Raw genomic sequence first — 284,694 nt, 5'->3', positions numbered from 1 at the left:
CCATACATTATGGGACAAAGAGTTATAGGAGCTCAAGGTAGAGAAGGAAAAGAGTTGTGAACAGTCGCAAATAGGTCCCGATGTCTGAGCCTTATTCACCAAGGAGTTTCCCAGGCATTTCAGGTAAAGGAGACAGCCTACCCGAAAGCACAGAATTTTAAAAGAGGAGTGACAAGAAGGTCTATGGCCCTGGAGAGCGAGAGTGTGAGGGCAATAAGGTGGGAGCTGAGACCGAACAAGGTTGATGGAGAGTAATCCGTGAAAAAGTTTGTATGCTTTGAGTCAGAGTTGGAGTTTATCCTATACAATAGAAGCCACAGGAAGATTTTTAATAGTAGAGTGACTTAAAGAAAACAAGTGAAAAAGTGAAGATGAACCAAAATGGAGAGGAGTTGGCGGCCCTCTCCTTGTACAAGGATCTATTTGGTACTATGAGCATAGGAAGGAATTGAAACCATGGCCTCTGCCTCCACAAAGCTTATATACTACTGTGTATTTAGCACAAAGTTAATGCTAATAAAGATTAGGAGAGAAAGATCATTTGGGGCTTGGTGGTGAGGTAACATCAGGGAAGCCAAGGCAGAGACTTCTGGGAATGGAAAACTGGTAAACAAAGGCACAGGAGGAGAAATGGAAGGGAAACAATATATGCTGACAACCTACTGTGTTCTGGAGCTAGGCGTCATTACTTCCTATATGTGTGTGTATTTTTATTGGAATAGGATTACACTTTAAGAGTCAGGTAGGCAGAATTGACATCTTTATAATTCTAAGTCTTTCGATTCCATCTCTTTTCTCAGCTTTCTCAGAAATGAGATCTGAAGATGAGTAGACAAACAAACGAAACCCTCAGTAACCTCAGTCTTGGAAGTCAGGCACTAATGCCAGCACTATCAGAAATAATAGATACAATTGTAATCTCCTGAGATCTGCTTAAGCTTTTTAGGTCTCATTCTTTATTCTCTTTACCTATAAAAGCCTCCCTTTGCTATGGTCTAAAACTCTCCCATTCTATCTTCTTCCTTAGTGTTTGAACGAATGTTCTACATTTGTTCATGTACACAAACACACACTCTTTTTTTTCTATTTTTTTTTTTTTTTTTTTTGGAGATGGAGTCTAGCTCTACGGCCCAGGCTGGAGTGCAGTGGCATTAGCTCAGCTCAGCTCACTGCAACCTCTGCCTCCTGGGTTCAAGTGATTCTCCTTCCTCAGCCTCCCAAGTAGCTGGGATTACAGGCACCTGCCACCACGTCCAGCTAATTCTTGTATTTTTAGTAGAGATGGCGTTTCACTGTGTTGGCCAGGCTGGTCTCAAACTCCTGACCTCGTGATCCGCCCGCCTTGGACTCCCAAAGTTCTGGGATTATAAGCGTGAGCCCCTGCACCCGGCCCACACTCCTTTTCTTAAAGCACTTCTGAGTCTGATAGCTATAACAGACAGGAGGTTGAGAAACTGATATTTTAACTCTGACTCTAACCTTTATAAATGGCATAACTTCAGCAAGCCAAATTACAAAGCATATTTCTCACTACCCAATCAGAAAAGCTGACACTTCTACCATTAGGATTAGAGTACTCTTTCCAGAAAAAGCCCCCCACCTCCACCAAATATCTTCCCTGGGGAATGATAATGTGATCAATTGGGCTACAAATGGAGAAAACTAATTTGTGGGCTTAGCAGAAGTTAACAGTCATTACTGTCTGCACTCTAGAATGAGAACCAATTTATGGGATTAGCATAGAGCAAAATAAGAGTTTCAGAGTACCAAAATAAGGGTGAAACATTAATTGGGGAAGAGGAGGCCCGGCACATTCCACGTAGCATATTGAGTCCTGGAGAAGGTGAGGTGTGTGAGCACTAGTAAAATGCATGTGTGGGCAGTCTCCTTTACAATTCGCGCTGGGCTTCATTATGACAACAAGTTAAGAAGTTCAGTACTGTGCAGGTATTCATTAATGCCGTGGCCTTAGCCAAGTTTCTTAAAGTCTCAGAACTTAAGTTTCTTTCTTTCTTTTTTTTTTTTTTTTTTGAGATGGAGTTTTGTTCTTGTTGCCCAGGCTGGAGTGCAATGGCCATGATCTTCTCTCACCGCAACCTCCGCCTCCTGGGTTCAAGTGATTCTCCTGCCTCAGCCTCTGGAGTAGCTGGGATTACAGGCATGTACCACCAGGCCCAGCTAATTTTATATTTTTAGTAGAGACAGGGTTTCACCATGTTGGTCAGGCTGGTCTCGAACTCCCGACCTCAGGTGATCCGCCCGCCTCGGTCTCCCAAAGTGATGGGATTACAGGTGTGAGCCACCGTGCCCGGTGGGAACTTCAGTTTCTTTACATGTAAAATTGGCATAATAAAAAAGGGAGGGGTACAATGAGAGAGTGGTGAAGATGAAGAGAAGTGACTTATGTGAAAACCAGTCGTTCATAGATGGTCAATAAATATTCATTCCCTTCTTTGAGCTTTTCCTTCTCTTGGCCCAGGCCATGTCTTTCTCCGCAGCGTTTACCACCATCTAACAGTGAGAGATAACTTACTTTTCGATTGTCCCCCATTAACTTGTCAGCTGCATGAGAGCAGGGATTTTGTTTGCTTTGTACCTAGCACCTTGAGCCATGCCTAACACGGAAACCTTTCCTTTGGACAGTGCAATCTTGGGCTTGTTTGCTGTCACTTCCATGACTTGCATTTATGAGGTTTTTGGAAAATGTTCCTTGATGAGAAAATATTCAAGAAAAATTGGATTATTTAGAAAGATGGGCAAACCTGCTCGCGGAGAAATTATCTGCTTAGTGACCTGTTATCTGCTGCCCTCTAATGGCTGAGCCGAGTCACCATTAGCAGGCGGCAGGTGGCTTTGTCATGGTGTAGTGAGTGACCAGAGCCTGGCTCAGGGGGTGCAGCCGACCAGGGCTGGGAATAGGATGGGGCATTGCTGAAGGGGGAAGGAGAAAGACATGCAGAATACAGACGTGTTTGTTTCCTTCTTTGCACTGACCTATGTGTCCTTTGGTGAGGAGTTCTATGGCTTTTGAGTCAGAATAAAGTTATTAAGTACAAAGAGAAAAAAAAACAAAAAAAACTAAAGTCATTTTCAGAGCAGGGTTCACAGTAGAGTCAATGGCTCACCTGCCTTAGAATTTCCCAAGTTGTTGGTGTAACTGTGAATTTCTCAGACCTCCTGAACCTGAAAGAGACTGAGGTCTGAGACTCTGCATTTGTTCGGTGAGCTTCCATGTGATTCTGGTGCAGTCAAGTTTGACACCTAAGGAGTAATCTCCAATTTTTTTTTTCATCATGGAGCCCCGATGTATGTATGTTTGCTTGTTTATTTTTTAATGTTATAAATTAAATACAAAATGACTGTTCTAGTGTATTGTGTACATTATAAAACATTCACAAAAATGGAAATTTTTAAAGAATAAAAAAATACATTAAAGTTTACATATGAACTTCCCATGCCACATTTTGGATGAGTATAATTTATGATTAAATGTTATGTAACTGATCCTTAGGGTGATTATGATGGCACAACATTCATTTTCCCAAGTTTGTGGCCCCAACATCAATAGGCAGCAGGATTATCTGCAGAGGTTTTATTTCTGCTTCAATAGCATCACGGGAATTCTCTTTCTTCCCCTCTCCCTGTTTTTCTACCTCTCCACAATATTCACATTTGATGCTGGGAAAAGTTGTCATGTTTACTCTCTTTACCAAGCTGATGCTCCTAGTATTGCAATTTCTTGGTAGGAAACTGAGTGTGGACTGGTAAGGGTGTTGGCATCATATAGCCTGCAATGCCCAGGTGCTTAAGCAAACACAAATATACACCCTTGGGACTACTCCAAGACTGAACCAGTTGCAAAATCATCTCCTGTGAAACCCTGCCTAGAAAAAGCTTTCAATGCATAATTAGACTCTAATCTGGCTCTTAATTTTTCTGGGGTCATGGATCTTTAAGAATGCGATGAAATCTTCAGGCTCTCCAAGGCTGGGAAAAAATAATTCATGTGACCGTAGGTACTATTTAAGAGAGTGTAAACACTTCTGCAGTTCTCAAAGTGTGGAATCTGGGCTGGCAGCATTAGCATCATTAAGGAACTTAATAGAAACGTCCAGCAGGGCATGGTGGGGTAGGTCTGTAATCCCAGCATTTAGGAGGCCAGTGTAGGAGGATAGCTTGAGGCCAAGATAGGAGACCAGCCTGGGCAACACAGCAAGGCCCCATCTCTACAAAAAGAAGGAGGCTGGGTGCAGTGGCTCACACCTGTAATCCCAACACTTTGGGAGGCCAAGGCAAGTGGATCACCTGAGGTCAGGAGTTCAAGACCAGCTGGCTAACACGGTGAAACCCTGTTTCTACTAAAAATACAAAAAATTAGCCGGGCGTGGTGGTGTGCACCTGTAATCCCGCTACTCGGGAGGCTGAGGCAGGAGAATCACTTGAACTCATGAGGCGGAGGTTGCAGTGAATGGAGATAGCACCATTGCATTCCAGCTTGGGCAACAAAAGAGAAACTGTCAAAAAAGAAAGAGGAAGAAAGAAAGAAAGAAAAGAAAGAAAGAAAGAGAGAGAGAGAGAAAGAAAGAGAGAGAGGAAGAGAGAAAGAAAGAAAAGAAAGAAGGAAAGGAAGGAAGGAAAGAAAGAAAGAAGGAAAGAAAGAAAGAGGGAGGGAAAAGAAGGAAGGAAGGAAAGAAGAGGAGGGAGGGAAAGAAAGAGAAAGACAGCTAAAGAAAAAGAAAAAGAAAGGAAAAGAAAGAAAAGAAAAGAAAGAAAAAAAAAGAAGCAATACTCGACCCCCAAGCCTACTGAATCAGCAACTCTGGGGTGGGAGCTGGCACTCTGTGTTTAGCAAACCCCCCAGGACTCGAGTTTGAAAACACTCCAGAACAGTTCTCCAACCTGCTTCCTTATTAGAATCACCTGGTGAGTTAAAAATAAAAAGGACTGATGTCTGATGCCTGGCCTCCAAACTCACTTAATTAAATTAATATACCTGGAAGTGGGGCGGGAATGGACACTGGGATTTTTAAAAGCTCTGCAAAGGAGCTAAGCTCTGTAGACCCAGGCTACTTTTCTCTCCTCCTCCTCCTCCTCCTTCTTCTTCTTCCTTTTAGAGACAGGATCTTGTTCTGTTGCTCAGGCTGTAGTACACTGGTGCAGTCATAGCTCACTGCAGCCTCGAACTCCTGGGCTCAAGTGATCCTCCTGCCTCAACCTCCCAAAGTGCTAGGATTACAGGCATGAGCCACTGCGCCTGGCCCCAGGCTACTTATGACAACTCCAAAACCAGAGCATGATAGCACTAAAGAGGAACTTAGCAACAGCCTGACTCAATTGCTCTCATTTACTGAGAAGGAAACTGAGGCCCAAAGAAATGGGGAGGTTTTCCAAGGCTACACCATTGCTGAGTATCACAGTTAGCACCCAGCTCTCCTTCTCTCCCTGCTCCAGGAAAGGCCACACAGGGAAATATTGAAATCAAAGCACTGTGGAAGAAGCCTGGAAAGTTAAGTTATGCAAGTTTAAAAGTAGCCTGGGAGGTTTAGCGGCTGATCATTGACATCAGCCTCCAGGGGATTTTCCCCTTTGGCCCCATCTCATCAGTACTTGCTGCTCCTTTTCATACAGCTTGGTTCCTTGAGCTTCTCCTTGCCTGACCAGTGGAGTGCAGGAGAGCTGTAGTTCCGCCATTGGACGTCTTTGTGTTGACACTTAGGGGGACAGGCAGGACAGCCAGGTGGTGGGGAGCTTGGACTTGAGGTACAGGTGTCCTAGGTTTAATGCCTGTTCTGCCATGACTAGCTCAGTGTCCTTGGCTTGTTGTGCAACCTCTTCAAGCCTCAGTTTCCTCAGCTTTCAAGTAGGGTGATAATAGCACAGCTATCCCTGAAGGACATGTTTGTACCAGAGTGAGAGCTCTTGGTGGGAAGGTGGGCAGGGGAGAAGGGACAGGATCAGCCCATCACAGAAGGCAGAGATCACAGGGAGTTGCCTTTTCTTTTCTTTTAACTCTGAGGATTATAGAAGCCTGTCTCTGCATTCTGGCCTCTTACACACAGACAAAGTAAAACCACTAAATAGAATGACTTGGGAAATAAAAAGCATAGGAATAAGTGCAGGCTGCTATGTGCAGTTCTCTTCATGAGAGGTGCTTTGAGTAATCATATAAAAATACTGATATTGATTATATTTTAGTTGATAGTTTTCCCTAATTCAGGTGAAATGAACAGTAAAAATTATGCCACTAAAAAGAGTAACACTTTGGCCGGGTGCGGTGGCTCACTTCTGTAATCCCAACATTTTGGGAGGCCGAAGCGAGTGGATCACTTGAGGCCAGGAGTTAGAGGCCAGCCTGGCCAACATGGTGAAAACTTCATCTCTACTAAAAATACAAAAATTAGCCGGGTGTGGTGGTGGGCACCTTGTAATCCCAGCCACTCGGGAGGCTGAGGCAGGATAATCACTTGAACCCGGGAGGTGGAGGTTGCAGTGAGCCGAGATCGTGCCACTGCACTCCAGCCTGGGCTACAGAACGAGACTCTGTCTCAAAAACAAAACAAAACAAAACAAACAACCCCAACAAGCAAAAACAAAAAACACTTTTTATTATTTTCAGTTCTATGTAGGAATCCAAGCATTCCTTCCTAGATGATTTTAGAATTGGTGAGATATCTAGCTCAGTGGTGGAGGGAGTGGACTCACCCTCAGTCAGACCATTTATTTGGCTTTGGATCCTGAATTTCCTATTTGCTGTTTATGGGACCCTGGGAAAGTTATTTATTTTTTCTAAGCCTCACTTTACTTTTATGCAAAATGGGGCTTATCGTTGTTTCTATATCATAGGCTTGTGTCAAATAAAAACAAACATGCACTTAGATAAGGAGAAACACTACTCAAAAGGACTATTGCAATAGGGAAAACACTCCAATCTCAGGAATTTGCAAATGTCTCAGAGACAAACAGAAAAAGATTTTCTTTTATTGGGAGAGGTAGGCAGAGCTTAGCAGAAACGGGAAGTTGGGCAAGCAAGGGGGCAGAGACTGACAGGAACAGTTCTCTGGCTAAGCTGATAATGGGGATTTTCATGCCAGCTCAGGCTTTGGGGCAAGCAGAGCTGGGGCCTGACTAAAGTGTGGTCATGACAAAGCAGAGGGTAAGAAACGGGCAACTGTGAACATGTGGTCAATCACTTGGTCAATCACATCACTTACCAAGGTCTGGGGTTATTTTTATTATGAACGGCCCGATTCCAAAATGCTTGAGCAGCCCTTTCATTTTCCCTTGAGCAGAATAACTTTGTCACACCATCATAACAATGATAACATCCCACTGAGTGAGCACCTACCATGTGCCAGGCCCAGCGCTTGAAAGAGATGCAAACGTTGATGAGATAGTCTCTGAGTTCTCAGTCCAGGGGGAAGAACAAGTTTGGTGACCTAATGTGACACAGGCAATCAGACACGTACAGCGTGTCATGGGAGAATGTGGCAGGTTTTCCGTAGTGTAGAGGTTGAGAAACCCTGACCTAGACTAAGAAACCACACACACACACAGACAAGAAAACTAAAAAGCCACTCTCTTCTCTACATCGGGTACAGCAGTTTGATAATGTGCCAGGCTAAACAGAACTACATTTCCCCAAATTCCCTTTCCTGTGTTTCCTGTTAGGGCGCGCCGCAGGAGGGATTCTTGAAAGTTTTGGAGGCAGAAGAGAAGGAGTATCTGCTTTTTAGCTTGCATGCACGGTTGCTATCCACTGCCTCCCCTCACTGACACAGGACTACTGGGCCTGCAACTGTTCATCTTCCCCAGGATTCTCCTTCAGTGCCTGGGTCTCCTGGGCCAGCCAGTGTGTCTTTAGCTCCGTGACAAAGGGCTCCAGCTTCTGCAGGCACCCATACCGTCAGAGGCAACAAGAATGAAAAGGGTTCCAGTCCACCCTCATGGCTCCAATTCGTGCTTATGGGTTACAGCTTGTTCTTCTCTCTCAGGCTTTACATCCAAATCTGACTGCCCTGTTGATTGCCTGCTCTGTGGACTTCAAGATCCAGCATCAGTCACAAAGACGACTCTCTGACAGAGACTGTTTAACTAGTTCCAACAATTATGTAAGGTCAAATCCCTGTAGCAAATTTGTGTGTGTGTGTGTGTGTGTGTGTGTGTGTGTGTAGACATAGGTATTTGATCTCTGATTGAACCCTGACTGATACATTGGGTTAAAGTCAAGGTCACACTATTAATGTTTCTAACACAGGAAAAGGTAATTTTGTAGAAAGGTGGATATTTGCCCCCCTGGGGCCAATATCAGTGGTCCTCCCTCATTAATTGTTCTAAACCCTGGATGTATTCTTTTCTTCTTTTCTTTTCTTTTCTTTCTTTTTTTTCCCTAAATCATCTTTGGATGCTTAGACTGGGAATAAATTATGGTGTGTCCTAGAATTCTCTTTCCTGCATTTTAAGAGTTGAGTGCCAAGGCAGTTATTCCATGTCGTGGTGACTAAATTGGAATGTACTGCAAGTGTTTTGATTTCTTTTTTATGAGATCAAACCAGAATCTTCAGCCATATCCTGTTGCCTCCTGGTTCTCTGTAGATTAAAGAATCATGTTTGTTTTGGAATGCTCTATTTAACCCTTTGTTTTTTTTACCCCCATCTGGAGATCCTCTAGAGCCTCTGTGTCTTCCTTAATCTGCTCAGAGCAGAGCTGTCCTCAGACACTACTGGGTTTGAACAGTGAGAGGAGAAGCTGGATGTCACTCACACTAACTTTGTTCAGCACCTTGTTATAATGGCTTTTTGCCGACAACTGTACATGTGGCTGATGTGTTTGAGTATGATCCACAAATTCGTTTCATCCCTTTTTTCCCATCATCACCAATAGCTCAGGTCCATCAGCATATTATGTATATGTAGCTGGGTGATATTTTGAGATAATAATTTAGGTTTTGTCTTGCTAGTATTTCTCTTTTTCCTTTCCTCTATTCAAGTGGATTGTTGGCCCTGTGCTCATCAGCCCAGTAGAATGCTAAGGCAGGGTGGAAAATCCCAAGAATGACCCAAGGTAAAGCCTGGTCAATGGCATTCAGAGCTAGAAAGCAAATGTGGTTATAGAAAATATAATTTTAGTTTTTATACTCATGGATCTGTGTACTGAGACCACTCCGGCCTCATGTTTAATTTTCACATAGACATCCACTTTCCTACTTGTTTTGTCAACTCTTTTTTAAAATTATTGTTATTATTATTTTTTTTTAGATGGAGTCTCATTCTGTCACCCAGGCTGGAGTGCAGTGGCATGATCTTAGCTCACTGCAACCTCCGCCTTCCAGGTTCAAGCAATTTTCCTGCCTCAGCCTCCTGAATAGCTGGGATTACAGACACCCACCACCACATCCGGCTAATTTTTGTATTTTTGGTATAGAAGGGATATCACCATGTTGGCCAGGCTGGTCTCGAACTCCTGACCTCAAGTGATCTGCCCACCTCGGCCTCCCAAAGCGTTGGGATTACAGGCATGAGCCACTGCGCCCAGCCTTAAATTACTTTTTTAGGTTTTTTTTTTTAGCCTGTCACTCAGGCTGGAGTGCAGTGGCATGATCACGGCCTCCACCTGCCATGCTCAGTGAATCCTCCTGCCTCAGCCTCCAAGTAGTTGGGACTAGAGTCATGTGTCACCACGCTTGGCTAATTTTTCTGTTTTTTTGTAGAGACAAGGTCTTACTATGTTGCTTAGGCTGGTCTTGAACTCTGGGCTCAAGTGATCCTCCTGCTTTGGCCTCCCAAAGTGCTGGGATTACAGGTGTGAGCCACTGCACCTGGCCTTGTCTATTCATTTTTGAAATCTTCTTCAGTTTATTTCAGGGCAAAGGACACTACTTCACTTAGAGAGTGCAGGAGAAAGAAAATTAAGAGCTCTGGGCACCTCCATTCACACAACAAATTTATGAATTGCCGAATATGTGCTAGGTTAGGTACTCCTAGTACCTAGACTTGAATCAGAATATGTGCTAGGTTAGGTACTCCTAGTACCTAGACTTGAATCAGATTCTTTTCTTGCTTCAAGTAACTTGTAATCCAAAGCATAGAAAAATAAAGAAATGTACTCCATTAAGCAAAATGAAGATGGCAACTCCCATAACAGAAGTCTCTGGACAGTCTGAAGACCATCCTTGAGGTGTGTGTGTGCATCTGGAGGTCTCTAAGGGAGAGGCGCATTCATCTTTACTCTTTGTTTCCTGTCTCTTCCTTTTAAGTCTTCTTATCCATGGTAAGCAATTTCCTGTAATTTTATGGTAACTGGTTTTGAAAAATGGCCTTTTGTGAAAACTCGTCAAAGGTTATTTCAGTTCTTCATCTATAAAATAATGAGAGCAGATTTCATGATGACTACAATTTCTTTTTATCTAAAATAATGAATCCCTGCAAACCCCTGGATAAAGAATTGATGCCTCTTAGCCACATTCAAATTCCCTCATCAAAGAACTCAGGCAAGTGAATCAGTCCTAATAGCCCGACATCTCTGATCTTCCGGGACACCATTATCCCGGAACATCATTACCTGGGTCACCGTTTAGTATTTAGCATGTACCACCTTGTATTAATCTGTGATATGTGAGCTCCTGGTGGGCAGTAATGGGATCTGACTCAGTCTTCATCCTTGTGCCTGCAGGTGATGTTCTAAGGCAATGGTTGCTCAGAGTAGCTGGTTTTCGACATCACCTGTTGTGCTTTAAAAAATGAAATGACTGGCAGGGTGCGGTGGCTCATGCCTGTAATCTCAGCACTTTGGGAGGCTGAGGCGGGCAGACCACCTGAGGTCTGGAGTTTGAGATCAGCCTGACCAATGTGATGAAACCCTGTCTCTACTAAAAATACAAAAATTAGCCAGGCGTGGTGGTGGGTGCCTGTAATCCCAGCTACTCAGGAGGCTGAGGCAGGAGAATCTCTTGAGCCCAGGAGGCGGAGGTCACAGTGAGCCAACATGGCTGCGCCACTGCACGCCAGCCTGGGTGACAGACAGCGAGACTCTGTCTCAAAACAAACAAACAATAACAACAAAAAAAAAAAAAAGAAAAGAAAAGACTGACAAAAAAAACAGACTTCCATGTCTCATGCCCCGATTTGCAAATGCAGTGAGTCTAGGCTGTAGCTCAGAAATCTGTAATTTCAGAACATTTCCTAGGTAATTTTGATGATCAGCCATGTTTGAAAACAAATGGTCTAAACTGAATCGAAACACCGTGTGTGTGTGTGTGAGTGTGTGTGTGTGTGTGTGTGTATAGTTCCCGCAACGAGATCTTCAGTGTATCTGCCTTTCTTGCCTCTGCCTATTAAGTTTCAGATGTCAGACACAATCCCTGATCTCATAGAGTTCTCATTGTAGTGAGGGCAAAACTACAGCGTGTAACTCTTTGTATCTTCAGTGCCTAGCCCCGCGGGGGCCAGCACACAGTAGGTGATCATTAATTACTTTATTGATGGCTTTGACAAACCCAGTTTTCAGTGTGCCTGACCTACGTGGTGCAGCCTATTAGCTTGGCAAGGGCAGAAGGGAGACTTTCTGGCTTGGACTTCCCTGAGACCCTTCTTATTGCACACAGTCACGTTGGCAGCACACAGGCCTTTGCTTCACCCTTGGCAACTTCAAAATTTCCAGTATGACTGGTTGTCTCTCAGGTGTCCTTTTACAGATGGGGAAACTGAGACTTTGAAAATAACTGTCCCGGGACCCCTAAGCTGGTTTGTGGTGAAGTTGGGGTTTGAACACAAATCAACAGAATGGATCTGATGCCCTGTTAGTGCCTGACTCATAAAGCCAGTTAGTCTTAATAAGACACATAGAATACTAATACTTATTACCTTAACCCTGGGCAATAGGCTGACAAAATTATTACTTAAATCAATTTTTTAAAAACTTTTTTTTGTTTGATCAAAGGAAGCATTTGTAGAAAAGATGAGTTGTTATTCATTCAACGTTTTGTCCCCCCTCCTAAAACACACACAATCTTTGTTACGTTACCTCTGAATTCAGGTTTTAATTTAACATACATAAAAGAACCCTAGCCATGATGACAGCCTCAAAAGATCAGTCACAAGCAACTCAAGCAAGGCAGCAAAAAAAGACAACAAATAACAATACTTAGGATACATCAATCATTCTTTTTCCTCTTAAAAACAGAAATTGGTCTTAGTTTCTCATTTTAAATGTGCTTTCTTCCTTTGATTTATGTAAAACTTCCAAAGATATAAACATCTTTATATACAAAGAAGTAGTATGGCAGTACATGTGACTTTATACATTTTACATTTGTAATAAAAAAATCATGAAAAGTATGCTTTGAACCTGTTGGTAAATTCTAAAAAGGAACTAATTTGAAAGATTTATAAATCAAATTTGTTAAGTGGCCAAACTATTTTTTATTTGAAAATAACAAAATTCTAACTCGAGCAAAGCTGGTTGGAAAGAAGGAATAACTGCCTTTTCTAAGCTTTATCAGCTAGGAAGCAGATAGGAATTAATAATTCCAAGAAGAGAAGAAGTTTTATGAAAAGAAATTGTAGTCGTCATGCTGTAGAGTCTGAGCAGCTCATCTCGGAGGTTTAAACGGGTCCATCTCCCTAGAAGGTAGAAAAGGTGAATTAACTATGATGTCATGATTTATGTAAATTTTTGCTTTTCCCCTCCTTCCCATCCCCATCACCTGCCTTCCTCCTGGCTCTTAATGGTTGCCTATTGAATGTTTCCTATACTTTTCTGGCTTTGTTTCAGGGCTTTACTCTGGCACCCACCTGTGTTGAGGTTATAGGAATGGAAGCTTCATTTTGTTTTGCATCATGTATTTATTTATTTAGTCCTCAAGGAAGTTACATTTTATTTATTTATTTTTGTTTTATTTTGTTTTTAATTTTTTTAAATTTCAATAGCTTTTGGGGTACAAGTGGTTGTTGGTTCTGTGGATGATGAATTAGGTACTGATGAATTCTGAAACTGCAGTGCACCCATCACCTGAGGAGAATACATTGTATACAATATGCATCATTTATTTAAAAAAATAATTTGGTAAGAGGTGCTGAGAGACCAAGTGCTATGTGGAAAGCCACCACTAACAAGTAGGAGAGCTGGGATTTGAACCAGGGAGGCAGAACCCAGAGATTGTGTTAAAGGAAACTTGAAGCTATGCTACCTCACTGACTTTCATAAGGTTAGTAAATAACATTCAATGCCATTTACTGAGCCTTCTAAGGATTCAAATGAATTCATGCTTGTCACCCTGTACTAGGCACTCCATTGACAACCGTAGGAGTAGGTATTAATAGCCACATTTTACAGACAAGGAGCAGTTGAGGGCTACTGACTGGGCCAAGACCACACAGCTGACATTCAAACCAGGTCTCATAGCATGTATTTTAAGGCACATTCCCAACTACCACTTCATTTAAGGACTGTGCCAGGCTCAGGAAGCTCTCAGTAAATACTTTCCGCCTGAATGGATAGATGTTGATCTTACACTCTCTCCATAAGTTAGGCAAGAGGCAGTTGGAATAACTGAGACTATGAGAAGTTAGTCAGCTTGCTGGAGTCACTCAGCTAGTAAGCTGTGGAACTAGGCTGAGAGCCCAAGTCTTTCCTCAGTGTCCTACTGGGGCAGGAATGCTGACCAGCCCCATGAGAGGCCAGCTGCCCAAGAGAAAGGAATCTTCAGCAGACTGACTTTAAAACTGCAGCTCTTGTGCACTGAAATATTTAGTAGTGAAACTTTGTGATGTCCAAAAATTACTTTCCAAGAGTCCAGAAACAGAGAGGGTGAGAAAATATTAAGAATTTTGTGAACATGGGTGAAAGTATACAGGTGTTCATTGCACCATTCCTTCAACTTTATGTAGATTTGAAGTTTTCAAAATAGAAAGTTGGAGGAGGAGTGGGGAGAGAGACAGAGAGGAGAGATGAAGGGAGGGAGGAAGAAAGGAAGGGAAAAAAATGGACAATTCTTGTGTGTACATTCACCCTCTGTGAGTCTCTGGTGCCCATGCACTGATAACCATGGAGTCCATCTACTGTCTTTCAACCTATCGAGTGACTCAGTTATTAAGTTCTCCAAAATATGGTATCCAAATAAATGAAACTCACTAAAAGGAACCAACGTGCTGACACCTATGAATGTGTTTTTAAATTGAGAGATAATTCTCAGATTTAGCAAAGTATTATCAACAATTCAAAGAGTAATCATATTTTCTTTCTTTCTTTCTCTCTCTCTCTTTTTTTTTTTTTTTTGGAAAGGTCTTGTTCTGTTATCCAGGGTGCAGTGCAGGGGCAAGATCTCAGCTCATGCAGCCTCAGCATCGTGGGCTCAGCTGATGCTCCCAGCTCAGCCTCCTGAGTAGCTGGGACTACAGGTGCATGCCACCACATCTGGTTAATTTTTTGTATTTTTAGTAGAGATGGGGTTTCACCATGTTGCCATGGTCAAGACCAGTTCAAAGCTGGTCTTGAACTTTTGGGTTCAAGTGATCTTCTTGCCTTGGCCTCCCAAAGTGCTGGGATTACAGACATGAGCCACCATGTCCAGCCAAAGTAATCATATTTTCAATAAATCTTGCAAAGAAAATTTACCACCCAGCTAAAATATGTAGAAACTGAAACTTCAATATATAATTTAGCAAACATTCATTCACTTTGGATGAATTACAAGATATAAATGCTCAATATTTTCAATCACTATCATAAAAATAATTTTGGTGGATTACTAGTTGGTAGTTGCTTTTCCTCTCTAGTATGTTTAAAGACCAAAACATTTGAATACAATACAGTAGAACTGAAAATTTGTAGAATAAAAATGCAATACACAGTGAAATTTATTTGTAATACACACATTTTACTGCTGATTTGGGGGACTTATTTATATTTTTCATTGAAAAAAGTAATATATAATTATTAAAATTTTTTAATACTATAGGCTAGATTAAAGGAAAAAAGTCAGTCTTCTTACCTAGAAATAATGATTATTTAACTTTTGGTTGGATTTCCTTTAGTTTTTTGTTTTATTTTTCTATTCACAGAATTTTGTTTTTTCCTCCTTGTATAATTGTATATTAAGTACAATTTTTGTATCCTGCTAATAACAGTATCTCATAAGGATTTTCAATATTACTGCAATTTTGGGGGAAACATTCTTTTAAGATAGGGAGAATAAAATAATAAAAAGAGATACTGTGACAAGCTATATAAGAAATTAGGTAACCTTACCTAGGTGAGGAGATTGGAGGGAACTGGCTGGATAGAAGACAAAGGCCGGAGGGAGACTTTCCAACTGAATACCTTTATATATTTCTCTGTGTGTGTATACATGTACATATTTAGTTTTTGAGTTATATACATGTAATGCTTATTTAAAATAAATGTATTTATTTATTTATTTATTGAGACAGGGTCTCACTCTGTCACACAGACTGGAGTGCGGTGGTGAGATCTCGGCTCACTGCAACCTCTGCCTCCCAGATTCAAGTGATTCTCGTGCCTCAGTCTCCTGAGTAGCTGGAGCTACAGGCATGTGCCACTATGCTTGACCTTCTTATTTAAAATTTAAATAAAATAATTTGAGTCTTTTAAAGTTTTACCATAATATTAAGTGAATAGACCTTTATTTACATATATTTACATAATCCCCCAGTTAGGGAACCCTCAAGTTTTATTTTTTTCTTCATACATCAATCTGTGCTTGTAATAACTTTGTGTATGTGTGTGAATAATTGCCTAATTTGATTTGGGTATTAGTTGAAATAATCAGACTGTCTTACTGTCTGCAAGTCTGTTTTTATTTTTAGTAATTTGTTGTTGGTATTTTACAATATTATTTAGAGACTAAAGCCTGAGTGATTTCCCTTTTTTCTTCCCATATAAGAACTACCTCTTTTTCTGTATCAGAAATCATATCAAATATAGGTTTTGCATTGGTATGTTCTGTTCATCTGAGGAAGTGAGAACATGCCAGCCCAGACCGTGATGTACTATCGCTGACACTGTACCCATATGACAAATGCTCACTTCAGGTGGATCTTCATATAAACATCATTGTAAATGTTTATATATAGACAGAGTCCTTTGTCTCTAGAACTACGGTCAACTGGATGTGAGGCTGAAAATTATGGCCAACTTCAGCCTGGGTGTTTTAACATGCTCTGGGTTCCAGTAATGCAATGTGTCTGTCTCCATGAGCTGACAGACAGGGCTGACTGGGCTTCCCAACCTGGGCTGGTTTTCTGCAGGTGGCCACACTTACCCCCTCATTCCTTCAGTGCTGGTGGCCTGACCTGGCCTCCCTTATGCTAGTGGCCTGACCTGGCCTCCCTCATGCTGAGAAGAAACAGCAAAAGCCTGAACTTACCCCACAGCAGCCACAACACTGGCAGTCCCCACAGAGGGTCCCCAGGAGGCCATTGACCACCTGGATGGCGCAGAGAACCATCTGGATTCCTCCTACGACCAGCAGGATGGAGAAGAGGGTCAGATTCCAGGGAACCACATTGAGAGGCTCTCGGCACTTGTTCCATAAGGCCTCATCATTGAGATAATCCCTGTTGGTGATATAGGGGACAAAGGAAACATTTGTAAAAAGTGTGCAATTCCCTCCACTAGAAAGTTACCATAACAATGTTTCTCATGCACTACTTTCCACCCAAAACTAGCTTCACGAGAAAATACTCTGTACTAACAATTTAAATACCACAAAATGTACAGTTTTTATTGAGTACACCCTGTGTGCCAGACCCTGTTCTAATCACTTCGCACATATTCACTCATTTATTCCCCAAAGAAACCTCTGGGTTCTCTTTTTCGGTTTCACAAATAAGGAAGCAGAGGCACAGAGAGGCTAAGTTACTTTCTCCCAGGTCACAGAACTGGCAGAACAATTTTCATTAGCTGTCCAAAAAGACAGGCAAATTCACCATCTATGATGGGGACAGGAAAATAGAGACACTCCAGCAGTAGAATTTCACAAATGTTCACAGCTTTATCCTAGCTATCATTGTTAGAGACCGTTTTGACTTTTGACAGATGACTTGTCAAGTGTAGTGGCCATCTGAAGCCATGTAAAGTACAAATGTGTCATATAGCTAAAGGGAAGAGCCTGATTTCAAGGCCTAATTTTAACCAAATTGTGAATTTGACTCACTATATTTTTGTTAACATGTAGGAATCTCTCACACACAAAGATGTAATTAATTTTCTTCAAAAGGAACAAATAGTCTGTTGCCTTAATACATGTTTTACATAAGCTGTGAATTAGGAGAAACTGCAATATATTTATATTTTATTATATAAAGAGTTTATTGCAATATAAAGGGCATTGTGGCCGGGCGCGGTGACTCACACCTGTAATCCCAGCACTTTGGGAGGCCAAAGTGGGCAGATCACCTGAAGTCAGGAGTTCGAGACCAGCCTGGCCAACATGGCAAAACCCTGTCTCTTCTAAAAATACAAAAATTAGCTGGGCATGCTGGTGGGCACCTGTAATCCCAGCTACTCAGGAGACTAAGGCTGGAGAATTGCTTGAACCCGGGAGGTGGAGGTTGCAGTGAGCCAAGATCATGCCATTGCACTCCAGCCTGGGCAACAAGAACGAAACTCCATCTCAAAAAATAAAAATAAAGGGCATTGTGCCTTGAAGGATAAATGTGAAGTGTACGATTTTGAGACAAAAATGAGTAAAGTGGTAAAATCTTGTGGAATATTATGACTCTTTACATTCTTAGAGCCCCAAATTGGTCTCTTTGTTTCCTCCATCCTTTCAGAGCCTTAATGAAAAACTCTTTATCTATCTACTGAATTAATGTTGATGTTATTGTTTTTAGATCTTTATGATAACCTTCACAGAAAAGGAAGGAATGAACATTTTGCTTTTGATTTCAAAATAAAACATTGTTTATAGCATTGATTCATCTTTCCATAAGAGTACAGGTACTAGCAGCTTGCTAGCTGTGTGCCTTGTGTACTTACCTATAAAATGGGAGTTACATTATCATATCTTAGGGTTATTGTCAGGACTATGTGAGTTAGTATGAGTAAAGTGCTTAGATCAGTGCTTAGCATATAGTAAGTCCTCAATAAAGGCTAGTATTGTCATTATTTTACTTAATCTAAGCAGTCTAGTCTAATGGAAAGAGCTGGTATTTTGGATTCAGATGTACCCGGGTTTGAACCCAAGCATTCCCCTTACTAGCTATGTATTCCTCATGCAAGTTACTCACTTCCTTTAACATCAGTTTCTTTTTCTCTTTTTTTAAAAAAATAGACACGGAGGTCTCACTATACTGCCCAGGCTGGTCTCAAACTCCTGAGGTCAGTCCTCCCACCTTGGCTTCCCAAAGTGCGGTGATTACAGGTGTGAGTCACCACGCCCAGCCAGCATCAGTTTTTTTTTTTTTTAATCTATATAACAGACTAAGAACCACATCACAATTGTGAGAATTCACTGAGATGACATACCTTCTGTATAGTTGTGTGAGATTGTCCTTTTTTATTTTTTTGAGACGGAGTTTCGCTCTTGTTGCCCAGGCTGGAGTGCAATGGCACAATCTCGGCTCACTGCAACCTGTGCCTCCCGGGTTCAAGCGGTTCTCCTGCTTCAGTTTCCCGAGTAGCTGGGATTACAGACACATGCCACCACATCCGGCTAATTTTGTATTTTTGGTAGAGGCGGGGTTTCTCCATGTTGGTCAGGCTGGTCTCGAACTCCCGACCTCGGGTGATCCGCCCAAAGTGTTGGGATTACAGTTGTGAGCCACGGCATCTGGCCGATTGTTCTTTTCAGTACTTTTTTTTTCTCATTAAACTTTGCTATAGAGGGTCTCAAAATTCTGTGGCAGATTTTTGGTCAAGTTGTTTCCATTAAAAAGTACCGATTTTAGAAACTAATAACCTAGCCAGGTGTGGGGACACGCACCTATAATCCCACCTACTTGGGAGGCTGAGGTGGGAGAATCGCTTGAGCCCATGAGGCAAAGTGTGCAGTAAGCTGAGGTTGTGCCACTGCACTCCAGCCTGGGTGACAGAGTGAGACCCCATCTCGAAAAACAAACAAACAACCTAGTAACTTAAAACTGCTGCATGAAAAAAAAAAATCCCAAATGGTCAACAAAACATTCTCCTTTCCTTCTGAAGGTTTTAATTGTTAACATTAACCAGTCTTTTACTATTAAACTTCAACGGCCAAATGAGACAAACAGTTCTGAGGTCATTCTTCTACCACTGATTAAGACTGTAGTGGCAGGTGTTAGGAACAATATTCACTTAGCCTTCTGAGCTTTCTGGGCAGACTTGGTGACCTTGCCAAGCCTTCTGGTCAGCAACCTTCTTGTTCCTGGCTTTGATGACACCCAGAGCGACTGTCTGTCTCATATCACAAACAGCAACATGACCCAGAGGAGGATAGTCAGAGGAGCTCTCAACACACATGGGCTTCCCAGGAACCACATTGATGATGGCAGCATCACCGGATTTCGAGAATTTAAGGCCTGCTTCTTACTAGAACGATGATCGATCTTTTCCTTCAGCTCAGCAAACTTGGAAGCAATGTGACCTGTGTGACTAGCAGCAGAGGGGTGTAGCTAGCACTGATTTGGCCTGGGTGGTGCAAGATAAACACTTCAGCAGTGAAGCCAGCTGCTCCCATTGGTGGGTCATTTTTGCTGTTACCAGCAATGTTGCCATTACAAAAATCTTTGACAGATGCGTTCTTAACACTGAAGCCCACATTTTCCCCAGGAAGAGCTTGCAACATGGTGCATTTCAACAGACTTTAGTTGTAACGTTGACTGGAGCAAAGGTGACCACCATGCTGGGTTTGAGAACACCAGTTTCCACTTAGCACATAGGGACCAATGCCACCAACTTTGTAGACATCTGGAGGGGCAGATGCAAGGGCTTGTCGGTTGGATGAGTTGGTGGTAGGACACAGTCCAGACCTTCAAGCAGCATGGTTCCATTGGCATTGCCATCTTCATGGGTGACTTTACATCCCTTGAACCAAGGCATGTTACTACTTGGCTCTAGCATATTGTCACCATTCCAACTGGAAATTGGTACAGCTGCTGCTGTGCTGGGGTTGTAGCCAATTTTCTTAATGTAAGAGCTGACTTTCTTAATGATTTTCTCATGTCTCTTCTGGCTGTAGAGGGGCTCTGTGGAATCCATTTTGTTAACACCAACAATTGGTTGTTTCATCCCCAGTGTGTAAGCACGAAGGGCATGTTCATGGGTCTGCCCATGGAGATATCGGCTTCAGATTCACCAACACCAACAGCAACAATCAGGATAGCACAGTCAGACTGAGATGTGCCTGTAATCATGTTTCTGATAAAGTCTCTGTCCTGAGCATCAATGACTCATGCAGTACTTGCTGGTCTCAAACTTCCACAGGGTGATGTGTCACACTCACACTCATCTTACCATTTATTCAAGACCCAAGCATACCTGAAAGAGCTCTTTCCCTTCTTAGCAGCCTCCTTCTCAAATTCATCGATGGTTCTTTGGTGATTTATATCATGTTTGTCGATCAGTTGGCAAGTAGCAGTGGACTTACCTGAATCTACGTGTCCAATAACGACGATATTGATATGAATCCTTTTCTTTCCCATTTTGGTTTTGATTTAGGGGTGGTTTTCATGACACCTGTGTTTTGGTGGCAAACCCGTTGTGAAAATGCCTTTTTTTTTCCAACATGAAACACCCATCTTTCTGTTCTGCATTTTTCCATTTAGTCCTTTCTATCTTTACAATTTTAAAACTTGGTAATTATAAAAGGTTATAAAGATGCAATATTTTCCAGGCACACTTTATGAAGAAAAGATCCTGAGGTGAAAGAATTGGCAATCCTGAGTTTCGGGCCTCTTTGGAGAGCCTGCACAGCAGTGGCATGACAGCACCTCCTGGTGGTAGGATTTGTGAAACGTTTACGGCGAACGTAGAAGCAAGGATTGAATTTGGTTGCCTGGAGAAATCATGAGTTCCACTCCTGCTGCAGCCTCACCCCTCACAAACCACCACATAGCCACACTCAGGCCCTTCTTCTCTCCCTTCAAACTCTCTGGTTCTGGCAGTCTTTGAGAGTCTGGCAAAAAAGCCTGTGTTCACGTTCAGTTTGATCACTGTGTCCAACTCCCCAAACCCAGGGAGAGAGGGGTCCTCAGTTTTTCATGGACCTGGCAGTGAAGCAAGGAGAGCAGAAGCAGTTTAGATGCACTTAACTGACATTTTAAAGCATCCAATTATTATGCAGGTATTTCCACCTGAGCTGTAGTAATCCCATCAAAGTGGGAGCAGAAAGGCACGAATTTCACAGAACTCTCTTCTCAGCTGAAGACAGAAACCAGGGGGCCTGAATACGAATGCTTTGCTGGCGCGCTCTGTCTGGTGAATTCAGATGCCACCTCCTCTGGGAGAAGCTCCACAATGCTTCTGCCCTCAGCCTGGGTTTGGTTTCCTTCTGTGCTCCCCAGCGCTCTGTGTTTCCGCCCCTGTTGTACAGAGCCCCTGGACCCTGCGCTGCCATCACCTGTCCATTTGTTTGTCCTCTCTTCAGGACGATAAACTTCCAAGGGCAAAGACCATGTGCCACTGTCTCTGTCCCCAGTTCCAGCACAGGCAGTGCTTCATAAATAGCAGCAGCTCTCATTTCCTGGGTCCTCTAGTGCCAGGCTCTGGGCTAGCTGCTTTCCATCATCTTTCCTAATGCTCCAAGGAGATGCTACTTTATTTGAACAGTGCTTGGCATAGAGTAACCTTCAGTAAACACTCACTGAATGAATGAACATATACCCATTTTACAGATTAAGAAGGTGAGGCTAGTAAATGGAAGTGCCTGGGTTTGAACTTAGGTCTGTCTGACTCCAAATCCAGTGCTCTGACCCATTACACAAATGCCCTTTGTTGGAGTAGTTATTTCCTTAGCATATTTGAAATGATTTATTTATGACATTTGATTTATACATCTATAATAGTATGTGAATCAAGGGTTACTTATATCACAATAAAGAGGTTTTTTTTGAGCCTTATTTATGCCTGGTTGAAATTAAGTCACAGAATCATTATAAAAGCATAACATTTTTAAAGTTTTAATGCATAAAAATAAATTCCATTTACCATAATACTTTATATTCATAAAAATGAATAATAAGGCTGAATCAAGCAAGTATGTGGTAGGAACTGTGCTGAGTGCTTTATGTACCTTGTGTTATTTACTCTTACCTGAACCTGTGAGGTGGATGTTGCTGTTACTCCCATTCATTTCACAGATGAAGCCTGAGAGATAAATGGTATATGGCAGAGGTGTGGCTAGACCCTAAGTCAGCCAAGGGCAAAACTGGCTCCTAACATTTGTGAACTGTTTCTGGTTCATGAAAGCTAAGATTACATGGTGCAAATCCAATCTCATCCTATTAAGGTGGCTTTCAGCTCTTGGGAATATGTTTACAAGCAGCTTATGATGTTCTTTGCTAATAAGTAATTTCTGAAGTGCAAATCCAGATGGTCTTAGCTGAATGTCAAGGCAGAACATTTAACTGTGTTCAGTTCAGTGTCTCGGTGTCTGAACCACAGATGTGAGGGTGCTCTCCTTGCCCTTGACTCTTTCTAAGGAGGTAAAGAGTTGCAGCCTGGCCCAGGAGTGCCATGCATAGCCCCGTCCCTCCCTGACTACTGACCACTCCTGGCTCATCCTCTGCTTCCCCTCCTATGGCTGTCCCCACACCCTGTGCAGGCTGCTTTCCTTTCAGCAGCTCAGGGTCAAGGGAGGGATGGCCAATTGTCTCAGGGAGGAAGACCTTGGATGGGAGGAGGTTCTACTTCAAAGGAAACCAAGAGGGTATATTTCAAAATGCCCAGGTTTCTTTTTCCTTCTAGGGTGTTCTTTAATATGGTTCTCAGGACAGAATGAGTTAACTACTTTTGCTCCCTCCCTTAATATTATCACCAAAAAACATTTCTGAGGAAAACAGTGCTAAATGCTATGGCATTGCAGAGCCCTGGATTTTGTGCACTAAGTTCGAAATCTCAGAGTCCACCTTGATTACCTTCCTCTTTTCTCCTCACACCTAAACCTGATGACTCCATCTCAAACATTCTCTGAAATTTGTCTTTTTTGAGCCCCAATTCTGCTGCCTGGGTGATGTTCATCATCTTATCTGGATTATGATGCCAGCTTTTATCTCTCTTTAGTTCCTGAATCCTCCTATTCACTTTCCACATCACTAGAACCATCATGCCTCTAAAAGTCCAAAGTAGCCATGCCATGTCTTGCTTGAAGTCCCCTGCTGTGCCCTGATGTCCTGAAGGTCTGGCTGCCTCTCAGTCTCACCACATCGTGTGGCGGCCCCTTCTGCAAATCTCTCCTCATTCACACTGAGCTTCTGCCACACAGTGCTCTGAGGTTCCCTGAGCATGTCAGCCTTTTCATGCCTGAAATGTGCTTCTCCTTCCTCACTGGAAGGCAAACTTCTGCTCATCCTCCAAAATCAGCCCATGTCACCTTCTCGAAGAAGTTTCCCCCCGCACTCCTTCTCCATCTCACACTTTCTGCATTATGAGGATCTGTTCCATGTGTTCACCCTAACCCATATGCTGATAGGAAAGGAACCATGTCTATTCGTTTTTTGTTCCATGTTTGAGATAGGCTTCAGCACAAAATAAGATACTGACTACATATATATATGTGTGTGTGTATATATATGTACACATATATAAAAGTAGATATGTGCATATGTAGATATATAAATGTGTGTGTGTGTATATATATATATTTTTGTTTTGTTTTGTTTTGTTTTGTTTTTTGTTTGAGACAGGGTCTGGCTCTGTTGCCCAGGCTAGAATGCAGTGGCATGATTATGGCTTACTGCAGCCTTGACCTCCTGGGCCCAAACGATCCTCCCACATCAGGCACCTGGAGTAGCTGGGACTGCAGGCATGCACAACCATGCCCAGCTAATTTTTTAATTTTTTTTTTTTGTAGAGGGGCGCTGGAGCAGGGAGTTCTCCCTATGTTGCCCAAGCTGGTCTTGAACTCCTGGGCTCAAGCAATCCTTCCACCTCAGCATCCCAAAGTGCTGAGATTACAGGCATGAGCCAACACTCCCAGCTAATTAAAAAAAAAAATCCTTTTACTAATTACTAGCCATGGAGCCCTGGGAAAATTAACCTTCTTGAGCTTCATTTTTCTCCTTCAGGGATAAAAATTCTTCTCAGATTTATGAGGAAGATTAGGTGAGATAATGCACATAAAAACACTTAGCACTTACTCACTGGGAAGAAAAAGAAGGAAAAGGAGGAAGAGGAGAGAAAGAAAAAAGAGAAGGAAAAGAAGAAAAAGAGGGGAGGGAAGAGGAAGAAGAACAAGAACAAGAAGAAGAAGCAGTTGCTACCATGGCTGCCCTTTGGTAATAAGGGACAAATGACAACTGTCTTGAGTTTTCTTGTTTTTGGCTCATACAAGTGACTGATCCTTTCTACTCTCTGAGCAGCTGTGTATGAGTGTTAGGTTTGCAGCTATAACAACAGTTACTATATGCTTATGTGGATAAGAAGAGTCCACACACCCTTTTTAACTATCAGATACCAGTATAGTACTGTATAGTAAAAGGAGTAGGAGGTAGAATCCCATGAGTTTTGCCAACAGGGAATCTAGGCAAAAAGCAGACAATATGAGTCAATATAAACTGTGTTCTAGAAAAAGCACTGTGACTTGGAGTGAGAAAACTTGGATTTGAGCTTCTGCCACTAAGAAACTGTATTCCTCTTGGCAAGCCACTTGTCCTCTCTGGGCCTTGGCTGTCCTGCCTCTGAAGGAGAGTTAAACAATCTCATAAACTTTTTGTGAGGATCAAATGAAACAATATAGGTGACAGCACTTTGTTAACTGAAAACACCAAGCAATAGAAGTTTCAATTATTGCCATAAGAAATTCAAGGTGAACTTCTGCAGTTAGAGGGAAGATTTGGAGCTGGCAGTAGTAGATAACATCAAAAAGGAATGTGAGCTCTTGTCTCAGAAGGGAGGAAACAGGATTTGAGGAGACAACAGAATGCTGCTGAAGGTTTGCCAGATGGCAAAGAGGGTGCAGTGAAACCTGGGCCCATCCCCTGAATGCCCTTCCTGTAACCATCATGGCATATTTTATACCTTGCACAAAGAGCAGTCTTACATCTTACAAGGGATTAAATTAAAACATAAGTAGTCAAAATCATTCTTAAATAGCCTATAAATCATCTGGAAACTGTGATATATACGGTTTTGTAATACATCCCTGTACAGTAATTTTTTATCACATTATAGTTTGAAGCAGCTGTACAGATGTCTCGGTGTTCAAATCATTCTCCCTTCAGGTAATTATCAAAGCTGTACAGTGAACAGGAGATAAATAGAGAATTCTGAAATGTTCCCGCTTGCCTGCAAGGTTTACCCTATTCTGTTTTTATTATCAAATCTTTATAATCTGGTACCTGTTCTTGATGCTGGTTAGTTGCTGTTGTGAGGGGTAGATAAAATAACATATTTGAAAGCATCTATTACAGAGCAATACACAATAAATGGCTGCAATGAGAATGAAAACTTGCTTCTCCAGAAGTACTAATATGAAGAACTTCCAAAAGTCGTTTCCTGTCCTTCCCTCAGTTTGGCATTTCGTGTGGTGACCCACAGGCCAGCTGTCACTCCTGATCTTGGGCATTGATCCCATCCCATCCCAAGTAGGGCGTGCGTGTGTGAGGGGAGGGTGTTAGTTCCTGCAGTCAGAACATGTGAGGCCATTGTATGGCTTTGGAGTGTTTTTTGGCATCTGTTTTGTTTTCTTTCTCCCTCCTTTGTTTTGGACATAGATTTATTTCAATTGACTTTAAATTCCTAGGGTAGTATTATTCACATAACAGAAAAAATAGAAAAATATGTTTACTGTGGCACTGATGTTGCTGGAATTAATAGAGGGCTCCTTGAAGAAAGACATAATCTGTAGCTTCACACACACACCCCTAGGTGGAGAGAGTGAGCTGTCAGGGGAAGAGCCTCAATGGGGGCGGGTTGTGGGGGCTCAGCCTGCTGGGATCTGAGTTTGATGCTCAAGCAAGCCAACCCCATGGTAGTGTAGCCCCAACAGTCCTCTCTGCATGATAAGAGGGCTTTTCACACAGTAAACTAAATGTATTTGGAAACCGCTGCACAAGGTATGAGGATGTTAGAGACCTTGTATTGCTTAACTATGAGAAAGATGGGGATATTTCATGTGGGACGTCTGTGAACAAACCAAGACCATGTATCACAGAGAACTAGGCCCCTTCACTTCCCCAGCCTGAAGCCTGTTCTTAAGATTCTTTAGGATCTCACAGTAAATGAATACGTAGAGGTTTGAGTTAATATATTGGTGTTCTACAGATTTTTTTTAGGCACAAATCCATTCTTCATGTGCAGAAAGACCCTATAGTTATATTTCCTGACTCTGTGGGATGTGCCAGTCACTGTCAGGCAGAGGGGCTGAGACGGTGAACAAAACAAAAATGCTCCAAGCCCCCTTGGAGGTTAAAGTCTAGTGCAGCTTTGCCTAACAGATCCATTTACCATGATGGAAATGTTCTAGATCTGTGCTATTCAATACAGTAGCTACAAACCCTATATGGCTACTGGGTACTTGAAATATGGCTAGTGTGATTAAGGAACTGAATTTTTAACTTTATTTCTATAAATGAATTTGAGTTTAAATAGCTCCATATGGCTGCTGGCTACTGGACTGAACAGTGCCGTCCTGGTCAGTGCAGGACAGGAGGATGTGTACTATGAAAGGCTAAGACTTGAAGTCAGAAGTCCTGAGTTTGAGCCCTGGCACTGTCCTCAACTAACAATGTGACTTTGAAGCTAGTTAAGCTTATTAAGCCTGCCTTGGCACAGAGTAATTACCTCTTGAGGTTACTATGAAGATTAAATTATAAATTTGTGGGATAAAGGTCTTTACAATCTACAAAGTACCATGAAAACATGAAATGTTATTTTAATGAGTCTATTAACATTAACATGAGAAACCTACAATGATTTCAATGTCATTTTCTGTACATTTGCACTTAAATGATTGTTTAATTATAGGCAATTTGGGGTATTAATGAAAGCCCTTGGGCCCAGTTAGTGGTTAATTATTCTTGTTTTCTATTATGAGATTTGTAATGAAAACTATTACTCTGTTTATTAATATTATTAGTTGCCTTGTGTTGCTGCTAATAAATATTTGGGTGCAAGTGATGACACAACAAATCTCTTCCTTCCCTCAGGCCAAAGGAGGCATCCGTCCTCTTTTAGTTATTTCTCCTGGGGTCTGTCAAAGGAGCAATTAGAGGTGAGAGCCTATGCAACTTTGCTGTATTCCACAACTCCATCTCTGCCTCAAAGGAGCACCGAGCCTGAGGCTTGCATAAGGATGAAGACATGGCATTGTGTGCAGTCTCCCCTTGGGCAATTTATCTGCCCATGCCCCTTGTGGTGACAGGTGGGCATTGCAGGGTGTGGCCTTACCCGTCGTGGAAGGGGTAGCCCCATGTACTATTGGCCATGAGGCATTTAGGACCCTTGTTGATTGAAATGGCTGAGATGATAAACGAGTATCCAGCTCCCAAGAATCCAACCACAGCAAATATCGTGGAGGTGAACATCTGAAAGAGAGGAAGAGAGACAGTCACATTCTCCAGGTGGTCCAGAGGATACACTCAACAAACCTAATCCACCTGCTGTTGAACATGGTGACTACAAGAAGTTATGGAGTAGGAGCTAGTCTTTATAGTAGATGGGGCCTGTGGGGTCTTCTAGAATGAATTTTGGTGTCTTCTTTTCCCTTCTTCACTCCCATTTCCATTTCTTTTTCACCTTTTCATTGATGACAGAGGTGTTGGTTCTGTTACCTTTGAGCCATGGCCTTTTAACCTTGTTAAAGATAAACTCTCCTCCCCAGGGCTGATATATAAAGCCAATCTATTATAGAATCAAAGAACCTTAGGATTGGCGTAATCTTTTTTTTTGAGACGGAGTTTCACCCTTGTCGCTCAGTCTGGAGTGCAATGGTGTGATCTCAGCTCACTGCAACCTTCACTTCCCAGGTTCAGGGGATTCTCCTGCCTCAGCCTCCTGAGTAGCTGGGGTTACAGGCGTGCGCCACCATGCCTGGCTACTTTTTTGTATTTTTAGTAGAGACAGGGTTTCACCATGTTGGCTAGGCTGGTCTTGAACTATTGACCTCAGTTGATTCGCCTGCCTTGGCCTCCCAAAGTGCTGGGATTACAGATGTGAGTCACCGCACCTGGCCTGGCAGTAATCTTAAGTTTTCTGGTCAAATTATCCTGCTAAGGCCAGTCACTGTGATGTCTCATGTGACAGGCAGGTTCTACTTATGAGAAAGAGTAAAAGTTTAGAACCCCTCCTCATTGGCCCTCATTATGTTCCTCGAGGCCAAAAAGATCAAGTCTAACCTGTCTTCCATTTGGCATCAGTCTTTAAAATATCTGAAGATTGCCTTGACATCTCTCACCCCTTCCACCCTCGGAGCATTTTCTCTTCTTTAAGTTAAACAATCAAAAAATTCCATTCTTTTAAATATTTTTCTATGATGGAGATTAATGAAAAACAGATTAGACTACCATATTTTGTTTTCAATTATAAAATCAAAATAGAATTATTGACTGCAAAAGGCAGAAGCAATCCTGGAACCCAGCTAGGTTAACTCCCTCTTACGGATGAAAAAATGTAGGCCCAGGATGTTAAGAACTTTTGCAATATCCATTCTAGACAGTAACTAGAAAGTAGAATGAAAACATTTAAAATTTTGGAAGAAGAGGCAGAAAACGATCACCTCTGTTGCTTTGATGACGAAGCACAGGGTTTAAAGTCAGCAGACCCAGACCCAGGCTCATATCTCAGCTTTGCTAGTCTTCTCTGTGTAATGACTTTGCATAATGAATGTGTCCTCAGAGCCTTAGTTTTATCATCTTAAAATGGGCATGATAGAGCCCACCTTAAATATCTGTTGTGAAAATTAGACGTGGCAGCTTAAGCTAAATGTCGGCTATTTTCCCTTTCCCCTTTCATGTTATTAACAATATTATCATAGTACATATCTGGGATGGGGTAAGGTTTGAAGGTGAAGAGGACCTGATCGTGCCTGGGTGATTGGAATCTATGTAATAATGGAGTTCTACTTTAGCTGGGATTCATTTTCATATCATATATCAATGTATTTTGGATGCAACTTTTAAAAAAAGTCTTTTTAATAGAAAATTTAACTCTTTTGCCAACTCATCTGATTGATGCAACGTTTTAATACCAAGCTCTATTCATGTGCTTTGTCTGACTCTCCTTGTAGAACTGACCCTTCATTCTTCATCTCTTCCAACCCCTGTACTCTAGATTGCACAAATTTCTATCACAGCACAATGCCTCTAATACAATAATGCATAGGTTTTTTTGTTTTTGTTTTTGTTTTTGTTTTTAGACAGGGTCTTGCCCTGTCACCCAGGCTGAGTGCAGTGGTGCAATCGTGGTTCACTGCAGCCTCAACTTCCTGGGCTCAAGTGATCCTCCCACCTCAGTCTCCTAAGGAGCTAGGACTACAGGCATGCACCACCATGCCCAACTAATGCTTAGCTTTTTATGGCTGTCTTCTCCAAATAGAGCACAAGTTCCTTGAAGTCACAGACAATAAGTTATTTGAAGATAGGGCATTTTTCCACACTTAGCATAGTTTTACAGTTTTCCTTCTTCCTAGCTTATCAAAGGCACTGGATAATGACTTGTTGCATGTTTTCAATGACTAAGGTTTCATATTACTAATTGTTTAGATTTTTCCCCTTATTGTTTATGTTTAGGGTATCTAAATCCACTCTCAGCATCCAGAACATTCATGACTTTAACCTAGGTCAGAAGTAAGTGAACATTTTGGTAAATTTCTCGTGTTAGAACAGGCAATCTCTTTTCCAAAGGATGTAAGGTTGAATAAGTTTGAGAATTGCTGGATTACATAACTAAGTTTCATTCCTGCTGCACTTCTAAAAATATAGTACTTATGAAACATGAATTTGTGTAAACTTCTGAGAAGGAAATCTACTACATATGCTGGAATATAAGGAAAATCATTCACTCTCACATTATTCCTCAGAAATGAAGGAATTACCTTAGAGTTGAGTCCTTATTTCATCTATCAGGTAATAATGTATTTCCTCAAACACTTTATTTTGAACAACCAAGTACTGCCTAGAGAAGACATCAGTCAGAAACAACTCAATCATTGTTAGATGACAGAATTGTGTTAAAAATTTTTTCTTAACACATATTTATTAATTATTATAAAAAGGTTGAACCCATAGTTCCTAGTTCTGGATATTATAGTTAACAAGGTATTCTAGGCCTTGTTATAGTTTAAAGGGTATTCTAGGCCTAGCGTGGTGGCTCACGACTGTAATCCCAGCACTTTGCGGGGCCGAGGCTGGTGGATCACGAGGTCAGGAGTTCCAGACCAGCCTGGCCAATATGGTGAAACCCCATCTCTATTAAAAATATATAAAAATTAGCCAGGCACAGTGGTGCATGCCTATTTTCCCAGTTACTCGGGAGGCCAAGGCAGAAGAATTGCTTGAACCCGGGAGGCGGAGGTGGCAGTGAGCTGAGATCACGCTACTGCACTCCAGCCTGGGCAACAGAACGAGACTCCGCCTCCAAAAAAAAAAAAAAAAAATTAGCGGGGTGTGGTGGCCCATGCCTGTAATCCCAGTTACTCAAGAGGCTGAGGCAGGAGAATCGCTTGAGCCCGAGAGGCAGAGGTTGCAGTGAGCCAAGATGGCACCACTACACTCCAGCCTGGGTGACAGAGCGAGAGTCCATCTCAAAAAAATAAAATAAATAAATAAATAAACAATTGCATTCTAAAATAAGCACACTTCTTGTTTATAATTGTGGAGATCATTAATATGTACCTGTAGGAGGAATGTTTGGACATTGTCTTTGTCTTATGAGAATTGATATTTGTGACTAAGGGTGAAATTTTCCCTGACAACATCATGCATAGACACATAAATGTTGTATTCAGACTCAAACGGAAAAGAAGATGTGCTGTGGGAGTCTTTTGATGGCTCAAAGTGTGTCTTTAGTAGTAGCAAAGACATTGATTAAAAGAAACATGAATATTTATTTATTTTAAAATAAACGGGCCCGGCACAGTGGCTCAAGCCTGTAATCCCAGCACTGTGGGAGGCTGAGGTGGGCATATCACTTGCGCCCAGGAGTTCAAGCCCAGCCTGGGCAACATGGCAAAACCTCATCTCTACAAAAGCTACAAAAATTAGCCAGGCATGGTAGTGTGCACCTGTAGTCCCAGCTACTCAGGAGGCTGAGGTGGGAGAATTGCTTCAGCATGGGACGCACGGGTTGCAGCGAGCCGAGATCACACCGCTGCACTCCAGTATGGGCGACAGAGTGAGACTCTGTCTCAAAATAGTAATATATAAATAAATGGGAGAAATGTCAGTTCACAATCAATATATTAAAATTATTTCATATTTTATATAACATGATTTAAAATATGTTTATGTCACTGAAAGTTTATATATTATTGTTGGCTAAGGAGCTTTTTTGAAGTTTCTTTATGGGAAAATAAGACATGCTTTTATGTTCAGATTTGCCTTATACCTGCAGTTCAGTATACATGGTACTTGCAGTTTTCCATTCTTATTGGATCCTATAAGTTTTTGGTTTTTTTTTTTTTCCTGTGACTCCTTGTAAGAAAACACTTTGGAAAATACTGCTACAATTCTTTTTTTTGTTATAGTTGATTTTAAATAGAGATGGGGTCTCACTGTGTTGCCCAGGCTGGTCTCGAACTCCTGGTCTCAAGCCATCCTCCTTCCTTGGCCTCCCAAAATACTGGGATTACAGTACTGGGATTACTGAGCCATCATACCTGGCCTACAATTCTTACTGAGAGTTTATATGGCTGGTTTTCTGTTTCTTAGCCGCCTCCATGCTCCAACCAAATTTCTGTTCAGTTAGATACAGCTAGTATAACTCTAGGACGAGAGCAAGAGAAATCTTACACTTAGGGCAGTTTCTTCTAATGCTACCTACCACCCTTTCAGAAATAGGTTCTGAGTGGTCTGGAAACATTTGTTGACATATGGCAGATTGAGTTGTCTTCATGAAAGTCCAGGTTGTCACAGAGAAAAACAGATTCTATGAAGGAGGGGGGTCTTGGCACATTTTATGGATAAATCACAGGAAGAAAGATACATGCTGCGTCATGTTGCTTTAAGTTATTTCACATTGGGAAGTCTTAAAAATGATAAATTCTCTAGAATAAATTCTTAGAGATATGATCAGTCAAAAAGCCAGCATAGAATAACTTCAATTTATCATGGGTTTCATGACACAAAATGTTAAAAGAAAGAAAGGCCGGGCTTGGTGGCTCATGCCTGTAATCCCAGCACTTTGGGAGGCCAAAGCTGGCAGACCGCTTGAGCCCAGGAGTTCGAGACCAGCCTGGCCAAAATGGTGAAATTCCATCTCTACAAGAAATACAAAAATTAGTGAGGGGTGGTGGTGTGTGCTTGTAGTCCTAGCTACTCAGGAGGCTGAGGTGGGAGGATTGCTTGAGCCCAGGAGGCAGAGGTTGCAGTGAGCTGAGATTGCACCACTGCACTTCAGCCTGGGCAACAGAGCCAGACCCTGTCTAGAAAAAAAGAAAAGAAAGATTCTTGAGACCAAGTTGAGTACATTAGAGGGTAGACACTTCAAAATTGGTATTATTTACAGTAAATAGGCAAAAGTCCTGGGATATCTCTGGAAGGAGACAGTAATTGAGAATAGTGGGGACCTCTGAGGAGGGAAGTTGGCAGACTTTGGAATCAGATAAGGGAGTCTTCCTTTGCGGTTTTTGTGCTATGGGCATACTCTACCTGGTCTAAGTGAATAAATGGTGAAGAAGGACACTACTGTGTTGTTGTCAAAGGTATGGATTACAGGCAGATGGATCTGGATCTGAGTTCTGGTTCCTCCCTCATGATCTTGGGAAGTTAATCTTTTTTATTCCAGTTCTTCTTCTGTAAAATAAGGCTCATTAATAAGTACCTGCCTTACAGATAATATGTAAGATAGCCTAATTAGTAAAGGCACACACCTCTCGAAAATCAGATCATCCCCACGTGGGATAGGCTGCTAGTAATCCCCAGTGCCTCACTGATAGGACACCTAGAATTATTTTTCCTGTTCCCAAGGTTTGGATAATTTCCCATGACATTAACAAGCACTTGATCAATGTCATTATTATATTATAGTATTTTTGTTATCATATCCTCACACACACTTACTTTCCACAAATACAGAGAGCATAACTCTGGAGAGAAAAAATTCAACGGGCTAATTCCCTCGCAGCTGCTCAGTGCACATATTCTGCTCACATGGTTAAAGAAATGTATATAGCATACACTGCAAATGTTTCCCTTGAAAGAGTAGATAAGAAGGCCTGAGATCATATGTCCTCTAACTCACCAATTGCCAGCTTGAAGATCTCCCTTTCTGTTGGGCTCTGGAGACAGACAGGTACCATCAGATCCCAGCTGTCTCCACACATGGTGTGTCCTGGGGTCATGTAGGTGCTTATGTTGGCCAAAGCATGTCCTTAGGGCATGGACATTCCTCCTTAGTAAGGAGGAATAGAGATTACCTGAAGTGTTTTTTCTTCTTAAAAATTAATATCCTCTATTTTTTGCCTGTGCTAGGCTTGGGAAGGGAGTGGGGGAAGTGGCAGTCAGAAACTTAACTTGCAGTAGCCCCAGTTTCCTCATTTATAAAATGAGGAGTTTAATGCTGAATTCACAGGGTTATTGTGAGGATTGAGTGTGATAAATATGGAAGCCCGTTTCCTCTCCTAGGTGTTCACTTACTTCATCCATCCAGCAAGTACTTATTGAGGATCTATGTGTCCTCCATACCCTAGGCACTTAGTTGGTACTTCCCTTACACCAAATGCTTGCAAAATCTTCCCCTAGAACTTACAACATCCTTATGAGAGACAGTAACTGCCAGGATCCATTTTGTAGCAGAGGATTTTGAAGCATAGAAAATATTTACTGAAGATGCCGGCGTGGTGGCTCACTACTGTAATCCCAGCACTTTGGGAGGCTAAGGCAGGCAGATCAAGAGGTCAGAAGTTTGAGACCAGCCTGGCCAACATAGTGAAATGCAGTCTCTACTAAAAATACAAAAAATTAGCTGGGCGTGGTGGCCGGCGCCTGTAATCCCAGCTACCCGGGAGGCTGAGACAGGAGAATCGCGTGAATCCAGGAGGCGGAGGTTGCAGCGAGCCGAGATCGCGCCAACCTCTTGCACACCAGCCCGGGCAACAGTGCAAGACTCTGTCTCAAAATATAAATAAATAAAAATAAAATAAAATATGTAGAAGTAGAATAAAAATAGGAGCTTAGGGAGAAAACATCTGGAAAAAAGAAGAAATAAAATTCCATACTTTATTTTTTTTTCTTTCAATATATTCCATTTCTCTAAAGGAAATGTCTTTCTAAAATATTCCTCAAGTTGGCTGTCATTCCAAGGAATGAGGAGGTAGATTAGGGATGCTTTTGGCCTGCAGGACCTCTGCAAGAGGGAGTCCCCAGAAACGCTCACTCAGGAGGTGTCTCTAGGGGGCACTGATGAGCCAGGCACGGGAAGAAGTGCTGACCACAACACACAGACCGCATTAGGACCTGACCAAGACCTTTCTTCAAAACAGGGAGGTTGATCATCTGGCCCTGCCTGTGGGTGGGGCGGGCCTTGATCTATCTAATATGCTTTAAGGATGGTGAAATACATGCCTACCCAACACATATCCTCATCAGTCTACCTTTGGTCTCATTATTAAAGACACTCCTTTGAGTCAAATCCAAGATTTACAAAAGGCTCTTAATAAAATACGTACTTAACATAAACGAGTTGACAAAATTAATTTGCTCCCCCACTGCGCCCCAAGAGATCCATTTTTTAGAAGGATTAGAGGGCAAGAGATGCTGACCAGCCACCGACATGCTGCCAAGAAGCCACTGGGAATCTCGGGTTTGGGAGGAAGAAGCTGTGACCTGAAAACAAACCCAGGCCGGGGTTCTTACTATTTTTGCTCCAGGGCTCACTTTTCCCGGCTCTCCTTTAGCCTAATTTATTTGAAAGAGCGCAGGCCTTTGGAGCTCAGCTTCAGTCTTGCTCTGCCTCAGAGGAGAGCCATTTTCTCGGCTTTACCAAGAAACTATGAATCAGGTGATCCAAGATTCTTTCCAGCTTATTGTCTTGCTTTATCTCTGCAGCCACCACATCCTGCTTCTCCTATCTCCTACTTGGTTTTGCTACCCGAGGAAAGGGAAGAGAATGGTGCAGTTGGCCTCTGGGGAATGTTCCAGAAAGATATAATGCAGATGAGAGAAGAGAGAGAGGAACCGGGAAAATAAATGACAGAAAGCAGACTGTAGAGAGGACAGAGGATTCAGCCCAGCAGCTGGTGGCCCAGTCTGTGTCTGCCTCACAGGCCTTTCCACCTGCAGGGCTTCCTATGCAATGCTCCCTATTGCAGTGCTCCACAGAAGCCCCGTGTCCCCGAAGGAGCTGGGGCCTGGAGGGGAATGCGTGAGCCTTTGGAAAATAATTCAGAACTTCAGCAGTTTAGTTCTCCCCAAATTAGTCTGCAGTTTTTGCTTCTTGTCTGACAAAATGCAAATACCTCATTTTGGAGAAATGATTAGCCAGGTGAGGTGGTGAGCACCTGTAGCACCAGCTACTCAGGAGGCTGAGTGGGGAGGATTGCTTGAGTTCAGGAGTTCCAGAAGTTTGGGACCAACCTGGGCAACATAGTGAGACCCCCCAATAACCTCAAAAAAAAAAAAAAGAAAAGAAAAGAAAAAGAAATGATTATTGTTTGATGCTCCAAAGCCTTAGAACATAACATTAAGCAAACAAGAGTCTGAAGCAGGGGGCATGAGCTCAATGGTCTTAGGGGCAGGGAAGGGACCCTAACTGAGTAGAGCAGCCAGGGTGGGCCCTGTGGAGCTCAGCCAGGCCCAGTGAAGGGTGCTGTTGTGCCAAAATGCAGGCTAGGGGTGCCAGATTAATTTTTTATTTCTTGGGGAAAAAATGTTCTCTCTCTGAATTTTTAAAAATTGGGAGCTGATTAAAAAACAGAACAATCGGCCAGGCGCAGTGGCTCACGCCTGTAATCCCAGCACTTTGGGAGGTTAAGGCAGGCAGATCACCTGAGGTCAGGAGTTCGAGACCAGCCTGGCCAACATGGTGAAACCCCGTCTCTAACAAAAATACAAAAAAAATTAGCCGAGCATGGTGGCAAGCACTTGTAATCCCAGCTACTCGGGAGGCTAAGGCAGGAGAATTGCTTGTACCCAAGAGGTGGAGGTTGCAGTGAGCTGAGATTGCATCATCTCACTCCAGCCTGCTGGGGGACAAGAGCGAGACTTCGCCTCAAAAAAACAAAATAGAACAAAACAAAAAAATCAAAGACAAGAAATCCTTCTGCTGGCTACCCAGCATGTGGTCGACCCTGGCCCAGGGCAGCCGTGCTAGGTGCCTTGGTTTACAATCTGGCACAGCTGGTCCTTTGATGGACACTGCCTCATGATTTGGATGGTCAGTTGGTCATTTGGAGGAGTTATCCTCAATTCATGCCAAGGGCAGGTTCCACATGGAGGCTTAGACAGCCCCCACAGACAACCTATATTGGGAAGCCCAAATATTTCAGATCCTATTGACTCAAAATTTTTTTTAATGAAATGTGCTTATAAAAACATTTTTTTTCCGGCCAGGTGTAGTGGCTCATGACTGTAATGCCAGCACTTTGGGATGACGAGGTGGGTGGATCACCTGAGGCTGGGAGTTCCAGACCAGCCTGGCTAACATGGAGAAACAGCATCTCTACTAAAAATACAAAATTAGCTGGGCATGGTGGCACATGGCTGTAATCCCAGCTACTTGGGAGGCTGAGGCAGGAGAATCGCTTGAACCCAAGAGGCAGAGGTTGCAGTGAGCCGAGATCGCGCCATTGCGCTCCAGCCTGGGCAACAAGAGCTAAACTCCATCTCAAACAAACAACAACAACAAAAAGACAAACTTTTTTTGCCTTCATCTTGGATTTCATTTACATCTGATTTTAAAAACCAAGTTTTGTGTAATACTTAGAATGCTATCTCACTTCTCACTGTGGTTATATGTAAACCTAAAAACAAAAATCAAGCAAACAAAAGATCCCTTATTTTTATATTAGCCAGTCTTTAGCCTTTTACTCAGCACCAGGTGTGAAATTTTAGATTTCTAAAATAAATGACTCTTCTTTCTTTTCATCCTATTTTCTTAATAGCTAATTAAAAAAAAAATCCTCATCTCCAACTTCTATCCCCCAAAAGTTCACAACATATAATGGGATTATAATTCAAGGGGAAAATAAGTTATAAATACCTTCTTTTCCTTTATAATTACATAAAATATCCTTTGTTATATAAAACGTATATTACATGATTATATTAAATTGTGGGTTTTTTAAAAAGAACTCTTTGTAAATGATGATTTTAAATGTTAACATAACAATCATCAATACTTTTTTGGGACTCATGATGTTATATTTTCTTTGACCTTTGAACTCACATGGAAACTGTAATGTATGCACATTGGAGCAGCCTCAGCCTTTCACATGTGCTCAATATTTTTTGATTGAATAAATGAACAAATAATGCTAAGAAAGAAATGTTAAAAGGATCCTGTTTCAGAATGGATAGATGCACCTTTCCCTTTAGGAAGTTAAAGTAAATGTGGTTAATTCATTATTGTGGTTCATGAATCTTTTAGGTGGACATGTGAACCATGGGAGATTACAGGAGAAACTGATCTTCCTCATTTTTCAGACCAGTAATTCCAGTTCTACTATGCTTCATTTCTGCCTCATCAATATATCTAACTCTTAATATTTTTTGTCAGCTCTCATTGTGTTCATTTATATCACTATATGAATGAAAAATTAGAATCATTGGCAGATAGAAACACAATATAGTTGCATTTTAGTTAAACAACGTTGCATTCATTCCTGGAGCCTAAGACTTGTCCTCTCTTTGTTAGAAAGGGAGATTATAAAGGGTAAAAAATAGTAAAGACGACTGGGCACAGTGCCTCACACCTGTAATCCCAGCACTTTGGGAGGCTCAGGTGGGCGGATTGCTTGAGTCCGGGAGTTTGAGACCAGCCTAGGAAACATGCCCAAACTCTGTCTCTACTAAAAATACAAAAAATCAGCTGCGTGGGGTGGCACACTTGTACTCCCAGCTACTTGGAAGGCTGAGGTGGGAGAATCACTTGAGCCCAGAAGTTCAAGCCTGCTGTGAGCCAAGATCTAGCCTGGGCAAACAGAGTGAGACCCTGTCTCAAAAAAAAAAAAAAAAACAAAAACAAAAACAAAAAAAAACAGAAAAGAAAAAAGAAAGACTTATGTCTACCAAAATAAGATCTTTTTCTTGATAGATTGATAGATTCAAAAGGATTGAAGGAGAATTGAATGGGAATGACATTCTATGTTGTGGAAAGATATAGCACATCTGTGTAGCACCAGAGCTTGTCCCATACTTGAGAAATTCTGGTCTAGTCCAGCTTCCTGCTTTATACATGAGCAAAGGGAGGCAGAGCAGTAGAATGACTTGCTCAATTGCAGAATGGGTCCTGTCCCCATGTCCCAGCATTCTTTCCACTGCACTCTGGAACTTTGATGCCTAACGTCTCTAGTTCAAGATCGATGGCCGCATGAAACAAGAGAGGAAACAGAAGTCCTGAAGCAGAGCCTGGTGGAAGCCAGAGGCGCTGGGCCTCAGAAATAGAGAACATGGAAGTGGTGTGAGTGAGGAACCTAGAAGCCTACTGGGGAGGGGAGGATACCATCTTTTGTCCTGTCCCAAGTCCCCTTTGCAGATGAGGCAATTCAGGGCCAGAAAAGGGAAATGACTTGTCCAAGTTCTTATGGCCTCTCAGTGGCAGAGGAATGCTGCAGCTTCATCTCTGCCTTCCAGGCTTGCATTCTGTATATGGGACCCCTCTGAATCTCCAGTTCTGACATCCCTGTCGGTTTGTAAAATCTAATACAATATTCATACCCTATAAGTATGAGGGCTATGGTATTTTGGAAAATTATTATTATTTCACACTGGCAGGAAAAATCACAGTTTTATCCCTTCACCAGCTGCTCCCAGAGTCCTGGCTGGAGCTGATAACTTGTCTCCATCCCCATGCTGCCCAGCACAAAAGCACAGAGCACCCTGGAGTAATTCTAGTAGCTGCCCCCCATGGTAACTCACCGCAAATCGCTTCCCACAGCCCTCGTTGCCGCAGCACCCACAGCAGTCATTGTTCTTCAGGCCCAAGAACACCAGCGCAGGGAAGATCATCTACCAGGAGAAGAGGCACCTCAGAGAGAGTCCAGGAGTTGAAGGGAGGGCCCGAGCCTGCCTGACTGTATAAGGAGCCCCATCCACAATGAGGGATTTGGAGGCCCAAAGGGAATGGCAAAGTAACAGAGCATGGCTGGAGGGGTAATGGAGTGTTATGGAGTACTTAGATTCCATTTGGGCTGACTAACCAGCTTCAATGAGGCAAGATTTCAAAATCTGAGTTTCCATTTAGATGGTGTGTTAGAAAAAAGAATAACAAACTTTTCCTCAATTGTCATGAAGAGTGAGTCTCTCTCCCTTTCACTCTCTCAAACGGAGGTTCCCAATTCTATTGGAAACCAGAGGTAAAGAAATCATTAGGTCCTAAGTGGAAGACGACCACACTGACAACAGCTTCTCATGGTGGTTTTAAGTCAATTTGCTTTTCTAGTGGGTTTGCATCGTGGGTTTGTTGTTGTTATTGTTTTGGGCACTATCTTGTTGGAATCAAGAAACTATGCGACCTTCACTTCGGTTCATGGGACTCAAATGACCCATGAGAACTGTCAGCCCAAGCTTAGAGATTAATTACTTAGTAAATTTAGCTGACGTGTCCTTGTCAGATCCTAACAGAAACGAGAAAAAAATTAAGGCATTGACCTCTCACCATGCAATGCTTGAGCTTCTATTACCAACTAAATATCTCCCTGTTCAATAAGTACCTGATTTAAAAAGGATTGTGGGGAAGGGAAAATCTCCCTTAGGGGGATTTTAAGCTTCCCTACTCACCAAGACACCGCTTCCTAATATTCCTCCGAAAAACCAGATCTCTTGGGAAAGGTGGTCGTTGTCATCTATCACTTTTCCTCCAGGAAAAAATAACAGGATGTTAGCCAGGAAGCCAAAAAAAGCAAGGGGAATGAGGGTCCCCCCCAGGCATCTGGCACAGCCCCCAGTGCACATTCTGGGGTGGTACGACACAGGTCAGCAATCAAAAGCTCCTCACTGCCTCCTTCACGGGGCCTCTTCAAGGGTTTTTGGCCAGAGAGTCCTTGTAATTGTCTCCAATTCAATCAGTATTTTGGGGCTGAGAACCAAATTTCTGTGAACTGTGTCCTTGGAGTTGCTTCAGCTTCTCAAAAATAGCAGAACCTCGATGGCAATGGACATTTATACATTCTCCCTGACCTGAAGTGCTTTGTTTTTTGCACCCCCATAAATGAGATTACGTTCAGAGCAATCATTCAATCGTTTTGCCATGGAGACCAATAACCTCTGTTAATAATCCACCAGCACAGACAAGACACTCACATTGTTGCAATCGAAGACAGGGCTGGAACAAACAGCATTTAGAACCACTGCACCTTTAATCTGACAGTGCCCATGCCCAAATAAAGAAATATTTTCTCCAGACTCTTTATAAATCACTAATATAATTGAGTTACATCCTGGTTAAAATCATGTCTCCCAAGTACTTAATGGTGTACAGTGCGTGTCTTTGTCTTTTCCACTGAAAGCCTGGAATTCAGGGTTATCCAAAAGAGCTTCTGTTTTCCTCAATATCAAAATAATTTGATGGTCTAGTTGTGTATCATTGAGCTCAGACTTAAAAGAATTGTTTAAGGCAAAAAGCTACTGTTCATTTTATTGTCTGATTGCTGTGTTTCTCTACTTGTTACGCAATTAAGTAATTAAGTTCTATCTTTTCCCTACACGATGTGATGGAATTAGCAAAAACAGTTTTCCTAATCAACTTTCTCAGCTATGTCTTCCATATAGGAATAAAGAAACCATCATCCACTAAGGCTAAGGGGAAAGGAAGGTCAGCATTGGTAGAGAGGGAGAGAAAAGGTCCTGATGAGTTGACTGGGGAGAAGACACAGTTGGAAGAGCAGTTATAGAGTGCAGGAGGCAGTAAAACACACCCCTATTAGAAAGTTTGCCAACTGCCAGGGGCATGATTCATTCATTTGCTTTGTGTCACTTAAGAAGTTCTCTGCCACGCCTGGACCAAGCTCTACATTATGCGATGGCCCTGCCTGGTACTGGTATTACATAACAGCTGAAGGATTAAGAGGTGGAACTGGAAGTCTTACTAGTTCTTCATTGAGAATCTAGAGGTTAAAATAGGTCGAATATTTTAGGGAGTCAAATTTTAGCTAAATAAAAAGCAAGTGACATTATTACCATGGTAAGACCTGTCCTACCGTGGAATAGGCCACCTGCTCACAAGGAAGCCATGGACTGGGCTTTGCCAAGGCTCAGAGGCCCTTGGAAAGGGAAGCTGTGGGAAGGATTCCAGAAAAGTCAGACTGGAAAAATGTTGAGGCTCCTTCTAAAATTTCTAAGAAATGAGTACTGGTTGCTTTATAAAGATACTTAGAAATCTCAGGGTCAGGATGAGAAAGAAAGCAGAAAAACAGCAAATGTTTATTGAGCCATGCATAATACTCCAAGCACGAATGAGCACCTTAAATGTTCTTCACCCTTCTGTGAAGAAGGTGTCATGCCCCCTTCACAAGTGGGGATGCTTCTGCTCAAAGTGATTTTTGCAAGCTCATCTCAGCATAAGAAGAAGAGCTAAGATTTTATTTTTTATTTATACATACTATTTTACACATTTATGGGGTACGTGTGATATTTTACATGTGTAGAATATGTAGTGATTAAGCCAGGGTATTTGGGGGTATCCATCACTGAATATTGATCATTTCTATGTGCTGGGAACAATTTAAGTCCTCTCTTCTAGCTACTTTGCAATCTATAATACATTATCACTAACCATGGTCACTTTACTGTAATGTCAAACAACAGAGGTTATCCCTTTGGCTAACTGTATGTTCATACCCATTAGCCTACCTCCTCTCCAGCTCTGTGTTGCCAAAACCCAGGCTATGTTCTCTCTCATAGATTTTCCTTTTTGAAAACAAACAAACAACAAAACATCATCTTTTAAATATAAACAATAGAATGACACTGTGTGTGAGGTATATGCACACAGTAGGAGACCCTTCTGAACACAACAACAAACTGTGATTTTATTCCTTATTACAAAATAATGTGACTTTTTTTGGTAGAAAAATTGGATATACAGACAAGCAAAAGGAAGAAAAAGAAAACCAGCTGTGTTTCCACCAGAAGCAAACAAGGGCTGTCATCACTGTGCTGACAGCTGTTTTCCAACACTCCAGGCAGGTGCAAATGAACTTTATTTATAACCCACTGGCTTCTGACAGGGAGTCTTGAGCATATGAACTCTAAAGGCAACAGTCCTGGGGGTGAGTGGATTGGGTTAATCAAATGCATATGCTACTTAGAGCTAGGCAGCTTCTCTCTGGGGACTGGGCAGCTTTCTCCTTTCTCCCTGGACTACACCGTTTGCTTCTAGAAGTTACCATCATGGCATTTGACCAACACTAGCCCTGTTGTCCTAGATTTTTCAGATGCACAACTGGAGTTACCCATGTATACTGTCTGAGTGACTAGATGAAAGTAAGAAATATTGTGGACCACACTTCAGTTTTCTTTCAAGCCTGAGGTAACTTATTTCCTGGGTAGAGGAAGAGAAACACTGAAAAACAGTCACTTTCCTGGAATGCCCTGACCACTTCAGACTTCAAACACTTGGATAGTGACTAACTCATTAATTGTTCAATTATTAATTGTGCCTTCAGACCTCCAGGCAAGAAGTAGAATATCTAATCTGGAGAGAGGGAATCGTGGGGGGGATGGGAACCTTGGTGAAATTCACTCTCTGGAAGTGTAGCAGGGAGGTCACCAACAGACTGCTTTGGGGGCAAGGGAAAATTGTGTGAGATTCTGGGAATCATTTTTGTGATACTCCTACTTGATAGTTTATTGCTTATTCTGTTCCTCTGGGTGTTTAGCAGTGAAGGCTTTAAACCAAAAAGGCTAACTCCCTTGTTTTCAGAAACAGCAAGAAGGAAGTGGCTGAGGACACTAAGCCCCATTCTGTCACTAGCCTTCTATGGAGACTTCAGAAGTGAGAGCAAATAGTAGCCCTGGAAGGGATAGAAAGACAGGAGGGATCCTTGGGGGAAGAAAAGGAGAAGAATGTGAATATGGGCACTATCTCCATGGACCTCACCGGATGTGAGGTTTGACCATACGGGACTAAGCAGCAGGAAGTCTAGGGGTTCCTTCCAGTGATGCAGGAAGTCAATTCCTCAGCTAACAAGCACAGGAGCAGAAGACATTCACCCTGAAATGGGTGAAGAGCTGTCAATTCAGTGCAATCGATAAGTGTATTGTTACATGCATGGTATGTCCACCAATGTGCCAAATACTGTCCTTGTGAATAAAATAAATCTAAGACTTGCTTTCTGCCCTCAATGATGTTACAACCTTCTACTTGTGACAAGAGACAAGAGAAGCCATACACAGAGGTTAAATGAGTAACTGCCCCTTAGCAGAAGAACAAGACATGGCTTCTTCTGCTTGTCTTAAAGCAGAGCATTCTCATCTATTCACACAGAATATCAGGAAGAAGACAGGGGTCTCCACACATTTGCATTCAAATAAAATTCAGGTCTTCATCTTTGCTTACCTGGATGATGAAAATAGATTGTTAAAAGTGATTTTCCAAAGGAGGAAAAAAATAATAGAAAATATTAGTGGGCATTGCATGTAATAAGAGCCATTTTATGAAATTTTTGTTATGTGTGCATAGATGTTAGGTAATAATGCAACATGTTTTGCTTACTATAGGTCTTCAATCAAAAAATAAAGATCAAATCAGGTAGTGAAAGTTAGTGATCTTTATAAAGTGAGAACTAGTGATCTCTATAAATGCTAAACTGATATTACATTTTTGCTGAAAGCCTTCAGGAGGCTTCCATGGCCCTCAGATCTTAAACTTAGTCCTCCCTGATTTGTCTTCCAGCCAGATCAGCCCTCCTGTCTTCCTGCTTCCTGCTCTGCCCGCTTCTCCTGCTTTCCTGCTACACCCCTCCAGGACTCAGCTCAGTGGTCACTTTTTCTAAGAAGTCTTGTTTTATAAGAAAACTGTTTTACTGTCAAGATATGTTTGGGAAATCTGAATAACACAGAGCAAAATAGGGCTCTGAATGAGAACTTTTTAGGGCCTTTAATTTGCAAGTGCATGTGTAATTATTGGAGAGCTGAGAAATATAGTACCCAGCGTTTTCCAAGCTTCAATGCCTGCAGAACCCATCTTTTGTATCCTGTAGCTGGCAGGACCAGGATTTTCCAGAACATCCTTTGGAAAACTTGGAGCTTACTCATTTCCCAAGTGCTTGTGATGGAATCTGTGTTGGCAGAGAGAAAGTGAGGGGTGATTTGAGACAAGGAAGTATAACAAGAGCAAAGATGGAAGATGGGATGAAGCACGATTTGGGGAGATTGTGAGGTGCCAAGTTGGTGAGCTGGGAGCAGGGTTGAGAGCCAACTTGGCCTCCACGAACAAAGAAATGTGAAATATTTTGTCTAAGGGAAGACAGTCACTATTCTCTAAGAGCTCTGACGCTTCATGACTGACTCCTCCATGCCTGGGCCACTTCAACATGAGTGTTCCCTAAAGCACCGGGGTCCTGGGAGAGGCTGAACTACTAAAGGGCCACATGGTCTGGAGAACTAGAAGAAACAGACCTCCCTCTCAGATGTCTCTATCTCACTATCTAGAGTTGTCATCGAGCTCTATAGAAGCAAGCAATTACATGACATTATTGTCCCTATTTTAGAGATGAGGAAACAAAAACAAGTGGTAAACACTGTTCTGGTTATCTTTTTTTTTTTTTGGAACCGGGTATCACTCTGTCACCCAGACTGGAGTGCAGTGGCACAATCTCAGCTCACCAAAGCCTTCACTGCCTGAGCTCAAGCGATCCTCCTGCCTTATCCTCCTGAGGGACCACAGGCACATGCCACCATACCAGGCTAATTTTCTTTTTTTTGAGACAGAGTCTCACTCTGTTGCCCAGGCTGGAGTGCAGTGGCACAATCTCAGCTCACTGCAGCCTCTGCTTCCCAGGTTCAAGCAATTCTTCTGCCTCAGCCTCCCGAGTAGCTGAGAACACAGGCATGTGCCACCATGCCCAGCTAATTTTTGTATTTCTAGTAGAGACGGGGTTTCACCATTTTGGCCAGGCTGGTCTCAAACTCCTGGGCTCAAGCAATCCTCCTGCCTCTGCCTCTCAAATTGTTGGGATACAGGTGTAAGCCACCACATCAGGCCACTGGTTATCTTTTGATGTATAATAAACCAACTCAAAACTGTGTATTTAAAACAATAATCATTTTACTTTATCTCAGGATTTTGTGGGTCAGGAAGATGGGTTGAGACAAACTGGGTGATTATTCTGCTCCAAGTAGTATTGATTGCGGTTATTTGCTGTTGTTCAGTTGTGGCCACATTGGTGTGCAGAATCCAAGGTGGTTTCACTTATATATCAAGGTGGCTTGATGGGAACAGCTATAACACTGGGCTCATATAAAGCTGGGCCCCTCTTTTTCTTCCTTTAGTCTCAGGGCTCTCCATGTGGTTTCTGCAACACTGTAGTTAGACTTTTACATGGTAACATAAGGCTCTGAGATATAAGTAGAAGCTGCCATTGTCTTAAGGCCTGGGCCAGAAAATGGGACAGGGTCACTTTGGCCAATTTTATTGGTCAGTGTAGTCAGAATGATCTCAAATTCAAGGGGAGGGAACATAGACCTCACCTCTTTATGAAAGAAATGTCAGAGAATTTCTGGCCAGCTTTAATTCACCACAGAGATAAAGGTAGATTTAAACCAAAGGAGTCTGATTATAGAGACCATCCTCTTAATCACCACAATATCCTGCTTCAGAAACCAAAGACTGGTACCTATTGTTTGCTCAACACAGAGAGGACAGCCTGCATGCATTTAGGTTTAAATCAAGGGCCTTTCTCTGCTACAGGGTAAATTATCTGGATAATTCCCACAATTGTGTATGGGTAGACACAGCCTGAGTTAGGATTTGCACTTGAGGAGCTAGCAGGCACCATCTACACCTTAAAAGTATCTCCAGTTGTTTTCAAAATTAGAATGAGAAATGCAAATCTCTTCCTGCCTCATGACTCAAAGGGGTGCTATATAGTCCTCTCTAATGCAGGTCTCAGTACAAAAGGGCACAGCTGTGACCTCTCAGAGAGGCATGAGCTCTGGCTGGTAAATCTGTCCCAGATGACCTGCCCAAATATTGATTTGTTTTAGCATTCTTTGATATCATCATGGTTATAGGTGAGAAGTTAACTTTCAACAGGAACTCACCCCTCACCCACTCTCCGTAAGGTAAAACATCACTAACTGCGGTTCCTCATCTTCTTTTTAAAATTAAACATGGGTTCAAAAAGAAACCAAGTTTAAAAATTCATGTTATGGCTTTAAAATGCAGAGAAATTTTAACACTGCATGTGTTTTTAATTTCTATAAATCTGACTTTATATAATTATGTATTATTCTTTTTGTCTGTGCCTTTGTACAAGTGTTTCCCCATTAGTTTTTAAAAATTATTTTTCCAAATAATTTTTGCTTATAAAAATTTACAAACATATTGGGAAATGATAACAACACCAAGACAGCAAGCACAATTTGGAAAAAAAAAAAAACATCAAAAACAACTGTCTTAAAATTTCATGTCAGTGAACTTTCATGGGGGTCAATTTTAGCTTTTGTATATTTATTCTTTTAGCACATTTTTTGAGCACTGATGTGTCAGGTACTGGAGACGTGTTAAATGGACAGAGCTTATAAGAAAAGGAAGATAGATATTAATAATGCTAATAACAGAAAACAGAGCAATTGTATGAAGTTGGTTCTATTTTAATCTGAATTTTACTCATAAGGAAACTGTATCCCAGAGAGATTAAGTAACTTTCCCAAGATCTCATCACTAGTAGCAGGAGACAGGATTTGATCTCAAGCAATCTAGTTTAAAAAAAAAAAGTCTGTGCTCTTAACCTCTACGCATGTTGCCTTTCATTAATCAAACCGTCTCAAAAACATATAATAACAAACTATAATTTGTTCCATGGACTAGAGAGAGCTATGAAAGCATATAGGGTAACAGGGGGATTCCAGTCAGGATAGGGAAGGCTCCCCTGAATAGGCTCCTTTGAAACTATTCATTGCCAAGAATAGAATTTTGATAAAATTACATTATGTAGTAATATTTACTGTAAGCTTGTTACATGCTAGGTATAACTTTAATGCTTTTCAATATTAACTCACAATGTCCCTCTGAGATGGGTGATAGTAACCCAGTAACCTCCCTCTTTGCTATATGGAAGGAAGTTGAGGCTCAGGGGGTAAAGAGTTTGCTCAAAACCACACAGCTAGAAAGCAAGTCAGCACTTGAACCCAAGCCCACACTCTTTAGACTGAGTGCGTGTCTTATGAAAGAAAAGAGCAATGCCAACGAGTTGGAAGGGACATGTTGTCCCACTGCTCAAAGATGCTCTCACTGACTCTAACTATGGATTTCTAGTTGCCAAAGGACTGAGCAAAGAGAGCAAAAATTATGGATAAGACCAAATTCTAAGGCGGTAAAAACATTAAAACTAAGTTTTAAAAGGAAGTAACTCAGTGTAGTAATTGGTAGGATGTGTGACTGCTCTAAGTGCACCTGAGCTACCCTGCCACTGACAGTGGTGGAGAGTCCAGAAGCAAGGTCAAATGATAAACTCCCTTGCTTAAAATTGAATAATCAGTTCCAATTCACAGAATGTCAAAGTTAGATAAACCTTTTCCCTTTTATAGGTTTTCAAGACTGAACTGCAATTGCAAAAATAATTCCTACTTGCAATAACTACTGTGATTAAACCTAAAGGGTAGAGAAATGCATCCAGGTCTTTGGTGGTCTTCACAGTGTGAGGCACAATGTAGAGGCCCAATTTATTTTTAAATTGACATTAGCTTTTCTGTGATTACCCATATGTATATCAAAGCTTCTAGCAAAGTTACAGACCAAGGCTTCTCAAATTTTAATGTGCATGTAAATCATCTGCAATCTTGTTAAAATACAGATTCTGATTTAGAAAGTCTGGGACAGGGCCTTAGATTTTGAATTTCTAACAAGCTTCAGGTGATTCTGGCAGTCGGAGGGCCATACATTGAGGCTGGACACATTTATTACTCTGCTTACTTTGGGGCAAATGGATGCCCTTCCTTAGACTTCCCACTGGAGCAGCTCATTGTGGGGTGTTTCAAGTAGTTGCTACTTGCTCTAACAAACTTTTGTTCTTGGGACAGTCACTTGCCAGCTTAGGGATTTCAGAAGGCTCTAGGGTCGGAAGAGACCCCACATCACTCTAGCTTGCTGTTTTCTGCATGCTTTATGGTGGTGGTTGTCAAAGTATGAATCGGTTAAAAGCTTGGGCTGCCTTTCTTTAGATGGGCCTGCTTCTCAACAGTCATCTTCCCCTCTTACTCACTCCCTACTGCATTCCGCAACTGTTATTCCAACCCTTTTCCACATTCCTCAAACCCTCCCTCCTCCCTCGCCCCAACTCCTTTGAGAGTTATAACCTCTCCTCCCACTTGCAGAAATGAAGGCCCAAGTTCCTTCATCCATCTTCCTTTCAGCCTTATAATATTTTTATATGAACACTTTCCTCTTTCATCCACATTTTATTCTTATCTTCATCCATTTTTATTATCTTTCCCCTGTCAGCAGATTAATTCCCTCACTGGTGCTTTTGTTCCCATCTCTAAACCTTCCCTGAGACTGTACCACCAATTATCATTATTCTGTCTTAAAGATTTAGTATCCTCTCTTACCTATCTCTTCATTCTCTTCACACAGTCTCAGTTCTCACTTTGCCTTTCCTAAATTTTTATTAAAGAAGTTAAAAAATACCCACTAGGTATAGAGAATTGTATAATGAACTCCCATTTACCCATCAAACAACCAGAAATAATCAAATTTTTCCATTTTTGAATTCTGTCTTGGAAACATCTTCCCTTGACCCTGCTCCTTTCTCCTCTTGACCAAGCCTGTCTCTCCAGTTCCCAGCCCCCTCTGATTTGTTAACCTCTTGCCATCTGGTTCCTGTCCCAGTCTCACTATGGCAAGTTCATCAGTGCCATTACCCGTTACTGAACCCCGTGGCCATGTCTCAGGCTTCATTCTCCTTTGACCTCCTTGCAGCGTTCCACTATTTCTGAGTCTCTTCCCACTGAGCAGCTGGAAGCACACTGGCTATCTGCGGAAGGACTTTGGAAGCCAGCACTCTGAAGCTTGTTCCCTCTCCTCCTCCCTTCTTCCCGGGACTTTCAGGGCTGTATCTGTTTTTCAAACTTATCACCATGTCAGAACCTCTAATCTTACCTCTGGGCCAGAAATGGAGATGGGACACTCCTTAAAAACGGTGACAGTATCTTATAGAAAGGTAAAGTCCTTAACTGTACCTAGCACGGTGCCTCCACTTAATCAAGGCACCATAAAATACGCGCTGATAATAGTGATGATGACGATAATGACTGCCACCGACATACAACTGTTAAACCAGACTATGGAAAATACAAGACAGGGGAGTGAGCTGGAAGTCACCCTGCCTGCCCACTTCCACACTGCACGGGCGGACCCTCAAGCACTGGAAGAGAAGTTCCGGGGCTGGGCTGGCCTGGCAGTAGGCGGCGGAATGGAGACACGGACCCAGGACCGGGCCTGACTCCGGCCCCACGCTGTCCTCTTCCTGGGATGCCGCAGGGCGGGGCCCTGACCCACAGCCTCCTTCTCACTCGGGCAGTCTCAGAGCCCGCGACTTCGAAAGTGAGGAGCTGCTGGCGCCGCGTGCTGCAGGCCAGGATCTGGTGAGTTTGAAGAGAGGCCCGGACAACCAACATGAAAACCCCTGCTTCCTTTTCCTGAAGTGTAACCCTGACGGAGGTGAAGAAATAGCTTCTATTGGCATTTTAAGTTCAGCAAGAAATACGGAAGTGTACCCAGGAGAGGAGTACTGTGGAACCAGCAGGGGCAAGAATGTTTATACTGTCCTGGATTACAGGACTGTGAGGACGTGGGAAATTGAAAACCCAAAGAAACAAAAAAAGTGTGTTTAAACCACGGACGATGCAGAACAAAAAAATGTCATTCCCACAACGTGCACATATAGTAGAGATGGAAATCTCATAGCAGCCGCCTGCCAGAATGGAAGCATGCAGATCTGGGACCGATATCTGACGGTTCATCCTAAGTTCAACTATAAACAGCCTCATTACTTGGGCACAGACACTTCTTGGCGTGACTTTTTCCTATGATGGTAATGTCCTTGCCTCTCGTGGAGGTGATGATTCGTTAAAATTATGGGACATCCGACAATTTAATAAGCACTTTTTTCAGCCTCGGGTCTTCCCACCATGTTCCCAATGATTGACTGCTGTTTCAGTCCAGATGATAAGCTCATAGTCACTGGTACGTCTGTTCAAAGGGGATGTGGCAGCGGCAAACTTGTTTGCCTTGAGCGTAGGACTTTCCAAAGGGTGTATGAAACAGACATCACAGACGCTGCCTGCGGCATCCAAGGCTGAACCAGATCATGGTTGGAACTGGAAATGATTGTCTAAAGTCTATTACAACCCCAACAAGAGTCAGAGAGGAGCAAAATTATATGTGGTTAAAACCCGGCGAAAGGGGACTAGGCAGAGCCATGGAACCGCTGCCAGGTCGCTGTGAGTCCACGCCGCCCCTCGCGCTGCCTGCCCACCCAGCGTCCGCAGCCGCCATGGGAGTGCAGGTGGAAACCATCGCCCCAGGAGACGCGCACACCCTCCTGAAGCGCGGCCAGACCTGCGTGATGCACTACACCGGGATGCTTGAAGATGGAAAGAAATTTGATTCCTCCTGGGACAGAAAAAGCCCTTTAAGCTTATGCTTGGCAAGCAGGAGGTGATCCCAGCCTGGGAAGAAAGGGTTGTCCAGATGAGTGCGGTGACCCGCCAATTTAGTGACAGCCAAACTGACTGTATCTCCAGATTATGCCTACGGTGCCACTGGGCACCCAGGCATCATCCCACCACACGCCACTCTCGTCTTCGATGTGGAGCTTCTAAAACTAGAATGACAGGAATGGCCTCCTCCTGTCATTCCAGTTTTAGAATGATCCAAGATCCAGATCCCTGTTCTTGGATCTGCCAAGGAGGGATCTGGTGCCTCCAGACGCGTGCACATGAATCCATATGGAGCTTTTCCTGATGTTCCACTCCACTCTGTATAGACATCAACCCTGACTGAATGTGTTCTGTCACTCAGCTTTGCTTCCAACACCTCCATCTCCTCTTCCCCTTTCTCCTCGTACGTGTGTTTACCTAAACTGTACGCCATAAACCTCAAGTTATTCATTTTATTTTGTTTTCATTTTGGGGTGAAGATTCAGTTTCAGTCTTTTGGATCTAGGTTTCCAATAAGTATATGGTCAAGTATTAACAGCACAAGTGATAGGTTAACTTTAGAATAGGAATTGGTGTGGGGCGGGGGTGGGGGTTGCAAGAATATTTTATTTTAATTTTTTTGGATGAAATTTTAATCTATTATATATTAAACATTCTTTCTGCTGCGCTGCAAAGCCATAGCAGATTTGAGGCACTGTTGAGGGCTCAATTATTCTCCACGTTGAGAGATGTCCTTAGGTTAAATTAAAAGCCCTACCTCAAACTGAGGTGGGGATGGGGAGAGCCTTTGCTTCCACTGGTCTCACCCCACCGTCCCCTTAAACCCTATGCCTTTGAAAGCAGATCATGTTCACTGCCATGCTGGACACTACAGGTCTGTCCCTAGGCCAGTGGGGACCTCTGAAGTCTTCTTTGTGGCCTGGCTTATGTATTTATTTATTTTTCCATCCTGTGGTTTTTCTAGTGGACTTTCAGGAATTTTGTAATCTCATAACTTTCCAAGCTCCACCACTTCCTAAATTTTAAAAACTTTAATTGACAGTTTAAATTGTAGGTGCTGTTTGTGACTTAACACCCAATGAAAGCCCAGGCATCATGACAAATCCTTGAATGTTCTCTTAAGAAAATAATGCTGGTCATCGCAGCTTCAGCATCTCCTGTTTTTTCATGCTTGGCTCTCACTGCTGATTTCAGTTTCCTAGCTTTTCCTCCCTCAGGCCCTTCTCACCCCCTTTGCTGTCCTGTGTAGTGGTTGGGTGAGAGAAATCATTGCTGCCTCACCCACCCCGGCACCATATATGGGTTTCAAGTTTTGTTATTGCAATAAAAGTGCTTTATGCTGGCTTTTCTAACAAACAAATAACCAGTGGGAGGCAAAACAAGCTGAGACACTAACCCAGGACTACATCATCGCCCCTCATGTCTTGCCTATGTTCTGTGAGCCCCACGAACGGAGTACAAGGAAACAGCTAGAGAAGGACAGACTGGATCCCCTGAAGTTGCATAAACCTGAACCTCCTGTAGCAGACCCAGGTTGTGGTGGGACCCACAAGGGCACTCTTTCTTTCTATATTGTGAAGAACATTGCTTTGGACAAGACTGACGACCGTAATCCTTGGGAAGCCATTTTGCATCATGCCAAAGCGCAGAAGACAACCCATATTGGGTTTCTCCAACACATTCCAAGACTCAGCCCAGAATCATGTTTGGCCAAGTTGAATCTGATGATGAGGAAGCAAAGAATGAGCCAGAATGGAAAAAATGTAAAATTTGAAGAATCTCTTTTGAAAACTGTTTGTATGAGTAGGAGGGAAATGTGACAGGTTTGGGTTTTCTTTTTAATACTCATGAAATTAAAAATTCATTTTTATGAAAAAAAAGAAAAAATACAAGACAGGATCATTTATCTACTTCTTGTACCTTTAGTTTTGGTCCCTTTTGGATTAACCATCTATCTAATTACCTAAGCTGCTGAGGCTAAAATGTATATGCTCTTGTGATTCTTATGTATTAATAATTTTGAATGCATTTTAAAATTCAACTTAACACTTAAAGTATTATCACTTGTTGATAATTGAATTGAGAGCTACTCAAGTTCACAAATGCAACTGGCAAGGTGGGGTGAGTTGGGGGAGGAAGGGCTTGAAGAGAGGACTAAGAAGGAGAGACGTGATTCTATTTGGTTCAAGCATAATATTTCTCTCCACCACCACCACAAAAACATAAACACCTGAAAAATACCATCATACAGAACACTTTCTTACAGTCTGGACAGTTATGTTTCAGACAGGGATGTGACACACAAGAAGCTTCAGCCATGTTCCTCTGCTATGTGCATGTGCTGGCTGGGAGGCCCCAAATCAGTACAATCTCATCCACCACCATCCGTGGGGTCTCCCTCTGCCCAGACCCAAGATACCTCTAGTATTCATTCACTGTGAAGTCAATGGTGCCTTCAAGTACTGCCTGCCAACCCCATGGTTTATTCACCAGCTCTTTAGTGCAGGCAAAGAAGAGAAACAAAAAGATCTCCAAAACTCCCTGGCTGAAGGGATTTGCTTCCTGCTTTGTTCTTGTGAAGATGCCTGGGCGTCATCCCACATAAAGCTACCTTCTCAGAGTCAGTGATGTAAGTGTGCCTTTGAGGCCAACTTGCCTTCAATCTTTTTGAGAAACCTTGCTGGGATATAATGGAAAGGGTCCCTGGGTATAAGTTCTGGCTCTACTGCTTAGTAACTGTTGCCCTTGAGAAGTTACTTAATCTCTCAGAGTCTCAGTCACTTCACCTATGAAGCAGAGTAATTGGTTATCCAGGGTTAGCCAATTATTAATCCGTTTATAGCATTGATTACATATACTATCATACACAAAACTTTATTTATTTTGTAAAATGAAGTCCAGGATTTGGCATCATATACTAAACACTGACTTTTTTTTAACAGAAAATATTATCAGATATTTTGAATAGTCCAGGCAAAACTATAGTGTATTCAGTTGAGATCCTACATCACATCCTCACGTCATCTCATGAGTGTGTATGTGTATGACTATCTTTCAGTATTCACTGTGTGTTCCTATCATCATCTTACTCGATCCCGCCAATGAAGTGGGCAGGCCAGCCAGGTAGGGATTATTATAGCCAGTATTTTTTATGAATGAGGAAACTGAGGCCAGAGAGGTCTAGAGAGTAGCCAAAGTTCACACAACCAGCAAGTGGCAGAGACAGAATTAGAGTAAACATCCTCTGACTTCTGGGCTAGGACTCTAGCTGCTGCCATGCAGGGAAAAACAGAATGTCCATAGCAGAAAGCTTGGCAGCCACGTAACCCCAACTACCAGCTCTAACCATATATGGCCAAGTCTCCTGCTCACTCAGCCTCCTTCTTCACCACCCACTCAGGTAAAAGTGACCTGAAGAAATACATATAGGGGATTTAATTATTACATTATTATTAATAATAAGTGGTCATTTTGTTGACAGAATATTGTCTAATATCAGGATTGGAGATTTTGCATTTTCTTCTGTGTTGGTTAGTGATTGTTGTGTAACAAATCAGCCCAAAGCTCAAGAGCTGAAAGCAACATTGGCAAGGCCAGAAATGACCTTGCAGTCTCAGGCACACAGCTGTCCAAAAGCTGAGGCCCAAGCAGAAAAGCAGATTGTGGCCAACTGCTGCTAGAATGGAACTTGCTTTCTGCCTGTGGCTCACACATTCTCTCTTTGATTCCCCAGCTCATTCATAAGAATTTCTTCACTTTGAGCTGCCAAAAGGCCGCAGAGAACTATTTTTAAATGTGAAGAATACTCTGAGAAAAATCATGTTTTTACTTTTTACTGTTTCTTTACTATGAAGCTGGTTATCATGCCTCTTAAAATTACTCCTGTTTTCTAAAACTGTTGTCCATTTGCAATTACACCATTAAACGAAAACTCTTTCTCCTCACATTTCTATAGAGGAGCAAATGTGACATTGTGGTGCACCAAGTTAAAACACTTTTTCTTTCTTCATTTCTTCTGGTAAGGAAAAGCAGATGAAATGATATGTCTGGGGATTTGCGACACTAGTGTGGGTGGGTGCGGAGACACAGCAACAATTGGCCAAGGAAGCTGGTGATTGCTACGGTGAAGGAGATAGATGGATTCATAACACAGCTAAGACTATTTTACTCCCTAGAATCAGAGACTGACAGAGCTAGAAAGTTATCTAGCCCAAACTAGTTATATTGTAGATAAGATAATGGGGGCCTGGTGAGATAGTGCCCAAGGCTACGCAAATGTGGGTCTTGAACTCCAGCCCTTCCCACATCCACGCCAGTGTTGCACAGGGTCACTTTATACTGTATTCCTTAATCTTTCCTGACTCATATGTCATAATTTTACTGTCATCAAAAGTTTGAGAACTGTCTTTAAGCAACTATGTTGACTTGGATCTCAATAAGAATGCAGACAAAGAGAAGACTATTTCATTTATTTAGGTCATAATATAATTTTGTAAGCAAAAAGTACAAAATGCACAATAGATATGTGCTTTATATATAATGTAAGTGTTCAGTATATATATTTAAAATATAATTACTTGGAACTTTCTCAAATTAATTCTCCCTTTGTACACACACACACACACACACTTCAGGTTCTTGATTCTAAACTCAAACAGCATATATTTTTCTTTTTTCTGGCACTTATTACCTCCTACTTTGTATTTAATTTACAAATTATGATATGATATGTCATATCATATCATATCATATCATATCATATGTCAATTTTTATACTTTTAGTAGAAATGGGGTTTCCCCATGTTGGCCAGGCTGGTCTCAAACTCCTGACCTCAGGTAATCCACTCGCCTCGGACTCCCAAACTGCTGGGATTACAGGCGTGAGCCACCGCACCCAGCCTGGACCCACACTCTTTTAAAAAATTGTAGCAATATATATATTACATAAAATTTACCATTATAATCATTTTAAAGTATACAATTCAGTGGCATTAAGTGGCATCCTTGTGCAACTATCATCAGTACTCATCTCTAAAACTTTTTAATCTTTCCAAGCTGAAATTCTATACCCATTAAACACCAGCTCCCCATTCTAGCCTCCTCCCAGTCCCTAGTAACCACTATTTTACTTTCTCTGTCTGTGAATTTGACTATTCTAGGTACCTCATGTAAATAGAAGCATACAATATTTGTCCTTTTGTAATGGATTTATTTCACTTATCATAATGTTTCAAGGTTTATCCATGTTATAGCATGTGTCAGAATTTTATTCCTTTTAAAGAGACTCGTGCTTTTTTTTTCAGCAGCTAGAACAACTAAGCTTGCAAAAATGATTAGTTAAAATTGAATTGCTCTCCTCAGGTGATTTGGCAATGGGCAATCCAGGGTATTGGGTCCACAGTCTGTCACCGTGCTCACCCTAGCAGGGATGGGCAGTACCCTGATGCTACTCCACTCTCAACGAGTTGTCCTGTCTAGTCAGGTTTCCTCAGTGATATGGTTTGGCTTTGTGTCTCCATCCAAATCTCATCTCGAATTGTAATCCCCATGTGTGGAGGAAGGGAAGTGATTGGATCATGGGGGCAGTTTCCCCCGTGTTATTCTCATGACAGTGAACAAGTTTTCACAAGGTCTGACAGTTTTATAAGGGGATCTTCCGCCTTCATTTTCTCTTCTCTCTTTCCTGCTGCCTTGTGAAGAAGGTACTTGCTTCTCCTTTGCCTTCCACCATGATTGTAAGTTTTCTGAGGCTTCCCCAGTCATGTGGACCTGTGAGTCAATTAAACTTCTTTCCTTTAAAAATTACCCAGCCTCAGGTATGTCTTTATAGCAGTGTGAAAATGGACTAATACACCTGGCATGGCTCCCCTAGCCTCCAGAGTAATAATGCCCCTTCCTTATTAATCTCAATTACCAACACCCCCCTTCCTTTGTTAATTTACATTACCAACCCTACCACAATCCCACCTGCCCACACACCAGGCTGTCCATCCTGAAGTATTCAACTTGGTCCTGCTACTGTGTTCTTCTTTGATCTCTAACCTGTTATTGATAAATAAACTTCTTGGTCTCTTCTGCTCTTGATATTCAATACCAAGTTTAAGTCTACTTTTGATGGTGAGTTTAAAAACTTCATTCAGAATATCATTTACTCTGTCAGGGTAAATTTAGATCATAAAGAATAATGTTGACAGTAATAAGGGTAGAAATGGGGAGTCAGCAAAGAAAGACTTAGGTTTAATATACATTCCAAATATCATCCTTTCACGGTCATGTCTTTTTTCTTTTCCTTCTTTCTTTTTTTTTTTTTTTTTTTTTTTTTGAGACAAAGTCTCCCTCTGTCACCCAGGCTGGAGTGCAGTGGCGTGATCTTGGCTCAGCGGAGCCTCCACCTCCCAGGTTCAAGGGATTCTCCTGTCTCAGCCTCCTGAGTACCTGGAATTACAGGTGCACACCACCACGCCCGGCTTACTTTTGTATTTTTGGTAGAGATCAGGTTTCTCCATGTTGGCCAGGCTGCTCTTGAACTCCTGGGCTCAAGCCATCCACCCACCTCCGCCTCCCAAAGTGCTGGGATTACAAGAGTGAGCCACTGTCCCTGTCCCTTTCACAGTCATTTCTGACAGCTAAGCTTTTGGGAAGGGAGAAGAGAGGTCATTCTTCTTGACAAGTATTGGAATTCAGTTATTCTGTGCTAATAATTAAAGTCTGAATCTGGTTTAAAATCCAGTTATGAGAATCTTGGTGCATAATGAAGACACACGCCCAACATAGGTCATCTCTGCTTGGTGATGGCCAAGCCAGTAATAAGAGGCAAGGCTAAGATTTCTCTCTCCAAATAATTTGTTGTATTTTATATGATTCAACATAATTTGCCATCATTTAGCCAAGAAAGATTTTTAGGTGATTATTACAAAACACCCACCATGGTTTTAAAAAACAGCAGCAGCGTCAAAATTAATTCAATGAAATATCCACAAATATTTTGTTTTGTGAAAAGTAATGTCCTAGTGCCCAGTAAGTTTTTTCAAATGCAGATTGAGATCCAGTAGGGAGTCATGAGCTCAACTTAGAAGGTCAGTATTTAATTTTAAAAATGAAATAAAAATAGAAGGAAATAGAGAATACTGGAGTACATCACAATTAGTAAGAATAAATATTGTTTTGTTAAATTTTTAATCTGGTAAGGTATGAGTATGTGTGTGTGTGTGTGTGTGTGTGTGTGTGTGTGTTATATTTTGTGGTATAGTTTATACTGAGTATAATGTGCTTCTTACTGAGGGTTCCAGCAGAGGAGAGTAGTTTGAGAAATTTTCCTTGTTAACTGAATGAACAGATTGCAAAGCAGTCCAGCTTACTGCCCTCTACAAGTAAAATGTTGCCAGATATCTACTCAAAATGCATTTGATTATAGAGTGGGCAATAATAAATACGTAGCAAGAATATCTTACATTTTCAGATACTCTTTGTTTTTCTTCATTCAAACATGATTTTTTTTCTTCTCTAGAAAAGGATTTTAAAAAGCTTATAAACACTTGAATATAATATAACATAACATACACACTGTAAATAATGAGTGGTAAAAATAATCCAAACAGAAAAATAGGTTGAGAAGGTGGTATGGAACCAGGACTGAAGGTAGCAGTATTCAGTAAACTCACACACCCTGGAAAGTGGTAAAACAATGAAAAAGGATAGGAGTACCCTCTGACATTTAGGACTGACTTGACATTCACACCTAGACCTCAATGCTATTACAAGTTGGTCTGACACACACAGCCAGGCCATGTTATTTTCCTCTTGAATATAAACAATCTCACAGAATATCTATATCTAACGAGGTCACTCTTAGGCCATGATAAAGTGAGACAAAAATAAGGTCACTGTGCAACACAAAATAACAGATATTTTCTTCTCTTGCTGAATGAGTGACAGTGACTTCTTTACCAATGACAGCTTTAATGTCTCCCTAGGCTGTGTGTTCCCCACAGATAAGACCTATCGAGATTCCCAAAAGTAGGATTGCCTCCACTTACTGATAATACCCAATCTGGAGAGAACCCTGTTTTCTTAGACTCTCCCTAAAATTACTCAACCAAACCCCAAATTCTATACCGGGTTGTTTTTGACAACCCTTTTCTGAGATACTCCATGACACTTTCATGGAGTTTTCAAGGTATTTTCCCTTACTGCAGTTTGTGAAAAACCCAACTTGTTCAACTACAGGTGTCTCTGGCAGTCTTTGTCTGAGAGTATAGATAACAGCAAAGCTGATTGTCGGCACCATGTCTTGCATGGGACAACAAAAAATCTCATTAGAAGCGCCTTTCCATCCTTCAGAGAGTGTGTAGGTGTGTTCATATGTGGGGTATGTGTAGGAGGACAGCAGTCGTAAAGAGCTAGCTTCATGGAGCTTTATCACCTCAATATCTTTTGGACTGAAAATTATCAGTTGCTGAAACTTAAAGAGTACCCAGAGTATTTTCAGGTGTGGTAATGTTTTTAGTTGTGTTTTTAAAAAGTACTTATCTTTTAAAGATAGATACCAGAATAGTTATGGATAAAGCACTGTGATATCTAGCTAAGGCTTGCTTCGAAATCATTTAGGGCAGCAGGGAAGTGGATTAGGGTGTGGAAGAAATAAGACTGGTCATGAGCTAATAATAATTGAAACTGGGTGATGGTCCTATTAAAGTTTATCACTATATTTTCTTTAACGTTAAAAATTTCCATAGTAAAAAGTAAAAATAAAAAGATCTCTGAAGTCCAATTGCTCATTTGTGTTTCCAGTTTGGGGAACACCAAAGCTAAATGAGGCTATGTCTGAATATGCTGAGAAGCAGGGTGTTGGAATTTAGTAGCAGATTCCAGAGTTTTGTGTGGGTGTGGAGGTGAGGCAGGACAGGCTTTGGAAAGATGTTATTCAAGGGGAGCAGAGAGTTCAGGCAGATTTCAAGCCAAATGTATACTCCAACTGCAACATCCATCTGAAGGGTTTGGGCAATCAGGTATGAGGCAACAAGGAAGGAATCTGAGATGCAGGAACAGAGCAAGGAGGTCTGAAATAGTGAGTGGAGATTGAAAGCTAGATATACTCCTTCAGTAGAGCCTGGCATGCCTGAGATCATGTCTGCTGCTGTGGAGGGAATTCTTAAAGAGAACTACTTAGTTGGTATTGCTTGAGTCACAGAATCAAATAATTTTGCTTTTTAAAAATCGGATATCATGATTTTTCTAAGGTTCGACACTTAAAAATCAAACACCATGCTTGTGAAAATAAATTCCTAAAATTGCTTTCCATTTTAATGGGGCTGACTTTTTTATTTCATCATTAAATATTTCTGGAGAGAAGGAACAATTCATTCATTCAAAGAATATTATTGAGCATCTAGTATATGCAAGCCTCAGACCTATGTGCTGGAGATAAATAATATCTGACTATATAGAGCTTAGGCTCTGGTGAGGAAGATAGAGGGTAATCCAACAATCATACAAATATTAAATTACAAACTAAGGTAAGTGCCCTGAAGAAGTACAAGGAGCTATTAAAGCATGTACCTTATTCTTTTTAGAAGAATTACCTGAATAACTCATTGGAATCTATAATTACTGGAAACATAGAAGGAAATAGGGCAGTATCAGGAGATGGGAGCAAGAGCAGGCATTTGGTTTGAATGATCAGAATTCTTGGTTTTTACTCTAGAGACAGAGCAATGAGTTACACAGTGACAGGCTCACATGGAGGATAAAATTTGCTGGCTAAAAAAAAAAAGCCCAAGGTGACAAAATCATCTTAGTCGTGAGGAAAACATAATCCGATACAAAAATTTGCCCTTTTTTTGGGAATAGTTTTAATTGGTAGGAACTCAGAAGCCTGAGGCATGTGGTAGATGATGTCTATCTTGCACTTGGTTGAAGAACTTCCAACTAAAAAATAACACAAGTAAACATCTTGTGTTTCTACGCACATGAAACTCATATATCTTATCCATCAGTGGTAGCTTGTCTCCAAAGACATTCACCATTAATCCCTTCCCTTTGTGCACATACATGCCATTCCCCTATGGAGAGGTGGAAACTACCCCTCCTCCTTCTTGAATCTTGGCTGGTCTGTACTTGCCTTTCGCTATCAGAATATGGCATAAGAGACCTGGGCCATTTCTGGGCTAAGGTTCTAAGATTATTGGTAGTTTCTGCTTCCTGTTTCTTCCTTTTCTTAGAGCATTAAGTCACCATACAGTACATCTAGACTACTCTTCTGGAGAAAGACACCATGTGGAGGAGCATGGAGGCAATAAAATAGAGGGTGAAGAAGCTGTCTTGGAAGCCCAGCCCAGACAAGCCTCCAGATGACTCAACTGCTGACTGCCATTGCATGAGAACCAACCAGCCAGGTTTAGTAAATCTTCAGAACCATGAGAGTCAACAATACATTGTTGTTTTAAGACCCTACTGATATGGTTTGGATCTGTGTCCTCATCCAAATCTCATGTTCAATTGTAACCCCCAGTGTTGGAGGTAAGGTCTGGTAGGAGGTGATTGGATCATGGAGGCAGTTTCTCATGAATAGTTTAAAGCACCATGACCTCAGTGCTGTTGTCATGATAGCGAGTGAGTGAATTATTGTGAAATCTGATTGTTTAAAAGTGGTAGCACCTCTTCCCCCACTCTTGGTCCTGGCTGATAACCAATTGAAACCCTTTTCTTTATAAATTACCCAGTCTCAGGTATTTCTTTGTAGCAATGTGAGAACAGACTAATACAGAAAATTGGTACCAAGTAGTGGGGCATTGCTATACAGATATCTGAAAATGTAGAAGCAGCTTTGAAATTGGGTAATGGGCAAAGGTTGGAACAGTTTGGAGGGCTCAGAAGAAGACAGGAAGATGAGAGAAAGTTTGGAACTTCCTAGAAACTTGTTGAATGGTTGTGACCAAAATGCTGAGAGTGATATGGACAGTAAGTCCATGCTGAGGAGGTGTCAGATGGAGATGAGGAACTTATTGGGAACTGGAGCAAAGGTCACTTTTGTTATGCATTAGCAAAACACTTGGAGCCATTGTGCCCCTGCTCTAGTGATTTGTGGAACTTTGAACTTGAGAATGATAATTTAGGGTATCTGGCAGAATACATTTCTGAGTGGCAAAGTGTTCAAGACGTGACCTGTCTGCTTCTAACACCCAATGTTCATATGCATGAGCAAAGAAATGATGTAAAACTGGAACTTACATTTAAAGGGGAAGCAGAGCATAAAAGTTTGAAAAATTTGCAGCCCAGCCATGTGTTAGAAAAGAAAAGCCCGTTTTTCAGAGGAGAAACTCAAGTGGGCTGCAGAAATTCACATAAGTAAAAAGGAGATAAGTGCTAATATCCAAGACAATGGGAAAGGCCTCAATGGCATTTCAGAAACCTTTCCAGCAGTACTGCCCATCACAGGCCCAAAGGACTAGGAGACAAGAATGGTTTCATGGGCCAGGCCCAGGGTCTCACTGCACTGTGCAGCATCAGGGTCCTGGATACTCCAGCTCCATCCGTGGCTCAAAGGGGCCCAGGTAGAGCTTGGGCCACTGATTCAGAGGGTGCCATCAATAAGCATTGGCAGCTTCCACGTGGTGTTAAGACTGCAGGTGCACAGAGTGTAAGAGTTAAGGCTTGGGAGCCTCCACCTAAATTTCAGAGGACGTACTGAAAAGCCTGGATGTCCAGACAGAAGCCTACTGCAGAGGTGGAGCCCTTACAGAGAACCTCTACTAGGGCAGTGCAGAGGGGAAATGTGAGGTTGGACCCCCAACCCAGAGTCCCCATTGGGGCTCTGCCTATGCCTAGTGGAGCTGTGAGAAGGGGGCCACTGCCCTCCAGACCCCAGAATGGTAGATCCACTGGCAGCTTGTACCCTGAACCTGGAAAAGCCACACTCAGCACCAACCCATGAAAGCAGCCACAGGGGCTGACTCCTGCAAAGCCACAGGGGTGGAGATGCCCAAGGCCTTGGGAGCCCACCATTTGCATGAGAGTGCCCTGAATGTGGGACATGGTGTCAAAAGAGATTATTTTGGAGCTTTAAGGTTCAATGGCTGCCCGGATAGGTTTTGAACTTGCATGGGGCCCGTAGTCCCTTTCTTTTGGCCAGTTTCTCCTTTTTGGAATGGGAGTGTTTTACCCAATGCTGGTACCCCCATTGTATCTTTCTTTCTTTCTTTTTCTTTCTTTTTTTTTTTTTTTTGAGACAGGGTCACACTCTGTTGTCTAGGCTGGAGTGCAGTGGTGTGATCTCAGTTCACTGCAACATTTGCCTCCTGGGCTCAGCCAATCCTCCCACCTCAGCCTCCTGAGTAGCTGGGACCACAGGCACACACCACCATGCCCAGCTAATGTTTGTATTTTTTTGTAGAGATGGGGTTTCACCATGTTGACCAGGCTGACTTCAAACTCCTAGTATCAAGCAATATGCCTGCCTCAGCCTCCAAAAGTGCTGGGATTACAGGCATGAGCCACCATTCCAAGCTCCCCCATTGTATCTTGAAAGTAACTAACTTGTTTTTGATTTTGCAGGCTCATAGGTAGAAGGGGCTTGCCTTGTCTCAGATGAGACTTTGGACTTTGGACTTTTGAGTTAATGCTGAAATGAGTTAAGACTTTGTGGGACTGTTGGGAAGGCATTATTGTATTTTGCAATTCAAGAAGGACATGAGAATTGGGAGGGCTCAGGGGAAGAATAGTATGGTTTGGATCTGTATCTGCACCCAAATCTTATGTTGAATTGTAATCCCCAGTGTTGGAGGTGGAGCCTAGTGGGAGATGATTGGATCATGTGGGTGGTTTCTCATAAACAGTTTGGTACCACCCCCTCGGTGCTGTTCTTGTGACAGTGAGTGAGTTATCATGAGATCTAGTTGTTTAAAGGAGTATAGCACCTCCACCATCTCTCTTTCTTGGTTCTGCTCCTGCCATGTAAGAGATCTGTCCCCACTTTGTTTCCCACTATGAGTACAATCTCCCTGAGGCTTCCCCGGAAGCAGATGCTGCCATATTCCTCTATAGCCCATGGAACCATGAGCCAATTAAACCTCTTTTCTTTATAAATTACCCTGTCTCAGATATTCCTTTATAGGAATGCAAGAACAGACTAATAAAATTACGTTTTGGGGTGATTTTGGCCATAGGTAACCAGAAATTATCTTTAACTGCAAGTACCTACAAAGAGCATAGCTTGTGCTCCACAAATGCTTATTTTTAAAGTTAAATTTGGGTTGAGCTATCTTTCTTTGTAGAACATTCCAGATCTCTCCAAATTTTACTGTGGCTTTTAGTAAGGGGCCATGATGAGAATGTAGCAGGATTGGGTAAGTTGTCTAGCACATTCCAATTGGACCTGTGTGAAATGGCACTGGACAAGGGAAGACTAATATTTATTGATGCTCTATTATGAGCCAGGAATAGTACCATGTGCTTGACATGTGCTATCTCATTTCATTCTCAAAACAACCACACAAAGGAGATGATGTAATCATCTCTATTTTAGAGATGGAAAAACCGGGGCCACAAAGTTGCTGAATGGCAGAGCTGAGTTGGTAGATCTGTTTGATTTCGATGCCAGTTACCTTGCTTGAATGTGTCCCTCATCTGGAGGAAATTCCACAGAAGTATCCTATGGAAGTTACTGAAAAGTTTATGTTAAGCAGATACAGATTCCTTGGAGCCTGACCTGATGCTCTGATGTTTACTTTTCTTTGTGTGAGTGTGAGGAGAGGTGTACTTGAAGGAGGAGTAGGTATGATAATGGATATATTAGAATTCATTCGTGTTCCCTGGGATAAGATCTTGGTTCTGTCTCCTCCTTGCTCTCCACAGAAACACCCCCTGCCATATCAGCCAGGTCAGAGCTGCAGCAGGCTCCAGCAACTGTTTGAAAGTCTTGAGCATTGTCAGATCTCGGAGGAGATCAAAAGAAACAGTCAAGCCGTATGGAGAGGGGAGGAGGCCAGAGAGAACTGACCTGCCACATTCTTTCAGACCTCCAAGCTGGCAGGAGACTGCATTCCCTGAACACCACTCCTAAACCTCCTGGATACAGCAGTCTCCACCCTGGGCCCAGAGGCTTCTCTGGGGGAAAGAGGCAAAGACACGCCAGGTGAAAAGCTCTGATTTGGATCAATCTTCCTCCCAGCTTGAGATGCTAAGATGTCACTTTGCAACACAGTGACTTCAACTTCTGAAACCTCAGCATTATTTAATATAGAATTACATATATCACCCTGGTTTAGGGCTTGCAGAGGAAATACATATTCATTATGTTTAAGACATTCTTAAGATTATCTTCCTTCCCCTTCAGAAAGTTTTATGGTTTTTTTTTTCTTTTTAAGGACTTAGCCTCTTGCTTCCAGCTTTAGTTTTATTTTTGCTTTTCTTTCCACAATTAGGTTCAGGAAAGAAAAATACATCAAGGCTCTGTCCCATCCTGTGGAGCTGGAAAATTTCCTTAGAAAGAGTCTCGAAAGGAGGAAAACAATGTTTTTTTACTGAATTAAATAACCTTACGTTGGCCATCTGGAAAGATACTTAAAACTATCATCAAAAGGACAGAGTCACTACCACAAAGGCGGAAAGACTTGTCCAGTAAGGGGCCATGATGAGAATTTACAGGGCTGAGAATTAACATGTGGTTACAGGGCTTTTTTCCATAACTTAGTTTTATATCCCTGAGGGCATCCCCCTCAATTGCTAGAGTATGTAGCAGAAGAAGGTCTCAGTCTAAAGCAAGTGGAAGCTACCTTTAGGCTGCTAGTCCAGCCAGAAGCCAGGTCTTGCAGGCCTTTCGCCAGCTCTACTGCTAAATCACAGGCTTCTTTTAAGAAAAATTGCTTCTATGTCACAGTTTACTTTTCTATAAACAGCATAGGCCAGGCGTGGTGGCTCACACCTGTAATTCCAGAACTTTGGGAGGCTGAGGTGGGAGGATCACTTGAAGTCAGGAGTTCAAAAGCAGCCTGGCCAACATGGTGAAACCTCATCTCTACTAAAAATACAGGCATGGTGGCACACAACTGTAATCTCAGCTACTCAGGAGGCTGAGGCAGGAGACTTGCTTGAACCCAGGGGGTGAAAGTTGCAGTGAGCCGAGATAGCACCACTGCACTCCAGCCTGGGTGACAGAGGGAGACTCTGTCTCAAAAACAAAACCAAAACCCAGCATAAACCTCCTATATAAAACAGTATCAAGCCCAGGGGTCTGAGGCATGATTAACACGTTTGAAATCATTGAGCAAGCTAATTCTCATGAAGATTAAAAGATAGCTATGCATTTTCAGCTTTGTTTTTCTTTTGTGCTTAGTCATCATTAAACCACAGGGCATTTTGCATTTTTACAAAATGATTTTATGCATTTTAGTCATTCTTCATAAAACACCATTAGGTAGAATAATATGAGAAGGGAAGGAAGAAGAGGAAGGAGAAAGGGGGAAGGAAGAAGCAGGGAGGGGTCCTCAAGGAGCTATGTGAGTTAGGTAAGTCATAGGGGAAGTCAGAACTGAAGGGGAAGTCACACTGTGACCTGGAGGCTTTAGTCTCTTCGGCAGGAATATTTCACTTGTCTTCTTGAAGACTTGATGGCATCATTGTACAGTAGCTGATTGGGAAGTTCTGCTCTTCAAGTCAGTTGCTTCCTCGGGATGGGGAGATGGGTAGGTCTGGAAGCCCTTCCATTTTCTATGTCATACTCCTGAAGCTTGATACCCGTGGTTGCATTGCTTTAAACAACCATTAAATCAAGTACTAATTTTGATCACCATAGTTTTTGCTCCCCAAATGTCTCTGCTTGTTCTAAACCCTATAAAATTGTCCTCCACCCACAGGCCTTCTCAAACAGCCTCCTCCTGGGCTCCTGCTTTCCTAGACAGAACCATAATAACATCTGATTAATACCTATTCTACTACAATTATCGGCCTACTGCAGGTGGCAGAGTTATTTATGCATTCAAATAGGTATTCGTGTAGCTATGGTCACCACAAATCTTTGTCCCTCCAAATATTAACCAGGATTTATTTGGTTCTTACTAAGTCCCAGTCATTGTTCTAAGTGTTTGATAAGAATTACATCACTTAGTTCTCATAACAACTTTATGGAGTAGGTAATATTATTATACCCTATATACAGATGGGGAAATGTAAGCACAGTAAGCTACCCAAGGTAATGCTTTTAGAAAGTGGTGGGCTGGGATTCAAGCCTAGGTAGTCTGTTTCCAGAGTGGTTAGCCTACTGTAATACCCTGCCTTCCCAATAAAGAGCAAGCCTCTGTGTCATAATCACTGAGTTTAATAAATATGTGTGGAATTGAATTAAATGAAAATATTTTTGGCAAAGAGTCTTGCAACCTCTGTATGTTTTCAACACACAGTGGGCCTTGATTTCAGGAAAATGTCTGAAAATGAAACATGCAGGAAAATGACTGGAGGTGAGAAGAACCACATGTAGTATTAGGTTGGCGCAAAAGTAATTGTGTTTTTTGCCATTGCTTTGGCAAAAAAACGCAATTACCTTTGCTCCAACCTAATAGAAAGAACTCTGGGTTTAGAATCTAAAACCTGGCTTAAGTCCTACCCATGACACTTAGCAGCTTAGAACCCTTGGATAAAGAAATTAGGTTCATTGAGTCTCAGTTTTTTCATCTGTCAAAGAGGACTAACATTTTTTATCTGTCAAAGAGGACTAATCTGCTTCAAATGGTTGTTGTGAAGGTTAAATAAGGCAATATGGCCAGGCACGGTGGCTCAACGCCTGTAATCCCAGCCCTTTGGGAGGCTGAGGCAGGCAAATCACTTGAGGCTAGGAGTTCAAGGCCAGCTGGGCACAGTGGCTCACACCTGTAATCTCGCTACTAGGGAGGCTGAGGTGGGAGAATCGCTTGAACCCGGGAGGCAAGGTTGCAGTGAACTGAGATCATGCCACTGGACTCTAGCCTGGGTGACAGAGCAAGACTGTCTCAAATATGTAATATGTTTGTGTGTGTGTGTGTGTGTGTGTGTGTGTGTGTGTGTGTGTGTGTGTGTGTGTTTCTTTCCTTTTTTTTTGAGCTGGAGTTTCACTCTTGTTGCCCAGGCTGGAGTGCAATGGCACAATCTCAGCTCACTGCATCCTCCGCCTCCCGGGTTCAAGTGATTCTCCTGCCTCAGCCACCCAAGTAGTTGGGATTACAGACACGTGCTATCACTCCAGGCTAATTTTGTATTTTTAGTAGTGACAGGGTTTCTCCATGTTGGTCAGGATGGTCTCAAACTCCTGACCTCAGGTTATCTGCCCGCCTTGGCCTCTCAAAGTGCTGGGATTACAGGCATGAGCCACCACGCCTGGCCCATGTGTTTTATGTATTACAAAGCATCATACAAATACTTGCTTAATTTAAAATAAAATTATAGAAACTATATATTTTTAAAAATTACTAGAAAAAAATGGAATGGAAAAAGAAAAATGTCTTATTTTCCTTGATTGAAAATATAATTTCAGTTCCAAGGATAATGACTTTGTGGGTCTTCAGCAGACTTTGTATTTTATACATCAGATCTGGCAGTTTCCAACTTGGCAGTTAGACACAGGGTTCAGATTTCAACAGCAGTTTTATTCCAGTGGGGGCATCTGAAGAGGGTGAAGTAGAGGTAGTTTTTCTAACTCTTCTCTAAAACTGAACATTTTAATTTTGATTTATTTAATCATGTTCATGTTTAGACAAAACCTTGCTCCTATAGAAAAGTCTGACTTTCTCTGTTTGCCCCATAGCGGTAATAAAGTCACCCTGAAAATACTTCGTTTGGCTGTGGATCTCAAGTTTAAAAGTTTCCCCTCTTACAGAAGGAATAGAGTAGAAAAATTGTAACTTTAAAACAGAAATATCTCTATCCAAAGATTGCTGGGACCAAAATGGCATCCTTTATACAATAGACTAATTTTTTTCTTTTTTGATTTGTTTCTCTTTTAGGAAAATGATCATTTCAGGAACTGTGAAGTGTTAAAGAGAAAGTATATTAGAACTATTATGAAGTCACAGGAGAAGCCATATGAGTTGTCAGTGGTTGCTGTCTTTGCTACCCTTTCTTAATGATGCTGGCTCCCATATCTCAGCTTCAACTAGAGTCCTTTCATAGAATTGTCCCTCTCCCTCTCCCTCCCCCTCCCTCCCCCTCCCCCTCCCCCTCTCCCCACGGTCTCCCTCTCCCTCTCTTTCCACGGTCTCCCTCTGATGCCAAGATGAAGCTGGACTGTACTGCTGCCTTCTCGGCTCACTGCAACCTCCCTGCCTGATTCTCCTGCCTCAGCCTGCCCAGTGCCTGGGATTGCAGGCGCGTGCCGCCACACCTGACTGGTTTTCGTATTTTTTTGGTGGAGACGGGGTTTCGCTGTGTTGGCCTGCCTGGTCTCCAGCTCCTAACCGCGAGTGATCTGCCAGCCTCGGCCTCCTGAGGTGCTGGGATTGCAGACGGAGTCTCTCATTCACTCAGTGCTCAATGTTGCCCAGGCTGGAGTGCAGTGGCGTGATCTCGGCTCGCTACAACCTCCACCTCTCAGCTGCCTGCCTTGGCCTCCCAAAGTGCCGAGATTGCAGCCTCTGCCCGGCCGCCACCCCGTCTGGGAAGTGGGGAGCGTCTCCCTGGCCGCCCATCTTCTGGGATGTGAGGAGCCCCTCTGCCCGGCTGCCCAGTCTGGGAAGTGAGGAGTGCCTCTTCCCGGCCGCCATCCCGTCTAGGAAGTGAGGAATGTCTCTGCCCGGCCACCCATCATCTGGGATGTGAGGAGCGCCTCTGCCCGGCCACGACCCTGTCTGGGAGGTGAGGAGCATCTCTGCCCGGCAGCCGCCCCGTCTGGGAAGTCAGGAGTGTCTCCGCCCGGCAGCGCCCAGTCTGGGAGGTGGGGGGCAGCCCCCACCTGGCCAGCCGCCCCGTCCGGGAGGGAGGTGGGGGCACCTCCGCCTGGCCGCCGCCCCGTCCGGGAGGTGGGGGGCGCCTCTGCCCGGCCGCCCCTTCTGGGAAGTGAGGAGCCCCTTTGCCCGGCTGCCACCCCGTCTGGGAGGTGTACCCAACAGCTCATTGAGAACGGGCCATGATGACGATGGCGGTTTTGTCGAATAGAAAAGGGGGAAATGTGGGGAAAAGATAGAGAAATCAGATTGTTGCTGTGTCTGTGTAGAAAGAAGTAGACATAGGAGACTCCATTTTGTTCTGTACTAAGAAAAATTCTTCTGCCTTGGGATGCTGTTAATCTATGACCTTACCCCCAACCCTGTGCTCTCTGAAACATGTGCTGTGTCCACTCAGGGTTGGATGGATTAAGGGCGGTGCAAGATGTGCTTTGTTAAACAGATGCTTGAAGGCAGCATGCTCGTTAAGAGTCATCACCACTCCCTAATCTCAAGCACCCAGGGACACAAACACTGCGGAAGGCCGCAGGGTCCTCTGCCTAGGAAAACCAGAGACCTTTGTTCACTTGTTTATCTGCTGACCTTCCCTCCACTATTGTCCTATGACCCTGCCAAATCCCCCTCTGCGAGAAACACCCAAGAATGATCAATAAATACTAAAAAAATTAAAAAAAAAAAAAAACGAATTGATGGTGTGTGTGTGTGTGTGTGTGTGTGTGTGTGTGTGTGTGGCTTCTCAAAGTAGGAATCATATTCATATTTACCTTACTCTGCATTGTTCATATAAACACTCTGGGATCCACACTGGTAGCCCCATAGCCAGCCTCTAGGAGCATCTGGCCAAAACTCCTCCAGGTCCACTAGAGTCCAGTGGGATTCTGGGTGGATCCTTTGGGCGTTCCATAGGAAATTATTTCTGTTTCTCCTATGGCTGATGCAGAGCTTTCTGTCTCTCTCCCCTAAGTGCCTTCCCTACCTGCTACAGAAACTCCATCTTTTCTGAGGCTTCCTGGAACCAAAGTTCTGGCTTGAATGACACTGACTTGGGATTATGTTTGAGTGACTTCCCCACTGTAGAGCATCAGCTATCCCATTACTCTTCTCTACCTCAGTGTCTAGGTCCCATCGAGAGTCCCTACACTCTTTGAACCTATAGGCAGTGTCCCTCCTTAGGAGCTAAGAACTGGAGAAACAGGACCCTTGCCATATCAGTGTTAAACAAGAGGGCTGCCATACTAGGAGTAGCCTCTTATAATAAATAACAGGGGGATCTACTATGCCTGGAGGAGGGAGATGACACCACCTGTTAGTCACCGCCACTCAGTCGTATCTGGGGGCTGGCATGGTAATTAAGTGCTCCATATCATACCATGTTTCCTGTAACCTTTGTTCAGTTCTTAATAATTATATCATGCTTTTTTTTTCAACTTAGATAAGAACATATCACAGGTGTATTTGTAAGCAAAGTTCTTTTTTGAAAAAAGATAGGTAATCAATTCATGGGAAACCAATGTTATGAACTCAAAAAAGGAGTTAATATAGGCAATGTTTTCTACTTGTGTTTATATTTTGAAGTTAGAGATTAGTGACCTTAACTGGAAGCTTGGGATCATTGCCTTCACAGAGTTCGGAGCACAGTGAGGATATTTTTGTAAGCACCATGCAGGCAAGAGAGACTAAAACGCCAGTTTGTGCTTATAATTTGCATGGTAAGGTTTGGATCCAGACAGAACCAGAAAAGACAGTTGGGGAAGGTGACTTCATCAAAATCTACATTTCATATTCCTGCACACAGCCATTTGGAAAGAAAAAAAACATACATGAACAAACAAATGAACAGACCCGTTTTCCCATATGTCCTAAGAACCTCCCACTGCATTGTTGTTCTTTGCCCACGCAAATCTCTGTGTGGATAATATTTTAGGTAGTAGTCAGGCCTATGAATACAAGACAGTGGCAATGCAGGAAAAGAAGTATGTTTTACTGCTGCTAAAAATAACTAGAGCAAGCCACACTTCAAGATGACTAATCAGCTCAGTGTTCTCTAATACAAGCTAATTACTTCCTTCTTTTTAATTGCCTATTTATATTTGTAGCCTTCACTTATTACTGAGGGTTGATGTAAAAATGTCATGGGGGTTGGCTGGTAGAATGTGTCACATGAAATAATGTGGTTTGAATGGAAGAATCTTTCTAATTAAAAGATTAATTAGAGAAAAGTGATACATGGGAAGGCAAACTGGCAGCTTTCAGATCCTGAAGAGTCACATATGCACACTTTAGCTTATTATTGAACGGCTTGAATACAGTTATAAAAGCTAAAGTCTTTATTTTTCTGGGGGTGGTACTGCTTTTAATAAAACTTCAAATTATCTGTGATTCTCTTATTCCTGGCGGAGAAATTTGAATGTGCTTCTTAATAGAATCGAAATACACATAGTAAAATGTTAAGATCAAGTACTTCTAAATAACTTTTTGTTTTTCAGTTGTAGAATCTTCTTTATTAAATTCGTTTGTTAAATTTACATTTATTCTGTGTTGCTTCCAAAGAAATATCCATGGAAAGTTAAAAATGCAAGGAAACCATGGTTACACTCATCAGAACAGGGTTACAGAATTACTACCATATATCTTCACTATCTTCAGAAGATTTATTCTGCATGATTGATTGCAATTATATGTAGCATAAGGCTACTGTGAGCTAATCACATACCTATATACAAAGTAACATTAAGTCATAATTTCTAGAGCTGAAAATCTGGTGCACCAGAGGCTGAACGTTTGTGACTGCTGGAGATTGTTATTTTGGAAAGTACCATGATTTGCTCTGTAATGATGGGACTATACACAGACTGAAAGTAGCTGGCATTCCTGTCCAATGTGGAACTCTACAGTACACATATTTGAGACTAGAGAGGAACAAAAGGAAAATAAATGAGTAGACAATATGTATAAGAAAAGATAAAAGGAATTAAGATGGTTTGGTTCAGAGATGAGAAGGCTAAATGGAAGTTCAATTTTATGAAGCCTCTACTATTGTATTGTCAATATTGGGAGGTGGCCACTTTATCTTTTCAGAACTGTGTCTCCTGAAAGCCATGGCTCCGAAGCCATCTTTAAGGCAGATTGTGATGGCTAAACTACATTGTGACATGAAATGCCAAGAATGATGGGCTCTTAACATGCAAGAGTAGATACAAAGCAAGCTACTGGCTTGAATAATGATTTTTGTAGTGACTTAAAGGATTTCATGTCCAAATTTGGATTGTTTCATGTTTATTATTGTTAGCATTACTGGGTGCCTACTAAGTGCATGACATTTGGGGAATATGACAGTGTCATTTAGCTATTTATGTAATGAATGTATTCAGGGAATATACAAAATGCCAACACTTACTGAGTATTTTTTGTTAATGTTTTGCTTTTTGTGTATATTAACCCATTCACTCAATATAATTGCCCTGTGAAATAGGTACAATTGTATTTCTCATTTTACAGATAAGGAAATTGTAAAGGCTACATAACCAAAATAACCAAATTACTGACAAAGAATAAATTACTTCTATAAAGTCTCATAAATAGTAAACGGCATAATTTGGATTCAAACCCAGGCATTCTGGCTCTCTAACACTTGTGCTCTTAATCTCTCAACTATATTGATTAGATACATATATATATGATTATATACACATACACACATATGCATATATATGGATAAAGAGTAATTTAAAATTTCACATGCAGAATTTGATCAAATGTAGATGGCCTACAGATGCCTATTCTGAAAGCTGATATTAGTTAATAATTACTATGAGGATAGAATACTGTGAATTACCTCCTTAATAAAGAACAATTATCCCTCCATCCCTCCTTCCCTCCTTCTCTCCCTTCCTTCCTTCCTTTCTTTCTTTCTTTATTTCAGAAGGTTTGTGATTCTTGTTTTGCTTGTGAAACATAGTCTTTATATTTTGAAATAAAAAATCCTACCCTCTTTCCTAGTTATTTTAAAGGGTGGTAATTATTGTGATTGTACCTGTCATTGAACTTTGAAGTGTTACTGATTTGGTGGCTCTGGTTCTAATTATAACATAAAACCAAAGAAGGTTTATGACTTCCAAGGGTGATAAGGTCTAGAGATAAGGCCTCAGAAGAATATCCTTACTGACAGAAATTCAAACTAGTTAGGATAAATTGTGAGATCACTCAGTATCATCTACTTTTAGAGATTCTTTGTGACTTGCTACTGTCATTCTGTGAACTTTAGCCATACTGAATTCCTTGGGCTATTAAAGCCAAAGTAAGGAAAAAAATTCAAACCATATAAAATATAGCAAAAAATATGACTGTATAAGCAAATATTTAGCCAAAAAAATACATGTCTAAGTTGTTTGTTTGTTTTGGGAATGAAATAACACTTTATGGTTAAAATTGCAATTCTCTTTTTATCTTTTCCCAGCCCTAATTCCATTCATCCCTTCCCAGGGTTAATGCTGTCACAAATCTGCTGTGCATCTTTTAAGTCTACATTTTCATATATTTTTCTATTTTTGTATGTAAAAACAAACTCTCTCTATATATCTGTATATATATAGAGAGAGAGTATAATATATAGAGAGAGTATATGTATATAGAGAGAGTTTGTTTATATATATAATAGAGAGATAGAGAGAGAGAGTGTGTGTGTGTGTGTGTATATATATATATATATATATATAGAGAGAGAGAGAGAGAGAGAGAGAGAGAGAGAGAGACAGAGAGAGTATTCATGGAGGGTTAGTTTCAGGAACCCCCAATCCCATGGATACCAAAATCCACAGATGCTCAAGTCCCTGATTTAAAATGGCGTAGTATTAATGTTTGCATTAATCTACATGTAATCTACACATATCCTCCCATATACTTTAAATCATCTCTAGATTACTTATAATACCTAATACAATGTAAATGCTGTGTAAATAGTTGTTTCACTTTATTATTTAGAGAATAATGATGAAAAAAGAAAAAGTCTGTACATGTTTATCCACGTTTTTCCCTGAATATTTTTGATTCCAGTTGGTTGAATTAATGAATGTGGAACTCACAGATACTGAGGGCTGACTATGTATAATATATTTTGTGATTTTTGTTACACTTTTGCATAAATATTATGTTATACATGTCATTTTGGACCTTACTTTTTTATTTAGTAATATTTTATAATATCTAACCCTGATGGTATGCAGTTCACATGAATAAAATAAATTTTATTAATGCATCTTCCTAATGGTAGACATATAGAATCTTTCTAGTTCTTTAGTTCCTATATAGTTTTAAAAATTGTGTTTATAAACATCTTTGTCCTAATTTTTTATCCTTATGCACATGTGAGAAAATTTTTCTGGAACATTTACATAGAAATGGACATGATGGGGAATAAGTGTGTTTTTAATTTTACTAGAAATTGGAAAATTGTTTTCTAATGTAGCTGATCTAATTTACACTACACTCCCATCATGAGTGTATGAAAATTCTGGTTTCTTTACCAATACTCAGATTTTTAAGATTTTGTAAATCTGATAGATGCAAAATGGTATCTCAGAAACTGACTTCCTTTTAAAGTGAATATAAACATACTACACAATTATCACTAGAATAACTACAAAGTTTTACAAGGTAGGAAATTAAACACTCTTATATAACATGTTCTGCATACTTCTCCATTTGATAAAGGTAACATATCTTATGTAATGAATCTCCTAGTGTTGAACATTTCTTCTTTTCCTTTAGGATAAATTCCTAGAAGTAGCATTCCAGGGTTAAAGGGTATGAATGATTTAAAAAGGGCCAGATAGTAAATATTTTAGGCTTTGTGAGACAGATGGTCTCTATTGTAACTATTGTAATGTGAAAGCAGCTATTATACTATGTAAATGAATGAGCCTGACTGTGTTCCAATAATACTTTATTATGGACACTGAATTTGAATTTTGTGTAATTCTCACATATCACAAAAAGTTACTATTCTTTTGATTTTTTTCCACTATTTAAAATGCAAAAACCATCCTTATCTCATGGGCTACACAGAGACAGTGGTGGCCATAGGTTTGTCAGAGATCTTAATTGCAGATTCTGATAGAATATCAGAACTGGATGAAACCTTAGGAATAAATTAGAGCAACTTCTTCCTTTTAAATATTAAAAAAAATAAGGACTAGAGAGTGTAAAATGTTGACCAAGTTTTCTGCATTATTCATGGAGACATGGAATATCAATAGTACTGAGTCAGAAGAAAATAATTTCATCACCTAAAGATGAAAAGAACAACCCCAAAACACTTAAAAAGGTATGTTTAAAGTAGGTAAAAGGTATGCAAAATTTCTGCATTCTTTCTTTTTTGTTTTAATTTTATTTATTTTGAGAAGGAGTCTCACTCTGTCACCCAGGCTGGAGTAAAATGACATGGTCTCGGCTCACTGCAACCTCCGCCCCCCGAGTTCAAGTGGTTCTCCTGCATCAGCCTCCCACGTAGCTGGGATTACAGGTGCCTGCCACAATGCCTGGCTAATTTTTGCATTTTTGGTAGAAATGGGATTTTACCATGTTGGCCAGGCTGGTCTCGAACTCCTGATCTCGTGATCCGCCCTCCTCGGCCTCCCGAAGTGCTGAGATTACAGGAGTGAGCCACTGCACCTGGCCCACTTTCTGCATTATTTCTTACAACTGCATATGAATCTATAATTATCTCAAGAAACATTTCAATTAAAAATAAAGATATGTTTAAGCTAACAAAAATCAAATTTTCTAGAAATCACATCCTGCCCTAGGAAGAAATCAGGAAACAATCTTTCATTCTAAATAGCATTTAAAATGTCTCATTAGCAATCATTTAATTTCTTGATGTAGAAATCAATGCTATAGCCTGTAACAGTTAACCTCATAGATGCCAAATACCGAGACAGCACCAAATTTACATCCCCTTAGAAATAAGCATGCCAGGGAACTCAATGACTCAAGTCACTGCCCTTTATAAAGCCTGTTAAGGGAAGTTTTATAGCTAACTCTTGTTAAGAATAAACCTGGTCAATGAAGGCCACTCCTAGGACTCTTGAAGCCAACAGGGAAACCTCTGTGCTGCATTCCCTGTTGGCAGTCATGACAGTACTTTGCACTGCAGTAGAACACCCTGTGACCATCTTTATGTGACAAAGGCAAAGATAGAGAAAACTTCAGTCTCTGTGGAAATGCAGTCATGCCTACTACAGTGGGGAAAAGCCCAATTCCAAACCATCTGCAATGGAAATAAAATACCAGATGTCTCTTTGCTATTGGTAGGTCTCCTGTAGAAGACAGGCCTATATGGGATCTCCAAATAGGCCCACATATTTTGGAATTTTTAAATTATATACCAAAGAAGCAAGTACAAAAGGAGGATTTCTTCATACATTGGTTAGAGAGTCTCACAGTTTCCTGCAATCTAAAAATTGATTTAAGAATTGTTTGATTGATCGATGTATTTATCTATTGACTAGTTCATTTATCACACAACATCGTTAGGCAGGAGCCATGAACCTTGCCCTGAGCTAAGCACTACTTGAAGTTACAAAACTTCATTTCAGGAAGACATAGAAGTATCTGACGTTCTGGGTCTAAATGTGGCTAGGACACATCCACCTGCAGCAACCAAATTTCCATTCACTAGTTCAACAGTGATAAGGTAGAATAAAGTAACTCAAATATGTTTTAAGGTTCTCTAAAGCCTTCCAAAACTGTGTGCATAGTCTTTTCTGTTAGGATTCTCTGCATGGATAGATGGATATTTTGTGTCTCTACAGCAATGCAGACTCCCAAATAAACTTTCACAAGTTACCTCATTTAAACCTTTCAAACTTTTCTTAAGTAGTCTTGCAGAGTGAATATTGTTTATCATATTTGAATTTAAGGAACTTACTGATGTTTACCCAGTTCTTGAAGCAACCAGTCATTGAGGCAAGCAGTATAACAGAAATAAAACATGTACTTTGGGCTCAAACTGTCCTGAATTTGAATTCTGTGTTTGCATTTATAACTTAAGGCAGCTTGGACAAATTACTCAGCCTCCTTGAGTCTCAGCCTTCTTGTTTGCTAAATAAGAATAATGTCCATTGCAATGAGTTGTTATGAGGATTAAATGAGACAGGTTCTCAGTTTTCCCACTATAGGCTCAGTGTTAGAGGTTAAATTGTGTCACCTTCAAAATTCATATATAGAAGTTCTAACTCATGTACCACAGAATGTGGGCTTCTTTGGAAATAAGGTTATTACAGATGTAATTAGTTAAGATGAGGTCATTAGAGTGGGCCTTAATCCAATAAGACTGGTGTCCTTAAAGGGGAAATGTAGACACAGAGGCATACATACAGGGAGAACACCATGTGAAGATGATGATGCAGGGCAGGCTAAGCCCCTTGGGGATGCAGGGCAGGCTCTGCCCAGGAAAGAATTCAAGGGTGAGCTCTGGTGGTGGTAGACAGCAACTTTTATTGAAGCGGCAGTAGAGAGTATCAGCAGAGGTACTGCTCCCTGCAGAGCAGGGCTACCCCATAGGCAGTGTGCCCAGAGTAGCTCAGAGGCAGTTCTTCAGGCATGTTTATATCTACTTTTAATTATATGCAAAATAAGAGGAAGATTATGCAGAAATTTCTAGAAAAAGGGTGGTAGCTTCTGAGTCATCAGGTCGTTGTCATGGAAAAGGATGGTAACTTCCAGGTGCTGCCATGGCAATGGTAAACTGACATGTCACACTGGTGGGTGTGTCTTACAGAAAGCTGCTTCCACTCCATCCCTGTTTTCAAAGCTAGTCTTCAATTTGGTCCAGTGTCCGAGCCCTGCCTCCAGAGTCAGATCTTTCCTCCTGAGTTGTTCCTACCTCCTGCCTCAAAGGCAAAGATTGAGGTGATGTTTCATAAGCCAAGGAATGCCAAGGATTGCCGGCAAACCACCGGAAGCTAGGCGAGAGGACTAGAACAGATTTTCCCACAGCCCTCAGAATAAACCAACCCCTGACCAAGCTTTGATCTTGGACTTCTGGCCTCCAGAATTGTGAGAATACATTTCTATTACTGGAGCCATCTAGTTTGTAGTACTTTGTTGCAACAGCCCTAGCAAAAGAATACACTCCGGATTCAGTTTTCTCTCTTCAGAGTCAGTTGCTATCTGTCTTGCTTCTGAGCTTTCGTACTTTTGTTACTGTTGTTCTCTCCCATGTTCTCCACAGCCTTATGGGCTTATGCTTGAATACAAAACAAAACCCAAACCCTTAGGTGTTATTTAAGTGAAGACTTGGAAAGGGATGCATCTAGCTCTTTGCACTCCATTTGCCATTTTCCCTGGAAGTGTGGTTTTTAAAAATTATTATTTGCAAACATGGATCCTTCCTTTTCTCTCCAGTATTTTCTTAGAGAAACAAAATGCCATTGTTAAAAAAAAAATTAAAATTTCTCCCAAGGGGCTAGGTTCTGCTTGGAGGAAGAAAGCAAATCATTTTTAATGGGGAGATATCTCACTAACATCTTTCTTCTGTTTAAAATAGATGAAGACAGTTAAAACTCTAGACAGGTAGGGGTGACAGGGAAGTGAGAGAGAGTTGGAATGTCCATATTTTTGCCTGTAGAAGATACTTCTATCTCCCAGGAAGGAGATTCGAACCTGTAAATCTGATTAATGATTGCTGCAATGTCTATTTAGCCAGCAAGTACTCAAAGTCGCAAGTCAGAAAAAAAGCAAAGATATGACAAGGCATATTTAAAACCCATTTGATAAGGACATGATTACAGGTTTAATAAGATATAAATGATTGAGTGGGTCAGATTTCATTTTGGGTATGTCAACAATTATTGCAGTAAGGATTTCCCAGACTGGAATTAATTGAAGTTGTTATTTTGACAACTTAAAAATGGAAAGTTCTTATGTTACATCTTAAAAATTCCTGAAGGCTTAATGAGAATTTTCTTCATCTGAATAAATACCATTATTTATTTATTTGTTTATTTTTGAGACAGCTTCTCACACTGTTGCCCAGGCTGGAGTGCAGTCATGTGATCTTGGCTGACTGCAGGCTCTGCCTTCTGGGCTCAAGTGATTCTCCTGCCTCAGCCTCCCGAGTAGCTGGGATTACAGGCGTGCACTGCAATACCTGGCTAATTATTGTATTTTTAGTAGAAATAGGGTGTCACCATATTGACCAGGCTGGTCTTGAACTACTGATATCAAGTGATCCACACGCGTCAGACTCCCGAAGTGCTGAGATTACAGGTGTGGACCACTGTGCCCACCCCCCATTATTGTTATATGGCCTTCTGAATGATAGTAACAGAAATAATAAAACACTCTACTTACTGAGCATTAATATGTGACTATGTTTGTTATCTATTGCTGAATAAAAAACCATCCCAAAGTATAGTTACTTAAAACAACAACAAATTATTTCTCACAATCCCAAATGTTGTAGGGGCAGTTCTGTTGGTTTCACCTGAAATTACTCATGCGGCTGCATTCAGCTGGCAGATTGACTGAGGACCAGAATCAGCTGAGGCTGTGGTCAGGGTACCTCAGTTCTCCTCCATGTGGCTAACTTGGGCTTCCTTACAGCATGGCAGTCACAAGCATTCCAAGAGGGATTATTTTAAAGGAGAAGAAACAGCCTTCTTAAGGACCAGGCTTAGAAGTCCCAGAATCATTTTCACTGATTCTGGCCATCAAAACTAGGTCACACTTAAAATTTCCTCAATTGATCTCAATACTTGTTGAATATTATCTCTGGGAATAAATTTCACTAGATTCGCCTTCTATACATTCATATATCTATATTTGTCTTTTTCTTTTTTAAGACAGTTTTGCTCTGTCACCCATGCTGGAGTGCAATGGCACAATCTCGGCTCACTGCAACCTCCACCTCCTGGATTCAAGTGATTCTCCTGCCTCAGCCTCACGGGTAGCTGAGATTACAGGTGCCTACCACCACGCCCGTCTAATTTTGTAGTTTGTAGTAGAGACGGGGTTTCACCTCGTTGCCCAGGCTGATCTCGAACTCCTGACCTCAAGTAATCCGCCCGCCTTGGCCTCCCAAAGTGCTGGGATTACAGGCGTGAGCCACTGCACCCAGCCTATTTGTCTTATTTTTAAAAGGGGCAAAAACCATTTTGAGTTCTGTAATCATGAAAGTCATTTAGAAGTACATGTAGTAAGTGTGTTGTAAGTACTGCCGAATTATTAATTTCCACAGCAATAACTAAACATGCCACTTGCATCTTGACCCAAATTTTGTAAATGTCCCCATGCAAATTTTAGAAACTAGAAGAAAAAGAAATTATCAGGCTGCCCAGATTCAAGGTGGAAGGCAATAGACTCTACCAGTTGGTGTGAGGAGTTGTATGTGTGTACCGGGTGGGAGGGATTATTTGGAGGCCATACTGGAGACTATCTACCACAGACAGGCACTGCGCTTACTGCCTTATATGCAACTTCTTATTTAATCCTCACAATAACACTGTCAAATGATTACAATTGATCTTTGAACAACGTGGGTTTGCGCTCTCTTCCTTGGCGCTGCCTATGCAGTTGGCAGCCATCTCCCACTTAGCATCAGGGCCACACTCGGGCTCCTCACGAAGCCCATGATCATCAAAACCAGGACCAAGACGTTCATCTGGCATCAGTCTGACTGATATGTCAAAATTAAGCAGAAACCCCGTGGTATTGACAACAGTGTTCGTAGAAGATTTAAGGGCCAGATCTTGATGCCCAACATTGGTTATGGGAGTAACAACAACAATAACAAAAAAGCACATGCTGCTCAGCGGCTTCTGAAAGTTCCTGATCCACAGTGTCAAGGAACTGGAAGTGCTGTTGCCGTGCAAGAAATCTTACCGTGCTGAGATCACTCGGTGTTTCCTCCAAGAACAGCACAGCTATGGTGGAAAGAGCAGCCCAGCTGGCCCTCAGAGTCACCAGTCCTAATGCCAGGCTGTGCGGCGGGGAAAATGAACAAACAGCTCATGTCTACGTTTTATTTGTGTTTAAATACAACCATAGGAACTGGAAACAAACAAACAAACACGGGTTTGAACTTTGTGGGTCCACTTATGTGTGGATTTTCTTCTGCCTCTGCCACCCCTGAGACAGCCAGATCAAGCCCTCCTTTGTTTCTTCCTCCTCAGCCTACTAGGCATGGAGATGAGGAGGTTGAAGACCTTTATGATGACCCACTTTCAATTAATGAATAGTAAATATATTTTCTCTTTCTTATGATTTTCTTAATAACTTTTCTCTAGCTTACCTTAGTGTAAGAATATAGCATATAAAACATATAACACACAAAATATTGAGTGTTTATTTTACCGGGAAGCCTTCTGCTAAACAGCAGAACTATTGGTAGTTAAGTTTTGGGGAAGTCAAAAGTGATACATGAAGTTTTGACTGCACAGGGGTTGGCGCCTCTAACTCTCACGTTGTTCAAGGGTCAACTGTATGGTTTTTGCCATTTATCAGTAGAGATAGACTTGATGGGCCCTAATGTTGCTTCTAATTCCTAATGTTCAACTATAGCCAGGGCTTCTCTTAGAACAAATGAAGGTCTTGCCTTTTTGCCAATTTTGAAAGTAGAAGGAACTGCAGATTTAAAGTTAGTGAGCTGTGGGTCTGAATCTGGCCCCATTACCTGCTAGGAGTGTTTCTTATCTTTCGGTCTAGAGTACTTCATCTGTGAAGTGAGAATGCCAGTATCTTTCTTAAAGGGTTCTGACAAGGATTGAAATACAACATATAAACTAAATATATAGGGTTGGGAAAGAGGGTCAATGGTTTTAAACATTAGCATTAGGGAACCAAATATATTTACACACGGTTCACTAGCATTCTGTTAATGATTCCTATTCATTTAGAAACAGTTTATAAAAAAAGACAAATAAGAATTGGGGGTGACTTAACCTGTTCCAGTGACCTATTTCTATGTAATAAACCACTCAGATTTTCATAGCTTAAACCAACAGCTTATTATTTCTTGTAGATCTGTAGATTTAACGGTGATAAAAACTTCTTAAAGATTTATTGTTGTGGCTTTCTTTGGAAAAGACAATCTACAGTAAAATCCTGTCTAGATTCCTCATGATTAATATCTAAAAGTGGTGTTTTCTATGAGCCCCTCCCTGTTGTCTCACTATAGTTATTTTGGCAGATTCTATCACCTGTTATATCTTTAACTAGGAAAACCTTTTGAGAATCCAAAGGGGTCCTGTGTCCCTGTATCACGGTGACCAATCTCTTTCAGAAGCTGAAGAACATCTACAGTAAAGATTGACCAATGGACTTCTGCTTCAAAAATCTGCCCTGACTCTGTGTGTGTGTCCTTAGTAACAGCTCTTAGCCTCCCTGAACTTCAGCTTGTTTCTCTGGAAAACTGGGGTAGGAGAGTGGACTGGAAGGGTCTGTAAAGTGCTTTCCTTAGCTGATATTCTATGATTTAAAAAAAATAATTTGGCACTACATAAGGCAGAAATATTTCATAATCTAATTATTGCAGAATCCTTAAAGGTTAAGAAAATGTATACTGGAAGCGGTACTGTAACGCAGAAACCTGCTGTCAGTGTAAAATGGTGTCTTGGGTTTGTATAGCACTCGAATAACTGCAATTGGCACTAGTTTATTTTTAAAATTTTTAAAAATCACCTTTCTCAGGTTGAATATACTATTTCAGTTTGATAAAAATATCCCAGTAGTATTTATTAAATAAAATCATTTACAATGGTTTCTTTCTAATTCTAAAAGCTTAATTCTATGTTAAAGTTTGACTTACATCTTGAGACCTTAAAAGATACAGAAGTGTACTCAGTTTTACAGAATAGAGGGTAAGAATTAGAGAATTATCTCTTTTGCATTACAAGCCATTTTGTAGAAAGAAAAATACAGAGCCAGAGAAAGACATTTTATTAGGAACATTAGGCCAGGTGCAGTGGCTCATGCCTGTAATCCTAGCACTTTAGGTGACTGAGGCAGGTGGATCACTTGAGCCCAGGAGTTTGAGACCAGTCTGGGCAACATGGTGAGCCCCATCTCTACTAAAAATACAAAAATTAGCTGGTTGTGGTGGTGGTGCGCATCTGTAGTCCCAGCTACTCAGGAGGCTGAGGTGGATCACCTGAGCCTGGAAAGTCGAGGCTGCAATGAGCCATGAATACACCACTGTATTCCAGCCGGGGTGACAGTGAGACCCTGTATCAAAAAAAAAAAAAAAAAAGAAAGAAAGAAAGAAACATTTTCGCATTAAGTGTTTCTCAACACAATTCTCTTGAGTGTTTCTAGGAGAGAATGACCACAATAACGAGGAGTTTAGAAATTACAGTAAATGAATAGTTAAAGGAACTAGAATGTTAGGTTGGAGAATTTGGGGGACTATACTAATTGTCATCAAACATTTAGAAGATGTCATCTGCTGAGAAAGGCATTTTGGGAAGCTCCACTTGATAGAACTAAGAAGTTACTAAACTTAATAAAAAGACTTCAGTTCAATATAAGGCATTTTCTAACAATTATAGCCCCTTTTTCAGGACTACTGCCCTTGAAATGGAAATGGTAGTGTTTTTGTCACCAGATATGTTTAAACAGAAGCCAGATGGTCCCTTGGTAGCCATGTAAAGGCCAGGAACGGATAGTGCACAAAAGAGGAAATATAAATAATTCATAAGCTTATGGAAAAATGTTCAACCACACTGGTAATTAGAGAAATGCAAATTCAAACTTTGATAAGATACCACTTTTTATTTATGAAACTGGTGAAGGTAAGAAAAATAATATTCAAGTTTGATGGAGATTTGATGAGCCTCAGCCTCCAATGTGGTGGGTGAGAATATAAATTTGTTCAGAATTTCCAAAAAGCAGTTTAACAACGTGTGTCCAAAACTTAAAAAATGTTTAAACCACACTATATGGATATTTGGCCATATTAAAGAATAATTATTAATTATTAGATGTAATTAGGGTATCATAAAGAAAAAAATGAAAAGCATTTTCATATTTTAGAGCTATGTATTAAAGTATTTACAGATAAAATAACGATGTCTAGAATTTGCTTCAAAATTATCCATTGGAGATTGGATGGGCCTGCATGGAGAGTAGATGGAAAGTGACTGCTTGTACTGTATGCTGATCACTTTTGATGCTGGGAAATAGGTACATTCTCTCCATTTTTTATGTGTGTAAAAATTTCCATAAAATGCAAAGATAGCAATAACAAAATGCCACTTCACATCCTCTGACCTAAATAATATTCCATTTAGGAGTATATCCTGATGAAGTAATCTGAATGGCATACAAAGCTTTATGCACAAAGGTAATTTCTGAGTGTCCCCAGCCTCACTATTCTGCAGTGTCACTCACCTGTGTAAACCATTCAGTGGCATCCCATTGCTGTCAGGGTTAAATCCAGAAACTTAAATCTACTTGCAAGCCCCTCTGACCTCTGCTAACCTCAAGTTGCCAGGTGTCCCCAAGCACTCTATGACCCAAAACTTTGGCCTTCTTTTAAGAAATACCTTTCATGCCCTCCACCCTCCTTTTGGTCAACTCCTACTCCTACTCAGAATCCAGGTTAATGCTGCTGCTTTAGGGAGGCATTTCTGTATCCCCAGATAGAATAGATCCTCCTACTACGTGCTCTCAAGGTATCATATACATCCCTCTTGCAGCCCTTTTCTTAATTCTATTTAAGTAGCGAAATAGATAATTATATAATTAGTTGTCCATTGACTGCCCATTCCTATCAGTGACCTCCACTCTCTTACTCACAGCTGTATCTTCCATAATTCCCATATATATCAGGAATTTAATAAATATGGGTTGGACTAATTAACTAATAAAAGTAATCTAAACACAATTCACCCAGCCAAACCTTGTGATTACTGAACTGTCCTCCTTGGTCATATTTCTGAGTGTTAAAATGGTATGGCAGATTTTTAGCTTTCCAAAGGCAATGGTACAATGCAATGCTTTAAGGAGGGGTGCCTCTTGTTCTTTTCTCCACCTCAGACTTTTGGTAGTAAATACATTTTAGAACTAGGGGGTGCTTCCTTTGCTTTATGAGAAACCACATCTCAAACTGTTATTGAATGGAAACCACCTTTATTCTATGGCTAGGACCACTTTGCACAGTGGAGCTGAACAGAGAGAATAGAGAAAAACTCCAAGATGCCAATATCTTGTCAGGCAGTAAGTGCCTGAGAGGGTGACATGGATTGGCTCTGTGTCCCCAGCTAAATCTCAGGCTGAATTGTAATCTCCAGTGTTGGGAGACAGACCGGGTGGGAGGTGATTGGATCATGGTGGCGGATTTTCCCCCTTGCTGTTCTCATGAGAGTGAATGAGTTCTCCTGAGAACTGGTTGTTTGAAAGTGGGCAGCACCTCCTCCCTCACTCTCTTTCTCCTGCCATCATGTGAAGACCAGGCTTTCTTCCCCTTTGCCTTCCACCGTGATTGTAAGTTTCCTGAGGCCTCCCCAGCCATGCCTCCTGTACAGCCTGCAGAACTGTGAGTCAGTTGAACCTCTTTCTTCATAAATTACCTAGTCTCAGATAGTTCTTTATAGCAGTGTGAGAACGGACTAACACAGAGGGTCCGGTGATTAGGAGTAAAAAAGGGAGAACTCCAAGATGCACAGTGTGAATCTGGCTTTAATTCTATTAGCTCAGGAATATACATTCTAGGGACAGCTGCATTCTCTTGGCTTCTGGTCTAAGGTAATGATGTCAACAAACTGTAATCAAGGAGAAATGTTCTTGTTAATTAGGTAATGAATGGGACTTTGCCATGCTCTGTATTAAATTACTTTAATATCCAGAGCAAAAGAGGCTTATTTCTGGCAAGCTCACTTTCAGAATCTAGACAATGGAAATAAGAGCCAATAGAAAAAATGCCCTCTAAACTTTACTGCAGTTCTTGGTGGTTCACATGGGATGCTGGCTCATTTTTTAAGGAGCCCAGCCCCTCGATCCAGGTTTGTCTGATTGTTTCTCACAGTTAGATTCAGATTAAATATTTTTTTTGGTAGGAATTCTATATAGAAGATGGCAGGAAACACGTGATGCCACTTTGTAATCTACTCCCATCCCTCACCCCACTCCATGCACACTTTAAAATAAAGGACACTCAAGCAACCTAGTAAGACTAAGCCTTTGAGAATCCACACACCCTTCTTTATTTTCAGCTGAAGATTGTATTTAAGTCTGAATTCAGAGCCACTTCCTTGTGTTACTTATTCTCTGAGTTTCTCATATATATAGAGAGAGATAGATAGATGATAGATGATAGATAGATAGATAGATAGATATGAATGTACATAAATGTCCATATTTCTCTTTTGTTAGTCTGTATTTTTTTACAAGGGACTCAGTTGAGAACCTAGAAGGGTAGAAGAGTAGAAGATTTTTCCTTCCCTACAAACCAAAAGGCGGCTTTTTAGTCTTTTATATTCTGACCAGGCCAGACACTCAAAGGTTTTGTTTATTTCTGAATAAACAAAAATCTGGGCTCACCATTGAGTTGGCTTTTTCAATTAACTTCCATAAACTTTGGATTTAGACCTTGGACATGCTCACCATAAAGACCCCAAGGTACTTTTAAAGACCTTCCTGAAGAGAGAGATTATCATTTATTATGAAGAATTGCCCAAGTGTTGCACATAGGGAAACATGATGCAAGGAAAGAAAAATACATAAACAAGTAGACATTCTCAATATTGAGCAGCTTTCTTGTTTAACAGAGTGATGTTATTGCTTTCATTCATTCATTCATTCAAACAAGTGGTTATTGAGCCAGGCACTGTTCTAAGTGCTGGGTTATACCTGTGAACTAAACTAACAAACCATCATTTTCTTCCTACTGTAACAAAAAGATTTGTCTCTTTTTTTTTTAAAGTAAATGTTTGTGGCAGATTAAAAGACATTTCCTCCTGAAAATGCATCCTTGCTATTTCTGTGCTTATGGACATAAATAAGCACTTAGAAAATTACTCTTGAGAGGATATGCCAGGAAGTTGATGCTGGTTATCTATTTTCCATGGGAAGGCAGTGCTTTCAGTGTTTCTACTTGTGTGACTGGCATTTTTCTCTGTTTTCCATGTGTTACCATGTTTTTATGTAACCACAAACTTGTATTCATTTTGCTACCTGAAAAATGAAAATCTTGTCTCTTAAGAGCTCTGCTGTAGGTGAGGTTTCCCAGGGCCCAGGTGCACTCATCCTGAGTAGTGTGGAGGAAAGGAAAACTCCGTCATTCACAGGGGCGGGAGAACAAGAGTCGGCTTGTTTTTTTATTTTTATTTTTTTAAAATATCTTTAGCCTTATCTGTATAGAACAACTGAAGTCATGAAGATACCCTAGTTTAGTTACAAATTTACTTATTTTCTGAGCAAATTCTAGCATGCAGTAAGGAGAGAGGGTGTAACCACATTACTCCCTGGAGTTCCATTTAGCCTCCCTGGGACCCCATGGGAAAGAGTCAATAGAGACAAAAGGAGAGTTATAAGGGGCTCAGCTGAGCATGTCTGGAGAAATTTCAAGTATGTGTCCCCATCAGATACAAAGGGGAGTCAGCATGAAAAGAGAAGAGTCAGCTTGGAGATCATTTATTTAAACTGTTATCTGATCTTTGAAGGTCTCCCATTCAACAAGTGTGCACGGAGGAGCCACATCGAGCCCCTGCACTGTGCCTGCCCCTGTGTACCGTGCTGAAACACATGTCCTGCTCTAACTGAAACTTGCATTCCAGTAAAGGAGAGCCAGCCAGGGAGCAGTCTCTTTTTGTCTGAAAATTTCAAAAGTTGAAAAGTGGGAGAATAAATATTGTTCTAACCTCCAACTACTCTTTTTTTTTTTTGGCAGGATCTCACTCTGTCACCCAGAGTGGAGTGCAGCGGCACAATCAAAGCAATCCTCCCGCCTCAGCCTCCAAAGTAGTTGGAGGGTGCACTACAGGTGCAGCCACCACACCCGGCTAATGTTTTTTGTTTTTTATAGAGATGGAGTCTCCCTATGTCACCAGGCTGGTCTTGAAGTCCTAGGCTCAGGCAATCATCCCCCCTTGGCCTCCCACAGTGCTGGGATTAAGGCGTGAGCCACTTCACCCAGCTGAATTATTAAATAGTACCATTTTAACTCATTGACAGAATTTAAACCAAACCACTAATCAAAAGCTGGCTACTATTTTATTTTTATTTTTTTTTTTTTTGCATTTTAGGCAACTACAATTTGCCATGAGACTTCTAATGTTGGGTTCCTACATAAGAACAAATGCTTCCCCATCCATCAGCAATAGCTATGAGAATCTCAGACTTATTTCTTCTCTTTTTATGGGCAGATGAAGCAGCTCTCCTGTTTTATTTTTACTTTTCCATACTCACCAACACCTAAGTTCTCTTGGTATCTTTGAATATTTGGAAGTTTCTTATGCATGTACTAACTTATTTAATCACATAGTATTTTCTTTTTATGTTGTTAAGTGGTAACTAATCCGTTTATCCAGGTCCCTTATCAGAAAAACTATCACTGAGCTGATGACCAGGAAATAATAGTTAGGTTCTACATGTATTATTTTATCATAATACCATAAAAGAATCAAAGTTAGATCTATGTGTAGAATGGAACTTAAGAGGGCTGGTGGTTGTTCGGATTTTTAAAAGATGCTTGAAAAGCAGAATCACATTAAAAACAGCATGTCATAGCATGAGGGGTTCCTCTCTGCAGTGGCATGGCATCAAATCAAACCAAGAATGGCACCACTTACAGGGCACTTGTCATGTGTCAGGCCTAGAACTAAACACTGTCTATGCATCCTTTCTTTGAACTCTCACAAAAATTCTGCTTAGCATTCCCATTTTACACAGGAAGAAACTGAAACTCAGAGAGGAAGCACAGCCCACGGATACATTGTTGTTAGTAAATGCGGAGTAAGGGCTTTCTGGCTCCAAAGCCTGTAGCCACTCCTAGTCACTATGAAATGTTGAGGTTATTTTCATTTTCATTCATGGAAGGAATTAGATCTTTTACAGAAAAGCAGTACAGCTCATCCATTGCCCACTTCTCAACCCTGGGTATTCCATGAAGAAACTCACTTTTTATTGGCATTAGTGAAATGCCACACAGCAATAATAGTTGAAAATCTTTAGTTCAAGTAAAAATTAAATAAAAGAATACCTGAAGTAAATGAAGCATGATAATGATGATGATGATAATAATGCCTACTGGTACTTAAAACATATAGTCAGCAAAGAAAAACATATACAGGTATTTGCAAATATTGTCATTCATCACACTACAATAGCTACAATATGATATTTAGAGTTTGACTGTGCCTGGAAAATTTTTTTATTAAAAACATGTGATCAAGATGGCAAATATTAATGTTTTTGCTATTAAAAAGTTATTTCAAATTAATAAAAGCAAAATTATCTTAATAGAAGGGCAAAGGACATGAACATTTTAAAGCAGAAATAATACGTAACTAATAAAGCCATGAAAATGGCTAAAGTTGAAGATAATCAAATAAATGCAGATTAAAATCTACATCTCCACACCCTATTTTCCCTGTCAAATTGGCAGTGATGGAGAAAAATGATAACACAACAGCTTGTGAGAGTGTGGTGAAGTGAGACTGATATATTTCTGGTGGGAAAGAAATGGTTATGCTTTTTCTAGAGAGTAATCTGAAAATATGTTTTGCTAGCCCTAAAAATGTAGCATCTACATAAGGGATCATTAGACACTGAAATATGATTTTAAAATAATATTTAACAACATGATAAAACATAATATTAAGTAAAAAAATTACATTGCAAAATGATGATCAGTTGTGTAATGAAAACACTTTACATAAATATGTGGAAAACAGATTAGAAGTAGAGACCAAAAATGTTAGAGGGATTGTCCACAGGTGATGGGATGATAATTCCTAAGGTCTGGCTTCCTCTCTCTCCCAGGCTCCAGTTTTCCCAGCTTGATTGCTCCTTTGACATCCTGATCTAAGGAAACCTTGCTTTTCCACCCTCTTTTCCCTCCATCTGTCAGTAGGCATAAGTAGTCCCAGCTTGAAAAACTTCACTACAAAGCCCCTCTGGGCATAGTTTTACGTCCTTTTTGCCCTTGAATCTCAAACTTGTTCTTAAATAAATTTCCTATTAAAAAACTTTATAATCAACACGTGGTTACTTTTTAAAGTTGAAATTACATGTTTTAAAAAAGATATTGCATGTTCTTTTTAGTTTCCTTAGCTTGTCTGCCCCCAGGTGAAGGTAGGACCACAGTTTATCTGCTCACATCCACCACAGGCTACATAAGGGAAACCTTGCTTTCCACAAATTGCCCCTTCTCCAGCCCTGCCCCTTCTCAGTCAAAACAATGGTTCCTAAGGCTCAAGGCATCCTTCAGCCTCAAGGAGAAAAAAAGAAGCCAGGAAATTAAGTAATAATCATATTACTTAGAGATGAGTGCCGTTAACAAATATATAACTTTCCGGGATTATTCTGTTATAGCTGAGCCCCTTGGAAAGCTGGTATTCAGTCACTATCTCCTGAAGAGTCTTTGCTTAACCAAACCTTAATCAAGCTCCTGAAGCTTCTCCTAGGCCCATCTGTGTATTTCCATGTAAAACCCAGTTTTAGCAAAGAGCCCTGCTAAGTCAGTTTAGCAAGGCCTGCCCCTGCCCCCCTACTCCCCTGCACCACCCAATATCTGATCACCCTTGATATCTGATGGGTCCCTCATCCTCCACCATCCCCCAGGTGATGCCTGGTCACTCTGATCTGACTTCAGCAAGAATCCTTTTAAGTTCGTTTAGTCAGAATCCCCCTGAAGTTTCTTCTTAGTAATTTCCCGTCCACTGACCCCCACCTTGCTCCTTGGCTATAAATTCCCACTTGCCCATGCTGTACTTGGAGTTGAGACCAATGTCTCTCCCTTCCTGCAAGACCCCATTGTAGAGGTGCCTGAATAAAGTCTATCACAATGGTCCTGAATAAAGTCTTCCCTACCATCTTTAATAAGTATCATTGAGTAACTTTTTAGTTAACAATCCCTTTCCTCATCTTTTCACTCCTTAATCTTCAGAGACTGGGCTTCTCCCCACACCTTCCTGGCGAAGATCAAAAATTACACCCTGGACCTGGCACGGTGGCTCATGCCTGTAATCCCAGCACTTTGGGAGACTGAGGTGGGTGAATCATATGAGGCCAGGAGTTCAAGACCAGCCTGGCCAACATGGCCAACCCCACCTCTACTAAAAATACAAAAATTAGCCAGAGATGGTGGCTCACGCCTGTAACCCCAGCTACTTGGAAGGCTAAGGCATGAGGATACCTTGAGCCCAAAAAGTGGAGGTTGCAGTGAGCCAAGATCATGCCACTGCACTCTAGTCTGGGTGACAGAACAAGACTCTGTCTAAAAAAAAAAAATTATACTCCGTCACCAAAGTCAATGGATAATTTATTTTACTGGAACTCTCTGATGAGTTTAAATTCACTCTTACTGGCAATTCAGAATTGAATTGCTTAGTTTATAAGACACTTGTCTCCTGGTTCTCCTTGAATCTCCAAGAACCTCAAGGCCTTTCATCCTCTGCCCGTTCCGTTTCCAACAGGAACAAAGCTCCATCATTGGCCCAATACTCTCCTCTCTCTGCAAGCTCCCTTGGGCAATCTGAAACAAATTTTTGCTTTCAAACATTATCTTCAGCCCTAATCTGTAATTTGACTCAGGTAATACTACCTAAAAGTACACCCAATAAAGCATAGTTAAAAAGGCTAAAGACTTTGGGATAAGATGTGCCTAGGTTTAAAACCCAAGTCTGCCCTTTAATAGCTATCTAAATAATGAAAAATAATTTAATGTCTCTAGAGCTCAGTTTCTTCGCTTGCAAAGTGAGTACATCATAGTACTGTAATTTCCTCAGAAGAATGGTACATAAATTAAATTAAATAGTGCATTTAAGGTAAATGCTCAACAGATTTAGTCACCATGATTTTGATGCTCCAAAGGCATTTTAAACTTATTATCTCTAAAACTGAAGTCAGTTAATTATGTTGCTGCTATCCAGTTACCTAAGCCAGAGGCCCGGAAGTCATTCTTCCCACAATAAGAATGACACACAGATTCCTGGGCCCTGCCTCAGACTTATTAAATTAGAATATCCAGGGAAGGCATTGGGAATTCTGTAGGTCTACAAGCCTTCCAGATGATTCTTGGCAGAGAAGGTTGGGAAACTTCTTTGTACTTCTCCCTTTCCTTCCCCACCAGTCACCATGTTAGACCAATTTTATCTACAGATTATTTCTGGAATCCACCGCATCCTCTCCATCCCTACCACTACTTTCCTAATCCAGCCTAGACTAAGTCTAGGCTTAACCTTAATCGGGGTGGATGTTGATGGATGTGACTGGAAGGGGTATCCAGGAGTTTCTTTGTTTATGTCTCTCTGTCTCTGCCACTCTATATTTCATCTCTCTCTTTTGCTCCTTCTTTCTCCTTATTTCTTTTCTCACAACCACCTTACTCATAAATAAGCACTCTTAGGGCCTGGGACTGGTACCCCTACCTAGCTGCTGCCACTCTTCCTTCCTGAATTTGGACCCAGCCCCTGAACTCTACAGCTCACCAACAAGGATCCTGCAAAGTGAGAATGGATGTGCCGGTATCAGGCCAAATCCTCGCCGACTTCCAAGTGTGTAACGGCCCTAGATTCAGAACAGCTTGCTCAGAGCTGCCTGACTATTTTGGACAACTGCAGATCCAGCCCAGACCCTGGGTCACCTTCAAGACCCATCTCCAAAGCTTTGTGACCTCCTCTCCTCCCCACCAACTGGTGGATCCAACTTCCTCCCCATCGTGGGGAAAATGCTTTAGATATACTTTAGTGAAAGAATACACATACAAAATTATATAAGGTAGGATCACTGTTGAGAAAAGAAAATATTGAATCTTTGCATATAAAAATATTAAATAAAATTTTAAAATGTCCCATTGCCTTCAGTGATATATCAATGTGTTAAGTAGTTATCTATGAGTGGTGAGGTTTCACAAGTTTGATATATTATAAATTCATATGTTTTATAGTTTCAAGTAGTAAATGAATAATACATGAGCTGGGATGACCAATTGAAATGTCATCTGAGTTTTCTCCCTTCATTTGTCCCTTGTCTTCCATCCTTCATCCTCATTTCTAGCTCAGAACCAGGCTTTGTAATTTCTGCCTCGGGAATTTTGGACAAAGATGTCCACCTTTCACAACTGATACAACCCAGAAGGATACAATTATGTAAGGTCAGGGTATTAGTCTGCATGCGCTGTCATAACAGAATACTGCAGATTGGGTGGCTTAAACAATAGGAACTTATTTTCTCACAGTTCTGGAGGCTGGAAATGCAAGATCAAGGTGCCAGGGGAGGGTTGGTTTCTCTTGAGGCCTTTCTTCCTGGTTTGTAGACATCACCTTCTCACTGTGTCCTCACATGGCTTTCCCTAATGTGGAAAGAGAGAAATCTCTGGTATCTCTTCCTCTTTTTTTTTTGCAGCCAAGGCTGGAGTGCAGTGGTGCAATCTTGGCTCACTGCAACCTCCGCTCCCCAGGTTCAAGTGATTCTCCTGCCTCAGCCTCCCGAGTAGCTGGGATTACAAGCATGCACCACCACGTCTGGCTAATTTTGTATTTAGTAGAGACAGGGTTTCTCCATGTTGGTCAGGCTGGTCTTGAACTCCCGACCTCAGGTGATCCACCCAGCTTGGTCTCCCAAAGTGCTGAGATTACAGGCATGAGCCACCACGCCCTGCCCCTCTTCTTCTTTTATTTTAGTTTTTATTTTTTGTAGAAAGAGTCTCTCTATGTTGCCCAGGTTGACCTCAAACTCCTGGCCTCAAGCCATTCTCCCACCTCAGCGTCCCAAGTGCTGGAATTACAGACATGAGCCACCTCACCTGGCCTCTTCTTTCTTCTTAAGGACACTAGTCCTATGGGATTAGGGCCCCACCTTATGACATCATTTAACCTTAATACCTCTGTAATAACCCGTATCTCCAATTACAGTCACAGTGGGGGTTAGGGCTTCAACGCAGAATTTGGTGGGGGACATAATTCAGTCTATAAACGTCAGTGGTTCTCAAACTTCAGTGTGCACCAGGATTACATGGAAGGCTTGTTAAAACAGAGATTGCTGGGGTTTTTGTTTGTTTGTTTGTTTGTTTTGTTTTTTAATGGGGAAGGAGAAGAATATACGAATGCATAATTCCATGTATATCTAGAAAGGTAGTAAAAACCTCTTAACATTGGTCACCATTAGGGAATGGCCAGAAATGGCAGGGGTGTATGACTCAGGTTTTTCCCACATACTGTTTTGTATTTAAATATGTACCATGTTTATATATCACTTCAAGAACATAAAATTATCTCATCTATCTATCTACCTATCTCTACTGAACCTTTAATAGAAACACTGACTACAGCCAGTTTTGTCATTTAAGCTAGTCATATATATTTTTTTTACCTTCTCCCAGAAACTAGGTCTGTATTTTGGCAAATAACAGTTTGCAAAACTGCTAAACTTGTATAAAGGTGGACATCTCTGTGAAAAGAGAAGAGATCATAGCATGTAGTCACGAATTGAAACAATGAACACACACTACACCTTCATGTAAGTCTTTGAGTGTCTGAAACATGATAGCTTATGATCCTTTGCCTGTGAATTGGTCTCATGGGACATGATAAGAGCACAAACCATTTGAAAACTTTACATTCCCTTCATAGTGAAAAAGGATTGCCAAAGAAAACAAATTCATAACTCTTAGTGACTTCTTAAATGACAAGATTCACTAGGAACTCAAAATTATGGAGTAAAAATCTGCTTTTTGGTTTCTCCTACCTTTTATAGCTTATTGAAGTATAACTGACATACAATAACCTGCACTATTTAAAGAATACAATTTGATAAATTTTGATACATGGAACCAACAACACAATCAAAATAACAAACATTTCATTACCTCCCAAAGTCTCCTTGTATTCCTTTGTCATCCTTCTTTCCCATTCCTCCCCACAGGCAACTATATATTTGCTTTCTGTTACCATACATTTGTTTGCATTTTCTAGAATTTTATAGAAATGATTCACACAGTATGTACAGTTTTTTGGCCTCTTCCTCTTCCTCTTCCTCTTCTTCTTCTTCTTCTTCTTCTTTTCTTCTTTTTTTTTTTTTTTTTGGGATGGAGTCTTGCCCTGTCGCCCAGGCTGGAGTGCAGTGGCGTGATCTTGGCACACTGCAACCTCCACCTCCCGGGTTCAAGCATTCTCCTGCCTCAGCCTCCCAAGTAGCTGGGATTACAGGCACACACCACCATGCCCAGCTAATTTTTGTATTTTTAGTAGAGACGGGGTTTCACCATGTTGGTAAGGCTGGTCTTAAACTCCTGACCTCGTGATCCACCCACCTTGGCCTCCCAAAGTGCCGGGATTACAGGTGTGAGCCACCACGCCTGGCCTGGGTCTGGCTTCTTTAACTCACTCAAGTTAAAGGAGTGTGATATTTATCCATGTGGTGTGTATCCAGAGTCCATTCGTCTTTGTTGCTGGATAGTAGTCCATCATATGGTTAATCACAATTTGTTTATTCATTCACCTGCTGATGGTCATTGGTTTGTTTCTGATGAACCACCAATATCATTTTTTTTCTCACAATCATATCTCCCCATTTTACAGATGAAGAAATGAAAAGACTCTCAGAGGCCAAGTAACTTGTCTGAGGTACAAAGACAGTACTTGGAATATAAAGCCTTAAATTATTACAATGTTTGAGCTGAAAGGAATACTAAGGCATCTCTCTCTCTCTCTTGTCTTTCTTTCTTTCTTGCCCTCTTGCTCTTTCAACTGCTTGGTGTTGAGATTTGATTTGTGATCAACATGAATTATTAAGTATTTCTCTTTATTCAGGGTAAAGTCAGAAGGTTCTTCTTTGTCAGCTAAATGCTGGTACCCTTTTATTTAAATTCATTCCTAATATGCTCCTACCGTAGGAAAATATTCTGGAATGTTCTATCAGCCAAAGGTGGCCTTCTCTCCCACAGGAGCAGGAGTGTGTTGGAGCTTACTTGTGCAGGCTCATAAGAGCTGCTTGTTAGGTTTTTAAAAGCTAAACACGGTTGTTATACAAATTAAATAATATACACTTTCAATTAAATATATGATATTAAAAACAAAGTTGAAAACATTGTAAAAATTCATTGCTTACTAATTATTTTACTACATTTTACTAACACCTAGGCTTTTAAAGTTATTTTGTTTCTTCTTAATTCTACTTCCAGTGATGTAACATTGGTAGCTCAAAATCAGCCTTGGTGGGACTATTTACATGATGGAAATTGGCAAAAGACAAAACTCAAGGTGGAATTTATTATTTTGTTGATTGACTAGACTTAAGAACATGATAGAGAAAATGGTAATAATTTAAAATCTCTATTACATTGTGACTAGCACAAAAACCAATAAATTTTTTTTGGTATTTGAAAACCATTACACAATTTAGCAAAGAAATTGCTCACATCATTGATGAATGAGGTTCTGATAGATATCTTCCTCATTTTACTTTCATCTTATTCATTAACATAAACAAAAATACCAACCAATATTCAAAGCGAAACTACTTACGGAGCCAGGTGTTAAACATTTACCAGCAAACCACCGCCTTTGAAATTAAACCCTATGCAAAAAACAAAACAAAACAAAACCTAGCCTACAAGACTAGTTTCTGTTTAGATCTCATAGGAAATCAAAATCTCTAAGAAAAAAAAAAAACAAGAAAACAGTGAAATCAGAGCTGCCAATAGAAAATATTTAAAATTTGTTATAATTTAAAAATGGATAATACAATAAAATGGCTCAAAAAGGTATACAATAAAATTCTCTCTTACCAGTATCCCTCCGCCATGCAGTTCCCCTCCTCAGGGCAATATCTATTACCAGTTGTTGAGTTTTCTTTAAGAGATGGTCTATATATAAACAAGTAATATAGTCTATTCTTCTTCTGCCACCCAATTTGGTATACATATGAACCCATAAAATACTAAAATACACTATTTTGTACTTTGCTCTCCCCCCTTTAATATATCATAAAGCTCTATCCACATCAGTGTCATGGCTGCATAATAGCGTATGGATGTAGCATCATTTATGTACCTATTATTTAGCTACAATGCAGAGACACTGTAACGGTTTCCAACAGGACTTAATTTTAACCCATGTATTTTAGAATCTGTATATCTGCTGTACCTGGTTATGATTTGTTGTGTCTCTTCTCATTAAGTTATAGAAAGTGAGTCAATTCATGCAAACATCAGCACACATTTACTGAACACCTACTAGGTGACTTGCACTGTGAGGGATGCAAAAATAAAATTTTAAAACATGATTGGTCTTAATACTCCTGTCACCTAGCTTGAAATCAAGAAAATAAGAGTTTAATAATGATCCAGATAGCAGCCTAGGAACTGTCACAAGACTTCACCTTTAATTAGCTTTTGAGCTTGGACTAGTCATTCAATCCTTGTGAACTTTTGTTTGCTCATCTTTAAAATGAAGATGACTATTCCTGCCTTGACCCCCTCTTTGGGTTGTTTTGAGGATTAGAGTGGACCATGTTTGCAAACACTAAAAGACCACACATATCTATGGGTACATGACCTCTCCTGCCTCATCTTGTCCACATTGTGTTCCAGCTATGTTGAACTTACATATGTCCGGACCCTCCACATGTAGGCCTCTGCATGTGCAGTGTGACTCTCCTAGAATGCACAACCACAATCGCCCCCGTTTCCAGTCACACCAATCCCTACCCTTCTTCAGCTCCCAGATTTCCTGACCTCCCAAGTTTAGATCACGTGCCTTTCCTATATACTTCCTGAGAGTCCCCATCAGGACACTGCCATTGCTATGTCATGGAAGGGGAAACTGTTTATGTCTTGTTCACAGTTGTATCCTAAGCTCTCAATAAATGTTCAGGAAATGAGTAAATGAATCAATTGCCTTTAAGGAAATGGGCAGGGGGACAACACTGAGTGTGCTAAGGCCAGGAAGACCTTTATCTACATTCTCTTCTTTGGTCTTCACCATACTCTATGTGATAAAAATTATTATTTGCATTTTATAAACTCAGGGGGTTAAGTGATGTTGGAACCCAATGCTGGCAGACCCAAAGGATTTTCTCCATAATTTCACTCTGTCCCTCCATATTATAATATCACTCTATCCCCAAACGCAATGGCAAACAGTGATTGATAATTACTATGGCCAACCACAGGGCTATTTGTGTCATTCATTCAGTCCTCCCAAACTGCATGAAGTGGATGATGTCACCATTTGCAGATAAGGAAATGAGAATGCCCAAAGGTGAAGTGACTTGTTAAAAAGTGCTGTAAATTCTCCAAAATGAAAAATCGTGGTGAACTGGAGTGGACTGAGAAGACTCCATGGCAGAAGAGAGATTGGAGTTGATACTTGAAGAAAGGGTAGTGTTTAGATTCTAGAAGCAAAGTTGTTGGAGGGGTTTCTAGTTGGGGACAGAGAGAAGGGCATGAGTATTTGAGAAACAGTGAGAGGGCCAGGTGACAAGAGAGAAAGATCATGTCTAAGAGTAAAGGAAACATAAGATGCAGAGGTTGATTGGTTTATATTATGAAAAGCCTAGAAAAAGTGTATCTCAGAAGTTGTTTTTAAGGGAAATTGGAATAATTTTATGGAAATGACATGGTGAAGACTGTATTTTAGTTTTCCTTTCCTTTAAAATAGGAATTATATGTGATTTATATAATTTTCTTGTGGATTTAGCTTTAGCTAAAATGTTTTTTTTTCCTTAATAGGAATTATAACCCATCTTATCCCAGAGTTTCCACTTCTGAGAGCCAGAAACCATGAGAAATGGAAAGTGCTAAGAGCCCTTGAACTCTGCTATTTCAGGGTGGAGCAGGACATACCATTCCATTCAGTGAAAGACCTTCTGACTTTTTGTAGTTGAGAAAGCATTGGAGTCATATGTGATTTGTGTAGCAAGACCTTTGAAGTCAAATGGCTTCTGAGCAAAACTGTGAATTTCCCCTTCCCCTCCTCAATCACTTTCAAACTAAACTCAAAAACCATCAGCAAAGATCAAGTTCCCATGGTTTTTTTTTCCCTTCTATTTGGCCCTCATGCTCTTTCTTTTTGGCCCAAGTTTTCAAGGCAGGGTTTTCAAGGGACTCTTGCCTGTTTTTCATTGGCCTACTTCCTCCCATTCTCCTTGCCTTCCACAGAAGCACCCACACAGGAAGGGCAGACCTGTCCAACACCTGCTCTTCAATTGATGAGGCGCTCAGGGTTGTGTGACCTACACAAACTGTAGATTGAGAATCAAGTCTGAGGGAGCATGAGATGAGTATTTATCCACCTCTTCTCATGATAGAGCTGTGCACCAAGGAAATCTTTAGTCAGCAAATGTTTTAAATGCAGACAACCTCAGTACAGGTAGGAGCTGAGCATTTGTACTTCTGAGGCTTAACTTCTTCAGAGGGGCTCCCAGCTGGCTTGGGCACCCAGAAATTTCAGGCCCTGTGCCTTAGATTCGCTTCTTCAAGGTGACACTGCCCTAACAAAGGTGACTATATAATTTATCATACAGACCAGGACACTTCTAAAAATAAAAGGGATTGTGAAAAATAATTAAAACTATATAGTTTTAAAAATATTTGTTGAATGAAAAATTAGTTTCATTATTATTGAACTTATAAGATATAATAGTTCTATTCAAAAACTATTTTTATAAATAAAATTGCTTCCAAAAATAAAAATAACATATTCATATTTACTAAGGCAAAATGTAAAAAGACTTACTCATATCGATCCTTTGAAAATTAATCACATAAGAATAATTATTCTTGGTATGCAGTAACATACTTCACTGTATTTCCTAGATATACCTTGTCTCTAATACCATATCACAGTGTATGTTTTTTCTGAAGACTGTATATATTCTTTTTCAATAAGTTCTTTTTATTTTTAATTTTTCATAAAATTATCTGAAATAGCCTTCAAATTTGTATCTTATAATTAATTAATTTGAAACCATTAGCACCTTTTTTCTGTAGTTATATATCAAATTTTTAAAATTTACAGCTGGGAGCAGTGGTTCATGCCTGTAATCCCAGCACTTTGGAAGGCTAAGGCAGGAGGATCCTTGAGGTCAGGAGTTCAAGACCAGCCTGGCCAACATGATGAAACCCCGTCTCTACTAAAAATACAAAAAATTAGCTGGGTATGGTAGGGGGTGCCTGTAATCCCAGCTACTCAGGAGGCTGAGGCAGAATTGCTTGAACTTGGGAGACAGAGGTTGCAGTGAGCCGAGATGGTGCCATTGCACTCCAGCCTGGGTGACAGAGTGAAACTCCATCTCAATAATAATAATAATAATAATAGTAATAATAATTAAATGTAAGGTCTACATAATACTTGCTAAGTACAGAGAAAATTATAAACAGAAGAGTTTTAACCCTAATTTTATTTTTTGTATTGAAATATATATAAATATTTCAGTCCAAATATTTTTATAAATACTGTCATTTTTGCCTCTTTTGACTATCAGCTTGGTACCTTTGACAAACATTTTTAAAAAGGGAAAAATTATTTAAAAGTTCTCTATAATATGATTATTTGAGTGTTTGAACAAATATAGATACTGCAAAAATACAGGTCCTTTCCATTTCATTTTATTCTAGTACAGAATAGAAACTTATGCAACTAAAAATGAGAGGTCTACCAAACATTTTTTATATAACTTAAAATAGCCCAGAGCACAATCATGAAGCTTTAAAACTAAATCTTATAAACCATTTAAACTGTCATTTATTGTTTTGTTCAGTTCCTCCCATGCTTTTGTATTGCTTAATTTTAATATCTTCTTGTTCATAAGCTTTGCCTTCGATAATTGCAGTTTGCCAAAATTTAAAAGCTGAAGTTTTGGGGTGCTCTACTCATTTGATACCTTGATTGAAGATTTCCAGCTGATTTTGAATGAAATGCAACCAAAATTTAAAGGACACATTTACCAAAAAATGTCAATGCCAATATAAGATACTTATGTTGTGTTACAAATTTGTTTTTCAAGGACTCAAATGTTTCTAAAATCTAATTAATGATGAACAGCAAAGAGTGGGTTCACATGTTGCTATACCCAAGTATTTTCTTTCTTCAATATCAGTATCACCATGAAAACTATGTAGTTCAGTTATTTTATCTGCGTATATGTAAAAATGTTTGTGAGTTTTGGCAATACAGCTTCTATGTCAATTGGTAGAATATCATAGCTTGTTTAACCCAATTATGAGTCATGTGCATGGCAATCAATTCCAAGTACATTTTTGCTCTACAAGTTTAATTTAGTAAGAGCATTATTTTTTCCACAATGGTGTACATCGCCAGAATTTGTAAGCATATTATGGATGCAAAAACAAATCATTTAATCCTCAATGCTGTACTCTGTAACAGAATTTACAATAGCATTCGCAATAATCTCAGATGTTTCACTTTCAACAAAAGAAAATCCTAAAAGTTTTACTTTGATTCCCTGAATTGGATGAGAGCCTTCAACTGTCATCAGAGTTAACTAGATTTTTACTTGAATCACCAGATGACATTGATACAAAATTGAGGCCATTTTGGCAAGTTCTTCTTATGCTAATTATCCGCTATCATTTTTCACTAACACTTTACAAGTGTATGTACATGAGGAAACGGGATTTTAAAAGAACAAAATTAAAATAGATAAACGATCATTTAACCTAAATGAAAAGTTATGCTTTAAAAGAGGTTGTATAAATGCACCTTCTGAAGCTGCACCTGCTCAACTGTTGTCACATTCAACATGCGTCTTCTTAAATTTACCATTAACTTTCGAAGTAGACCCTGATGATTTTTCAGCAGATTTGTATTTCCTTGTTTTCAAGTGGTCAGTGATATCACAATGGGTCCCACGGTGGATGGCAAATGTCTACATTTTGTGCAAGTTTCACTTTAATCATTTACTTTCTTGAGAAATGGCAATTCTGTACTTGATTTTGTACTAAACTCATGTTTTCATTTCCTTGAGGTCACTGCTATTGAAAGGGTTTATTGTAAAATAAAAAAGCATTGCAGAACAACAAAATAGTCATGGATTTATTTGGATTTATGCCATTCAATTCAATAAATGGCAAAACAATTGCAGCATTCAGACTACACAGTAAGTTCTATGGCAGGACTTCTTGTCTTCTGTCTTCTGTACATACTTTATATGTACCTAACCCATAATTTCCCACGTTTTCCACCAACTTAGTGACTTGCTGACTTTGTGCATTTATAGAGAGTGGCACAAGCTGATAGACTGTCTGGCAGGGCCAGCAGCATAGAATATCTCTTTTACCACTACCTGAGACCAGGAGTTATCTGTCCCTAACTGCTCATGACTGAGTACAGGCATACCTTGTTTTGTTGTGCTTTACTTTATTGAGCTGTGTGTTATGGTTTTTACAAATTGAAGGTTTGTGGCAACCCTGCATTGGTCTATTGGTGCCATTTTTCCAACAGCATGTGCTCACATCATGTCTCTGTGCCACGTTTTAGTAATTCTAACTTTTTCCTTATTATTAGTATTTCAAACTTTTTCCTTATTATTATATCTGTCATGGTGATCTATGGTCAGTGATCTTTGATGTTACTATTATAATTGTTTTGAGGTGCCACAAACCATGCCCATATAAGACATTGAACTTAATCAATAAATGCTATGTGTGTTCTGACAGCTCCACCAACAAGCCTTTCCCCATCTCTCTCCCTCTCCTTGGGCCACCCTATTTTCTGGGACACAAGAATATTGAAATTGGGCCAATTAATAACCCTACAATGGTTTCTAAGTGTTCAGGTGAAAGGAAGAGTCTCACATCGCACTTTAAAGCAAAAGCTAGAAATTATTAAGCTTAGTGACGAAGGCATATGGAAAGCCAAGACAGGCCAGAAGCTAGGCCTCTTGAGCCAAAAACTTAGCCACATTGTGAACGCAAAGGAAAAGTTCTTGAAGAAAATTACTTCCAGGGAACACATGAATGATAAGAAAGTGAAACACCCTTCTCGTTGATATGGAGAAAGTTGGAGTGGTATGGATAGAAGATCAAACCAGCCACAACATTCCCTTAAGCCGAAGCTTAATCAAGAGAAAGGCCCCAGCTCTCTTCAATTCTATGAAAGCAGAAAGACGTGATGAAGCTCCATGAGAAAAGTTTGAAGCTAGCAGAGGTTGATTCATGAGGTTTAAGGAAAGAAGTTGTATCTCCATAACATAAAAGTACAGGGTGAAGCAGCAAGTGCTGATGTAGAAGCTGCAGTCAGTTAGCCAGAAGATCTAGCTATGATCATTGATGATGGTGGCTACAATGAACAACAGATTTTCAATGTAAGTAAAACAGATCTTCTTCCATTGGAAGAAGATATCTTCTAAGGCTTTTGTAGCTAGAGAGGAAGAGAAGTCTATGCCTGGCTTTAAAGCTTCAAAGGACAGGCTGACTCCCTTGTTAGGGGCTAATGCAACTGGTGACTTTAAGATGAAGCCAATTCTCATTTGCCCTCTGAAAGTCTAGCATTTATTCTGCAGCATATGGATCAAGTAATAATTTTTTGGCTTTCAAGTCTTATTATACAAAAACACATTTCATAAACTGTCATATATAGTGATTCCCCTGATGGATCTGGGCAAAGTAAATTGAAAACCTTCTGGGAAAAATTCATTATTCTAGATGTCATCAAGAAAATTTGTGATCCATGGGAGGATGTAGAAATATCAACATTAACAGGAGTTTGGAAGAAGTTAATTCCAACCTTCGTGGATGAATTTAAGGGGTTCAAGACTTCAGGCAGGAAGTAACTGCAGAGGTGGTGGAAATAGCAAGAAAACTAGAACTAGAAGTAGAGCCTGAAGATGAGACTAAGTGGCTCAATCTCATGATCAAACTTGAACAGATGAGGATTTGCTTCTTACAGGTAGGAAGACCCTCCCCCAGCAAAAGGATTATGACTCGATGAAGGCTCAGATGACTGGTATTTTATTATTGGAGACAGGGTCTCATTATGTCATCCAGGCTGGAGTGCAGTGGCATGATCATGGCTCACTGTAGCCTTGACCTCCTGGGCCCAGAAATCCTCCCATCTCAGCCTATAGCTGAGACTACCGGAATGCATCACCATGCCTGGCAAATAATTTTTTAAATTTTTTGTAGAGACAGGGTCTCACTATGTTGCCAAGGCTGGTCTCAAACTCCTGGGCTCAAGTGATACCCCCAATTTAGCCTCCCAAGTAGCTGGTGCATGCCACCATGCCTGGCATGTAACATAACTTTTACATACACTAGGAAGCCAGAAAATTTATGTGACTTGCTTATCACAATATTCAATTTATTGTGGTGGTCTGGAACTGAACCTGCGATATCTCCAAGGAATGACTGCCAACTTCATTTTATCAGCAACAGTCCTGTATGGTTCTCCTGAAAAGAAAATATTAGCTACATTGCTGCTGGAAAGAGCTGAAAAAAGAGAAATGGGTTATTGTTAGCGTCTGTCAGATTTTACCATATGTTAAAGTGAAAAGTCAACATTATATATACATCTCACACACTATTCCATAACACCATGAAAGGAGAGAAGCTGGAAGTATAAAGTAGCTGTCTGCCCAATCCATTCTGGCTTGTTTTAATGCAACTACTAACAAGCACACTCCATTAAAAAGTGAAGTATTTGGGACAAATGGTACACACCAAGAGGATGCTGGAAACACAGGTGTGAACTGGGACTCTTCTGAGCAAACTGGGATATATGATCACCCTAGCCCCAACCCACTTTGACTGGTTGAATTTAGCTGCATGATGCTGTAAGTCTCCTGAGTTCTCATTAAAAGAACTCTTACGTCTTTATTCTTAAAATAGAACAATTCATTGACTTTGAGTTTGTTTAACTTCTTGAGTAGGACCTTTAGGAAAGCATCGTTACAAACGTGATGATGGACTTAGCATTCTGAAAAAAAACCGGGTTCCTATTCAGCCTACAAGGCCTTGTTTAACAGGGTCCTAACCATCTCTTCAGCCTCATCTTGTCCCACTCCTCCATCACCACACTCTGCCATGCTTGTCTTCTTTCAGTTCTTCAGATATGCCAGGTCTGATCTATCGTCAGAGGCCTGGGAGGCTGTTCCCTCTACTTGGAATGTCCCTCCTCCCACGCTCCCAAGCTTAGATCTCTCTCTTCATGGAGATACATCTCAGGTTAAACTTCATCTCCTTTAAGAGTTCCTCCCTGGCTGCCTACCTAAAGAACATCTCGCTTCATTTTTCTCAACTCAGCCCATGTTTATTTTCTTCATAGCACTTATTGATAGTCATTGCAATTATTTTATTAATTTGTTGGCTTATTTATTTTATGGACAGCCCCTAACATGAGAATGTAAGATTCATGACAGAAGGGCTTTTTCTGCTCTTTTCTTGGGAAGGGTGTCTGGCAACAAGCACCAAATAAATATTTATTGCATGAATGAATAGCATATATTAACATTATGTTTAAGGTATAAGACATATATCAAAAGATTTTCAAACAGTTGGGTCAAATTTAATATACATAACAATGTTGATTGTAACATCAAGTTTTCTAAAAATAAGTATTATTTTCATAATGATTTTAATCACGTATTTAGCCAGTTAGCTCCAAAGGTCACTACTCTGCTATGGAAGCACTTCTCAGAGCCTTCAAGTCTTCAAACCACAGGGCAGGGTCTGAGCTGCTCAAGTCCCACTTTCTGAGACGGTGCAGTAGACAGCAGCATCCCTCCAAGCCCCTAGGGTACAGACATTGTGGGAAACTGAGAATTTAAGCCTGTAAAATTCCTTTCAGCTTTGTACCTTTAGAAGCCTGACCTTGTATGGAATCGTGGTTTTTGAACAGATGGTTGAAATGACTTTGTTAAATGCAAGAGTCTGTTGTTTTCAGAAGCTATCAAACCACTGATAACTTTATTTACATTATTTGATAAACATGCTCCATTTTCTCTCTGCATTTCTGCTCTGCAAATGTTCTGGTTCCTGGGCAAGTTTGCTCAAACCCTGTGATACTTTCTATAAAATAAAATGAGCACCTCCTTGTATCTTGACATTTAAAAGATAATTCCACAGTTTCCAATTAGTGTCATAATCATGAGTGAATGATTTGTGAAATATTTTTAATGTACTGGGTTTTTTTCAGTTTCCCAGTATTAACGAAAGGCTTCTTTATAAATAAAACACTCTACATATGATTTTGGCTAAGTGGGGGGTGCCTCAGTTGTGAGAAAGTAGAGAGAGCTGTGCTGACTTTACATGAATGAGGTGACACTATCAGGGAAAAAACTAGTACCTCAAGTCACACACAAAAACCAGTCTCATAACTATAGTCTTTATGTTTTCATCTCTCAACAATAACTCTGCATGCCTAAACATCTAACCTTAAAGGATTAGTTGAATAGATTACAGTATGTTATGCTCTGGAGTACAATACAGCATTAAACATCATGTGGAAGACTAATGATGTGAAAACCTGTGCTATATTAAATGAACAAAGCAGGAGATGTAAACATATAGACAACATAATATCATGTTTTATTTTCTTTAAAAAAAGTTTATTTGTGTAGAGAAAAAAGGACTGGAAGGTTATGTAATACCAAGCATTGTGCGACTGGAATATATTTGACTATTATTATCAGACTGCAAGGTAATACCAATATACCAAAATATTAACTCAAAATATTAATGATGAATTTCCCTGAATGGTGGATATAGGAGTGGTCCTTTCTCCTTTTCTTTGTGTCTCCCTCCCTTCTTCCCTTTCTTCCTTCTTTCCTGTCTCTTTTCTTCCTTTTTAAACCTCTGTTCTTTAAACCTAAAGTGGGCATCGATTTATTCCTTTTATGATTATAAGACTTTTTAATTTTTTTCATTGAGGTGAAATTAACGTAACATAAAATTAACCATTTAAAGTGAACAATTTACTGGCATTTAGTACATTCACAGTATTTTGCAACCACCACCTGTAAGTCTAAAACATTTTCATCATCCCCAAATGAAACTTTATATCTATTAAGCAGTTATTCCTCATTCTCCCCTAACCGCTGTCCCTAGGAACCACAAATCTGCTTTTGATCTCCGTGGATACCTCTTCTGGATATTTTTTATAAATGGAATCATAAGATATGTGAATTTTGTGTCTGATGTCTTCTACTTAGCATATTTTTGAGGTTCATCCACATTGTACTGTGTGTCAGTACTCCATTTCTTTTTATGGCCGAATAATATTCCCTCATATAGATCATGACTTGTTTATTCATACATCCATTGATGGACATTTGGGTTGTTTCCCATATAGAACTTTCCTTCCTTCCTTCCTTCCTCCCTCCCTCCCTCTCTCTCTCCTCTCTCTTTCCTTCTTTCTTTCTTTCCTTCTTTCTTCCTTCCTTCTTTTCTCTTTCTTTTTTCTTTCTTTCTTCCTTTCTTTCCTTCTTTCTTTCTTCCTTTCTTCCTTCTTTTCTCTTTCTTTCTTTCTTTTTTCTTTCTTTCTTCCTTCCTTCCTTTCTCTTTCTTTTTTCTTTCTTTCTTTCTTTTTTTCTTTCTTTCTTTCTCTCTCTCTCTTTCTTTCTTCCTTTCCTTTTTTTTTCTTCAAATAGAGACGGGTCTTACTATGTTGCCCAGGTTGGTCTCAAACTCCTAGCTTCAAGCAAGTCTGCCTCAGCCTTCCGAGTGACTGGGATTACGGGATGCAAGCCACTCAGCCCAGCTTCACATTTAAAACTTTTAGAAGTTATTCTATAACACTGAGTTTGTCAGGTAATGAACCTGAAGATTAATGAAGAAAAGGGAGTGGGCTAGGGAAAAATCAGTATTAGCAAACTTTGTCAATTTTCTTAATTTAAAAGTATACATAAGCACGGAAAATTTGATGTACGGGAGGTGATATGAGCAAATTTAAGTATGCCTCTTACTCATGTTTCCCTGTCCTCCAATTTTCTTCCTCAGAGGCAACCTCTCTAACACATTTTTGTGTTTAAATATATTTTTTGCATGAACAAATATACATGTGTATTTGTATATATGCATATATATTTTCTGACTTTTTTCCTTCTTTCAAAGAATTATTAGTGATATTCTAAGCTCCAGTAACACACAGGGAAAGGTGGCTTGCTAATAGTTTTTTTGTGTAATTTTTTGAGACTGGGGCTTGCTCTGTTGCCCAGGCTGGAGTGCAGTGGCACGATCACAGCTCACTGCAGCCTCTATCTTACGGGCTACAGTCAGCCTCCCACCTTGGCCTCCCGAGAAGCTGGGACTACAGGCATGTACCACAACACCCAGCTAATTTTTTTATTATCTTTTTTCGTAGAGACAAGTTTACACTATGTTGCCCAGGCTCGGCTAATGCTCCTTTGAAGAGCTCCTTCCTTTCCTTTATCTGAGCTCCCACTCCTCTTTGAGTGTTCCCTTAACCTTCCAAATAAACTACTTGCACTCAAGTCCTAGTTTCAGGTCTCTTCTGGGAACCCAAGCTGAGACACAAACTTTATTTTATTAAATTTTTATAGTGCTCTGGGAGGTAGGTGTTTTAAAAAACTCCATCCTGCAGGTGAGGAAACAGAGTCAGCCAAGTAACCGAGTCAAGTTAGAGAATGGCAGCTAAGATTCTAACTCAGGTGGATGGGTGCTTTTCTTTTCTTCCTTTTTCTTTTCTTTTTTCTTTTTTGTTTATATCCCTTGCTTTGCTCTGGGGAATAACCAGCGTCTAACTTCAGAGAGTATAAACCTGCAGTAGCGCTAGCTGGAAAGCAAGGCCTGGTGCTGGCTGTTGGGGGAGCAACACACAAAGGTGTCATTCTTTGTAATGTCAGGCTCCTACTTTTACACGGTTTTCTGTTTTGTCTTTTCATCATAGCCTTCACAATTGTCATATCAAAGTCGTTTCCTAAAAACATTAAGCCTTATAAGATGCACCACATTTGTTTGTAAAATGTACAACTTTTGGAAACTCCATTCAGGGGGTAGACACCAGACCTCCCCCTGGCTCCTGTGCGCATGTTTAATCTCTCTTCAAATGCCCACACCATTTCCTGCAAAAATTGATTGGCTATGGTTCATCACCTCCTCTGGGTGATCTGCTATCTTCCTTCTCTTATGACTCAGGTTATTGACAGCTGGGAAAAGGCACACACCTCTGACTGATGGTGACCCAAAAAGAAATCATAGAGAAGCAAATTTGGCTCCACTGGTTTGATTTTTCCTTCCTTCCTCCTTACACATCCAAGGAGGTTTTGCTCTGGAAATCTCTTGCTATGGGTAAGTGAATGGGTTTGTGGGGTAGGTTCTCATGGAGACGCCTCACCAGGGCCTCTCCCGCTATTTCCTCAGAACCCCACCTAACAGCCACATTACCCTTAGCATTAACTCTTTCAGACACAGACAATAGATATTATAAAAGTATTTTATTAATTCTCTTCACTGTGGTAAGTTTTATGACTTTTATAATCTTTCTAAGAACAATCACAACATTGGATGCCTCTGAATATGGAGATAACAAGACTTGTTTCACAGCATTTCCTCACAATCAAAGTACACTGGAATCAATACTCTTGGGAAAAGTTCCCGAAACACTGGGAAATTAAAAAATTTCCTAAGTGCTAAATGATTCAAATAGTTCAGGATGATAAATTAATTTGGGGATAATTATTTACTATTATTAAATTATTTTAAATAATCTAAACATACATTGTATTTCCACTTAGGTCTTTGTTATCCAATATTATTTCACTATGTCTCAAAATACTATATTTATATATATGCTGGCAATCCTATATATGCATATATGTATTTGTGTGTGTACATACATATACATACATATATACATATATATAAAATCATTTCTCAGCATTTTGGCTGAAATCAAGTGTAGTATATGTTACCAGTTTTATAAATATACATCTATAATCTTAGAGGAACTCCTGTACCTGTGACAGATCAAAGAATTACAGACATGACTGTATGCTACCCTACATAGAAATTGCCAGTTTTGTAGGTAGCCCAAGAGAGTAATATTAGCTCAGATGTAGGAAATGGTGTTTTGTGTACTATACTAGAGATAGATCTTCAACATGTTCTTAAATTTTAACTTTCATGGAAAAATCAAAGGAAAAAGACAAAATTATTATTACATTGAAAAAAATCAAAGGGAGAACAGCCATCAGGTAAGCCATTCAGTCTCCAGAGGACTTGCACTTGTCAGTGGAGCCTCAGCGTGAGTCCACTTAGGAACAAAGTATTTCTCAACAGTTTGTTTGCATCTTCAAAATATCCAGTAGTTATTTTCATGTTACCCAGGAGAAAGACTCTGATGGAAGTGGCTTACGCTGACTAAATTCACAAGAGCCTTATTGAAAAATCAAACCTCCAATTAACTAATTTGGAATGGAAAAAAAAAAAGAGTGCTATTAAAGAGTCTGAAATATCCATATTGTCAGGTCAGAAGTTTCTCTCACTTGTGGAAAAGTCTGCCTAGGAAGTCAATTTACTTTTGAAAAGTTCCTTGTTAAAAACCGAGTGAGCCTAAAGGGAGCTGGATCAGAATAATGGGAGAAATGGCATTATAAAGCATTAACTGAAGTTGAAATGATTTAGGTAACATGTCTATGTCTTTTTCAGAGGCTCAGACTATATATTTTCGGTGGAATTTTAAAATTTTGTTTTTAAATTCATTCTGGTAATAATGCTCAAGTCCCCATAGAAAAACTCACCTCTAACCAAACACTGCATGTTCTCACTCATAAGTGGGAGTTGAACAATGAGAACACATGGACACAGAGAGAAGAACATCACACACTAGGGCGTGTTGGGCGGTGGGGGGTGGAGGGTGGGGGGTGAAGGGAGGGAACTTACAGGACGGATCAATAGGTGCAGCAAACCACCATGGCACACGTATACCTAGGTAACAAACCTGCACATTCTACACATGTATCCCTTTTGTTTTGTTTTAGGAAAAAAAGAAAAACGCACCTCTAAATTGTATTCTAAAGGCATTTGTAACTCATGCATTTGCTAGAGTCGGGTGTTTTGCTCTGAATTTTGGTGTGGCTTAATTCTAATTTCTTTTATAGCAAAGTCCTATCAGTACAATTAAGAAAGGTTTCCTTGATAATATTTTTCTATAGGCTTTCACTTTTTTCTTATCTACTTCCCCTGCCAGTGACCTTTGCCTTTATGTCATCTTGATCATTATGCCACAGACTGAAAACTTTGGAAAGTGCGGAGATATTGCACTCTAATGTAATTGTAATGCGTTAGTTCCATTTTGCCAACACATAGTACTTCAACACTTCACTGGCAAACAAGCTGGTGATGAAAAGGCAGGCTTTCTGCCTTGTGAATACTTCACCAATTTTCTTGATTAGAAGAATTTAAAGAGGGTTACTAAACAAACTGAACTTCCTACATTTTCTATGGACAGAACTTGAGAGTTTAATGTCAGTTGAATTTATTAGCACTATTATATTTATCAAGAATTAGGTAGCATGTTCTTTCTTTCTATCTTCGTATGTTTAGCATCTATTACAATGTCTGGTAGAGAGTAAGTGTCTGGAGACAATTCTCCTTGGATTTCTCACATTTCTACATGTCTCATGAGTAAAGGGATTGACTGACTTTGTTCTGGACTATTTTTCAAGGGTGTTTGTGTAGCAAACCACCTTGGAAGAGTGAAAAAGTGTCTCAAGAGTAATGAGTAGGCATGCTTCCTGTTCGGTGTAAAAGGCCTGATTTCCCTAAGCTCAGAGTTCCTCTCAAATGCTGAAACTGGCTACTGCTACTGCTGTAACAAAGTCACTTGTCTCTGACCCAAGAATCTCATGACTTCTACCAGTTCCTTTGAAACTGGCAAGCTAACAAATAGCTTCAAAATAGGATAAAATAAGCTAAAATCTCAGATCCTTCAAATTCTTAAGAGTAAGTGCTCGAAAAAGGGGGGAGGTTGTTGAATTAATTAATTTAAAAAATATAGGTGGCTTAACATTCTGTTGAATAGTCCACAGTTATCCAAAGAAGGAGCGCAAGAACTTCTATTGGCAAGGAGCTATTTCACAATATATTTTCATTAAAGTACCAGTGTGTGTTAGTCAGCCTATGTTTATTTTAGATATCGTTGTTGACTTTAAAATGTTGGCAGCAGTATGTTTGGACTCAGCTAAACATTGAGTTGCATGATGAGAACTGATTATTTATTTAAGCATTACCTAGTCAGGTAGGAACTGCAGACTTTGGATAGTTTCTACTTGCTTCTACATCAGTGTCCCTAATGGATGAGGCTATAGTTTTGGTATACAGAGCTGAAATTTTATTCTTTCTTTCTAAAAATAACAGCTGATTCTCTTTAGAGTGACATTTTCATTTGGAACACAAAAACATTGACTTTGGTGTTTATTTTTCCATGTACTTTAGAGGTGCATTTGTTTTTCTCTCCATTTTAGAATGCCTAACAAACCTGAACCAGGAAACCCTTTACCAACAGGAAGTGACCCAGTCTTTCTGCATGGCAGGTGGCCACGCTGCCACCTGCTCCCTTCCTGTTAGTCATGACTCCAAGGGTCTTGACAGAGGGTAGTGACAGGCAACTGGAGATCTGGAAAGAAAATCTCTCTTCAAAGGTAAACAAGTGATTTCAAGTCAATCACCTTTCATAATTATCTTAGAAACTGTATGATATATTAGGAGAGAAAAGGTACTAGGATTGGAAACATAGGTTTACTTCCAGTCTTGCTACTTTTTCTGGATTCTGGGCAAGTCATCTGAACTCTCTTAGTTTTTCCAGTTGTAAAATAATAATAATAACGATGAAGTAATAAAACACCTTCTCTACCTATATCAAACATTGTTTTGAGCATCAAACAAAATAGCTCAATTCTGGTCAGTAAATGTAACAACCATATAGCCTTTTCTCAACATTTTGGTTATACATTTAGAAGGGCTTTGAAGACCACAGAAGTTTATATAAATAGAAGTATTGTTAGTATTATTAGTAAGGAGTATACCCAGCACATTGCTTTTAACTTCTTGCATCACTCTTTTGCACTGAACAAAATGTCATTCTAAGGATTAAGCAAATATGCCCTTGAGTGCTATGTATACATGATTGAATTTTTATTTTTTACTTTTCTTTTTATTTTTAGTTGACATGTAATAATTGTATATATTATGGGATACAGTCATATTTCAATACCCATGTATACAATGGATAATGATCATATGAGAGTAATCAGCACATCCATCATCTCAAATATGTATCATTTCTTTGTATTGTGAACATTCAAAATCCTCTCTTTTAGCTTTTTAAAAATATGCAATAAATTATCTTTAACCATATTCCCCTTGCAGTGCTGTAGAGCACCAGAATTCCTTCCTTCTATCTAGCTGTAATTTTGTATCTGTTAACCAACCTCTCCCCAACCTCCCCAGCCCCCTACCGTTCCCAGCCTGTAATAGTCAAAATTCTACTCTCTACTTCTATTAGCACAGAATTTTTTTAGCCCCCACACATGAGTAAGAACATGCAGTACTTATCTTTCTGTGCCTGGGTTATTTTGCTTAACATAATGTCTTCCTGGCTCATCCATATTGCCATGAATGACAGAATTTTATTCTTTTTTATGGCCAAGTAGTATTCCATTGTGTATCTCACATTTTCTTTCTATTCTTCTGTTGATGGACATTTTGGTTGATTCCATACATTGGCTATTGGGAATAGTACTGCTATAAACATGGGAATGCAGATATCCCTTTGATATACTGACTTCTTTCCTTTGGATAACTACCTAATAGAATTAGGTAGATCCAGTAGAATTGCTGGATCATATGGTAGTTCTATTTTTAGTTTTTTGAGAAACCTCCACACTATTTTCCACAATGGGTTTACTAATTCACACTCCCACCAACAGTGTATAAGGGTTCCCCCTTTTCTGCATCCTTGTCAGCATTTGTTATTTTTTGTTGTTTTCACAATAGCCGTTCTAACAGGGGTGAGGTGATATTTCATTGTGGTTTTGATTTGCATCTCTCTGATGATTAATGATGTTGAGAATTTTTTCATATATATATTTGTGGTCATTTGTCTGTCTTTGGAGATATTAATATGTCTATTTGGATCATTTGCCCATGTAATTCCAATTGGTTGGCACCTGCAAAGCCATTTCTAAGATCCTCTCATGACTGTGGGTGGATGGAAGGATGAACACTTGGGTGGCTAAAGCAAACGTGGACTTTTGTTGTTCTTGTGAGGGCTGGTGGGGCAGAATGCTTTTATACAGCCATGAAGTAGCAGGGAAAAAAGCTCTGAGATCCTCCAGTGTGTAGGGAATATTCTCTGCTTTTCTCATGCTCTGTACCAATCAAACCTGGGCTCTTGTTCCTTAATGTACTGTCATTAGCTTTGCCTTTCTCTTATCCCATAGTCCTGTACTATAGTGAGAAAAAGACATAGAAAAGACTGCACAGCTCTTCGTAGCTTACAAATCATTTTCATAATTGTCATCATGTTTAAACATCACTATGACACTGCTACGTAGGCATAATTGCACCTGTTTTATGGTGAATAAACTGACAATCAAGGTTAAGGGACATACCAAGGTCACGCAGGAGATGAAGCTGGGGCTTAAGAGGCCTCTGTCAAGCTCATGGTTGTTTCATTCTTCTGGGCTGCCTCTGGGTTAAAACTTTTTAAAAAGTAAATTCTGAAATAGTTAGAATGGATTATGGTAGGAGAGAGTGCAGAATGAGTTTGCAGTGAAGCATCTTAGAGGGACAACACAATAGTAAACCTCCTCTTCCTTCTCATATCTTATAATCAAGGATTAAGAAGCTCCTTGCCTTCTTGTTAAGAAATTGATCGCATTAGGGTCATCTCTATATTAATGGCAGAAATTGAGTCAATATGTTGATCTTGGGCCCCTGAAAACAAGGGTTCTTTGGGTCCAGGGATAGAATTCAGGCAGTCCATGGGCCTGGATGAAGAAAAAAATTCCTGTTTTTGATTTCTTGAACTTCTAGCATTTCTCTCAGTTATGAATTTAGACTCCAAACCATGGCAATTATTAGCTCTTCCTATAAGTATGTCACCAATATAAATACAATATATTTTCCTATCACATAATTTTAAATATAGTAATGCACTGCATAAAAATTCCAGTTAACTACAGACTGCTTATGCAACAGTGGTCCCATAAGATTATATATGTTTACTGTACATTTTCTATGTCTGGATACACAAATGCCTTCTGTTGTGTGACAATTTCTTACAGTATTCAGTACAGTAACTTGCTGCAGCCTAGGAACAATAGTCTAAACTATACATCCAGTTGTGTAGTAGGCTATATCATCATAGGTTTGTGTAAGTACACTTTGTGGATATTTGCACAGTGACAAAATTGCCTAATGACACATTTCTCAGGATGTACCCTGATGTACTCAGGATGGTGCTTCACCATCAAGCAATGCACAACTGTACCTTGAAACTATCCTTTGCACTCATCACAACTTCAAAATACGGTAGCTGGATCTTATTATTTAATATGTTAAGAAACACACATATGTTATTTTATAATGAAGTTTTAAGAGTCATTTTGATAATTGTATTTCCATATAATTATTTTTCTATTTCAATTGTCTATTTCAAATAGAATCTTATGTATTCTATTTTATGCCTTTAAAAACATTACTCTGAGAGGGGTACAGGTGTCACTCTGCTACCACATGGGTCCACAGTGCAAATAAAAGTTTTAAAAACTTGCTCTAAAAAGACATTCACTGAAAATCTTAAATTATTCCCTAGGAACAAAATTTTCAAAACTTTTTTTTTTTTAAGGAAGAGAGATGTTAGGGCAACAATTCCTTAATTTCATCATCTCTTCCATTTATTTACTTGATTGAATGAATTCTTGACAGATAGCACATGTGCAATAAACATTCATAGAAATGATGTCCCTTTTTATTCTTGGCAAAATTAGCGTTGTGCTGAAAACAAAATGAGTTTGGTTCATGGGACATTTCCTGAAAGGAATGACAGTTTAAGACAGAATAAAGTGGAAAGGGAAGGAATATCTATGTGGAGGAATTAGCCAACGATAAGATCTTACCTTGAAGAAGACCTTCTGCATTGAGTCTGAAAACAACATTTGTGTTTATGTGAAAATCCATGCCCTGACCTAACTCTCTGTGTCCTGTCAGCCTAGGTAATCAAATTATGCATGAAATAATTTCATAATTTTATTTTCAACTGACAAGCACTACATTATACATTCAATCTGTTCACATGAGATAATATATTTCTTGCAGTAACATCTGTTAATATATGCTTGTTCTCAAAAAACGATTATATTACAAATCTTAATCTAGGTACAGAAATGAAAGGGTCCAGGCATTTGATTAATATATATTGATTAATCCTATATAGCAGGAGAAGCTCAGGAATTGTCTGATAAAACTCTCCCAACAGTCTAGTTGAGTCTTTCATTTTGCTGCTAGAAATCATTTTGCTTGGTTTGCTGCTGCTTCTTACATGGATCCACACTGGGCAGACTCTTGAGAGGTGGAAAAATAAGTTAGATGACTATTAAGGGCAGTTTGCAGAGCATGTTTAGAAACCGCACAAGAATGGGGAGAAAGAGTGTTTGGTTGCTCCCCCTGGAGCTTATATTTTTACAATGCTAAACTCTGAGGTTCAGGAAGCAGACCATATTTTTCATGTCCCCATGAATTTTCCTGACTAATCTATCTCCCTAGAATGCTCTTCTTGTCCCTATTTACTCTCTGCAACTTAAGATCTGCTAATACTAAGTCATCAGTTTCTTGTAAAATTTTCACCTGACCCCTACTCTTGTTCCAGATTGGGTTACCTACTCCTCTGTACTGCTAAAATCCCCTGTCCTCCTTCCATGGGCAGGCACTGCTCTCATGTCCTCCCACCATACCCTTCTACCCTCGACTCAACATCAAACTCTAGACCGTGACCATTTTGAGACCGAAATTATGCCCTTGAGTTACAGGCAAATATTAGGTTCTTTAGATTTTCTGCAGAATTAATTGAATGAAAAATGAACGAGGCCAACAAGTAAAAGGAGACAAATGAGACAGGCAACATGAAGACTGAAGGGTATGTAAAGAAGGGTAGGGAGGTTAGCCAGCCCCAGCCGATCTTACTTCTAAGATGTTGACAGAAGTGTGTGCGTGCATGTGTGTTTGCATGGGAGCAGTAGTAGCCCAGGGAAGGTGAACTTTAAACTTGACTGCATAGAAATACTTCCAATATAGCAGGTACGAATGTCACTGTGCCACTTTCTGGTGTGTAAATGTGACAGAAAAATTAGTTCTGTACTTTCACTCATGTGACGGTAGAAAATTCAATCTCAGTAATATTTGGCGGCTTTGGTGTTCATCCAAAAATCTCCTAGTGTTTGGAGTGACAGAAGCTTGCAGGTTCCTTGTCAGAGTCTTCGGTGGCTCACCAGTGTTTGAAAGCATTGGACAGGCCATATGTTCCAGCCAGACCAGAGATGCACCTCAGGGTGGTCCACTCCTTGACCACACACAGGTTCACAGAGACCTTCAGGATCTCAATGTCTCCTGTGAGCTTGGCGTTAAGTGTTGAGCTTCTAAAGCACATCCCAAAATAATTCCTGGCTAGCACACGTGTATGAAGAAGCCAAGGCCCTTCCAGAAACCTGCCTGATTCCTGTGCACACTCCCCACTCCTAGCCTGAGGAAAATCAAATGTTTCCTTAAATTGGGTAGCTTCTGTGTCTTCAACTCCGAAGACTTAACCTCCATGCCCCTCCTTTGTGAACGCAATCTGGGAAAACTTTTGTACTAGGTGTCATGGATGAGAAAAGAAGCTGGAAATACCAGTTATTCCTTTCTTAATAACTGACCTTGTTATTCAGCTCTTCAGAAGCCACAGGAAATTTTATCCCTCTCCTCTCTAAATCCCACCCCCACCACATCCACTGGCTGCCCTGTTCTGTTCTGCAGCATGGAGATACCCAAAGCCCAGTCTTGGCAGTTGTCCCAGTTTTCTTCATCCTGTTCATGACTCCAAAGAAAACACATCTCTCACTCAACAACAAACTGGCAGTTTCTGTTGAGAACTCAGATATTTTCCCAGAGTCCGCCGTAAAAATAATAAGGTTATATTTTAATTTTAAATTATTTGTTCATGCAGATTCTTTTGGAAAGACCTTGCTATAGTTTTGTTGATCATACAAAGAACCTTTTAAACAAAATATTTTCCAAAAATATAGCAGGCTTCCTTCTGCTGACACAAATCTCAAGAAGAGTCAGCATTTGTTATAAGGCTCTAAACAAATATTTATAAACCCTGCTTAAATTTGTTTTGAAACTTGCATAATTTTGGCAATCATTACTCATGCTAGTATCATCACTCAGGGCTTGGCATTAACGTTTTCTTCAAAATATTTTACTTTTATAGTATAAATTTACCCTATATTGCCAAAGATGTATTGGACAAGGGTGGTCATCACTGTACTGTGCTGAAACTTGGCTTCATTTTTGAAAGAGTGGAAAATTTATCAGAGGAGTTTTGGGAAGATGAAATATTTCAGTGATCTAATCCCATAATATTTATGACCTCTTACAACTAGTAGTGATTAGGCCCCACTTGTGACCAACAAACTAAAAATTTACCCTCATTCTATGAATAGGATTTTATTTTAAAATAATTATATTATGAAAACATAAAAAATATTTGAAACAAAAAACTTGTGAATATTCACATACTTCATTGCCCATTAAGAACAGTTCCACCAATGCCTAGTTGACTTGTAACAATTTGTGTGCAGCAAAAATAGAGAGACAGGGCTGGAGTGCGCTTGTTCTGCATTAGACTAGGCTAATGAGAAAATGCTAAAGGTGTTGGAAAAGGCAAGAGCCAAAGAAGCCTTAGAGAGAAAGTTATGATTGGGGGTTCAGAATAGGAGATTGAGGGCATAGAAGCTACAAGGCTTGCTGCAGAGCAGGCTGAGGCTCCACAGAGGAGGAGAGACAGGACTCGACCAGGTGTTGCCTTGGGGCTATGTATGAATCTCCTGTACAGACTCCAGTAAGGAGTTCTTAAGTGTTCCCTTTTTTAAATTTAATTTTTGAATAGATTATACTTTTGCAAGGTTCAAAATTTTTAAAGGTCCTGTAGGTTTTATCAGGAAAAAGTCTCCATAACACTCCAGCCCCAAACCACCCAGTTCTCATCCCCAGAAGCCACCAATATTATCAGTTTACTGTGTGTCCTCCAGAGCTATTTTATGCACATACAAGCAAACAGACATTTGTATATATTCACTCTCTCTTTCATTTTTTTTAAACAAGTAGCAGCTTGCTACATAAATTATTTTGTATCCTGCTTTACTCTCTGTAAAATATCTTGGATATTGTTTCATTTTATTAGGCAGATTCTTCATTCCTTTTTTTTTTCAGCTGCAGAGTATTCACTATAGCAAGGTACAAATGGTTTTTGGTCAGTTTCCACTTTTGGTTGCTTTGATCATTTGCTATTATATACACGATGCTGTAAATTTTTAATTTATTTTGTGTCATGAACCCCTTTGGCAGTCTGGTGAAGCCTATTAATTTCTTCTTAATAAAATATTTTCAAGTGCATGCAAAATTCTCAGGATTAAAAGGAAACCAATTATGCTGATATATAGGTATCAAAATATTCTTTATATAAACATTTATTTAGAAATATATGTACTTATTTATTAAAACTTAATAAGATCTAGCAGTGGATCAAATTCTTGTAATTTCAAAATATGAGTGAGCATAAATGCTGTTTCAAAATATCTGCAACAATTGTAATGTGATGTAAAATATCTGTGATTTTATTGGTAACAAAGGCATAGGCTGATACTATCATGGTTTCCTGCTTGCTTTCATAATTAAAGGAAATGACAAATTTTACTTAGAGTTAAGAAACCCTGCCTTATACATACATCATTTCCCAAACACTCAAGTGTATGTGTAGGGTATATTTTTAGAAGTGTTTTAAATTAGCAACTGCAAATAAATTTATAATTGAATACATATTGCCAAACTGCTGAAAATGCAGTCGTTCTACCAACACTGAATAAGGGTATGTTAACAAGCATTTTAATCCTTGCCAATCCGAGAGATGAAAAATAATATTTTGGTGGTTTTATTTTGCACTCTCTTGTCAAAAGCAAATTTGAACATCTTTTCATATATTTATGAACCATCTTCTTTTCTGTGTGTTCATACCCCTTGCTCATTGTACTATTGGTTTGTTAGCAGGTTTGCTGTGTTGCAAACGCCAGGGGACATCAGTCACAGAGACCTGAATGTACACAGCACCCCCTGGAGTTGGCAATGCGGAGGCTCTGGCTGTTGATCCCAAAGAAGATTTAAATTGCAGTCCATTATATTTTTCTCTCAGACTTCTGTTTCTTTGAATATTCCAAATAGATTAAAATATAATCTGGAATCTTAAGTGCCTTAGTCTTATTTAGGTAACAATACTATCTAAGAAAAACTCTAGAAGAATTCACAACAAATTGCTAACTATAGTTATCTCTGGCAGAGGAAGTAGCATGGGAAAGGCGTGGGAAAATTTTTTACTTTGACTTTTTTTTCACCTGTGTACTTATGTATAATTTGTGTGGAATAAATAAAATAATAAATATACATGATAAAATTTCAAATAAAAGTTAAAAAAATTACGGGGCACTCCTCCTTGAGCCTATATGATGGTTTTGAAATACTATTCAAAAAGAACCAGGACTTCTTAGAGAAATGACTGAGTGCAGGTCTCGGGCAGGAAATGTACAAGATGAGCCTGGCACCTCTTATTAATACCACATAGCAAGAAAGGTACGAAGATGACTAGGGCCATGGCAAAAGGACTCATGAACTAACTTGAAGAGGCTTCTACTGACCAAAGACAGAGCAACTTAAGCATCAATAAAGATAATAACTGCAATGGCTATGATGAAATACATTATGAATGCATAAAGTTCATACTAATGTTAAACAAAATGAAAATTAATTGGTCATACTGGGTAGATGATGGGGAACTAACAAATTATTTTAAAAATTGGTAAATCCAGGCAAAGAATCTAGCATTTATTGTAACTTTTTTTTTTTTTTTTGAGACAGAGTTTTGCTCTTGTTGCCTAGGCTGGAGTGCAATGGTGCGATCTCGGCTCACTGCAACCTCCTCCTCCCGGGTTAAAGCAATTCTCCTGCCTCAGCCTCCCAAGTAGCTGGGATTACAGGCATGCACCACCACTCCCGGCTAATTTTGTATTTTTAGTAGACACAAGGTTTCTCCATGTTGGTCAGGCTGGTCTCAAACTCCCGACCTCAGGTGATCTGCCCACCTTGGCCTCCCAAAGTGCTGGGATTACAGGGCACCCGGCCCTATTCTAACTTTTTAATGCAAACTGAGTCTCCAGGTCATCAAATAATAGACAAGGAGAAGTTTCCTTTCATAAAAAGTAATCCAGCTAATAAATTAAAACAGAATGAGAAAATTCATAATTCCTAATGAATGATTATACCCAGGCATTGGCCACCCACAGCTGTGAGCTTTACCAAAAGGAAAACAACTTGGCCTTAGGTGCATCCTAATGAAAAAGCGCAATCCCACATAAAAAGTGGTTTTGCCAAATACAGGAAAAAAAAAAAAGAACCAAAAAACTTTGAATCTGATGAAGTGTCCAGGTCCAACGGCCAATTGGCGTGTTAAGCAATAGAAGAGGTTTCCAGTCTGTGGACTGCGGGAAACTCTACAGCTTTCTTCAACAAAGCAACTGAAAGGGAGAGAAAAAGAGGTAGGTGGAGGGGAAACTTCAGAGACTATCAACCAATCATGATACGCAGACCTTATTTGGATTTTGATTCAGATATACAAACTGTATAAACAAAGCAACTTTTATAATATTTACGAAACAACTGGAAATTTCAACACTGAAAGGATATTTGATGATATTAAAGAACTTGTTTTACTAATTTGTAATATTTTACATAATGCTATGAGGATTATGTTTTTTCAAAGTGTTCATTCTCTTCTAAAGATACTAAAAAACAGATGAAATAATACTATATCTGGAATATGCTTCAAATAATGTGGGAATAGTTGAGGTATCAAAGCAGATAGATTGGTCACGGATAATTGTTGGAGCCAGGTGAGGGAAATCGATGGGGCTTTATATTATTCTAATTTTGTATATGTTAAATTTTTTTTAAGTAAACAAAATCATTAAACATCAATTTGTCCTGAAAAGGGACATTGTATCACAAGAGGGTCTGAGAAATACCCTTTTGTTTTGTTGGTTTTTTTTTTTTTTTTTTTTTGCCAAATTTGGCAGTAGGGAGTTGAACTAACTCATTTCTTTTAGGCCCTATACATGTGTTGGGATTTTTTTTAATCGGAATTTAAAAATTCATGTTCCTTATGGATCAGAAATGTTCCTGTCTGCATTCCATAGGAAGCAGCAGCAATGTCGTCGGGCAGCCTGGGGTTCGGGAGGTGAGTTGATGGGTTTGGAGAAGGCATGTGCTGACTACGGGCTTCCCTGGGAAACAGATTGTGGGTGGAGATGAGCTTGCAGGTTGTCTCTCAGGGAGTGCCCTCAGGATCATCCCTATGAGGGGAGAGGAGTGAGAGAAGCAGGGCTGGGCAGCAGATGAACTCTGATGCAGTTCAACGGAGGCCTCGGCCAACCCCACAGACAGCTGTGGAGCTAGGATGGCCCTACCGAGTTTGTCACTTGAGGCAAGGAAGCCAGGTATAGTCCGCCTCCTCAGTGGTTAGAGATGGCTTCTCCTCAGGGAGGGGCCATGGCTTGGGTGACGCAGCTTCCTTAGGCAGAGGGCAGTCCCTGAGAGAGTCTGGGCTGTGGATGGCTAACACTCATAGCACGCTGTCAGCAGGAGGAGGAACAAGGGCCTCAGGCCAGAAAGAGAGCTGGACTGTGTCTCATCAGGGTCTACCAATGACAACATTGTTGTCACACCAAATTTACTGCACACCAATCCAAGGATTATTGCTTCTAGGTGAATGACACATAAGAATTAGTCATAAAGGGAAGCCTTGACATCAAATTCCTGACAACACACAAAACCTATATAATGTGATAAAAGGTTATGTATCATTCATGCTCTTTATACCTATGTGACACTGGTAGGTGAGTATCTTATATGTTAGTGCTCCCCAAGTCCCTAAAGTTCCCACAGAGGCAAAAGAGCTATTTGAATGATTTCCAATACTATTCTAAAAATAAAATCTAACAATATAAATTTTTTTTATTTTTTATTTTTTCACTCTGTCACCCAGGCTTAAGTGGTGCAATCACAACTCACTGCAGCCCTGACTTCCTGGGCTTAAGCAATCCTCCCACCTAAGCCTCCTGAGTAGCTGGGACTACAGGTGTATGCCACAATGCCTGACTAATTTTTTGATATTTTTGTAGACCTGATGTCTCACTGTGTTGCCCAGGCTATTCTCGAACTCCTGGGCTGAAGAGATCCTCCTGCCTCGGCCTCCCAAAGTCTTGGGATTACAGGTATGAATAAACATGGCTGGACTATTCTTTTTATGTTGAAATAACTTCAAACTTACTACCAAGTTGCACGAATAGTACGAATACCTCCCATATACCCTTTACTACATTCACAAATTAACATCTTGTCATATTCACTTTATAATTTTCTACATAACCACCATACTATAATAATGAAAATGAGGAAATTAAACATTTATAAAATGCTGTTATCTAACCCACAGTCCATATTTAAATTTTACCAATTTTAAATTTTACCAATTGTCAGAGTAATGTCCTTAATAGCAATAGTTTTCCCTCCGGTCCAGTATCCAATTCAAAATAGTATCTTGCATTGTGTGGTTATATGTCCTCAGTCTCCTTCAACCTAGCATGTTTCCTCAGTCTTTCCTTACTTTTGTTATCTTGATGCAAGTGAAGATTGCAGGCATCTTTGGCAAGAATAAAATAGAAACAACTATATTGGTTTTCTGTATTGCGGTCAATCAATTTTCACATAGCAGCTAAAAGCAACACATAATTATTATCTCACAGTTCCTGTGGATCAAGACTGGGCAGTTTAGCTGGGTATTCTATGAGGCTATAATCAAGATTTTTAAGAAATCAAAACATTATAATATACAGAAAATAAAAAATATAAATAATACATCCAGAAAGTAAGGAAGTGGCCAAAGAATAATGTCCTGTGAAAAGGACACAGGAGCCAGCTTTAAAGGGCTTTCACAGGCCAAATCTGGGACAATTTGAGCACTAGTAATGGATTATAATTCATTGAACAAAATAGGACTTCATGAGTTCATAGAGATATTAACTAAAAGTTTGATGAAAAAGCAATATTGACATTGTCTGAATGCATCTCCCCACAAAATACTATTTACAAAGGGGGAAAAGAGTAAGTGCACTGGAGAAGCCTGGTGGACACCACCTTCATCAAGTGATTCAAGTAAACATCGCTTGTAGTAGACTAAGGGGTATGGTAAACCACCTCATAGGATGCAATGAGAACACAGCATCACCATGGCCAACTTTATCATGTCCCCGCCAAATCCCTGACTCCTAGTATTCACATCCTCATATAATCCCCTCCTCTTGAGTGTGGGTGGGACCTGTGACTTGCTTCTAATCAATAAGATAAGGCAAAGGTGATGGGATGTCACTCCTGTGATTGTGTTACATTATGTAAGGATCTGTCTTGCTGGTAGACTCACTCTAGAGTCTTGCTCTCCTGCTGACTTCGAAAAATCATGAGTCCTACAAATACTAGGAAATAAATTCTGCCAACAACCTGAGTAAGCTTCAAAGTGAATCCTTTCCCAGTAGAGCTGGGGACAGAGACCAACACCCCTCTCAGCCAGGAGCATGTCTCTAATATGTAAACTAACCAGACCAGATCCTTATCTCTTCTATTTGGCTATACACACAAGAGGTAACCCTTCTCTGCTTTAGTCATTCCAAGGCCAGGTACCAGGCAACTAGGGGACACCTCTATGGCTTAGAGCCTATGGAAAGTATTCAAACCTAAACAGTTCATCTTGCCCTGCTTTTCACATGACCATGGGCCTGGATCTCCTCTCACTCCTGCCCCTCTGCCTCCTGGCCACCCCAGAGCTTTCCCCCAAGGCCCTTTGTGGTGTCCTGTGCCTCTTGTCTTTAGGATCTGTGAGTACAGTAAACTGTGTTTTCCTGAGCCTCCTTATATGTCCTCTTGTGACCTCACCTGAATGATCATCTCATGAAAGAACACAGAACACCAGCACAAAATATTCCATAATCATCTCATATTGTTGTTTCAGCCCTGATATCAGCCACCACTTCTCCGAAGTCCAAAGTGCCTTCATTCCTTTCATTGGAGAACCATATTTAGAAACCAATATCTAGGCACTACGTGTATTTTACCTATAATGGTATTAACACTCGTGGTAATACTTGTTCTCTTCAGACCAGTTCCTCCAGGTTGGAGGCAACACCGTACAGTGATTAAGAGGCTCTGGATCTAGACTGCCTGAATTAAAATTCTGGCCACGCTGGACAATCTGTGAAGCCTTGGGAAAGGCACTTAAGCTCTTACAGTTTTATACCCTGTGTGATAGTGTTTACGATAGCACCTACCTCAGAAGGTTGCTGTGGAACGTAGTAAGATATGAGTGTGACGCTCTTAGACTCATGCCTGACATTCAGGGATTACTCAGTAAATATTTGTTGGGTGAATGATCCTTATGTTGATCAGAAGCTCTAACTGAAGAATGAAAATGAGGGGGAAATCTTGCTCCACGTCCTTTTCAGACAATAATTAACGTATTGATTTGTCAGAGATCTCATCCTCCTGTGAGACTATCTTCCTTTAAGACTTTAAGAATTCCCTGTAATAATCTTTTTAGTTGTCTTTAATGTATTGACAACCTAGAAGAAATCCCTGTAAAATGTCACATATGTGATCTAGAAGGAAAAAAAATGCTTTCCACTTACACTTGTTTATGTTCTTCCTTCTTCTTCATTAAAAAAATAGAAAAGAACTCACACAAGCCTGGTGCCAAACCTGGATGTGTCTCTGTGTCCAGGACTCTGATTCCTAAAAACATCGAGTCATTATAGAAGACATCAGGACCACTGAGAAGACAGTCAGGAAATCAGAGGGGGAGAAGGTCAAGAAGGACGAGGCCCTGCAATCCTTTTTATTCCCCTGGTGTCCTCAGGATGGTGAATAAGAACTCTAGGAACCTGCACCTGCAAAAGAAGATCCAGGGCAATGTAGAGATTCCACATCCTGAGCTTTCTTTGATGTCTTCTTGCCAGCTATCCCCAATTCCTGATTTAGTTCCTCTTAGGGACAGCTATTCTGAAGGGTCTCATCAGAGAAGCTTATTTGGTTTCTATTGGACAAGGAATACATGCATTATAAACATTCCAGATAATGTTTATGTTTCAAATTGGTTTTTCAGTTCCTTTGCAATTCTTGCTCAAGTTTTCCTCACCTTCTAAGTCTGAAAAAGTAATTTCCAAATCATGGTGAAGGCATTATTGAAAAATCAGGACCTTGTAGAATCTTACAGTCATTTGGCCAGGCTAACGGTTTAACCTGAAAGTGGAATGGATTTCCCATCCGGGTTCCCATAGTGAACAACTATGTTTTTGTAACATAACACAATGAAGGGAGTTGTCACTAGATGACTCAGCTAGTTAGAATCTCAACTCCCTTTCTGGGGAGGAAATCTGAAGCACGGTGTTTGTATTAGAGGCTAGGGTCATGCTTATTTGGACTTCAGTTCTCCCGCATCAAAGCCAGTCAGAGACTATGAACAGGTAGGGGGAAGGAAGGTCAACTGTCCACCTGGGCCAGAAGAGCAAGAAGTGTAGCCAAACCAAATCTGACATTTTTTTGGGTGTCTGTCTTTCTAACACATATGCTCACTCGTTCTGTCTCTCTCTCTCTCTCTCTCTCACACACACACACACACACACACGTTTCAACTCTCCACTGCTGTAAAGCTGTTCTTGGTAAAATTCCCTAGGGCAAAATCAACTGTAACTTGAGTTTTCAACTCACTTAGTATCAGTGGGAAATTTGCCATGTTGGACTTTGACAACCACAAAAACCAGTTTGACTGAGAGTGGCGAGGCCATGAGGTCTAGGTGGAGTATGAACTCACCAACTTGGAATGATTACTTGGAGAATGCTCACACTGCCTCTTATTTATGCTTCTGTCCAAGTCTTTGAGAGTGCTGAAGTCATAGAAATGACCAAACAAATATATAGTACGACACTTTTTAATTCAGAACTCAACCACAAAAAAAATGCTCCTCTGTCACCAGGGATCCCTGGAAAATGGTGTCTAAAAATCAGCTCTGAGCAAACCATCCTCAGTTCTTGTCCTTGTGGCATCTTCAACTCCCAACTGATGGAAATCTCACTGGTCTGAACTTCAAATGGTATGAAAGCAGGAGTGGAGAGTTTCACCCCAACCTTTCTGCAAAAAAGCAAGCATATTTTATATAAGGTCAAAAGGCCATGTGAGGCAGGAGAATAGAGACTGGAGGCAGGGAACCTAAGGCTTTTCACACTGACTTCCTAGAACTAAATTGAAAGGAAAACCCTAACTTTCCATGCCTCAGTAACAGAAGGACCAGAGGCTACTCCCTTTGACCTTTTCTGCGTGGCAGTTGGGAAGTTGTCTGTAAGCGACAAATCAGACTTATTGCTGGTAGAGACTTTGTTTGCAATTTAGTAACTTCACTCCAGACTCTGAATGGTCTGACTGTGGCTCTGATCAGACTGATTGTGGACGGAGTCTTCAGTTTGCATAGAAGTATAACTTTGTAACTTCACCCTACCCTCTGATTGGTTGCTTTTTGCAACCAATCAGATGTTTGCACAGGAGTGTGACCTTTGTAACTTCACTTCATCCTCTGGTTGGCTGCTTTCTGCAAGCAATCAGACTGATTGCGGGCTACCACTTCATTTACATGAGGTAAGCATGAAGTGGCCAATGAGAAACTTCCAGGGGTATTTGGACCCAAGAAGATTCTGTATTTGGGCCCTTGAGCTGGTGCTCGGGCCCACTTCCACACTGTGGAGTGTACTTTCATTTTCAATAAATCCCTGCTTTTGTTCTTTTGTTGCTCCATTCTTTGCTTTGCTGGGCGTTTTGTCCAATTCTTTGTTCAAAACGCCAAGAACCTGGACAACTTGCAATCATGACCAGTGACACAGGTAGGGAAATCCTTTTACAAGTTAGACCAGGGTAAAGGAAATGAAAATAGGCCCTATTATTTCTCTCCTCTACTGAATCTAGACAATTCTTTTAAAAACTTTTCATTGCACACATCTCTTGTTTGTTGATAGTTCTATTTTGCTACAGTAAAACCAAGTTTGTAGAACAGGAGCTGTAGCTTTAATTTTGAGACATCAGGTTAACCTTGAAATCATTCATCGAATTAAAGTAGAATCCAAGTGATTAATGTCTCAAAATTGTGTTATTTAGAAGTGCCAAAGAAACAGTCCCCGAATCTGATCAACATTGTAGTAAAATCAGCCCAGTGTGTGAAGGAAAGAGCATGGGTATGTGAGTCAGGGAGACTTGCGTAGGAGGAATCCAGGCCTAATTACTCGCCAGCCTTGTGACTTTGGCCTGCATGCTTAACCCAGATGAGCTTCAGTTTCCTCACCTGTAAACAGCTTTGCACAACGGAGCTGTAAAGTTAAATGACGGCATCAGAGTGACTTGCATGTGCCCACTCTCCTTCTGCTCCACGCTCCTCTTCCCCTGAATGCACAGAAACTGGATACGTATTACCCAGGAACCCTGAACAGTTTTTGTCATTCTCCCCAAAGGCAGCTGTGATCTGTGGAAGGAGGCCAGCAGGAGAGAACTTGCTACTTTTCCCAGGGAGGACCTGGTCTCCCATCAGACAGAGAGAGGAGCTGCAAGTGGCCTGCTACTTCTCCTGCCTCACAAAGAGAACCACTTGGTGAACCGGGTTCAAAAGGTGCAAACACATGAATTCATCAGTTTAAAGTTTTTAGGGTTTTTTTTTTTTATTTTAATCAATGGTTTTTCTTCTCAACTGAAATGAACCTTGCTGGACTTGCGTAGCCTCATGTATAAAACTAGAAAGTTGGGCCACCTACATCAGTGGACTTCAACTCTGCTTGGGCACTGGAGTCATTTGGAGGACTTACTTAAAATGCAGATTCCTGGCCTCACCCACAGACATTCTGTTTCCCTTGGGCTGAATCAGGGTGTGTCGTTTTAGAAAACCATAGACCGTTTTCTGTTGAAAATCAAATGGTCTTTGAAGCCCTCCACATCTCACATGCCAGGCTCTAATTATTCAACCCAAGGAAATGATACTCAAATCAGAACATGAGAGTCCTTTCCCCTTCAAGTATTTATGCACTAGTTGCCCTAGGTGCCCTGGATGCCTTCAGCTCACCCATTCAAGAGGAAGTCACACCAGCCCTTCTGGGTAGCTAGCCCTCAGGAAGGGAGACCCAGAGCCACATCTTGAGCTTCAGACCACAGGGCAGGCACCCCAGGAGGTGTCTTGTCTGAAAATGGTAACTGAGACCTGGGAGAGTTCTTGGCTTAATGAGCCATCAGCTGAGCAATGTTGAACTAAAATTACCAGATAAAGATGGGGAATTGGTGATTAATTCTGGTTTAATTGGGCCAACAGAGCTTATTTTTTAGCCCAAGAATAACTTGAGCTACAACCTAAAGTGAAGGGAAAGCCAGGAAGCTGTGTGTAAGGTGGTTTTACACTACTCCCTGCCTCTGCATCTCTTTACTGTGGTTGTCTGCCTTGATTATGGTTCCAAATAAAGGACAGAAACTGGCTTCCCTGCCTGGTCCCACACTCACCTTTTCCTGAGAATGACTTCTCCTGCATGTACCTGGTTGCAGGGATGGCTCCCAGCAGCCATGTTTATGCAGGCCCCACAGGCATGGGCACCTGACCCCACAGGCATGGGCACCTGGCCTGGTCTTGTCCAATGCATGTCCCTTCTCTCACAATCTGGACTTGGGATGAATCTCTTGAACTGAAAAAACTATAAACTTCAGAACTGTCAGTAGCCATATTTTTTGTGTGTGAACTGAGAACCAGAGACAATGAGACTGCACTAAGAAGAATAAAGTATATGGATAGAAAGAGTCAAAAATGCAAAATGTGGAGTATGACATTCCGAATTTCCAGACCTTTGTTCCCCTGTCCGTGAGTTCCATCATCCTATCTGCATCTCCACCTTTGAAGTTTATAATTAATGCCCCTTTGTTTTAGGTAACTCAACTGGCTTCTGTTACTATAATCAGAATGCTCTAATGAGCATTGTTACTATATAGGAATCATTACATTTGTCATGTTCAAATGAGTAAGAAACTACAAGGAAGGAGAAATGCATGTGGAAAAACACAACTGGGGTGCAGGAGATCTGAGTTCAAATCTTCCTTCTAGAATCTCACAACCACATAGAATCATAGACTGTTTATGTTAATTCTTAAAGGTAACCCAGTTCCACTGCCAACTAGCTAGATGACCTTGGGAAGAGTTTTTAACCCCTGTGGGATTAACTATAAAATGGCCATAATGATTCCATTCACTCTATGAGGCTTCTTTCAGCATGAAAATCTATGCTTATATAGCACTTGATATAAGCAAAAGGAGTTTCCCCTGGAATTATTCTTGAAGCCACATTCTGTGCATGAAAAGGTTGAAAGAGCTAACCCTAAGAAGCATATACCAGCTGCTTATGTTAATGATAGGTAAAATTGAACATTTTCTAATTTAAATATAGTAAATGTCAATTTTCCCTAACTTTTCATAAGATGTTTTGACTTTGCTTAAACACTAATCTTAGAACTGAACATATTCAACTTCCCTCTTCATCCAAAAAAAATTTGGCGAATATTGAGAGCCAACTAAATGCCTGACACTATGCTAGCTGCTGTGCCCTCAAAGAAGAAAATAGAAGGTCCCTGCTCTCTGAGACTTCAGTGAAGGTGGGGAAGCTAAGGAGGATACACACTCATGCCTCGTGGTCGGATCGGAGCTGCCATGCAGGTGTGGTGTGTGTAAGAACAAAGCGGGAGTCATGAGCAGGCTGAGGGTGGGGTGGTGGGGGAAGCAGGCAGGGGTGTGACGAAAGGCATCATGGATGAAGTAACAAGTTCAGTCAGGGTAACAAGGCAGGGGTAGGGTAGGCTGGGCAAGAATAGCAGGGCCTTTCTGGCAGTTTTGGCATATCCAAAACATGGGGCTGAGAACCAGCAGCTCATGCTCTGGAACCTGCAGTTCTGTGATGCAGTAAAAACCACCGCTTCCAAGGGTATCATGGATTAAGGGTGATTCCAGAAGGGATGAGGGAGCTAGAAATGAGTTTTACTATAACCGGGGGAAGTCCAGTATTTTAAACTTTATCACGAAAGATAACAAAGGAATCCAACATATATTGGAGTGATAGAATCCCAGAAAAGTAAATATAATGAATCACAGATAGAGACATCTCCTCTGAGAGAGCGGGCTGATAAAAATAGTAAATAATCATAAGTAACTTTTTTTGAGTGACTGCTAAATGCCAGATGCTTCAAGCTTTACGCACATTGACTCATTTCTGCATACCACAACCCTATGAGGCAGATTCTATTATTTGTCTCAGAGAGGTCCTCTCAGTAAGGCCTTCTCCTTCTCCCACCTATTCCCCTTTTCTGCTCTTATCACCATCTAATACCCTCTGTGTTTTACTTACTATTTTTTATTTGCCTCTCTCTTTTTGATAGAGTGGATACTCCTTAAAGGCAGGAATTTTGTTGTTTGCTTTGCTTACTGCTATATCCTCAGCACTTATAACACATAGTAGGAATCAATAGATGTTGGTGAATGAATGAATTATAGAAATAGAGGTACACGGTACACAATGGTTAGTAGCTTGCCCCAAATCGAACAACCAGGCAGTGGTAGGCCCTGGGAGCAATGGTGTGAGTGGCTGGTAGATCTTGGGCTCACAGAGAGGCATAATGAAATTGAGGGTGGGGAGACTGGAGCATCAGCCGGGTTAAAAAGAGGCTTAAAAACTCATAGATTCACTTATTTTAGTCATCCAACTATTCAATACTATTTACTGAGCACCTATTATGCACCAGACATGCTCCAGGTACTGGGGAAACAATGGTGGACAAGGCAGAAGGTGTCTGCGCTCAGTGGGGAGGGGAGGGAAGATGACAACAGAAAAGGAAACAAGCAAATACACAGAATAACTTCAGAGGCTGATAAATTCTGTGATGATAATACAGCAGAGTAATGTGATGGAGCATAACTAGAGATAGGGGGAATATCTTCACTAAATAGGTCTTCAGAAAGGACTTCTTTGACAAAATTATGTATGAGCAGCATCCTGCAGCATGTATGTTTCTTTTTTCTGGGGAGAGGGTTTTTTTTTTTTTTTATTGATCATTCTTGGGTGTTTCTCACAGAGGGGGATTTGGCAGGGTCATAGGACAATAGTGGAGGGAAGGTCAGCAGATAAACAAGTGAACAAAGGTCTCTGGTTTTCCTAGGCAGAGGACCCTGCCCTTCCGTAGTGTTTGTGTCCCTGGGTACTTGAGATTAGGGAGTGGTGACGACTCTTAACCAGCATGCTGCCTTCAAGCATCTGTTTAACAAAGCACATCTTGCACCGCCCTTAATCCATTTAACCCTGAGTGGACACAGCACATGTTTCAGAGAGCACAGGGTTGGGGGTAAGGTCACAGATCAACAGGATCCCAAGGCAGAAGAATTTTTCTTAGTACAGAACAAAATGAAAAGTCTCCCATGTCTACTTCTTTCTACACAGACACGGCAACCATCCGATTTCTCAATCTTTTCCCCACCTTTCCCCCCTTTCTATTCCACAAAGCCGCGATTGTCATCCTGGCCCGTTCTCAATGAGCTGTTGGGCACACCTCCCAGACGGGGTGGTGGCCGGGCAGAGGGGCTCCTCACTTCCCAGTAAGGGCGGCCGGGCAGAGACGCCCCTCACCTCCCGGACGGGGCGGCTGGCCGGGCGGGGGGCTGACCCCCCCACCTCCCTCCCGGACAGGGTGGCTGGCCGGGCAGAGGGGCTCCTCACTTCCCAGTAGGGGCGGCCGGGCAGAGGCGCCCCTCACCTCCCGGACAAGGCGGCTGGCCGGGCGGGGGGCTGACTCCCCCACCTCCCTCCCGGACGGGGCGGCTGGCCGGGCAGAGGGGCTCCTCACTTCCCAGTAGGGGCGGCCGGGCAGAGGCGCCCCTCACCTCCCGGACAAGGCGGCTGGCCGGGCGGGGGGCTGACCCCCACACCTCCCTCCCGGACGGGGCGGCTGGCCGGGCAGAGGGGCTCCTCACTTCCCAGTAGGGGCGGCCGGGCAGAGGCGCCCCTCACCTCCCGGACAAGGCGGCTGGCCGGGCGGGGGGCTGACTCCCCCACCTCCCTCCCGGACGGGGCGGCTGGTCGGGCGGGGGGCTGACCCCCAAACCTCCCTCCCAGACGGGGCGGCTGGCCGGGCAGAGGGCCCCTCACTTCCCAGTAGGGCGGCCGGGAGAGCCCCCTCACTCCCGGCAGGGCGCTGCGGGGCGGGGGGCTGCTCCCCCACCTCCCTCCGCACGGGGCGGCTGGTCGGGCGGGGGGCTGTCCCCCCACCTCCCTCCGAGACGGGGCGGCTGGCCGGGCGGGGGGCTGACCCCCCACCTCCCTCCTGGACGGGGTGGCTGGCCGGGCAGAGGGGCTCCTCACTTCCCAGTATAAAGGAAAGAAGTTTAATTGACTCACAGTTCTGCATGGTTGGGGAAGCCTTGGGAAACTTTCCATTATAGAGGAAGGTGAAGGAGAAGCAAGACACCTTCTTTTTGTTTTGTTCTTTTTTTGAAACTGAGTCTCGCTCTGTCACCCAGGCTGGAGTGTAGTGGTGCTATCTCGGCTCACTGCAAACTCCGCCTGCCGGGTTCACACCATTCTCCTGCCTCAGCCTCCCCAGTAGCTGGGATTACAGGTGCTCGCCACCACGCCCAGCTAATTTTTGCATTTTTAGTAGAGACAGGGTTTCACCATGTTGGCCAGGATGGTCTCGATCTCCTGACCTTGTGATCCACCCGCCTCGGCCTCCCAAAGTGCTGGGATTACAGGCGTGAGCCACTGCGCCTGGCCGCAAGACACCTTCTTTACAAGGCAACAGGAAAGACAATCATCAAGAGAAGGGGGAAGAGCTCCGTATAAAACTGTCAGATCTCATGAGAACTCACTCACTATCACAAGAACAGCATGGGGGAAACTGCTGCCATGATTCAGTTCCCTCCCCCCAGTCTCTCACTTGACACGTGAGGATTATGGGGATTACAATTCAAGATGAGATTTGGGTGGGGACACAAAGCCTAACCATATCAGTAGTTTAAGCATCACTTTCCCCCATTTTGGCCCCAGGTGGGATAGATCAGCAGACAGGAGGGTTGCAATGATTATGCTTCAACAAAGGATGCCGTCATTCACCCATAGGCTCTGTCACCAGTGGAATCCTGTCTCTAAGCCATCGGGCCAAACACACGTTCCCTGTTGTTGGACACATAGTGGTGACCCAATGACACTCTTATGAGGATTTGCCTGCCTCCGCCTGAGCAGGTGGGTGGTTCCACGCTTCCCAACTCCACTGATTTATTTCCTCAGGCCATCCTGGATTCTGGCTTCACCCCTGTTAGTGTGCTGAGGCCACACTTCTTGGGCCCTCCTCCGGTCCCATGCCACATCACTAACCACAGCTGGTCTCCTCAAATTTGGTATGTGTCCCGCCCTCTAGTTCCGGGCCAAATCCTTCAGACTCTAGATTCGTGAACCTCATTCACCTTCTTCTTCTAAGCTAATGCCTCCCTACCTTGGTCCTTTTCTATTTTCTGTACTCTCTATCTTGTCCTGGTGACAAGGCCCTCCAGGCCTGGCCCCACCCGGCCACCCTGTCCACCTCCCACCACCATCCACTGGCTGGTGCAATCTGCTGTTCAAGGCATAAATTTATTCAGTGCCCAGCCCCTCCTTCTGCAAGGTAACCACCTAGAAAGTTAGTCTAACACCCTTTCTCTGCCCTGTGTGGGGAGCCTGTGGAAGCTGGTCTCAGGATCTGGCTGGGTAAACCATCTGTTTACCTCTGTGTGGGTTCTGACACTCCTAGCCAGTTCTGTTTCTCTGAACCTTGTTTCTCCACTCTGCTTGCCAAGTCCCTTTGTCTTATTTTTTTCTCCCTCTCCCTCCTTCCTTCCCTCCCCCCATCCTTCCTTCCTTTTTTCCTTCCTTCCTTCCTCCCTCCCTCCCTTCCTCCCTTTTTCCCTCTCTCCTTCTCTCCCTCCTTCTCTTCTTTCCTTCCTCTCTTCCTTCCTCCTTTCCTCTTTCCTTCTCTCCCATTCTCTTCCTCCCCCTCTCTTCTTCCTCTTTTTATTTTTGTCCCATGCTTTAGGCCTTCCTTGGCCCTTCCTGGCATTGCTTTTCCTGACAGCAACACTCAATAATTTTTAAAAAGCACCTGAGCCCTTTGTGTTGACTGATGCCACCTCTGTTGTGGTGCAGATTTGTTTTAGAGGCAGATGTCCAGGGACGCTGAACACTGAAATCCATCCTGCAGAGCTTGCTGTAGGCAGAGTAAAGAAGTTTGCTCTGTAGTTTTCCCAACAGCCTTCTCAAATCCATGGGAGACGTCTCAGACACCTTGTATTTAATAGACAAGGAAATGAGCTCAGGAGATTTGCCCCAGGTTGTAAATTAAATCAGCACAAAGGTAGAAATGAACACAGAGCTCTCAGATTGGAAGCTGTCCAGACAGCTGCATGGAGCAGGGGCACAGCTCACTGTCTTTCAAAGCCTCAACCAGGGCTGTTGCATCTCGGACACTTGGCAGTTACTGGAAAGTCATGTTAGGCTTTCCTGTTGATTCTTTATCTTGTGGAGGAGTTGCACAGTCAATGCCTTGTTCAAGATTAATCATTTTCCCTGTTGCCTATGACTGAGGCTGTTTCTCACATCCTGCCCCTGGTTTTGCCTGTCCCAAGGATTTCGTCTGAAGGGCGGGACATTCCCCCTGCCTCTTCGCACCACAGCCAGAGCCTGCCATTAGGACCAATGAAAGCAAAGTACCTCATCCCCTCAGTGACTAAGAATCGCAGTATTTAAGAGGTAGCAGGAATGGGCTGAGAGTGGTGTTTGCTTTCTCCACCAGAAGGGCACACTTTCATCTAATTTGGGGTATCACTGAGCTGAAGACAAAGAGAAGGGGGAGAAAACCTAGCAGACCACCATGTGCTATGGGAAGTGTGCACGATGCATCGGACATTCTCTGGTGGGGCTCGCCCTCCTGTGCATCGCGGCTAATATTTTGCTTTACTTTCCCAATGGGGAAACAAAGTATGCCTCCGAAAACCACCTCAGCCGCTTCGTGTGGTTCTTTTCTGGCATCGTAGGAGGTGGCCTGCTGGTAAGTCATTCAGGATTATTACTGAATTCTCTCCTGTTTCCTAGATGTTTTCATTATGTATTTTCATGGAAAGTTTTTTGTAATGCATATTTCTAAATCAAGTGACTTTTTTGTTGCTGTTCATTCCTTTGAAAGCAGATTATACAAAAGCGAGATTGGTACAGTATAGCGTAGTAATTTTATGAGATGTTGTTTTACAAAATGCTCTTTCAACTAAAAGTGAACTGCCTTTTTGCTAAACTCTATAGGTAGGAAACAGATATTCGCTTTTAAATCAGATTTGAGAGACTATAGAGTTTCTACTAGAACGGGCAGTCATTTAACATTTGCTCTGGGGAGCCGGAAGGGGTTGGCTGGTTCTCTGCCTAAATCAACAGTTTTGAATCCAAATTCTCTGCTGTTTATTTTCAGCCATCTGTGATAGGGAAAAATAATGAATTGTGAGTGCATTGCTATTTTAAAAGAACTCTAAGCTTTCTCCTTTATGTAAGGCTGGGGTGTGGCGTCTAGGAAAAACCCTACAGTTAGCAGCAGGTCGGTGTCTGAAGCTAATAGTGGAATGTGTTATTTTTTCCAAGAATTGTTTTTGATTGAAGTGAGAGGAATTTCCCTGCCAACCTGGGAGCTGAAAGCATTAGCTTCAACCACAGCATGGAAAGAATGTGAGCAAACTTAAGTTTGCTACTTTAAAGTGCTGGGATTAAAAATTTTAAGGAGAAATTTTATGGAATGGTACCATACGTGATAAATTTTCTTAATCAAGTAAAAGATAGTAAAACATTTAAACCTAATACACTGATTATGGCATGGCAAATCTGCCCTAAATTATTTATTTAATGAGATTTTATTTAATTTTATTTTATTTAATGAGACGGGGTTTCGCCATGTTGCCCAGGCTGGTCTTGAACTCATGGGCCCAAGTGACCCTCCTACCTTGGCCTCCCAAAGTGCTGGGATTACAGGCATGAGCCACAGTGCCCGTCTGCCTCAAATTTAAGCATTATTATCATGTTAACATGATTATTTGTCTTAAACATAACATCACACTTAAGTTTCTTTCGATCTTGAACCTGAAGTATTTCATATTTACTATATTTTAAGAGCTTAATATTGTTAAGTTAAAACTATGCATTTGTATAATCAAGGAAGCAGTTAATATTTATTATATATAGCTTTCATGTCTCCCATTTACAAAAAAGTTTCAGTTATTCTATTAAAGATTTGTTGGTATATTCTGCATTTTACAAGTGGAAAAAATCAGATTTAAAGAAAGGGTTTAATATTTCCAAAACAGAGTTTGTTATCTGGGGTCGTGTGATAAACTCTTGTGGAATAAACACGTTTACAGTTTATTATTTTACTCCTCCCATGTTACATCCTCACCCTAAAAAATGCTTTGACAGATTACATGAAAACAAGCAGATATGACATTTAAATGGTCTTTTTCTCCTCAGAGGTTTACATTCTTTGAGATATCTGGTCAACCTAATCAAAGCCAGTTAATGTCATTGGAAATAAATATATTTTACCAAGAGATGCCTAACCTGACCCATATGAGCCTGAGCAAGACAATGACCTGACTTTGTTTGTTTCCTAACCAGATGCTCCTGCCAGCATTTGTCTTCATTGGGCTGGAACAGGATGACTGCTGTGGCTGCTGTGGCCATGAAAACTGTGGCAAACGATGTGCGGTAGGTCCTCCTGCCCTGGTGGTGAAAATGACTCCTAAGATGTAGCTGTGGCACTCTGTGGCTCACTTCCTGTGTGTCTGCTTTTCCCTAGATGCTTTCTTCTGTATTGGCTGCTCTCATTGGAATTGCAGGATCTGGCTACTGTGTCATTGTGGCAGCCCTTGGCTTAGCAGAAGGACCACTATGTCTTGATTCCCTCGGCCAGTGGAACTACACCTTTGCCAGCACTGAGGGCCAGTATGTAATTACTCTCTACATGGCTACACATTTTTATCCACCACATGTATATAGTGGCAGCTCTATCAAACCAGATAGGCATCCACTTATCCATCCATCCACCCACCTAGCCAGTGTTTATTCTCACTGACTCAGGCATGGTTTAGGCAATAGGTATCCAAGGATGGATCCCCAGTCCCCGACCTAAACAAATTCTAAATGCTTCTTTTCTTTTCTTTCTTTCTTTTTTTTTCCCCCAGAGACAGGGTCTTGATCTGTCACCCAGGCTAGAATGCAGTGGCACAATCATAGCTTACTGCAGCCTCTAACTCCTGAGCTCAAGCAATACCCCTTCCTCAGCTTCCCAAATACAGAGTGCTTTTGAATAGATTCAATAATTCAGTCCTTATAATAACCCTATGAAGTGACTTCCTATTTTAAAGATGAGGAAACAAAATCACAGAGAGATGGAGTAATTCATCCAAGGTCACGTTGCCAGAAAGTGGCAGTTAGCATTTGAACCCAGGCAGTCTAGATGTAGAGTTTGTGTTCATATAGTGCATCTCAATTACTTCATACATTATACCAGAACAATTGCCTGATTAAGTGTAATACATTTTACTACTTTATAAGAAAGTATTATAGAATCCATATATAATAAGAATGGCAACTATATGAATTTAACCCAAGCCCAGGGCAAACCATGCCCTTACCCCTGTGTATACATGCACTCATATAAAACATACACATACATACACTCATATAAAACATACAAACTATGTACAATGCCCCCTTTTTTAGTTATTAAGCTATATAAGTAAGGCCTATTCACAATCATAATATCAGGATAATTTGTGCTGTTCTACCATTCTATGTTGATACTTATTTTTTTTATCAGTTATCCAGAAAAGAACAGAAACAGCACAGCTGATAGAAACGGATGTATGTGGTGATGAATGGATGACATGTTTCTTTGAGCAGGAGTTGATTCTGAGTTTCCCTTTTCCCTACTCAACTTTCTGAAGTTGAATTTTGAAAGGTTTAGTTTTGAGATTCATGATTAAAAATAATATTAATAACAAATTATATTATCAAGAATGTTTGACCCCATGAATTTAAAGCATGTAGTGAGGATATATGAATCTCACAAATTTAGCACAGTTATGAGATCATGAATTTGAATTAGCTGGGTTCAATCACAGCTCTGCACCTATCTGTAGGAAAAGGTGAAATGAGCTCTCTGCATCTCAGTTACTCCACTGGTAAAATAAAATCAATGGCAATTGTCATGAGAATTAATGAAATAATATGTAAAATGTTCCCCACAGAGGCTGCCACATTGTGTGCAACTGCCACTGTTAGCTGTTAATATTAGCTACTACCTTACAATAAACATAACCCAATGGTAGCCTTTGAAGGAAAATTGATACTTACAGAAGTTTGAAATTTTGGTGTTCAAAACTGTGATCAATCATGACTCAGCTTTTATCAGAACATACTGGATGTACTAGTAGAAAATGGCTATTCACATATGTACAAACATACAAAACTATTGCACAAACAGACTTCTAAGAAAAGTCATGACTTATGCAACCAGAATGCAGGGAGAGGTGGTAGTATTGCTAAATGGTTTTTATAGCTATTTGACTGTTTGCCCCTCCCATTATCCACTCTGGATTCTACAAGAAACCTTCCTCCTCTTCTATGTCATTCTTCATTTAAAACTGTCCAAGGATTTCAATATGGGAAATAACTAACAGTCACAAGCCACAGGTTAGTTGCCTGGGAGCCAGGTGGAGCCAAAAATTTTTTTTTACATTGAGACCTGAAAATATAGATTTTTGTTCTGCTGACATGCAGAAAGACAGGGCCACAAAAACAGAACTTTTTTTGAAATGAACAACTATAATCTCTGATTGGCTCAATGAACTATTCTAAAGTTAGGTCTCAAATTCCAAGCCCCTTTGTTCTGTTGTGGAAGGAAGTCGTGATAAGAAAAGAATTATACCAGGCCTCTTTGTGGAATTAAGTCAAACCTTGATTTTCCCACATGATTGTATTATATTTTGTTAAGAATCCAAATACTCTGTAGCAAAGGCTGAAATTCTAGGAGAGCTATCAGAAGTAGAATTTTTCAGACTGGAAGAATATCCAGGTATTTATAAAATCGACTAAATCCTAGAATCTATAGTCAGATATCACCTCAGTATGGTTTGCTGACATTTCACAAAGCAACTTCATATTGTTATTTATCATTCAACTGCTTTTAAAATGTGCTGAGTGGCTATTGTGTGTCAGATACTGTTCTAGCGGCTGGATATACAATGATGAATAGGTCTGGCTCCTACCTTCATGGAGCTCAGCCTTATTGAATAGATACATAAGCAGCTGTTCTCCCTGGACTAGGTTAGATGCCCTTCCTCTGTGGCTCTTCCATATTTTGTTTACCGATCAGCATATCTGTTGCATTGAGATTACTTGTGACTTGTCTCTTCCTTTAGAAGCTATGCTCTTTCAGGACAGAGCCCGTGCCCTGTGCTCCATTATATCCCCAGCTCTGGCTCAGTGTCAGACTCACACTGACTGCTCAATAATCTTTGTTGAATGAGCAAATGCAGTGTGCTACATGCTATTATCAACTCTTGGGCACAGCATCATGAAAGTGAAGAGCTATCAGCCGGGCGTGGTGGTTCACGCCTGTAATCCCAGCACTTTGGGAGGCTGAGGCAGGAGAATGGCTTGAACCTGGGACGTAGAGGTTGCAATGAGCCAAGATTGCGCCATTGCACTCCAGCCTGGGCAACAGAGTCAGACTCCGTCTCAGAAAAAAGTAAAGAGCTATCAAATTAGTTGGGTTTAATCCCATGAATTTGCTTCCTGTTGCAAATTAATTTATTCCTTAAAAACAAAAAATAGCTTTGTTCCAAAGGTCTCAGTTGAAAAATTCCAGCATATTAAATATCCAAACTTGCCAGAATTTGGATAATTTTCAGCAGTAACAAATTGAGATGTAATAAAATGATCTAAATTAATATTTTAAAGTTCAAAAAAAAAACTAGCCTAAAGAGATTGTATTTTCTAAATATTCACTCAATATTGAATACAAATACCCATCTTTTATACCAATAACAACAATAAAATTGGAAAACAGTTTTAAAAAACACCTACACATACTCTACTTTAGCACATGAATTATTTTCATTTTTCCGCATTTGCTCGTAGTTTACTTCCTACACATACATGAATCTTACCTAGCTTTAAACACAGCACAAATACAGTTCTGCATTTTTATTTTTGTTTATAAGAATTCAGATGCCTGTTAGGGAATATAAATATCATTATAAGGTGAGAATTTCTGACCATGTAATCCTAGATTGGGGTCAAAAATTATAAATTATAATTTTATGTTTATCATTACAGTAGGATCTGGGCTAAATTCCTCCATTTTGTGGAATGACATGCAGTGGAAGAAACTTACACAGGATATTGAATAATTCATTCCTTTTTTCTGAATGAAAAACCACCAAACAAAAGTAGTTTATGAAGTATCCCCTCAAGTATGACCGTGTGTCAGAAGTTTCTCTTTTTACCCACAGGTACCTTCTGGATACCTCCACATGGTCCGAGTGCACTGAACCCAAGCACATTGTGGAATGGAATGTATCTCTGTTTTCTATCCTCTTGGCTCTTGGTGGAATTGAATTCATCTTGTGTCTTATTCAAGTAATAAATGGAGTGCTTGGAGGCATATGTGGCTTTTGCTGCTCTCACCAACAGGTAAGAACCTGCATGAAAATGTCGTAGTCTGGCCCTGGTGTTAATATACCATTGTTTTCATCATAAAGAAAAAGGCAAAACCAAACATGCTCGACCTACCAGCATTTATTCTGATATCATCTTTGTAGCAACACAATTATAGCATTCACTTTAGCTGTCAGTAACAAGCTTCCTCGAGTCTCACAGTCACAGGATTGTCTTAGTTCTTTGCAGTTGGCTCTATGTACACAAGAACATGCTGCCCATAGACACAGCGCTCCCTTCAGGATCTAATTCACTGCCTCTGCTCTCGCTGCAGAGACAGAAAAAAAAGTGATGTCTGCTCTTTGTTTGCTGTTATATTCCCAACTAGTATACATAAGTAATAGCCAACCATTCAATGCATCAGGCACTATGCTAAACCCATATGACTCAAATATTAAGCAATAGGCTTAAGATCACCTACTCAGGAAATAACAGGCTTCAAACCTTGAGTCGCTCTGTGCAAAAGCTCCTACTTTTAACCTGTATTCCACACTTGCTGTTTGGTTGGATTTTCTGCAATTCCTTCCTAATAAGGAGTCATAAAAATGCCTAAGCAGTAAGTATGGAGAATCACTAGCAATCTTTGAACAGCAGCTCATGAAAAGCCTTTCGTTGTGAAAGAAAACCAGGAAGCACTTGTTTCCTGGGGATATGATTTAGGAGAAAAAAATGCATTTGTTTGTAGCAGTGAAAGTTCTTGTTTCTATATCCTCCTAAAATATATATATTATTGAATTAATGAAAGTCCAGCTTTGATCCTATCTTTGAGAGGGTTATTTTATGTCTTATATTTTTCAAACCATTTACTCCTCTGGTGCCAGATCTGTTAACTTTCTTTTAAAAATAAGACAAAAACCTAATGAAAACTGAAAGCCCATTGCTACCATGAAAAACTTTGCTGAAAATAAAAGGAAACTTTCTGTAATTTTGGGGGAAGGTTAAAATGAAAATCTAGTTTTCCTTATCAGGCAAGTATAGCAAGATTAATAATTTCTTTGGCAAATTTCCAAGAAAATAAGGGAATGGGAAACCTTCAATATGGAGCTTCTTTCAAGCAGTACGGTTGGGGAAGGGCAGAGAAGTATCCTCTAGGGATTGCTGTCATGCAGCTTACCTTTAGCCTTGAATTTCATACAAGGCAGAGTTCAAAGTAAGTGATTACTTGTACTAAATGTACTCACTTAGTACGTTTTGGGGACAGGCATAAAGAGCCAATGACCAAAATGGCTGAAGTGATTTGGCAGGGAATGATACTCTCCTCTGATTTGGGGTAGTAAATACACCAGGTTTCCCAGCTGAGTCACTGTAGGGATGGCTTCTTCCCAGATACTACAGGGAAGATCTGTTACCTTTGTTTATAAGACAAAAGACACTTTCAAAGGGCAGGTCTTTTCATGTAGAAGAGTCAGGTCCATAACTCGGTAGCATTTAATTTGAAAGGTTACCCACATTGAGCTCATACCAGTGTGAAACTTCCATGGCATTATCTTTTAAATCCCTAAGATTAAAACCCCACACAAATGCACTCAAAGCAACCCAATATCAGTATCCTGCAGTTTCTATGGGCCCTTTCTGCAGCCTTTACTCATGGAAGACAAGGGATCTGGGTTTGTTTAGGAAACATTTTGTGAGCATTGTCCAAGCCCTAAGTATGGTTGGCCTAAGCTTTGCTGAAGCTAAGATCAGTCTGTTTATGTTTGCTTAAAATAGGAACTTAAAGGACTAAAATGTCATCATTATTTATCCTGATTATAGCCTAATGGTATTTTATTTTCTCTACAGCAATATGACTGCTAAAAGAACCAACCCAGGACAGAGCCACAATCTTCCTCTATTTCATTGTAATTTATATATTTCACTTGTATTCATTTGTAAAACTTTGTATTAGTGTAACATACTCCCCACAGTCTACTTTTACAAACGCCTGTAAAGACTGGCATCTTCACAGGATGTCAGTGTTTAAATTTAGTAAACTTCTTTTTTGTTTGTTTATTTGTTTTTGTTTTTTTTTAAGGAATGAGGAAACAAACCACCCTCTGGGGGTAATTTACAGACTGAGTGACAGTACTCAGTATATCTGAGATAAACTCTATAATGTTTTGGATAAAAATAACATTCCAATCACTATTGTATATATGTGCATGTATTTTTTAAATTAAAGATGTCTAGTTGCTTTTTATAAGACCAAGAAGGAGAAAATCCGACAACCTGGAAAGATTTTTGTTTTCACTGCTTGTATGATGTTTCCCATTCATACACCTATAAATCTCTAACAAGAGGCCCTTTGAACTGCCTTGTGTTCTGTGAGAAACAAATATTTACTTAGAGTGGAAGGACTGATTGAGAATGTTCCAATCCAAATGAATGCATCACAACTTACAATGCTGCTCATTGTTGTGAGTACTATGAGATTCAAATTTTTCTAACATATGGAAAGCCTTTTGTCCTCCAAAGATGAGTACTAGGGATCATGTGTTTAAAAAAAGAAAGGCTACGATGACTGGGCAAGAAGAAAGATGGGAAACTGAATAAAGCAGTTGATCAGCATCATTGGAACATGGGGACGAGTGACGGCAGGAGGACCACGAGGAAATACCCTCAAAACTAACTTGTTTACAACAAAATAAAGTATTCACTACCATGTTGTTGTTGTTTAGTTTCATTATCCTTAAAAGTTCTCTTTTTTCTCCCCCCCCCCCTTTTTTTTTTCCAGTTTGCAAGTTATGTGGCCCCTATTGCTAACGGCTTCCTGTCTTTTTGTTTCTTTATCCTACTCTCTCATCCTCTTTCTCCTCTTCTTTCTCTGCTGTCTGTAAATTGCCATTGCTGTACCTGTGGGATCATCACCCCAGTTAGGCACTGGTCCTTTCTACCAGGTGCTGCAAGTATCAGCCTCCCTGGAAGGGTAACAGGCATTTTTCTCCTTACTGTACAGGGTTAGGCTCTTTCAAGTGACAGGATTCCTGGACTTATTGGGAATTTTCTATAGAAATGTTCCGTTTTTGGTGTTCATTGGTCTGGACAACAGATAAGCAAATTTATAAAGAAGCATAACCAGCTATTAGACAGCAGAGCTCCTCCTATGGGCAAGCTGCCCTGCAGTGGGCGGCTCCTGACTGAAGGTTTCAGCCTATTCTGTACCATAGTCCCTCTGGCAGGCTGGTGAAACCTACAGACACCTTCGAAGAATAATGTTCATAAATTCATAAAATGCATAGAATTATGAAGAAAACCAATACACTAGAATATTTTATGAAAATGTTTTTTTAAACATATAGTGTAGTTGTCTTGACAGCCAGCTCTGTCACGTCAACACCTGTGGATAGCAATAACGTGTGTCCTAACAGCCTTCTAAGGAGTCGGTCTAAGAACTATCCTACTTTTTTTTTTTTCACTGAGCAGAGTTAGCCAATATGCTAAGCACATTTATTATTTATTTATTTTTATTTTTATTATTTTTTATTTTCTTTAAGTTCTGGGACGGAACGTGCAGGTTTGTTACATAGGTATACACGTGCCATGGAGGTTTGCTGCACCCATCAACCCATCATCAACCACATGCATTAGGTATTTGCCCTCCCTCCCCTTGCCCCCCAGCCCCCTAACTGTCATACTTTTGAAATACAATTTCAATTAAAATGATATTTCGAGATACCTGCAGCAAATTTAATGTGATATGAAAACATATGCAAATTTTTATTGTAGATCAAAGTATGATCAGTATTACTGATGCTACTTTGGTTTGTTGCATAGTCATAATTAAAGGAAATATTAAATTTTTGTTATAAGTTAGTAAAAAATGACACTTTTTTCCCATCTAAGTTTAACACCCCACTCCCCCAGTTATTTATCCATGGGGTCTTTTGGGAATTCTTGGACACCAGATTAAAAACCCCTGCAATACAGGATCCAAGATAAAAGGCATAATAATCAGTCATAAGCATCATTTTTTCCTAAATCTATCCTCAAAGGACATAGCAATAATAATTATCAACCATTATCATAATAACAGCAACAATTTCTTGAGTCCCTTCAGTATGTCACTTATTGTAATTAGTTTTACACATACTATTCCACTGAAATCTCTCAGCAGCCCTAGAAGGTATTACTTCTCTCTATTTTATAGACTCAAAGCTCAGTGAGGTTAAGTAATCTGTCCAAGGCCACATCTTTAGCAAATGAAAAACACTGTAGCAAAAAAAAAAACAACACTGATTTAACTCCAAGTTGGTGTAACATGAACACGGTGTTTTCCCTGCTCCTCTCCTCTGCCTCATCTACCTGCTCTGCCACCAGGGCCCAGGGGCTAGAGTCTTCCTCCTATCCTACACTGGCACTCAGATACTCCACCCACCTAATGGGGACTTTGACAGGCCCCTGAGAGCCTTAGTCATCCCTATCCTAGAGCCTAAGTTTGAGTGACTCAACATTTCCCCTTGTTTGTGAATCTTTTAATAGTAGACATTGTCATCACCTGAAGGAAATAGCTTACACAAATTACCTTACACCCTCCTTAAGTTCTGTTTATAGCCTACGCTCCTGGTTTGTAATATTCTAGGCCTTTCAATTTGGCTGGAAACTCCCTCAGGGGTTGTACTAAAACAGCTCATTCTTACCTGACAACATTAAAACAATAAAAATTACTGTAGAATCTGAATCACTTGAATAGTACACGTGGCCTCTGAGTGTCAATTTACCATAGTGACCAAATTTACAAATACATTCCTACATAAAGGAAATCTCATGCACTGAAATCTCAGACAATTGATAGAATGCTACCTTTACCACAGTATGAGTTTCTTGTATGTGTGTGAGATCTTTTTCATTGTTTTCTCTGATGCTTACCCATGGTGAGAACAGGTATGGGATTTGATGCAACTTTTCAGAAAAGCCATTTGGTGATCTGTGTCTACAATATATAAAGCCTACACATCCTTTAGCCAAGTATTTTTACTTGTAGAAATTTATTTTAAGAAAATCATCAAGGATGTTCACAATAGTTCAGTTTCCAGTAATAATTATGGGAGTATTGTTTGTAACACCAGGAAAAATGGCAAGAGCCTAAATCTCTGATAACAAGGAATTGGTTTGATAAATGTAGTCAGTGGCTGTTAAATCAGGGTAAATGTATGAACCGCACAACATTACATGAAAGAGAAAGTTTCGAAAATATAGAAAAGAAGGGTTCTATGTCTTTCTCTACTAGGTATATGTATATTATAAATACCCTTTAAATATATTACTGAAAAGGAATTTCAATCAGATTCAATGTGATTTTTGTCTTGATTCATTTCGCTTATCTATACTTTCTGAAATTTCTACCATAAGCACATATTACTTTTAGAAATAAAACAAAAATGAGATGAGAAGAAAGATTCAGTCCTAAAATAATTCAGGGAGGAGCCCGCAGTCTTTAAGGGAAACTCCCCAGGTATGTAAGAAAACCATTGTTCTTGTGCTTGGACAGAGGAGTCATCCTACAGTAAATACAGGGGAATAATTATGCCTGCAATTAGGTGAAGGGATGGGCCAGGTGAGGCTGGCAGTAACCATAGGCTAAAAATATAATGGGGAGCCTATAATTTCAATTGCATGTTTGGGAAATGTTAAGTGCACAGTTTCTTCTTAGACAAGCCACCAAGTAAGATTTTTACAAATATCAACCATGTATCTGTTTTCTGTATTTTAAAACGAAATGGCATACCTTTACTTTGAACATTGGCTTTTTATCAGGGCTTTGTGTACTACAGCTTGGATTTTCCTTATTTTAATTTTCTCTGCTCACTGCAACCTCTGCCTCCTGAGTTCAAGCGAGTCTCCTGTCTCAGCCTCCCAAGTGGCTGGGATTACAGGCTTATGCCACCATGCCTGGCTAATTTTTGTATTTTTAGTAGAGACAGGGTTTCACCATGTTGGCCAGGCTGGTTTCGAACTCCTGACGTCGTGATCCTCCCACCTCAGCCTCCCAACGTGCTGGGATTACAGGTGTGAGCCACCCTACCTGGCCCTCCTTCTCTTAACATTAAATAGTTTGTGTATGCAAGTCCTGGCAAATTTAGACACATATTTTAATTATTGTAGTTAAATAAGTCTACTAGGTTTTTCTGGAGCTAGATTTCATGTTACTTCCTAGAATCAATTATTTGCTCTCATTTCTCTCTCTCTCTTTTTCTCTCTTTCTCTCTCTCTCTTTCTCACACACACACACACACACACAAACACACACACACACACACTTTCCTAATATACAGCAATTAAAAAGAACAAACTACTGCTGCATGAGACAACGTGGATGAATCTTGTAAATAATGAGAATCAAGGCCAGGCGCTGTGGCTCAGGCCTGTAATCCCAGCACTTCGGGAGGCCAAGACAGGCGGATCACCTGAAGTCAGGAGTTCAAGACAAGCCTGGCCAACATAGCGAAACCCTATCTCAACTAAAAATACAAAAATTAGCTGGGCATGGTGGTGCATGTCTATAATCTCAGCTACTGGGAAGGCTGAAACAGGAGAATCGCTTGTACCCAGGAGGTCGAGGTTATAGTGAGCCAAGATGGCACCACTGCAGTCCAGCCTGGGTAACAGAGCGAGAATCTGTCTTAAATAAATAAATAAATAGAATTAAAACAATCTCTCCTCCCTCCCTGCCCCCCAATTCTGGATGTAATCTCAGCTAATGTAGCTAACTCCTTGAGACAGAGACAGTAGATCTCTTATGAACATTTCACACACAGATTTTCGTATAGGAGCAATAATAGTTTCCCAAGAGGTGCCATTTCAAGTACCTGTGATCAGTCATTGCAGCCTGCAACTAGAAAGCTCTGTGTCAAGCATTACACTAGCTACTAATCCTCACCACACCCCTCTTTGTTACATGTGTACAGATATCCTTGATTCGTGTGCAAGACTAAGGGCCAATTGAAATGGCCACTACTGTCTCAGATGATAGATGATATCCATATAATAAACTGTCATATATTCAATACATGAAAGAATCCCACAAATATTAAGAACCCAAACCATCTACTCCCTCCTCCACCAAGACTCACATAACTTGGGCAAGGAGAATCAAAACCATAAACTGCTCCACAGCTTACTGTTAACATTCTCATGATTTTATTATTCCATACTCTTCTTGAGCACAGTTTTACTATTCCAGGAGACTCTTTCCTAAGCAAATAACTTTATTATTTATTATTGGGATCTCTGAAAGATCCACCATCTCCTCAATAGAAAACATCAACAGTTTATATCTCAAGAGCCTTTGAACCACCAACTCAAAGTCCTGCCTTGCTGTTTCCCCCAGTCTTAAACAATCGTATCATAATCTTTACTGAAGGCTTCCTGTCTTTGGGTTTCTTTTTTTTTTTTTTTTTTAACACCATGACCAAATAGTATTTATTTCAGGTATCAAAGTCTGGTGCAACATTTGAAAATTGAGTAATGTAATCCATCACACCAACAGGGTATAGAGGAAAAATCACAGGATTATATCACTAGATATAGAAAAAGTATTTGACAAAATTCAACACTCATTAATGATAAAAACTCCCAGCAAGCTGGAAATAGAGGAGAACTTCCTCAACTTGATGAAGAACATCTATGAAAAAGTAGCTAACGTAATACTTAAAGGTGAGGAACTAGAAACTTTCCCACTAAGACTGTGTACAAAGCAAAGTTATCTCCTCTCACCATTCCTTTTCTTTTTGTTTTCGTTTCTTCTTTTTTAAGTTTTTTCATTATTTTTTTTATTTTTTATTTTTTATTTTTTTTTTATACTTTTAAGTTCTGGGGTACATGTGGGGTACAATGTTCTGGGAACAAAGAGGGGTATGGTAGGAATTAGTAGCAAGTGGAATGTTTGACACAGAGCCTTCTAGTTGTAGGCTACAACTAGTGAACATAGATATCTTGAAAAAGCACCTCTTACAGAAATGTAGTGCTGTTTCTATACAAAAACCTATGTGTGATTCCTTTGAATTCATTGACATGAAAAATAAATAAATAAATAAATAAAAATAAAACACAAAACTTGTGTGTGAAATGTTTCAATGGGGTAGAATAATATCCATCATTCTATTGATGGACATTTGAGTTGCTTTCAGGGATCTTAGCTGTTTTCAGGGATCTTAGGAAATATGCTGCTGTGGTCATTTTTGTACATGTCTTTTGGTGCATTCGGTGCGTATGAGAACACATTGATTTTTGTTTGTTTGTTTGTTTGTTTGTTGTCAAGGAATCAAACTGCTAGTGGAGCTTCTTTTGTTTTGTGTTAGTTAGCATCCCAAGGTTCCCAGAGTTTTCCTCTAGCCTAGCACTCTCAAGGTTTGGCTCATCTCTTCCTGCCTGGGGGACTTCCAGTCACTCACTGATTCAGTATTTATGGATTGTTCATTGCATGTCATGCACTGCACAAGGTGCTGAGGACACAGCTGTGAACAAGATTTTCCAGGCTCTGTGAGAGCAGAGACCTTGACTGTGTTGCTCACTATTGCATTGCCAACTTCTAAAATAGTGCCTGGCATATAGTAGGTGCTCAGTAATCCGGGGTCAGCAAACTATGGCCCACGGGACAAATCTGGTCTGCTGCCTGCTTTGTCAATGGAATTTTATGGGAATACAGCAACACTGTTTTGTTTACATGTTGTGTATGGTTGCTTTTCCCCTATAATGGCAGAGCTGAACAGTTGACAGAGACTACATGTCACACAAAGCCTGAAATATTTATTCTGTGGTCTTTTGCGGGAAAAGTTTGTTTCTAATGTAGCTGGCTATTTGCCTAGATAAAAATGGATACTTCTATTACAATGGAAAAGGAGATAAATTTTTGTTAATTTTATACTTATGATAGAAGTTTTCCAATATATTTTTTAAAATAAAGAAGTAAAGAGGGGAGAAACTGAGCCTGATTTACCCACCACCCAGCTAGAAGAACATATGAGTTTCCTAGGGCTGCCAAAACAAAGTCCGACAAACTGGTAGGTAGCTTAGAAAAACAGAAATATATTGTCTCATGTTTCTGGAGGCCAGAAGTCTGAAATCGTGTCAGCAGGCTCATGCTCCCTCTGAAGGCACTGGGAAAGGATCAGTTACAGACCTCTCTCCTAGCTCCGGGAAACGTCAGACATTCCTTGGCTTGTAGATGGTCATCTTCTCCCTGTGTCTCCTCACATTGTCATCCCTCATGTCTGCCTCTCTGTCCAAATTTCTTCCTTTTTATAAGGACACCAGTCATGTTGGATTAAGGCTCACTCTAATGACTTCGTTTTAACTTGATTACCTCTGTGAAGCCTGTATTTCCAAAAAAGGTCGCACTCTAAAGTGTATGGACCTCAACATGTCTTTTTTAAGAAGACACAACTCAACTCATAACAGAGAAAGAGATAGCAGTCTCTGAGACCTCAGTAGCATCTTCTGAACTAAACATGTCTTATGAGACGCCCTTGAAAAAATCTGGGAAATAATATATACCAAATAAATCTTCCCAAAGATTCACTACACACATGGACCTTCCACTAGCTCTGAAAAGTCTTGTTGTAAAAACCTATTTAACTCAAAACATCTGAATTATTTAACTATGAGACCGTGGGGCTACAGCTTTGGAAAGAGAATGAATAGCAGATGTAAAAAAAAGCACAGAGCTGGAAACATAGCAAACACTCATTAAATGATAATAGGTGGAGTTCAGAAGAGTACTTCAACGACAACCAAAAGCTTAGGATGACAGAAGAGAATTCATTACATTATTAGCTGCTGCCTGTTCAGTGGATGGGAACACGGATATGCTTTGTCCGTGTCTTCTGCACTCAAACAGGTCTGCAGGGCTTCTACCCTGTTGTTCTTGCTCCAATTCTCTAGGAAAATACTATGTGTCCTTTAAACAAATCAGCTACCTGGGTTTGTAAGGGGAGTCCTGATTTCCAATGTCACAACTTTGGAGAAAAAAAGTCCTATCGTAGCTGACTTGTAATAGTCTTCTCTAAGTGGGAGAGACAATAGAATTTCAGAGATAGAAATACCGCTCAATATTTCTTAATCCCAGTAATGCTTATCATAGGGTATCCTTGTACATAAGTGTGGGCAATAGTATATTTCACCTACAATCCCCTGCAGAGGTTGAAAAGAGACTTCCATGTACATTTGCCTACGCCTCCTTTTATGCATGGGAGTAGAGGCATGGGCGGCAAGGACATGCTGTGGATGAGGGGCACATAAAGCTTAAGGTTGGAAAAAGACAGAAATGAAATGACATATTAGTAAATAGTTTCTGCAAAGGCAAGCTAGGTGATTCAGTCTTCAGTGTCCCTGGCCAGAGCATCAAGGTGCCCTGTGAGTCAGGCAACCTGAAAGCAATTGGGTGGTTTTTTGTGTTTTTTTTTTTTTTTTTTTTTTTTTTGGCCCAAAGAAGCATCACATTGCAGGTCATCGTGAGTCTCATTTTGCAGAGTGAGAGAAATATCCACATCCACTTTGTCAGGGCTTCTTATGCATGTGAGGGCATCAGGGTTTCATGGTTGTAGAGCCATGCCAGGTGGGAGAACTGGGCTCAGGTACAGAGAAAAAGAATAAGGAGGGCTGCAGAGGCTCCCTGGGCCCTCCTTAACCACCACCCTTTCCATGTTTCCCCATCTTCCACTCTTCCATTGGCAACACTCAGAAACAGGTTTGAAGGTACAGCAAACTAAGCAGTTCCCATAGACCAGAAGTAGGCATTTTTTTCTCCCATTTGGCTTTGTGAATATTAATTTTTTTTCTTTGGAAATTAGTCTCTCTTTAATGTCACAGAGAATTAAATGACAACTGTGTTCTTAATGTCACAGGGAATTAAATAACAACTGTGAAGTACATAGAAAGTAGCTTTAAGTAGCTGAGCAACCATATGATTTGAATAACTGAAGAAACAGGGTGCTGGGCTTCACTCAAGAATCTTTTGTTTGGGTCGTGGTTGCTCATCTTGGACAAGTCACTTTTTCTCTCTGAGCCTCAGTTTCCTAATCTGTAAAATAGAGATTATAATATTATCTCTACCTGAATACCAAGATTGGGATGGTTCAATTAGATCCCATATGAAAATTCATCATAAACTATAAAGTTATGTGTCAGATATGATTACTTTGGCCACAAAAAATTAGAACTGTAGTTCTATTATACAATTGCCTCCTTAGTTCTTGCCCCATTTTCCCCTTCCTCACAGGACTTTGGGATTCTTCTTCCCAGCTTTATTGAAGTATAACTGAATAAATAAAAATTTTATATATTCAAGATGTAGAATGTGATGATTTGATATACATATACATTGTGAATTGATTACCACAATTAAGTTAACACATCCATCACTCCGCATAGTTACCATTTCTGTGTGTGTGTGTGTGTGTGTGTATGCGTGCAGTGAGAACACTTACAATCTACCCTCTTAGCAAATTTCAAGTATACAATACAGTATTATAAACTATAAGCACCATGCTGTACATTAAATCCTCAGAATTTACTTATCTTATATCAGAAAGTCTGTATCTTTTGCCAACATCTCCTGATTTTCCCCACCATCAGACCCCTGACAACCATCATTCTATCCTCTGCTTCTATAAGTTCAACTTCTTAAGATTTTACATATAAGTGAGATCCTGCAGTATTTTTTTCTTTCTATATCTGGCTTATTTCACTTAGCACAATGTCCTGCAAGTTCACCCATGTTGTTGAAAGTTGAAGAATTTACTTATTTTTTTATGACTTAAATATTTCACATATATATTTTCTTTATTCATCTGTCAATGGACACTTAATACTGAAATTAACATGGAAGTATAGATATCTCATCAAGGTACTGATTTCATTTCCTTTGAATGTATTAAACCCAGAATTGAGATTGCTAGATTATATATTAGTTCTAGTTTTATTTTTTTGAGGAAGCTTCATACTGTTTTCTATAATGGCTGTACTCATGTTAAAGGCATTCCCACCAACAGTGCGCAAGGGTTCCCTTTTCTCCACACCCTTGACAATGTTTGTTATCTCTTGTCTTTTTCATAATAGTCATCCTAACAGGTGTGAGGTGATATGGCATTGTGGTCTTGATTTGCATTTTCCTGATGATTAGTGATGCTGAGCACCTTTTCATAAACCTGTTGGCCACTTGTTTGTCTTCTTTGGAAAAATGTCTATTTGGGTTTGTTTGTTTGTTTGTTTGTTTGTTGCTATTAAGTTCCCTATATATTGTGGACATTAACCACTTATCAGATATATGATTTGCAAATATTTTCTCCCATTTCATAGGTTGCCTTCTCATTTTGTCAATTGTTTCCTTTGCTGTGCAGAAGCTTTTTAGTTTGATGCAATCCCAGCAAGTCATTTTATGGGTGTCAAGACTGATTTTAAAGTTTATATGGAAAGGCAAAAGATCCACAGTAGCCAACATGATGTTGCAGGAGAAGAGCAGCATTACAGCACTGACACTGTCTGATCTGACTTCAAGACTTACTATAAAAGCTACAGTCATCAAGACAATATAGTATTGGTGAAAGAATAGAACAATAGATCAATGAAACAGAATAGAGCCCAGAAATCGACCCACATAAATATAGGCAAGTGATCTTTGACAAAGGAGCAAAGTCAATATAATAGAGAAAAGACAGTTTTTTTCAATAAATGGTGTTGAAACAACTGAACGTCACATGCCAAAAAAGAAATCCAGACACAGAACTTATACCTTTCACAAAAATTAACTCAAAATGGATCATTGACCTAAATGTGAAATGTAAAATTATAAAACTCCCAGAAGATAACATTGTAGAAAGCATAGATGACCTATGGAGATGACTTTCTAAGATATAACACCCAAGGCACAATCTATAAAAGAAATAATTGACAAGTTGGACTTCACTAAAATTAAAATCTTCTGCTCCACGAAAGACTCTATCAAAAGGAATCAGAAGACAAATAACAGATTGGAAGAGAATATTTGCAAAATACTTATCTGTTAAAGGACTGTTACACAAAATATACAAAGAACTCTCAAAACTCAACATAAGAAAACAAACAACCTGATTAAAAAATGGATGAAAGACCCGACCAGACACATCATCAAAAAATACACACAGAAGACAAATAGGCATATTAAAAGATGCTCAACATCAGATATCAGTAGAGATTTCTAATTAAAACAAGATACCATAATAATCCTATTAGAATGGTCAAGGTCCTTAACATTGACAACACCAAATACAGGTGAGGATGTGGAGTAAGAAGAGCTCTCATCCGTTGCTGATGGGAATGCAGTTTTAGAAGACAGTTTGACAGTTTTTTACAAAACTAAATATACTCTTACCATACAATCCAATAATTACACTCTTTGGTATTTACCCAAATAAGTAGAAATTTTATATTCACACAAAAATCTATGCAAGCAGCTTTATTTATAGTTGCCAAAACGCTTGGAAGCAACCAAGATGTCCTTCAGTAGATGAATGAATAAATAAACTGTGATACATCTGGACTTCTGCACTGTGGGATATTATCTAGCACTAAAAAGAAATGATCTATAAAATGATGAAAAGACATGGAGAAACCTTAAATGTATATTATGAAGTGAAAGAAGCCAATCTGAAAATACTACATATGGTATGATTCCAACTATAAATGCCACGGAAAAGGCAACACTATGGAGACAGTAACTAGATCAGTGGTTGCCAAGTGTTAGTGAGGAGGGAGGGAGGAATAGGTGGAGCATAAAGGAATTTTAAGAGAGTGAAACTACTCTGTATGACATCATAATGGTGGATATATGTCATTACTCATTTGTCCAAGTCGATAGAATATACAACAGCAAGTGAACTCTAATGTACATTATGGACTTTTAGTGATAATGATGTGTCAGTGGAAGTTCATCAATCACAACTAATTTACTGCTCTGATGCAGGATGTTGGAAGTGAGGGAGATTTTGTGTGTATGGAGGTGGCTGCAGGGTTGGGGGTGGGGAAAGAAGGTATATGTGAGCTGACCCCTCTTTGCTTTCAGTTCAATGTTGCTGTGAACTTAAAAGTGATCTTAAAACTAAATAGCTTTTTGTCTGACATCTTAGCGAGGTTAAAGTGGTTGCTGCTGTCCCCTGGGCATCGCGATGCTGCCCAAGGACGACAGGAAGAAGAAAGACACTGGAAAGTCAGACAAGAAAGACAGAGACCCAATGAACAAATCTGGTGGCAAGGACAGAAAGAAGAAGTGGTCCAAAGGCAAAGTTTGGGACAAGCTCAATAACCTAGTCTTGTTTGACAAAGCTACATATGACATACTCAGTAAGAAAGTCCCAACAGTAAGCTTATAACCCCAACTGAGGTCTCTGAGAGACTGAAAATTAAAAGTTGTCTGTCCAGGGCAGCCTTTCAGGAGCTGTTTAGTAACAGACTTATCAAACTAGTTTCAGTGCACAGAGCTCAAATAATTTACACCAGAAACACCTAGTGCGGAGGTGCTCCAGCTTCTGGTGAAGATGCAGGAACAGGCCCAACAAATTGTATATTTGGAAAAATAAAACCAAATAAAATAAAATAAGGTCTGCATTAAAAATATCACCCAACAGCTTTCAAAATTCCCAAAGCCTAGGCCAAACCCCAAATCAATTACCTCAGGATATATGAGGTGCGACCTAGACATCAGTAAGTTTTTAATAGAGCCCATGAATCTCAAAGTACTGCCAAGGCTGAGAACTACTGCCCTAGAGAATGCTACTCAATTAGAGTTAGGTTAGACTCACCACTTGAATCTCACTTAGAGTTAGATTAGAACTGCCAGTTAGAATTACCCAGGCACTTTAAAAAATATATATAGATGACCAAGCCCCACTTGCTGAAATTCTGACTCATTTGATCTGGAGCAACGCCTGGGTATTAGTATTTTTAAAAGCTCTTCGGATGATTCTAGTATAAAGCCATGATTGAGAATCACTGATCTCAAGAATGGTAAATTCCTAGAACATATGCTTCCAACACTCAGTTCTACCCCCATGGCAAACATCGCTACTCATTCTGCTTGCCAGTGAGCCTAGGCTTTGAAATCCACCTCTCCTCAGCCTGTCAAGCAGGATCAATAATTGATCTGAGTTGCCAGTGGAATTCCCTTTGGCATCTCTGAATTATACATCTATTCCATCCCCCAACCAGAGATGGCTTCGTTGGACCTGACCAGCTCCATTCCTGCCTCCATCTCCATGACTTGAAAAATCTGACATTTTCATAGGAAAGCTCTCCAAGGCTGTGACCCTTTGACAGCTGTTCAGGCTTTAGGACAATGCTGTACATTCATACTGTGCCTACAATCTTCATATCTCAAGGACTTTCTGCAAACATTAACTCGTTTGTTTGAAAATGTCTGGCGTTGTGAGGTCTAATGAGATAATGTTTATGAAACACTCTGTGTTCCCAAGATGAGAGACAGCATGTTATTCACGTAAAAGGCACATTGAGAGGTCTCTGAAAACTCTCGCCCAACTTGGCTGCCTTTTTTGCTTTGCGGTGAAAATCCTTTAAGGCCAAGGGATGGGCCACACCACCATTCTTTAGAGAAGGTGCAGTGACATGGGAAGGGGAGCAGTGAGAACAGCCTGGTAGAACTCCAGCTTCTATCATTTTTTAGTTTTGTGATCTTAAGCAAGTTTCATAGCATCCTTCAGCTTCTCTTCCCTCATATGTCCGACGGGAATGATAATGTCTGGCTCAGGTAACGTAAGTGAGAATGCTGGCATGGAGTAGACATTCAGTGTCAGTTATTCTAAGGAGCTGGGAACTGCCTTAGGCTGATTTTTAAAGGGTCCCATAGGCAGTACATTCTCAATTAAGCAGAATAAAATGTAGAGGACAGTGCTGATTAAGAATCTGGAAAAGAGCCTTCCTTTGATTAACATGAGAATGAGAAGAATTTATGTCTTCAAAACACTTCCCATGCGGATTAATAGTTAAGAACAAGATCTGTGTTCACTCTGAGAGGCCGAGGCGGGCGGATCACGAGGTCAGGAGATTGAGACCATCCTCTGCTTTTTGTATTTTTAGTAGACCGTCTCTACTAAAAATACAAAAAGTTAGCTGGGTGTGGTGGCGGGCGCCTGTAGTCCCAGCTACTCGGGAGGCTGAGGCAGGAGAATGGCGTGAACCCGGGAGGCGGAGCTTACAGTGAGCCAAGATCACGCCACTACACTCCAGCCTGGGCGACAGAGCAAGACTCCATCTCAAAAACAAACAAACAAACAAACAAAAAACTCTCTTCTGAGTCCTGCTTTATCCTAGAAGTCATGTTATATCCATCTCTATTAAGAACAAAACCTTTCAACAAACATATACTGACTGGCTACTCCTCATCAAGCCGAATAATGAGGATGAAAAGAAAGCTTTTATTTTCCCAGTGTATGAGAAGAAATCCCTGTTACAAAATGCAGATAATATGTTTCATCAATTATAAGATGCACATTTTTGTCACCCGATAACATACCTGAAATTTGCGTGTATCTTACAATTGAGGGCAGGTCATAGATTCATTAGCAGCATTTTTTGCCCTTTTAACTATTTCATAGACTAGCTCATGGACAGAAGGGCTCATAGATGGGTCATCTTCAAATTGAGGCATCTCAGATTAAGTTAAATATGACAGTAACTATCTCTCAGGATTGTTCAGGGGGTAACCTTGGAAAAGCACTTATTCATTATTTACTGCTACATAGCAGATTACTTCAAAACATAAGAGTTTAAAACAACAGTTTTTTTCTCACAGTTTCTGCGGGCCAGGAATCCAGGAGCAGATTAGCTCAGGTTCTGCCTCAGGGTCTCTGAAGAGGTTACAGTCAAGGTGTCAGCTGGGTCTGCTGTCATCTACGGCTTGCTAGTGGAGGATCCACTTCCAAAATCACCCACACAGCTGTTGGTAGAAGGCTTCAGTTCTCCACACTGTGAGCCTCTCCACAGAGCTTCTTACAATAAGGCAACTGGCTTCTTCTACAGTGAGTGATGAGAAAGAGAGCCCAAGATGGAAGCTGCAGTCTTTTATACCTAATCTTGGAAGTTACCTATTATTCCTTCTTTCATATCCTATTGGTCACACTGGGCAACAATAGTACAAGATGGGAAGGGACTACACAGGAGGCAGGGATCACTGGGAACCACCTTGGAGACTGGCCATCGTAGAACTCAACACACTGAATGATGAAAATAAAATAAGAAATAAGTGTTAGTTTCTTTCCTTTTTACCTCATGTGGATGCTGTTGAAAGAGATTGAGTCTACACTTGAATTTGTATTATCATCAAACTCAATAACTTCAGTCTATGTCAACTCCAGTTGTATATCTGGAGTGGCAACTGGAATGAGAGAAAGATGCTGAAGAGTGTATTTTGTGTCTGACTAGTTGGTATTGTTGGTGACAGATGAAGAGCTTTCACCTATCTTGTATCAAGTTGGAAAATCTTAGAATTTTACTGATATCTGTTTGGAAAGAAATGCTGAAAAAAGCTAACTTAGGCCCTTTTATGTCCTTCTGGCTTCTGTCATATGAGGACACAACAAAAAGGCCCTCATCAGACACCAAATTCCACTGTTTTGACCTTGGACAGCTCAGCTTCCAGGCACTGTGAGAAATAAATTTCTATTGTTTATAAATGACCCAGAGCATAGTATTTTGTTATAGCAGTACAAAAGGTTTAAGATAGGTCACAAGGACAACTCACTGTGGCCCCGGAGTTGAGATATTTTGACAGTCCATGCAAAGTCTATCTACCTAATTCAGTGGGTAGCTGGAACAGACCACTGTGATTGGCCAACTGAACAGGATCACATGAATGCTAGAGGGTAGTTCTCAAAAGGCAAGAAAAAGGAGATTCCAGGTGGTCAAAACAATAATACATGGTTGCTATGAGTGGACATGGTGGGAACCTCACAAGTACCTGGGGTGGAGAGAGGGACATGGAAAATAGAGAGCAGAGTGAGGTGGCTCCAATGACCAGTTGCAATTGGAACTCAGTGGCCCCTGGTCAAATGCTTGTGTATTCAGTGCTGGAAAGTAGAAAACCAGTGCAGATGCTGACAGACCTAACTTAACCACCCACCTCGACTCACTTCCAGCTTCCATCCAGTCTGTACGTAATTCTTCAGCCTTCCAAACCTAATAATACCTCCAGAAATGGAGACACAGGATCATGCTGTGGAAAGAGCAAGTACTAGTAGTCAGGGCCCTCAGTCTCACATTTGCCCCTGACTTGATCAAGTTCACTTCCTTCTCAATAAACATGGCATTAGGCCAGACAATATTTAAGCAGAGTATGGTGGAAATGTGGGCAGGTCTGAGGGTGGGGAAAATAAAAGGATAAAATACCCCTGAGGGATTAGATATATTTAAAATCACAAAGGTATTATATCACAGATCTATAACTTTACTAAAATATAAAAATGAATGAAAATATATTTGGTATTATTTTATCTTAGCCCTGTAAGAGAAGCTAATTTTCTCTTGTGGCTCTTCAGTTTTTAGTAAGAGAAGTGCAAGCAACTTTTTCTTATGGGCCAGGATGAAAAATAGCCTTATGAACTCCCAGGAGGAGTTTTTTCTTAAGGGGATACATATCATTTAAACCACAGAAGAGAGGTAAGTAAAGGGTGAGTAACCTAGATTGTCTAGAAAAAGGTGGTATTAGAGAGACCCTTTATGTTTTCTGAGTTGCAGAGTTGTGTTGGAAATAACACTGCCACCTATCCCTTGGCCATGATTAGAAAGAAACAATGGGAGGCAGTTCTGTAAACAGTGGAATCCATTTGACTCAAAGCTTCTGGGGCCAGCTCCGGTGTACGTAAACTGATTTTATGAATTTAAAGGGCTGCCACACTGGGGCCCCGGGCAGAGCTACATGTTGTGGGAGGCCATTGTCCTCCAAAAAGGGCCATGTGGCCCCAGCAGGGACTGGCACCACCGCCCCACCCCCGGCTCCTCACAGCAGAGATGTTTGGTGAACCAACTGGTCTTCAACAGTGACACCGTGTGGTCTAGAGCAGTAAAGACAGCCCTGACCAATGATCTCTCCCCTTGGGTTGAAGATGCCTGGCTAGCCTAAACCCAAACTTGGGCCGTTGAGAGGTACACTTCAGGAGGGAGGCACTGACCTTCTAAATACTAGGGTAGGCAGGGGATACAGTAATTTGTTTTCAGAGTTGATACATTGAGTTGTTGGAGCAGTTCCTATTGGTTAAATCAAACGTTACAAGTTGACTTTACTTATATTTCTGAAAATTCATAACTACATAATATTGACTTTTGCAAGTTCTTGGGAGCCCTTGAGCATCACACTCCAGGCCACTGAACACAGCTTCATTTCATTTCTTGTTTCACTTCATGGTATGCAAACTTGTTTTTTTGTTATTGTTGTTGTTGTTTTTAAAAAGGAAGAGGGAAGAGTGGGATGACCCAATTTTTGAATTTCAAATAACACTACACTGAATTATTAGGTTTTTCTCTAACGTATCTTTCAGTTGAAATGTCTACAATTTTATATGGAACTGTTTAATTTTTAAAGAATCTCCTGGGAAAGTTATTCATGCCACTCACTATGGTCTTATAGTTGGAATGTTTGATTTTATTTCTAGTTGAACACCGCAGTCTGTTTCTTATGGCATTTTTTAATATATAGGAATATGACTGTGTGAATTAGTCAATGTCTATAGTTCATGTGGTTTAGAGTGTTAGCCCCAGTAAGTGTCAGGCATTGTTCTGGGCATGGAACAGACAGCAGTATAGACCAGAACACAACCTCTCCACTCAAGGAATCTACTTGGCTGGAGAGAAGCACAGGACAGTTTTAGGAGCAGAGAGGAGGAAGATCCGAGCTAATTTCAGTTGCTGCCACTAACTTTGAGAGACATAAAGGCATGTACAAATACCGAAAACCAAAAGTAGAACCAGTTCATGAAATCAATAATTTACATGGGAGGGAATGCTGCTCAGAAATTGTCAGGTGTTGGAGTCAAGGATACTTGGTTTTGAATCCCAGTTCCACATTTACTAAATGTGTGATCTGAGCACATCACCCTATGTGCCTCAGCCTTCTCATCTGTGATTTAGAAAGAATATACATCTACCTTAAAAGAGGTTTAAATTAGATAATACTGGCAAAGTGAAATACTGAGCAGGATTGCTTTATAAATTGAGCTTTATTATACTCATGAAATTGAAACAAAAATTTGTAGATCAATCAGATCATCGATGCATTTTTCTTATGTTCAAATCAAGAGTTGAATCCATTTAATAAAGAGCTACAGGTTTAGACCAGATGAGATTCACCATTGTTAAAAGAAAAACTTTCTAGCTGGGCACAGTGGCTTATGCCTTTAGTCCCATCAACCCAGGAGGCTGAGGTGGGAGGACCACTTAAGGCCAAGAGTTTGAGACAAGCTTGGTCAACATATCAAGACCCCATCTTTAAAAAATAAAAAAAAAATAGCCAAGTATAGTGGCCCACACCTGTAGTCCCAGATACTTAGGAGGCTGAGGCAGGAGGCTTGAGCCCAGAAGTTTGAGGCTGCAGTGACCTATGATCATGCCACTGTACTTCACCCTGGGTGATAGAGTGAGACCCTATCTCTTTACAAAAATTTAGACAATTTAAATTTAACAGAGTTTAATTGAGCAAAAAAGGATTCACGAATTGGGCAGCCTCCTGAACCAAAATAGGTTCAGAGAGACTCTGGCACTGTCGTGTGATGGAAGAAAATTTATGGACAGAAAAAGGAAAGTGGCATACAGAAAACAGAAGTGATGAACAGAAATAGTTGGCTTGGTTACAGCTTGGCATTTGCATTATTTGAACATGGTTTGAATAGTTGGCCACCTTTAGTGGCCAAAACTCAGTGACTGGTAAAAGAGTAAAAGAGTAGGTAACAGCCTGTTTAGACATCCAGTTAGGTAATAGTTCATTATGTATGGAGAAAACTTTAGGCCAGATTTAAAATATGTAAGCAGGCAGCTTTAGGCTGAACTTAACTGAACACCATATTTCTCTAATTCTATGAATCTTGACCTCAGCTACACATTAAAATCACCTGGGGAGTTTTAAAAATACTATCACCTGGGGAGTTTTACAAATACTATCACCTGGGGAGTTTTAAAAATACTGTCGCCCAGACCTCAACCCCAAATAGTGTGATACAATTGGTCTGCAGTACGCTTTGGGGTTTAGGATTTTTAATCAGGAGTTAATGTGCAGCCAGGGTTGGGACCCACTGGTTTAACTGACTATGGAGGTTGAGCAGATCTACGCTTGGGTCACAGGCAACCAGAGCAGTTGCTGATGAGAACTTTCCCCTTATACACCCACATTCTGAGCTAGAAGTGATCTTGGAAACACCATTGGGAAAGGGAGTCACCTCTACCAACTGGTGCTCAAAATTAACTGTATCTCCCATCCTGTTAACCCCTTGAGGCTTTTGTGACCCTATCAGTACCAGGGCAGGTTCCTCAACCAGCAACTGTGGAATGCCTAGAAAGGTGGATTCCAGGGGCAGCTCCATCCTAGCACAGCCAAGAGACTGCCTCTCCCACCTCTCCCATCTTGGCTTTCTTATCTCTTTGCGTGTTAATGGAGATGACAGTGTCCTTCCTACAACCTAGCAGAGTAGTTATTAGGTCCATGAGACTGTGTCAGTAAAGTACATTGTAAACCATGATATATGAATGGAATTAAGTACCCAGTGGAGATTAGACATTATACTTTCTGAAACTGTAAAAACTGCTGTTTCATAAGTCATAGCTTTTGCTGTCCAGTGCTAACTTTTCTACCACCTTGTAGCAGAGCTGTGTTAATTCAGGCATATAAAATCTTGTATACAGAATTACCTTGTTTAGGGAATTGTTATATATAAAACAGAAAATCTGTATACAGGGTTTCACAAAAACAATACTGCAGTGCGCTCTATTTTCTATCCTAATCAATGACCTATCATGACAAATCTAAAATTCATCTAAAAACACCCATTTACCCAGCAGGCTCTGCCTAATGATTCCTTTGTTATGGAAAAATAATTACTATATTTTTTGTTATGCAAATATAGAGCACCAAAATTCATGAAATTTTATAGAGAAAGATAAAAAGTAACCAGAATTCGAATTAAGGATTTTAATTAGTCATGTCAATTTGGGGGTGGAAGGATGCTTTTTAAGCAGAAAGATGCCTTCTGTGTTGTGGTGACTTTGGAAAATGGCTTCTTGTTCTCTGATTTGGACTGCCTAGTGTGTGTGTGTACATGATTGTGTGTTCTTACAGAGTTGTGTGTGTTGTGAGCAGCTGGATGCAGGTGTGGTGCTTGTAGATGGGGATCACAGGAGAAACATGCAGGCTGATCTCTTCAACCCACATCGCAGAAAAAGGCAACTGCCAACCTAACAAAACGTTAAAGGCACTTTCTCAAGAGACAGCCTAGAGCATAGACTCCGTGCAAAGCCACATTACTCAGTTTGAATCTCAGCTTAACTCTTACCAGCAGTATGAATGCAGGCAAGTAATTTCACCTCGCTGTGCCTTAATTTCCTGAAGATAGTAATGGTACCCACTTCATTGGATTGTTGTGAGGATTAAATGAGCTAGTATTGGTAGAACACTTAAAACAGTAGCTGGAAAATAGTAAGCACCATATAAGTGCTAAATAAAATATACTTTTTAACTCAGTTTTATATCATCTGTAATTTACTCCAAGATGCATCAGTATAAACAGACCATATGGGACTTTAAATTAATCTACATCTTAGTGGTGAGAAATTAACACTAAAATACCCAATTTGAGAGTCCTCACTCCAGGAGTCCAGGAGTGGTTAGAGAAGAGTTTCAAATATTGCTATATAAATCTGTATGAGAGGTTACCAGGTAAATTAATTTACTGTTAAGAGGAAAAAAAAGGAAATTATGACAACAACAAAAAAGCAATTTATAGAATAATATGCTTTGTATTGTCATTTACTTTAAAATACATTCATTAGTTCATTCATTCAGCAAACAGTTATAAAGAATCTACTCTGTGCAAAGTGCAGAGATGAAGTGTTGCTGCTTAACTAAGGAACATCAAGGATTGCTGGCAACCACCAAAGCTAGGACATGGGCATGGAACAGATTGTCTCTCAGAACTTCCAGAAGAAACCAACCCTGCCAGCAGCTTAATTTCAGACCTTTAGTCACCTGAACTGGGAGACAATACAATACAGACAATTCTTTTGTTTTAAGCCACCTAGTTTGTGGTAATTTGTTATGCCAGCTATAAGAGGCTGCGACAGATCTGAAATGAACTCACTGCCTACTTGCCCTGTGACAACCAAGGACCTCTACTGCAAGCTGTTGGGGGCAAGCATGGACCAGACCCCAACCAGACCATCCAGACCTTGCACTATAAATCTTGCTCAAGGTGCTATACCCACTGATTGCAGGACCTTAAGGAAGCTGAAATAAGCAGCTCCCACCACAAATCTTACTCAAGGAAGTTAACCCTATCTCCCGCATGCGTACAAGGCCGGGAGAGTGACCAATCCTTAACGTTAGCTTCATTAGAATACTAAAAATCACATCCAGAGGTAGAGAGTTAATATGCTAATAAGACGTGTGATATTTGAAGGAGCAAGAAATCAAACTGTGCAGGTGCTAAAAGTTCCCTGCCTCTGCATGCCTAAACCTCACTCCTTTAAAACTACCTTTCTATCACCTACCGAGGAGGCCAGCCAGAGAATCTCTTTCTTGTGCTACCTCCCTTACGCTTGAACCTTGTCTGAGAAAACTCTTTTGATCTCATGTCAATTTCTTTTTCTTTTTCTTTAAGAGACAGAGTCTCACTATCCTGTCCAGGCTGGTTTCAAACTCTTGGCCTCGAGGGATCCTCCTGCCTCAGCCTCCCAAAGTGCTAGGACTACAAGCATGAGCCACCAAACTTGGCCTCAATTTTTATTGCATTGAGAGCCCAAGACCCCCATGGTAGGTAACAAAACGAATACACATCTCTTTAACTCTTTGTTCTCAGTCCTCTTTCTGGTTTCCTCTTCACAGGCATACTCCTAGTGCAATACAAAGTTTCCATCCTTTGTTAATACTCTCCCCTTATACTGTCTCCATGCCATATCTTGGCCAACAGCCTTACTTTCCAACCCAGTCATCTGGGAAAGAAGTATGGGGGTTAGCCTGGACACTTTCCTCTATTCCAAACTCCACATTCAATTAGTCACCAAGTCCCATGGGCACAGCACTTTTTCCTTATAATTATGTTTCAAGAGAAATAGGAGAGTAACACTTGCATATGATTAAAAAGTATACAGCATGAATAGAGAGACAGAAAAATGGAACAGACTAGACATTTCCAAATAGACCCAAGTATTTACGTGTTAAAGAAAAATACAAATGGAGGCTACAGTTTAGATATACCCCAAGGCTAACCATCTTTAACCATATAACCAAAACTTTATTCATCTCGATTTTCTGAAATGCTAATTTCTAATCATAAATAAAACACAAAACATAACTTTATGTCCTTGCCAGTATAATTCAGTGAAATTAAGCCAATCAGCTATAGATAAATTAGCTTGAATAGCACTATTTGTCCTAAAAAGAATGTTAATGTATAATAGCCAATCACGAAAAAGGTCCAAATAATTTCTCTTTTATGCTTTATACACTGTGCTATAACTGCTGTAAGGTGAGCTTCTTACCATTATTACCTTCTTACATTTATTCAAAGTCTCCTGGTTGGAAAACTGTTCTTTTGTAAGTACAATACATTCTTTAAAATTTTCTAACTTGATCTGATTTTGTTTTTGACATATAAAAATTAGTAAATAACAACAATGATCACTAAAGAAAATAATAACTTTTAAAAATGGTGTAGTGATAACTACAATAGACATTTCAAAAAGATAAATTCAGATCCCTATCTCACAGCATATACCAGAATAAATTTCAGTGGATCAGCAATCTAAATGTAAAAAAAAAAAGGTAAAGCAAAAAAGTACTAGAAGAAAGCATGAATAAATTTTTATAACTGGATTTGGAGATAATTATTTTCAAAGCTATAAAATGAGATCCCAAAGCAATAATAGAAAATCTTGATAAATTTGACTACATGAAAATAAAGGGTTTTTTTTTTTTTTTGGCAAGGCATAAGACATCATAAGCAAAGTCAAAGACAAATAAATACTAGTAAAAATACTTGTAACATATTGCAAAGGACTAATCTCTTTAATATATAAAGAGTGGCTAAAAATCAAAAAGAATAAAATTTAAAAACCTGATGGAAAAATTGACACAATCGTAAACAGTTCATAGAAAGAGATAAATAAATGGCCCTTAACCATATAAAAAGATGTTCAACTTTACTGATAATAAGAAAAATGTAAATTAAAAGTACATAGAGATATAATTTCTTATTTATTAGACTGGCAATAATTCAAACACTTGAGAACACACTTCGTTGGTTGAGGCTGGGGGGATCCAAGCACTGTCATACAATGCTGGTGGAAATGCAGAATGATACAACCCCTGATGGAGGAAACTGGGAAATACCTAACAATTATGATTATGTTATTTACCTTTCCACCCAGAAAATGCACTTCTGGGAAACTACCTTGAAGGTACATCTCCACAAATATGAAAGAACACGCATACAAAGTTTTTCATCACAATATCATTTATAACAGTAAAATACTGGAAACAACCCAAGCTGCCACTAATAAATTAAACTGTGGCACACCTACATGAGGGAGTACTATGCAGACATAATAACAATAACAACAATTTTTTTTTTTTTTTTTTGAGACAGAGTTTCACTCTATTGCCCAGGCTGGAGTGCAGTGGCGCAATCTCGGCTCACTGCAACCTCCGCCTCCAGGGTTCAAGCCATTCTCCTGCCTCAGCCTCCCAAGCAGCTGGGATTACAGGCGCATGCCACCACATCCGGCTAATTTTTGTATTTTAGAAGAGACGGGATTTCACCATGTTGGCCAGGCTGGTCTTGAACTCCTGACCTCAAGTAATCCACCTGCCTTGGCCTCCCAAAGTGCTGGGATTACAGGCATGAGCCACCACACCTGGCCAACAACAAGATTTCTATAAACTAATATGCAGTGACTTCTAGGAAATGGTATTAAGTGAAAAAAAAAGAGAACATATATAGGACACTACCGTGTGGAAAATAAGGAGAAATGTGTGTGTGTGTTGTGTGTGTGTGTGTGTGTGTGTGTGATTTTGCAAAAAAAAAAAAAAAAAAAAAAAGAAACAAACAAAAGGGATAAAACAGAGACTAATGAAAATATCTACTTATGGAGGAGGGTGGGAACAGAATGGAAGCAAAGGATGGGAGTGGCACTTCTTTAAATACACCTTTTTATATTGTTCTGACTGTCGAACCAAGTAAAAGAGATTCATCTAATTAAAAGATTTTAAAAAGCAAACCCTAAAGGAGAATATAAAAGAAAACAAATTAATGCCTATATCAAATTATTATCAAGATTTCTTTGCAAGACCCTTTTGTCCTTAGAACACATCTTACTAAGAACACACAGAGTACGGTTTTCAAAGTTACTTGAGAGCTGGACATGGTGGCTCATGCCTGTAGTCCCAGCTACTCAGGAGGCTGAGAAGGGAGGATTACTCGAGACCAGGAATTTGAGACCAGCCTGGGCAACATAATGAGATTCCATTTTTAATATCTGAAAAGTAAAACTAAACCCAAAGGTTACTTGAATTACTCTTTTCCATACCAAACACAATACCCTGATGATACATGCTTAGTGTCTTTATAGTCTAAAGAAAAAAAAAAAGGGACCACAAGAAATCTAAACTTTACTTCATAGATGTATAATTTATAGTTATATGGGTATTCTAAAGCTATTTTATGTATATTGTAGAATTTTAAAATATGCTAATTCAATAAGGAATCAACATTTTCCATTTTCAATGTGGTCAAGCAGAAGAATGTTCTTGGTCTTAGAAGGTGCTTATGAAGTTTTTTTCAGTGAAGTTTCATGATGTCTCCAACTTTCAAATGGTTCAGAAAGAAATTATGTGAGAAAGATAAAGAGGATAAAAAATGAGCAATTGATGAATCTAGTTGAAAGATAAACAGTGATCATTGTATTCCTTCAGTTTTTCTAAGTTCAAAATTTTTAGGAGAAACATTTTAGAATAAAGTACTATATTTACTCTTTTGGAATTTTTAAAAACATGTGTTTTTCTCTTTAACTCTAATCAGGAACACATCATTTATATCGGTAAAATGAGCTAGATTATGCTTCAGTAAGCAGCAGCATCAAAATAGCAAGGGCTTAGAAAATCAGAGGTTTACTTCTTTCTCATGTGATATGCCCATTACAGTCAATATAGAAAGTCTGTTCATCATACTACAATTGTAGAGTCATCTCTAACATTGCCATTCTCCATGCAAGACAAAAAAACCAGCCATGGAGAGTCTCTCGCAATTAAAATGCTTGACTGGAAATGACAACATACAGCTCATTAATCACATGACCCAATTCACCCCTAGGGGGAGTCAATGATTTGGAGATATCTGATGAATAGTGTTAATGACTATCACTCCATTCATTTGTTGTGTTTTATGTCGCAGTAAACCCTGATAGATACAGTAAATTAGTACAGTGTAGTGGTCAAGAGCACAGATTCTGCAGCCAGATTATCATAGTTATAGCTCAGCCGCTTGCTAGCGAAGCTTTGGCAAGTTATTTCACCTCTTTGTGCCTCGATTTCTTCCTGCGTAAAAATTAGGTCTAATAGTCGTAACTCACAAAGAAGATTTGGTAAGTTAATATAGCAAAAGCATTTAACAATGGCTGTCATTTACTATCAGCAGCATCATTATTATTCTGAAGTATGAAACTCATACTTGATGCAGTAAGGAAATTTCTCAATGTTTTTCCCACAAATCAAGCAGTACAAAGATTTACAGTGAAAAGTAAGTTTCTGTCTCACATCTGAGCCTCCTCATCCAGTTTTTCTCCCTAGATACGACTGTTACCAGCTGTGGCATTTATGAACCTATTGCCTTTCTGTGCCAAATGCACCCTTCCTTTCTCTGCTTGAGATACTGAAACATCTTTCCTTTGCCAGCTGACACAGTGTTAAGTTTTGCCAGTAGAAGACCTGGAGGGACTCTGGAAGAAAAAGGGGATTATCTTCCTTCCTGATTCTTGTAGACTTTCTGCTCTTGCTTCTGTGGTGCTGGGCTGGTATGTGAGCGACGCAGTGATGGAGCTCACGCCAACAAGTTTCATGGGTGCCCCAGCTGGTTTCCCTGTGGCCAGTTCCTCAATGGTCCTGCAGCAGCATCCTGGAAGCTTTCCAGTGTGTCCCCACCATGGCCCAACCAGTTTCCCACAAGTTCAACAGCACTCCCCATGGGCAGTTTCCCCATGAATTTTGTCAGCACCCCTCAGCCATTGATTTCTTGCCTGCCAGCCTCAGCCTGCTGGTTTCCCACTGGGGGAATTTCCACCTTGCCAGCCCTGGCTTATGACTCCCAACCTGTCAACTGTGGATCAGCTCTGACCTGGAGCAATCCAGCAAAATGCACACCCAGAGGGCTGCACCCTCTCCCAGGAAGTCTGGATCCAACCTTGAGGGGCACCCCTTCCAAGCTCATTTCTTCCTCGGGTACTCTTTGTCAGCCCAAAGGTATTCTTCAGAGTTCTCTTAGTGTTCCTCTTTAGTAATTCCCTGTAAATAATCATTCTTCATATTAAACCTTCTGTATTCAAATTACTTGTGGTTTCTGTCCCCTGAATGGCTCCTGACTAATGCAGCAGCTTCCTGTTGTAGTCTTCCAGAGATCTTTTATGCTTATGCAAGTGTATGTGTGTATACACATGCTTTTGTTATGTAATGGGAACACTTTATATACAGTCTTTTTCTTTTTTTTGAAAATAGAGTCTCTTTTTGTCATTATAACCTCGAACTCCTGGGCTCAAGCCATCCTCTTGCCTCAGTCTTCTGAGTAGCTGGGACTACAGGTGTGTGCCACCATGGACAGCTAATTTTTAAATCTTTTGTAGAGTCAGGGTCTGGTTATGTTGCCCAGGCTGGTCTCAAACTTTTGGACTCAAGTGATCCTCCCGCTTTGGTCTCCCAAAGTGCTAGGATTACAGGTGTCAGCCACTGTGCCCAGTCACATGTTTGTTTGTTTGTTTTTAAACTTAGCCATCATTGCATATCAGCAAAAATATATTTATCTCATTTTTAACAATCGTATAGTAATTCATTGCATAAATAATTCCATAATCTATTTCACCAGTTTTCTATGGATGGAGAGATAGATTTCCAGTCCTTTCTTTCCACAGTAGAATTCTTATTTGATAGGTTTGTATGCCCATGTGCAAACATATCTTATCTGAAAAATTATTCCTGGAAAAGATTCTACTCTTAAATTATCTCCGCGTTCAGTGCCACCACCATATTATAGGTGTTCCTCATTTATAAAAGATGGATGTCTAGTATTTTTTATTGATTAGAATTAAGAAATCATTTTTATACATTTTAATTGTTTAAAGAACATATAAAATCAATGAAAAATATATCCCAAGGAAGTGCTTCGAGACAGGCATGCCCATGCCTATATAGACACAGAGAAACTTAACTCTGTGTGATCCTAGAACACAAATTTTTTATTGAGAATCCTTTACAGTTTTTAAAGTTATACACATTTAAAGTTAATAATATTTGTGCCAAATTAGCCTCTGCCTCCATTCAAGTTGCTATAATGAAATATTTTAAACCCACTAATTTACAAACAACAAAAATTTATTTCTCACAATTCTAGAGTCTGAGCATGTAACTGAGTGTCTACTAGGGTATTCTTTTGCAACTACTTTTTACAAAAATTTCAGGAAAGTGGAAAAACTAGTACAATGAACATTCAGATTTAAGTCCAACAATTGTTAATATTTTGTCACATTTGCTTCATTTATCTATCTACCATTCTTCTCCTCCTCTTCCTCCTCCTTCTCCTTATTCTTTTGCTAAACCATTTCAGGGAGGAAGACATATGCATCTCCAAAAATTTAGAGCAACTCCTTCATAACACCATCATTACATCCAAGTTAATAACAACCTTCTAATATTGTCTAATACGGTCTACATTCATACATTCGTATTTTTCCAATCATCCCCAAAATGTGTCTCACCATGTTTTGCCAAACCAATATCCAATCAAGCTTCACACTGCATTTATCTACCAGTGAATATCTAGCTTTTTTTTTTTTGTAACAGGATCTCACTCTGTCACCCTGGTTGAAATACAGTGGCACAATCACGGCTCACTGCAGCCTCATTCTCCCAGGCTCAAGCGATCTTCTCACCTCAGCCTCCCAAATAGTTGGGACTACAGACATGTGCCACCATGCCTGGCTAATTTTTAAAAAATTTTATGCAGAGACGAGGTCTTGCTATGTTGTTCAGGCTGGTCTCTAACTCCTGGGCTCAAGTGATCCTCCTGCCTCAGTCTCCTGAAGTGTTGAGATTACAGGAATGAGCCACCACACCTGGCAACATTTAGCTTTGATTGAGGCTCAGTTTACCTAGATACTTGCATCTTAACCTTGAAGACTCAGTTTTGTCCTCCAGACTTCCAAGAAATCTCACTTGAACTCCAGCTCCATTCAAGGTTCCTGTGTCTTTCAAAAAGCCTATGGTTAAATCTACTGGATATTCAACATTTTGTATTACGAATTTGTTGTTTAACTTTTTTATTTCCTCAACTAGACTCTGAGCATTTTGAAGGAATGGGTGTTCTTTGCCTCAGTCATCATGTGTCATCATGTAAATGTTCAATACACGTTTTAAGAATAAATGACTGAATACAGTTCCTTCCTCCCCTACTATGAAGAGCTTGAATAAATAAATTAATTCTAGGAGGCTGGGAGCCAGTCAGAAGGGAGTAAAGGGAGGTTCAACAATGGTCTGAGAGGACATTTCAAATACAGAAAGCTGCTTTGGGGAACTTTGAATAGAAACAGGAATACTCTTCTCCCTGTCTCAGTAGGGAAAGAGCTTAATGTTTATCATTAGTTAGAGATAAACCTGGAATTTATTGGCACTATGGACATTTTGGCCAGATAATTCTAGAGAAAGGATTATAAACACAACAGTCAGGAAAACTGCATCAAAACAGCACACTTCTGTTTACACAGCTGCCCTGCTGCTGCTTGTCTAATGTGTTTTTAAGCAAACATTCATTCCCAGTGGGTCCCTAAATTGGACCCAGACCAGTGCTTTATGCCCATGCTCCATGGAAGAAATCACAGTTTATCTACTTTAAACTCTCAAGGTGAAATTTCTCCCTGAATATTAGCCTTTTCTGCTGTTAAAAAGTCATATTCATGGACAATTTCTCTTTTGGATAAACTTTTTTTCAGATATTTCCTTCTTCCCCACTTCCCGTCACCTGTGGGGCTAATTCCAGGATCTTATATTAACTGATTTCAAAGTGAAGTGACTCAGAGACTGCATACCACGACTATTTTAGGTGGAGTCTTTCCTCCTGAGTCACCCTGTCCCCTGGTAGCAGGCATCCTGCGGATTTCCTCCCCTCTGCTGTGGAGAACAGGAAGCCAAGGCCAGAAGCAGCCAACAAGCACGGCATCCCAGTGGCTCCTCCCAGTTACTGGAGGACCAGCAAGAAAATCCTGATTTAGTAAGAATTCTTTGGCAAAAAAATTTGAGAGTTTACCGGAGGCAAATGGCTTCAAGAATGTTATTTATGAGCAAACATATTTTTTTCCAGAGGCAGGTTAAAAGTGTTTTCTTAGAGATGAAATTAAGTAAAATGTTGAGTTATCTGGGGAGACTTCATTAGCTGTTTTCACTAATAGGGTAACCAAAGACAAATAAATTACTCAACTCCCTTTTCAACAATTTTATCAAGTTTTCCAGCCAGGAATATCCTCTTCATTCACTTCTGTCATTCTTCTGGAACCATCTTCCAAATAACAATTGATCATGTACTTCCTCACCAAGTCTTCATAACAACCTGTGACATGATACCGTCAGTAGAGACATCATCGTTTGAGGCTGGACAAAGACTAGGGAATACTAGCCATGCATGTTGTTCTTCTCTGACCCCATCTCCACTGCAGACATCACTAATCTATCTAGCTAATCTGTATATCTCTCCCACCGAAACCAGTGTGCCTTCAAAATAGCACTGTAGGAAGCTACTACCAAGGAATTAGAACCTCCAAATTTGAAACCAATTTACAATGAAGAAGAGAGGGGTAATGCACAACAATGTTATCAGGCAAGGGTGAACATGGTGGAATAGCATAAAGAATGTGAAAGTCAGACTTAACTTCTAGTTTCTGAGCAAGTTTTTAAATTTCTTTTGTAGAAAAATCCATGTTCTACCCAAAAGACACACGTATGCTTATCACAGCACCATTCACAATAGCAAAGACATACAATCAACCTAGGTGCCCATCAGTGGTAGATAGGATAAAGAAAGTGTGGTAGATATACACCATGGAATACTAGGCAGCCATAAAAAGGAATGAAATCATGTTGTTTGTGGCAACATGGATGCATCTGGAGGCCATTATTCTAAGTGAATTAATGCAGGAACAGAAAACCAAATGCCTCATGTTCTCACTTATAAGTGGAAACTAAGTATTAGGCACTCATGGACATAAAGATAGCAATAATAGACACTGGGGACCACCAGAGTGAAGAAGGAGGAAAGGATGGACTTTAAAACTACCTATTGAGTACTATACTCACTACCTGGGTGATGGGTTTGGGGCCTAATGGTCCAAAACTTCAGCATCCTGCAACATACCCATGTAAAAAACCTGCACATGTACCTTCTGAATCTAAAATAAAAGTCAAAATTGTTTTTTAAATAACAATAAAGTAAAAAGGACGGTTTTCTTCTTACATCCATTTTTTTTATACATGCAAAATAGGGTTAATAATGCCTTTACCTTAGTGTTATTGTAAGAATTCATTTTTCGGCTTTTTGTTTTTAATGCATGTGAAAACTTCTAGCACAGCGCCTCCACATAGAAGATACTCAATAGATGTCAATTTATCGTAGTTAATTGGAAGGAGACCCTGACTGAGAGTGACAGCTCACTTCACTGACACTGAAGATTCCTGGGAGCCACAGCACTTTTACAAAGCAGACAATGCTCAATGATTCTGCTCCCCACAAACATTAACAAAATGTAATCTTAGTCACTGCTCTCCAAAGAGCAAAATATTGACAATAAAAAGTTTTTTTTAAAGTCAAATCTCAATTAAGTTAAACCTCCTTAGAACCTTGCAAGTATGTCTAGTAGAACACAGCTACTTCTGGGTTTCCTGGTAGCCAATGACCCCCTTCAGCGATTATTCTGCTCCCACCCTTTCTTAATTCTCGTTTCAGTGCCTGTTAGAACCTCTATGAGAGAAGGTTTCACATCGAGGAAAACGAAGAGCCAAATCAAACATTTTCATTTTTTTTTAAATTCTGCTTAAAAATCACTGGGAAGGGGAGTGGTGACTATTGGATTAAGAAACTGTAAATTTCAATGCTAGATGATATTTCCATCTCCCACCTGCAGTTCAGTCCCCCTCAAGGTTACTTTCTTTTTTTAAAAATTTATTAAGTAATTAGTTTATTTTTTATTATTATACTTTCAGTTCTAGGGTACATGTGCACAACGTGCAGGTTTGTTACATATGTATACATGTGCCATGTTGGTGTGCCGCACCCATTAACTCGTCATTTACATTAGGTATATCTCCTAATGCTATCCCTCCCCCTGTCCCCCACCCCACGACAGGCCCTGGTGTGTGATGTTCCCCTTCCTGTGTCCAAGTGTTCTCATTGTTCAGTTCCCACCTATGAGTGAGAACATGCAGTGTTTGGTTTTCTGTCCTTGCTATAGTTTGCTGAGAATTATGGTTTCCAGCTTCATCCATGTCCTCACAAAGGACATGAACTCATCCTTTTTTATGGCTGCATAGTATTCCATGGTGTATATGTGCCACATTTTCTTAATCCAGTCTACCATTGATGGGCATTTGGGTTGGTTCCAAGTCTGCTATTGTGAATAGTGCCACAATAAACATACATGTGCATGTGTCTTTATAGCAGCATGATTTATAATCCTTTGGGCATATACTCAGTAATGGGATGGATGGGTCAAATGGTATTTCTAGTTCTAAATCCTCCCTCAAGCTTATTTTCTTTCATTCCTTGAAGAGTCTAGCACCTGGCTTTCTAAATGTAGTCATTCTCTCCCAAACTGACATTGTCTAATTTTTTATTTTAGTATTCATTATAAATGATAATTCCAATACACTTCCCTTTCCATTCCTTTTCACCAGTCATCTTGTCCTCCACCTCCCTACACTACTCACTCCTAGGATCACAACTTGTGTCAGTCTGCTAGGACTGACATAACAAAACACCACAGACTGGGTGACTTGAACAAAAGACATTTATTTTCTCACAGTTCTGGAGGCCAGAATTCCAAGGTCAAAGCAGATTTGTAAGTTATGTGCCAAATCTCAAAGCAGATTTGTAAATTATGTGCCAAATCTGTGTTGGCAGATTGGTTTCTCCTGGGGCCTTTCTCTCTTTGGCTAGCAGATAGCCACTTCTCACTGTGTCCTCACACAGTCTTTTCTCTTTGCACCCCTGGAATCTCTTTGTGTGTCCAAATTCCCTCTTTTTATAATCTGATTGGATTATCCCCACCATGCTGTCCTCATTTTAACTTCATCATCACTTTAAAGGCCCTATCCAAATACAGTCACGTTTGAGATTATGGGGGGTTAGAACTTCAACATGTGCATTTAGGAGAGACATGATCAGCCCATAACACACCTCCAGACTTTTTCTTCGCCTATTCCTGAAACATCTCTAAAATCTCAAATTCCAGCATCACACTTCTCAATCACTACTTCCTCTCTTTCTAGCTCACTCTGTGTGTTACCTAAAACCAGTAATTTTTCAGCCACACTGGGACACACAATTTACAAATCCAGTGCCTCTTTTACTATTTCTCACACTCCCTCACGTCCTTACTTCCCTCCTTACTCAGCTTAAGTTCCACAGTCCATCATTATAACCATTCACTTGCATACATTCTTGAATCCTTTGCCCATCCCTCTCTTCATGGTATCTGCCTGGCAAAGTCCCAATCCTGGTTGACTCCAGCTTTCTTCCTACTTGCTGGCTACACCTCTGCCACTGAACCTTACTAGGAAAAATACCCAAGTCTCCTGTCCAGTCTCACTATCCATTCACGGTCACAGACTCAAGTGGTCCCTCAGCACCTGCCACATTTCTCTAGTCTGTTCATTCTCCCACTTTCCAAGCCAACTGTTTGAACTTCTCCTCTCTTCCTTTAAACCTTTAACACCCTCTCCCCATCCTCATTCTCAGCTGATAAAATTGCCTCCTGTTTCCCTGAGAAAACAGAAGTATAATAATCAGAAGTTCCCGCTAACCACCTCCAAGCCCATTGCTATGTTCTCCTTCTGTTCTGTTGCTGACACTGACCTGCCCTGCTGCTATCTAAGGTAAGCTCCTCCATCTGTTCACACACTCCCACCCTTTCTCACCTACTCAAGGAGCCTGTGCCAGCAATCCTCTCCTTTATCTCCTTTATGGTAAATACCTACCTACCCTCCCTCATACCCCTTCCCACAACAGTATACAAATATGCTACCATTTTTTCCATTAATTTTTGTCCCTTGACTTCTACTTTTCCTCTAGCTGCTGCCCCATTTCTCTGCCCTCCTTTACAGCAAAACTCTCCAAAAGAGTTACCTCATCTATTTCCAATTTCTCTCCTCCCATTCTCTCATGAATCCACTGCAGATGGACTCTCATCTCATCTCTAACTCACCAAGAAAGCTCCTCTTATGAAGGCCACCAGTGACCTCCACGTTGCTCAACCCAATAGCCGATTCTCAGTTCTTTCGTATGATGTGCCCTTTGGCAGCATTTAACTTTGTTGATCACGCCTTCTTCTTCTTAGAAAGTCACCTTTGAGAATAAGCTCCTGATCTTCATTTCTGGCTCACTGGCCATTTCTCAGTATCCTTTCTGCCTTCCTCTCATGTCCCTAAACTCAGTCCTGGGCTGCCCAGGATTTAGTCCTTGGGTCTCTTTTCTATCAACATGCATTTCCTTAGTGTCTCATGGGTTTAAATACCATTTATATGCTGACAACTGTCACATTTATATGTCACCCAGACCTCTTCCTTGAACTTCATATTTGTATATCCAGCTGCCTAGTTGACATCTCCACTTGGATTTCTAAAAGGTATTTCAAAACTTAGCACATTCGAAACTGACCATATCATTCCTCTTCTCCCAACCCTGCTCATTCAGCTGACTTGCTCATTTCTGTTAATGACAATTTTATTCTCCCAGTTTCTCGGGCCCAAATGATGTCGTCTTTGACTTCTCTCTTTCTCTTATACCCACATCCAATCTGCCACCAATCCTGTTGGCACAAGCTTCAAAATATATCCCAAATCCAGCTTCCTTTTTTTTTTCTTTTATTATTATACTTTAAGTTTTAGGGTACATGTGCACATTGTGCAGGTTAGTTACATATGTATACATGCGCCACGCTGGTGCTCTGCACCCACTAACTCGTCATCTAGCATTAGGTGTATCTCCCAATGCTATCCCTCCCCGCTCCCCCCACCCCACAACAGTCCCCAGAGTGTGATGTTCCCCTTCCTGTGTCCATGTGATCTCATTGTTCAATTCCCACCTATGAGTGAGAATATGCGGTGTTTGGTATCCAGCTTCCTTTTACCACCTCTGCTGCTACTACCATCATGATCCGAGTCATCATTATCTCTTACCTGGATGGTGGAAATGGCTTCAGAACTCATCTCTATCTCCTCCACACCCTTTACCACCTATTTACAACACAGCAGCCAGAGTGAACCTTTTAAAACATCAAGCACAGTGCCTGCCACATAAGAGATGCTCAATGAATGCTCAACCAACAATGTTATTCTCTTCCCAATCATCCCAGGAACTCTAGTAAATATGATTTTATGCTGCTTCTATGTGACTGGAAAAAACGTCTAATGCCCAGATTTTTTGATGCACTTAGATCAAAAGCACTAGAGGGAAAAAAAACCATATCCACAAGGGGGTGCCAAGAAACCTCTTTGGAACCTGGACTGCTAGTTTCTTTCTTTCTTTCTTTCTTTCTTTCTTTCTTTCTTTTTTTTTTTGAAACAGAGTCTTACTTTGTCACCCAGGCTGGAGTGCAGTGGAACGATCTCGGCTCACTGCAACCTCCGTCTCCCAGGTTCAAGTGATTTTCCTTCCTCAGCCTCCAGAGTAGCTGGGATTACAGGTGCCCAGCACTATGCCAGCTAATTTTTGTATTTTTAGTACAGATGGGGTTTCACCATGTTGGCCAGGCTGGTCTTGAACTCCTGACCTCAGATGATCCACCCGCCTCAGCCTCTCAAAGTGTTGAGATTACAGGCTTGAGCCATTGCGCCAGCCCTACCTTTGTTTTCTTAATAGTAGGAAAAATATGCCTTTATTTCTGTTATGATTTTTCAGAGAGGTAGAGATAATAGATGCAAACTCTTGGAAGGAAAGCTGTACTGATCTAACCAAGATATTTTGTTTTTCTCATCCACCAGTCACTTTCTCAGTCCTTTCTTATCCCTTGCAATTTGAACAAAGCTTGGTGAATAGTGTGCACACAAAAAGCACACTAGGTGAAAGACAGATACATAAAAAGGGTAAAGTCAGGATATTTTAACAAACCTATCAAGCTCTAAATATAAGCCTCCTTGGTAGTTTTCTCTTTAACCCTCTCTCCACTGTTGGATGAAATTTGCTGCATTCAATTCCAGTTCCCACCCCAACTTCCTTCTTAACACAAGGTCAGGGTTAAGCCTTCGGTGCTTTAATCCAGAGGAAAATTACTTATTTTAAAAAGCAGTGAAAAACACCGCATTCCTTTGGCACAGGATGAAGACCAGCTCAGCTCTTCAGTTGTTGATCATTGTCTATTGTTCTCCAAACAGTAAACCAGTATTTCACACTGAGATTGTCGGCTGCGGGTATATTCCAATTCCCCGTCTCCTCATGAATATGAAGTGAAGGGCTCTGACCCTGGAAGTGGTAGGTAATCTCAAAAAAAAAAAAAAAAAAGAGAGAGAGAGAGAAAAAAAAGGTCAGGTAGGAAGAAGAAAAATAGACTTTCTGTGACTGTATACTCTTGAAATCTCCCGCAGGTTCTAAGCAGGGCAAAATGGGGTCTCGGAAGTGTGGAGGCTGCCTAAGTTGTTTGCTGATTCCGCTTGCACTTTGGAGTATAATCGTGAACATATTATTGTATTTCCCGAATGGGCAAACTTCCTATGCATCCAGCAATAAACTCACCAACTACGTGTGGTATTTTGAAGGAATCTGTTTCTCAGGCATCATGGTAAGTATGAATTTGGAGACTTGGGAGAGAAGGGGGAGTTGTAATTGAGACTTACCTTGTAACTAGTAGAAGTAATGAATAATGGAAAAATCATTCTGCTAATCTTGGGTGTAGGATTTGAAAGAGGGATGGGGGTGAAGGGGCAGGTAATCTGCTGGCATTTGGGACATAGCTCTGTTTTCAATAAGCTGCTCAGCAATGCAGCCTCAGTAATGCAGGAAATTAGTCCTAATGAAAGTCTGTGGGACACTGGCCTGTAAAAACAGTATGTTCTCATGAACCCTGCATATCAATTTAAGCTATTTGATCTTCAGTGGCATTACTGTTTTCTAGAACAGATTTTCTGTCTGCACTCATGTTTTTCTAGCTTGAAGGGGCATTAGGACAGCATGAAAAAAAAGCAGAGACTTGGCTATTCAGACAAACCTGCATGTAAATCTAAGCTCTGTCATTTGTTCCATGAGACCTTCAGCAAGTTACTCAGTATCTTTGAGCCTCAGTGTTCTAATGTGAAAAATGTGAATAATGGCATTTACTTTTAAAGATAAAATATATATAAAGTGCCCAGGAGAGAGACTGACATGTAGTAGATAGCCAGTGACTGTTGTAATTATGATTATTAAAGAATGAGCTGTGTCATCATTAAAATAGTCCTACATTAGACCCTAATAATGGAGGGAGTTTTTGAAAAGTAAATTGAATTATCAATGGCAAGAATCCATGAACGTTTTCCTGATGACTTTGTGTTCTTTAAAAATAAACAAACTGAGAGTAAATCATGTTGGCAACTCAGAGGAAAAGACAATTTCCTGGTCAAGTCATTTCTAAAAATAGTGCATTATGGACTGTAAGCTAATCAGACCACCAATAATGTAGAAGAAAATTCATTATAATCTATTTCTACATCTTTTAGGGGTTTTTAATTATTATATTTGAATAGCTGTGTTGTAAAGCAATTTTCATTTAGTTATTCATTTTGCACATTAAATTAATAAACTTTAAAATATTAATATCCAATGCTATTGATGTTGCTATGAAATAAGTACATAACTAATATTGGCTGCACTACAAATAAATGTCAGTCTTTTCGGGAAGAGTTTGGTATAATATATCAAGATCCATGAAAATGCTTATGTCGTTTGACTCAGTAATCCTACATCTCATCATTTTTTCTGAGGAAATCATCCAAAATAAGGGAAGAGCTATGTGTGCAGATGTTTGTGGCTGCATTGGTATAATAGTAAATAACTAGAAGAAGCATCTTACAGAGAAGTAGCAAAATAAATTATGGTACATTCACTTCATACAGTGGTGAAAATTATAATTATGAAGATGTAACAACGTGGAAAATGCACATTATTTCATGTTAAGTGAAAAGAGACACAATAACATTGTGGGTAAATTACTATTGCAGCTGTGTCAAATAGACATATGTGGGAAAACACCAGAAATAAATGCATGAAGACTCACGAGGGTGGTGGAATTATGTGTACTTTACCTCCATTATTCTTGACTCCTCTGTATTGCAGTTATATTTTAAAACAAAAAAAGAAGGCAGTGTCTCTTTCAACAGTTGATGCCTGAGCAATAAGACTACAGGCTCTAGGTCAAATTATCTCTATCAATATTGTAATGAAGCTGGTTACTATGCTTTGGCCTTGTCTCATCATTGTTTCCCTCAATATGCAATTGCAATAGATGGAAGAGTTGCAAGACATAACTAAGATTAGACCAGAATTTCTTTCAATCTGTCATAACTAACGATGTGGAAAGGAGGGGAATATAGGACTCTTTTGCTTATATTCCATGTAAAAATTAAAACTAGGAAAAGAAACCTGTTCTCTATTTTTTTCATCTTCCAGGAATTATTAAAATATATTACTATAACTGCATCAAATCCTTTTAGGAGAAAGGAGAAGAATATAGGTAAATAATTAAATGAACAAAAAAATTAATGAAAGCTGAAGAAATTTGGAAACTAGAAACATTGGCTACGAAGAGTAAAATAACAGTGAACTCAGCTGTGGGATTCAGTCCTAAATAGTGAGAGTAAAAAAATGGGTGGAGAATTTCCCATAAGCAATTCATGATCTGTATCTAGTCTAACCAGAAATTATAATGAAATTATAATGGTAAAGAAATACATGTTCTTTCCAGAGCTCTGGCCTTTTGCCTAAAATAAAATTTAAAAAAAGGAAATAAGATGCATTGATTCTCCCACTTTGTTGGCTTGATACAGACAAAACACATTGAAACAATTTAAACCTGAGATGGTTTGAATGCATGGGGAAATTGAAGTCACTTTAAAGAGATATGGTTTCAGATTAACTGAGCCTCTCACCTCCATTCCCAGAGGACAGTAAATGAAGAGAGGCTGGCAAACTACCAAGCCTGCTGAATGATTTTCCTTGGTTCTCCACAACTGAGTCATTGAGAAAGGCAGGTTTTGCTGCCCAGGGTGGTATTCTCCTGTCCATCCATTTACTTCTCCTTAATCATTAGCTTTTGATGGTTGCTAACCATGATAATAATAGCTAACATTTATCAGTCACTATGAATCAACCACTATACTCAAAATGTCACATATATTACCTCGTGACGATCTCTTGATACCATTTTATACAGAAGGTGTCTCAAATTCACACAGCTAGAAAGTGACAGAGCTTGGATTCAAATCCATATCTACCTGACCCCAGACTCTATGCTTGAAGACGCTGTCCTCTGATTATAAGCACAAATGTAAACTAGCATTTCATTGCTAACATTTTATGTCTTCCCTCCTATAGATGCTTATAGTAACAACAGTTCTTCTGGTACTGGAGAATAATAACAACTATAAATGTTGCCAGAGTGAAAACTGCAGCAAAAAATATGTGGTAAGAGCAACAGTTTTTTTGAGGATGGTTGAGTGGGCTCCAGCTTTCTTTCCTCTCACTCAGAAACACAAAAATATTGACAGTATTATACCCTCACTACTGTTGAGTACAGTACAGAGATCAAGAGTTTACTGCCAAGATCATCTTCCATTTTGCTTAGTCTTTCCTCCACTTTTGTTCTACTGATGCACTTTCAGAAAATCAGCATTTAAAGATACCTAAAATTAGGAAATAATACTTTTTTTTCCTAACTAAGTTTCCATTAGTCTATTTTTTCTTTACAAACTTTATTGAGGGCTAAATTACATATAATAAGTGGCATCCATTAAAATTATGCAATATCATGAGTTTTAACAGTTGACTACACTCATGAAACCACCATTGCAGTCAAGATAACAGAATATTTCTGCCAACCCCCAAAGATTAACCTTTGATTTACTTTTTGTCATTATAGATTAGTTTGTATTTTATATATGTGGAATCATACAATATTTGTCTTTTTTATCTGGGTTTTTTCATCCAGGATAATAATTTTTAGATTCATCCATATTGTTGGGTGTATGTGATGTGCATTTTCTAAGTTGGCACTTGAAAAATAATTAAAATAGTATCAGGGTGAATAATACAACCGCATTTTCTAAGCCAGTGCTCCTGCATTTCTACCATTCTCCTTCTCATCCTCTTCCTCCTCTTCATCGTTTATTCACACTTGCATAGCACTTTATAGTTCTTTCACATTTACTCAGTGAATTAAGTCATTATTGCTCCTATTTTATAGATGAAGCACTTGTGGCTCAAAGAGAACAAGTGATTATTAGCTAGGAGGAGTTTTATGATGATATCTGGTAGGCATTTTTTGCAGCAGTGCTTCTACCTGTTAGCTTCATATTGCAATCACCTGGGAGCTTGGAACAACACTAATGCCTAAATCCCATCCCCAGAGTCCCTGATTTAGTTAGTCTGAGGTACAACCTGGGCATGGATATGTTTTAAATCTCCCCAGGATATTTCAATGCGTAGTCAAGATTGTATGGCAAATTTTCTTTGACCAATGTCTTTTAAAAATTAAATTCGTTGCTTTATTTAGTACTGTGTCCCTTATGGAGAAGAATTGAAAATTTAAAATACACTCGTGTGTGTGTGTGTGTGTGTGTGTGTGTGTGTGTGTGTGTGACCAGTTGACTCAGTCATCCTCCAGTAGCTACTTGTAATATACTTATGGAAGAGATTTCAAAATTGCCTAGGGGAAATAATAAATTCAGGTATAGATTCAAGTTATGATACTCAGAGAATTTCTAGAAAACAAATATATGTGATATTAAGTGTAAAATAAAAATTCACATGTTCAATTTGCCTTAACTCACTATTAGCACTTCTAGCACAAATAGATGCTAGAAATAGTCTGAAAAGGGTCTTATAATCAGCATTAAATTAGATGACTAACATCTCATTGGGAACAGCAGGAGAAAGAAAGAGAGGATTCTCCGGGTTCCCTTTTTGGCCTTTTCAAGGTAAGTTCTAGAAGAGAAGTCCCAATTCAAATGCCCCCAGAAGCCACGTGTGTGACATAAATGAATTAAATGAGCCTGGTAGGCATCAGAGCACAATTTCCATCTAAGGAGGAGAAGGAGCTGCTACTGAAGTCCAGCCAGTTGTTGCCATGATCAAGTAGGGCAATAATTCTCAGTTTTCAGTAGAAAGTAAAAATATGGATTTTTATGTAAAACTTTTCAATTGTAAAATATTGGCAATTAATCTTCATTTAAACCAAACAAAGTACATATTGTGGGAAAAACTGAATCTGCATCAGTTTGTAACTTCCAAAATGTAATAAAAATTGATTCATTTCTTGGTTGTTATCTGCTATGGCCTGAATGTGTTCCTCCAAAATTCACATGGAAACCTAATTCTCACTGTGGCGATATTAAGAGGTGGGATGTTTTTGGAAGTGACTAAGTTATGATGGCTCTTCCCTCATGAATGAGAGTGGTGCCCTTATAAAAGGGGTTGAGGGGAGTACTCTTACCTCCCTTGCACCATGCGAGGACACATAGAAGGTGCCATTTATGAGGAATGAGCCCTCACCAGACACTGAATCTGCCAGTGATCTTGGACTTTCCAGCCTCCAGAAGTGTGAATAATAAAATTCTGTTATTAATTACTCAGTCTAAGGTATTTTTATTATAGCAGCAGGAACTAAGGCACTCTCCATTCCTGCATGGAGTCTGGTTTTCTGCCAAAATTCTTGGACAATTATTCCTGGAAAGCAAATATTGGCCAAATAAGGGCACTTGAAATAATAGCTAATATTTTATTATATTTTATTTTTGAAATTGCCCTGTCACATAGGTACCATTCCTGTCTACATCATCTACAGTTTACAGAAAAGAAAACTATGATTCAAATTCTTATTCCCACTTTATTTTGAGGCTTACCTTGATAGTGCAATGGTATCCACTCATTAGATTGTAGTGTGTGCGTGTGCATGTGTGTGTATGCTATGGCTGCCAGTTTCCCCCAATGAAGAAATTCTTCACTGATCTTCCCAGTGAATATTTTTTCCAGTTTTCCATAAAGAGGATATATTAATGTCATACTCAGTGAAATAATTTTAAACAAAGAAATGTTATTGAGATGATTTTTATTCCTAAAATCACAGGTTTGTTGGTCTTACTTTTTCTGGTCTCAGCTTTTGAATTTATTATCAATTGGTTACTGCATGTTACTATTCTGCTGCCTACTCTCACCCTGCAATCAACATTTCTAAAGCTAATTTTTCCCCCAAACCAAATAACCTTTCTTGGTATCCTTATTTCTGTCTCCTTTTTATCCAAGCCCCAGCTCTGGATTTTTTTTTTTTTTTCATCTCCAGCTACTCATTTCCTCCTTAATGTGTTTTCCTCCAATGTGTGTCTTTGTCACCTCAACTTGCATCTGTCTCCAAGCTGGATCCTTATCTTTGAGGTCTCTTACTTCCAGCTTGTGTGACCACTGCCAGAGCAATCTTCCAAAAGCACATTTTGGGCATATCACTTCCTGCTCAAAAACCAATTACAAGACTTGTTTAAAAAATAGTTTCTGGCCGGACACAGCGGCTCATGCCTGTAATCCCAGCACTTTGGGAGGCCAAGGCAGGTGGATCCCCTGAGGTCAGGAGTTTGAGAGCAGCCTGGCCAACATGGTGAAACCCCATATCTACTAAAAATACAAAAATGAGCTAGGCGTGGCGGCACGTGCCTGTAGTCCCAGCTACTCAGGAGGCTGAGGCAGGAGAATCGTTTGAACCCAGGAGGTGGAGGTTGCAGTGAGCCATGATCAGGCCCTGCACTCCCGCCTGGGTGACAGAGTGAGACTACAACTCAAAAACAACAACAAAACAACAACAACAACAAAACCCCAGCTTCTTCCAGGTCTATGGCAGGGTAAGCTCAAAATGAACCTGGAACATCTTGTGCCAGAAAGCAAGAAAATGTTCAAAGAATGACATGAGTATGTCAAAGGGCATAGGAGTTGACCTACAGGGATGTTCACATTGGCCGAATTTGGACCATCTGTGCATCTAAAAGAATAATCGCATTTATGGATTATAGCACAATGAATTAGAAGATCTGTGAGTCCAGAAAATATAGACAGAGGCAAAGGAGAGAGGAATGGGAAATGGAAGTTGTTCTGTGCAGAAAAATGATAACATAAATGCAGATAAATTATAGCATTATGAAAGCAGCACATTGGAACCACAGTGATTGCTGGTAATCAATGAATATGAGGATCATCAGTGGATGCTAAATCCATCAGTTGAAATGTTATTAAGAAACAGAATATGACACTGTCTCAAAGCATCACCTTGGCAGTTATTTACTAATTGCCAAGAGGAAAATGTACCTATCCAGGGAAGAGATCTGAAGGATACTCTTAACCAAGAGATCAAACTTAGCACCACCCTTAGCATGAAAGGCCCACAATGTACACCACACCCATTAAGTATTCTCGCTAAAATGTTTGAATTCAATTGTGAGAAAATAATCAGAAAAGCCCAGAATGTGAGACATCTACAAGACAACTGTCAGGGATTCTTAAAAACAGTTTAACACCCCAAAAAACAAAAAGGCAGAAAGACTAGTGTAAATTAAAGGAAACTAAAGAGATGTAGTCTTGTACATAAACCTTTATTGGATCCTGTACAAAAAAAATTTAAAAGTTACAAAATAATAGAATGTTTTTATTCTTAGGAGGTGTATGCTGAAATATTTAGGGGTGAAATATCATAATGTCTGCAACCTAATGGCTCAGTAACAAAAACACATAATAAATACATATTTGTATATATGTACAGGTGTACATATATACTTTGCATGAATATATACACACATACACACAGAGAAAGAGAGAAAGCACAAACAAATATGGTAAAATATTCATGTAGGTGATTCTAGATAAAGGATATGTAGGGGTTTATTGTGCTATACTTTCAACTTTTTTGTAGATTTGACATTTTTTAAGGTTGGGAGGAGGGAAGTCCCTTGCCCTGAAGGATAAAGTCCAGATTTCTTAACCTGGCATTCAAGGCCAGCTCTGGCCTGGATCTACCAAGCTGTACTCACTTTTTAAGCTACTCAAGGGCTGAATTGTGCCCTATCAACCTTGTTTTCCCAGCATTAGTACCATGTCAATCTGTCTTCAGAGCCTTTCTCCTCACTCATCTGAATAAACCCCTCTTAGATTAAACCTACTTTCTCACAACTCTGGTTGCACTGATCTGCCTGTGAATAACACCCATTCTCTCTACTCAAATGAAAACACCCCCCTCTCCATCAATCCTATCGTCACTTGAATATGAATATAAATTTCAATACTATACCTGACATTTTCCTTTATATTGTTGTAAAGATATTTTAATATCTTTATAAGAGGAAAGCAGAGGTCATAGCTTATAATTCTTAGAGAACCCACTCTACCTAGAAAATAACAGGTCTTCAATAGATAGTTATGGGTTGATTGATCACATCCTTCACTGCATTTTCATAAGAGGAGATCATTATTTTGATATCAAAATTCCACAAGGAAAGAATAAATTTAGTAAATTACCTAGTTACCTCTATGTGATGCCAAACTAAACGTTATTTAAAAGCTTATTTTTAAGATCAAATAGGTTTGGATTACTTTTTTTTTTATTTCTATGTGGGCATTTAGTATTGTATAGACTGCATGAGCTTGGGTGAATAGGGGAATGTAGCTATCTGATAATTTATCCACAATATCCCCTTGTCGCATTCTATGGTACTAACCTGCTTCTATGTTTTAATTTAGACACTGCTGTCAATTATCTTTTCTTCCCTCGGAATTGCTTTTTCTGGATACTGCCTGGTCATCTCTGCCTTGGGTCTTGTCCAAGGGCCATATTGCCGCACCCTTGATGGCTGGGAGTATGCTTTTGAAGGCACTGCTGGACGGTAAGGAATAATTCCCCAAACCAAGGAGGTCGGAAAATCAGAAACACCTTGCCTCATGCTCAAGCTCACGCTCATTTTCCATGATCACTTTGGGGTTCCATGTGGCTGTTTTAGTGCAGAATTTCCCTGTTAGTTTACTAATATCCAGACCAATTTGTTCTTGCACAGATCTTTGTTTAGATTTTTTTCTTCAGTCTTTTAATGCCATTTTCATTCAATGTCTTGAGGTTGTCATGGAGCTATCCAAATGAAAGGTGTGTTTCTCCCATACCTCAGATTAAAGTTGTGTGGTTACTATGGTCTGGTCTGGTAACAGCTGGAGCTTATGGACTGGGTGGATCCAGGAACTCAGTTTTGTTTTATGGCCAGGTTGGACATGTGGTCTGTTACAAGTGTAAAAGGGCTTGAGGAGGAGAGAAACCATGGTGCTCTTGGATGGTGCCACTCAGGGCTATAGTAGGAGGGATGATAAAGAGATAGAACAAGGCAGGATGAGCAGGAAAGTACAGTCTGAGGTCCAGGAACATGATTAGGTGCAGGAGTTTGTGGAATGAGCCAGAGCTTATGCAGCTTATACTGGAGAAGGGTCTAAAGAGGTAGCCTTGCTCAGAAGGCTAGTAATTCAGTCAGGAGTCTCACAACCCAATCCCGGATCTCAGAATGCCTCACACTGGCATTGTGCTGGGCTTATTGGGTTCCCAGCACCAGATGCAGATTAGGAGGTAGCAGGGCCCAGAAAGAAATACAGAAGAGGTCCAGAATTCTAATGGAGTAAAATGAGGGAATGTCTGTACCATTCACTGGGGGAAGTTAAATTTTCTTCTCAACTCTCCATGATTAGCTTTATTGTTCAAGGCCCATGTCCATCTGAGGTCTTACATGTGCATCTAGGCCTACATGGCAGAGCTGCTTCTGTGACTGTAGCTGCCTTCATTCTGAAGATTTTTACATGGTGCCATATACCATGACCTTTCTTAGCAAACATGACTCTCCCTCAGGTCTCTCCTACTTGCATATCCATTTATAGGCTCTCTGCAAGAAGAAAAATATGGCTCTTTTTGCCCAACCCCACAGGCAGTCAGACCTTATGGTTGTCTTCCCTTGTTCCCTAAAAATCTCTGTTATTCTGCTCTTTTTCAATGTGCACTGATTTCATATTGTTCAAACCACATGTTTTACAATCAATTTGTACAGTTAACACAATTATCACAGTGGTCCTGAGGTGGTGTACATCCTCAACTTATGAAGATAACAGGATTAAGAGATTAGAGTAAAAACAGGCATAAGAAATTATAAAAGTATTATTTGGGAACTGATAAATGTCCATGAAATCTTCACAATTCATGTTTCTCTGCCGCGGCTCCAGCCAGTCCCACCATTTGGGGTCCCCGACTTCCTGCAACATTGCAAGTCATCTTGTTTTAAATTGCTAGATGATCTGTGCAGAGCATGTACTAGGAACAGTCTAGAGGAGGGATCTGGAGGGACTCATTTCCCTGGCAGCTGAGATGGAGATAGGGGTAAATGGGGGTATGAGATAGGTTTAGGGAAATTTAACAGAAAGCCACATCTGTATTGTACTTTACAGGTTCCAAACTGTTTGTATACACATTCTTACCAAATATTCACAATAACTCTGGGGTTAGATATTTTAACCCCATTATCAAGATAAGAGTCTGGAGGGCCAGGCGCGGTGGCTCATGCCTGTAATCCCAGCACTTTGGGAGGGTGAGGCAGGCAGATCATGAGGTCAGGAGATCGAGACCATCCTGGCTCACACGGTGAAACCCCGTCTCTACTAAAAAAATACAAAAAATTAGCCGGGCGTGGTGGCGGGTGCCTGTAGCTACTTGGGAGGCTGAGGCAGGAGAATGGCGTGAACCAGGGAGGCGGAGCTTGCAGTGAGCGAAGATGCGCCACTGCACTCCAGCCTGGGCGACAGAGCAAGACTCCGTCTCAAAAAAAAAAAAAAAAGTCTGGAGGCCAGAGGGGTAAAGTTCTTTGCTCAACATCCTGCAGACCCAAATCCAGGAATTCTGATTTCATATTCTGTGCTCTTTCCCATTGGAGACAAGAGCCATTAACAATATAAAGAAATTCTCAGAGTGCCTCTATTTCCTGGAGCATTAGAAAGTAGAAAATAAATAAAGGTGGGGAAAGAGTAAAAAAGAAGGAAGTAGGAAAGAAATGGAAGAGGGAGAAAGAAAAACAAAGAGGCCATGGGGGTGATAAGGCAAGCACAACATTTATAACACACTAAGTATCTAGCTCAGTGCTATGCATAAGATATGTCCAATATGTGTATCTGAATGGTTTTTAAAATGTATTAATTCATATCTAATAACTATATATTTTAGTTATACAGTAATTTCTCAAACATACAAATGCTTGTAGCTTTCTTCCTTGGACCCAGTATGTAGATTTGGCCATGGGTCTCTCTCAGTTTCCTTACAGATTCTAGCATATGGATTCAGTGCCTGGAACCTGCACATGTTGTGGAGTGGAACATCATTTTATTTTCCATTCTCATAACCCTCAGTGGGCTTCAAGTGATCATCTGCCTCATCAGAGTAGTCATGCAACTATCCAAGATACTGTGTGGAAGCTATTCAGTGATCTTCCAGGTAACAGATTCTCATGGGCACCTGTAGCTCATCCATATTTCCCCCACTTCCCAGGATTCAATGAGGCTTTTTGAAAAGACTCTAGAATTCCATCACTTTCCCCCCATTTCTATTGCCCTCATCTTTATTCAAGCTCTAATATCTCAATTTTTTCTGATATCCCAATGTGTCTTGGCTTATCTATAAGGGTTGAATCAACTCAGTAATTGTAAAATCTGCATTTCTTGTTGTATGGTAAGGCTTCATAAGTGTTTTGAATGAGCAAAGTTTTAGTGTTCTACATAGAGATAACTCAAAGCATGATGAAATTTTACCATTTATCAAGAATTTCCCTGTTCATAAGTTAAGCAAAGGCTCAGAACCTTATCTCATTGAAATAACTTCTCTTCTGAATGCTGCTACATTCAACTAATGAACCTTTATCTCGAGTGCATAGGAGTGCTTTTGAAGAAGAAGGGAAATATGTATTTATCCCATTGAAACTACTTCTACTTCGTCTGCTAAAATACTAATGTTAATTTAGTTATGGTTGAAACTGCTATCAAGAAGTCCAGAGTGAAGAAAAATTATGAATTTAGATGGCTTGTATTTTGTTTAACAACAGAATGTGTAATACCTTTCCTAGCAATTTCTAAGAGATGTTTTTTCTGTTCTATCATATTTTGAATATGAAATATAAGTTTAAGTTGCTATCTGGATTACGGATTACTAATCAAGCCAAGTTTATAACTTTAATCACTTTGTTTTTCCTTTTTTCCTATAGCCTGGAATCATTTGAATAAGGACAAAATGTTTTCCATTATCAAGACATGGCCATCTATCTAAATATTATATCAACTGTGTAGACTTGAGGGCAATATTGAAATGATGGTGCTTTCTGCATTTGGTGTTTATTTGTAAAAAATTTGCAGTCCTCACTGCACATGCAAGTATACCACCCTTCCATTTAGTATGTTTTTTAAGTAATATGCATCAGAAACTTCAGAAATACTTCTGCCCTTTGATCAAACAAATCCATTTCCAAGAATCTGTACTAGGGAAGTAAATAAGAATATGAGAGAAACCTTTATGCAAATATGTATATTGCAACATTATTTAATATTCTGGAAAATTGGAAACACCCCAAAATTCTAAACTCAGAGGAAGGATTAAGTAAAGAGTGGTACATACTGTAAATGTTTTCTGATATTAAAAAAAAAATTAAATAAAAAATAAAGAGTACTACATGGTTGTAAAATTACAGTCATTACAAATGATGTTTTTAAAATTATGAATAATGCTACATCAAAAAGCAGGTTACAAATTCATGTTTACTATATAACTATTTAAAGCAAATGAAACACTAATAGTCAAAGTTTAGGATGAAAACTAAATCTAAAAGGAAATATAACAAAATGCCAATTATGCTTGGTTTGGGGCATTGATGACCCTTCTTCCCACTTTTCTATATTTTCCAAGATTTCTTTATTGAATATGTTTTACTATAAATATTTTCTAAACTCATATTTTCACTATTAAAATTTTTTTATTTTTCCAAACTTTAAGGCATATGCTCTTTCCACATTCCTCAACATTATTTGCAAACATCATGAAATGACACTTCCATCAACATTCAATGAGGAAAGTAGTGATATAGATGAGCCAAAAAGAGTTTTATATAAACTTATACAATCTAAACTCTTGCTCTTCCTTTCTGACTCCTGAGGGTGAGTGTGATGGACTAGAAGAGGTAGCCTTAAAATAAGTGAGCAGCTAGGGAACATGCTCAATGGGCAAGAGAAAATGACCACTGACCAGTCAATACCTGTGTCAGGGGGAGTTACCAGTACCTATATTTATTTTTAAAGTAATTAAAAAGTAGAACACTTACAAATTTTCCACCTATACATGCCATGTCTTCCTCGGGGACAGTAGCCACATCTTATATATTTCCCACCATGCATAGGACCCAGCACACAGTGAAGCCAGTAGGCACTCAGTGTTGAATGCTCATACCAGGTTTTCTGCTTCCTGTAGTTACCCTGCTGAGCACTGCTTCCATCACAGGTGCACTGGGCCTCAACACTTCTGCCATTTCCCCATTTGTCTCCTCCATGGACACTGTCAACAATGGTCTGTCAACACCTGCTCTGTGCCAAAGCCAGGGAGTAGGCTGGGGGGATACGGAAGAGAATATCTTTCTCCTTGATGCCTGCTGTGCCAACAGCCCCCTTTAAGCCTTGTTCACAGCCTTTGCTGAAACAAGCATCTTGAAAGCAAGCCATGTTATACACCGCATGACCTTCATGCTCTGGGCCCAGCTGACTGAACTGGGGCAGGCCCCAGAGTCATGGGCAGCCTATTGTCTTGCTAATGGCCTCTGACTTAGCCTGGAGTAAAACACTGTCCAAACAAGACTGGTGGTTATTCAAGCATAAGAATTTGAACTAGGAAGCCAAGAATGAAGCAACCGGACCATTACCATCAAAAAATGATTAAAGGATGAAGAAGGAAGCCAACATTCAGAGAGTATCTGGTTCATGTTAATAATGGTATCATATTAAAAGGAAGATACATGAACTTCTACTCCAAAAGCTCCTAAAACTGCCTTTGCCCACAATGAACAGTGTACCCTAGGCCTGGTTTCTGTTCTTGGATTCCTAGATAGTCTTTCTTCTTTGTCACTGTGCTGATCATTTCAGTAAACCCCCGACTAAATCAGTGCAGCTCTGTTTATTGCAACTAAAACGATCCAAATGAAGTCTCCCTTTTCTAGATGTTGGGTTGGAGGGATGCTAAGACAAAGATGCTTAGGCTCCAGAGTTTTACAGAGCTTCATTCAATAACACTCTACTTTCCAAAGAACTTAAATATGAGGTCTGAAGGACTTGGACCAAGAGGCAAACCCAAGCTACAGACACCATGTTGTACTCAGAGTGACCTCTCCCCTCTGACAGCCCAGGATTTCTCTATCAAGTCCATAAGCTAGTCATATCTAGGACCATCTTGTTAAAAATTCTCTCAAAGTCTCCTCAGCCCTCTTGTAAACAGACTTCTGGAAGGTCCACTTCATCAGTTTGTTATATACTTTCAGACTGTCTATCTCTTGTTTAGATTCAGCATGGCACCGTACGTTGAATGGACTGTTAATAGATGTTTGCTGAATGACTCCACCACAGCATTGGACACATCAGGGGTACAGCCAAATGCAGCATGATACCTCTATCAGGAAAATTAAATTTTAACACAGCCACCAAATATTCTATATTTGAAGAGTATATGCTAATCATGCAATTTTAAGTAAAAAAAAGCTGAATACAAAAAAAGCTGAATATGTGTTTTATATCCTCGTGAATTCAAAGTAAAAAGGAAAAAAAACTCAAAAACCAAATATATGTATGCAGTTTGAGCCCAAATTTTTAATTAAGTAACCATATAATTACATGTAGACATGTATAAACCTTGAGATATGTAAAGACCAGAAAAATATTTAAAAGTTAATAGTTACATCATCTGTGGTCACAACACCCTGAAAATGCCTAATATTGGAAACTTAAGCAGGATTGATCCAGGTTATTACTTGGATGGGAGACCAGATGCTATAGGCTGAAAAAAGAAAGCATAAGTACGCACAAGTTAATACTTAATAATTATCTCCTAATGATAGGACTATAAGTTCTATCTCTTTTCTTTACATTGTTCAGTATTTTCAAATTTCCCTTTGAAAATGTGTTATGTACTTGAATTATTAGAAAAAATAAATGTCATTTAAAAAGCAATGGTCCTCTAATTCTTTCTGTAAAATTCATTTAAGGAGTTAAAATAGAAAATATATATAGGTATGTATATGACTGGCCTTCTCTTACCCTTTCCAGAAATAATCTTTCCACTTTTTAATTCTGAGAGTATTATGAGCTAATCCTGATTGAGAATGATTTATGTTTTATGCATTTCTGCACTTATTATTTATCTACTGTTCTCCTTGCTTCTATCTCATTGTTATTTTCCTAACTTCTTAAATAGAATACCTAGCTTATTGATTTTCTAACTTTCTTTTTTTCTTAAAATAAGCACTTAAGACTAGACATTCTTTAATTACCACTTTGGCTGAATCTCACAAGTTTTAAAATGTTGCATTTTCCTTGTTTGGTTATAAATATTTTCTAGTTTTCTTTATGATTTATTTTTTGATCCATGAGATTTTTAATGTGCTTTAAAATTTCCAAGTATATGGCTGGGCGCAGTGGCTCATGCCTGTAATCCTAGCACTTTGGGAAGCCGAGGAGGGCAGATCACAAGGTCAGGAGTTCGAGACCAGCCTGGCCAACATAGTGAAACCTTGTCTCTACCAAAAATACAAAAAAATTAGCCGGGCATGGTAGTGGGTGCCTGTAATCCCAGCTACTCGGGAGGCTGAGGCGGGAGAATCGCTTGAACCCTGGAGGCGGAGGTTGCAGTGAGCCAAGATTGTGCCACTGCACTCCAGCCCGGATGACAGTGTGAGACTCCATCTCAAAACAAACAAACAAACAAACAAACAAACAAACAAACAAAAACTTTCCAAGCATATGAGTTTATGTTATATTTTTATGATTTGAACTCAATTGTATTATGATCGTAGAAAGTGGTCTGTGTGATTCCGATAATTTGAAAGTTTTTAAGATTTCTTTTATGATTACTTTTTGTAAATGTTCTATGTGCTGTAAAAGTATATGTTTTCTCCAAATATTGAGGGCGGAATTCTATATGCATACTAAAATTAGGTCAAGTTGTTAATTTTGTTCAGGTCTTCAATATTCTGTTTGGTTGTTTGCTTGATTTAGGGTTGCCGTGAGGATTAAATGAATATATAGAGAGAGTAATTTTATACTTTTATTGATATACATATCAGAAAACAGTATTTGGCCATGGATATGATTTATAAGTGGCCTATAGCACAGTGGAATAAAGATGTACTTTGGAGTCAAGTTGCTTGGGTTCAAATCTGGGCTCTGCCTTATTAGGTGTGTGACTTTGGTCAAGTTTACTTAACCTCTGTGTGCAACAGTTTCTGAGTCTGTAAAACAGGAATAATAATAGGGTTGTTGTGAAGATTAATTGAGTTCAAACATGTAAAGTTCTTAGTGCCTGGTTGACTTAAATCAGAACCCAGGTGCAGTTGGAGCAGATTTGGGATGGTGGGGACATGGAAATGCCACAAAAACAACAGAAAGGGAAGGGGATGGAGAAAGGTCATAGGGTTACAGGGACAGCAAAGGGTCAGCCATTTTGGGAGAGAAAGAAGGTGAAGGTAGGTAGGCATTGTTAGGCTAGACAAAGTGCACAAGAAGCCAGCACTGCCTTACCTTTTGTCACATGCTTGGAGACTGTGAGCTTAACAGACATCATATTCAGATTCCTAAAACCCCTGCCTCTGGCCTATACATTTCCATCCCTTTGGAAAGCTATAAGGAATAGGGGCAATCCATGGTTACTACTGTGAAAATCATAACTATTTGTATTCAGAAACAATCCTGCTAGCTCTCCTTCCTGCTTTGTGAGATGAAGCTGAAAATTAAGGACAAGATTCCAGTTCTAGAAGAACCGAGATATATGGCAGGAAATTAAGTTAACGAGTCATGCTTGAGTGTGTGCAACTGGACAGGCAGGGCAAGATACACAAACCTGGCCACTGAAATCTTTTTACTTTAGAAAGAGCACTGGGTGTGGTGCCTGGCTACCCAGGTCAGAGATCACCCCATGCCTAGTCAGTCCAAGGAACTTAATCAATTCAGATAAAATGCTTTATCTGGGTTAAGATGAAAACACACACACACACACACACACAAATTTCACTGCTGCCTAAAATCACACTAAATTTACAATAAAAGTTTTTTTTAAGACATAAAACCACAAATATGGGGAGATTAGGAGAGGTGGCAAAAGCAATAAAATTTTGGAAGCTACAAAACATATTGATGACAGGTAACTGATCAAACCAACCCAAGAAACATGAGAATCCTGAGCTGTCAGTGGGGGAAGCTGAAGACTAACCTGATTTATACTTCAGAATTTTCCAGAGACTCCCAAATTGATAGTATCAGAGCCCTCTGGACCTGGAAGTGAAGGAAGACCATTAAAACAGGAATTCTGTGAGTCCCTGCATCTTTTCTCCTCTCCATGCCACTGGGAAGTGACTGGCATCTGAAAATTCTCTGGGCAGGGTAAAATAGACGGTCTTCTCTGAGTTGAAGGAAACTAGATTCACTAAAGATATGAATATAAACCCCAAAATCAGAAGAATTAAGTAACTGGTATATCCTGAAGGATGAATGCTGAGGCACTCCTCCCACAAAGCCCTCTTAACCCACTCAGATCTCAGAACGCTGGTGGCCAGTCAGAGTTTGACCTTCCCAGCTGGAGACTCTCTAGCAAGTCTGGCCAGTATGAGGGAAAATTTTAGATATTAGCTGTAGTAGGCTAAATAACAGCCCCGACAAAATGCCATATCCTAATCCATGGGACCTGTGAATATGTTACACAGGAAAGGATGGAAATGGATTTTGCAGTTGTGATTAAGTTAAGGATCTTAAAATGGGGGGGTGGGAGGGTTCCTGGATTTTCCAGGGGAGCCCAGTGTAATCATACAGTCCATATAGAGGGAGGTAACAGTATTAGATTCAGAGAGAAAAGATGTAAAGATGGAAGTAGGAATCAGAGAAGACAGAAGTTACTACACTGCTGGCATTGAACATGAAGGAAGGGGCACTAACCAAGGAGTGCGTGGCCTCTAGTAACTGGAAAAGACAAGGAAACAGATTCTCACCCTAGAGCTGCCAGAAGAACACAAGCCTGCCAACACCTTTTTTTTAGTCCAGTGAAACTGATTCTGGATTTTTGCTCTTTAGAACTGCAGATACTGCAGATAATAAAGTTGTGTTGTTTGGTCACTAAGTCTGTGGTTATTTTTCACAGAAGCAGAAAGAAACGAATATCTTGGCATTTGAAATTCCTCAGTCAATGATTCACCCAATTCGCACACAGTGAAATTCAGAGGAAATAAGCTCAAAGCTCACTCTGAGTTTCCAAGCAGCACTTTTCTTGACTCATTAATACAAGTAAATAGTCAAGTGTCCTAGACATCTGATGAAAGTCTCTTACATGAAAGATAGAGAGCAAATACGTTTTTATTTTTTAAATTTATTTTCCATTTGAGTTTTAGATCGGGGGTATATGTGCAGGTTTGTTATAATGGTATATTGCATGATGCTGAGGGTGAGGCTGCTATTGATTCCATTACCCAGTTAGTGAACATAGTACCCAACAGGAAGTTTTGCAGCCCTTGCCCCACTCCCTTCCTCCCTCCTTCTGGAGTCCTCAGTGTCTGTTTCCATCTTTATGTCCGAGTGAACCAAAGATTTAGCTCTCACTTATAAGTGAGAACATGCAATATTTGTTTTTCTGTTTCTGCATTAATTCGCTTAGGATAATGGCCTCCAGTTGCATTCATCTTGCTGCAAATGACATGAAATCATTTTTTTAATGGCTGCATAGTATTTCATGGTATATATGTGCAACAGTTTCTTTATCCACTCTCCCATTGATGAATTTTTAGGATAATTCCATGTCTTTGTTATTGTAAATAGTGCTGCAATGAATATACATGTGCACATGTCTTTTTTGTAGAACAATTTATTTTCCTTTGGGTATATACTCAGTAACGGGATTGCTGGGTCAAATGGTAGTTCTATTCTTAGTTTTTTGAGAAATCTCCTAACTGCTTTCCACAAGGGCTGAACTAATTTGCATTCCCACCAACAATGTATAAGCATTCCCTTTTCTCTGTAACCTCACCAACATCCATTATTTTTTGACTTTTTAATAATAGCCATTCTGACTAGTGTGAGATGATATCTCATTGTGGTTTTGATTTGCATCTCTCTGATGATTAGTGATGTTGAGCATTTTTTCATATGTTTGTTGGCCACTTGTATGTCTTATTTTGAGAAGTGTCTGATCATGTTCTTTGACCACTTTTAAATGAGGTTTTTGGTTTTTTCTTGTTGATTCATTTAAGTTTCTAATAGATTCTGGATATTAGATCTTTGCCAGATGCGTAGTTTGAAAATATTTTCTCCCATTCTGTAGGTTGTCTGTTTACACTGTTGATAGTTTCTTTTGCTGTGCAGAAGCTCTTCGTTTAATTAAGTCCCATTTGTCTATTTTTTATTTTGTTGCACTTGCTTTAAGGGTCTTCATCATAAATTATTTGCGTAGGCCAATGTCTAAAAGAGCATTTCCTAGGTTTAATTTTATAATTTTTATAGTTTCAGGTCTTACATTTAAGTCTTTAATCCATTTTGAGTTAATTTTTGTATGTAGTGACAGATAAGGGTCCAGTTTTATTCTTCTGCACATGGTTAGCCAGTTATCCCAGCAGCATTTATTGAATAGGGTGTCCCTTCTGGATTGTTTATTTTTGTCAACTTTGTCAAAGATCAGTTGGTTGTAGGGGTGTGGCTTTATTTCAGGGGTCGCTATTCTGGTCCATTGGTCTATGTGTCTATTTTTGTACCAGTACCATGATGTTTTATTAATAGTTACTGTAGCCTTGTATTACAGTTTGAACTGGCTTTGTTATTTTTGTCTAGGATTGCTTTGACTATTTGGGCTCTTTTTGGGTTACATACAAATTTTAAAATAGTTTTTCTAATTTTGTGAAAAATGACACTGGTTATTTGATAGGAAAAGTGTTGAATCTGTAGATTGCTTTGGGCAGTATGGAAATTTTAACAATATTGATTCTCTCAACCCATGAGCATGGAATGATTTTCCATTTCTTTGTGTCATCTATTATTTCTTTCATCAGTGTTTTCTAGTTTTCCTCATAGACGTAGTTCACCTCTTTGGTTAGATGTATTTCCAGGTTATTTTGTGTGTGTGTGTGGCTATTGTAAATGGAATTGCATTCTTGATTTTGTTCTCAGCTTGAATGTTATCAGTGTACAGAAATGCTACTGATTTTTGTACATTGATTTTTGTGTCCACAGACTTTCCTGGATTTGTTTACCAGGCCTAGGAGCCGTTTGGTGGAATCTTTTGGATTTTCTAGGTATAGATCATATCTCAGCAAAGAGGGGGGTCATTTAATTTCCTCATTTTCTATTTGGATGCCTTTTATTTATTTTGCCTGATTGTTCTGGTTAGGACTTCCATTACTATGTTGAACAGGAGTAGTGAGAGTCGGTACCTTGTTCCAGTTCTTAGGGGGAAGGCTTCCAGCTTTTTCCCATTCAGTATGATGTCGGCTGTGTGTTTGTCATAGATGGCTCTTATTACTTTAAGGCATGTTTTTTTTTTTGTTTTGTTTTGTTTTGTTTTTTTTTTTTGAGACGGAGTCTCGCTCTGTCGCCCAGGCTGGAGTTAAGGCATGCTCTTTTGATACCTAGTTTGTTGAGGGTTTTTATCATGAAGGGATGTTGGACTTTATTGAATGTTTTTCTGCATCATTGAGATGATCATATGGTTTTTGTTTTTAATTCTGTGTATGTGGTAAATTACATTTATTGATTTGTATATGTTGAATCTTACACCCCAGGAATAAAGCCCACTTGAAATAACTTTTTGATGTGCTGCTGGATTTGGTTTGCTAGTATTTTGTTGAAGATTTTTGCATCTATGTTCATCAGGGATATTGGTCTGTCATTTTCTTTTTTTATTGTTCTTTGCTAAATTTTTAGTATCAGGATGATACAGGTTTTATAGAATGAGTTAAGGAGGAGTCCCTCTTTCTCATTTCAGGGCTTATTTGACTGGTAGGTTTTTAATTACTGCTTCAATTTCATTACTTGCTTCTGTTCTATTCAATATTTCTGTTCCTTCCTTGTTCAACTTTGTTCAGTCTTCCTTGTTCAATTCCTTGTGTTTCCATTAATTTATTCATTTCCTCTAGTTTGTGTAAATAGATATGCTTATAGTAGCTTCTGAGGATCTTTCGTATTTCTGTGGGATCTATTGTGATGTCACCTTTATTAATTTCTAATTGTGCTTGTTTGGATCTTCTTTCTTTTTTCTTTGTTAATCTAGCTAGTGGTCTATCAATCTTGTTTATCCTTTCAAAAAACCAACTTTTTATTTTATTTACCCTTCATATGTTGTTTTTTTAAAGAACAAACAATTTTTTTAAAAGATCAATTTGGATGAAACAATCTTGGAGAGAAGAAAACTTTTTAAAAAACTGTTATCAATATTCTTAGAGGGGTAAAAAATGATTATCTGTTCAGGAAGCAATATGAGAATGCTATTAATAAAAACCCATTCACAGAGTAACACAAAAATAATTCTTGAGATTTAAAAATAAGATAGCATAAATGAGAAACTCAATCAAAAATTTGTAAAATGAAGTCAAGGAATCATCCAGAGACTAAAGCAAAAAGAATAAGAGGTCTTTTTTAATGGAGAAAAAAGCTAAGAAAATTAGAAAGCCAGTCAAGTCTATGTAGTCCCATCCCAAGTAACAGGAATTTCTTGAAAGAAAGAACATAGGATTGGAAGGCACAATTCACTATTTTAAAACCCTGAGGTAATATGGATAGTTATAAGCCTCCAAGAGAAATAGCAAAGGTCACAAAGAAAGTATAGGGAATTATATGAGCTTTAGACTTCTGAATAGCTAAATTGGATTAAGACTGTGGAGCAATGCCTTTAAGATTCTGAAGAAAATTATTTCCATGATTTCCACATTTTCAAATGAGCAAATTCTCAAAAACTCTCCCTCGCAAGAAGCCACTGGAGAACGCACTCCACCAAAATGAGAGATTTCCTCTTCTTCCAAGAACGGGAAGAAATGGGATTCAGGAAACAGAAGATAGGGCAGAGGAGACAGGCGAGAGGAATGCCCAGTAAAGAGTGTCCCAGAATGACAGCTGTTCAGCAGGTGTAAAGCAACCAGTCCATGGGAGCTGTGTGACCTGAGAGTTAGCTATGCCAAGGATGCTCATCAGCAAGATCCCTGCTGCCAATGTACAGTTCTTTTAACTTCAGGAAAGCATGCCTGGGTGAGAGTCTCATCTTTACTTGGCTTGACTTAACTTCGTGCTGAAGATGTTCCGGCTTTCCCTTCCACTTTCTTCTGTTTGGATCAGCTAAGAACACTCATTTTCCTACATAGAAGTGCTTCTCTTGGCCTACTCCTGAGAGTTGGAGTTAGGCCATGGGAGCTTTAAAGGGGAATAGACAGTAGCTCATTACACCTGGCATACTCTTGTCAAATATTTAGTACCTGGTCCAAACCACAGGCTTGCTAGCTTCTCTGACTCTGGAAAGCCCCGTGTTTAGCAGAAGTCACTCCTGACTTTCCAAGACTCTTAAAACTTCAGGTAGCTGAAACCAAACTGTGACTAAAAAACATCTCAGCTGATCTTCTCCCAGGAACCTTCATCTAACAGTAGCACAGTTGCCCTTTTCTCACAAATAGTTTTGTGGAATGAAAATAAAAACTTGGGAACCTAATTCACTATGCCAAAAGGAAAATTTAAGCTGAAAGCTGAGTCATGCAAGAAGCTGCCTTTCCTTTTGTTCCTAAATAAACAGCTACAGATAAAAGGTTAAATATCTTCACAGGTAGCTGTTCCGTGTTCACCTTATCTTATGTAAAATCCCAATTTACTGAGTATGAGATGAATACACAATTGACTATTCCCCTATCTGCTTATTTTCTCTTGCAACATGTGGATTCAGTATTGTGACTATATCCTTCCTTTTTTGCCTCCAGCCTGCTTTTCCCCTTTAAATACTGAACCCTTCAAAATCATCTTTGGAGAAAAACACAGACTGATTTCCCAGGCATACCTCAACCTTGGCAAAATAAACTTCTAAATTGATTGAGACTAGGTTATACTTGCTGTATTAGTACATTCTCACATTGCTATAAAGAAATACCTGAGACTGGGTAATTTATAAAGAAAAGTGGTTTAATTGTCTCATGTTTCTGCAGGTTGTACAGGAAGCGTGATGCCAACATCTGCTCAGCTTCTGGGGAGGCCTCAGGAAACTTACAATCATGACAGAATGCAGAGGGGGAGCAGTCATTTCACATGGCAAGACCAGGAGCAAAAGAGAGAGAAGGGAGGTGCCGCACACTTTTAAATGACAAGATATTGCAAGAACTCACTCACTATCACAAGGACAGTACCAAGGAGATGGTACTAAACCATTCATGAGAAATCTGCCCCCACAGTCCAATCACCTCCCACCAGGCCCCACCTCTAACATTGGAGATTACATTTCAATATGAGATTTGGGTCGGGACATAGATCCAAACCATATTACTTGGTATTCCTTTTTCTTCAAAAATAAACAATATATTGTTTAGGGTTAGAAATACAGGTGATACATGATACAGGAGAGGCAGAGTATTTTCCAGGAAATGAGCTGTGTTCACCAAGGTAGATTCCAGTGTCACTCTGGCTATTGCTAGGTCTTTAACAATAAGTTCTGGATTTTATACAGAAAGTCTTATTGGAGGAATCTTGAGGAATTCAAGTTTACAAAAAGCCTCAAGCACAGCAGTCCAAGAACTGATATTAATACTGAGGTCTTGGGCCTTTATCATATTCTCCAAAATTTCTAAGTAACCTCTGTATAACCCAGATCTGGTCCTGCTCCATCTGCCCTCAGACGTTTAAGTACCTTTGAGAACCCTGGTTGTGGTAGAGCTCATAACCTACCACTCTAGGCACAAAGACTCCTATACTGAGTGATTCTAAACATGTTGAGAGGAACTCACTTGGGTCTACAGACAAACTTTGGAGGCTGAAATCCTTACAGAGAAACTCGATACAGTTTCTGGGCTCCCCCATCCCCCTTTTTTCTTCAGTGTGGTTCTGTTTCTCCACTTCCAGAAGCCCTATACCTAGTAGGGATATAACAAAAGGCACTCATTGGTAGTTGGAGCTTGTTTAGGTTTGCTTGGGCTGGGAGCTGGAATTTCCTCTGCAGACAAAGGACACAAAACCCTGCTAAATGGGAACTGAGAGTTTTCTTGGCCTGAGGGCATCCACATGAAGCTATTCCTGAGGGATCTAGGGGAAAAAGGACCCTAGAAATGAGAAGCCTGGGAAATGAATAGGACATGGGAGCTTCTACCTCAGAAGGCAGGCTAGAGTATGTTGGCTGAGTCCTGCTGCTCTAGGGAATCCATCAAGTCTACCATGATGGGAACTGTAGTAAGTACAAACACTGCCTGCCATGGAGGAGTCCTTCATCTTCTCTTGAGCTGAAAAATGAGGTTCCTAAGAGTCTCTTAGTGTTCTTGAATATGAGAGGGTAAGTCTCTTTGTTCTGCCTCTGAGCTCTAGGCCTTTCCTTTTTATCTAGTTTGGCAAAGTGCAGATGGACCCAGCTGTAGGCATAGGGACAGAGAGATTGAAAGAAAAACATGTGCAAGAATCCTGGAGGCAGTTCCTGGCATCTTGGGTCAGATTCTATAACACTAGAAAAACTCTAGGGATGAGTTCTTTTGAACTGCAAGACCTAAGAAGATAGCCAGAGGGGAAGATTCAAAGGCATCAGGAGCTCAGGTGAGGTTAAACTTCATTAATTACACATTTTTGGAGCTCAGAGATCAGAACTAGGATCTGATCCATTGTGTTAAGGAGTTATGAATGCATAATACTAAGATTAAGTGAGAATGTACTTGGGTATTAATATATCCATTTGATCTCAAAATCTTACCTTTGATATTACTTATAAATTACAAAAAGGTAAAGATACCTTTATAATGAAGAGCTCTGGCAGACACCACCTACTTCAAGTGACCAAGTTGAGTGCCACCATGGGCTAAAGTGCTCTGGGATCCCAAATAAATGAAAGGCAGTCTAGGCCACAAGCATTGCAACTCCTAGGCAAGTACTAGTGCTGTGCTGAGCTGGGAGCCAGTGAACTTGGGCAGCACATAACCTAGTGAGACACCAGTAACGGTGGCTAAGAGAATGATGGTACCACCTCTCCCCCAAACCAGGCAGCACAGCTTGTAGCAATGAAAATGACTCTTTCCTTCTACTTGAGGAGAAGAGAGAGGAGTAAAGAGGACTTTGTCTTGCATCTTGGATACCAGCTCAGCCACAGTAGGATAGGGCACTGGGCAGAGTCATGATGCTCCCATTCCAGGCCCCGGCTCCAGGATGATGTCTCTTGACACACCTTGGGCAAAAAGGGAACCCATTGCCTTAAAGGTAAGGACCCAGTCCTGCCAGGATTCATCACCTGCTGACTAAAGAGCCCTCAGGCCCTGAATAACCATCAGCAAGACACCATGGGCCTTGGGTGAGATTCTGAGATGTGCTGGCTTCAGGTGAGACCCAGCACATTCCCAGCTATGGTGGCTTAGAGGAAAGATCCATTCTGCTTGAGAAAAGCAGAAAGAAAACTAAAGGGAACTTTGTCTTGCATCTTAGGTACCAGCTCAATGACAGTAATGTAGAGCACCAAGCAGGCTCTTGGGGTCCCCAATTCTAGGCATTTCTGGACCTGCCCTGGGCCAGAGGGGAGCCCACTGTGTTGAAAGGTGAGAGCCAGGCCTGGCAGTGTTCACTATAAGTTGACAGAGGAGCCCTTGGGCTTTAAGTGAACATCATTAGTACCCTGGCAGTAGTCCCCAAGGGCTTGTGATGGTGGCGGCCATGGGGAGAAGCTCCTCTGCCTGTAGAAAGAGGAAGGAAGTGTGGAAAGGACTTTGTCTCAGTGTTTGAGTTCCAGCTTAGGTGCAACAGAAAAAGCACCAGGTAGATTTTTAAGGTTTTTAACTTGAGTTCCTGCCTCTCAGACAGGATCTCTGGACCAACCAAGGGCCTGGGGGAACTTGCTACTCTGAAGGGAAGGACACAAGCCTGGCTGGCTTCACCACCTGCTGACTGTAGAGCCCTAAGGGTCTTAAGTGAACACAGGCAGTAGCCCTAAAGGTCTTAAGTGGGCCTGGGGAGAGACCCAGTGCTGTGCTGGTTTCAGGTCTGACTCAGCACAGTCCCAGTATTGGTGGCCACAGGGGTCCTTGTGTCACCCCACCCCTAGCTCTAGGAAGCTCAGTACAGGGAGACATTCCATATGTTTGCGAGAAAGTAAGGGAAGAGACCAAGAGTCTCTGCTTTGTAATCAAGAGAATTTTTCCACATCTTATTCAAGACCACCAAGGCAGTTCCTCTACAAGTTTGCAAGAATTACAGCATTACGAAGCTTGGGGTGCTCCCTAATGCTGATACAGTTTAGATCACAACACCCAATACCTTCAAATACTTGAAAAGCTTTCCTAAGGACAGGTACAAACAAGCCCAGACTGCAAAAGACTACAATAAATATCTAACTCTGTAGAGCCCAGACACTGAAAAACATCCACAAACATCAAGTCTATTCAGGAAAACATGACCTAACCACATGATCTAAATAAGGCACCAGGGACCATTTCTGGAGAGACAGAGATATGTGAGCTTTCAGACAGAGAATTCAAAATATCTGTGTTGGGGAAACTCAAAAAAATTCAAGATAACACAGAGAATAAATTCAGAATTATATCAGATAAATTTAATAAAGAAATTGAAATAAATTTTTTGAGACAGGGTCTTACTCTGTCACCCAGGTTGAAGTGCAGTGGCATGATCTCAGTTCCCTGAAGCCTTGGCCTCCAGGGTTCAAGCAATTCTTGTGCCTCAGCTTCCCAAGTAGCTGAGACTACAGGAATGCATCACCATGTCCAGCTAATTTTTGTATTTTTTTGGTAGAGACCGAGTTTCATCATGTTGACCAGGCTGGTCTTGAACTCCTGACCTCAAGTGATCTGCCCGCCTTGGCCTCCCAAAGTGCTGGGATTACAGGCACGAGCCACTGCACCTGGCCAACAAAGAGATTGAAACAATTTAAAAGAATCAAGCGGAAATTCTGGAGTTGAAAAATGAAATTGACATACTGAAGGATGCATCAGAGTCTCTCACCAGCAGAATTCATCAAGCAGAAGAGAGAATTAGTCAGCTTGATGGTGGGCTATTTGAAAATACATGGTCAGGGGAGACAAACGAAAAAAGAATAAAAAAGAATAAAGCACATCTACAAGATCTAGGATATAGCCTCAAAAGAACAAATCTGAGAGTTACTGGCCTGAAAGGCCAATAAAGAGAAAGAGATAGGGGTAGAAAATTTATCTGAAAGGATAGTAACAGAGACCCTCCCATGCCTAGAGAAAGATATCAATATTTAAGTACAAGAAGGTTATAGAACACTAAGCAGATTTAATCTATAGAAGACTATCTCAGTGCATTCAATAATCAAACTCCGAAAGGTCAAGGATAAAGAAAGTATCCTAAAAGCAGCAAGAGAAAAGAAACAAATAACATACAATGGAGCTCCAATACATCTGGCAGCAGACTTTTCAGTGGAAATCTTATCAGAGAGAGTGGCATGACATATTTAAAGTACTGAAGAAAAACTTTTACCCTAGAATAGCATATCTGGTGAAAATATCCTTCAAACATGAATTAGAAATAGACTTTCCCAGACAAACAAAACTTGAGTGATTTCATCAACACTAGACCCTTTCCTATAAGAAATACTAAAGGGAGTTCTTCAATCTGAAAGAAAGGAACATTAATAGCAATAAGCAATAGTCTTAAGGTACAAAACTCTTAGGTAATATTAAGTACACAGAAAGACACAGAATATTACAACACTGTAATTGTAGCGCGTAAACTACTCTTAAGTAGAATGACTAAAAGATGAACCACTCAAAAATAATAATGACTACAACCTTTCAAGACATAAACAGCACAATAAGACATAAAGATAAACAACAAAAAGTGAAAAAGTGGGGAGATGAAGTTAAAGCAATAGGGTTTTTATTATTTTTCTTTTTGTTTGTTTGTTTATGCAATCAGTGTTAAGTTGTTGTCAGTTTAAAATAATGGGTTATAAGATAGCATTTGCAGGCCTTGTGGTAACCTCAAATCAAAAAAATACATGACAGATACACACAAAATAAAAAGCAAAAAATCAAATCACACCATCAGAGAAAATCACCTTCACAGAAGACAGGAAGCAAGGAAGGAAGGAAAGAAATGAAAGAATACCACAAAACAACCAGAAAACAAATAATAAAATGACAGGAGTAAGTCCTTACTTATCAAATAAAATTGAATATTAATGGACTAAACTCTCCAATCAAAAGACAGAGTGGCTGAATGGATACAAAAACAAGACCCCATGATCTGTTTTCTATAAGAAACACACTTCACCTATAAAGACACACATAGATTGAAAATAAAGAGATGGAAAGAGGTATTCCATGCCAATGAAACGAAAAAAGAGGAGGAGCAGCTATACTTATATTGGACAAAGTACATTTCAAGTCAAAAACTATAAGAGACAAAGAAGGTCATTATATAATAATAAAAAGGTCAATTAAACAAGATGATATAACAACTGTAAATATATAGACACCCAACTTTGGAGTATTTATATACCCAGATATATTTATACACCCAGATATATAAAGCAACATATAAAGCTAAAGAGAGAGAGATAGGCCCCAATAAAATAATAGCTAGGGATTTCAGCACCCCACTTTCAGCTTTGGACAGGTCTTCTAGGGAAAAAAATCAACCAAGAAACATTGGGCTTAATCTGCACTATAGACCAAATGGATCCAACAGACATTTATAGAACATTTCATCCAACAGCTACAGAATATACATTCTTCTCAGCAAATGGATCATTCTCAGGGATAGACCATATATTAGGCCGCAAAACAAGTTGTAAAACATTCAAAAAATTGGAATAATATAAGGCATCTTCTCTGACCACAGTGGAATAAAACTAGAAATCAACAACAAGAAGAATCTTGGAAACTATACAAATACATAGAAATTAAATAATATGCTCCTGAATGACCAGTGAGTCAATAAAGAAATTAAGAAGGAAATTAAAAAGTTTCTTGAAACAAATGATAAAGGAAACAGAACATACCAAAACCTATTGGATATAGCAAAAGCAGTACTAAGAAGGAAGTTCATAGCCATAAGAGTCTACATCAAAAACAAGAAAAGCTTCGAGTAAATAACATAATGATGCCTCTTAACTAGAAAAACAAGAGCAAACCAAATCCAAAATTAGTAGAATCAAAGAAATAAGATCAGAGCAGAAATAAAAGAAATTGAAATGAAGAAAACAGTACAAAAAATCAACAAAACAAAAACTTGGTTTTTTGAAAAGATAAACAAAATTGACAAACGTTTAGCCAAACTAACTAAGAAAAAAGAGAGAAGCCCCAAATAAATAAAATCAGGGATGAAAAAGGGAGACATTACAACCAATACCACAGAAACTCAAAAGACCATTAGTGGCTACTATGAGCAACTATAAGCCAATAAATTGGAAAATCTAGAAGAAATGGATAAATTTCTAGACACACACAATTGCCCCCAAGATTGAATCATGAAGAAATCCAAAACCTGAACAGACCAATAACAAATAATAAGACCAAAGCCATAATAAAATGTTTCCCAGCAGAGAAGCCTGGGACCTGATGACTTCACTGCTGAATTCTATCAAACATTTAAAGAAAAATTAATACCAATCCTACTCAAACTATTCCAAAAAAATAGAGGAGGAGAGAACACTTCCAAACTCATTTTACAAGGCTCTGATACCCAAACTAGACAAAGGCATCATAAAAATAAAACTACAGGCCAATATCCCTGAAGAATACTGATGCAAAAATCCCCAACAAAATGCTAGCAAACCGAATTCAACAGCACATTATTATAACAAGATCATTCATCATGACCAAGTGGATATCCTGGGATGGAAGGATGGTTCAACACATGCAAATCAATCAATGTAATACACAATATCAACAGAAAGAAGGACAAAAACCAAATGATCATTTTAATTGACAATGAAAAAGCATTTGATAAAATTCAACATCCCTTCATGATATTAGGTTGGTGCAAAAGTAATTGCAGTTTTTGCCATTACTTTTAATTGTGAAACCTCAATTATTTTTGCACCAACCCAACATAAAAAAAATGGGTATAGCAGGAACATACCTCAACATAATAAAAGCCATATACAACAGACCTACAGCTAGTATTATACTGAATGGGGAAAAACTGAAAGCCTTTCCTCTAAGACCTGAAACACAAGTATGCCCACTTTCACCACTGTTATTCAGCATAGTACTGAAAATCCTAGCTAGAGCCATCAGGCAAGAGAAAGAAATAAAAGAAATAAAACATATATGAATTGGAAAGGAAGAAGTCAAATTATTCTGTTTTCAGATGATATAATTTTATATTTGTAAAAACCTAAAAACTCTACAAAAAAACTATTAGAACTGATAAGCAAATTCAGTAAAGTTACATTTCTATATGCCAACAATGAACAATCTAAAAAAGAAATCAAGCCATTTACAATAGCTACAAATAAAATAAAATACCTAGAAATTAATTTAACCAAAGATATGAAAGAGCTATACAATGAGAACTATAAAACATGTATGTAAGAAATTAAAGAGAACACCAAAAAATGGAAAGATATTCCACATTCACGGACTGGAAAACTAATATTGTTAAAATGTTCATACTGCCCAAAGCAATCTACAGATTCAGTGTAATCCCTATCAAAATACCAATGACATTCTTCACAGACATAGAAAAAAAAAAACAAACTTAAAATTTATAAATCACTAAAGACTCAGAATAGCCAGAACTATCCTGAGCACAAAAGAACAAAACTGGAGGAATCACATTACCTGACTTCAAATTATACTACAGAGCTGTAGTAACTAAAATAGCATGGTACAAGCATAAAAACAGACACATAGACCAATGGAACAGAACAGAGAACCCAGAAACAAAATGATACATCTACAGTGAACTCAGTTTCAACAAAAGTACCAAGAACATACATTGGGGAAAGGACAGTCTCTTCAATAAATGATGCTGGGAAAACTGGATATGCATATGCAGAAGAGTGAAACTAGAATGATATCTCTCACCATATACAAAAATAAAATAAAAGTGGATTAAAGATTTAAATCTAAGAACTAAAATTATGAAACTACTAAAAAATATTGGGGGAAACTCTCCCCCCAGAATATTGGACTGGGCAAAGATTTCTTGTGTAATATTCCACAAGCACAGGCAACCAAAGCAAAAATGGGCAAGTGGGATCACATCAAGTTAAAAACCTGCTGCATAACAAAGGAAACAATCAACAAGGTGAAAAGACAACCCACAGCATGGGAGAAAACATTTGAAAAGTACCCATTTGACAGAGATTAATAACCAGAATATATAAGGAGTTCAAACAACTCTATAGGAAAAAATCTAATAATCTAATGTTTTAAATGGCCAAAAGGTCTGAACAGACATTTCTCAAAAGAAGAGATACAAATTGCAAACAGGTATATAAAAAGATGCTCAACATCATTGATCATCAGAGAAACATAAATCAAAACTACAGTGAGATATCATCTCATTCCAGTTAAAATGGTTTTTATTCAAAAGACAGGCAATAACAGATGATGGCAAGGATGTGGAGTAAAGGGAATCCTCATACACGGTTGGTGGGAATGTAAATTAGTACAAGCACTATGGAGAACCGTTTGGAGGGTCCTCAAAAACTAAAATAGAGTCACCATATGATCCAGCAAACCCACTTCTAGGTATATACCCAAAAGAAAGGAAATCAGTATATCGAAGAGATACCTACAGCATTGTTCACAATAGCCAGGACTTGGAACCAACCTAAGTGTCCATAAACAAACAAATGGATAAAGAAAATGTTACATATATTTTTAAAAAGAATGAGATCCTGTCATTTGCAACAACATGGATGGAACTGGAGGCCATCATGTTAAGTGAATTAAGCCAGGCACAGAAAGACAAACTGTACATGTTCTCACTTATCTGTGGGAGCTAAAAAGTGAAACAATTGAATTCACAGGGATAGAGGGCAGACGGATGGTTACCAGAAGCTGGGAAAGGTATTGGGGCAGGGGTAGTGGAGAGCAAGTGGGGATTGTTAATAGGTACAAAAAATGGTTAGAAAGAATGAATAAGACCTACTATTTGATAGCACAACAGGGTGACTATAGTCAGTAATAATTTAATTGTACATGTTAAAATAATGAAAAGAGTACAACTGGATTGTTTATAACACAAAAGATAAATGCTTGAGGTAATGGATACCTCATTTACCCTAATGTGATTATTATGCATTGCATACTTGTGTCAAAATATCTCATGTACCCCACAAATATATACACCTACTATGTACCCACAAAAACTAAAAATAAATTTTTAAAAATTCCTTCTGTAAAAGTACAAAACAGCTCTTATTACAGTATGACATGTTTTTAGCATCATGATATTGGAAGTCCACTTCCAAGAAGAAAAACTACGTTTTTCAGATGAATTACCCTGTCAGCTGAAGAATCACAAGGTTCATACATTTGGAAAGGACAGCTTTATTTCTCACAAAAGGCTGCAACCTGCAGGGTGGCCATTCTGACACGCTGGGAAGTGTAACCTCTGGCCAGAAGCCAGAAACAGGCACTTCAAGGTAGTGCTGAAAGAAACGGGAATTTATGCTGAGCAGAGTGGCTGAAAATACCTTTTTATTAGGCTGTAGGAGGAGTCATGAATATTTATTAAAGGAGAAACATGTGCTTCACAATTGAGCTTTATGCCTCTTCATGAATTCCCTGTACAAAAAATTGTGGCATTAGCATGATCTGAGAGTGGAGTTTTCAGCCCCCTAATGTCAAAAGATGAAGGGGAGGACACAAATGCCCTGGCTGTGCACCCTGCATAGATTGGCCAGAACCACTTCATGGTTGTTGGTCTCTTATCAGGAAGGGATTTATGGTTTAACTGGTGAGCTGTCATGTTGAAACTGCAATGTGGGAAAGGGAGTCCTGTGGCAGCCTCAGAGGACTGGCTAAAGTTGACAAAGTAATGAGTCATCCATTTCTCATTTTCCAGAGCTGGTTTCTGCTTACTTACGCCTTAGGAAAGAATTCTGGTTAAAGGTTAGAAGGAATGGGGCATACTGAGGCATGTTCGACCTGCTAGCCCATCATGGCCAGGAACTCAGTTTCTAAGGTTTCTCTGGAGTCCCCTGGGCCAAGAGATGGTGTGTTCAGTCAGTTGGAGAAGCTTAGGACTTTATTTTTATTTCTCAACCCATATTAAAGAATTGATTCTATTAACCTCAAAAGTCAAATACTCATACATAAAGTCCTTGAAAAGGCTCATTCAGAATCACATGCTTATGCGTAAATTTCTCTGATTAAGGCTTCTTTGTTTAAAGAGCCAACATTCAAGGAAAAAGTTTTAAAACTATTCCATAATTTTTACAATTTTCTTAGTTGTCAGATTTGTATCTGCATTGTCTTCTATGATTTTTACTATAAATATAATTACATGAGAATGGAGTGTTTCTTAGAAGTGACCACTTATGATATTAGTCTCCATTTAAACATTTCTTCCCATGTGATACAAATATATTTCCATATTTATTGTGTCAGTATATTTGTTACTCTCATGAAGCAAACAGAATGCCAATTAAATGCAAATAGCAGGATTTAAGTGATTAGATGTGATGAGGAACTACTTAAATCACACATAAAGATTTGACAAATAAGAATCTAGTAAATGTTTGAAGAAAAGCAAAGGGGGTAATGATAGGTTATGTGTCTCAAAAGAATGGTTTGAATAGCATAGATTAAGAGATGCCCTTCGAAAAAGTGAAGTGCCCTCTAATATTTAGGCAAAATAACCCTATTTGTGAAGGTACTGCAAAAATCAACAGTGAAATAAAGGACTTGATATTGTGCCCCTCTTACAGCTTTGTCAACAAAAATCGTAACATTCAAATCCAAACACTTGATTTATTCCTGGTTCATTCTAAGATTTGGTAAAGACTTACAAATGTAATCAAATTTGTTTTAAATATTGGTTTGAGCCACAATAAGTGCCATTTTTAATAAATTTTACACAGTAGGGTTTAACATAATATAAGATAAAATAAGCTTATTTTCTTGATTGGTTTCATTTCTCATGATAAAATCCTAATACAATATTTTGGTTTGTTTCCAGTTTCCAATGGATTCATTTTAAATGGATATTTTTTAGTAGCAATTATCCTTGGCTATTTTGTCTACATTTGGGTTTACAAAGGCATTGGGAAGGCAAAAATGAAATCTACCAACCACTTGCAACATTGCTTCAATGGAGAAAAGTTATTGTGAGGTCCAAACGATGAATTGCAAGTAAATTTTTGCAGTCAGCCTATATTTTATTTTTTAGCTAACAGTATGCTAAAAAGTTGTGATTATGACATACTGTAAATGTTTTCAGTAGAAGCACACTCAGCACTTTGAGAGGCCAAGGCAGGAGGTTCACTTGAGGTGAGGAGTTCTCGACCAGCCTGGGCGACACAGCAAGACCTTGTCTCTATAAAAAAAATTTGAAAAGTTAACCGGGTGTGGTGGTGCATGTTTGTATTCTCAGCTACTTGGGAGGCTGAGGTGGGAGGATTGCTTGAACCCAGGAGTTCAAGGCTGCAATGAGTCATGATCGCACCACTGCACTCTCGCCTAAGTGACAGAGTAAAACTAACACTGTCTCAAAGAAAGAAAGAAACACACCAGAATGTGAATTTTCAAGTCAGTGTAGGTGTTCTCAAAGTCATCAGCCTCAGAGGTTATATAGACATTTTAACAATAGGGGCATAGTCCCTAACAGTTGTTGGGTCTCCTCTGGAATTGCCCTGGAAAATTCTGTGGCTATAATTCCTTCTACTCTTTTTTTTTTTTTTTTTTTTGGCAGAGTCATACTCTGTCACCCAGGCTGGAGTGCAGTGGTGCAATCTCAGCTCATTGCAACCTCTGCCTCCTGGGTTTAAGCAATTCTCGTGCCTCAGCCTTCCGAGGTAGCTGGGATTACAGGCATGTGGCACCATGCCCGGCTACTTTTTGTAATTTCAGTAGAGACTGGTTTTCACCATGTTGGCCAGGCTGGTCGCAAACTCCTGGCCTTAAGCCATCTGCCTGTCTCAGCCTCCCAAAGTGCTGGGATTACAGGCGTGAGCCACTGCACCGTTTTTTACTGTCATTTGAGTTGGCAAATATTCATCCACTGAAGGTGGGGGTTGGTTTTAATAAGTAAACAGGTAAATAAGTAAATAAGCTGGGCAATACATATGAGAGTGTAGAAAAGCATAAATACTACTCATATTTTACTTGTGGCTGCACCATGATTGCAGACCCTCTGTACTCATTATACTGGCCCCCTTTTTAATATATATTGGCCATATATATAGCCAATAGCAATTGGCCAAAAGGCTAGGGGCACAGGAAGTCTCAAATATTTGCTGAATGTTGAATACATGAATGATCTGATTCCCTCTTTAGAACCATCATTCACATATATAGTGAAGTAGGAATAGCTCATAGTTAGGGAACAAAGAAAGTAAAACATAGTTTTTTTTCCCAATACAATTTCTTTTATCCATCCTGCCACTTTATTCCATCCCAGTATTTTTTGCTTGTTGAATATCTCTAAGCTGTGCCAGATTCCCCTGGTCTCTTTCCCACAGAAGTCCTGATCTACTCCTAACTGCAGGAGTTGGGGCTTTGTCTAGTTTTGATTAACCAGTCTGTTTAAAATTGTTCTGTTTTCTTTGAAGAATAAAATGACTGTTTGCTTATCCTTAAGAATACTAGGACCATGGATAGGCGGAAATGGTTGTAATTTTATCATCATGCCAAAGGGAAAAAAAAAGTTTTCTCATACATACTTGTGTCATTTGCATTTGGAAAAAGGAGTGGAACATTGTGAAGGATCTACAATGTGAGGTCCACAGAACAACTAGTTCCTAGTTCAATCAGGTCATTATCTGGTAATTTTGTCTGCAATTTATTGGTGAAGTGGGTAAAATGGTGAAACAGAGTGATATATTATGTGTGGATCTGAAAGGATCTCTAAAAATAATCTGGCACAACAACTTGTAATAAAGGAGAAAATGCCTGCGGTGCAGAAAGGATAATCCTCTTTACCACACAGCACGTTAGTTAAGGACATGGCTTTGGAACCAAAGCATGGCTCTTCCTCTAACCAGCTATGTGACCCTGGATAGGAATCTTACATTTCTTCTGCTTTAGTTGCCTTGCACTTGGGGTTGTAAGAATTGAATTGTCAACTAATGAATGATGAGGTTCAAAAATTTGGAAAGGAGAGCTTTATTTCTCATAAAGAGTTGCAGCTGGCAGGGTGGCCATTCTGATAGGCCAGAAGCCAGCAACCAACACTTTGAGGGTCAGAAGAATAAGACAGGGATTGATGCTGAATGGGGTGGCCAAGCATAAGTATTCAATAAACTATAGGAGAAGTCATGAGTATTTATGAAAGGAGAAACATATACTTGAGCTTCTTGTTTCTCCATGGGACCGATGTTCAAAAACTGGTGGCATTAGCATGATCTGAGGGTAAAGTTTTCAGCTCTGTGACATCAAAAGGTGAAGCAGAGAACACAAAAACCCTCAGTGCATCATCCCTAGATGGGCAAGAACCACTCCATAGTTGGTTGTCTCTTATCAGGAAGGAAGGCTGGTCGGTTGTGTCAAAACCACTAAACGGAGGGACAGCGTCAGGCAGTTGGTTGAAAGCAGTGATGGTCTTTGGAAAAGGCTGGTGTCTGCTTATCCTTTAGGAAAGAAAACTTAATGGCAGTGAGCCAGGGAGGGATTATAATGAGGCATTACAGACCTCACATCCTATCATTGCCCAGAACTCAGCTTCCAAGGTTTCTCTGGGGTCCCCTTGGCCAAGGTGGGGGTCAGTTCTGTTGGTTGGGGGGCTGAGAATTTTACTTTCATTTCTCAAAATGAATTAAGCTCAATAAGCACTTAACATATAGAAAGTGCCTTCAAAATGGTATCATTTATTATTAGTATCATTATTGTTGCTGCTCTTATTTTCCTAGGTCACATAGCCAGTTTCAAGGTATCTCACAATACTTATATTCAACAAATATTTATTAGGCACCTACTTGTTCCAAACACTGTTCTGTGCACTGGGGATATATTAACAAACAAAAACAACAGATTCCTGCCCTTGGAGAGCTTCCATTTTAGTAAGGAGAGACAGATCAATTATAAACCTGATAACTAAGAGAAATTTTCAGTAAATCAGAAGATGACTATCACAATGGAGAAAAGGATAACTATGAGGGTGGAGAGACAGGAAACTAAACACTGGGGACCCTGAGTGAGGGGTAGGGCAGAGAATACAAAATAGAGTAGACTTCATTGAGAGGGTGACATTTGAGTTAAATGTAGACCTGAAGAAGGGGAAGTAGGTAGTCATGAAGATATTTGAGGGAAGAGGATTCTAGGCAAGAGAAAGAGTTAGTGCAAGGGCCTTAAGGTGTAAACATGACTGGTATGCACAAGGAGCAGCAGGAAGGAAAGACTAGCTGGAGTAATGTGAGCAAGAGAGAGGAGTAGGAGATAAGAGAAAACACATAATGGGAGGTGAGATCCCTAAGGAGCTTTGAAAGCTGTAGAAAGAACTATAGCTTTTATTCTGTATGAAATAGAAATAGAGTTTCCTGATCCCCCTCGCAGATGTGTGACAGGAGTGTGGCTCACCTGTTCAGTCGCCACTGCTGCTCAAACCCTTGAGGGGAGGCAGAGCACACAGACAGACAAGTGCAGGAGGCCAAGTGGGCATGTGTTACAGTGTGCCCTTTTAGCACTGCCATCTGCAGATGGTTTCAGTGTTAGCTGGCTCAATGGACCCTTTGCCTTTTTGCAAGGGCAGAGGGCCAGCATGACAGCTTTCTGTTTCCCAAGTTCTTGCCCAGCGTCCTGGAACTATCAGGTCACATATGGGCTTGAAGGATGAATGTGGGGTTTTATTCAGTGGTGGAGGTGGCTCTCACCAGGATGGCTGGGGAGCTGGAAAGGGGATGGAGTGGGAAATTATCTTCCCCTGAAGTTTGGCCGCCCAGCAGCTGAACTCCTCTCTGACTGCCCCCAGCCGAACTCCTCCTGGCATTCAAACGTTCCTCTTCTCTCTTTTTCTGCTGCATCATTCTGCCATTCATCTGCTTGTCTCGTCTCCTTGTCTACTCATCTGCTTCTGGAGCCTGGGGTTCAGGGTTTATATGGGTACAGAATAGGGAGCCATGGCGGGCCAAAAGGCAACTTTTTGGGCACAAAAACAGAAATGCCTGTTCCCACTTAGGGCCACAGGTCTCCAGGCTTGAGGGTGAGGCCTTTGCCAGGGAACTGCCCTCTTCCTGTCTCCTGTCCATATCATCCCCACTCTGAAGAGGCACATCTAACTGCCATTAGAATATGGACCATGACCAATCTTAGCTACTTCCTGCTGACAGGGGGTGTTGTTTGGGGAAAAAGGCAGTCAGATTTCTCCCAGAGGTCTAAGGGTCCCCAGCAAAAGGGAGCCATTGTCTGATGCTCCAGTTGCCTGACCATTTGGAGTTTGATGACCTCTAGATGAGAGAGAGAAAAAAACAAGTTTTATAAGGTTAAGTGTGCATGGATTAAACATGTGTATTATACAAGGAAAGAATCTAGTGCCAAAGATTACAGAAATAAGAAGTAAGATATACTATTTATTCTGAAAACACTATTGTGCCCCATAGTATGGAACAGAACAAGGGTAAGAACAGCAGGCATAGACAAGACTGTAAGGAGGATATCCATGGAAGGTTAGTTATTGCCATTTATCTTTTGTGATTTTTAGCTTGAGGCCCCCGATCTCTTCACATTGGTACTTTGAGTGCCCTCCTGGGTCAACAGAGGTGACTCCACTGGCTTCCCAGGCCTTTACTCGGGTGCAATGAATCCAAGAGTCTATTCCAGTGACCTTCACTGCCGTAGGAGTAGAAAGAAGTACAATGTAGAGTCCCTCCTAACCTGGGCCTATAGAAGGAGAAAGGGACGGAAGTACCTTTACTAGCACTAGGTCCCCTGGGTTGCATAGAGGTGGCCCTGGTACACAGAACTGGGCCTCCGACAGTTGTTTCAGTTCCTATTGGAAATGGACCAAATATATTATGTGCCTAATTAAATCAGAGGTTACTTGGTCTAACAAGAAATCATTGGTGAGAAAAGACCAACCATACATCATTTCAAAGGGACTGAAACTTAGCTTTGAAGGAGTATTTCTAATACTTAACAGGGGCTATGGGGAAAAGGGTAGGCCAGGGGAGATGAGTCTCCTGAGACAGTTTCCCGAGGTACCTTTTGATAATATCATTTGTCTTTTCTATCTTTCCTGAGGATTGTGGTCTCCAGGCACAATGAAGATGGTACTGTATACCTAGTGCTTTTGAGACCCCCCTGAGTGACAGCTGCCTTGAATGAGGGGCTATCATTGCTCTGGAGGTATTTAGGAAGTCCAAAACAAGGAATTATCTCACTGATCAGTAATTTTATTACCTCAGAGGCTTTCTTTGTCTGACATGGAAATGTTTCTACCCAGTTAGTGAAAGTATCTATTCATAATAGGAGGTACTGCATGTACCTTTCCTTTGGCATATGGGTGAATCCATTTGCCAGTTTTCCCCTGGGTAGCCTCCTATCCTTTGGGTTCCTGGGAGAATAAGCTGTCAATTAAGGGGATTGTTTTCAAGGCAGGTCTTGCAAGTATTAATGACCTGTTGAACCATTTGTATCAGGTTTTTACCTGAGAATAATCTCTGGGCCAGTTGATAGGTTTTATCCTTACCTAGGTGGAAGGCCTGGTGAAGGCTTTTAAGAACTTTCCATGGGTTGGCAGCTGGTGGATGAAGCTTACTATCCTCTGATTATAGCCATCCTGAGGACTGCAGGATGTATCCCTAAGAGGTGGCCCATTCTATTTCCACAAGAGAATATTGAGGTTTTATTTCTATCACGGGGCACTCCCAGATCAGTGGGACTTCAAATGGGTCAGAGACCTGGGGCCCACTTGCTGCTGATTAAACTGCTTGGTCTGCCAGCCTATTTCCCTCAACTATTTCATCTGTCCCTCTTTGGCAGTCTTTACAATGTATTATTGCCACTTCCTGTGGGAGGAAAACTGAGGATAATAGTCTATTAATTTTCTGATTATATTTAATAGGAGACCCATTAGCTATGAGGAAGTTCCTCTTTCCAGATAGTGGTATGGGCATCGAGGACCAGGAAAGCATACTTAGAATCAATATAAAAGTTAACGTTTTTCCTTTGCTTAATTCGAGCACCCTCGTGAGGGTGATTAGTTCAACTAGCTGACCATTTGTGCCCAAGGAGAGAGGTGCACTCTCAACAACATCATTCAGAGTAACTATTGCATACCCTGCTCTGTGAGTTCCTTTTTCTACAAAAAAAACTTCCGTCCATAAACGGAATCCAGTCTGGGTTATCTAAGGGGGTTTCCTTGAGGTTCTCTCTGGCTGCATAGGTTTGTACTACTATTTGCTAGCAGTCATGTTCAAGTTCCCTGGATTCCTCTTGGAGGAAGGTGGCTGGATTTAGGGACAGGTTCTTAATTAGAAGGACTGCAGAACTTTCTAATAACAGAGCTTGGTATCTGAGGAGGTGGTTTTCTGTTAGCCAGAGACTCCCCTTAGAAGACAGTAGTCCTGCCACATTATGTGGGATATAAACGGTTAAGTTATTCCCCGTGGTTAACTTATTAGCCTCTGGTACCAGCAAGGCTATTGCTGTGAATGCCCAGAGTCAGGCTAGCCATCATGTGGCTACCAAATCAAGCTCCTTACTCAGGTAGCCTACATGCTGCTGGGCTGAACTCCAGGTCTGTGTTAGAACTCCCAGTGCCATTACTTTTCTCTGATACATAAAGCTTAAATGTTTTCCCTATGGGGAGACTTAGGGCTGGTGCCTTAAGCAAGGCTTGTTTTAGTTGGTCAAAGGCCTTTTTAGCCTCTGGTTCCCAAATTAGACAGTGAGATTTAGCTGTCTGAGTCTCCTTTATTAGGTGAAATAGGGACAAGCTATTTCACTGTACCCAGGTATCCATGGTCTGCAGAATCCTGTAATGTGTAAGAATTCCCTCAGTTTCTTGAGGGTTTTAGGGAAGGGAAAGGAGGAGATGGGCTTAATCCTCTCTTTGTCCAATGCCCTGGCCCTCTCTGACAAAGCCAGACCTAGGTATTTCACTGAAGTCTGAGATACCTGAGCATTAGATTTTGAAACCTTATATCCTCTGTTAGTCAGAAAGTTAAGAAGGGCCTTACTGCCCTCCTAAGAGATTTCCTCAGTTGGAGCGCAGAGAAGGTCATCCATGTATTGTAAAACTTTAACCTGAGGATAAAGGAATTCAGAGAGGTCTCTCAATAATGCCTGGCCAAACAAGGTGGGGCTGTCTCGGAACCCCTGAGGTAACAGTGTTCTGGGTGGTTTGGTTAGAGGGATCCTTAAATGCAAACAAACACTAGGAGTCAGTGTGTAAAGGTGTGCAGAAGAAGGTATCCTTTAGTTCCAGAACTGTGAACCATTTAGTCCCCTCAGGTATTTGAATTAGTGGGGTATATGGATTGGTAACCACTGGATGTATTGGAACCACAGCCTCATTAACAAGGTGGAGGTCCTGAACTAGTCTTCATCCTTGTTGGGTTTTTGTACCCCCAATATTGGGGTATTACAAGAGCTGTTGCAGGGTTTGAGGAGGCTCTACATCTTCAAGTCATCAATGATGGCTTCTAGTCCTTTCCTAACTTCTGGTTTCAGGGAATATTGTTTCTGGTTAGGAAAGGAGGTGGGATCTTTAAGATGAACCCAGACCAATATGTCAGGTGTGGCTCAGCCAATCTTCCTTCAAGTTGCCCAAACTTCTGAGTTAATATCAGTCTCCACTAGGGGGAGACAACGAGTTTGCCCAGGGGCCATCAGGATGGTGGTCCCTATACAGGCCAGAATATCCCTGCCCAACAGAGGAGTTTGGCTTTCAGGCATAATTAGAAAAGCATGGGTGAACAAAATGTCTCCCCAGCTACAACTAAGGGGTTGGGGATAATATCGGGTTAAAGTCCTCCCTGAGACACACTTCATGATTGTGCTAAGAGAGCAGAAGGGCCCAGGACTGGAGGGGAGAACTCAAGAGACCAGCCCTGGTGTCCAAAAATTTCCTCCCTTCAATTTCCAGAATTACCTGGGGCTCCTGGATGGTAATGATGGTCTGGACCACTGGAGCCAGGGAAAGGAGACCCAGGACCCATCAGTCCTGCTGCTGGATCATGTAGATTGGTTCTGAACCTGGTGACCAGCATCCCCAGGGACAGTCCACCCTCCAATGGTCCCCATTGCAGATTGGACAGGGTTGAGGTGGCTTCCTCGTGCTGCCTGGGTAATCCTTCTTGAAATGCCCTGGCTTGCCACATCTGTAGCAGTTAACAGGTGCACCCTGGGAATTCTGGGGTTTGTGGGCTTGCATGGTGGCTATTGAAGCCTCTGTATCTTTCCAGTAATTCCTCTGTCTCTCCTGGGCCTCCATATCTCTATCATAAGAGACCAGGGTGGCTACTAAAGTACTATCTACCAAGGGTCTCCAAAGTACTATCTGGTCCCAGGGCCCATTTCTGCAACTTCTTCCTGATATCAGGAGCTGCCTGGATAATAAATTTATCCCTTAGGATTAGTTGTCCCTCAACAGAATCAGGAGATAGAGAGGTGTGCTTTACCAAGGCCTCTCTTAGCCTTTCCAGGAAGGCAGTGGGATTTTCATCAAATCTCTGGTCAATCATGGATTACTTAGTATAATTGAGAGGCTTGCTCCTAGTCTTACAAGCCCTCCATTATACACACCTGAAAGTGCCTCTTCTTCTAGTCTCCCATTTCATCATTGGGATCCCATCCAGTGTCATCCATTGGTACTGCTTCTCTTCCAGTTGGATAATGTTCATCCCCTTTCTGACACTATATATGATACAAAGCTCATCCCCAGATCTCTCTGCTGCTTGCAGAGTGGCCTGCTTCTCAGTGTCCATTAGGGCCTGATTCAAAAGTAAAGTAACGTCTCTCCAGGAGAATTCAAATACTTGGGTGAAATTCTGGAAAGCCTCTATATATCTGCCAGGGTTATCTGAAAACTTGCCAAGATCCCCCCTTAATTTGCTTTAAGTCCAGTAGAGAGAAGGGGACCTGAACCTTACTGAGGTCAGATTCAACAGGCATCTGTTGGAGGGGCAAGATTGAGACTGGGGCTTGTCTAGGGTGAGGATTTCTAGGAGGGAGCAAGTGAGAAGCTGAAGCTGGATAGGGAGGTTGGGTGGACCCAGAGGAGCAGGGCTGGAGGGAGCTGGCTCCCCTGCTCTAGGATTTGTATCTTTAGTTCTCTCGGCTTGCCCCTTGCAGCCTTTCCTGAGATGGCAAACAGCAGGCCTGGACCAATCTTACACTGTCAGCAAAAGTCTGGATTGCCTTGCAAGGTGTAGAAAGCCTGCATATATGAGGTCTCAGACCATCAGTACTCATGTCTACGGAAATGGTCCAACTGCCAGATGGTATCAAAATGAATGGTTCATTCCTGAGGCCATCATAGTCCTTCATAATTTGGACAAACCTTTGTGCACAGGGCTATGAGGCATTTTTCCTCCGAATTCTGAGGGTCAAAGCAGTCCCAGTGGTTCAGGATACACCCCAGAGGAGTATAGGCTGGCAGTGGTGAAGAGAACTGGTTGCCCATTATGAAAGACAGGGAATAGAGGTGTCCCTCATTTCCCTTCCTTACTGCAGCGAAAACTTGGGGTGTGATGGAGAGAGGAAGCAAGTGTCCTTTCTTTTTCTTCCATCTTTTTGTCCCTGAGTCTCGGCAACCTTGGCAGTCGCCACCCATGGTTACTGATCCGGCATGCACCCATGAAGCAGGGAAGGCCTAGAGAATAGGAATTATTTGCCCTTAACTTTGCCTCCATTTTTCCTACTGCCAGCAACCCTTGGGTTCCCTGGGCTTCATTTATTCCATGGAGCATGGCCTCCTTCCATGAGGTGGGGGGTTTAGTCAGCAGGAATTGGTCCTGCCCATTTACATTGTGCCTGTTGCCTGGCTTTGGACCCCTCAGATTTGGTTTTTCTTTCTATGGCCTCAGCCTCAAGCTTGGAGTCAAGTTTGAGACTAAAAAGTATTTTAGAGGGTTGCATGTATCTGTTTAGATTAAACCTCAAATGAGCCCTGATGAATTTGCAGTTATCAGGGGGATAGGAACCCTCTAATCTAGAAAAGGAGAAAAGAGAAAACAGTTAAAGGGTCAAAACGGGGAGGTCCTGAGGGAAGAAGCCCTTGCTCACTGCTAATGGGTCCTTCCCCCAGTTTGAACTGAGCTGAACTCCTTGGCCAGGAGAAGAAAAGTTCCACTGATGCTGCAGGCGGGAAGCACCAGCCAGCCGGCTGCGCAGGGTCCTGGTGGCAGCTGCAGTTTTCTCCTGCCCCTTGTGGCCATTGGGTGTGGCTTTTGCATGCTGTGGATATGCCCAGGTGCCCGAGCTAGGAGTTGGGGGGTAAGAAAAGGAGGTGCCATGTGCACCTGAGACTGTTGGGGTGGGGGTGGTGATGATACTTCTAAGAATAAACAGAAATCACATTGTTCTGAATTGCACTTTTTTTTTCTTTTTTCCTTTTTCTTTTTTTTTTGAGATGGAGTTTCACTGTGTCACCAGGCTGGAGTGCAGTGGTGAAATCTCGGTTCACTGCAACCTCCACCTCCCAGGTTCAAGCGATTCTCCTGCCTCAGCCTCCTGAGTAGCTGGGACTACAGGTACGTGCCACCACACCCACCTAATTTTTGTACTTTTAGAAGAGACAGGGTTTCACCATGGTGGCCAGGCTGGTCTCGATGTCTTGACCTCGTGATCTGCCTGCCTCGGCCTCCCAAAGTGCTGGGATTACAGGTGTGAGCCACCACACCCGGCCTGAATTGCACTTTTGATGGCTGAGCCAAATGCTCATTCTATTTAATATTGCACAGCCTGAACCAAAACCCGTAACATCATAAAGGAAGAGATGAGAGCCATTTCAAACTGTGAGAGAAGAGAAGACATCAAGCAAAATCTGGGGGTTTTAGCCAACAGACTTCAGTCCTGGGGCCTTGCAGCAAAAAAACACCTTCAGTTGCCCCAGGGCTTTACAGGGTGTGGCTCGCCTGTTCTGTTGCTACACGCTCAAACCCCTGAGGGGAGGGGAGCATGCAGATGGACAGGTGCAGGAGCCTAAGTGGGGGTGTGTTACAGTGTGCCCTTTTAGCCCTGCTGTCCATGGATGGCTTGAATTTAATCAGCTCAATGGACACTCTGCCTTTTCACAAGGGCAGAGGGCCAATGTGACCACTTTTTGTATCCCAAGCTCTTGCCCAGCATCCTGGAAGAATCAGGCCACACATGGGCTTGAAGGTTGAATGCAGGGTTTTATTGAGTGGTGGAGGTGGTTCTCTGAAGGATGGATGCAGAGCTGGAAGCGGGGATGGCACGGGAAGATAATCTTCCTGCTGGGTGGCCAAACCTCTCCGACCACCCTCGGCTGAACTCCTCTCGGCGTTCAAATGTTCCTCTTCTCTCTTTCTCTGCTGTATCGTTTCACCATTCATCTGCTTGTCTGGGATGGTGAAGACAACTGTTTGCTCATTCTAAACGACACGGAATAGAGGCGTCTCCTCATCTGCTCATCTGCTTCTGGAGCCCGAGGTTTGGGGTTTATATGGGTACAGGATAGGGGAGCATGGCAGGATAAAAGGCAACTTTTGGGGTGCGAAAACAGAAATGGCTGTTCCCATTTAAGGCCATGGGTCTCCAAGCTTGAGGGTGGGGCCTTTGCCAGGGAACTGCCCTCTTCTATCCAGTATTTCCCTGTCTCCTGTCCATATCAAAATATGGCCCATTGTAAGGCAATGAGCAGAGGAATTACCTGATTGGATTTATATTTTTAAAGGGCCACTCAGGCTGCTTTGTTAAGAATAAACTGAAGGGAGATAGAAGCAAGAAAGCTACTTAGGAGACTATTGGAGTACTCTAGGGAGGTATACTGGTGGTTTGGACCTGAGGTGTATTAGTAAGAGATGGTGAGAAATTGCTCGATTTGGGGGATACTTTGAATAGGTGACAGATTGGATGTGAAGTGTAAGACAGAGAGGAGCTAAGGTTTTGCAGCCTAAACTGCTGGAAGATTGGAGTTGCTATTAACCGAAATGAGAAAGGCAGTGGTTGAAGTGGCTTTGGAGGGTGAGAAATATTAGTGAAGTTTAATTCTTACCCTTGTTTCCCTTGTGAACTCCCAAAATTTAAGACATGTCTCAGTTAATTCAGAAAGTTTATTTTGCCAACGTTGAGGACACGCCCATGACACAGCCTCAGGAAGTCCTGACAGGTGCCCAAGGTTTATATATATATATATATTTCTAAGCAAACCAAAACAATAATAATATGACAACCTGATGATATAAAAGATATGTATATATGTGTGTGTGTATATATATATATATATCTCCTCTTATTGTGACTTATACTGACCGCTCATGACATGGTCAGACTTTCTAATTTGTTCTCAACATTCTTTTTAAACAACCAGTTATTTTATTTTAGGACTATATTTACCATGCAGGATTCTTTCTTACCTAAAATTACTTTTCTTTCAGCTTCTTTACCTAAAAAAACTCTTTTATTTTTATAACTTTCTATGCATCTTTTTTTGTTTCCTGGTTCCTTTTACCTTGTTTTACACATAACCTTTAAGCTTTGAATTAGACGAAACTTGTTCACCTTTTTTTTAAAGACACACTTTTTTTTAGCAAGAATGTTTTCCTACAATATATATTTATTGGAAAATGCCCAAATAGTAAAATATCTATTATTTAATTTAACTTTATATTCTAAATTATGACCAGTTTGTCTACAAGTATTTATCCCATTACATTTACCTAATTATTTTATTTTAATTGTTTACCTAGATTATTTATGAAAACTATGATAGTCATGATTTAAAGTTGTGAAACCACCATTGCAAAATTATAACTAAGACACTGAAAAAAGATTTGCCCTAACTGGCTCCATCTTGCTCATAACCTCTAAGCTGTCCTTGTTCATTCCTGGGCGTAGGCCGAGCTAACTTTGGGAAGGAATTCAGCTCAAGGTTTGACTCTGAAACAAAATTGGTAACAGCCCTTTCCCAAAAAGACCCCACTTCTTACCTGGGGTCCAGTCTGCCTTTCTAGGACTAACCAATTAGCTACGAGATTGGAAATAACAGTTTAGGGATAATGCAGCCTCCCTCTCCAAGAGTCTAAACCTCACCAAATTGCTCCTGGGGATAACATCACTATTGTAAAACCTAAGATCAGTGCACTTGATGGATCAGTGGACACCACTCAGATCGGTAATCTGGCCCAACCAGTTGTGCCATCGCACACAGTAACAGAAGACATTAAGAAAACCTAACTTTGACCCACTATGATTTCATTGTGTCCGGAATTGGTGGGTTCTTGGTCTCACTGACTTCAAGAATGAAGCCGCGGACCCTCGTGGTGAGTGTTACAGTTCTTAAAGGCAGTGTGTCCGGAGTCTATACTAGAAATCATTCTTATAGGAGAAACTAGAAAAGCACCAGAGACAGGTAGCAATTTTTAGAAGCGGGACTAAACTCAGAGAAGAGAGGAGAGAGGAAGTTTGTCTGGCAGGCATTAGGAACCAGGGGGCAAGGCTCAGGATAGATAGGATAGATGGGCGAGTCTCGCTTGGGCGACATGCCTTTGAGAGTTCCGCTCATGGTCGCAGGGTCAACCAACTTGTTGTCGGGACCCCGGAGGTGCATGGCTTTCCTCTCTGTTGACCCTCGGCTCAGCCCAGAAGTACAGGAAAAGCAAAAGCTGGTTCTAGGCAAACCAATGGTCTCAACACCGAAGAGTCGGGAGTTGTTAGAAAGCCCTTTCCCAGAAAGCCTGACACCCTTGTCTTTAGTCCGGCAGCCGCGCTAGTCACTTTTAACTGGCCGACAGGTGCCCAGTATTTAGCCCCCGAACTCTAAGCAAAGACAGGACAGAATAGCAAGCGAAAGGGGTCCGATGGTACTCACTGCTTGGCGATAGGTGATTGTCTCGCCGCTCAGCTATAGGCGATGGTCTCACCACTCGGTGATAGGCGATTGTCCCATCTAGGTCGCCAAAATGTGTCTGGAATTGGTGGGTTCTTCGTCTCACTGACTTCAAGAATGAAGCCGCGGACACTCGCAGTGAGTGTTGCAGTTCTTAAAGGCGGCATGTCTAGAGTTTGTTCCTTCTGATGTTCGGATGTGTTCACAGATTCTTCCTTCTGGTGGGGTTCGTGGTCTCGCTGGCTCAGGAGTGAAGCTGTGGACCTTCGCGGTGTTACAGCTCATAAAGGCAGTGTGGACCCAAAGAGTGAGCAGCAGCAAGATTTATTGCAAAGAGCAAAAGAACAAAGCTTCCGCGGTGTGGAAAGGGACCCAAGCAGGTTGCCACTGCTGGCTCAGGCAGCCTGCTTTTATTTTCTTATCTGGCCCCACCCACATCCTGCTGATTGGTCCATTTTACAGAGAGCCGAGTGGTCTGTTTTGACAGGGCGCTGATTGGTGAGTTTACAATCCCTGAGCTAGACATAAAGGTTCTCCAAGTCCCCACCAGAGTAGCTAGATACAGAGTGTCGATTGGTGCATTCACAAACCCTGAGTTAGACACAGGGTGCTGATTGGTGTGTTTACAAACCTTGAGCTAGATACAGAGTGCTGATTGGTGTATTTACAATCCCCTAGCTAGACATAAAGGTTCTCCAAGTCCCCACCAGACTCAGGAGCCCAGCTGGCTTCACCCGGTGGATCCCGCACCAGGGCCGCAGGTGGAGCTGCCTGCCAGTCCTGTGCCCTGCGCCCACACTCCTCAGCCCTTGGGTGGTCGATGGGACTGGGTGCTGTGGAGCAGGGGGTGGCGCTCGTCGGGAGGCTCGGGCCGCACAGGAGCCCACGGGGCGCAGGGGGGTGGGGGGAGCTCAGGCATGGCGGGCTGCAGGTCCAGAGCCCTGCCCCGAGGGAAGGCAGCTAAGGCCCGGTGAGAAATTGAGCGCAGCAGCTGCTGGCCCAGGTGTTAAGACCCCTCACTGCCCGGGACCGGTGGGGCCTGCCGGCTGCTCCCAGTGTGGGGCCCACCGAGCCCACACCCACCGGAAACTCGTGCTGGCCCACAAGCACCACGCACAGCCAGGGTTCCCACCCGCGCCTCTCCCTCCACACCTCCCTGCAAGCTGAGGGAGCCGGCTCTGGCCTTGGCCAGCCCAGAAAGGGGCTACCACAGTGCAGCGGCGGGCTGAATGGCTCCTCAAGTGCTGCCAAAGTGGGAACCCAGGCAGAGGAGGCGCCAAGAGCGAGTGAGGGCTGCGAGGACTGCCAGCACGCTGTCACCTCTCACCATCTCCAACTTGACCAATCAACACTCCCTACTTTCCAAGCCCCTACCTGCCAAATTATATTTAAAAACTCTGATCCCCAAAGGCTCAGGGAGATCGATTTGAGTAATAATAAAACTCCAGTCTCCCGCACAATGGCTCTGGGTGAATTACTCTTTCTCCATTGCAATTCTCCTATCTTGATAAATCAGTCTGTCTTGGCAAAGTGAACCCATTGGTTGTTTACAGTACATTTTATAGATTTACAAAGACTCCCTCCTTTTTTTTCCTATCTTAGACTTTCGGTTTCTCGATAACCTGTTTCATAGCCCTAGGCAGTTGTCAGCTAAATAGTCTAAAATTTTCACATTAAAGGAAACAACTCAGGTGAAAATCAAATAGCAAAATTTACGTTATAAAATAGAAAGAGAAAAAAATCTGGCAGTGCTAGAAGGAGACACTTTTATTTTTCTTTGAGCCAAATTAAACATAAAATTAAACTACACTCTTCCTTAAAATCCCTAGAGTAGATTCTGTTGCAATAACTAGTTTAGTAAAAAAAAAAAAAAAAAAATCAGGTGAAAACAGAATTCAGTTAACTGAGAAAAAAAAAGAAAAAAAATAAACTTTTGCTCCAAAAGACAAGGTCTTAGGAGAGAAAAACAAACCAACAAACAAAACCAAAAACATGAAGGCCTTTCAAACATGCACACATGCACACATACACACACACACACACATCTTGGATGTTAGCCTTTTAATTAAGCTGACTTTTATCCAGTCCAAACTCAGCCTCCAGCAATTGTTAAAATTACCAGTTTATTGTGCCAGTGGCTTCTGCTCTAGGTAAGCATATTTCTTCTGTGACTCTAGATTGTCTGTCTCTTCAGATATGGGGATTTGCCCTACAAACTCCATTATCTGATGGGTTTAAGAAAAGCTGTTGATTTTCTTTGTCCAGTTTCTCTTGTTGTAAGGATTATGACTTCCATGCTCTTTACATGCTGGAGCTGAAACTGGAAGTCTTAGGGGTTGGTATTTGGGCATGTTGAATTTGACGAGTTCATTAGACTCTTGCTTCTCAAAGTGTGGTTCATGGACCTGCAGCACTGGCATCATCTGCGAGCCAGTGAGGAAATGCAGAATTTCAGACCCACCCAGACTTATAGAATACAGATTTTTCCTTTTAAAAAAATCTCCAGATGATTTTTCTGTGCATAAACATTTAAGAAGTTGCTATATTAACCATCTAAGTGGAAATGTGGCATAGATTATTGTATATACTGTTAGGCAGAGAGGTTCAAGCCAGAGACACACATTTCTGAGTTTTTGTCATGTTGGCACTATTTTAAGCCATGAAACAGATTCCCTGACCTACATCATGGACTTTAGTATCAGTGCACTCCAACTAAACCACAGGAACACATCTGTAGATGAACAAGTTGTGTTTGTTGCTTAACGCATTGAGAGAGAACATACATGATACAGAACCTTGGGGTATCTCAGAAAAAAAAAGCAGTGTTAAAAAGAACTTATTGTATGATTGGGGTTTGTGTTAGGTGATTTGTGGGGGATGTTTAAGGAAGCAGGGCTTTGCTCTGGATCAAAGGCAGTGAGAAAGTGGGGGAAATTTATGATTGGGTATCTTAATAAATGTAATCTATAAGAAAAGAAGAATGAAATAAAGCTAAAGCTATAATTGGTAAAGAGTAAAACAAAGCTAGAGCCATAAAATATAGTCAGGGAATGTGTGGTTATTTTTGAGATTTGGAGAATGTTCATGTTTCTCATGTATACTGTAAACCAAAAATAAAATTCTAAGGTCCCCCAACCATCTGAAAGGACTTCCTCCTCAGCCAAGGCTCTTTTAAAATTTTACCTGGAGACTGTTTCAGGCCTTGAAGGGCAGCGGGGGTTGGACATGCCTCATTACACCTCTCAACATTAACACCAACACAGACTTTAAGTCTGATAAGAAACATTTTTACAACCTATTGTTTCTGAAGCCTACTACCTAAAAGCTTCCTCTGTAAATAACTTGGGTCTCCACAATTCTTTATCTTAACCCAGACCTGCCTTTCTGTTGATCCAAGGTCTTTATACAAATTCAACCAATTGTCAACCAGAAAATGTTTAAATTTACTTATAGCCTGGAAGCCCCCACTCGGCATTGTCCCGCCTTTCTGACCAAACCAATGTATTTCTTAAATGTATTTGATTGATGTCTCATGCCTCCGTAAAATGGTATAAAACCAAGCTGCACCCCAACCACCTTGGGCACATGTTCTCAGGTCCTCCTAAGGGTTGTGTCACAGGCCATGGTTACTCATATTTGGTTCAGAATAAATGTCTTCAAATATTTTACGGAGTTTGACTCTTTTCATCAACAATATTCAGACATTTTCTGGAGTGGTATTGTTTTTCTTCTGGCTCCATTAGGGTCACAGAGTGGTGCTGTCTGATGTTGGTGTTCTGGGAGATTGTTTATGCCAAGGAGGAGGACACCAGGGCCTAGCTGTGAGTGCCAGGCCAGCTCCTAGTTGGGCAAAGCTTAGCCACTAGTACCAGGACAGCTCCTGGATGTTGGGGGGCTGCTTTTCTCTTTCTTACTGTTCAGTGTCTTCCCACTATTCCCTTCTGTGCCTTGCTTTGTAGGCCTCCAGTGTCTTATGTAGTCTACCCCATACTGCGAAAGCTTGTAATTTGCATAGCCTTAAACTGCGAAGGACTCAGAGCTCCAGCCCAAGTGGAACTCTCTCTGCCCCAGCTGCTAGCTGCTCTACTTATTCAAATTTTTCTAATCTAGTATATAGTTTCCCATAGAATAACCTTGATTATAAGGCAAGGAGTTTAATGGTAGGGCATCCACCAGGCTTTAAGTCCTGGATTTAAATTCTGGCAATAACATTTAGTTGTTTTGGTTAGTTGTTTAAAATCTCCAAGTTCCAGTTTCCTTATCTATAAAAGAGAACTTAATAAGCTTCCCTTTCAGAGTTGGTGGCACAATTAGAGCTAATATTTACAAAAGGGCTAAGGAAGAGCTGACTTTCAACAAATGGTGGTTATTGGTAGAAGTAATACAAAGAATAGAAATGGATCTAACAGTGACTGACATCCTCCATGGTGTCTTTAAACTCCCCATCTTGCCCCAACATCATTTATATCTAATTTATCAGCTTTGTTGGAAGATATAATTAGAGCCATATACTCTGAGAAAAACTGAGCATTTGTAGGTAATATAGAAGTCTACACACTTAAACTATTAAAGCCACTGCTATTACAGGTAGTATGAAAAGAACAGAAAATTTTATTTGGAATCCAGTAATCTATAGCTGACTACTGGCACTACAATTTGGAAATGTGCATTCTACAGCAAGTTACTTGACCTTTTGAGTTTTTGGTCTCTTATCTACAAATCAGATGTAAGGAAGGGGCAGGGGTAAGGGAGAGACTGTTGGGAAAATTACATAGGGTAATAATTTTCATTTATAAAATATTTTCTATATAGCAGAGTTTTTTACAAACAGATGTTATTATCACTAGTCCCTTATGCACATTTTTATTTGCTGTATTTATTTCTTAAACTTATTTACAGTTCTGGAATGGAAAAACCAGGAAGGAATCTAAATTTCCTCCAAGGTATTTAGCCTCACACCTTCAGGCTAAATTCAACAAAGTTTGGCTAAGTAAACTTAAATAAAGTGAGTTATGTTCTTGAGCTGTAACCAAGAATATAATCAAATGATAGTGACCAACTTTAAACACTGCTGTACCAAAAGGCTGATCTACTGAGGGCTATTCAGGGAGGAACAGAAAGGACTGGAACAATTATTTTCATCCTGACAAACAATAGTATGTAACATGACCTAGGAAAAAGTGCTTGACCCTTCACCCTTCAACAAGAAAAAAAAAATAGAAGCCAATTTTCCTAGTCACCTGTTGAGAAGAACCAAAACAACAAATATTTACCAATACCATGCTCTACCATTTTCGTTGTAGCTCTCAGTGGGCTGAGAGCTAACTTTTTCCATGTGCCTGCTCTGTGTCAAAGTAGAGGCCAGGTCCTCGCAGGAGCCATGAACTTTAATTATTATTACCCTTATATTACAAATAACAGGACTCTGGGTCAGAATGATTATGCAGCTCGTCCCACATGACACAGGTAGTAAATGGTGGAGTTGAACTGGAGGTAGATCTGCTTGAATTGAATATAGGAGATTTTTTTGCACTTTTTGGGGTACCTTGTGTAGAAAAAAAAATGCCAGCTGAATCGCTCCTTTGCTATCCATATTCCAGGGTAAAATTAATGTTCCTATGAGAATGAGGTAGAAGTCATAGAATGTTGGGAAGAAGGGACCTTTGAAAGCTCATTTAAAGAATCCCATTCCCACCTGGTGGGTGGGTCCTTTTACAGCTGCTGGTCCAGGCCACAGTGACAGGATAGGCTTTAAAGTTCTTCCATATACAGAGCTAAATTTATGGGCCTATAGCTTCCAACTATTTGAATCCAGTTGAGTTTCTTCCTTGAGGCAGAGAGCCCATGTATAATCCTTTTCTCTTGTGACACATTGTGTTTGACTGGGGTCTTCTTGCCAGCCCTTTCAATTGTTTCCCAAAAGGTGTGGGATGTGAATCTCTTCTCTTGGTTCTCCTGTGGGTGGTTTCTCCCATTGCCAAGGTCCCTCCAGGAGACCCAGCTTTTCTGAATTCCTTCCAAGATCTGCTGGTGACTTTAAATCTGCCAAAGCACTCGGTGGCTCAGGCAAGGATTGTGTAAACAATCCTAAGTCATGGAACGTGATCTACTCCTTAAGAGCTAAAGTAACCTTAAAGTGAGGCTAGAAACATATAGATGGTTCAGCCCAAAGAATTTGGTATGTCTTTTAAACCAAAATGCCACATATATTACTTGCTACATTTATATTTGATCTCTTCATCCAAAACTCCAACACTTTTTGGAGTATTGACATTTGGAGTATGTGGCATTTTCTTAAATAGGTATTGATATCTATATGTACACATGGGAAAAATACACTTTGATTTTGTGTGTTTTGAAAAATAGGCTGGGTGTCGTGGCTGATGCCAGTAATCCTGCCACTTTGGAAGGCCTAGGTAGGCAGATCACTTGAGGCCAGGAGTTTGAGACCAGCCTAGCCAACATGGTGAAACCCCATCTCTACTAAAAACACAAAAATTAGCCTGGTGTGGTTGCACACACCTGTAATCCCAGCTACTCAGAGTCTGAGGCCCAAGAATCACTTGAACCCAGGAGGCAGAGGTTGCAGTGAGCTGAGATTGGGCCACTGCACTCCAGCCTGAGCGACAGAGTGAAACTCTGTCTCAAAAAAAATAAGAAAGGAAAAAAAAGAAAAAAGAAATTATAGTATGTTTGTATATTAATAGAATATCCAAAATAGGTAGGAAAAGCTATGCTGAGGTTAAAATGAAAGAACTAGACTTCTAGGTACTGACATAAAAGACATCTAAGATATATAGTTGAGGAATAAAAGCAAGCTACAAAATTATACACACCATGTTCTTTTAATTTTTTAAAAATTTTGGTGGGTATATAGTAGGTGTCTATATTTATGGGGTACATGAGATGTTTTGATACAGGCACGCAATGTGAAATAAGCATATCATGAAGAATGGGATATCCATCCCCTCCAAGCATTTATCCATTGAGTTTCAAACAATCCAATTACATTCTTTGTTATTTTATGTATATTTGTTATTATTGACTATAGTCACCCTGTTGTGTTATCAAATACTAGGTCTTACTCATATATCATATGATTGTGTTGTCTTAATATTTCTAACCATGGGTTTCTAAACCTAAATTAGAGTCTAACTTTTGAAACACACTGTGGCTTTCCAATTCTAAAATCTCAAACAATACCTAATAGTAATAGATATTACAATACATGATGATACCCAGATCAGATCAATGGCTTATAAACATTCCTTCTCCTTTCCTTACTTATTGTATTCTCAGCCAAGGCACTCTATTTGTTCAATAAATTTGACATTTAAATCTAACATTTCTTGGTATCTCCAGGAAACAGAAAGAATAAATGCTTCCTATCTAATCTTCCTATCCTAATCTGTAGGAGTTATAACCTACTGGAGTAAAGTAAATACCACATGGAAATTTAAGCAACAGTCTGAAGCAGGATGTGGTTTGTTGACAGTCTGTGTCACAGCTGGTAAATTCAGAGAGGGGCATGTTTCTAAGCTGAAATGGTCAGGGAAGTCTTCACTGAGAAGGTGAAGTTTCAGTTGAGCCTTGAAGAATGGGAAAAATTTGGATTAGCCGAGAAAAAGAGAGGCTGAGGGAGGCAAAATCAGACTGGGAAATGGGCACAAATAAGATGAGATAAATTCAGAAAGCACATTATAACAACGAAGGAACAGGAAGTACTGTAAATAACACTTGTTAAATGTTGACTATGCATCAGCTTCCTTGTGTGTCCGCAAGCTCCTCTGTAAGATGGCTGTCATTGAATTTACACAACTTCCTAACTGGTAGGTAATATTATCATTTTATAAATGAAGAAATGAAGTTACATAATTACACATTGCTGATAACTGACAGTGCTAAGAGTCAAACACAGGCTGTCTGATTCCAGGTTTTCTGCATTCTCTCCCACCTCACACTGTGTTCCTAGTAAGAAAACTCCCCAAAGGGAAGGGATCCTATAAGTGAATTTTGGGGACAAATCTGGAATATCAGAGATACCAGATTGGGGCCTAGATTACATGGATAGTCTTAAATGCTAAGAAATTTGAGAATAACTTAATGAAAGTCTTAAATGACAAGAAATTTTAAATTATCATCTAGTAGAAAAACTTGATAAAGGTAGCATTTCAAGAATTTTCCGGGAATGGTACGTAGAATGGACTAAATAGTAAGAAAGTGGAGGCTGGAGACTAGACAGAAGAATATTCCTATATTTTAGGAATAGATAATCATTATCAAGGGACAGTGGATGATGGGCAACCTAACGATCCAGTGTGTTGTGCAACATTTCACCTCACCTGACAATGAAATCCAAAACCACTTGGAATGGAAATGACATATATGTTAATGAAGACAGATAATGTATGTCAGTAGACACAAATGAAAGAAGAAAGCCTGGATTATAAAAGGTAGGCAAGCCCTACTCAGTTAACTTCTCCAGGCTCAGAATTTGAAAATGAAGGCACTTTTACCATTGACCTTTCTGTTTTTTATTAGTTCTCCAGGTTGGGCAATAGATAGGCACTGCTACATAGGCATTGAAGAAAGCATTTGGAACTATGCTCCTTCTGGTAAAAATATGCTCAATGAAAAGCCTTTTTCTGAAGACCTGTAAGTAATCCTTTGCATTTAACAAGTTATTATCTGAAGCAAAAGTTGGTAATTGTTGATCATTGATGAAATGCTGATGAAAACTTTCTCATGATTGACACTTGCAGGACACATATGCCATTAGAACCACTTCGTTTGTTTAGTTCCAACATGGTATGGAAAAGAGGTAGTAATACAAATCCAAAATTGCTCTTTCCTGGAATGATCGCCACTCTTGTCTTCCTGACACGTTATTTTGCAGATCACAGCTAATTCTGTTTATCATTAATTTTGTTCACGTGATAAGGTATAAAACAACACTTTCCTTTTGATATGTGTGTAGCTGTTTTCTCGATTTTTCTCTTCAGATAATTGAGAGAGGGAAATATAGAGGACATGAGTGGGGTTCTGATTTACCACGGTTTAAGAGCAAAACACCTTAATGCTACCAACAAATCCACAAATCCATTTAAATGTGTAAACAGTCCTAAATCATGGGAACTGATCGACTACTTGAATGCTAAAGTAACCTTAAAGTGGGGTTAGAAACATAGACACAGTTCAGTTTAAAGAATTTGGCATGTCTTTTAAACCAAAATGCCACATGTTTTACTTACTACATTTGTATTTGATTTCTTCATTCAGTATTTCAACACTCTTCTCACCAATTATACCTGTTTTTGACTCCCATCACATTTTCTCCAGCCTCTGGGTTTTATCTGCCAAAATTAGGCTGTTGAGCTTCTGACTTTTCATTTAGCTTATTTAACACTTTGTTTCTTTCCAGTCAACATTTGTTAAAGTTCTGTCTTTTTTGTTTGTTTATAGAGAATTTCTACAAGGAGGTCAAGCGAGGAAGAGCTTTGTTTTTAAAAAGGCTTTGTATTTTCAATATTGATACTGATAATACATTTCAAAGGATCATTGAAAAACCATCCTGGTTGGGATTTTTAGGTCCAATGATTAAAGCAGAGACTGGAGACTTCATTTATGTACATGTAAAAAATAATGCTTCAAGAGCTTATAGTTATCATCCTCATGGGCTCACCTACTCCAAAGAAAATGAAGGTAAGCAGATCCTCTTTCCTGAGTTTTGCTTATGGAGAGTATGAGCACATTGCATTAGAAAAAGCCAGGTAATCATGGACTGGTCAGCATTCTGAGCTACGTGGAGTTTAGAGTGGATGCAGACTCTACTTCTGATGTATTTAAAGTTTATACCCAAGACAGTCCTTTTTTAGTTTCTCATCTTAATTGAGTGACAGCCCTTATGCAATTCCTAGGAAATAAAACACTTTTCCCTTACTCACCAGAAAAGAAAAAAAAGGTGTTTTTTTGTTTCGTTTTGTAGGAAACACTCATGAGCTAAATGTTAGGTTGGCAGAAATCCTGTTCTGCCCCCACCTCATTTCCATTTCCTAGTAGATGAGGATCACCCTCTGGGAAGATATCAGTATCAAGAGAAATCACTACTTTCCAGGCAGACTCTTCTCTCCTACACAGCTACAGTCACAGATACATCATGATTTTGGAAAAAAAAAAAAAGGAAGGGAAGAGAAAGCCAACAAATAGGATTTTGTGAGTTTTTGGGAGACAACAAGGAAAGCTAGGAAAACAGAGTTTGGAATTGTCTTTAGTAGAACACAGATATTTTTTCCCAGTGTTTGAAATATGGTTTTTAAAAGGCCTGGCATAAATCTTTAGAAAACTGGAATTTTAGGCCAACTTGATAAGAGTACCACCTATAGCATACGTGCTCCTTCCAACAGAGGCTCTATGATAATACAGGGCAGCGGAAATCCCATATGCCATTCCTTTCATCTGTCATCATTATTTTGCCATGTTACATGACCATCTTGCAATGATTATTGCCCTTTAAATATAGTCTATAAAAAAAAAGAAAAATAGTCTATATTATAGACATATAATGTGAAAAATGTTAACAAGAGTTTGCTTTATTTTTTTACTTTTTAATCAACTCTCAAAACTTGAACTGAGGTTTGATGATTCCGTCAGGGAAGCATGAAGAAGAACTAGAAAACAGGCCTTGAATTAATCCTCTGGACTGAAACAGACTCAGGAAACTGGACCATGACTGGAGCCAGTTCCAGCTGGGCCGCTGGGCAGGAAGAAAGTACAAAACAGTCAGTCATAATTTCTTCATGTTCAGTGTGGAACAGGAGGGTCCCAAAAGAAGAATAGAGAATCAGAGGCTGCTCATGTTTCAAAGTCTTTTATTGAATAAAGGAATTTTATTCATAGTTAGCAGGATCCAGCCACGAGGGGTAAGGATCTGAGGCAACACTTTAGCCAGAGAAGAAGAAAGAAAGGAGAGCAACGGTCCAAAGTCAGAACTGAGGTAATAGTTCAGAGTAACGGCATGGGCCACCTTCGGACTGCAGTGGGCTACTTGGAAGTAACAGGGACACCCTTGGATGCCCTGGGTCCCAAGTCTGACTGGCAATGAAGAAAATATGGAGGGCAACTCGGGAGTCCAGAGGTTACCTCTGCATCTGAGATCTAGGCACATGGTAGGTGCAAAATAAATATTTGTTGAATCCATCAGTAAGAGTGATGATAGCCTATTATATACTGCCTGCCTCATTCCAATTTAGTCTAAAAACTGCAGCCAAGCTGAGCATTCAGGTAGAAGCCAACTAAAGGGGATTTAGGGAGGTAGGAATCTGGGAAATGGTGGGGAGAAATGCACACTTTTTGAGAAATACAAAGTAGCATAATGGAGGAAGCCCGAGTCACATTCAAAATAGTGTTATCCAATATTTACTGTAACCACAGTGCAGAATATGTTTTCTAGGTGCTATCTATCCTGATAATACGACAGGCCTGCAAAAGGAAGATGAATATCTGGAGCCAGGGAAACAATATACCTACAAGTGGTATGTAGAAGAACATCAGGGACCTGGCCCCAATGACAGTAATTGTGTGACAAGAATTTACCATTCCCATATAGACACTGCAAGAGATGTAGCTTCGGGACTTATTGGACCAATACTGACTTGTAAAAGAGGTAACTTTAAAAAAAAATCTCATTGCAGTAAAAGAGTAAACCAGAATGGGTAGGCTGTCCTCTGCTCTCCTAGAGGAATTTTACTATCCAAGGCACTCCATTTTCCTGCCTTAACCTTGGTTTTCCAGTCAAGAATGGAAACTTGCCATCTTGGACTCTGAGCACTAGATGGCGATCTCAAATCCAACCCTCAGTTCAACCAATAATTCAGGTTGGTCACTAGATGGTAGTCAAACCCAATAAACTTCACTTCGGCCATCTTCCTTCAAAATTACTGCCACCTTTTTGTGTTTATGTTTTAAGGTGAATCAGTTAGAATCATCAGTTTATTAATAATTCTTGCAAGGAGGAAGTTTTGCTGATATGTTTCTAACTTGCAAGGGAATATAGAGTTTTGAAAATTCTGATTTGGTTCATTAAAACAAGATCAACAAAGCAACAGCACTAGATTAATTATGAAGTTAATGAGCAAATTTAACTTCCTATGACAATCAAAGTTTAAATTTTAGGTGAACAAACATCTCTCCACAATAAATATTTTAATAATTGCAGTTTCCTATGCCAAACACACATAGTCTCATGATTACAAATTACATTCCTTGGGAGATAACTTTTTTTTTTTTTTGTATTTTTAGTAGAGGCTGGGTTTCACCATATTAGCCAGGCTGGTCTTGAACTCCTGACCTTGTGATCCGCCCGTCTCGGTCTCCCAAACTGCTGGGATTAAAGGTGTGAGCCACCGTGCCCAGCCGGGAGATAACTTTTTAAACCAACTTTGGAAGAGCTTTTTGCCCTTCTCAAAATTGCAAGGAACTCAACTGCATAATGGCAAGATAAAGAATATGTGTTTATTATATTTAACTTAAACATTAGCTATCTAGTCTGAACATTTCCAAACTTTCTCCCTTTTCTTTTTAAACAGTAAGATAACTTAATGCTTTGCATTCTCAAAGGCAAGTATGTGAACTGCCATCAAGCCTTCCTTGGTTGGGTACAGTGGCTCATGCCTGTAATCCCAGCACTTTGGGAGGCCAGGTTGGGAGGATCACTTAAGGCCAGGAGTTTGAGACCAGCCTGGGCAACATAGTGAAACTGTGTCTCTACAAAAAAAAGAAAGAAAAAGAAAAAGACTTTCTCACTTACAGTTATGTTGATTTATGCCCTATGGTTTTAAATATAAGGCTGTTATAAAATATTTGGGACTGATAATAATTTTATAGAATATTATATTTTTATATACTTTTTAAATATTATAACTATTTTATTCCCACTGTCCTAAGCACTTTTCTCTTTTGTTCAATCTAAGCGCACAGAGGGATCTTATCCATTTTGAGTCATTTGTTTCCATCTGTGGGTTAATGAGTCTGAAATCTGTAACTTTGGTTCAAACTCCTTTACTGATAGTCAGGCCTGGCAACTTGGCGTCTCTACTTGGGTGTTTCATCCGTACCTAAATACGTCATATTCCAAAACCCGTCATTTGTTCCTGCCCTGAATCTCTCCCTTCCTTCTGTGTTCCCTGCCTTGGGGAATGGCCCCAGTATGCTCCAATTAGTCACTGGAGACAAAACCTTGGGTAACATTCTTGATACTGCCCTCTCCCTCATCACTTGCTAAATACATCAGTCAAGTCCCGCCAGCTCTACTTCGTACACATCACAAGGTCAGCTCACTTCTCTTCAGCTCCACGAACTCTAACCTAGTTCAGGCCACTGCCATCTTTTTGCTAGGATACCCACAACAGCCTCTTAGCTGCCCCACCAGTCTCTAGTGCTTCCCCTTTCAATTCATCTCCACTTGGCTTTCTGTCTGGGGGGTGAAGGTGGGAGGATGATTCTGAGTCTGTCACTCCTTTGCTTAAAATCCTTCAAGGACTGCTGATTGTTCTGACGATAAAGTCCAAATTCCTTTTATCTTAATTGCTGCCTGGAATCTTCTCTACAGGTACACCCCAGCAAACTCCTCATCCTTTAAATATCAACTGAGGTGTCACTGCCTTCAGAAAAGATTTCCATACCCAAAATTAAATTAACCAGCTCCCAAACACTGAACTCTTCCCTACTATAGAACTTTACACACTATAGTATCTTATTAATTGATGGCGTCCACCCTTGATTGTATGCCCTGCAAGGGTAGATAACTGTCTTGTTCACTTTTATAAACCCAACACTTGTCATAGTACCTAACACATTACAAATATTCAATAAATATTTGTTGAATATAAGCATAGAAGAATAAATAAATTGGTATGAACTAAAGTTATCCTTCGTTTGAGGAAACACAAATTTTTAGACTTTGAACAATCTCACGCGATAATGGTCATCAGATGCAGACACTGCAGAAAGTTACTGATTTGATGTAAAGATGAGTATGGATTCTTTAAATATGGCTTCATATAGGTAATATGCTTTTTTAAGTTTGTTGTAAACTTTACAAAAACCGACATCCCACATCGCAAACATTTACCTTTTTCACGTGCCCTAACAATTAACAAAACTGTAGATCGTAAAAGTAGTTGTATCTGTAACAATGGTTCTAATTAATGTCTACATGAAAAGTAAGAAATGTGTTTTTTGTTTCAGGGACACTGAATGGAGACACTGAAAAAGATATTGACAGGTCTTCTTTTCTGATGTTTTCTACAACTGATGAAAGCAGAAGCTGGTATAGTGATGAAAATATTCGTGCATTTACTGAATCTGGCAAGATTAATACTAGTGATCCCCGTTTTGAGGAGAGCATGAGCATGCAATGTACGATTAAAAGAACTTTCTCATACATAATATCTTATAATTCTAACTTCTATGATCGTATTCAGTCATTTCCCTTTGTTCAAGTTTATTTAGTTGAGTTTATGTTTTTCAGCGTTTCAATCAGAGTATACTGGGTTGACATGCAAATGCAAATCACTAGTAAAGCCTGCTCATTCCCTAAGTCCAATAGCAAGTAAAGTTTGGTCAATATTTGTTTTCTGAAGTCTCATACTGATTTAAAATAGACAGTAAAAACCTAAGAAAGACGTAACTTTAAGTAATAAAATATGGAATAACAAAGACATAATTGACCAAATATTTTATGAATATGTGTTTTTATCCAACATAGAATTTTTCAGAAATGATGTCATCATAATCCGTCACCCTTATCCTTGGTTTCTTCTCTCATGAACTTAGTTTCTATTTTTTTCCCCTTTTCACTGCTTCCTGCCTTTCAGGAACTTTTTCTCCTCTTGCCTTTAAACCTTTGTGTTCCCCTCACTTCTCATCATACACAATGCATATGGACTCCTTTCCCATGAAACACAAATCAGATGTTATAGATTATGTGTGAGAACAATGTTGACATTGTGAGGTTTATATTAATATGATGAGGAAATACACAGAATTTTTACCAGGTGGCACTGATCTATCATGCCTGATTGATTAATATACATTTGTTTTCAGCAATAAATGGATACATCTATGGAAATCTGCCCAATCTCACCATGTGTGCTGAAGATAGGGTCCAGTGGTATTTTGTTGGCATGGGTGGCGTGGCTGACATACACCCCGTCTACCTCCGCGGACAAACTCTGATCTCTCGGAATCACAGAAAGGACACCATTATGCTCTTCCCCTCCTCACTGGAAGATGCCTTCATGGTGGCCAAGGCCCCTGGAGTGTGGATGCTGGGATGCCAGATACATGGTAGTGATCTATTACTTTTGCGTGATACAGAGTCAGAGAACTTCCAAGGTCATAGCCCATTACAAATGCCTTACCTTACAAATGAAGAAACCGATATCCAAGAAGGTGATATGATTCCTTTTGGAAACAGTCAGTGATGGAGCCCAGGTCCCTGACAGCTTTAAATCCTTTTAAGTATATAGGATTGGGTTGCTGTTTTTACAAAAACTTTTATATTCATTGTGAGAATATAAACCCTGAGTGAGAACCCTGAGTGTCAGACAGAGCAGATATTATTACAGCTTTTTCTTTAACTGAGGAAACAAGAATCAAAATCCTATGGGAAGCAGAGCAAGAAATTATGCAGAACCCAATAATTCTAATTGATTACTCAAGTAAACCTCCTTATTTTTGTTTATTTCCCTCTCCACATTTGCCATTTAATAACAGAATGGTCAGTTATGTTGTTGTTTATCTTTTTTATTCTTGAATATGACAAAACTCTATATATGATCACGTAAATGTTCTGTGTTATTTTTCAATCAGAAAAAAACATAATTTTCATTAGAATTACAGAATTTAACTTTATTTTTTTGTGTGAGAAAAAGAAAACCACTCACGGCTATTATAACTCAAGGACTGAATTTAGTGATAAAAAGTTGTCACTTAGAAAAGATGATCATTTTCAGATTAAAATATACTCAGCTCCACCAATACCTCCTATCTACCTTATTCTCAGATCATACCCTCAAGACAGTCTTTCTACCTCAACCCTGCAGAAAGACTAGTGTCAGCCCTAGACCAAGTGAAAAAACGCCTCAAAGCCTAGTTGGCTGATGGGATCCCATCACTTTCTCCTGTGTGTCTCCTCTTTCTGTGTCCTTCTGAAGATTTTCTGCGCTTTAATTTACTCCATTTTTTTTAAGTAATTACAAGAATATATGAATAGACCTTTGTTGGAAAGAAAGGTAGGAAGGAAAGAAAGGAGGAAAAAAAGTGGGAGAAATGGAAGAAGAGAAGGAGGAAAAGAGGCAGAAAAATAGGTGGAGGAAAGCAGGCAGAAAAAGTGAAAGAAGTCTAATGCAGTATACATTAGCCTCCAGCTCAAAAGAGCTGAGAGTTAAATAATCCAGCAGTTAAATTATTGGTAGCTTCAAATTGGTTGCAATGGGAAGTGCTTACACTACAAAAAAATTAGCACATAAATCAGAGTTTGTGTTTAGTTTTGGAGAGCTGCTTTAAGGACACACCATCAGTCCAATTCCACCCCACCACCATCTTAGCCACTGTAATCAATTTGTGCAAGTATTTGAAAACCTGTTCGCTATGCACTTTCACACAACATAAACATGAACACGTAGAAATAAAAATACATAGCTATGTTTTGTGCTTTGTTTTATGTAAGTAGATCACACTGCATATAATATTCTGTTGTTTTCATCACTCATATCAAAGTCTTGAAGTCTCTTTCCATGCATTCTCTATACATTTAACTTTTTTTTTTTAACTGTTGCATAGTTTTCCATATTTTGGTTGTACTGTAATTTATTTAACCTTTTGCCTACAAACAGATGTTTAAGTTGCTACTGCCTTTTTGGTTTATTAACAATGTTATAGTTAACACCTTTTTTTTTTTTTTTTGAGATGGAGTTTCCCTCTTGTTGCCCAGGCTGGAGTGCAGTGGCGCGATCTCAGCTCACCGCAATCTCTGCCTCCCAAGTTCAAGCGATTCTCCTGCCTCAGTCTCCTGAGTAGCTGGGATTACAGGCATGCACCACCATGCCCAGATAATTTTGTATTTTTAGTAGAGACAGGGTTTCTCCATATTGGTCAGGCTGGTCTTGAACTCCCGACCTCAGGTGATCCGCCCGCCTCGGCCTCCCAGAGTGCTGGGATTACAGTCATGAGCCACCGTGCCTGACCTTATTTAATACCTTTTTATATGTCTCTTCATGTATGTGAAAATATTTCTCATGACTCTCAAGAAGTGAAACTATATAATGGCAGAGAGGTTTTTTTTTGTTTTTTTTTTTGAGTCATGCTCTGTTGCTCAGGCTGGAGTTCAGTGGTGCAGTCATGGCTCACTGCAACCTCGATCTTCTGGGCTCAAGCAGTCTTCCCACCTTAGCCTCCGGAGTAGTTGGCGTTACAGGCATACACCATCACACCCAGCTGATTTTTTTTTTTTTTTTTTTGTAGAGATGGGGTTTTGTCATGTTGCCCAGGCCGGTCTCAAACTGCTGGGCTCAAGTGAGGCCGCCTGCCTTGGCCTCCAAAAGTGCTGAGATTACACGTGTGACCCACTGCCTGCCAGGGCTTTTAATTTTAACAAATTTTGCCAAATTGTCTTCCATAAAGTCTATATTAATTTACATTCCCACCAACGGTGCTCTGAAATTAAAACACAGGACTGATCTTCTCATGCCTTGAGTTTCTTTCTTCCAGCCAACTAGTTAATTGAATAAACCAACTAACTCATTAATGACTAGTAGTAGTAATTTCATATTCATGAGGGAAGATGTTCTTGGACTCTCAAATTCTTCTCAGTATGTAGGTACCATCTTCACTTCAGAGTTGGTCCAAAGCTGGTTATTATTCTCTAATAATATATATGCCTTTAATATTCATTTTTGCATCCTGACTTTTGTACTTATTTCATACATCTTAAATTTTTCCATTGATTTCATACATCACATTTCTCAAAGAAATAGAAAGTCTCAATATTGTTGGCTAAAATTGAAAATATGTATTGACCAAGAAAATTGTCTTAATGTTTTAATAACATTCTCTATCTGTTTTTCAGAGAGTATGCAGGCATTTTTCAAAGTAAGTAATTGCCAGAAACCTTCAACAGAAGCCTTTGTTACTGGGACACATGTTATACATTACTATATTGCTGCTAAAGAAATTCTTTGGAACTATGCTCCATCTGGTATAGATTTCTTCACTAAAAAAAATTTAACAGCAGCTGGAAGGTAATGAGTCACTGGTTAAAATATTTATAGTTAAATAATTAAGATAATTGAAAAATTTCATAATCTAGTTACTTCTGAAAAAGATTTAGGCATCTAATTAAAATATACTGATAAAATAAATATAAGAAAGTAATTGGAAAATTTTGAAGCCAAGGAGCATTGCTAGACAAAATTCTTCTCTAAATGCGCTGGCCGACAATGTAAAGGAAAATATATTATTCATCTTTTTCCTAGCACAAAACTTTAAAATGGATTTACTCTATACTTATGAAACATTTAACAATATAGCAGACAATGTCATCAATAACATTTTATTAAAATTTTAAAACATTCTTTGTGTGCAACTTATACACTCCTGCTAAGATCTGAAGGCACAGTTAAATCATTGAATGTGATATCCTTAAACTATATTCTATAAATATTATGTACTCAGTAACACCTAAGACTATATTACCAATTGTTGTCTTAATAACCAAAAACTAACACTAAAATGCATTACTCTGGCATTCATTAGCATTTAAAAGTGGGCAAAAAGTTTTTCTGATAGTCCAACTGCCAAGTATATTTACCATATTGAGGACAACAGGAGATTTAATTCTTCTGGCCTACTGAGTGAAGACACATGTTAGAACAGACAAAGTCCTAAAACCACCAGAAAATAACGTTCTTTATGATACTTATTTTTCTCTAATGCACTCACAGGAATTTGAGAAAGCAAAGAATATTATGTCAAGTGACATTTTCCCGTCTTTATTTTTAATTATTTTTTAATGATACATGATATTTGTACAGATTTAGGGGGTACATATGATATTTTGATATGCGCATACAATATGTGATAACTAAATCAGAGCATTTAGGATATCCATTGCCTCAAACATCTATCATTTCTTTGTGGTGGAAACTTTTCAATTTTTTTCTTGTGGCTATTTTGAAATATACGATATAGTGTTATTAACCATAGTCACCCCACTGAGCTATTGAACCCTGGGGCATATTTCTTCTATCTAATTGTATGTTTGTACCCATTAACCAACCTCTCTTCATCATCCATTACTCCCCCACCACCACCCCCACACATTCTTCCAAGCCTCTGGTAACCATCATTCTATTTTCTACCTCCATAAAATCGACTTTTCTAGCTCCCATGTATGAGGGCATATGACATTTGTCTTTCTGCGCCTGGTTTATTTTGCTTAATATAATGCACCCCAGCATCCATGTTGCTGCAAATAACATGGTCTCAGTCTTTTTTATGGCTGAATAGCATTCCATTGTGTATATATAGTACATTTTCTTTACTATTCACTTGTTAATGCACACTTGGGTTGGATTCCATATCTTGGCTTTTGGGGATAATGCTGCAATAAACATGGAGGTGTAGTATCAAAGGTGTATCCCTTTGATACACTGGTTTCTTTTCCTTTGGATAAATACCCAGTAGTGGATTGTATGATAGTTCTAATTTTAGTTTTTTGATGAAACTCCATACTGCGTTCCATAATGGCTGTACTAATTTACATTCTCACCAACAGTGTGTAAGAGTTCCTTCTCTGCAACCTCAGCCGCTTTTGCTGCTTTTTGTATTTTTGATAATAGCCATCTTAACTGGGGTGAGATGAGATCTCATTGTGATTTTGATTTGCATTTCCCTGATGAAGAGTAATGCTGAGCATTTTTTCATATATCTGTTTGTTGGCCACTTGTGTATCTTCTGTAGAGAAATGTCTCTTCATTTGACCCTTTGCCTGCTTTTTAATGGGAATATTATTATTGTTATTATTATTATTACTGTTAAGCTGTTTGAATTCCTTGTATATTCTGGATATTCATCCTTCGTCACATGAATAGTTTGCAAATATTTTCTCTCATTCAACAGGTTTTCTTTCCACTCTGTTGATTGTTTCCTTTGCTGTGCAGAAGTATTTTAGTTTAACATAATCGAAATTGTCTATTTTTGTTTTTGTTGTCTGTGCTTTTGAGGTATTAGCTATAAAATAGTTAGATCAATGTCCTGGAGTGTTTCCCCCATGTTTTTTTCTAGTCAGTTTTTATATTTGGGTCTTACATGTAAGCATTTAATCCACTTTGAGTTGATTTTTGCATATGATGAGATATGGCCTCTAATTTCATTCCTCTGCATATGGATGTCCTGTTTTCCCAGCACCATTTATTGAAGAAGGTGTCCTTTCCCGAGTGTATATTCTATGTTCTTGTCACTTTTTTTTGTTTGGAAGGTTAGTTGGCTGTAAATATATGGACTTATTTCTTTCTGGGTTCTCTATTCTTTTTCATTGGCCTGTATGTCATTGGGTTCTCTATTCTTTTTCGTTGGCCTATATGTCATTGGCCTATAGGATTTTTTTTTCTATTTTTGTGAAGAATGTTATTGGTATTTTATAGGGTTGCCTTAAATCTGTAGATTGCTTTTGGTAGAATGGTCATTTTAACAATATTAATTTTGATCCATGAGCATGGGGTGTCTTTCCACTTTTTGTATCCTCTTCAATTTCTTTCATCAGTGTTTTGTGGCTTTCCTTGTAAACATCTTTCATCTCTTTGGTTAAATTTATTCTTAGGTTTTTTGTTTGGTTTGGTTTTTGTTTTGTAGCTATTGTGAATGGGATTGTTCTCTTGATTTCTTCTTCAGCTACTGTGTTATTGGTATATAGAAACACTACTGATTTTTGTATGTTGATTTGTATCCTGCAACTTTATTGAATTCATTTATTGTAAGAGTTATTTCGTAGTGTCTTTAAATTTTTCTATATATAAGATCATGTCATCTGCAAAAAGGAAAAATTTGACTTCCCCTTTTCTAATTTGAATGCCTTTTATTTCTTTCTCTTGCTTGACTGCTCTGGCTAGGACTTCCAATACTATGTCAAATAGGAATGGTGAAAGTGGGCATCCTTGTCTTGTTCCAGTTCTTGGAGGAAAGGCTTTCTGGTTTTCTTCACTCAGTATGTTAGCTGTGGGATTGTCATATATAGCCTTTATTATGTTAAGAGTGTAACTCCTATGCCTGATTTGTTGAGAGTTTTTGTCACAAAAGGATGTTGAACTTTATCAAACACTTTTTCTGTACCTACTGATATGATCATATGGTTTTTGTCCTTTATTCTGTTAATGTAATATATCACATTGATTGGTTTGCTATGTTGAAACATCCTTGCATCCCTGGGAAAAAAACCCACTTGATCATGGTGTATTATCTTTTTGATATTTGTTGGATTTGGTTTGCAAGTATCTTGTTGAGGATGTTTTCATCTATGTTCATCAGAGATATGTAGTTTTCTTTTTATGTTGTGTCCTTGTCTAGTTTTCGTATTAAGGTAATGGTGACCTTGCAGAATGAGTTAGGAAGAATTCCCTGTTCTTCAATTTTCTGGAATAGTTTGAGAAGAATTGGTATTAATTCTTCTTTGTAAGTTCGGTGGAATTTGTCAGTAAAGCCATCCAGTCCTGGGCTTTTCTTTCTTGGGGGATGTTTTTTTACTGATTCAATCTCATCACTCAATATTGGAGTGTTCAGGTTTTCTGTTTCTTCCTGGTTCAATCTTAGTAGGTTATCTGTGTCCAGGAACTTATCCATTTCCTCTAGGTTTTTCTGTTTGTTATTGTACAGTTGTTCATAATAATCTCTAATGATCCTCTGTATTTCTATGGTATCAGTTGTAATGTCTCCTTTTGTATTTCTAATTCTGTTTATTTGTGTCTTCTCTTTTCTCTTGGTTAGTCTAGCTAGTGGTTTATCTATTTTGTTTATTTTTTTTTTAAACTGACTTTTCATTTAGTTGAGCCTTCGTATGTCTTTTTAGTCTCTTTTTAACTGAGTTCTGATCTGACCTTTATTATTTCTTTCCTTCTACTAATTTGGGGTTTGGTTTATCTTGCTTTTCTAGTTCCTTGAGGTGCATCATTAGGATATTTACTTGAAATCTTTCTACTTTTTTTTGTTTTGTTTTTTGAGACAGAGTCTCGTACTATCATTCAGGCTACAGTGCAGTGGCATGATCTCAGCTCACTCTAACCTTCACCTCCCTGGTTCAAGTGATTCTCCTGCCTCAGCCTCCCAAGCATCTGGGATTACAGGCACACACCACCACACCCGGCTAATTTTTGTATTTTTAGTAGAGACAGGGTTTCACCATGTTGGCCAGGCTGGTCTCGAGCTCCTGACCTCAAGCGATCCTCCTGCCTTGGTCTCGCAAAGTACTGGGATTACAGGTGTGAGCCACCACACCTGGCCTTTTTCAGCTTTTTTAATGTAGGCATTTATTGCTATAAAATACTCTCTCGCACTGCTTTTGCTGAATCTTAAAGGATTTGTTGGGTTTCCATTTTCATTTGTTTCAATAAATTTTTAAATTTCTTACTTAATTTCTTCATTGACCCAGTGGTCACTCAGGATCATGTTGTTTAATTTTAATGTATTCGTACAGTTTCTAAAGTTCCTCTTGAATTCTAGCTTTATTCCATTATACAATGATATGATTTCAATGTTTTAAAATTTGTCGAAATATTTTGTGGCCTCACATATGGTCTATCCTGGAGAATTTTCCATGTGCTGATGAAAAGAATGTGTGTTCTGCAGCTAGTGGTTAAAATGTTTTGTAAATATCTGTTAGGTCCATTTGGTCTAAAGTATAGTTTAAATCCAATGTTTCTTTGTTGATTTTCTGTCTAGATGATTGGTCCAATGCTGAGAGTGGGGTGTTGAAGTTCTCAACTATTATTGTGTTAGAGTCTATCTCTCCCTTTAGCTCAATAATATTTACTTTATGTATCTGGGTGCTTTGGTGTTGGGCATATATATTTAGAATTGTTACATTCCCTCACTGAATTGATCCCGTTATCATTACAAAACGACCTTGTCTCTTTTTACATTTTTGACTTAAAGTCTGTTTTATCTGATATAAGGATAGCTATTCCTACTAACTTTTGGTTTTTGTTTCTGCAGAATATCTTTTTTCATCCCTTCATGTTTAGTCTTTATGTGTCTTTACAGGTGAAGTGAGTTTCTTGTAGGTAGCATATATTTGGGTCATTTTAAAAAATTCATTCAGCCAGTCTATATCTTTTAATTGGGGACTCTAATTTATTTATATTCAGGGTTATTATTGATAGGTAAGAACTTATTCCTGTCATTTTGGTAATTGTTTTCTGGTTATTTCATATATCCTTTTCCCTTCTGTTTCTCTCTTATTGGTTATAATTGCAGTTTGGTGGTTTTCTGTAGTCCTTGAGTCCTTTGTCTTTCTCATTTGTGTGTCTGCCATGCCAATGAGTTTTATGTTTTCATGTGTTTTCAGGATGGTAGATATTATCCTATTGCTTCCAGATATAGGACTCCCTTAAGCATTTTTTATAGGGCCTATCTAATGGTGATGAATTTCCTAAGTTTTTGCTTGTCTGGGAAAGATTTTATTTCTCCTTCATTTTTGAAAAATAGCTTTGCTGAGTGTAGTACTCTTGGTTGACTCTTTTTTTTTATTTTCAGTGTTTTGAGTGTATCATCTCATGCTGTTTTGGCCTGTAAGAGTTCTGCTGAGAAATCTGCTGTTAGTCTGATGGGGATTTCTTTATACGAGACTAGATGCTTTTCTCTTGCTGTTTTTAGAATTCTCTTTTTTCTTTCTTTGTTTTTGACTCTTGACTCTAATGTGTCTTAGAGAAGGCCTTTTCAGGTTGATCTATTTGGGGATCCTTGAGTTTCCTGTATCTGAATGTCTATATCTCTTGTAAGACATTTGAACTTTTCAGTTTATTATTATTATTCTTTTGCATTAACAGTGTTTGTTTTTTTAACAAGGAATGAAAACAAACTTTTTTTTTTTTAGGCAGAGTCCTGCTTTGTCACCCAAGTTGGAAGGCAATTGCATGATCACAGCTCACTGTTCCCTCAAACTCTTTGGCTCAAGCGATCCTTCCACCTCAGTCTCCCAAGTAGCTAGGTCTATAGGCACGTGCCACCACACCCAGCTAATTTTTTAAATGTTCTGTAGAAATAGAGTCTTACTACGTTGCCTTGCCTAGTCTCAAACTCCTGGCCTCAATCAATTTTCCCAGCCTCCCAAAGTGCTGGGATTATAGACATGAGCTACTATGCCCAGCCCTCAGCTATTATTTTGTTGAATAGGTTTTCTATGTCTTTGTCCATTTCTTCTCCTTCTGGAATACCCAACATTTGAATATTTGGTAGCTTTATGTCACTCATATGTCACATATGCTTTTTTCATTCTTTTTAATTCTTCATTTCTTTCTCTCTCTTTTTTTTTTTTCTGACTGGGTTGTTTCAAAATACCAGACCTCAAGTTCAAAAATTATTTTTTCAAGTCTGTTGTTGAAGCTCTAGATCATATTTTTAATTTTTAAAAAGCTCTTCAGTTCTAGGATGTCTTTTTGGGGTTTATTGTATATCTGTTGAATTTCTTGTTCAGATCATGAATTTTTTTCTGATTTCTTTGTGTTGCTTATCTGTGTTTTGTTGTATCTCACTGAGCTTCAATATTGTTATTTTGACTTTTTTTGGCATGTCATACGTTTCTTTTTCATTGGAATCTGTCACTGGGGAATCATTGTGTTGTTTTGGAAGTGTCATGTTTCCTTGCTTTTTCATGCTTCTTGTGTTTTACATTGATATCTGCACTTCTTCCCATTTTTTGTGGGGCGGTGGCTTTGGTAGGAAAAGAGACATTTTCTATAGATGTATTTATAGTGTGGATTGGGTAGGATGCTTTAACTTTGATTCTTGCTGCGTGCAGTCATGTGGTTTCTGTACAATTTCCTCAGCTGTAATCAGCATCAGTGGTGCCTGTGAGTTCCTTGGTGGCTTATCCTGTGGTTGTTAGTGGAGGTTTTGCTGGGGATGGGGATGCCAGATGGGACAGTCCTTGGGCCCCAGTGGTGGTGGCAGCAGGTTGAGTCTTCCCATCCTTGGGGCCCAGCAGCATACATGGGCACTGGTGTTAGAGGATCCAGACAGGCTAATTATTGGGCCTCCAAGTGGCTTTCTCAGGTGTCAGCAGTGGCAATGGTGAGTTGGGCGTATTTTTGGGTCCCTGGGTGGCATGTATGGTTGTGAAGGCAGGAGTGGTAGCAGGCCAACCCTCAGGCCCCCAAGTGACATGCATAAGTGCCAGTGGTGGAAGCAACAGTCTGAGCAGGCCATTCCCTAGACCCCCAGGTGGTACATGCAGGTGGGTGCCAGCAGAGGTGATGGCAGCAGGTTGGGCAGACCTGTCCTCATACCCTGGAAGTAGTGTACAAATTCAGCGGTGGTTGGTGGAGAAGGTTGATCCTCAGGCTTCGATAACACTTGTGGGCTCTGGCAGGTCAGGCACGCCCCCTGAGACTCCTGGGGAGGAGGAGTGCATAGACGCTGGTGATGGCAGGCAGGGCAGATTGATCCCCAGGTCCCTGGACAGCACATGTGGGCATTGGCAGAGGTGGCATCAGGCAGAGTGGACCTGTTCTCAGGCCCTCGATGGTGTGCATGAGTGCAGACTGTGGTGGATACGGTGGGTCAGTCCCTAGGTTCCCAGTTAATGTGTGTGGGCACCAGCAGAGTGGGCAGACTCACCCTCAGGCCCCTAGATGGCATGCCTGGGTGCCAACAGCAGGTGGGGCAAGACTGTCTTCAGGTTCCCTGATAGTGCACATGAGGAACAGCTGTGGCAGGCAGGGCAAGTCGATCCCCAGTACCCAAGATGGCACACTGGAGTGGAAGCAGCAGTGGGCAGGTGTGCCTGTCCTCAGACTCCAGGACAGCATCTAGATGGGCTGGTCTCATGTCCACCAAAGGTGCCTTCTGGTGTGTGGTAGCCCTGCTGCTGAAAGGGCAGTGTTTGCTATCAGTGGCAGTCACTCCAGGCAGATGGCTCTCAGGCTCTGGAGAGGGCATGCACAGCTCCCTTTGTTCTGGGGTAGCCTCCCTGGTGCACGGCACAGCCCATCCCCCACAGTGTAGAACATGGTATGGGCTAGAGTGGTGGGGACCCGGCCAATCTACTGGATACGGCTTCAGTGTCACAGTGCTCAGCCCTCTGAGTGGACACAGGAGAATGTCGTTGGGGTTCTAGGGATGTGGAGATACAAGGGCTGTTGGGCCCTGGGGCAGGATACAGTCTGGTTGGGGCTGGGCTCCCAAAATGGTGCCATGCTACAGCTACTTGGGTCTTGGGGGTTTTATGGGACCCAGCATGAACTCCCTCCCTGGAATGATGCCATTGTATCAACTCCAAGCCACTCTCTCTACTAGTCTCAGGGCCTGCAAGGGCTAAGGGGCTCTCTTGTGGCTAGGATTAGCGGGAATCCATGGTAGAAGTATGGACTGCTGAAGCTCTCTCACTTATCTTTTTCCCACACTGGGGAGCCTCTCCTGGCTCCCAGCCAGTCTGAGCAGTGACAGCTGCCTTGCTTCCCTTTCCTTCTGTGTCTCAGATGTTCTTTGACACTTTCCTGCCGAATTCCAGTGTTCTCTCTTAGATGCTGTATCCAACTTGTGATTATCTACTCAGTGTTTTGGTCCTTCTTTGTGAATGTGAGTGCCGGGTGCCTTTACTCCTTTTCTTACATTTTAAGCTCATCAGTAAATTACTCAATCTGTGTAATGGAAATTTTGTATTAAATGTCAGAAAGATAACTGGGCTTAGAGCAAAAAACTAGATTTAGATTTAGGGCTTACTCTCATTTTATATCGACTAAAATAAGTATGAATTAATAGATTCATTTTGCTTGATCCCCCTGGCTGTAAAATTCTATGATGTTTTGGCATAGCAAGTCACCACTTTATTGTTAGGAAATATTCTTCTCATTGTTAGGAAACTTCTTCTCAGAGGCTCCTTTTTATTATAACAATTTAAAAAAATAATAACATCTATCTTTTTAATATTATAGCATCTCTGCAAATAGTTGTTTTAATAGCAATATTTGTTATTACCCACCTGAAAAAGTCAGGTATAATATCTTTTAATTTTTATTCCAAAAGTAAGTTAGCAGACAACTAGGTAGATACATATAGATAATTATATATATGTGCATAGATAAAAGACTGAAAGGATATTTACAGAAAATACTGACTATGGTAATATATAGATGGTGGGATTATGGAGATTTCCATTTTCTTTGTTGTATTTTTCTTTCTTTTCAAAATTTTAGATTTATAATCAGAAATAAATTACAAATATTTTAAACAGATGTGTTTGGATTCTTTCTTTTCACGTGATAACTGTGAATATAAAAGTTCTTTGTGTATCTACCTTCTCTGCATAGTAAATCCCAGTTATTTTTTGAACGAAGTCCAACCAGAATTGGAGGAACTTAACAAAAAACTGATTTACCGTGAATACACAGATGCTTCCTTCCAAACACAGAAGGCAAGAGAAGAACACCTTGGAATCCTTGGTAAAATTCTATTCAGAGCTTGTAGGGTTATAAACATTATTTATAAATATTCTGCAATAAAAACAGTATTCATCAACTCAGTTAGAGATTTTAGCTGTAGTATTATAGCCTTATGAAAATAATACATCAATTCACCCAATGACTTTATTTTATTTTACTTATTTTATTTTATTTTATTTTACTTTATTATTTGAGACAGTCTTGCTCTGTTGCCCAGGCTGGAGTGCAGTGGTGTGACCTCTGTTTACTGCAACCTTCGCCTCTCAGGCTCAAGTGATCCTCTTATCTCAGCCTCTGGAATAGCTGGGACTACAGGAATGCACCATCATACTCAGCTAATTTTTGTGACGTTTTTGTTTTGTTTGTTTTGTTTTGTTTTGTTTGAGACAGGGTCTCACTCTTTTGCCCAGGCTGGAGTGCAATGGCATGATCTCAGCTCACTGCAACCTCCGCCTCTCAGATTCAAGCAATTCTCATGCCTCATCCTCCCAAGTAGCTGGGACCACAGACACACACCACCACACCTGGCTAATTTTTGTAATTTTTGTAGATACCGGGTTTCACCATGTTGCCCAGGCTGGTCTTGAACTCCTGGGCTCAAGCCATCCGCCCATCTCGGCCTCCCAAAGTGCTGGGATTACAGGCATGAGCCACTGAGCCCAGCCCACCCAGTGATTTTTAACTACATTCTTTATTCCTATAAATCCAAAGAGACTAATCTTCATCTAATATCTAATATCTTTGATCCAAAGTGACTTTATAAGACCTCGAATCATCTAGACTTCTTGCAGTTGCACCCCTTTCTGGGTTCATGGCATCATCCCTTTAATTTCTTCCTAAAAGAACTTTACTCAAGTAACACAACCTGACAATTACCTTTATGAAAACCAAGGATAACTACTAACTCTGTTGGTTTCTAGGCCCCGTTATTAAGGCAGAGGTGAGACAGACCATCAAAATCACTTTCTATAACAATGCTTCCCTGCCACTCAGCATTCAGCCTCCTGGACTGCATTACAACAAGAGCTAAGAGGGCTTATTCTACGAAACACCTGGAGGAAGTAAGTAGAGCTCAAGGGAGGTCCAAGTGAGCCATACCTCCATATAATGCCAGCAAGAAATATAACTCCTTTTGTGCAGCCTACCTGTCACAGTGTAACAGCTCTGTATACTTATTGTGGCAGAGTTATTACTTTAGTTCCTATTCAACTGTCACCCAAAGAGAAAGATCTGTTCTTGATCTGAGAGATCTCCCAGTCTAGACTAGTGTACTTACGGTCTTAGGTTCTATTCTATAAATGTTTATTTCTTGCTAGGTACCCCTCCACCCTCTTCACATGTAAGTCCTGGCACAACATTTGTCTATACATGGGAAGTTCCAAAAGATGTGGGTCCCACCTCCACAGATCCCAACTGCTTGACCTGGTTCTATTACTCTTCAGTAAATGGGAAAAAAGACATCAACAGTGGCCTTCTGGGGCCTCTCCTTATATGTAGAAATGGAAGTCTTGGAGACGATGGCAAACAGGTGAGTCCTGAAGCGTATCACCAGGTAACCCTTGGTGAGAGGTGCTTGAGACAGAACTGCAGAGGAATGACAATGTCTCAGGGCCAGAGGAATCAGCAGCTTCAACTTCTGTGTACTGAAGTCTCCCAATTCTATTCTTACCTCAACTAAACACCTGTATCAGCCCATTAAACATGCACCCTGGCATGTCCCACAGACATCTCATCCTTTTGGACAGACCTTTACCATCCCTCCCTTTCCTCAATCAGCCTTTTCTTCCTCCGTTCTATCCCTTAGTTAATAATATCACCAAACCTTGGACTTTCATCAACAACTCCTTCTGTCTCACCTACACATTTATCACTTAAGTCTCCAATACCTCTGCATTATTTTAGGCACTATCATCTCTTTCTGAATTCCTTTCATTCTTAGCTTCTGTCTCCACTCTTATCTTGCTTTAATACAGCTAGTCCACATCCCTCCCTAAAGAATCTGGTTATAGCACTACCTGCAATAAAGATCTCCCCGCAATTTGTTGGCTCAGAAGCCAACACATCAGATCTTGACAGTTCCTTCAGATTTATGTCCCCTCCCACCTCTACACTGCAGAATTAGCTTCTTCTAAATGGCAAAGTAGAATTCTGCATTATGGTGGAATTAGCTCATTAGGCCCTGAGTAAGGAAAGCTATTTGACATCTCTGATTTTCCCCTCTTCTCTCCATCTGGAATGGCCTTTCCTCAGTGTTTGATCTGCCAAAAGTGGGAGACATTTTTGAAACTCAGACTGAGAGCACCTTCCTTTGGACAATGTTCACTAACTAAAGTTAGTTGAAGCTCCTGCAGGTTACCGTAGTCCCTTAGGTATGTTTCTGTTAGAATATTTATCCATGCAATTGTTTTCATTGGCCTGCTTCTTCCACTAGACTGCTTCTAGTGGAAGTATACACAAGATTTTCTAGAAAGTTTCTAGAAAGTGTACACAGGATTTTATTAATTTTTTATAATAACCACAGCTCCTCTTGGGCATATAATAGGTGCTCAATAAATGTTAGTTAAATGAGTTTCTCTTTTTTCTCACTCAGAAGTGAATATCTAGTTCTTTTCGACATTTATATAAAAAAGTATAGGTAACAAAGCTTTATAAATCCATACATGTATAACAATGTATATCTTATTCAAAATTATAAATATATATTTATATTTATCTATATAATGAGTTATATTTATAGTGTCATAATTCTTATAATACATATAATTTTTACATTTAATCTAGTGATGTGTTTATATTAAATTTGCTCAAAAGCCCTAAAAATTCAGACTTTCTAGAATTGAAAACTATTTATTTAACTTACTTTCCATAGAGTACATTATGTTAAAAGCCACTATAAACATCTTATGGTTTAGTTTATGAAGTTTAGATATAGGAATCCCTGGAGGAAACACTTTATATGAAAAAAGCCATAGAGATTTCTCCCAACTTCTTAGGTCTGTGATAATTCATTCACTGGGACTTGTGCCTTTCTACGGACTATCCAAAATCAGGAAGTCAATTGATCAAATTTTTCACAAGTACACAATCTCCTTATGTGGAAAACACTGTATGCAGATCAACCATTTGGCTAGATTTGAATATGGACCGTCTATACTTCATGTCTATTCCTTTTTCTGTTCTCATCCACAGAAAGGAGTAGACAAAGAGTTTTACCTACTTGCCACAATATTTGATGAAAATGAAAGTAATCTCTTGGATGAAAATATCAGAACATTTATCACAGAGCCTGAAAACATAGATAAAGAGGATACAGACTGCCAAGCCTCAAATAAGATGTACTGTAAGAAACAATTTAACTTATAAGATAAATGCATTAAACACTTAATTTTATTTTGCCTAAAGAATTATGGATTAAAAGAGACTTAGGTTTTCCCCACAACGGTTGGCTAATACGTTTATGTTTCCTTTAAATATCATTTCCTGGCCACATGCGATGGCTCACGCCTGTAATCCCAGCACTTTGGGAGGCCGAGGTAGGTGAATCATCCGAGGTCAGGAGTTTGAGACAAGCCTGGCCAATATGGTGAAGCCCCATCTCTACTAAAAATACAAAAATTAGCTGGGAGTGGTGGCAGGTGCCTGTAATCTCAGCTACTTGGGAGGCTGAGGCAGGAGAATCGCTTGAACCTGGGAAGTGGAGGTTGCAGTGAGCTGAGATCGCGCCATTGCCCTCCAGCCTGAGTAACAAGAGCAGAACTCCATACCAAAAAATAAGTAAATATATAAATAATAAATAAATATCATTTCCCAAGAAGAATATTGTCTACTAGGGTGATTATTTTGAATTTAACTTACCAAATATTTACCAACACCTTCTTGGTGCAATATATTTTATCTATAGCTAAATGTGAAAAGTCACGTACTTCTCTACTGCCAAATTCGTAGAGTGGGTGGAGTAGGGTGTTTGTTGAGCTGGTTGGGTGGGTTGGTGGGTGGCTGGTTGGTTGGTTGTTGGTTTTTGAAGACTGTACAGTGCATTGGGAAAAGGGTTGATCCAGAATCTGGAGACTTGGACTTTGGTCTTAACATTGTCATTTGTTAGCCGTATGACATTGGACAAGAAACTATTTCTCTGGCCTTAGTTTCCTCAACTCTAAAAGGAAGAGCTTGACTGGAATAACCCAATGAGGGTATCATGGAATTCTGTCATTCTCTAATTCTATAATGTCATTTTTAGCCCCCATGAAGTGATTAAATAACAATAGAGGAAAGGAAAGTTGAAAAAATTGCTTTTTTTTACGTGAATGAGCTGCTTCATGATTAATGCTTTGTTGGGTTTCAAAAGATATCAAGTACCAGTGAATTAAATACTCTTTCCTTTGTTACAAATACCTTGCAGCCATAAATGGATACATGTATGGAAATCTGCCTGGATTGGACACGTGCTTAGGAGACAACGTTTTGTGGCACGTTTTTAGTGTAGGATCAGTGGAAGATTTACACGGGATATATTTTTCAGGAAATACCTTCACTTCTTTAGGAGCAAGAAGGGACACAATACCTATGTTTCCTTATACTTCTCAGACGCTTTTGATGACACCTGATTCTATAGGTGAGCAGTGGGTCTTCTCATTCAGCCTGAAACATTAAAGTATGCAGAAGCACTATCTTTATACGCACTGAATATTCTGTACAGGAAAAAAAAATTGAACTGATACAAACAATGCTTGAGAAATCTTTGCCCTGCTCCACTTCATTTATAAGAGCCTTAGTATTTCATTTTCCTATACACATAAATCACCTCAGTTTTTTCAGGTCCTCTTCCTAGTCCTTCAGGCTTTAAACCATCCCAATGCTCTTCAAAAATGATGAAGATGTTTTAAACCCTTTAAACTCATTTTCATTCTGTTGTCTTCTGCATTTCTTACTCTTCTGTCCATTTGTTTCCCAGGCCTTCCTGCTGCTTCGACCTTACCCTACTGCCTTGTGACTTCCTCTTTCTATCCTCCTTACTAGCTTTGCTCTCTGGATAAATGTTTTAGCTTCAGTGAGGTTGATCCTTGCTGGCAACATTTTTTTTTTTTAAAGAAGGCACCCCATATCAAAGAACTGTGTGGGGATCAAAGGAAACCAGCCTTCCTTCTGAACCTCGTTTCCTCATTTGTAAAATAGGAATTGTAAAAACTTGTAATTTGCAAAAAGGAATAGACAGTGATCAATGAGATAGGTAAAGTATAGTAAACTGCCTGGCATATGTTAGACTTTCAATAAATGCTAGTTCCTTCTTTAATCCAGTAGATCCACCCTTGTCCCATATACCTGCCCCCCCGCCCCAAAATACATCTATCTTGGTCAAAAATGACTGATATCAACCAAAATCTGGCTATATGATAAACAAACTACTCTGTAAATACTATGAATTGGTATCTTGACTCTTTGTGATGCCAAATATTCATTTGACTACATTTTCTTCATTTCAAAATTTAAAATTTTACTTTTCAAACAAACAAAAGTTGTGATTCAGAGTAATTGGAGGGGAAAAGAAAGCGATCTTTGGCCCAGCGCGGTGGCTCACACCTGTAATCCCAGCACTTTGGGAGGCTGAGACGGGCGGATCATGAAGTCAGGAGATTGAGACCATCCTGGCTAACATGGTGAAACCTTGTGTCTACTAAAAATACAAAAAAATTAGCTGGGCATGGTGGCAGGCGCCTGTAGTCCCAGCTAGTCGGGAGGCTGAGGCTGGAGAATGGCATGAACTCAGGAGGCGGAGCTTGCAGTGAGCCGAGATCGTGCCACTGCACTCCAGCCTGGGCGACAGAGCAAGACTCGGTCTCACACACAAAAAAAAAAAAAAAAAAAAAAAAAGAGAGAGAGATCTTTCTCTGGTGCTTTTTTTTTTCCTCCTCTTTTTTAGAGGATGTACCTGCATGCTCATTCAGGGACAAGTTATTTCTTTTTCCTGCCCCAGTCCTTCCTCTCCTTTCCCCTGCAGGTGTTTTTCTGGATTTAAAAACTACCTTGTCTCATTCTCTTTTCCAAAGCATATCAACTGTAGCAAACAAGTGGAGACAGGTACACTATGTGTTAAACACGGTGCTAGAGCTTATACAGGGATTATGTCATTTTCAACAAATTCTTTTTCTCAAACCCTCTGAGTCTGAAGGTTTTGCTTCCTTGTACATCTTCCTAAACCTTACCCTCCACAAAAGTCACAGCAACAACAGAAATACGTAGAGTTGAAAGAGAGCTTTCGTCAAGAAGCAGTGTCAGCACGTGGTGGGCCTAAAATTACCAAGGTAAAAGAAAGAAAACTGGAATTCAGGTGGAATGTTCTGGTCAGAATCAGGCTAGAGTTTTTTTGTTATGGTGGTTTGTTTTTGTTTTTGTCATTGTTTTGGATTTTTAATGTATTTTTAATGTATTGAACTTTTTTTCACTCCCTCCTCTGCTACCTACCACTCTGATCAAAGCCATCATCTCTCATCGATTATTTTTAATAGCCTCTCAACAGATCCCGTTTCTTTCACCATTGTACACGCCAGCCTATTCTCAGCACAGCTGCTAGAGTGTCCTTATACCCTTCATTGACTTAAAATCCCACAGTGGCTCTCCATTTCACTTAGTGAATGCTATCATGTATTCAGTGGCCCACAAGGGCTCCATCACCTAGCCCTCTGCTCCCTAGTACTTTCACCCTTGCTCCCTCCCTCCAGACACACAGGCCTCTTGGGTGCTCTTCACACACACCAAACAGGCTCCTGGCCTGGGGCCTTTGCCACCTGTTTATTCTGCCTAGAGAGAACACACTTTTCCTCCAGACCCATATCATCTCTTATAAATTTTTGCCCAGGTATCACCCTCTCATCGAGGCCTACCCTGCTTACCCTATGATATTGCTCACTGCTCTCTTGAGCCCTTCCCAACACACACCCAGAATCCTCAGTCCTCCTTACACTGTTTTACTTTTTTTCTTTAATCATAGCTCTTATCACCTTCCAGCATACATACAAGTTGCTTAACATGTTTATTGTTTGTCTCCACAACACCTTGCAATATGAACTCTGAGAGCAAGAATTTTTAACTATTTTGTTCTCTGATGTTTCCCGAATGCCTAGAAATATGTCTGACACAAAGAAGGTCATCAATAAATATTTGTTGAATTAATGAAAGAATGAACAAATGATTTTACTATATTTCTTTTGAGGGTTGCAGCTTATTAATAATTTTACAGAGGAAAGAAATCTGAAGGCAAGGCTTTAACCATTCCTTTCTTATTCGTCTGTAGGAACTTTTGATTTGGTTTGCATGACAATAAAGCACAATCTAGGAGGCATGAAACATAAATATCACGTGAGGCAATGTGGGAAGCCAAACCCTGATCAAACACAATACCAGGAGGAGAAAATAATTATTACCATTGCAGCCGAGGAAATGGAATGGGATTATTCTCCTAGTAGAAAGTGGGAGAATGAACTCCACCACTTACGAAGAGAGAAGTACCATGATAGCTCCAGTCTCTAAATGGGAAGGGTTCTAAGGGTTCTTTCTGAGTCTTCCTCTCTTTCCTTTCAGTCTCTCTGTGTGTGTCTGTGTCTGTGTGTGTGTTGTATTTATTTGTGTTTGGTATGGTGGGTGTGTGTGGTATATTTATTTGTGTTTGTTATGGTGTACGTGTGCATAATGGATATGTGGATGTGGTATTTGTGTGTTTAGGATATTCTCCATTATAAATCACTTCAAAATTTGTGTGTGTGTGTGTGTGTGACATATTCAATTGCAAAGGGCTTCAAATCTTTCTAAATATCTATATAACTTACTTATGGGCTTTATTTCTTCCTGCCTGAGTTTTCACTTCTTGCATCCTTCCTGGACATATGTTACTGTCTGATCTCACCACAGGAATAGTGACATAACTTCAGCTACATTCAGTATCTACAGTCAGGTGTTTCTTTTGTCTTCATTTTCTTCTACCTCTATTCTTCTGAGAACTTCAAATTAAAGACACCTGTTTTTCTCTTTTTGTACAATTTGATTTCTCTCTCTGGTTTTCTCTCTTACTGTATATTTATTTATAAAAACTAAATTTTATCCTGAAAATAAGCTTTGAAATGTAGAATGAATATCTACCTATCTTGCTAGAATTAATATATATTTTTAAAAAGATGACTTACATTTTTAGGTAAAACAGCTTCTAGATATAAGAAGTTCTTCCATATGAGTTCTTTGTCTAAATTAATGGTTAAATTAACTAACTTTGTGGGGTTTTTTTGTTTTTGTTTTTATTTTCTTAAAGCCAAACGAGCATGTATGTGGACAGAAGTGGAACACTTCTTGGGTCCAAATACAAGAAAGTCTTATATCGTCAATATGATGATAACACGTTCACAAATCAAACAAAAAGGAATGAAGGTGAAAAACATCTCGATATACTAGGTATTGGTATGCCATAAGATTGGTTTTCGAGTTTTTCTTGTCCTCAGCCATTAGAGATTGTTGTACACATGGAGGCCATTGTCAACCTCTACTTCAACAGAGGAAAGTACCTGTAATTCTGGTTTGTTTGCTGATAGGCATTTTCATTGGGGGAAAAAATGATTCAAGTGTTGTTTCCTAAAAAATAAGGAGAATGTAGAAAAGTAATGTGCTCAGTTTCAGATTACCTGGATTCTTGCTCTCAGAATTAAAAAATTCTAGAAAGGAGTTTAGAAGTAGCGTGCAGGGATCATTTCAATACAATTAAAACAAAGCCCAGGGGACCCTAGTATAGTGAGGAAAGGAACTTCTTTATGTAAATTTAAGTGTCTTCTGTCTGAGTGAGGAAAAGTACAACTCTTTCTTCCACCCTTGATAGATCAAGTAGGAAACCTCTGAGTCATCCCAGGTGCCCACATGCGACATTTCCACACGCCCAACTCCTGTTTCAGTCTTAATATCTATGTGTATATTAGAGGTTATTTTATGATGTGGGATCCTGAGGAGATGGATTTACATGCTGATGAAGAGGAATTTTTGCTCTTTTTTGCTCTCCGTCAGCCTCTAGAGCTTGTCTCTTTGTGAGCCCTGGAGGGAAGCCTGTGCTATCCTGTTGCTGCTGCTTTTGAGTGGGCCCCTATCTTTAGTAACCACAGGATGTTTGTTTTCTCTAGGATTGTGGCTGAATGCATGAAGATAAATAACGCAATCTGACCCTCAAGGTTCTATTATTATTTACGCAAAAAGGAAAACACTTTATTAAAAAGAAAAACCATGCATATTGTTTGGGGAGGTGAAATGGTCACAGGGAGCAAAGAGGCCCTGTCTTTAGCTAGCATTTAGCCTCCAGCAGGCATCTTCAGGGCTCTAATTTTAGTAATTGTAGCACAAGTTTGCAGAAAGTTCTTGCTGCTTATCTCATCTCAAAACCACCTGTGTTTCAGAATTTTTCAGAGCCACTAATTCAACCTGCTTCCAAATAGAAAGAAGATTTAAAATGAATTTTATACCTGTAGTTTCTGGCTTAGGATGAAAGGGAGAGAGAGTAAAATGAAGGTTTTTAGTCTGTAAGAGAGAAAATCACTTTGGGTCAATAAACAGGCCTTGCAGCTCCTTGCAATCCTCCAGTAGAATAAGGAGCAAGGGAATAAAAGGCTTGAAAGTTGAGATTGGTCAAGAAAGAAAAGAAAGGGTTTCATTTTTAAATTGTATGTTTTCCTAGGCATAAACCGTTGTTCATTAAAATAAGTTTTCTGGCAAAAAAAAAAAAAAAAAAACTCATAAAATTCTAAATGATTTAAAAATTTCAGGCAAAAATCATGTTTCATAAATCAGCAATGATCTACTTGTTAAATGTTTTTATTTCATTTGGCTGCATGTTAAGTAAAAGGATAAGAATAAGTCACTGTGTAAATAAGAAGAGAGATGACTCATAATTTAAAATAAATAACAATTACTCAGACATATTTCTTTTTATATTCCCTAGGTCCATTAATATTGCTCAACCCTGGTCAAATAATTCAAATTATCTTTAAAAATAAAGCCGCAAGACCGTATTCTATTCATGCTCATGGAGTGAAAACAAATAATTCCACTGTTGTTCCAACTCAGCCAGGTAACTACTTTGGGAGAAAAATAATCCCCAAAGCTTTTATGCAGGACTACGAGGCTAATGTTCTTTTAAATATATGGGTGCAGTTCCAGATGAGAGAGACGAGTGGACTAGTAAGATGAGCCTGAAGAAAGCATTTGGCGGGGGAGTTCCTTCTGCAAGTCAAGTTTACTTCCAGGCTGGGGCACCATGAGCAAAACTGTGAAGTGAAGGTTTGGTCTTCAGGGCCTACCTCCCCAGTGTATGAATTTCTCCTCTAGGTCCACCCTCCCTCCCACCGCTGTACCTGTCCAGCTGCCAGGTATTCTTATACTATATACAATCTCTCCAACTAAAGTGCTAAAGTAGGAGTTGAGTACAAGATGCAATATGTGAGAAAGTGGGGGAGGATTGAGCCAATAAGAGGAAATGATGGACCCCATGTATTAACATTTCCGTGGAATGGAATCACTGCTATACAGCATGCCATTCAACATAATTAACTCAGAAGAACATTAATATATTTTACTTAAAAATGCCCAGTAAGCAGACTGTGATATGAGGATTTGTGTGTAGATAGTGCTCTTGGAATCAACTAATATGGAAAGAATGAGAAATGAGTAGGATTGGACAGGGAGTGAGGTTAAGCAGAGATGCAGCCTCAACAGAAGTCACAGCCAACACAGTTCTGAAGATAGGGTGACCTTCAGCTTTCCTAAGCTGGAGTGAGAGAGCTGGGCTGTTATGTCCCTGAAGCAGTCATTAGATGCAATCTTGAGCAAGGTAGCTTTCTTCAGCCAAGGCTCTCTCTAAAGGAGGCTGACGCCTGCTGGAGTGAAATGTTCTTCATTCTTGATTGGGAATCTAGGGGTGGCATCAGAATGTCCACTATAGTTGCTCACCAAAACAAGTAGTTTTGGAAATTAAGAGTATCAATGAAAGCCAAATTCAGAAAGAAAAGATTTGTAAAGCAGAGGGACTGACAATAGACTTTGATGGTGGGCGAAATGTTTCTTTTTGTTTTTAAAAGCAGTCCTGTGGTCTGTTAAGTCTCATATCAAGGGAGTTTGCAAGTCAGTCCACTGCTCTGATTAGTTAAGAAAGGATCTACTACATGCATTCCACAAACACTTCTGAGTACTCTACCTGCTGTATGCCAGGCATTGTGTGATGTACTGGAAGGCAAGGGTTAGTGCTAAGTAGATTGTTACAGATTTGGGAGCTGGAGGTGGGGTTGGTTAATGTCATAGGACTATAACTCCCATGGATCTGTGGAAGTGGGAGATACAGAATTACGGTGGGGAGGGAGCAAAAGAACTTCACTGCAATATAGAATATAGAATTAAGATCCAATAGGACTAATATGCACAGCCTTGAGGGCAGGGAGGAGGTACATGTGATCCACACATTGGAATGTTCAGAGCAGGGATTCAAGGCTTTGTCACATTGAGTAATTGCCACATTGACTAAGATCACAAAGCAAGAAGTGAAACCAGAAGTGAAAGCTAGGACTATGCTGCCTACTATTTTTATAGCTTTAGTGTTTGCTCATTGTCTGGTTCTCCGTAAAGAAGTCTGATTTTAAAAGCTCTATTTAAATACACTTCATTTGTCTATTTCAGGAGAGATTCAAATATATACTTGGCAGATACCTGATAGAACTGGTCCTACCTCACTGGACTTTGAATGCATACCTTGGTTTTACTATTCAACTGTATCTGTGGCTAAGGTAAATTTTAAATCAAATAACAGTTCTTATCCTATCTCCTCCCAGAAATTATAACGGAAGGAAGAAGGTATTTATCATTGCTCTTAAGAACCTTAGTTCCATGTAAACTTTCTATTAAGTAACTTAATTACTGTTCAGCTTTTATTCCTACATTGGTCTGCATTTTTCAAGAGCAAAATAAACTATTACCTCATGATTACTTAGGCTTATAATTCTTTGCATAATCTCACTGTGAATTGAAAAATATATCTAATTATACAATAATAGACTATACTTTGTTCCACTGAATAGTATTCGAATTACAGAAAACAACATACACTAAAGAATTTTAAAATTCAGTTGGATGTGGTGGCTGATGTCTATACAAAAAATTTTAAAATTAGCCAGGCGCAGTGGCACATGCCTGTAGTCCTAGCTACGGGAGGCTGAGGTAGGAGGATTGCTTGAGTCCAGGAGTTCAAGATTATGCTGAGCTATGGTCACTCCATTGCCTAGGTGACACAGCAAAACTTGGTCTCTAAATAATAATAATAGTAACAATAGTAATCATAAATAAAGAATGGTATAATTCTATGATTAATAAGAAATATATATATACATATTGTGTGTGTAGGGGGGTGTATGTGTGTGTGTGTTTATATTTAAAACCCTCAACTATAGGGTTCAAGTTTATTTGCACTAAAAAAAAAAAAAAACAGTGCAAGTATTCTATTTGAACTCTTATCTTGGCCCACTCTGCCTGGAACAAGAATCTACACAGAGATTTAATTCAAAAACAAAATGAAGACAAACAAACCAAGACTCTCAACTAAAAGCTGCTGCAGGGGCAAAAGCACAAAGGTGAAGGGACTAACTCCTTTAGACTTCCTGCCAACCAACTTCAATGCCAGGAATTCTAATTAAAACCAAAATTCTTTTTTTATTAAAATGTCAAAAATAGAGCTAAATCCACTGAAAAATGTATCTAAAATCCCTTTCAGAGGTTTGGTGTTCTCTTTAGACTTCAACTCTAATGAATGAGGTTACAATTTTTCTTCAATCAAACATTGAGCATGTCAAATATTTTGTTCTTCACTCTCAGAATCCTGATAATTAAAAACTCAGGATTTGACCTCATTAAAAACTAAAACCGGATTCTACCTCTTTTATTTTGTGGGGGAAAATGTTAGTTGTGGCCACAGTGAACGATCTTGCTTTGCCTCCTCAGGACCTTCACAGTGGACTGGTAGGCCCTCTCTCTGTATGCCGCAAAGACATCAACCCCAACATAGTTCACCGTGTTCTCCACTTCATGATATTTGATGAGAATGAATCCTGGTACTTCGAAGACAGTATCAACACCTATGCTTCAAAACCAAACAAAGTGGACAAGGAAAATGATAATTTTCAACTCAGCAACCAAATGCACGGTAACATTCACTCACTGACTCACCAATGGTAACCCACAGGTTGCTCTGCACAAATGAAACAGATGAAAGGGCCTCGCTCCACACTGTTTATAGAATTCAACTACATATAACTGGTATGGATCATGTAGACCAGGGGTCAGCAAATTTTTTCTGCAAAGGGCCAGATAGTAAAGAAGTTAGGCTTGCAGGCCACATGGTCTCTATCATAAGCCATACTCTACTCTGCCACTGTAGAATGAAAGTGGTCACAGACAATAGGAAAACAAATGAAAGTGGCTGAGAGCCAAAAACTTCATTTATGGATGCTGAAATTTGTATCTCATAAAACATGTCAAGAAATAATATTATTAAATTTTTTTTCAACTATTTAGAAATTTTAAAACCATTCTTAGCTCATGGGCTGCAGTAACAGAGGCAGTGTGCTGGACCTTGCCCATATGCCACAGACTACTGATTTAGCAAGCACAGCAAATTCTCATGCTTTCTAGAGCTATGTAGACAATGTAAAAATAGGAACATCAGCTGTCATTTCAGGAGGAACTTACTACCATAATTTTCTAAGTATTTTGCTTGGATGAACACAGACAGAGGTGGGGCTTGGGGCAAACCAAAGTGAACATGGCCCCACCCACACTTCCCCATCACATTACCTTCACAGGCAGAACTTTTGAAAACTTCATGCTCATCAACCAAAATTATTTTATAGGTTGACTGTGACTAGGTGCATCTATTTACATCTAGATGACCTCCCCCACTCTAGAATCACAGTAACAAGACAATTATTCCAATAGAAAGCACATAAACAATCTCACTTACTTTCTTAGCCAGGGAAACTTCTCATCTTAAGCTGCTCAGCTGAGAGGGGTCAGAGATATGACTGGGTAAAAGATCCTTAACTAAGGCAAATTCAAATATAGTAATCTCCCACTTCTAAGGTTGTTTTTTCTCTTTTTTAGAAATATATGTAAATTTAAAGTTAATTCAAGGGTGACATCCATTTTACCAATAGTCTTTTTAATAAGTGTCATAGAGGGCACAAAGCACCTTGCGAGGCCCTAAAGAGATACAAAGGCCCATAATATGGGTCATCTGCCCTCATGTTGTTTACAGTCTAAGGGACGCCAGACTTGCGCATTGCTGCAATCCAAGGAGGATGACGCGGGGTGGGATGCTGTCACGGAAATTTAAACACAGCGCAGTGCTTTAAATTCCTATTTGGAAGATTTGGAAAGGCTTCATGATAGGGAAGAGACATTCAAGTTGATTTTTTAAGGTTTCATAGGAGTCTGTCCAGTTAGAAAAGGAGGGAAATGACACTCCAAGTAGATGGAAGAATGTGATCTAAGTCACATAGCACTTGGGAAGAAAGAGCCAACAGAATTGTGGAAGACCTCAAACACCTTGTTAAGAATTTAGACTTGATCTAAACCAGGGTTTCTTAACTTCCTGACCTTTTAGGTTAGATAACTCTTTGTTGTATGGAGCTATCCAGTGCATTGTAGATGTTTGTCGACATCTATATCCTCCACCTACTAGATGCCAGTAGCATCTCCCCACAAGTTATGACAACCAAAAATATTTCTAGGCATTGCCAAATGACCCCTGGGGAACAAAATCACCTCCTGTAGAGAACCACTGTACTAAAGCACCAAGTACACTGAGCTAGGGCGTGGGGGGATAGATTTTAGGAATAACTCTGGCACTCATCTGGGCACTTGTACTCCAAGTATGGCCCAAGGACCAGCAGCATCAGCATCACTTGGGAGCTTGTTAGAAATGCAGAATTTCAGGCTTCAAAGACCTAAGTCAGAATCTGAATTCTAACAAAATCCCCAGGCCATATTCACATTAAAGTGTGAGAAGCACTAGTCTAGAGCAGTGTCTTCTAGTTTCTTCTATTACATCCCTCCATCAGCTGAAAGCATTAGAACTCAGCCTCCATAGATATATAGTTATATAGTTATAGATTATATACTTGCACCACTGTACCAATGCATTTTATACATTTTAAAGATGCACAAAAACGGCAAAGTAAAAAGAGGATATGTGTGTGTGTGTATGTGTGTGTGTGTATGTATGTGTGTGTATATATATATATATATATATATAAAATCTTCATATTTTATTTACATTACCCTTTGGAAACCACACCTGTAGAGGACAAGAGGGGGCCTGGACCTCACAAATGGCCATTCCAGACATACAAGTGGCAGATCACAAAGGTTTGACTTAGGGCAGTTAAATAAGAATGCACATTCCTAATATTCTTCTTTGTCTTTTATGGAGACAGGGTCTCACTATGTTGCCCAGGCTGTTCTCGAACTCCTGAACTCAAGTGATCCTCCCGCCTCAGCCTCCCAATGTGCTAAGATTACAATCATGAACCACCATGCCTGGCCATTCCTAATATTCTAAGTCTCTTGTGATAATTTTAAATACACAATTCACCAATATAAGTATGCTTAGTTGTGAAATAGTCAAATCCAACCTGATTGTGTTAACACAAAGTCAGTGCCTCATTTCCTTGGGCAAGAAAAACTCCTTAGAATTAGACACATCCATGAATGGATGGCTTGGTCACATTTAACAACTTCCTTAGTCTGGCTTTAAAATCCCCACTGCTTCTGAAAACATCCATGATATTTTCTATAGGGATGATAATACTTTTTTAAAGTGGTGATTTTTTAAAAGCCCACATTATTTTAAATCCTTGTTGAATATAATAAACTGTGCCTTTCCCTGACTCCCACAGCAATTAACGGAAGACTGTTTGGAAATAACCAAGGTATAACATTCCATGTTGGGGATGTAGTGAATTGGTATCTGATTGGCATAGGGAATGAAGCTGACCTGCACACAGTTCACTTTCATGGCCATAGCTTTGAATACAAGGTAAGAGCCTTCTACAGTCCATATCCTGTGATGTCTTGTAAACCAGTTATCAGGTAGCATGGCAAGATAACAGGGCTGGAAAGAAAATGACCAAGTCAGAAATTTGATCCATATCATCTATAATATATCAGGTGCAAGTAAATAATTATAATTTAGCTCTTTATATCCCGTGGACATTTGATAAATGCCGACCAAAGAATGAAGTGCATTTCTCACTCTAATTTATTGTTAGTTAATAGGTAAATAAGACATTTATAGTCATTTCTAGTTTTGTACTTTCTATCTCAACTTAAAAAAATTTTTTCATGCCCTCAGTAACATAAAGAAAAATACTCTGAATGCTCATATGCATTTTGCCACATTAGCTTTCTCTTCCATGTTTTTTTCTGAATGCAATTCAAAGTGCATTGCAAACATTATGACTCTTTACCCCTAAATACGGAAACATCCCTAAGAATACGGACAGTCTCCACCCCAACTACAATAAAATTATCACGCCCCCAAATTAACATTAATTCAATAATATAGTCTAATGTACAATCCATTCAAATATCCCAAGTTGTCCTAAAAATGCTCCCTATAGCTGTTTTTTTTTTTAAATCTAGGATCTGATCAAGATGCATACATAGCATGTGGTTGCCATTGCCATAGCTTTCCTAAAATCTGAAGAGATCCCTTTGCCTTTAAAAAAAATTCCTCCCTCATAACATTTCATTTTTGAAGGGTCCAGGCCAGTTGTTTTGTAGAATGTTCCATATTCTGCATTGGCCTGATAGTTTCCTCATGATTGGATCCATGTTTAACAAATTTGCCAAGAACACCACAAAGGTGATGTTGTATGCTCCCCACACATTGCATCAAGAGGTACATGATGGCAATAGGTCCTCATATTGCTGAGGCTAAGTTTGAGAACTTGATTAAGGTGATTCTGAGAATATAGGAATAAAAACCATATCAAAGTGATTTTCCGGTTCTCTCACTCACAATCAGTTACACAGAAGACTTCTTTGATCTCTGGTCACAAATAAATGTGTGGAGATTTCCCTCTATCCACAACCAATCAATCAATTCTGCATTGGACACCAGCTAGGTGTCCTCCAATTCAATTTTGACACTATCTACCTGGATACAGTGTCAGATCCCACAGGTTGAGAGCTCAGTTCTAAAAGGCTGCCCCCCACTTCCAATGCCAATCACAAACTCCAGGTTGTTTTCATATGCTTCTGTGCAGCAGGCTATAAATTGGGATTCCTATGACCCCCTCCTTGAATTCAATTAATTCCCTAGAATGACTTATAGAATGAAGGGAAACACTGGCTTACATTCACTGGTTTATCAAAAAGGATATTAGAAAGTGTATTAATGAATACCAGATGAAGAGATGCTAGGGTAAGGTATGGGAGAATCACATGGAGCTTCCATCCCCTCTCCAGGTGAGCTACCCTCCAGGAACCACATTTGGCTATCTGGAGCATCTCTGAATCCTGTCCATTTGGGTTTTTATGGAGGGTTCATTACATAGGCATGATTGATTGGATGATTGGCCATTGGTGATCAACTTAGCCTTCGGCCTCTCTTTCCTCCCCAGAGGTTAGGGGATGGGGCTGAAAGTCCCAATCCTCTAATCCTGCCCTGGTCTTTCTGGTGACCAATCCTCATTGTAAACCAAAAATAAAATTCTAAGCTCCCCAAACAATTGAAAAATTGAATAAAATTCTAAGTCCCCTCTAGACCAAGTGCATTCCTAAGTTAACCTGAAAAACTAATTCAGGCCATGATGGGAAGTGAGGGTTGGATATGCCTCATTATACTCTCCACCCTTTGGAATTCAGGCACAGCTGACCAGCATTAACATTAAAATGAAGACCTTAGGACTGATAGAACAGACTGTTTGTAGTAATAAGATACCAGCATGGCAGATAGCAGGCCCTAAAGGAAATCAAAGTATTTTATCCCAAAATATATTTATTTGACATTTTTTGAAATGGCCCTGCAAATCTAAATCTTATGGGGAAAATCTGCATTCTGTAGAGAATCCTCTTCCCTTTCCAGGTCTTTTTCCTGATCCAGGAGAGAATGAACTTAAAAGAGTCTAGCACTTTTTTTTTTTTCTTTTTTTGAAACAGAGCCTCGCTCTGTCACCCAGGCTGGAGTGCAGTGGCACGATCTCGGCTCACTGCAAGCTCTGCCTCCAGGGTTCATGCCATTCTCCTGCCTCAGCCTCCCAAGTAGCTGGGACTACAGGTGCCTGCCACCACACCTGGGTAATTTTTTGTATTTTTAGTAGAGACGGGGTTTCACCATGTTAGCCAGGATGTTCTTAATCTCCTGACCTCATAATCTGCCCACCTCAGCCTCCCAAAGTGCTAGGATTACAGGTGTGAGCCACCACTCCCAGCCTGACACTTTTTAAATCTGATAAGAAACATTTACAATCTATTCTCTCTGAAGCCTGCTAGGTGGAGGCTTCATCTGCACTATGCAAACCTTGGTCTCCACAACCCCTTATCTTAACCCAGACATTCCCTTCTATTGATTACAGGTCTTTAAATAAACTCTTTCAATCAATTGCCAATCAGGAAATCTTTGAATCTACCTATGACCTGGAAGCCTCACCTCCTCCAGTTGTCCCACCTTTCCAGACTGAACCAGTGTACATCTTATGTGTATGAATTGATGTCCTATTTCTCCCTAAAACATACAAAAACCAAGCTGTAGCCCAACCACCTTAGGAACAAGTTTTCAGGACTTCCTGAGACTGTATCATGGGCATGTCCTTAAGCTTGGCAAAATAAACTTCTACATTGACTGGGACCTTTCTGTATATCCCAGATATTCTGGTACACTGTCTCTTTGTTCTCATTAGTTTCAAAGAATTTATTGATTTCTGCCTTCATTTCATTATTTACCTAGGAGTCATTCAGGAGCAGGTTGTTCAATTTCCATGTAGTTGTGTGGTTTTGAGTGAATTTCATTTTTTTTTTTTGAGACAGAGTCTCATTCTGTCACCCAGGGTAGAGTGCAATGGTGCGATCTTGGCTCACTGCAAGCTCTGCCTCCTGGGTTCATGCCATTCTCCTGCCTCAGCCTCTCGAGTAGCTGGGACTACAGGCGCCCGCCACCATGCCCAGCTAAATTTTTGTATTTTTAGTAGAGACGGGATTTCACTGTGTTAGCCAGGATGGTGTCGATCTCCTGACCTCGTGATCTGCCTGCCTCAGCCTCCCAAAGTGCTGGGATTACAGGCGTGAGCCACTGCACCCGGCCGGTTTTGAATGAATTTCTTAAAATGTATTTCTAATTTGATTGTGCTGTGGTCTGAGTGACTGTTTATTGTGGTTTTAATTATTTTTGCCTTTGCTAAGGAGTGTTTTACTTCTGATTATGTGATCAATTTTAGAGTAAGTATCATGTGGCGATGAGAAGAATGAATATTCTTTTCTTGTTGGGTGGAGAGTTCTGCAGATATCTATCAGGTCCACTTGATCCAGAGCTGAGTTCAGGTCCTGAATATCTTTGTTAAGTTTCTGTCTTGATGGTCTGTCTAACATTGTCAGGAGGGGTTGTTAAAGTCTCCCACTATTATTGTGTGGAAGTCTAAGTCTTTTTGTAGGTCTCTGAGAACTTGCATGATGAATCTGGGTGCTCTGTATTGGGTGCAAATGTATTTAGGATAGTTAGTGCTTCTTGTTGAATTGAACCTTTTACTATTATGTAATCCCCTTCTTTGTCTTTTTTTATCTTTGCTGGTTTAAAATCTGTTTTGTCAGAAACTAGGATTGCTTTTTTATGTTTTCCATTTGCTTGGTAAATTTTCCTCCATCCTTTTATCTCAAGCCTATGGGTGTCACTGCATGTGAGATGGGTCTCTTGAAGACAACATACGGATGGGTAGCGGTTCTTTATTGAGCTTGCTATTCTGTGTCTCTTAACTGGGCCATTTAGCCCATCTACATTTAAGATTAGTATTGTTATGTGTGAATTTGATCCTGTCATCATAATGCTAGCTGGTTATTTTGCAGACTTGTTTATGTGGCTGCTTCATAAGCCACTATATGGTTGCTTCATAGTGTCACTGGTCCCTGTACTTCACTGTGTTTTTATAGTAGCTGGTAATGTTTTTGTCTTTCCATATTTAGTGCTTCCTTCAGGAGCTCTTGCAAAGCAGGATGATGGTGACAAATTCCTTCTGCATTTGCTTGTCCGAAAATAATCTTATTTTTCCTTCACTTACGAAGAAGCTTAGTTTGGCCAGATATGAAATTCTGGGTTGGAAATTCTTTTCTTTAAGAATGTTGAATATTGGCCCCCAATCTCTTCTGGCTTGTAGGGTTTCCACTGAGAAGTCCACTGTTAGTCTGACGGGCTTCCCTTTGTAGGTGACCTGGCCTTTGTCCCTAGCTGCCCTTAACATTTTTTCTTTCATTTCAATCTTGGAGAATTTGATGATTATGTGCCTTGGGGTTGATCTTCTCATGGAGTATCTTACTGGGGTTCTCTGCATTTCCAGAATTTGAATGTTGGCATGTCTTGCTAGGTTGGGGAACTTCTCCTGGATGATATCCTGAAGTATGTTTTCCAATTTGTTTCCATTCTCCCCATCTCTTTCAGGTACCCCAATCAGTCATAGGTTCAGTCTTTTTACATAATCCCATATTTCTCAAAAGTTTTGTTCATTCCTTTTTATTCTTTTTTCTGTCTTCTTGTCTGCCTGTCTTATTTCAGAAAGATAGTCTTCAAGCTCTGAGATTCTTTCCTCCACTCGGTCTATTCTGCTATTGTTACTTGTGATTGCATTGTGAAGTTCTCGTGTTGTTTTTCAGCTCCATCAGGTCAGTTATGTTCCTCTCTAAACTGGCTATTCTGGTTATCAGCTCCTGTATTTTATCATGATTCTTATCATGATTCTTAGCTTCTTTGCATTGGGTTACAACATGCACCTTTAGCTCAGTGAAGTTTGTTATTACCCACCTTCTGAAGCCTACTTTTGTCAATTCAGCCATCTCAGCCTCAGCCCAGTTCTGTGCCCTTTCTGGAGAGGTGTTGTTGTCATTTGGAGTAGAAGAGGCACTCTGGCTTTTTGAGTGTTCAGCATTTTCATATTGATTTTTTTCTTATCTTTGTGGGCTTATTTACCTTTGATCTTTGAGGTTGCTGACCTTTGAATGGGGCTTTCAAGGGGTCTCTTGTTGTTGTTGTTTTCTGTTTGTTTATTTTTAACAGTCGGGCCACTTTTCCATAGGGCTGCTGTGGTTTGCTGGGGGTCTGCTCCAGACCCTAGTTGCCTTAGTTTTTCCTGTACCTGGAGGTATCAGCCGTGAAGGCTGCAAAACAGCAAAGATGGCAACCTGATACTTCCTTTGGAAGCTCCATCTCAGAGGGGTACTACACCTGTTGCTGGCCCGAATGCTCCTGTAGGAGGTGTCTGGAGACCCCTGTTGGGAGGTCTTGCCCAGCCAGGAGGAACAGGATCAGGGACCTCATAAAAGCAGTAGTCTGGCTCCTTTTTGGTAGGGCAGGAGTGCTGCATTGCAGGGGACCCTTCCTGAACTCTTCAGAGCCAGCAGGGTGGAATAGCTGAGTCGACTGAACTGCAGAGATGGCAGCTGCCCCTTTTCCTGGGAGTTCTGCCTCAGGGAGAGATCAGAGTTCTGTCTGTATAACCCCAGCTAGAGTTGCTGAAACCCCAGCAGGGAGGCCTTGCCCAGCAGGAGGAATGGATCAGGGTTCCACTTAAAGAAGCAGTCTGGCCATACATGATCTGGCACAGCAACTGTGCTGTGTTGTAGGGGACCCCTCCTCATCTGGACTGCCTGTGCTTTCCAGAGCTGGCAGGCTGAAACAGCTGAGTTGACTGAACCACAGAGATGGTGGCTGTCCTTCCCCCCAGGAATTTTGTGCTGTCTCAGGCAGTTTCCAACCTGTTGCCATTGGCTGGCTGGAATTCCAAGCCAGTGGGTCTTAACTTGTGAGGTGTCGTGGAAGTGGGGCTTGCAGAACAATGCTGCTTGGCTCCTTGGATTCAGCCCCCTTTCTAGGGGAATGCATGGATGGATCTCCTGACTTGCCAGGATTCCTGGGGCCGGAGTATGTAAAACTTCTGGGTCTCAGTGTGTGACTCCACGGCTGCTCTGCTGAGTCCATACAGCTTTGTGTATGGTGCCCAAGGCCCTGGTGGCATGGGCTCATGAGGGGATCTCCTAATCCTCAGGTTGCAAAGATCCATGGGAGAAGCATGGTTTCCTGGGTGGGGTCACACAATCACTCACCGCTTTCTTTAGCTGGGGTTGGGAGTTCCTTTGGCTCCATGCCACTCCCACATGGGCTGTAGCCACACCCTGCTTTTCTTCATTTTCCACGGATCCTAGTGGTTTGCCTAGTCAGTCCCAATGTGAGAACCTGGATATTTCAGTTGAAGTTGCTGAATTCACGTGTTTCTTTCATTCCTCTCCATGAGTGCTGCAGACTACAGCTGCTTCTAATCGGCCATCTTGGCCCCTCCCCCATACTTCTTTACAATTGTTATCATGACCACTTTTGACTCATTTCTTTATGATAAGTATTTTAAATTTTATCCTTCCTCTTTCAGTTTCCAAGTTTGTATCATTCATTAATGTTTATTTAAAGAGCTTTTTGTTTCTTCATCCTAATTCCTTATATAAACATTAATGTATAATTTAGGATCAATTATATTCTCTGTGTTTCACACCTTAGACATTTAATCCAACCACTAGGCATTAGTACAGTTCACCTTTTCCACATGGATAAAAGTTTCAGATAAAGCTTTCCTGAATTCCAGATGTATTATGTTAATACCTTCTTTAATGCAGTGTCCATTGTAGAAATAAATTATATAAGCATGCACCTCTTGGTTTTCACAGAGCCTTATTGGTGTGCTGCTTTATTTCCCACCATTTAATGAACAAATTTATTCCTGTTAAATTTATTTTTTGGCATAAAAACTCTTTATTATTGAGAATTTTATATAATAAACAGAATAATGTAACAAACCCCTATTACCCAAATCTAACCACTGTGACCCCACTACACTTTCATCTACACTCCCCATTTTTTTTAAAGCAAAAGCCTACATATTAGGGTTATTCACTTCATAACTGTTTGTATTAAAGACTTTTAAAATTGAGCCAAAAGAGGGCCAGGCGCGGTGGCTCACTCCTGTGATCCCAGCACTTTGGGAGGCCAAGGCAGGCAGATCACAAGGTCAGGATATCAAGACCATCCTGGCTAACACAGTGAAACCCCATCTCTACTAAAAATACAAAAAATTAGCCAGGCATGGTGGCAGGTACCTGTAGTCCCAACTACTTGGGAGGCTGAGGCAGGAAAATCGCTTAAACCCAGGAGGTGGAAGTTGCAGTGAGCCAAGATCACGCCACTGCACTCTAGCCTGGGTGATAGAGCGAGATTCTGTCAAAAAAAAAAAAAAATGGGCCAAAATCTGGTCATCATGTTTTACAGTTTATCTGATGTTGTCAAATATAACAGTTCAGTCCAGCAAATGCCTCTAACATGCCTAGAACCATGCTAAGTGTTGCATGGAGCTGAAAGGAAATCAGAGCTGTTTTTCAGGGATAATTGCAGGGAAATTATATGAAGCATTAACAAAATAAGGAACTTTCCTACAGGCAGGAAGTGATAGAAGTTGGATTTAAACCCTGGCTCTCACTCTAGAGTCTGAACTCTTTAGTGCTTCACAAAACCGCCTCCCTTAAGTATAATCCTATTTATACCACAGAGCCTAGTATCACCGGCTCTCAGCTTTAACCACTCACTCTAAACGCATTGCAGGAGATATCTAGCCTCCCACCTTGAGGCAGAATGTTATCCCACCAGCATCTATGCAGACACTGGGCTTCACTCCCTGAAACTCCTGGGGGCAGTGAAGCAGCCCTCTGTGGTTACTAACCTAGTTCTGGGACAAGCCAGCCAGTCACAGCTTGTTCCCTAAAGCTACAGTCTTCCTGGGTGCCAGGGCTCTAGGTATATTTTCCACATTTACTGGTGCTTTGGACATCGTCAATTTGTGGTTAAATTTTTTTCATGCTGTTCTCTACGTTTTTCTGACGTCCAAAAACTGTATCCTATGTCATCTGTATTATTTTCACTTTAGTTGTAAAATTAATGTTCCTAAATAACAATGGCTTGAGCTCCAACTCTGTCTCTAGTAAGAAACAGCTCAGTCTTCCTCCTGTCTGCCTTCCGATATCTGCAGGGAGTCTTGAGAGCTTAAATGTCTTCTATTCACCCCAACTCTAACTTCCTGCTTCTGCTCATCTCCCTTGCCTCTCAACTCCTATAGCTGGTGTTTTTTCATAACTGTGTGCAATTCCAAACATGGAGCACATCCCATTTCCTTTGGTACTCTTAAGCAACCACAAAATCAAGGCCATTGTGAGTTACAGACTTTTAGTGAAAGAGTGGGGATAAACGAAGTTTTTTTTTCAGTACTACATAATGAAAGCACTTACCATTGTTGGGCATTTGGGTTGGTTCCAAGTCTTTGCTATTGTGAATAATGCCTCAATAAACATACGTGTGCATGTGTCTTTATAGCAGCATGATTTAGAGTTCTTTGGGTATATACCCAGTAATGGGATGGCTGGGTCAAATGGTATTTCTAGTTCTAGATCCCTGAGGAATCGCCACACTGACTTCCACAATGGTTGAACTAGTTTACAACCCAAATGCCCAACAATGATAGACTGGATTAAGAAAATGTGGCACATATACACCATGGAATACTATGCAGCCATAAAAAATGATGAGTTCATGTCCTTTGTAGGGACATGGATGAAATTGGAAAGCATCATTCTCAGTAAACTATCGCAAGAACAAAAAACCAAACACCGCATATTCTCACTGATAGGTGGGAATTGAACAATGAGATCACATGGACACAGGAAGGGGAATATCACACTCTGGGGACTGTGGTGGGGTGGGAGGAGGGGGGAGGGATAACATTGGGAGATATACCTAATGCTAGATGACGAGTTAGTGGGTGCAGCGCACCAGCAAGGCACATGTATACATATGTAACTAACCTGAACAATGTGCACATGTACCCTAAAACTTAAAGTATAATAATAATAATAATAAAAAAAGAAAGCACTTACCATTTGACATTAGATGTCCCACCCCCAATTACCCTTTCACCATGCATCACTGAGAGCCTCTAGCTCGTTTGCCTTTTACTCTCACCCTCAGGACTTGTTTCTCCACATTTTTCCTCTCTAGACTCTCTGACATCCCTTCTCTCCTGAAATTATTCAGAACTCTTGAGCTGCAGTTCCCCAATCCACCCCCACCACCATCCTGCAAATACTTCCTATTTTATTTTGTAGAGCAATTCACCTTCCTTTTAGTCTCTTCCAATCCACCCGGACTAGGCCCTAGGACTTCATATCTAAAATTCTAAGCAGCCTACAGAGGTAGTTTCCTAAACATTGGGTTCTCTGCTTAGGAGAGAAATTAGCTAAAAAGTGCCCTCAGCCCTCAGCCCTCAGGCCCAATCTCCAGAAGGCAAACTTGGCTGCAGATGCCAAGGGAGCTCCTCCTCCCTTCTCCTCCCTCTCCCCTTCTCTTTCCTGTAACAATGAGTTTTTCTGATTAGCTGTATCTCAAGAAATGACAATCCTTCACATCAACATGTTATGTCACATCAACGTAACATCCCAAGTTAGAAATATGTCACTTAGAACCTTTGGGATTTGAGACTAGAAGTTCTCTGAAATCTAGAGCGCTCGGTCGTGTGAGACATTGGCAAGTTTCTAACACCAATACGAAACTACAGGTACCCTTGTAGAGTGAAACATTTTCTTTGCATTCTATCTAACACCAGAATGTCCTGGGTCTTAGTTCTCCTCCAAAGCCTCAAGTGCACTCAGAGAAGAGAACAAAATAGCTTTAATAGCTTAATGATTTCCTTTCCTTTCCCTCTTCCCTTCCCTTTTCTTCTCCCTCCTCTCCCCTCCCCTCCCCTCCCCTCCTTTCTCTTGCCATCCACTCCCTTCCCCTCCCCTTCCCTTTCCTTTCCCTTTTCAGATGGGATCTTGCTCTGTCACCCAGGCTGGAATACTGGAGTGCAGTGGCATGATCACAGTTTACTGCAGCCTTGAACTGGGCTCAAGCAATCCTTCCACCTCAGCCTCCCAGGTAGCTGGGACTACTGGCACACACTACTGCCTGGCTAATTTTTAAAATATATTTTTTTTTAGAGATGAGGAGCTCAGGCTGGTCTTGAACTCCTGAGCTCAAGTCATCCTCCCCTGCCACCCCAGCCTCCCAAGTAGCAGATTACAGACATAAGCCACCGTGCCCAGCCCAGCACCTAATGCTTTCTAATTGTCACCTAATTAGGTATATTAGAATTTGGGAATTATAGCAAGTGGTAAGTGATATCTTTTATAAGCGATGTAATGATGTTTAATCTCCTTGTTAAGAATTAGGGAGTGTATCAATCTGATGTTTATGACCTTCCTCCTGGGGTCTATCGAACTGTAAAAATGTATCGAAGAGATGTTGGAACCTGGTTATTTTATTGCCATGTTTTTGAGCACATTGGTGCTGGAATGGAAAGCACTTACACTGTACTTGAAAGAAAAGGTAAGATCCATTGGCTAAATTAATTAGAAGTGATATTTAAACAAATGCAGTGTTTATGTAAGGATATTTAATGCATTGAACATTCATATAATGTGATGTGCCATTCATTCATTCAAAGATTACTATTTTGAGATGACTG

At 40.1% G+C, this 284,694-nt stretch overlaps 3 protein-coding genes, 3 long non-coding RNA genes and 5 pseudogenes across 12 annotated transcripts, besides 14 other annotated features; 7 read left to right on the top strand and 4 right to left on the bottom strand.

Moving 5' to 3' along the window:
- Positions 2,728–2,827: a silencer, noted in NCBI's record as "silent region_14805". NCBI's record gives its function as "represses an Ori minimal core promoter by ATAC-STARR-seq in GM12878 lymphoblastoid cells {active_cell/tissue: GM12878}" and the evidence as "EXISTENCE:reporter gene assay evidence [ECO:0000049][PMID:35858748]".
- Positions 11,900–40,597, bottom strand: TM4SF4 (transmembrane 4 L six family member 4). The gene is made up of 5 exons (NM_004617.4): positions 40,243–40,597; positions 39,382–39,471; positions 27,539–27,675; positions 16,383–16,572; positions 11,900–12,618 (listed from the first exon to the last, which is right to left on the bottom strand). The coding sequence occupies exons 1-5, from the start codon at positions 40,414–40,416 to the stop codon at positions 12,601–12,603; spliced, it is 609 nt and encodes a 202-aa protein (NP_004608.1). The 5' UTR covers positions 40,417–40,597; the 3' UTR covers positions 11,900–12,600.
- Positions 13,278–13,572: a silencer, noted in NCBI's record as "tiled region #15061; K562 Repressive non-DNase unmatched - State 22:ReprW". NCBI's record gives its function as "represses a minimal TATA promoter and a strong SV40 promoter by Sharpr-MPRA in K562 cells {active_cell/tissue: K562}" and the evidence as "EXISTENCE:reporter gene assay evidence [ECO:0000049][PMID:27701403]".
- On the bottom strand, positions 19,291–20,634 carry EEF1A1P45 (eukaryotic translation elongation factor 1 alpha 1 pseudogene 45; annotated as a pseudogene).
- Positions 20,850–20,999: a silencer, noted in NCBI's record as "silent region_14804". NCBI's record gives its function as "represses an Ori minimal core promoter by ATAC-STARR-seq in GM12878 lymphoblastoid cells {active_cell/tissue: GM12878}" and the evidence as "EXISTENCE:reporter gene assay evidence [ECO:0000049][PMID:35858748]".
- Positions 25,638–25,932: a silencer, noted in NCBI's record as "tiled region #15242; K562 Repressive non-DNase unmatched - State 13:Ctcf". NCBI's record gives its function as "represses a minimal TATA promoter and a strong SV40 promoter by Sharpr-MPRA in K562 cells {active_cell/tissue: K562}" and the evidence as "EXISTENCE:reporter gene assay evidence [ECO:0000049][PMID:27701403]".
- Positions 27,560–27,609: a silencer, noted in NCBI's record as "silent region_14803". NCBI's record gives its function as "represses an Ori minimal core promoter by ATAC-STARR-seq in GM12878 lymphoblastoid cells {active_cell/tissue: GM12878}" and the evidence as "EXISTENCE:reporter gene assay evidence [ECO:0000049][PMID:35858748]".
- Positions 34,598–34,892: an enhancer, noted in NCBI's record as "tiled region #13408; K562 Activating DNase matched - State 12:CtcfO". NCBI's record gives its function as "activates a minimal TATA promoter and a strong SV40 promoter by Sharpr-MPRA in K562 cells {active_cell/tissue: K562}" and the evidence as "EXISTENCE:reporter gene assay evidence [ECO:0000049][PMID:27701403]".
- Positions 50,669–51,168: an enhancer, noted in NCBI's record as "H3K4me1 hESC enhancer chr3:149181913-149182412 (GRCh37/hg19 assembly coordinates)". NCBI's record gives its function as "activates a minimal SCP1, AML or CMV promoter by ChIP-STARR-seq in primed H9 embryonic stem cells {active_cell/tissue: H9 hESC(primed)}" and the evidence as "EXISTENCE:reporter gene assay evidence [ECO:0000049][PMID:30033119]".
- Positions 51,124–52,695, top strand: FKBP1AP4 (FKBP prolyl isomerase 1A pseudogene 4; annotated as a pseudogene).
- Positions 51,169–51,670: an enhancer, noted in NCBI's record as "H3K4me1 hESC enhancer chr3:149181411-149181912 (GRCh37/hg19 assembly coordinates)". NCBI's record gives its function as "activates a minimal SCP1, AML or CMV promoter by ChIP-STARR-seq in primed H9 embryonic stem cells {active_cell/tissue: H9 hESC(primed)}" and the evidence as "EXISTENCE:reporter gene assay evidence [ECO:0000049][PMID:30033119]".
- Positions 65,024–65,525: an enhancer, noted in NCBI's record as "NANOG hESC enhancer chr3:149167556-149168057 (GRCh37/hg19 assembly coordinates)". NCBI's record gives its function as "activates a minimal SCP1, AML or CMV promoter by ChIP-STARR-seq in primed H9 embryonic stem cells {active_cell/tissue: H9 hESC(primed)}" and the evidence as "EXISTENCE:reporter gene assay evidence [ECO:0000049][PMID:30033119]".
- Positions 70,359–71,028: an enhancer, noted in NCBI's record as "NANOG-H3K27ac hESC enhancer chr3:149162053-149162722 (GRCh37/hg19 assembly coordinates)". NCBI's record gives its function as "activates a minimal SCP1, AML or CMV promoter by ChIP-STARR-seq in naive and primed H9 embryonic stem cells {active_cell/tissue: H9 hESC(naive and primed)}" and the evidence as "EXISTENCE:reporter gene assay evidence [ECO:0000049][PMID:30033119]".
- On the top strand, positions 81,700–82,389 carry RPL32P8 (ribosomal protein L32 pseudogene 8; annotated as a pseudogene).
- LOC105374151 (uncharacterized) lies at positions 110,504–121,882 on the top strand. Of its 2 annotated transcripts, none has more exons than XR_924574.3 (3): positions 110,504–110,676; positions 113,853–114,029; positions 121,693–121,882. It is a non-coding gene; the product is annotated as an uncharacterized LOC105374151 (long non-coding RNA). The 2 variants fall into 2 exon arrangements; XR_924573.3 differs by having other exon boundaries at positions 121,690–121,882.
- Positions 127,327–128,526: an enhancer, noted in NCBI's record as "P300/CBP strongly-dependent group 1 enhancer chr3:149104555-149105754 (GRCh37/hg19 assembly coordinates)". NCBI's record gives its function as "activates an origin of replication core promoter dependent on BRD2, BRD4, P300/CBP, MED14 and CDK7 cofactors, with strong dependence on P300/CBP, by STARR-seq in HCT116 cells {active_cell/tissue: HCT116}" and the evidence as "EXISTENCE:reporter gene assay evidence [ECO:0000049][PMID:35650434]".
- On the bottom strand, positions 128,711–137,516 carry TM4SF1-AS1 (TM4SF1 antisense RNA 1). 3 transcript variants are annotated; one of them, NR_109809.1, is made up of 3 exons: positions 136,979–137,516; positions 130,125–130,301; positions 128,711–128,926 (listed from the first exon to the last, which is right to left on the bottom strand). It is a non-coding gene; the product is annotated as a TM4SF1 antisense RNA 1 (long non-coding RNA). The 3 variants fall into 3 exon arrangements; NR_046650.1 differs by lacking the exon at positions 130,125–130,301; NR_109810.1 differs by lacking the exon at positions 130,125–130,301 and having other exon boundaries at positions 128,711–128,922.
- A 128-nt stretch (positions 137,517–137,644) lies between these two features.
- TM4SF1 (transmembrane 4 L six family member 1) lies at positions 137,645–146,272 on the top strand. 3 transcript variants are annotated; one of them, NM_014220.3, is made up of 5 exons: positions 137,645–137,923; positions 139,525–139,614; positions 139,706–139,851; positions 143,427–143,607; positions 145,414–146,272. In NM_014220.3, the coding sequence occupies exons 1-5, from the start codon at positions 137,747–137,749 to the stop codon at positions 145,426–145,428; spliced, it is 609 nt and encodes a 202-aa protein (NP_055035.1). In that variant the 5' UTR covers positions 137,645–137,746; the 3' UTR covers positions 145,429–146,272. The 3 variants fall into 3 exon arrangements, with proteins under 3 accessions (NP_055035.1, XP_016861874.1, NP_001397766.1); XM_017006385.3 differs by having other exon boundaries at positions 143,427–143,627; NM_001410837.1 differs by lacking the exons at positions 139,706–139,851; positions 145,414–146,272 and having other exon boundaries at positions 143,427–143,692.
- RPS25P5 (ribosomal protein S25 pseudogene 5) lies at positions 157,690–158,171 on the top strand (annotated as a pseudogene).
- Positions 174,586–175,785: an enhancer, noted in NCBI's record as "MED14-independent group 3 enhancer chr3:149057296-149058495 (GRCh37/hg19 assembly coordinates)". NCBI's record gives its function as "activates an origin of replication core promoter dependent on BRD2, BRD4, P300/CBP and CDK7 cofactors, and independent of MED14, by STARR-seq in HCT116 cells {active_cell/tissue: HCT116}" and the evidence as "EXISTENCE:reporter gene assay evidence [ECO:0000049][PMID:35650434]".
- Positions 177,082–177,251: an enhancer, noted in NCBI's record as "experimental_65218 CRE fragment used in MPRA reporter constructs". NCBI's record gives its function as "activates a minimal promoter by MPRAs in K562 erythroleukemia cells, with activity observed for the introgressed 3:149055915 variant allele {active_cell/tissue: K562}" and the evidence as "EXISTENCE:reporter gene assay evidence [ECO:0000049][PMID:34662402]".
- TM4SF18-AS1 (TM4SF18 antisense RNA 1) lies at positions 181,542–230,515 on the bottom strand. Its single transcript, NR_186251.1, has 2 exons — positions 230,112–230,515; positions 181,542–181,790 (listed from the first exon to the last, which is right to left on the bottom strand). It is a non-coding gene; the product is annotated as a TM4SF18 antisense RNA 1 (long non-coding RNA).
- On the top strand, positions 181,658–196,796 carry TM4SF18 (transmembrane 4 L six family member 18). Of its 2 annotated transcripts, NM_138786.4 has the most exons (6): positions 181,658–181,781; positions 181,895–182,088; positions 184,875–184,964; positions 190,272–190,414; positions 192,858–193,038; positions 193,802–196,796. In NM_138786.4, exons 2-6 carry the CDS (start codon positions 181,912–181,914, stop codon positions 193,814–193,816), a joined length of 606 nt encoding a protein of 201 aa, NP_620141.1. In that variant the 5' UTR covers positions 181,658–181,781; positions 181,895–181,911; the 3' UTR covers positions 193,817–196,796. The 2 variants fall into 2 exon arrangements, with proteins under 2 accessions (NP_620141.1, NP_001171652.1); NM_001184723.2 differs by lacking the exon at positions 181,658–181,781 and having other exon boundaries at positions 181,856–182,088.
- Positions 239,687–273,932, top strand: CPHL1P (ceruloplasmin and hephaestin like 1, pseudogene; annotated as a pseudogene).
- Positions 244,551–245,750: an enhancer, noted in NCBI's record as "MED14-independent group 3 enhancer chr3:148987331-148988530 (GRCh37/hg19 assembly coordinates)". NCBI's record gives its function as "activates an origin of replication core promoter dependent on BRD2, BRD4, P300/CBP and CDK7 cofactors, and independent of MED14, by STARR-seq in HCT116 cells {active_cell/tissue: HCT116}" and the evidence as "EXISTENCE:reporter gene assay evidence [ECO:0000049][PMID:35650434]".

The sequence above is a fragment of the Homo sapiens genome, chromosome 3 (assembly GCF_000001405.40).
Source record: "Homo sapiens chromosome 3, GRCh38.p14 Primary Assembly".
In the NCBI taxonomy this organism is placed as follows: domain Eukaryota; kingdom Metazoa; phylum Chordata; class Mammalia; order Primates; family Hominidae; genus Homo; species Homo sapiens.
This window is presented reverse-complemented; position numbering and strand designations above follow the sequence as displayed.

Bases quoted from the DNA above. Each gene is read 5' to 3' on its own strand.
- TM4SF4 (NM_004617.4), bottom strand. From the start codon at position 40,416: ATGTGCACTGGGGGCTGTGCCAGATGCCTGGGGGGGACCCTCATTCCC. The intron at 27,676-39,381 runs GTGAGTTACCAT...CCTCTCTTTCAG, and splicing joins GCTGTGGGAAGCGATTTGCG to ATGTTCACCTCCACGATATT. The intron at 16,573-27,538 runs GTAAGGCCACAC...TATCACCAACAG, and splicing joins GGCTACCCCTTCCACGACGG to GGATTATCTCAATGATGAGG.
- TM4SF1 (XM_017006385.3), top strand. From the start codon at position 137,747: ATGTGCTATGGGAAGTGTGCACGATGCATCGGACATTCTCTGGTGGGG. The intron at 137,924-139,524 runs GTAAGTCATTCA...TTTCCTAACCAG, and splicing joins TCGTAGGAGGTGGCCTGCTG to ATGCTCCTGCCAGCATTTGT. The intron at 139,615-139,705 runs GTAGGTCCTCCT...GCTTTTCCCTAG, and splicing joins ACTGTGGCAAACGATGTGCG to ATGCTTTCTTCTGTATTGGC.
- TM4SF18 (NM_138786.4), top strand. From the start codon at position 181,912: ATGGGGTCTCGGAAGTGTGGAGGCTGCCTAAGTTGTTTGCTGATTCCG. The intron at 184,965-190,271 runs GTAAGAGCAACA...GTTTTAATTTAG, and splicing joins ACTGCAGCAAAAAATATGTG to ACACTGCTGTCAATTATCTT. The intron at 190,415-192,857 runs GTAAGGAATAAT...GGTCTCTCTCAG, and splicing joins TTTGAAGGCACTGCTGGACG to TTTCCTTACAGATTCTAGCA.